Below are 288,358 nucleotides of genomic sequence, written 5' to 3' on the forward strand. Positions count from 1 at the left end.
TTCACGCACACACTCATACCTACGGACAATTTTAGAGTGTTCAATCAGCCTACCATGCATGTTTTTGGGATGTGGGAGGAAACCGGAGTTCCCGGAGGAAACCCACGCAGGCACGGGGAGAACATGCAAGCTCCACACAGGAAGGCCGAAGCCCGGGATTGAACCCTTGATCTTAGAACTGTGAGGCAGACGTGCTAACCACTCAGCCACCGTGCCGCCTGTTGAAATCATGAATTAAAAAAAATAATAAAGCAAATATGACACACAGAAGGGCTTGCTAAAATTTGTTTAAATATATTGTTCTATGTAAATCAGCCAAGGTAGCCCCCGCATTTTTACCACACCAAATCTGGCCCCCTTTGCAAAAGGTTTGGACATACCTGTTTAACTGATGATCCGTAGACGAGGCCAGTTTCTTTCACTTGGTACCAGCTAAATATTATTCAAAATGTAATGATGGTGGAAGAAATAAGCATCTTGAATTTGAAACTGTATGTTGTCGGCGATTAGCCTCGCAATGATCTTAATTGTGGTTGTCAGCCCAAAACCCTCTAAATATATATTAAATGCATCTTACCAGATATAAAATGACTACTACATAATCCGTGGTAATCGTTTGGAGCCCAGTTTTCTCGTCAAATTGCAGCAGTCCATCTCGCTCTCCTCTCCGGGTCTCTCGGAATACGGTATAACTTTAAGTCTCTCTTCTCTCTTATTGCAACCAACCGCCACACACGCCTTCACTATTTTGATTATTAATGTTAACCAGCAGAAAAACACGCCATAATAGGAGGAATTTACGTAGCGGTAATGCGTCAACACGACGAGTTGATGGACAATATGGCGCAGAGGCGTGGTTGTGACGTCATGTGAGTAGGGTCTATACCAGCGGTCTCAAACCGACTCCACAAAGGGCCGCAGTGGGTCCTGGTTTTTGTTCCAACAGATCCAGCACAAACAGTTCAACCAATGAGGTTTCTACTAACATAAGCAGCACCTGATTGCAATCAACTGATTACACTTGTAAGAAACCAGATTGGTGAAAAGGTATTTGTCTCGTTTGGTTGGAATGAAATCCAGTACCCCCTGCGGCCCTTTGAGGACCGGTTTGAGACCACTGGTCTATACGCTATGTCAGCTACACTAGTATACCTATTATCTGGATTAGTTGTTATACGGATAATATAGCCAGGTAACATTACCTGCCGCCTAATATGGACTGCTGTCTCCGTACAACGATCGGATCCTAAGATATTGACATCATGCCATTTTTAGTGCGGCATGACGGCATTGTAAACAACGGAGGCGAACGATCACGACGTGGCATTCCTGCTGTTTTCTTTTCCACACATTTTTTTCAATCTTCAAACTACGTCTCAATAACATGTTACAATTCAGTGCCCATTTGTGGTTTTCCATTCCTGGATGACGCGAAGATGAGCGTTTTTTAACAGAGCTCGTCTCCCGCATTGTCTCCGATCAGCCAGCTGTGGGGCTGGCCCCTCCCGAATCAATGCCAACCGAACATGAGTATATAAAAATGCGTAGAGGAAAATTAAACCCCAAAAAGTGACCTGCGTGGTACCCCTAGTCAAAGAGGTGCGCGATCAGTTTTTTTCCATGACATTTTTGCCTGTCAAAACTGTTGCCACTTCCAGGATCGCCACTGTTATGCACAAGCACTCCTGGTTACAGCTTCCAGGAAATATACACAGTGCCACACCATATGCTTGTATTTGTTATTTTCCAAGTGGTAAGAGCGCAACTGAGCATCGATTATAACATCCCAAGTAACAATGTCAGGCTTTTGTTGTTTTCGAAAGATTTATTTCAATCACAACTCGGCGACTGCTCGTAAAAGCCAAGCGTGGTCTTCCTTCACTCTTGCTCTTCTGTGATGCGTTCAATTGCGTTCATGAGAAAAAAACAGTGAGGGGTAGTAATTTGGAAATTTGCCGCCGGCGAGTAATGAGTTTTCAGTTCAGAAGTAAACCGCGCGGGTGATGACATAACATATGAGGCTGCTCCTTTCTATGCATGCGTAGTTTGCGCAAATGCAGGCAGAAGCGGGGGGGCCTTAAACGCACCTTAAACATAAATGTGGACAGGTATATACATAGTGGCAAAATACCCTGGAGAAAATTATCTGTCCTAGTGTAGCTTGAGTTGGCATTTTCCTTATAAGTGGAGTAAACAGTAGCTAGCAAATCAGTAATGGTAATCCCTCCCCCATCCAACAAACAAAGCTATATTTCTCATGACCCAATGTGATGTTGATGTTAGCGATGCCTGCTATATTAGCAGCATGACTTACTCGCATTTGCATGTGTGTGCTGCATGTCACTGAAATTTTATCCATTTGATGATATGTTTTTTGGATTATGTATATGATGAAACTAAACACAAACAAAAAAAGAGGAGATAACTCTAGGAGCTCAGCAAAAATGTAATCTCACGTCATTTCTTGGAATCCTCAGCTGCAATAGGCCCATTTATATGTCAATTTCTGAACTCCAAAGGACATTTTTAATTTTCCGAGGCTTAATTTCTGCCATAGGTAATAGCTCAGAGTAAGATTGCTTTTGTAAGTCTGCTATGCATGTGTATGTTAGTGTTAGGCGACTGATTGACATTAGCATCGGTTGGGCCCCCACACCCTAAAAAAAAAAATTACGAAGTACGGAAGTACTAAAAGGAAAAAAGGGGGTCAACAGAAGGTTTTTTTAACAGGTTTTTTTTTTGCGGCTTTTGATTTCTTTTCAAAAATGCAACTTTGCAAATTATATGAAGAATGAAGCCAAACACTTTGGTAGTGATCCAAATTAGGATATCTTTGCCTAATTATTATCGTTACAGCGAATAATAATTACTAATAACAATACAATTTGCTTTTGAAAGATTTCAAAGTCGGGTGGTGTGGTGGGCAATGGGTTAGCACGTCAGCCTCAAGCATCTGAGATCATGGGTTCAATCCAGGGCTTCATTCTACCTGTGTGGAGGTGCATGTTCTCCTGTGCTTGCGTGGGTTTTCACCAGGTACTCAGGTTTCCTCCTACATTGTAGGCTGATTGAACACTCTGAATTGTCCTGAGGTATGAGTGTGTGCGTGAATGGTTGTTCGTTTCCTTATGCCCTGCGATGGCTGACAACCGATTCAGGCTGTACACCCCCTACTGCCCACAGTTAGCTGGGTTGGCTCCAGCACCCTACGCAACCCTTGTGAACATAAGCGGTTCAAAAAACGAAAGAAATGAAGATTTCAAAGCCCAAACAAGTGAGTGGCTAACAAATGATGAGCTGAAATTGTATAGATCTTCAAATATATATTTGCAGTTCCCAAGCCGCCCCTTTTCAGGGAACCGAACAAATAAACAAAGGAAGAAAAAGCAGGTTTGTTGAACCTTGAATATTGCATAATCAAAGAGACCAAGACATTTTCAACACTTTAAATCAGATCTGTCCAAAGTCCGGCCCGGGGGCCAAATGTGGCCCGCGGTCAAATTTCATCCAGCCCCCAGCCTCTGTCATAAAATCAATTACGTCTGGCGCACACAGACTTAATAAATTGGTCAGCAGTGCTGCAACCAGCATACGAAGTAGCTTACACACTAAATGCTGCTCCTCATTTACCCACTAAAAGACAGCAGCACTCTAAACAACATTACCCCATGTGACCTTTCCAATTTTCTAAAATGGCGAAAATCAACAACAAAAAAGAAAGTTGACTACGACGGCCAACGCTTCAAGGATAGGTGGAAATTGGACTATTTCTTCACTAAAATACGCAACAACTCGCTCTGCCTCATTTGCAAAGAGACAGTAGCTGTTTTTAAAAAGTTCAATGTGAGGCGATAATACCAAACAAGACACTCTGACATGTACGACAAGATGATAGGGAAGATACGCAGCGAGAAATTTAGAAATCTGGCCCCCTTTGCAAAAAGTTTGGACACCCCTGCTTTAAATTGTTCAATTATTTTTAAGATAACAGACCCATGTTGGAACGGAACAACTGTATGGATTTGTGGGGGGATACGAAATTGAGGTTTTTGCCTGACGTGTATGTATGTGCACATGTATGTGCAGCTGTACCAAGAACAAATTATAACGGTGAAATGATGAATGGTACTGGTTAACCTTGGCCCGTAATACTGCAACGTTGCATACAATTGTTCACAAAGTTTTCCAGACTTGGATACAAGTGACATCCAGCACACCTGCCCCATATTTTATTCTCTCTAGCACTATCTCTTCTCAATATTCTTCCTGCCTCTTTCACTTCCACCGTGGTTCTGTTTTTCCCCCCACATCAGCGTGATGGGTTGAGCACCAGGGAGGTTTTATAGATAAAAACAGGACGAAATTGGTGGTGGTGTCAGGCACACTGTGTTCATTGTTTCTTGACATAGAGAGCCCAGGATCCTGTTTTCTATCCTTGTACATCTGCCTTGAAACATCTGGACAGTGTCAACCTTACAACACTTAGCAGACCAACCATTACTCTTTCTCCTCTCGTCCCTTCAGAACTCATAAAAAGGAAAAAAAAAAAAAAAAAATCTTTATTAACATATTTCACCGTAGAGGAACCTGGAAGATAAAAGAAAGAGAGAGAGAGAGAGAGAGAGAGAGAGAGAGAGAGAGAGAGAGAGAGAGAGAGAGAGAGAGAGAGTGAGAGAGAAAGAGAAAAGAAACTTCATTCTCTGTGATAGGGTTATTAGGGTTATTACATGGCAGAAGAGTTATTGGGATTAGGGACAGGTGTTCAACTTGGAGCCACAAAAAAGTAAAATTTCATAAATAGTGACAATGGAATACATTAGTGATGTTGGACTTCAGATAAGGCCTGACTCACAATCTGTATTCACATCACAAAGGTGAATGAGGTTGTGGTTCGGGCTTTAAAGCTAACCATGCTTTTATATGCCTTACTTCGTTCATGCAGAGAATGGCTTGAGCCTAACTGTTCCCACAAAGACTGCAACATAAATGTCAAAAATGCCTACTACAGATAACTGTTTGGTAAATAAAATTGACTGAAACTTTTGCTCTAACAGTGTATCAAAGCATATTGTGTATGTATAATCATTAGTAATGTTTGGTGTTTAGTAGTGTAGTGTTTGCACTATACTACAATATTTCTCAAATCCAATACCTTTGATTATCTACACCATAACTCATTTTTTTTGTTGGCGTGTAATAACTTGTAAAGCATTCTTTGATAGTAAACGTTGATTAAATGATTACATTTTATAACTTAATTTACTTAATATTACATACTTGTGGCAAATTCTGTAAACCACTTAATATTTGATGTCATTATCAAATAAAAATTCAATTTGCAACATTGTAATACAATTTCCACAATCAACATATAGCCACATACAGTGGCATGAAAGTATCTGAACCTTTTGAAATTTCTCACATATCTGCAGAAAATCACTATCAAATGTCATCTGATCTTTGACAAAATCACACAGATGTAAAAACAGTGTCTGCTTTAACTAAAACAACCCCAAACATTTATAGGATTGAATATTTTAATGAGGATAGCATGCAAACAATGACAGAAGGGGGGTAAAATAGGTACGTGAACACTCTGCCTAAGGTGACTTAAAGAAACCAATTTTTACCAAAAAAATTAAGTCAGGCATGTGCCCAATCACTGATGAGTGGTTTAAAGCTGCCCTGCCCATTATAAAATACACACCTGGTAAGAAATGTCTTGATGAGAAGAATTGTCTGATGTGCATCTAGGCTGGCTCAAAAGAGTTGTCTGACGACCTGCAATCAAGGATTGTTGATTTGTATAAAGCTGAGAGAGGATACAAAAGTCTGATGTTCATCAATCGACAATCAGAGAAGTTGTCTACAAATGGGAGATGGCACACTTCTCTCCAAGGAGTGGCCATCCACCAAAGATAACGCCAATAGTTCAGCGCAGAATACTCAGAGAGGTTAAAAAGAACCCTCGAGTATCTGCTAAAAACTTACAGAAATCACTGGCACAGTCCAGTATATCTGCGCACCCATCAACTATATGTAAAACTATGGCCAAGAACGGTGTTCATGGGACAACTCCATGGAGGAAGCCACTGCTGTCTAAAAAAAAACATTGTTGCTTGTGTAATGTTCGCAATAAGGCACTTGGACACTCCACAGAAGTTTTGGCAAAATATGTTGTGGACTGATGAAACCAAAGTTGAATTGTTTGGGAGTAAAACACAACGTCATGTGTGGAGGAAAAATGGAACAGCTCACCAACATGGGGGGTGGAGGGCACATAATATTAAATGTGATGGTTCACTTATTTTTCCCGCTTCTGACATTTTTTGCATACTACATCCTATACTGATTAAAATATGAACACTTATAAATGACACTTATAAATAAATTTTAAGTCAGTCATTTTAGTTTTTTCATCAGTGTGATTTTGACGAAGATAGGATCACATTTGATGGTGATTTTATGCAGACATGTTAGAAATTCCAAAAGCTTCAGATACTTTTTCATGCCACTGTATACAGCTTGTTTTGCATACTCAATCCACAACAAACTCATAAAAATGCAGAGAAATACCTTGTGCTCAAACAAAATCCTTAGTTGTATCAATTTTACATATTAAGTCACTTGTTGGATCACAGTCTGACCAATCATCTATATCTAGAATTTGCACACAGAAAGATGTTCAATGCTGGCACCAAGGAGTACTGTATTTTCCACTGTTTGAAATGTTAACACTGCATATTAATCATTCACATGCTTATTGTGAATAGTAAAATTCTTGTCTTTGGCACCGGTAGGAACAATTGTTGGCTGCCAACCCTGAATGTGCAATATACATTCTTTCAACACTTACATTCTCCATGTAATTTATATGGGTTCATTCTCTTTGTGTCAAGTCATGTCCAGTTTATTTACATAGCCCTTAATCAAAAATGAGCCTCAAAGGATTTCACAGGCCCGCAGTTGACAAAGATCAACGACATTCCCTGATCAAGAAAATCCATATCAAGGAGGAAAAAATGTTCAAAATAAACCAAAGAACCACGTCCGCCATCATTACTTTTTTGGAAAATATTTTGAGAATATTTATTATAAAAATATAAATGTTTCCACTACAAATCCTTTTACATTAGTTGACAAGGCCTTCTACGTTTGAACACGTAAACTCTCACACAAACACAAGGATCAGTCTTGAGACAGAAACGAAGTTCTGGATATGGGGTGCATAACAGTATTGCTCTTTCGGATGTCCCAGGTTGATAAAATATGTCAAAAAAAAGCAAAAAACATGTAACAATGACACATAATTTACCGTACGCTTTAAAACAAACTAACAAACGAAGCAACAACAACAAAAGAACATGTGCTGTGTAATGTTAACAAATAAATAATTATGTAATCACAACTGCGTTTTATTGTAGAAAACAAAAACAGGCTGACAAATATAATTCAAAACAAGATAAAGTATAATACAGATGCTTTTTGTCCTTTTTTTTAATTAAAATTGTTGCACAATTTGTAATCTTTTTATACATACAAAAATTTGTACAAAGAAGGATGGCATGTACATATTGCAGGATCTGTTGGGCTAGTTGCTATATCGTTATGATGGTTTACATTATGTACATGCTAATCAGATCACATAGCAGCAACAGCAGCATCCACAGGTAGAACACTGGATTTTCCCATACCATGAACAGAAATGGGTTTTCCCAAAAGCACTCACGTCATCTGTCCATTGGGTAAATTTCATCTCTAGCTAAGCCGATAAATTCCCACATAAAGGAAAGTGCTCACACATTTGTGTAATAAGTGCATTAAGAGTGCACCTTTGTAAATTGAATGTTTCTAATCTGAAAGTATAGAGTGGTACCAGTTTATATTACTGGTCATATGTGTGATTGACCAGAATCCATGCAGATATACCTCTATTCTGTAGACCATCCAAATCTAAAGGTGCATTCAGAGAATCCCTTTCTGGACATGTGTATTTGGATATCATTTTTGCAGTTCAAAAGAAAACTTCAAACTTTGTATATGGAAACGGTGCTAAATCCTATTCAGTTCAACAAAAACAAGAGTGTTTGCATGGTGATTCCAAAAATGACCCAACCTAACCACGAGGCACTCAACATTTTGCCATTAACGGTTTCTTCACGAAAATAGAAAATGTGTATTTCCTTGGCTGTTAAACATCAACAGTTCATTCAAGAAAATATAATAGTTGTATATTTCCCTTGTTTCTGTTAATCATACTATCATTCATATTTCACCGTCAGTTTCTGTGTTTCTCAACTTAACCTGGGCATACTCTGTAGAGTTTAGTAATTTTGGGTCATTGCTGTTCCATTTTAATCCTATAGATGTCAGTAGTGTGCATTTGAAGTGTTGCTGACTGTTTAAAAGAATAAAAAAGAAGAGGTTTATTTCCAGTCATCGGAATGCTAATGCTAAAAACAAATCTAACAATGATGTAGCTGTTTTTCTCATCATTTGGCCTTTGTGATGTTTTATTCCGTTTATTATTATTTTAAAAATATATATATTATTAATTGAGTCGAGATAAGGTTCAGAAAAGGAATTCATTTTCATTGTTTGCAGTGTATGCCCAGCTTTATTGAGTAAAGAAAGTGAGTGTGATTGCTGATGAAAACTTTTCTTTCACAAAAAAATAAACTCGAGTACAAGTACACCACGAGTAAGAAAACTAATCTGTTGCACAATATGACTATCCGAAGGAGATGTGTGGAAAACCACAACTTCATCTTATACGTCTCATTTCCAACTTTACAGAATCTCACTCTCATCTCTCTTACCGTGTGCCCTCAATTCCCCGCACCGATTCGCACTGTTCACTCCATCTGTTTCTGCTTGTTAGAGGAAAATATAGATCAAATAATGTGTGCATCCTGAGATTTCACACAAAGATTGCTTGCTGGATTGCCGGAACACCACTATAAAGGTACAATATCTGCTTTTATCACATTTAACTTACATTTGTCATATAAAGATTGTGAAGTATGTTATTGCCCCTGTACCTTCAAAGCTTACTGTTCGCTCCACTGTGAGTGTAGCATGGTCATGGCTTCAGAACAATGCAATCTCATATCTGATTTCCACAGTTATTGCTTTTCGTGACAAGTCTACAGAATCCTAAAGATTAGAACTGATTGAGTTGACGTGTAGGTAGTTGTAAAAGAATATCAAGACTTCATTAGTCCATGTTGGGTCCACACCGGATCAGCTGCTGCTGCTGTTTCCCATGAAGTGTCACACAGGGCATTTTGGCTATGCAACCATCATTTCCGCACAGGTCACTGACCAGGTGTAGTGGGAGTAGCCACTAAGCACCCAAGGCTGGCAGTATAATGGAGAGAAACGCCGTCGTCCACTTACACTGGGGCGGAAAGCTTTGGCCTTTGTTCCAACTGCATCCCAGTCCAGCCAACTTGTCTCTATCCCTGGCTAGTTATGTTCGCCTGTGTTAGTTCTCGTGTGCGTCTTTATATCCCAATGTGTCTGTAAGGCATCTCAACTTGAGCGTGGATCAATGGAGGGTTCAAGAGTCGATCAGTTAATGGACTTGCTATTCTGGACTCTTCCCGTTCCATATATGTTTAATTTCCTATCAGTCATCTGCCATCATCACTATGTATACACACTGTGTATTAGCAAGCAATTAGCTCCCAAGCGGTGATCTCCCTCTGTTGGCCACATCTTTTAAACAGGTACTGGTCCGTTCTTGGTGTGAGATTCAAGGGCTTTGAGGCTGCTCACGATCTTCTTTTGTGGTCCTGCAATTGTCACGCCAACCTTTTTCAAATCCCTAGTGAGGAGAAAATGCAAGAGCAGGGAAAGATATAGGGAAGAAGGACGGAGGGGGAGGTCATTTACCAGACACAGTGACGGAGAGGGACATGACAGAGGGACAGATTGGGAGAAAAAGAGATAGAAAGTGTGCATTAGTGATGAAGGATGTGACATCCTTGTGACATTTAATGACATGCTCCCAGCACGGCTCCCTTCACTTTCCCATGCAGCTGCCATTCACACCGGACTGCATTTCCCAGAAGGCCTGTGAGCTGCCACTGCTCTGAATGAGGATATGCCTCTACTCTCCATCACTAATAATCAACAATATAGGCCTGGGGCAATACACTGACAGTTGCAGTTATGACCTGTCAGTGGAAGAAACAATCACATGCAATGGTCTGGTTTCCGACACTGAATTGAATTGGATTCGATCAAACGGGCAGGTAGGGACATGGGGAAAGGAGCACAACTGGTACATGATATATAATTAATCATGCAATTAATGAGTATTAATTTAGGAAGAAATATTATTCGATTAGAGCCACTATTTCACTCCGACTTTAAGTTTGAATCTGCAACTCAAATACAAAGTGGGCTGTGTAATTAGAAACTCATTTAAGATCTCACTAATCTGGTGAGTACATTTAAATACAATATTAGTACAAGCAGATAAATTGCAATCCAAGTGGTGAAATTACAAGATTTTGGTTTTATGCGTTTTTTTTTAGTTTGTTATGTGTAAATCGGTCATTAAGCAGGGCATTGGGTGGGCAAAGCAGCACACTGTAAGATAGACATTGCTTCAATCCGTGCTTTAACACAAAGGGACAGGTTACATGTAATGGAATGTATCTGGTTTGCAGTAAAAACAGACAAACAAACAATACAAATAAAAGACTTGCAGGAACAAGCAGCATTAGTTTGCAAAAAGGAGATGATAGCTTGGTTTCCATCCACACTTTAGAAATATATTTGCATTTATGTACATTTTAAAATATGTACATTTATGGGCAATCGTGCTCACTTTTTAAAATTGCCATATCCAGCAAACATGCATATACAAACCCAGAATAAATGAGTGTTATTTACAGCAGGTTAACATTTTTTTTTCCAATTGAACACATATTAACTCATTATCTGGCGTTGACGTTGATAAACGAACGAGAGTTGCTTTAAAAATGAGCTGTTTTTACATTCACCATGCATTCGCTTAATCAAATTACTACTTTTAGCACTGAAATTAAAGGGAACCACGGATAAAAAGACATGTAGTTCTTAAAAGATAAACGTTAGTACGAGTAATTATATTTTGATATTAAAACCCCTCCTAATGTTTTCATTTTAGTAAATTTTGTAAAATTTTGAATCAATAAATAAACTAGTAGCTCGCCATTGTTGTTGACGTCGCAGGGCTGTGATGTCATAGGGCCACGCTGCCGTACCTCACAGTCACTCGAACTATATAAGGTAATGATTTAAATACACCACAAGGTGTCAATGGTGAGTTTTACATTAATAAGCCATCAAGCGTTTTGTCCCTCGACTGACGCCGTAGCTCCGTTTTTTTTTTTGTTTTTTTTTAGACTAGGTCTATTGTGATTCGCGTTCATTTGAGTGTTATCTCCACAAAACTCCTGAAAATGGCTCCCAGCATCATAGTTTGTGTATTGTGACTAAATATTGCCATCCAGTGTGTTTGTTGAGCTAAAGGAGTTACTAAAATGTTTAAATATAGTTTGACCAAAGTCTGAGTAAGTTTTATGTTTATTTTGCGCTTCTATTTTGATTGTGAATGCCAGATCTCATTGCATTGTTGTGTTAACTGTGTGAGAATATGGCTTAGGTAATACAGATTGAAGCACTTTTCTTCTTGGTGACATTTTTTGAGAGCTATGAGTATTAGTTTTGTAATATTTTCACAATATGATACTTATGTGTGTTGTGAAAGAGTTGCCGAAGCTTATGCCTATAAACGGCGTGGTCCAAGCTATGAATCTGTATGCCTGTGTCCACTCTCCTTTCTCTCTACCACTGTGGATTAAAGCAACCACAGCATCAGTCAAGGGAAAAAAACACACTCATTGGCTTGATCCCTAATTAACGTAAAACTCGCCACTGACACCTTGTTGTGTATTTAAATCACTACCTTAGATAATTAAAGAGAGACACTTTTTTTTTTTTTTTTTTTTTTTTAAGAGTGACAGGTGGAACGGCCCTGTGACGTCAACAATGGCACTCTACTAGTTAAATTTTTTTTTTTTACAAATTGTTTAAAAACATCAAGAGGGGTTTCAATATCGAATTATAATAAGTTGTACTAACATTTATCTTTTAAAAACTACAAGTCTTTCTGTCCTCGAATCCCTTTAAGAAAACACATCAACCACCTTCCTACTGTTTTAATGGGAAGAAAGTTATTTCATAATTTAACATTCACTGCCATTGATGGCGATAGATGTCCAATCCGTTTTGACTGGGAGGAGTTGGCAGCAATCATTCGATCACTGCCAGACCACCCCCTCAAAATCTCTGCCAATAGCACTGAAACGTTATCAGTCAGTCCAGCCATCCTAGTTTCATGTGATGTTTATTACTCTCAATAGCAGTGAATGAAACAGTTATGTGCGTAGTTTCATAATTACATCTCATAATTGTATTTATAGTACAATGCTACTTTACATTTACATTTCGCTAAAAGCTAGCAAATGTAGATAGCAAATTTTTGCATCAATCACACTCAGTAATGGAAAATGTCTCATGTTGTAAGCTTGTTGTTCAAACATTGTTATAAAATGTACGTGCATGTTTTTTTTTATTGGAAGGCTATTTCATTTTGTATTGTGGGATGGAAACTTAGCCATCAAGTTATTACTATTCCCTTAAAACTCAGATATGAAGACCAATCATAACGTTCTGCTCCAGAGGAGGGCCTTGCTGTGCTGCACCACCCACCATCCAGAGTCCGAGGAATCGAAAGGAGAGGAACTGCATGTTAGAGAGTGGTGATCCCCATGGACGGCTCCCATTCTGGGCAAGTTGCTGGTGTGACGTGGACCTCTGTCAGAATCACTCTACTGAGAAACAGCCATGCCCAGCAATGTTAACAAATGGAATCCCAACACGAGTCCCGTCCCGGCTGATATCTTTTTATTGTTTTGTTTGAAGGGCATTTCGACAAACATAAGCTATAATGTGACACCCAAATAATTTAACTAAAAATCTGAAACCACAAACAATTCTTACATTGACATAAAACATCTTAAATGGAAAACTCTACCACTAAAGCTCATCTGTTGCCTTATGAGTTCATGTATGTGTTGTCATTTTTTCTTTACATCAGAAACTTCTTGAATGATCTCATGTGCCACGTGTTACCTCCCCCGCACCTCATTTTAATTAACCAGGCCTGTTTGTTATTTTCTCGTCAGTATAGCCAAGAGGAATGATCTCAAAAACAGGACGCATTGCCAAAACAATACGACGATCTACAAATGTATAGACCTAAGGGGTAGGATTACTGTATACTACACCCAGAGATAGGTATCTAAAAAAAATGCTGTCAAATTTAACTTTCTGCTGTGTTTGTGCAGACTTTCCCATGACCCCAGTAAAATAACTCTGTAGGGTATTTTTATTTGGAATAATTAAATGTGACAACAGCACAGTGTGTGCTCTACGGGTGCTGTCTATTAACCTGATAACACATTCTGGATGAGAAGCTAAATTCTACATGAGATGGACATATTATTATTATTATTATTTTTTGTATAAAGGGGTAAGAAGTCCATCTCTTATCCGAAGACATGAACTAAAGCAGCGGATAAATTAGAGCTATGATCATTTTCTATGTCCTTGGAGGGTTTAAAGGCTTTTCCAGATTTGCAAAAGAGCACAAAGCATGTGTGGGAAGAAACTTGGAGATAAGGTCATGTCCACATGTTTACAGGTATTTTTCCCCTCTCCATTGTCCAAAAAGATCTATCTAAATGCATGTGATCATAGAAAAAGATTCTCAGGCTGTCAACAATTTTCACTTTTCAGTAGACTATAGAGTTGGGTTATTTCAAGATTATAATCGTTGATTGGGAAAAAAAATGTAGCTCAATTACAGTGATCAGACGTGACTTATTTAATCAATCAAACATAGTGGGAATGCAAATTGACTATAGTATGGCAGATTTTGAGCGATCTTTCAAAAGTCATTTTTAAAATTCCGTTAGCAAAATGCCAATCTAAAGCCCTTTTCACACAAATATCCAGGAAAACTCCTGTGTAAAGTGACGCGGGATTTACTCGTGTCATTGCTTTCACGCATGTAGAGATGTCACGAGAATGACATGGGTTGGACACTTCCACAGACTTGTCCTTTGTTGCCCACTGGTGCTTACTGTGCGGGGAGGGCTGTTGGCGCGATTTTATAACCTGGACATTACGTCATTTTTGGTAAGCATCAGCTGTCACCAGTGTTGTTAATAACGGCGTTAGAATATAACGGCGTTACTAACGGCGTTATTTTCTTCAGTAGTGAGTAATCTGATTAATCACTTTCCTCATCTTGGCAATGCCATTACCGTTACTGAGGCGGGAAAGGCGTGCGTTACTATGCGTTACGATGTTGGTTGACTAACGCGAGAAAAGTCTGAAAAAGACGGACTCGCGGAGACGAGAGAGCAGAGCAGAAGTAGGAAGGATGCAAGGGAGTGTGACGCCATTGCAAACGCAATGCTACTATGCTTGGTGGCTCCAATAATACCTGACTGTAGCCAATAGCCTACAAACTACGCCCACATAATGCTTCAGTAGATATCACATATATACAGAACTAGATGCAAATGACAGACACGGCGGCATTAGCAATATGTATAATAAAAAACTAGATGCGTTAGTAAACAGCCGCCATCTTAAAGCAGTAGACTTCTCAGGAAGGCTCTGTTGTAGAGAACCTTCCTAGCGAACCTAAGTAACTTTTTATCTAAAATGCTCCTAAATCGGCAAAACTTAACTTAAATGTAAAACTTAAATTTATCTTTAAATGTTTTAAAATGTACACTTGGTGAAAATAGACAGAAGGGAACTAATGCAATAACGGGAGCAATTTCAACAACTTAAACGGTTAATTCACAACATTAAATGACTTCCACACATAGCAAAGGTTACTATCTAGTCATCGCAATATCCGCAATACCCCTGTGTTACCTCTAATTAAGTTTAGGGTAAAGAATTGGGCTAAGGCCAATTGTCCCAAAAACCCTTTAAATTTCACATAGTGTGACCTGTTTTTTTTTTTTTTTAATTGAGAAAAAAAAAAATTGAAACTTATCACCAGTTACTTTGCCAAGTAACTAATTACTCTTACATTCAGGTAACTGAGTTACTAATGCAGTTACTTTTTGGGAGAAGTAATTAGTAACTGTAATGAATTACTTTTTTTAAATGAAGATTAACAACACGGGCTGTCACAATGTTGGTCAAATCGTGTTTTGCATTCCCGACGTCTTAACTGCAGCCAATTCAAGCTCACCAAGAATGTATTTAAGCCCAGGCGAGCCAAGAAAAGGGTGTCATGATATTAACTTGCTGGGCACCATTCGACACCACTGCTGCCCTTGTTTTGAAATCCCCTACATTGTGCTGGTATTTAATACGGTGGCTTCTAACCGCTGGAGAGCCAGCCCGAAAGCCACTTTCTTTTGTCTTATCAGCGCTCTGCCTACGGCTTAGTTCAGTATTATTAATCCCTGTCAATCTACTGACGAGGACCCATTGTGTTATTCCCCTGTCCCGCGATCACGTGTATTTTTGTTTGTATTTAATAAACCCCTTGAACGCATCCCTCTATTGTTTTCTGCTTTGAAGTACAACCTTGTTTCCGCAGTAGCAGACCCCAACATTGGCAGCAAAATAAACCACACATTTTCAAAGATGACGATGGACTCTCTTCCTCGGCTCTACGATCCCGTAGAAATTTTATTTTGTTATGTTTTCAGGTTAATTTAGATATTTCCGGCTTGCGATGTTGATAATTGCGATATTTGTTTACTGCTTTTCATCTTACTGGGAAGACAGAGGAAGTGACGATCGGCCCGCCATGATATTTACGTCATCAGCCATCGTGCTGTGACCCCTGTATTTAACACCTGCTTTCATGCACACCGCTTCCCGGGAAAGTCCCGGACATTATACTAAGACGCGACGCGTGAACTGTCTGCGTAATCTCCGTGTCAGTCGACCCTGGAAAGTGGTATCACACATGAGGGCTACCCGTTTAAATCCTGCGATTTTTCCCGGTTTTTCGGCGTGTGTGAAAGGGGCTTTAGATGGACAACACTATTCACGTTATCATCTCTTGGCAGTAAAACAATTGATATTTGCATTAGTAAATGATTTTATTTGTTATATTTTTTCACATTTATTTTATTTCATTGTTTTTGTTAAGTATTATGACATTGTATTTTTGTAATTTTTGGTCTGTTATTTCAAATATTGAAATATCGCCTGAGAAGTGTTGCTGGCTAGTGTATATTTGCATTGCAGAATAAAAAAAAAACTACTTGTTGAAAACAAAATCAAATACCAAGTTTAAAAAAAAAAAAAAAAAAAAAAATATTGGATGAATTTTTGGTCATATCACCCAGCCCTGTTACAGTTTATATTCTACTTAAGTTAAGAGCAGTAAAATATTGATGAATGCACCAAAATGTACCTTTTTAAACTATAAAATACTCATTTCGGTGTAGATTTGTATTCAAATTAAGTGAATGCTACCTCGTTAAGATTTGTCATGAATTGTATGTGCATTTAATTCCCCAGAATCCACTAAATCAAACAACCAACCCCTCCAAACTGGACATACATTTACACCAGCAGATGAGTCAGCACGCCGCAGCCAAGTATGATTACTGTTTGTCGGAGGTCAGAGCACTGCCAACACTTGTGCTGACTATCAAGGACTAGATTAAGTTTGTACGAATCAATAGAATAATCTATATAGAGCAATGCATAGTCCCAGTCAAGGCTGCTTGTCCTGTAGCCGCGGTGCTGTTGGCCTTGGTTGCAATAGCCTCATCTTTCAGAGGATTAATACTGAAATGATCCAATTTAGTATCTAGCCACAGGGGGAAAAAGTGTAAGGCAATGGGATTTCTTTCGTACAAGATTAGTCTTGTGTGGTGTGTTCTGTCATCCGCGAGTCTGCAGAGTAAGCTTTTTTTATGGGTTGTTGACTAGAGATAACTATTCATTGATTAAACATACGTACTAATAGAAAAGGCATGATAAATATGCAGATATTATTTGTTTTTCTAGTCAAAATTGTTACTTTGGCTTTTTAAAATGGAATTTGTTTGTTATTGAGAAAGTACTTGACCATAAAGGAATAAAAATTCAGTAAGAAAATCCCAAAATGTCTGATCTAGTTTCGTCTCCAAATAACTTTCAGACAATAATTACTTGGGGTTTAATTAGCATTTTTCCACAATCCAGATTTTAGAGAATGCGGCATTTTTGCATACCAATCTGACAAGCATGCCTGCGTTTTCTCTAGTAAAGGCCTCCCTTGCTGCTCTTTTCACTTGTCAAATTTACCCTCTCATTCCATCCATGAATAGTTTCTCTTTTATTCCAATCTCCCCAGTGGAGCTCACAATTCCCCAAGACTGTATCTCCCTCAATCTCGATTTCTGTTTCTTCATTTATCGCTTCTTTTCACGCCCTCACCTTCTACCTTCATAGTCGTACTGGAGCTATCGAGAGCATGGCGAAATGCCTGTCATGATGCGTTAAAATGAGACCTTTAGTAATGGCTCCATAGCTTTTTTAGCTTCTGATGAACAAGAGAGAAGGATTGTGTGTTCTTTATGAAAAGACTTTATAAATTCCCAGTAACGCTTGCCTCACAATTTGGGCCCTGTAAAGGCTGTTGACGTGAATAGGCAGAGTAGCCTTGTGTGTTTGTGTCTTACTCTGTGGAAGACTTGGCCAGGGTATCGCAGGAGCTGTAGCTGACCCCAGAAAAGGCCTCATTGCAGGGCAAGGTCCTCATTCCATCCATCCAGTCCCCCATTGAAGGAACCTCTGAACTACTTCTATCCAACAACAAGTTGGCCGGCCTGTGAAAGAGAGTGGGAGATAGGAAAATGTACTTAAGGATCTTTATATACACAAATAAGTCCAACAGATGTCATTTTTTTGTTCCAAGTTTATCCATTGCATCTTAACAAAGTTCAAAGAGAAGAACGGACTTTATGGGGAAAACAGGGTCTAAGTACAGCAAAGCGCCAATGCTGGAACTTGAACTAAGCTTTCCACGTTCACCGACCATTCCCAATAAAATTGGCAGATCTCCAAGCACACACAAACGGTGCTCTTACAATCAATAATGATCATAAATAGAATGACACTAAGTAGAGCACATAGACCTTTGCCAACGTAAAAATCTATACTTGGATTGGCGTCAAGTTTTTAACGATGATAAATGCCAGCATCATAAACTTGCCAAACATATGTTTTAAGACGAATACAATATTAACTGAGAAATGCCCCGTGTGCTATGTTATACATATTTTGTGATACAAGATACCCATTTCGAGATCAAGTAACAAACTGATAACGTGTGGGGACTTTTTTTCTTTACTCATGCGTATTCTGCACAAAAATTTATATTCGAAGCTTGCCTCTTACCTAACAGTTCCAAACAAATACTTCCCTTTTTTCAGACACTAAAAGGAAAAGAACAGTGATACTAAAAGAGTATGCCGTCTCGAGAGTTTTGGCAAGTGTTATGAAACTTCTAACGCACAGTTTTATGCACAATTCCTAATATTTTTGAGAAGCTATCGTGCTTGAACTTTTTGAAAAGCCTTGATTTATAGTTATATGTGGGTAATCATTATGTAAAGCATTGGCTGTTTAACTTTTGAAATATGTCAACTAAACATCATCTACACATATCCACAAGGAATGATTAAGATTCTAGCCAGCAGTATTGATTTGTCAAAAATAAAAAAATGAAATGAAAAAGTAAAAAGCCAAACAGGATGATAAACTGAAAGGACAGAGGAAATGACATCTCAGACAGAGAAAGGAAAACGTGTTTAAGGTTGTGAGTGGGTGGCACATTGACAGAATCTTTGCCTGCCAGATCAGAGGGATGTCAAACAGCGAAGGGCCCAAAGGAACAACTTGGAAGACTGATTTGTGAAAAACATGATCTAGAGTCATACTAGAGCTACACAGAGGTAGATCAGGTCACTTTTAACCAAGTGTTTTATAGAAAAAAATTCAAAAACGTCAAAAAATTAAAACTACTTCTTTGTTTGGACATGTTTGTTCTAAAGGTTTATTGATCATCTCTGTGTATTTGCACTTGTTTCAGCTGTTCTCCTAAGATCTCTTTCCCCCTTTTTCATCTGCTTTCTCCTTGACTTTCCTCTGAGATATAAACTGCGAACGACCTTGTTTTCCCTGCCTTATCATTCTCTTTGTTTGCTCCGTTGTTGCATTTTCACACAAACCCAAGGCAGGATCATGAGTAAAGAAGCAGGGAGAGTTGAGCAAGATGGCAAAGGGAATTTTAAAGCCCCTTGCAGACCTTAACACCGTCAGAGTAAAGAAAATACAAGACAAGTAAAACAACAATTGTTAGACAATAAACATGATGTGCCCTTCACATTTTTATTTTCCTCCCTTCCGCACTATTTGTCATTCTTTTGACCTCCATATAACCGGAGCTGTGTTACTCTTGTTTTCAGATCTTAAGGGAGGAGATGAGGCAAGGAGAAGAACTTGTGCAGACACATGAGAGCAGGACAGCAGGAGAGCAATTCATCTCTGGCTGTGCGACTGGGACAATTCTCACGAAGTCCCTCAGAGAGGAGAGGTTGATACATAGCGCTGGCGTTGGCCCTTTAAATTGAATTTCTGATCTGCCTCTGTTGGATATGATGGATGTGTTGTAGCGTTAATCAGTACTACTCAGGTGGTCCAGGGGAAGCTATTAACACGAAATACTTCAGGTGTGACATTTTGATTTTATGTCACTCATGCATGCAAGTTTGCTACGCTAAATATTTGATTAATATTATGTGCTATAATTGAAATGGATGTCGACGATGTTTTTACTTAAGAAGCATTGATGTCTTTAATAATGTGACTTTTAATTGAGCCCCATTGCAATGTATATGCAATGTATTTGTTTTTCATTGCTCTTAACAGAGTCATTTCACAGTTTCATTATTTAGTAAATGATCTATAGCAGTGTTTTTCAACCTTTTCTGTGTCACAGCACGTTGTTACATTGGAAATAATTTCGCTGCACACCACAAACCAAAAATGTTCCAAAATTACTTCCTGTACAGTATATTTAATTTTGAAATAATTTCTCAATATAAATATTGAGTAAGTATAAATTTATACTTACTCAGTGTGAAACTTGAGCCTGTATGGATGAACACAAAGCCAATATCATTGCAGTAATCTTCATCAACAGCTCTTAGTCTCTCTCTGTTTTTATTTTTTATAGCAGTTAGGCTTGAAAAGCACAGAATTGTCAGACCGGGACTTTAGAAATGTCTTTAGTCGCAAGCATCTCACTGACAATGGCTTTGCAGGCAGGTAGTATTGCCTCTTTTTGGATTCAGCAACAAGTTTAGCAACAAGGTAACTGGCTTTGTGGGCTTTCTCATTTACCTTTGTAGTGTTTCTCAAAAAAGTTGCCTTTTTTTCTCTGTGTTTTCATGGAGGCGAACAAAATAGTCAATCGACTTGGTTTGAAACAAGAGCAAATGCAACTGCTCGCGTCACGTTCAAGAACTGGTCGGATTTTTAGCCATCAGCTACCTTGCTGTCATCAACAATGTGTTGCAATAAAACACAGGGGGAGGATTGACCGTCTCAAATATGGATGAAATGGAAAGGACACTACTGTGTATATATTGACACTTGACGACTCTAATCAAATGATGTACAGTAGACGTGCTGGGTTCCACATTTTCGCAGACAGCAAGGTAGCTGATGGCTAAAAATCTGAGCAGTTCTTGAACGCGACACGAGCAATACATTGCTCATTTGCACACGATCGCAACCTTCTACCTACTCCTTTCCTACTGCAACTTGTAACGCGTGGTAAGTAGGATGCGTGCATAAAAGTAACAAAAAGGGGAAAAGCTTCGACTTATGCACATTTATTCACAAAAATATAATAATAAATCCACCTTGACCACTCGTCACTCAGGAGCTCAGCGGTTCGCACACACGCATTCGCAGAACTCCCAACATTAAAGTAAGCAGCAACAGAAGAACATAGTCAATGTAAATAAAGCAGCGCCACCACGTGGTGGATGTCGGGAGGAACGCCATTTAAGGAGGTGACTGTTACAAACTCTGCCCGATGTAAAAAAAAAAACAAAAAACTGCGATATTGGATAACTTCTCACGGCTCACCTGACTATCTCTCATGGCACACTAGTGTGCCGCGGCACACCGGTTGAAAAACAGTGATCTACTGACTTTTTTTTTTTTAAAACATATTATCACAATATTGTCAACTCACTAGGTATTTTCTCTCCATCTTTACTCGTTAGCCCGTTCTACTAATTAGCTCAATCCAGCTACCGCATTGTCTCATCAGTTTATTTTTATTTAGTGCAGTGGTTTCTTTCTTTCTTTCTTTGGGGCCGTTTACATGGTGACGCTGCAACACCAGAGCCCCTTTCACACATATATGAACTCTGGTTAATTCCCGGGATTTAGATGGGTAGCCCTTAGCCCCCAATATCCCGGGTCGACTGACACGGAGATGACACGGAAATTTACCGGATCGTGTCCTAAATTAATGTCGACTTACCCGGGATGGGGCATGTGTGAAAGCAGGCGTTTAATTCCAGGGTCACAGCACGAAGGCTGGTGATGTAAATATCATGGCGGGTCGATCATCACCCGGGCATGTGTGAAAGCAGGCGTTTAATTCCTGGGTCACAGCACGAAGGCTGGTGATGTAAATATCATGGCAGGTCGATCGTCATTTCTCCTTTCTTCGCAGTAAGACGAAAAGTGGTAAACAAACATCGCAATTATCAACTGGAAACATACGGAATTTAATTGCTACTGGATCGTACAGTCAAGTAAGAGACAGTCTATCGTCCATCTTTGTAAATGAGTGGTTTATTTTGCTGCAGATGCCGACCAAAAATGACGTAATGTCCGGGTTATAAAATTCCGCCAGCCACCCTCCCCGCAAAGAGAGCGTCAAGTCGCCAACACTGGTTAAGTCTGAAAGTGTCAAACCTGGGTTATTCCACTTGCTCCGTAACCATATGAATGGAACGCTCTTGTGCCGATGACGTCATCACTCGCACACGTCACTTTGGGTATGCAAAGTCACTGCTACTAACATTCAAAACAGCAAATATGGTGGAAGGTCGGCTTTAATTTACTGTTTTCATATTTTTTTAAAAATACATTTTATCTTGACATTTTTAGGCCTTTTGAAGCACTTTTTTTTTTGCTTGCTTCGAGTGGGCGGGTATGTTGTCTTCCGGGCTAAGGAGGTTGTTGGCAAGGAAGTGCATCTTTGGCTGTCACCTTATAATACTGCACTTCCTCCTTGGGCCTGGCATGAATACTTCATTTTTTTTAAGCAAAATTGTGACATTGTTCAAATGGAGAAGGAACCAAGACGGAACCATGTACCGGTAAATGAAAACATGAAATGTGGCGTATTTTTGGAGCGTCACCATGTAAACTGCTTCTGTTGCATGTCTCTATTTTGAATATTGAACTTTAATGAGTCTGTATTTTTATCCGCGCACACACGATTCCTCACTGTTTTAAAATTATTATCATTATTATTATTTTTAAAGATCAACGCTGCCCTCTTCTGTCTATACATGGATTTTTTTTCCCCCAAAACACCTTACATACATATTTAATTGCCATTATGATTAAATTTATTTAGTTTTAGTTTTATAACTGTATAATGTATGAAACATTAAAAAAACGCTTAACTCTTTGACTGCCATTACTGACAATACACGTCCAATCCATTTAAAGTAGGAGGCCTGGCAGCGAATAAACGTACTGTATGTACATTCATTCATTCACTCACTCCTTTTTAATTCATAGCAGAAGGTTGGAAAGAACCACATGATTGAACGTCTAACATTGTCAATGACATTGAGACAAGAGTTAAAACACATTTCATTAGCTGTTTCATTCACGATTTTGGCATTTCTTATGTAAAATTCCAAATACTACAGCGTCTTGAAAGCTCCCACTGATTGACAAAGTAGTTTGGTACACTAATTAACATAATTTGTAGAGCACAAGAATCCATTATTCAACGTGGCCATTCTGGAATCTCTGGTGCGACTGTACAGCTAGCATGATAGACAGTGCCCTCAAGCCCTGTTTGGACTGTCGTTGGCCCATAATTAGTCTCTGACAGCCAACCTTGACCCACCGACCCTAGAACCTCTCCGTGCAGAGACAGTAAACTCTGACTGGGTCCCACCCCTGAACCCTCCAGATGCTATACTTTGGTCCCAGACTCCATTCTGGGTATGGGTAGGAGGGGGTGCTCCATTAGCCAGCCAGGACAGCTCTGTGACAAACGAGGTGTGCAGAGTTGAGTGCAGCTGCTCCCACTGCGCAACTGCCGCCACACACACGCACACACACTTCCCATAAATCAGCACGCTAGACTCTGTCGGCCAGCCGGTGCTCACCCAGTGTTAAAAGCCAATCAGGAAAATTACATGCAAACTCCAAGGGACCTATTTTCACTTTCTTAAGAAATCATTAGTCAATGTTATGAGCTTTGACGTCTCCATAATACCACATGCGGCTGCTGCAGACCCCAATGCCTGTCCTCCTTCCTGCCTAAACTGACAATTGTACAAGGACTGCCCTCTTCCATCATGGACCTCCAGGACAGAATGGTGGGGCCATGAAAGGAACAATGCAGAAAAACTGCAACCAACATTTTTGCTGGTTATTAATAGAAATGCATAATAGGAGTAAATATAGCAAAGAAAGCAGGCTGTAAAGAGCAATCAGGAACCCAGTTTAGTTTGATGTCTAAACACACTTTTCACCCTTCCTTGTCCTTATCTGGAAAAAATGTTGAATTTTTTATAAGAAGCTTAGTAGGTCATTAGTCCCCTAGGGCTGAGAAATTGCTAACAAACAAAAAAGCATTTACTCTACACCATTAGAGTTCACGTTTAAACTTAAACTAGTAAATGGCATTTCTAGAGAATTTGCATGGGGATGCGTTCCTCTGCTGGTCGCTAAACTTGATTTTGTGGCATTTACGGGACACTTCCTTTTTAGTTGGGGGTATTTATCCCCAACTAATATATTTAGTATTTATTGGGGGTCACTTCCTGATCATTTTGGGGCAATTCATGCTTTTTTTTTTTTTTTTTTTTTTTTTTTTTTTTTTTTTTTTTTTTTTTTTTATGTTAAAAATAATGACCGCCAACAGAGATTTTTTGTAGGTCCATGTGAATATACACTAGTATATATTAACTTTTTGTATGAGTCACTTCCTGTACATTTTAGGGCATTCCTGGGATACTTCCTGTTTATTATGCGTCACTTCCAGATGGGACAATTCGTGGAAGTTTTTTTAGGTAAAAAATAATAAATGCCAAAGGAGATTTTTTTTGCCGGTCCAAGTGAATGGAAACATTTTTGTGGAGCGTTGAATGGCGGCATTAGAAATGAATTGAGTCATTGAAAAAATATATATCGGGGCGCTTTTTTTTTTTTCTAATTTTGGCATAGTCCTCATTTGGGCTCAAAACTGGCTGACAACTTTTGTGCGCCTTTATTTTTTTAATGTATTGATGTGTGAAATGCTGCATGAGAAAGTATTTTGAGGATTTTACATTTTTTTTACTTTTTTGGGGCGGTATAAAAACTCCATGTTTTTGGTACAACCATGATCATTAAAATGTCAAAAGCGTTTTTGGAACGTTTTGACTCTGGAAAAGTCAAAACCAGTGGCTGTGCGGCACGACGAAAAAGTGGACAGGAAAAAAAAAAAGAAAACTTCTTTGTGTGGAGCAGGAGAAAACCAAATAAAACAAACATAAATTAAAACGCTTGTGTATATCCTTACCTCGACGTTGTGTTGGCAGTAATTTTAAGACTACCAGGGTTGCGAATGAGTTTATCAAGGATGCTGACTATCTGTTCAAACTTGGGCCGGTTGTTCCTTTCTTTCTGCCAGCAGTCTAGCATCAGCTGGTAAAGTGTAGCAGGGCAGTCCATGGGTGGGGGAAGGCGGTAACCCTCATCTACAGCCTTTATTACCTTCATAGAGAAAGGAAAATGAAAGTATTGATTAAAGCTTGACATTACGTTTGTTTGTTGGCAGTTGAATGTCTTTGTGTCAGCAAAACCCATTTATATACTCACATCTTGATTGGACATCTCCCAGTAAGGCCGTTCTCCATACGACATTACTTCCCAGAGCACGATGCCATAACTCCAAGCATCACTCGATGATGTAAACTTCCTGTAAGCAATTGCCTCTGGTGCTGTCCACCGGATAGGGATCTTTCCTCCCTGAGAGACCAGTAGTAAAGGGAAAAATAAATCAGACTGACAAAGGTTTTTCAACTGAGTTTGCGCCAAAACCATTGGAATATAATAGCTAAGTAAACCTAAAATGGGCAACTATTATAATTAAATTCACGAGGACGTTACAGCTGACTTGTGTCTAGTTGGACTAGCTCGACCGCAAACACACAAAATATTGCACTTGGCCTTCAAGCATCCTACAGGAACTTAAAATGCAATAAATTTGATGATTTGAGGGGTCTGTAAGGGCCAGTCAAGCTCTATCACACGCACATGTGACTCGTTTAACAGTTGAAAGGCTCAAACTTTAATTTATTTATTCTTTAGACTACAGTGTCTACATATTCATTTATTCATCTTCTGAGCTGATTATCGTCTCGAGGGTCGCAGGGTGCTGGAGTCTATCCTGGCTAACTATGGGAAGTAGGCAGGGTACACCTTTAATCGGTTACTTTGTAATTTCAGGGCACAAGGAGACGAAGGACCACTCATAAAGACACTCACACCTAGGGCCAATTTGGATTGATCAATCAGCCTACCATGCATCTTTTTGGGATGTGGGAGGAGAAAACCCACGCAGACATGGTGACAACATGCAAACTCCACACAGGAGGGCCGGAGCCCAGGATCGAACCCTTGATCTTAGAACTGTGATGTGGACATGTTTACCACCTATAACATGTCCAAAATAGTTTTTTTGAATCTATTAGTAGGATTTTATTTTACTTGGTTTACATTTTTATTTCTTTATATAAAATAAAATAATAAAAATAGCCCCCCCCCCCCAAAAAAAAAAAAAAAAAAAAAAGGTGATTTCTTGAGTCTTCGGTGTCGCATGTTGACTACAGAAATTTTATTTTAGCAAGAAACATGAAGTCGATGCACATGATTTACTTTCGCGGGCCACATAAAAGACGTAGTGGGCAGAGTCAGGCCCAAGTTTGACACTTATGATAAAGATATACACTAAAGGTAAGATTAGCGGTGAAACCACTGTGGGACCCCAAAGCTGCTGAGTCACATATGTTCAACTTTAAAAGAACATTATAGATTGATTGGATTTCCCACGTTGGCATGTGTTGGTTAGAAAAATAAATGAAACATTTTCCAAAAATAACATATCTTTCAAATGTAATCCAAAATGTCCTGTAACATTTCTTATTGTAGCATCTGCATCATTCGTCATTTTAGCTGAGAAACAGGACAAATGAGGGACATGGAGCTGAGGGGGAAGGCGGAATGCAGCCAAAACTAACAAATGTCATCGGCCAAGTCTAGTCAGTTCATGCATGGTGGTGTGCAGTCACACACACTCTTCTACAACAACACGGACTCCCGGCGCACCAAGGAATCACAGTGAGATGTATATGACAGAAAGAAAAAAAATGGAAAAACTAAATTGCACACACGTGTGCATTATAATATTTGATGGTATGACTTGAGGTGCAGACAGAACCGCAATGCAAACAAACATAATAACTACTCATCTACATGAGGGTGACAATCTGCTTCCATTGTTCAAATTCTATGTACTTTTTTACTGTGTATTACATTGTGCAATTTGTGTCTATATTTTTCTTTTATTTGCTTTGTTCGACACTTCTTTCTGCAGCTAAGTCGGCATTGCAAATATAAATCTGTTCTTAACTCATTCGCTGCTAGTGTTGTTTTCGTCAGTGAAGGCTAGAACGACGATGAGATGATAACGAACTTAAAACGTGTTTTGCGAGACTAAAACATAACGAAACTAATGCCAGTTTTCGTCTGATGAGACGACAACGAGACGAACACAAAAGTTTCCGTCAGATGTTTACAATGTGTGACATTTTATATGTTGTTAGCCTGCATCATAGCAGTGTCTGGTTGTGTCACTCATGTTACGTGTTGCTGCTTTCCGGTCGCCAGGCTTGCACACACGGTAAGATTTGTTTATTTTGGCCAGAGAGAATATGCAATGTTTCTTTAGCCTTTAAAGGTCTGTGCTAAGTGACCATAACACATTAAATGTAACTTTTAGCATTAGCATAGCATTTGTGTTTGAGTTAGCATTCGGCTAATGCTAATGGCAAGCATCCTTTTAAACTCTGGGACTTTTATTTCCATACAGCTTCTGGCGTCCACATGGGTATAACTAATTGAATTCATTGTCCTTATAGATGCTACAATATGTCAATGTTCATTCAAAATAGTTAGAAACCATTGTTTATTTATTTTTGGAATAACATTTTTTACAGACAAAAACATTTTGACTAAACGTCGACTAAAACTAGGCGAAAATAGTGTTGAGTTTTGAGTGTTGAGACGAAGACCATTACATTTTGAGATGACTAAAATATGACTAAGACTAATAGGTATTATTGTCCAAAATACTAAAGACTAAAACGAAAATTATAAGGGCTGCCAAAAACAACACTGTTCACTGCTTTTGACAGTGATCAATGTCAAATTCATTTCAACTAATGGATGGTTGACAGTGAATGATCATGTTTTGGGTGCTCCGACAAAAACAACAGAGCACGACCCCATTACATGTTCGCATTTACATGGTTGTTTTGGTTCCCTCTCTGTTCGAACGATGTCGTATTTCTGCGTGCAGATGATTTAGTATTTATGCCAGGCCCTAGGGGGCAGTACAGTTTTACAAGGCGACAGCCAATGATGCACTTTGTTGACAACAACCTCCTCAAAACAGAAGACAACATAACTGCCATTGCCATTGGTGTCCATTTCAAATGATTGGAAGTCCACAAGTGGCAAACTAATTTCCTCTGAATTTGCATTTTGCAGGTGTTTGATTTTTCGTTTGTTGTTTTTGTGTGTTTTTTTTTTTTTTTTTTTTTCACCACAGGTTTTCAATCCAGATTTGGATCCGACTGTAAAAAAAAAAAAAAAAAAAAAAAAAAAAAAAAAAAAAGTGAAAATGTAAATAATGAAAAAAAATGCATAATAACCCAGGGGAAATGGAAAAACTGAAAACTGAAAAAAGAAAACGTGACAAAATCACGAAAAAAAAAAAAAAAAAAAAAAAAAAAAATACCGCACAAACTGCCAAAGATTCTGAAAAACTGAGGAAAACTGAAAAAAAAAAAAAAAACGAAACATAAAAATGAAAAACGGGTTTTGTTACGAGTAGTGGATGTCGAATCCATTAGAAGCGGGAGGGCTGCCACGCTCCCATTTCAAATGGATCACTGTCACTAGCAGCCAATGAGTTAATTACAGTATCTGGATGAATAAAGATGAATAAATAAACTAAAATTGAACATTGAAAATTGTATGGACTACAGTTCTGCATAATTTGCCTAACAAATCAGAAAAATACATTCCGGCGAGAAGCATTGTCAGTTCCTGTAACATGAGTGTTTATTTTCTTTTATCATTCCACATTTCATACTGTATTTCTAAAAGGAAGCCAAATGCCACCCTAGCTGTTTATTTGACAAGCAATCATTTGGTCTGCAAATTGTAGCATATTTAAAAGGGACTGTTTGCACAGTCTAGACTATATTATGCTGTGATGCAAAATAACACAGCTGTAAGTCTGCAGCATGCCAGGCCGGCTGGTACTTTAAGTGGAATGCCAGTCAAATGTTGGCAGAGAATTGATTCTTGTTCCATTATAAATATTAATAAATCCTTCACTTTTTACAGCATACATTATTCATCTCAAATTATGATCTTATTAAATAGCAGGTGGTAAAAATGATGGGTACCTTCAATTCATATTCTACATGAAGTACTCAGAAGAGTAACAAATTCTTCATTCACTAGTTCCTGTCAGAAAGTTTTATGGCACGTGTATTTCAGCTCACCCTTGTGGTGTAAGCCGCCTCGGGGTCATCTTCCAGGACCCTTGACAAGCCGAAGTCTGACACTTTACACACCAGGTTGCTGTTGACTAAGATGTTTCGTGCAGCAAGGTCTCTGTGAACGTAGCCCATGTCTGACAGATACTTCATGCCTGAGGCGATGCCACGCAGCATGCCAACCAACTGAATTCCAGTGAACTGGGCATCGTGCTTCTGAAAAAGAAGAGAAATTAATGTCTTACTCTAAAATTGTTCTTACAGGTAGCACAACGCTGACCTCTCAAGTCATTTGCATGAAACCAAAGCAAAAAAAAAAAAAAAAATGACCACGTCATTGTCATTAATAACCCATTATCATCTCTAATTTAAGTAATAGGATACCATTGACGCAGCTGTATGTCCTAACCATTTTGACTGGGAGAGGCTGGCTGCTGCCAGTCAAAGTAGACTGGATTCCTAACGCTGTCAATGAAAGCTAAAATATTATTGTATTAATTTATTATACTATTATTATTAAAGTATTAATGTGTCCATCCCTAACATGTAAAAGACCATGCACATTTAAACATTGGCTGTTTTGATTGCCACAGTTTAAATGTAATGGACGTCTGTGGTTTTCAATAGCAGGCTCTCCGTTTAAATTATAAAGTAAAACTTTATCGTGATTTGAGGTGATAACTATAGTGTATTTCTGAGTTCATTCATTTTTAAGGTTCTAATTTTGTTTTAATTAACATTTGATTAATTTATGATTTTATTTATTAATAATTGAGACCTACCATCTACATACAATACAGGACAAAAGTTTAGACACACCGTTCAAATCTCATGGCTATTTACATTGTAAATTCTCACTGAAGATAATAATATGAAAGAACACATGTGGAATTACAGTGGGGCAAATAAGTATTTAGTCAAGCACTAATTGTGGTGTGTGGCGTGTCAAATCAGCTGAACAAGAAAGGTTAAAAAATAAAAAAATTTAAAAAAAAATAAACTCTACCCCTTTCACCCCTGGGTACACCCTGAACTGCCAGCCAATTGCAGACAATATACAGTGGGGCAAATAAATATTTAGTCAACCACTAATTGTGCAAGTTCTCCCACTTGAAAATATTAGAGGCCTGTAATTGTCAACATGGATAAACCTCAACCATGAGAGACAGAATGTGGGAGAAAAAAAAAAAATCCCATTGTTTGATTTTTAAAGAATTTATTTGCAAATCGTGGTGGAAAATAAGTATTTGGTCAATATCAAAAGTTAATCTCAATACTTTGTTATGTACCCTATGTTGGCAATAACGGAGGCCAAACGTTTTCTGTAAGTCTTCACAAGCTTTTCACACACTGCTGCTGGTATTTTGGCCCATTCCTCATTGCAGATCTCCTCTAGAGCAGTGATATTTTGGGCTGTTGTTGGGCAACACTGCCTTTCAACTCCCTCCACAGATGTTCTATGGGGCTGAGATCTGGAGACTGGCTAGGCCACTCCAGTACCTTGAAATGCTTCTTAAGAAGCCACTCCTTTGTTGCCCTGGCTGTGTGTTTAGGATCATTGTTATTCTGAAAGACCCAGCCATGTCTCATCTTCAATGCCCTTGCTGTTAGAAGAAGATTTGCACTCAAAATCTCTTGATACATGGCCCCATTCATTCTTTCCTTTAAACAGATCAGTTGTCCTGGTCCCTTTGCAGAAAAACAGCCCCAAAGCATGATGTTTCCACCCCCACGCTTCACAGTGGGTATGGTGTTCTTCGGATGCAATTCAGCATTCTTTCTCCTCCAAACATGAGAACCTGTGTTTCTACCAAAAAGTTCTATTTTGGTTTCATCTGACCATAACACATTCTCCCAGTCCTCTTCTGGATCATCCAAATGCTCTCTAGCAAACCGCAGATGGGCTTGGACGTGTACTGGCTTCAGCAGGGGGACACGTCTGGCAGTGCAGGATTTGAGTCCTTGGCGGTGCATTGTGTTACTGATAGTAGCCTTTGTTACTGTGGTCCCAGCTGTCTGTAGGTCATTCACTAGTGCAGGTCTACAATTTTGTTTCTGGTGTCCTTCGACAGCTCTTTGGTCTTGGCCATTGTGGAGTTTGGCGTGTGACTGACTGAGATTGTGGACAGGTGTCTTTTATACAGATAATGAGTTAAAACAGGTGCCATTAATATAGGTAACGAGTGGAGCCTCGTTAGAAGAAGTTGGACGGCTTTGACAGCCAGAAATCTTGCTTGTTTGTAGGTGACCAAATACTTATTTTCCACTCTACTTTGGGAAATACATTCTTTAAAAATCAAACAATGTGATTTTCTGTTTTTTTCCTCACATTCTGTCTCTCATGGTTGAGGTTTACCAATGTTGACAGTTACAAGCCTCTCTAATCTTTTCAAGTAGGAGAACTTGCACAATTGGTGGTTGACTAAATATGTATTTGCCCCACTGTATGGACTTTGCAATAAAGGTGAAAGCACTAAAAACATGCATACTCATACATATTCAAGCATCTTCAAAGTAGTACGCTTTGCTCTGATTATTTTTTGCACACTTTTGCCATTTTATCGATGAGCTTAAAGAGACAGTCACCTAAAATGTTTTTTGACTTTACAGGTATGCCTTTTCAGGGTTGATTAGTGGAATGTATTGCTTTACCAATGGGGTTGAGGCCTCCATTTGTGTTGCATTGAATGAGGTATGTCCAAACTTTTGGCCTGTACTGTATGTAGACATCTCATTTTGTGTCATGTACGCCACACTGTGATTCCAAATGTTACTATTGTGGCTTAAAGAACACAAAATGTTACATGTCGTCACATGTGCAAGAAGTAATGTTAATTCCCCTCTCCCCCGCCCAATTACCAAAAATAGTCAGTTACCCTCAAGGGTGTGGGTTTGGTCTAAACATTGGTCGGGACGATATAACAGCACAGCCTCCATGTACACTTTTTGCTGGGGCCCGACATTACAGTTTTTCTTAATTGCTTAGGTACATTTCTCAGATCAGAATTGAAATTTTCAAAACTACTTGTTCAATCCTCGCAACATCGTATCACTAGTGCACATCAAAAAAGCAGTTTCTCATTTCATGGGTCTGTATTGAATAGTCTCACCACCCACGACATTTAGTCATTACTTCATTGCATGCATGAACATGTCAGAATATGTCAACATGTGTGTGCTTATTTCTAAATATTATCGTTACTTATTTTACGTAACTTAATTTAACCTGACAAAATTTGTGATAATTTGGGCCAATGTGGGTTTCCACCACTCCAACATAATCAGGGAATGGTTTGCAACCCACAACAGAATAGTAATGGAGTTCCTCCCACTATACTCCAATTTCCTCAATCCCATAGAATAATTTTTCTTCACATGGAGATGGCAAGTGTATGATCGCCAGCCTCACACTCAGATGACTCTTCTGGATGCCAGCATGCAGTCACATCGCAGCAGATGCCTACACAGGCTGGATAAGGCATTCAAGAAGATTCTTTCCACGCTGTATAGTAAAATAGGGCATCCATTGTGACGTGAATGAAAATTTGTGGCCCAACAGGGAGGAATGTCAAGACGTGTAGAAAGAATGGGGGGAAAATCCCGACATGTAGCACTCAAAGTTTAGTTGTGCTGAATGGCTGATGTTCATATTTCTAATTTTGCTTTTGTTTTTTGTTTTTCTTTGTAAAACTCAGTGCTGTCTTTTGCTTTCTAAATCGCAGTGACATGGTCCGTCAAGAAATTGTAAAAACAGTGCAATAATATGACTGTATTAGAAATATCTTTAAATAAATAATGTAGAAAATAAATCAATAAATTTTAATAATTGCAAGTCATCAGCCAATCAAACGTGCGTTTGAGGGGATAAAATGGACATGCACAAAAATGCTAATTCAGCAAGTGAAAAAGGGTAAATGAAAATAATTCACTTAATCAAGGTAGGTTGAATTCTATCCTTACAATCAAATTGACCTATATAACTGATTATATAATGCAAATAAAGTTGCTTATAAGTTGGTGGGGACAATTTGAGCATCCTGAAAGGTTGATAGTGTTATGTCCCTACCGTCCCTGTGCAAACCTATACCCTTGGTTACCCTGTGAAGGGTCATCTTAGGAAGCACTTGTGACAAATTGTTCCAAATCTAAGGTAAAACTCCTACTGTGCTCAACAGAGAACTAAAGAGGTAGCCAGTTACAGTTCACTTTGTGCAATCCAAAAAGTTCTTTATCCTGGTGACTCCTGCTCTTTGTGCATAAAATACAAACATTTAATTCAGAAACAATACAATTTTCAAGGCACACTAAAGTATCGGTACTCCTTGTTGCACCAAAAGTAAAATTGAAGACTTCATACAATAAATTGTGTGACTGGAGGGAATTTTAATGTAAGATTTGTTCTGATTTGCTCTGTTCTAGTTCAACCTGGCAGTGTCAATAAACAGTATAAACAGGGGTGAAAGTGAGCCAGAACGGTCAGGAACGCAGTTCCGGTATAAGACTCAGGGCCAGAACGCAGTTCCGGTATACGGTGCTTTGATTCCGAAAATATGACAACAACTGTCAAAATGCCATGTAAATTTTTATTTTTTTTAAATGCCAAGCTACCAACATCAGATTTACATACACAAGTGTTAAAAACAAGCATAATAAAGTGCTTGTGTAGCGTAACCCGTTTCCACAAATATTTATTGCTGATTTTATTACACGGACGGCATGGAGGTTTCCCCAGCTGCTGCAGTTATCTGAGTCTGACGATGATGAGGCACGTCTATGTGCGAATGCACGCAGCAAAGCAAAACGCCTGGACTCATTTATCCGTTCAATTGGCTGACATACTGACATGTGATCAGCAGAGATGGTTAGCTATGATTGGTTCAAATGTGCATGTTTTCTGGAACAGCAACGAAAAAAAATGCTTGTTGAATTGATGCGACAAAAAAAGGGCAATGCAACATAAAATGGATCAAATGTTTAATAGGACGAAAGAGTTGAGGAGGCTTATTTATCATATTTAGTTTTATTAACTCTGATGGGGAGCTGTCAATGTGCACTTTGGACTTATATTTGTTCATTTATGTTAGGCTACTTATTCATTTCCTTACGATTTAAAAAAAGTCAATGTTTGCGCGGTCTTCAAAATATATTCCATTTCACTCTGCATTATATAAGTCATTTGTACTTATTTTTCTGAATGCACTGTATGTTACTTATATCTTTATTATTTAAAAAAAAAAAGTAAATGTTTACATTAACTTCAATTTTAATATATATCCTATGTTCTTAAGAAGTTAAAACTGAGATTTGGCATTTAGTATGTGAGGAAATGAGGGAAAATAAAAATTAGGAGATAGAGGTGGATTTTATTGCTGTTTTTGTTAACTTTTATTTTGCAAATCATTGAAAAAATACAATTTTGAATGCAAATCAGTTTTTGTATGCGTTATACAAATAACTGTGCTAAAACAGCTTTCTTTGAATTTCAGTAGTTTAAGAGGTTTGACCCCCCCCCCCCCCAAAAAAAAAAAAAAAAAAAAAAAAAAAAAAATGAAATAAATAAATAAATAACATTTCTGGCTCCGTGGCGACCTTCAAGTCGGGGAGTTCCTGCAAGAAATTCTAGCCACTTTCACCCCTGAGGATAAATAGTCAATAAACAGTAAAAGTGTGAACTGAATATTGTCTAGTCTCTTGCAATCAATCTCCTACACACAAAGGCGTAATTTGCTATTTTTATTAAATTGTACGTACACCATCTTCAGCATCAGAACCTTCCACCAGAGTAACTGTTCAATTGAGAGCATCACCAAGCAATTTGACTGTCTTGTCTCTACACAATAAAACAAGGACTTGTCATTCTGACAGCACTGACATGTTCATTGACACAGAAATTTAATTTTGAGCAATAGACAAAGTATTTTGCCCAAAAAAATGGCTTTTGAAGGTTATCCATGTTGTTTTGCTACTTGTGCGACATGTGAGGTTTGAACAAGTAGTTTTTAGAATTTCATTTCTGATCTGAGAAACGTACCAAAGCAATTGAGAAAAACTGTATTAAGACCAAACAGTTTGGGTAAACGGGGATCAGGGCAGTTCGATTTTAACCTTTGTTATCAAAAACTACTAAATAAACATTTTGAAGACTTCCAGAATAAATGTCTGGATTTTAGTAGCAAATTGAAATTGCAATATTTGAACACAAATTATATTAACGTACACAATAAATACACAATTGTTAATAATCTCTTAACCATCCAGGAATTTATATAAATAAACATTTGTCTTAAGACCACTCAACATTGTCTGTCTAAATAAGTAATATAATAGAAAAAAAAAACTTCTCAGTGAGTAGTTAACAAAAATAAATAAAAATGGAGCCTTCCTTCAGGTAAAACACGACTGCTTTTGTCCACAAGCACAGCTAAACGTAACAAAAAATGAAAACTTTTTAACTCGACTTTGAATGAAGTATGATTATCTGAAGAAAATGTCTGCATAGACTAGAAATAATCTTAGATATATCAAGATAATCTCAGCCAAAAAGATTCCTGACCCCTGCTACACGGGTCATTTTAAGAAGGACTTTTGACATATTGTTCCAAATCTAAGGTCAAAATTGACATCCATTAAGTCCCGCTGTGCTCAGCAGAGAACTAAGGAGGAAGCCAGTTACAGTTCACTCAGTGCCATCTAAAAAGTTCTTTATGCTGGTGGCTCCTGCTCTTTGTGTATAAAATACAAACATTTAATTTAGAAACAATACATTTTATAGACACACTAAAGTATCGGGACTTCTTGTTGCACCAAAAGTAAAATTGAAGACTTCATACAACATAGTGTGTGTCTGGTGGGAATTCTGATTTGTAATTTCAGCTGTCACTAATGTTGTCCTGTTGGCTCTGTTCTAGTTCACCCTGGCAGTGTGCGATGAGCTGAGGCCTCTTCAGTTCTTTTACACTTAACTCACCCAACCACATTTTATTGGACTTTTTTTGTGTGTTCCCAGAAAGACAGATTTGTCCAAATTGTCTTTGTATCCTCTCATGAGATTCAGTGGAAATGAAAGTGAGCATGTGTCTCTCTACACAACAATTGCAAAGAGGTATAAAAATAAATAGACAGTATAAATAAACTTTCATTGGTCTGTAATGCCAGAGAAAAGTCTGTAAAATTGTTTATGAGCACTTTCATAGTTCTCTTTCATTTGTTACTGATAGGAGGGGAATACGGGTACAGAGTAAGAAGCAGTTGGTGAGTCACTTTTCAGCATGTTAGTGACTAAAGTGACATTATGTCAGTGAAAATGCAGTGTCTTCACATCACATCATTTTTAAGATGAGTATAAAATGAATCATTTTTGTTGTGTTAGTTTGTTTATAAGCATGAATTGACCATCTCATTTTGACAGCAGAAGTTTTTGGCCAGACCACCTGGAATTGTCACTTCAAAAGCCTTCTCGAATCAGACATATGCTATAATGCATAAGCTATGAGTTGGTGTGTGTGTTTGTGTGTGCGCATATGACACATCTACAGAGATGAAGTGCAGGCCTCGGGCAACATGCCAACAAACAGCTACTCCTCCAGGATGAACTATGATGCAGTGCAGACGTGGAAAAGGGCTAAAACATGAGTCTGCATGCTTTGATGTCAATGTTATGACTTGGCTCTCATGCTTTGACTAATTTTAGTGAGGCGGGTCACCTTTTTTTTAAGCAGCACAGACATGGTCAAAATAAAAAAAAAAATGAAAGCCCCTCCCTACATGATGAATGTGTGTATCTAATGGGTACATAATCTAAAGAAAACTGAATCTGAACCTTAACAGTACAAACCCATTGGAAGTAAATGGACATTGACGAGTGCAAGCAAGTGCCATCTGACATATTTATGATGAAATTAAAATGAATGCAAACAGAAATACTCTAGTTATTCACTCCAATAACTCTGTACTTTTTTTTTTTTTTTTTTAATTTTTTTAATAGTAATTAACTAATTGCCTGCCATTGACATAATCTTTTTTTAATTAAAAAATGAAAATATAAAAATGAAAAATAGGAAAATATTAGTTCTTATGACTCTCAAAGTTTTTTCACCATTTATGAAGTTAAATATCTAAACTATTCAAATATAGCATTCAAAAAATACAAAAATACCTACAATATCTGCCTTTAACCTCTGACTTTAAGACTTGTAGGCTCTAATAAACCACAATCTCTTTTACTAAAATATGTTTTTAGAAACACAGAAAATATTGCCACTGATTTAAAGATGTATAATATTTAGTACATGTAAAACATGGCGCCTACGGAGGGCGCCATGTTTTATGGACGCTCGGGGTGATGACATAGATGGTTGCTGTTACTCGACGAATACTATTGCCTCAAAATACTTTTTGCATGTCATTCCCTCTCATACTTTTAAGCATTATGTTTTTTGTGGTAGCTGTAAAGCAGGTTGTTGATCTGTTGTCCACATTAGTCATGTAGCATATTTAAACCACCCTTATTTGATATTACTACGTTTAAGTATTTTTCTTCAGGCATCTTTAGTATGTTCTGTCTATATGCATCGAAACAAAACAAGGTGAAAACGCACCGTAGTATTTTGGTTGTCAAATTCACCCCTTGTAGCAGGTTTCGCGGTGTAGCATATTTTGGCAGAACACCGTTTATTTTTCCCTACTCTCGTCTCATCCCGTCTTTCCTGTTCTTTTTTCTTTTGCTGCTCATTTTATCAAATATTGACAGTGCTGTCATGCTCATTAATGTTCCTCTCGCGTTGTAATTGAAAGGGTTGAACAGTTGACATGTTTATGTTGCTTGACTCATACTCTGGAAGTCCGGCAGCGTAACAATGTGACGTCACTGCCCTGCAATGTCAACAACAATGGCAACCTACTAGTAAAACTAATTTTACAAATTGCATGAAAATGAAAACATCAAGAGGGGTTTCAATACCATATTATTTTAACTTATAATAACGTTATCTTTAAAGACTACAAGTCTTTTTATCCGCGGATCCCTTTGACATTTTGGCCTAATACACTAATGTTTTTTAACTCTTTTCCTGCCACTGAGCACATAAACGTCCAATCCATTTTGACTGGGAGGGTTAGCAGCGATCAGCCCCCTTATTGGATGTCTAGCACCGTCAATGATGGCCAGTGAGTTAAATGAGTGCCCTTTAAAGGGTTAAATGTCATTGTGCAACTAAATATTTTTGTCTTGTTTTTAGCACAATGACAAGGTGGCTATTTCTGGAAAAGGGATAATGAAGACAGAATCACTACTTGTGCATGCTCCCTGAATTAGAAAAGGTAGCTGACTAATGAGCCGTGCCGTAAGCAAAGTCACCGCTGTCTGGAGAGGTTGTGATTGTGGTGCGGTTGTTGTCATTATGCTTTATTATGACACCATGACTGCAATTGTTATCATCGTGCACTGACCATTTGACATCGACTAAAAAAAGGCCTGACTCATAGGAGGTATGGTCACATGACCTTGTTTAAGGTCTCCTCCAGTTCTCAAACTGAGCAGGAAAACACATTTTTATCATCAACTGTAGACACATTTGGATATTTCAGAAGCTATGAACATAAAGTATTTGCTTAACACAGAACTTGCTGAGATTATTCACTTACTTATCATGGGAGTATTTCTTTTTTAACTTCCTAATCTTGATATTTAACATGAGTTCATGCCTGTATATAAACACTTAAAAATATTTATGGCTGAAGGGAGTTACTGCAAAGCATATTAGTAACAAACGCATTCAATCAAAACACCCACAACACTGTAGCTCCATAACACCACAAACGTTTCAATAATTTAATGCTTAAATTGTGGTATTTCCTTTTTTCTTGAGATTTATGACATTAAGAATAATTTAAAGACATGAGGTCATATTTAAGAAATTCCATGGATACTCACCCTTAAAAAGCTGTCCAGTGAGCCATTCTCCATATATTCTGTGACAATCATGACAGGCTTACCTACAAAAGAGATTTGCAATATTTTACAATATAATTTCTATTTGTTTACAACACAGCTAAGCTACAGGTGTCAAACTTGCGGTCCTGGCATAAGTTCCTGTGACATAAATGAGCTTGATACTCTTGTGCTAACCAAATTCAAACCATTTAAAGTTTTCAGTTCTCCAAACTTTTGGTAGCTCCAGAAGGTCAACAATCAAGAGTGACATCTTTGTTTCAAACTGCAGTCAGCATGAGGTTTATTATAAGCAAGGAAAAAACCCACTTTATGCATCTTTAAACCAGTCATCGTTAAACCAACAGGCTTGATGTCAAGACTTGTTGTGTCCCAGATGGCTTTGTTGTCAGTGCTTCACTCTTGACTTGCCATCAGCCATATGCTCCATCTCCATTTTATCCTGATGAATATGCCCCTCCTCCCCAGCCAAATCATGTGTGAACTGTTCTCACATCTGGATTGGATGTGGCACCAGTGATGGAACTGCGTGTTAAATGTAACAAATCTATCATCACCGATGAAAGAAATAACATTCCCATTCCAGTCATGATTGATCACTTTAATCAAATCAAAGCAGGCTGCAACTGAATACATATCAATTACTCTTTGAGGAATATGCCAGCTAGTATTTCATTCTGAATTGTATAAGCCACACAAGTTAGCTGGTTCCAATGTTGTAATGTGGTGTTTTCAAATATATATTGTATGTACTTCTCTACGTATCTATCCATCTATCCATCCATCCATCCATCCATCCATCAATGCATGCATGTATATATAAAAATAAATATAATATTATTTTATATAATAAAAATATACACATAAAAATAAGGGTTTTTTTTGTTTATGTTTTTAAAAAAAATTTAAAATTATATTTTGGGGGAAAAAAGGGGGGAAAAAACACATATGATATGTACAGTGCCCTCAATAATTATTGGCACCCCTGGTTAAGATGTGTTTTTTTAGCTTCTAATATTTTCTTTTATTATTTAAAAAATATGGGACCTTAATGGAAAAAAAGAAAAATCCAACCTTCAATACAAGTGCATTTATTCAGTGGGGAAAAAAATCCACATAAAGAAATAATTATTTGACATCAAATAATGTGTGTCTCAATTATTAGCACCCCTGGTGTTAATACGTTGTACAACCCCCTTTTGCCAACAAAACAGCACTTAATCTTCTATAATGTTTCACAAACTTAATTTTGTGTCTGGTGAACCATTTCTGTGTAGATTTGGCCATATGTTTAGGGTCATTGTCTTGCTGAAAGACCCAGTGACGACCCTTCTTCAGCTTTCGGGCAGAGGGCAACATATTTTGATTTAAAATGTCCTGGTATTTCAAAGCATTCATGATGCCATGCACCCTAACAAGATTCCCAGGGCCTTTGGAAGCGAAACAGCCCCACAGCATCACTGACCCACCCCCTTACTTCACAGTGGGTATGAGGTGCTTTACAGCATGCGCATCTTTCGTGGCACGCCAGACCCACTTAGAGTGTTTGTTGCCAAAAAGCTCAATCTCATCTGACCAAAGCACACGGTCATCTAAGTGGGTCTGGCGTGCCACATATATACAGTATATAAAATCATCGGCTCACCCACTCGGGCGGTATGGTCCCTCCTTTCAAGCTCGGGTCCTCTACCAGAGGCCTGGGAGCTTGAAGGTTCTGCGCAGGATCTTAGCTGTCCCTAAGCTTGTGCTCTTCTGAACGGAGGCGTAGGACGTTGTTCCTAGTATCTGTTGGAGCCATGCACCCAGCTTGGGGGTTACTGCCCCTAGTGTCCCGATCACTACTGGCAACACTATTGCCTTCACTCCCCATATTTTCACCAACTCTTCCTTCAACCCTTGATATTTTTCTAGATTTTCTTGTACTTTTTTCTTGATGTTGCTGTCACTCGGGATTGCTACATCTATCACTACTGCTGTCCTCTGATTTTTATCCACCATTTATAGTGGCTGGATAGCTCAGTGGTAATATCGCTGACTTTGATAGAACAATATGTCTACTAGGAGTGGGAACCTCTTGGTACCTCATGATACGATACGATTTGCGATACAAAGCTGACGATAACGATGATCTGACTATATGGCGATACAACAATTATCGATACATTGGTCAGGAAATCATTCTAGTTAATTAGTTGTTCTACAAACAACTAATGAACAGAAAAACAAGCTTCTAGTGTGAATTGGAATTAGTTTATCACTAGTAGAAGTCCAATCCGTTTGAAGTCGTCTATGGCTGTCAGTGACAGTCAATGCCAGGCAATTAGGTAATTTTGGGCCATTTAACGTCTCACTGAAACAAGGTGATGATGCTGGAACTTTTGTTTGGTGCCTTTCCAGTGAGATTTACAAAGATGATTGCCTGAAGAAGACATCAAAATTCCCTCAATCCTTGATTATATGGGGCTGCATGTCAGGCAAAGGCACTGGGGAGATGGCTGTGGTTAAATCTTCAATAAATGCACAAGTTTACATTGAAATTTCAGACAGCTTTCTTGTTTGTTTGTTTTCCATTTTCCAAGATGACAGTGCATACAACAGAGCTAAAACTGTTAAAGCATTCCTTGGAGAAAGACTCAACCAGTCGATGTCATGGCCTGCAAATAGCCCAGATCCCAGAAACGATATCTCAATTCTTGGCAGGAGCATATCGATAACCTTTCGGGATACAAAATATCACGATACATCACCATTTTGATATTTTGTCATGCCCCTAATGTCTATATGCTGCAATAGCAGATTCATGGCTTATTAAGCCCCCGCACTATTTTTAATTTGCCCGTTTTACCCTGGAAAGCCCCGTTTACAGGTGTCGCGCAAACGTTTTTTTTCCAACCCAGCCATAAAATAGAAGCTCAGTAATTATATTTATTATTTGAAATGTCAGTCATTTTTAGCTCAGAATCATTAATTGATGTCTAATATTTAGTTTAAAAAAAAAAAAAAAAAAAAAGACTTTAAAATAATATTCACTTGCATATTTTAAACTTTTAAACAAATTATGTAACAATGAAAAAAATCGGGTTTGCAAAAAGGTCATGGATATCTACCTCATAACTATCGCGTAATTGTATTTTCTTGTTACTGTCGCATTTTGCCCAATATTTTAGATGATAAATAATCGATCCAAACAAACAAAAACTGAAAAAAAAAAAAAAAAAAAAAAAAAACTTTTGAAAGGGTAAATACATGAAAAAGAAAATCTTGACCACTCCTTAATGTCTGCAATTTCTGCATTGCAACCCTTGTTATATGACCATGTGTCACCCATAAAATCCCCCAAAAACCCAGCTGTGGCCATTCACAGCTGTGTCTTGACATTCGGTGATACATGCTACATGGAGTTTTTGGATCGAAAAGAGGTAAGTGCGCGATAATATCTCGTTAAAATCGTGGTGTCTTTAATTATGCTATCTCATGTGCTCACCTACAGGTAGGGTTTTGTTGTTTAAAAAGATTTTGAAGGGCAAATTAGCAAGGGATCACTGTATATATTTAAAAAAAAAAAAAAAAAAAAAGTCTGTAGCATACAAATTGTACGTAGATATTTACTTGGCACTGACATGCATTGTTTAAATTCTTGTTATAAGCTTACTTTTATAATCATGGTTTATATATCTGTGTTTTAACTCCTACAACATGGTGACGGATGGTTACATTTATTAGAGAACAGTTTTATAGTAACAAAAGTGGAACACACACACACACACACACACACACATCCAGGTCCCTCCTTTGTGTCTTCAAGGCTCTTCCTTTCCATCATTCTCTCTGTTCGCATTGGCAGAAAAAATAAAGGTCCTACAGCCCCTTCGTTGTGTGTGTGTGCGTGTGCAGGGGTGTGCGTGCATGATCATCAAACATGTGCATGAGTGTCTCTGAAAATATGCAGCCAGTTGATCCCCCCAAAACAGCAAGGTAAATGGAGTGTGAAAGTCTCAGGATTAAGAATTAACAGGAGCAGTTTAATAAATCACCCACAACGGTGTGTGTATGTGCGTTTGTGTGTTATGTGCTGAGCAAATAACCCCCAAATTGTGCCTTGCTTCCGGGCTGCTTCAACCCATGCACATATGGTTGGGTTATCCCTCCAAATGTTCACGGTCTCCCACGCAGACATGCCACACACACATGCTTGGGCACACACAGCCCATAAATACACAGAGGTAGAAGAAACGATTTCTATATTGATATATACATTTACATTTTATACTGTCTAGACAACAGGGAGAAGTGACTGTGAATGTTCATGTTTCACTGCGACTAGTGGCAATCCATTTGGAGTGGGAGAGGCCAAATGAACCAAATGAGATACTTACATTTGTGCTTGTGTGGGGATGCACATTTACAGTGATGTGAAAAAATTAGGACACTCAATTAAATAATAAGTTCTTTATGAAGAAATATTCAAATATCAATGCCTGATCTTGTTTTTCTTATCACTTGAAAAAAAAAGTGATTTAATTGCAGGTAAAAAAACAAAACAAAAAAACAACAACATTGTTTTACTCATTAAACCAAATATATCAACAAAAATGCATGTTCTATCTGAGGAAAAAGTTAGGACACCCTACCACCTAATAGGTAGTGTTAACTCCTTTGGCTGAAATAACTTCAGTGAGACACTTTTTGTAGCCATCTAGCAATCTTTGACATCGGTCTGAAGAAAGTTTGCCCCACTCCTCAACGCAAAATGCGTTCAACAGTGAGATGTTTGAGGGGTTTCTTGCATATACAGCCCATTTCAAGTCACCCCAAAGCATCTCAATTGATTAAGATCTGGGCTTTGACTCAACCATTCCAGGACTCTCCATTTCTTTTCAGCCAGTCCTTGGTGGATTTACTGGTATGTTTTGGGTCATTGTCATGTTGCAGGGTCCAGTTTCGCTTGAGCTTTAATTTTTTCACAGCTGATCTCACATGTTTATTAAGCATCCTCTGATACACCATAGAATTAACGGTGGATTCTATGATGGTGAGCTGGCCAGGTCCTGCCGTAGCAAAGCATCCCCATACCACGACTCTTTCAGCTCAATGCTTCACAGTTGGTAGGAGGTTCTTTTCCTGAAATTCTGTTCTGGTGTCCAAATAATTTAATTTTAGATTCATCTGTCCAAAGAACATTATTCCAGAAGTCCTTGTCTTTGTCTACATTCACTCTGGCAAACTTCAGTCTGGCCTTCATGTCCTTGTTGGAGAGCAAAGGTTTCCTCCTTGCACACCTCCCATGAATGTTAAATATGTATCGTCTCTTTCTGAATGTAGAGGCATGCACTTTCACATCAACAGTAGCAAGAGCCTGCTGTAGGTCTCGTGATGGTATCTTAGGGTTTTTGGAGACTTAGCATCTTACGGTCTGCTCTCGGGGTGAACTTGCTTGGACGGCCAGACCTGGGCATGTTGGAAGTTGTTTTGAATTTCCTCCACTTGTAGACAATTTTCCAGACAGTGGAATGGCGGATTTTATATTCTTTTGAGATCTTTTGAAATCCCTTACCAGACTCATAGCATCTAAAATATTTTTTCTGAAGGCCTCAGACAGCTCCTTTGATCTCACCATGCTGTTTTCTCTCACTTCAACAGTCAGTTACTGTTGAAAGTATCCTCCATTGAGGAGTGGGGCAAACTTTCTTCAGACCGATGTCAGAGACTGGTAAATGGCTACAAAAAGCGTCTCACTGAAGTTATTTCAACCAAAGGGGGTAGCACAAGATATTATAGGTGGTAGGGTGTCCTAACTTTTTCCTCAGTTAGAATATGCATTTTATATATATATATATATATATATATATATATATATATATATATATATATATATATATATATTAGGGCTGTCAAACGATTAAAATTTTTAATCGAGTTAATTACAGCTTAAAAATTGATTAATCGTAATTAATCGCAATTCAAACCATCTATAAAATATGCCATATTTTTCTGTAAATTATTGTTGGAATGGAAAGATAAGACAAAAGATGGATATATACATTCAACATACGGTACATAAGGACTATTTGTTTATTATAACAATAAATCAACAAGATGGCATTAACGTTATTAACATTCTGTTAAAGCGATCCATGGATAGAAAGACTTGTAGTTCTTAATAGAAAAATGTTGTACAAGTTAGAGAAACTTTATATTAAAACCCTTCTTAATGTTTTCGTTTTAATAAATTTTTCAATCAAAAAATAAACTAGTAACCCGCCATTGCTGATGTCAATAATTACTTACTCAATGCTCATGGATGCCTATAAAATCAGTCGCACCTAAGCGCCAGCAGAGGGCGGCAAAACTCCATAAAACACAACAAGTGAGCGTTTCAATGTGTACTGTCATTTAAAACTCTCTGAGCGGGGCATCTGCGTTAATTGCGTCAAATATTTTAACGTGATTAATTAAAAAAATTAATTAACGCCCGTTAACGCGATAATTTTGACAGCCCTAATATATAAATATATATATATATATATATATATATATATATATATATATATATATATATATATATATATATATATATATATATATATATATATATATATATATATATATATATATATATATATATATATATATATGTGTGTATATATATATATATTATACTAGGACTTGGTTTAATGAGTAAAACAATGTTAATTTTTGTTGTTTACCTGCAATTAAGTCACTTTTCTAGAGATAAAGAAAAACAAGATCAAACATTGATATGTGAAAATGTCCTAATAAAGATTTAAGATTTATTTAATGGGGTGTCATAAATTTTTTCAAATGACTGTATGTCTGACTGGCTAAGCTTGGCAGCTTATGTCATACAACATTCATTCACTCAATCATTCATTTTCCATGCCGCTTTCTCCTCATTCTCTACTGAAAGCTAACATAAGCGGTTAACATCGTACAACGCTCTCTGCTAGATTTTAAACGGCCTAAAACTGATTCATCATAAAGCTTCATCATAAAGCGATACCGTAATTTCCCGAATATAACGCGCACTTTTTTCCCCCAAAATCAACTTGTAAACTCATGGTGCGCATTATAAACGGGTACATGGATGGAGACAGAAATATATATGTATTACATATATATATATATAAACCGATTTTTTTCATTGACACGGCCACGTTGTGTTGAAGAAACGTAAGCGGCGACCCGTTGCCGACCATTACGGTACGTGACGTCACCGTTTTGTTTCTGTAATACTTCACTCTAATCGGCCAAATTATTTCGTCTGTGTTAAATTCTGCTTTTTTCACTCTTCATAAAGCACATAATTTAGTTTCTTGAACTCATTTGAGTCGACGTTTATTGCAGCTCCGGAATTCGGACCATTACAAATGTAAGTACACACACTTCCTGTGTCCGTCAACTATATCGGTCCGTCAGGAAACTCAAACCCAAATAACAATAGTTCCTTTTACTGTCGTGTTGACAGCTATGAGCTCTCACGGATTTCCGATTTACGTTCTCACTTTCATTTTACCGTATCAATCCATGGAAGAAACATTTATTCATCATGAGGAAACGAGCAAGTTATACAGCAGCCTTTAAAAGAAAAGTCACATCTGTTTTGTTTTCTCCTAGATTCTGGTAAGTTGGAGAAGTTGTCAAATCATATTATTACCGTAAATATTGTCAGTTTACGGTAATGTTTTGAACTACCAATGTGCTATGCTTGTGCTGTGTTTCACCAGTCAGTAAAATGACATCTCTGTATCTGTACACAAGCTCTGTTTTCTTCTAAAATTAGGGTGCGCGTTATAAACGGGTACAATAATTTTCCCTAGATTTTACAAGTAAATTTGGGGTGCGCATTATACACGGGTGCGCCTTATATTCGGGAAATTACGGTATATACCAAAGCTTATCCACCATTGTAACTTCGAAAGGCTGATTTATGCCTCTTCATAGTGGTGAAGACAGACCTACGCTGTTAACGCAGATCCAATTTACGGCCCCACGCCATAGCCTGACGTGCACCTTCCAAAAATCCTGACTAGACGCGCGTGACGTGAACGTCGAAGGATTGTTATTGGTCCGCTCGGAACGTTGTTTCCGGTTCAGCACAACAACATCACCGTTTTCAAACATTCGCAAACTTCTTCTGTGTCGATTATGCTTTAGCATTTCTATTAATATTTGTTGTTCAATATTGATTAGCTGCAGCTGCAAATACAAACATTCCATCTCCGTTTCCATTACTGTCAATGACCGGAGGAAAACTAAAGACATTTGACAAAACCGTACAAAGAAAAATATACACCCCTCTAGTGGCATGGTGGTGAATTACAGAGCAATGCGTTCCTTTGCGCAACTTCAAATGCGCAATGACAGCATAGGGTCTACACCGTCGCTCCGCCATCACCGGAACACAGAAGCATAAATCAGCTTTAAGTTTACTAAGGCAACTGACAACGTAAAGGACTACCCTGATTAACCCTTTAACTGCCGCTGACGGTGGTAGACATCCAATCCATCGTGATTGGAAGGGTTAGAAGCGCGATAACTGCAAGCCCCCCAGTGATATTGGATTGGACGTCTATTGCCTGTTATGGCAGTGAGACCTTATCACTCAATGCCAGCCATTCCAGTTCAAAGTTATTCGTTCGATGTCACTGTCATTGCTAGTGAAAATCCATCCCTAACCTTGATCATGTGTCTTTAAACTAATGAACATTTGCATGTTCCTTTTTAGGTTGAGGCCTAGCATTGACTTCATGAGAAAAAAAAGTATTTTCTGCAAAGTCAAACCATCCATCTGAAATGAATTAAAAAGGGGCACGGAGCCATTTAGACACTGAGATCACACAAGAGAATAAGAGAATTAGAATGAGGGAGATTAAACAAGGGAAAGCAAAAATTGAGGACAATTAAGTGAGGATAGGCTCTTGGTGTTTTAGTCACTATTGCAGTGCTTCTTAACAAGGCTGGTGCCTCGGGGAAAGATAGAAGGCCAGGCATGTTTCTCAGCGACAAAGTTCAGACTCATTATTTTGTTTTTTTGCAGCCATTCCTTTTTAAAGACTCCTTCTGTGCACCGATGATAGTCCTATAAGGAGACCCAGAGGGGAGCAAGCAAGAGATATGGATTTATGCCTGCTAAGGACACAGCTTTGATCACAGTGCATTGATCTGCAGAGATTTACACCACGGCAACTCGATAAAACTGCTGCGATTTTCACTAAAGTGTCAGCCACTTTAGGGCCATTTGTCAAAGATGTTTTCAGATCAAAATCAGTAAAAAGACTCCCACGAGAAGGGATCTGTCATGGAATGTGGATACAAATAATATAGCTGATATTTCCTGCTCCATTGCACTTCATTATTAGATTTAAATGTGAACATTTCAACAAATAAACTTTGTAAAAGAAATCTACACGTCATCGAATAATTTTTACTTACTGCGTGTAACGACACCTTCCAGCCTGATGATGTTGGGGTGGTCAAACTGTCCCATGATTGATGCTTCAGCAAGGAAGTCCCTCCTCTGTTTGTCTGTGTATCCACCTTTTAGAGTCTTGATAGCCACACAGATCTCCTTTTTACTAGGCAGCTTCAGGCGACCGCTGCACACCTCACCAAACTCACCTAAAGGTCATGACAGTTTAAAAACATTTCACAGGTTTAACAAATTACACTTTGCTTGTTCACAATATTGTATGCTGACAGTTGTGATTAAACATATGAAAGTGGATGTGTGCTTATTAGATACATGTGGTCTAATAGTCTTTAGATCAAAGGTGTCAAACTCACGGCCCAGAGGCCAGCTCCGGCCTGCCACATAAGTTGTGTGGCTTGCACATGAAAGTAAATCATGTGATTCATCTCCATGTTTTTACACCAAAACGGAATATAAATACAATTTCTGTAGTCCACAATGAAAAATCAAGAACTCCAGGAATCGGAGAATATTCACTTTTTTCCCAATAGTGTGATAAGTGTTTTTATTGAACAAAAACAAAAAAATATTAAACTGTACGTTCCTTTAATTCGTTTTGACACCTGTGCCTTAGATAAATCCAATAATGCTTAGGGTGAGGTAAAAACAGACAGTTGCGTAGTGATCTAATCTACATCTTGATTAAGGCAAATAAAAAGACTAATTGACAAAATTCCAGTTATTGACACAGCCTTCATTGTGTGTTAGTACAACTGGATGCAAGGTGACTCAATATGCCCTGATTAGAATTCCTTGCTGGTGAGGGGATGCGTGCGTGTTTACTTCATCCTATGCCAGTGTGTGTGTTTTGCACAATATACAGTAAGTGGTGCAGGCAGACTGCATGCCTGAAATGCAACCATCAATGCTGCAGCTGGCTACAGGGATTTGGCCCAGCTTTAGACAAGTGGATCAAGAATGTGTGCTCGACAATGTATATGCATATGGAGCGCATAGTGATGTCAGAGCTGAGACATTTGTAGATCTCGCGCTTCCCTGGCTCACACTATAATTTCCAAGAGCAACTCTGGAACACAGAGCATGGGTCAAAATCTGGATGTGAGGCAATGGGGTCTGGAAGAATTTAGGCCAAAATAATTACAACCTGTCTAAATACTAACATCATGCCTGTTCTTTCCTGCTCTGCTCTGTCCAGCAGTGAGCAGACCAGACAGGGTAAAGGAGCTCTTTTTGTGGTCACCCCCAGAGAGTGGAGATCTCGTTTTAATAAGGCTTGATTAGGGACACTCATTCACTTCCTGTTTTAAGTGGAGCCGGGTATATGACTTTGAAGTGAAAGTCCCATGTCAAAAAACAAACTGAAAAAACTGTGTTCTGTCTTTTAACACACAATCACTAATTTGCAAGAAGATGAAAGTCTGGTTAACCTGACTTAAGATGAAAATTGAAAGGGATACTCTATATGAGAGTTCATTTAAGAATTTGACTTTTTTATAATACATATATTTATAATCTATCAATTATTATGCAAAACACAGAATTACGATGGGTTTTAACAGTGTGTTCAACAAATTATAAACATAATAAGTGCACCATTTCCAATACGATAAAATTTGCTAGCTTCATGTCCCTTTTGTCTTTTACATTTATAAGAGTGGCACATCCCATTTAGGTATGGTGTATAATGCTAAACCTCAAACTGAAATGTAACTATCTGCATGTGTTATATACTTTGGCTTTTTCATGCCACTGCAGCTGTTAAAAGTTTTAAAACAATTTTTGAATAGCTGTCCTCTGAAAGGGTTAAAAAATATATAAATGAATAAAAAAAAGAAATATCTTCGGTAACATATTTTTGGTTATTTTGGGGAATTGCATAAACAAGTCATTACATTAAAATTTTATCAAGAATACAAATTTAAATGAATAAAAACAGTAATAAAAATGGTTATGGCCCCTAATATATATAATGTTATCTTTTTAGTAATGGACTTTTTGCTATTTATATGAAGGAAGAGAAAGCGAGGAAGAAGTCTAATTCGCCATGATATACTTGAAAAAAAAAAACAAAAAAGCAATAATAATAATTATATACATGTATATTAGGGATGCACCGAAACCGAAAACCAAATATTGGAAGCACTTGACCGAAAAACCGAAAGGCCAAATAATACACATGTACAGTATACAATATATATATATATATATATATATATATATATATATATATATATATATATATATATATATATATATATAATTTTATTTCGTTACTTTCCAATAATGGCGGGATAAAATATGGTACCTTTTCACAAGTACGCGAACGTCAACCAAAATGTTGTCCGACCATGAGGCTCGAGAAATTTTGTTGAAAATGTGCAGTTTCTGAAGCCCCTTGGGAGGGTGCATTCCCGGTGACAGTGAGCATTTTCTGGCAAACTCTGAACTCGTATTATAGCAGAGGTGCAGGCGTCGTTGTAGCATTCTGTTCCGTGGACGTCATGGCTAATGAGCCCTTGATAAATGCGCTTTCTTAGAAGTTTGGGACACTCAAAAAATGGGTCTCACGCCTCCATTTGCTATGCTAAATGAGATCTTGATGTACGTTTGTGTGGAACTGTAGTTCACAACAACAAACGATTATTCCATATTCGCCGAAACTAGTAAAGCTCTTTACAAGGCTATTACAATCTGTCATACTCATTAATTAGAAGTCACTGTTTTCTTGTGCAACAAGTGGAATCGATCGAGAGCCAGGCGAGTTTTTGCAGCGACGAAGCCGAGCGAAGTCGCTCTCAGCCGGATAAAACGGCAACTGGCAGTCGGTGTGGAAGTCGCGTAAAAAAAAAAAAAGAAAGTGACAAAAAGAGGAGGTGGTCATGCTATAAACGTATTCTACTTAACCACAGCAAATGCACATGTAGGCATTTAAATACTACGTTATTTGTATACTATTTGCTTGATGAAACTCCAAACAACACACGCACAGGCTCAAAAGCACTTTACCTAATTCCTAATCAATGGAAATTTACTTCGTGTGTAGCAGCAATGACGCAAATTTATTTTATTTTCCTTCATTTAATATTTTTTTTTTATCTCTTCGAAACCTCAAAATACTTGAAAACTGCAGACATGTTGGCTGTGAGCCAGTAGTTTTGCTTCTCGTCGTGTTTTGATGATGTCATCACAAAGACGACAACGGTTCTCCACACTTTTGGGCGACAAATTTTTGGTGTTTTAACCGAAAACCGAAAATGCAATTTTAACTATTTTCGGCCAAAAGTTTTCGGTGTCGAATTTCCTGTCACATCTCTAATACATAAATATGCATGTGTGTGTTTGTGTATTAGTATATAATATGGCGTACAGCGTTTTTTTTTTTTTTTTTTTTTTAATCTTTTGGTTCTTACCTGCTCCCACCACTTTATCGATGGCAATGCAGGAAGCATCTAGCTCCTTAGCAAACTCATGCACAGCTTGGCTTGGGTCCTCATAAGTGTGGGGGTCAACGTAGGTCTTAATACCTGGCAGACGCACTAGAACAGGAAAGAGCAGGCCCCAACACATGGTCATTCAAAAGCTGTCACTTGTTGAATAAATACTCACAATGTTTAAACATTTAATCATTGCAGTGATGTGATTTAATCAAAACAAACCACCCAACAGATGATGAGTTGCTTTCTACTTTTACGATGATCTCATCTCCTTTTGTGTCACTGAGTTTGTAACATGTCAGGATACATGAGGATATTCTGCAGAAGCCAGTTAATACACGCTAACATATGTTACAACAGGCTTACAGATGTTCTAAAATGATTATAAGAATGGTACATCTCCAAGTATGTAAATGGAAAACTAAGTTGATCAGTTTAGGGGAAAATCGGGCCACAAATAATGTGTTGCTGCTGTTCATTTGTGTTAAATTGTGTCAGCTTGGCTTGAGTAAAGGAGAAAGAGGAAAGAGTTGACAGATAATTGCCAGTTTTTCACATTGCAAAACCTTCCTATTAAATTCAGCATTACCTCAGCGCCCAGTTGTTTTCATTCTTTTGAAACTTTAGTACTTTAACTGGAACCAAAATTCAAGTGTTGCTATAAGACTTACAAAAATGTCAAGAAAGAAAAGAAAACCGTCTTTTAAATTGGACTTCCCTCTTGGATCGTTTACGGTCATAACTTGACCCATATAAATAATTCATGGGTCGAGTTCCTGCTACTGTCTCGGGGTGTTTGGGGGCTCTTACCTTTGAAGGTTAGAGGTTACAGTAAACGAAGGAAAATGCAAACACTATAATTGAAGTATTTTTCAGTGCTTCAGGCAGTGGCAATACTTCTTAACTCAATAGCTGCCGTTGATGGTGTAGACCAGTGCTTCTTAATTATTTTCTGTTACGCCCCCCCAACTCTCTGCTGCCACATTTCTCTCTAAAACTATTATTATAAGTACACCTCTGCATAACATTGTCCTTTTTTTGTATTAAAGGACAAAAAGTAATATAAATCAACTTGGAATAAAGTATAACATTGTTTTGTCTGTAACAGAAAAGAATTAAGGCACATCAATATTCTGGAATAAATAAAAAAGTCACATCCAAACTGTAAAAATACACTCAAGTTACATTTTTTGACCACTTGATACTGAAAAATAAAACGATAAAATCAATCAATATTAATAAATTTAAATTAAACGACAGTGTCATTGGACAGAGGGACAGTTTTTATTTTTGCTGCAGGCAGTATCAGCTTCTTTGCTATGGTGTGGGTTTATTTTGCATTGAGCATGCTAACAGTACATGCTGGTTTACTGCTGTGACATTGACAAAGAGGAAAGATTGTTGGCAATATCCGGCACGTTTTCGCTGAAAAAATAGTCAAGCGGCTTATCAATGTGGTCGGGGTCTAATGTCTTTAAGTGAGGTCTTAATTGATTTGGTTTCACACTGTCCGCAGCAAATATTTTTAGGCACAATAAACAGACTGGTCTTTCCTCATCTCATACTGTATTCTTTGCTGTGTGCTCTTGTTCTGTCCAAAAATCCTTCGCACACTCTAAAAATGAGAGCGCCACTGCCACCTACTGAGTGGGTGTGCAAGTACACTTTATGCCGAAAAAGTATGTTTCCCGGAGGTCACATGCGCCACCCCCGGCATGGCTCAGCACCCCACTATTTGAAAAGTACTGGTGTAGACGAACCAGAGTTGCTCTAAAAATTGACTATTTTTAACATTGACGATACAGTGATGTCGCAATATTACGATTTACATTTACTGAAACACATCAACAAGCTTTCTACTGTCCGAATGTTTTAATGTTACTTCAGAAATTTGCTCCTTGGCTGACATTGACAGTGACACATGTCCAATCCATCAGGACAGAGAGGGTTGGCAGTCATCAATAGCTGCCAACCCTCCCATTTCATAAGGTTGGCCATCTAGCACTTACAATGGCAGTGGAAGCGTTATTAGTAAATATCCTCTCATAGTTTTTACTTATAATTTTTAAAATGTTTTTTTTTTTTTTTTTTTTTTTTTTTAAATGTAAGAAATTAAAATAAATAGTCCTTTTATTTTTTTTTTTTATTTTTAATATGTTTATTTATTTTTTTTTACATAAAAAAGAAAATACCAGTATAAGGTGTTGTTTTTTTTAGTATTTAAAAAAACTAAAAAAAAAAAAAAAAAAAAAAAAAAAAAAAAAACAGTAAATGCATGTTAGGTTGTATGATAACGTTATTATTTTGATTAAAAAAAGAAAACATAAAAAAGAGAAAAAAAATATATTTAAATTTTTAATGTTTTTTTTTTTTTTTTTACTTATTTATTTAAAAAATGTATAGGGAATACCTGGAAGTATTATGATTTTTTTAATGTTTCATTTTTATTTGAAAATACAATAAAAAGGGGAAAAATTTACATATTCTTACTTGTACTTATATATATATATATATATATATATATATATATATATATATATAAACAACAAAAAACCAAAAAACAAAATAAATATAATACCTATTTTTACTTTTCATTTTTTTAAAACCCTATATTGCCAAATGCATCACATTTGATACAAGCATTTCTGGACCTTTTTGCAGTATAAAACTTTGTTTAAAATCTTATTGTTTTCAATCTCACTTTAGTTATATTTGTTTTACCACGAGAACTGCATGTAATGCTTAATGTATCATGTATGATGCAAATTAGAGTGCATATGCACATGCTGCTTTCAAATTAAAAAAAAAAAAAAATCTGTTCATTATTTCTGGGGTCAGGCATTATAATGAAATAAAAGCAGCCCCAGTCCAAATGAATTTGACGTCTATTGCCCTCAATGGCACAGAAACATGACCATCAAATGCCAGCCATCCCAATGCAAATAGATTTGATGTCTATCACTTTCAATGACAGTAAATGACTTCATGGTTTTTAAATGGACGATACATATCCTTCCTTTTTATTAGCATGTCTGTTATTTTCCTCTCCATTGGGTTTTAAAAACTAGTTACATCACTGTGAAGCAATGAGAAAACTTAATCATTGAAGAATACAAATGGAAACGAGCTGGCAAGAAAACATGCAATGAGAAGTAATTTATTGTTTATTCCTGAAATGCTGGAGATGTTCACCGTATTATCCACTGAAATGACATAAAGTTATTTCCATTTTCACCAACTGGCATGAAAGATCATCAGGTCCAGGTGTGCTAATTTCATTAATATATATTTTTAAGTATTTATGCCATTCATGTATGATGACAGACTGAATAATAATAAAAAAAATACCTTTCCATTACAACCACATTTTATCCTTATTTCAGTATAATGAATTTATGAACTTTTTCTTAGATTTTTGTTTGGCAATGAGATTTTTCAAGTGTACCTTAGCCAAATAATAGTTGAGAAACACTGCATTCCAAAATATAACAAGGTCAAGCGTTGGTAACGTTTCCCATCAAACTATTGTTTGTTTAGAAGTGTGAAAATATTTGAGAAAGAAACATCCACAGGAATGAAACATTCAAGCAATTTATAACGCAACCAGCTAATTGGATGTCAGTGAACTGTAACGTGGAGACAGGAAAGATTGAAGAAGAAAAACAGTACTTACGGTGTCCGTTGCCAAAGTGCAGTCTTTTCTCATCAGGATGTTTTGATTTGCTGTGGCAACAAAACCTGCCAATCCAAATAAAGAAGGTCAGAAGCTGTGCCATGCTCATAAGGCTTCACCCATTGGTCCTCTGTAGAGTGTGTAAGTGCGCGTGCATCTAGTAGTAAGGGTGAGTGCAAAATCCCAACTCTTAAAGGGTACCACTGATAGAAACACATGTAGTTCTTAAAAGATAAATGTTAGTACAAGCTATAATAATTTGACATTAAAACCCCTCCTAATGTTTTCGTTTTAATAACATTTGTAAACTTGTAAAAAACACCAAAAAAAAAAAAAAATATATATATATATATATATATATATATATAATTAAGTTGTAGCTCGCCATTGTTGGTGATGTTGCAGGTCGGTGACGACACATGAATACCCTGCCGTACTTCCACAGTGTCACGCTTTAACTATGTAAGGTAGTGATTTAAATACACTACAAGGTGTCAATGGCGGGTTTTTAGTTAATTAGAGCTCAAGCCAACGAGTCCGTTTTGTCCCTCGACTGACGCCTTTTTAGTTTCCTTTTTAGTGCGGGTCCATTGTGCCTTGTGCCTCATTTGCATGTTGTCTTCACAACATACTGTACAAGACTCCTGATAATGGCTCATAGCACCATATTGTGATTAAATATTGCCATCCAGTTTATTTGTTGAGTTAAACAAGTTGCTAAAATGTTTAAATATAGTCTGACCAAAATCTGAGTAAGTTTTATATGTATTTTGCATATCTATTTTGATTGTGAACGCCAGTTCTCTTTGTATTGTTGTTTAACTGTGTGAAAATAGGGCCTCATTAGTACAGATTGAAGCACTTTTCTTTCTGTGAACATCATTTTTTGAGAGATATGCATATTATTTTTGTTGTATTTTCACTACATGATACTTATGTTCGTTGTGAGGGAGTTGCTGAAGCTTATGCCAATAAACGGCACGGTCCGAGCTATGAATGTGAACGTCTTCTTTCTCTGCCTCTTAGATCTCAATGTGCAAAATAAGACATCATTATAATATGTTGGGCAGAAAATTATACGAATAGCCAGCAACCAAACTAAGTTTAATACATTTATTCGTTTTCTGTGTCGCTTATTCACCGGGAAGCAACAAGCATGATGATCAACTGTCTGGACATCTGCTTTTATGTGACAAAAATTAGGTAACAAAAATTAGGTAAGTCATTAGATGGCATGTTTTCGTGTGTTGTGATGCATGGCCCCGGGCTGTCAGCAAAAATAATCAAATTGCCATGTTTCACTGTATACCTTAATCATATGTAAAGCACACGACCGCTCTGGATGCTAACAATCTTCATCATAATATTGGAATACGTTGGATGACACAATAGTTTACCGTGAAGATCTGCAAACAGTTTTTGACATCAAAAACTCTCCTGCTCTCGTCACTAGAGCAGGGGAGTGCTGTCACTAGCGAACTTGACACATGAACAATACTCGTCTCATCTCATCTTTCCTGTTCAGTTTTCTTTTGCTGTCCTTCTCATTAATGTTCCACTCGGTTTAAAATTGGAAGGGCAGAACCGATGACATGTTAATGTAGTTAAAGAAACCGTGGAAACCGGCAGCGTACCCATGTGACGTAAGCAACAATGGGGACCTACTAGTTAAAATATTTTTTAAAAATGTTATTAAAACAAAAACATTAAGAGGGGTTTAAATATCAAATTATTATAACTTGAACTAACATTTTTCTTTTAAGAACTACATCTTTCTATCCGTGGTACCCTTTAAGAACTACAGGAACATCTGAAAACCTATGACTAGAAATTACTTTATCAAGCAGTTATAATTATCAATACATTGTTTGTCCAGGTAGCATGTACATTGGGTATGGAGATAATTATTTATTTGTTTTTCAACAAGATAAAATTTAATCTTTTGTTGGGCAAGTGGCTATTTACGGTAATTAATAACCATCTTGCATCCACATACATGGACATTATCATATTTTGGGTCATTGTAGACCACAAAATTGGTCTACAATTGGCAATGGCATTTGGCAAAAAATTGGCAATGCGCTTAATGCATAAAGGGTTTTATGTCTGGTTGTGCTTAATGACCTCGAACCTATTTTGTTGGAGGATAAGTGTATACTACTACAACAAGGTGCTCAAGACACACATTCATAATTCATCACCTATAAATAAAACAATAAATCAAATAACGAATGAATGTTGAATGTAGAAGCAATCAATTACAATGTGAAAAGATAAACAAGCAAATGACAAATGCAGTCCACTGATGCACCGTCATTCCTAATGAGGTATGCCTTATGAATGAAAATAAACTTGTTCATTGGTGTTGCGCCTTTATAATGAATATTACCGGGTGCTCCTAACAGTCAAAAAATGAGGAATACATTTATCAAATAATAAAATGTTAATTAAAAAAAAAAAAAAAAAAACAAGTAAAAAATTAATTTAAAAAACAGAAATACACACTGATTATGGCCCCAATAATAGTCGAAAGATGATTTTTCATTTTCATTTTGTTAAATGAGTGCCCTATAAAGGGTTCGTTTCTCTAAATGTTTATATGAAAAACAATAGTCAGTTGTTTTCACAAGGATTATTCGGGCTATTTCGCGCATGCCTAATCTACTAGAATCTACAATCCGCCTGTGCCAAAAAGTGTACATAAAGATAATGCAAGTAGACAGACCTGCCAATCAAGACGTAAAGCAGCACAGTGAGCAGGATGATAGCCACTGCCGAGGAAATGGCGATTAAAACAACCTGGCTACTCTCACTAGAGATGGAGAAGGCTGCTGAAAGACACACAGCAAGGTTTTAGTGAGCGCTTCGTTGCCAGAAATACATACAGTACAATACAAAAATTATCTACAAAGTATGGTCAGACATTCTGACATCATACTTTTTTGTATTACGGACACCACTTACAGTCAGGACTTGTCTCAAACTGGAAACTAGGGCTGCTGGCTCCATAACCAGCTGCTGTGCGGGCTCTGATCTGCAGCAGGTAGGCAGTGTTGGGCTTAAGACCATTCAGAGTCACATTACAACCCCGAGCCCGAAGAATTGTGTAGCTGGTCTCCTGCTCCTCCTAACAGACAGAAACAGAGAAATTAAATACATAGCCTTGGGTGTAAATATTAATGAATACAACATGTGCAGTGTGTCATCTGAGAGTGTGGACGGTCATCAGTGCGCGCACCCAAACAATGAAGACAGTTTGACAGCTTTCCTTTATCTGATGAATTATGGCCTCTCTACTTTACGGCTTCTCTCCTGCTGATCGCGGCTGATAAAACAATGCAAGAACACTGAGCTTTCACCTTGCAACCAGATGTGGAATCTTGTATGAAAGATGAAAATCGCACTTTAAATTTAGTTCTATTCCGTGAAATTTTTAGATGATAGCATAGATTGACTCGTATATTAACATGTCTATTAAATTGAGGGGCAGGCTTCTTATTTTTCAACATGTTATGACTTTTGGCTTGTCCCATCAAGGAGTCACTATGCTTTTATTAAGTTTTATCATGTACTAAAATGGCAGCACATCGAGCGAGTGGTTAACACGTCCCACTTCTGAGATCAAGGGTCCAATCCCGGGCTTCAGCATTCCTGTATGGCGATTGCATGTTCTCCCTGTGCTTGCTTGTTTTTTTTCCGGGTACTCCACTTTCTTCCTTTATCCCCAAAACATGCATGGTAGGGTGATTGATAAATCCAAATTGGCCCTACATATGAGTTTGTGCGCTGCGATGAGGTGGAAACCGGTTCAGGGTGTACCCTGCCAACTGCACACAGTTAGCTGGGATGGGCCGCAGCACCGCTGTGACCCTCGTGAAGATAAGTGGCTCGGAAAATCATCGAATGAATAAAAGTTAACAAAATGTGTTTAAACTTGTATTTATCCCTCAGTCCAGGTATCATGTGGACAAAAACGTGTTCTTCAAGGTACTATTACCGTGACTGAATATTAACCCATTATAAGGCACTCATTTAACTTCTTTGCTGCCATTGACGGTGCGAGACCTCCAATCCATTTTGAGTCCATTCAAAATGGATTGGCTGTCAAGTGCCGTTAATTGGACTTATAGATGATCACAGTTTAAAGGAATTTGAAATGTATTGTTGTCAATTACAGGAAATGAATTACATCCTGAGTGTTATTCTATAGCCAGAGTGTATTTCGGTTTATGTTCATTTTATTAATCATTTTTAATTAACATTTAACTAATTCATCATCGTATTTATTCATTTAAAATACATAAAAATGTTTTAAAAAAATAAATAATTAATTAATAATAATTGAACGAAATAACATATAAGTGGGTACGAAATGTTAATTTTGCGGCCTACTTGATCCAAAATGTGATGTCACATAAATGAGTAAGTTTTTCTAAATTGCTCAAAAAAATGCCACTTGCCCTGTGAAGGGTTAAAATACACTAGCACAAGTGTTGTTTTTGGCAGCCCTTTTAATTTTCGTCTTAGTCTTACACTTTTGGATGATAATACTTAATAGTCTTAAGTCATATTTTAGTCCTTCCAAAAAGTGTTTTTTTTTTCCTATTTTCATCTAGTTTTAGTCGACACTTACTCAAAATGTTTTCGTCTGCAAAATTCAAGTTTTACTCCAGAAATAAATAACTTAAGGTTTCCAAACTATGCCGAAAGAATATTGACAGACGTGCACATATCGTAGCGTCTACAACAGAGGTGTCCAAACTATTCCACATAGGGCCGCAGTGGGTGCTGGATTTCATTCCTACAAAACAAGACGACATCTTTTCACCAATCTGGTGTTTTATAAGTCTAATCAGTTGATTGCAGTCAGGTGCTGCTGGTTTTAGCACAAACTTCATTGGCTAAACTGTCTGTGCTCGATTGGTAAGAACAAAAACCAGGACCCACAGCGGCCCTTGAGGACAGGTTTGGACATCCATGGTCTACAAGGACAACGTCACCTTGGTGATGATACACACTCAGCAGGAAAACAGTACATTATTTTCAATTCATTAACTCACCAGGATGCCATGAACAGTACGTAAAAAAATGTTGTCAGAGAGTTTAAGAGGATGTTCGCCTTTAGAATTAGCCTAATGTTAACGCGAACTGAAATGCTATGCCAATGCTAGATCACTCAGCACAGACCCTTAAAGGCCAAAGCAAATTCTCTCTTTCCAAGATAAATAAACCAATCTTAATGTGGGTGCTTTAAAACAAGCAAGCCTGGAGACTGGAGAGGACACTGGTGAGTTGGGGGTGGGGGGGTGCAGCACGTCACATGAGTGAAACACCTACACACTGTTACGATGCAGGTTTACTACACATAAAATGCCACACATTGTGAACATGTGGCAAACTTTCGGCGCATTTTCATCTCGTTCTCATCTCGTCAGAAGAAAACTGGCATTTGTCTCGTTATGTGTTAGTCTCCCAAGACCCATTTTTAGCTCATTATTGTCTCGTTATCACCATGAAAATTTGTTTGTCAACAAAATATATTTGTTATAATTGTGGTTGACGAAAACAACACTGACTAGCATATACATGTTCCAAATTGAGAAACAAACTTTGCTAAAAAGGATGTTCAACATTAGCCACTGTAACATTAGACACACTTTGAAATAACATTTAAATCTGAGAAATCAAAATCACAGATGAACTCTACTGGACTTGACCAACATATAGGTTGTACCTTAATACTTGTTAAAAACCAACATTTCCTAAAGATTAAAACGACATGTTATTTTAATTAAAAAGGTAAATACAACGTACAATGTATTTGGACAACATTCATTTGAATACGAGTAAACAGTACTTGTACCACATTTCTTGAATTTCTTGTTTAGAACAGTCCCTCATGCACCAATAAAATCACTGTATATTGTTTTTAGGACACCACTGATAAAGGTCATGGCTGTAAATGTTTTATTTTTTATTCTATCATTAAGTATTTTCATCAGTAATTTGGGATTTACATTTTGAATGCAGCGCATCCTCATCTACCAAGCTCTAGTAAAATGCCATTTGAAGTAATTACTACTGAGCCATTATAATGATCCCGTATTAAATATTTTGCCTCATGCACTGGTCTCATCTTGAAATTGTCTCATTCTCAGTCTAAGACCAGTTCACTACAAAGAAATAAATAGCTGAAGATGAACTACAGAGATAAAACAAGGTTAACAACCAATAAGGGATTAATTTAACAATCCTGAAAATTAGCCTTGTGTTTCGCAACTAAGGCAAGCACATAAAAATCCAAACCATGTCAAGACAAAGCTGAATCCTCATTCTACATAGTGGTTTATTTACAGGCCCTCATTGTGAAAGGCACAGGGCAATATGAAAGGACTTCACGCACAGTAATGGGGGGATTAGAGTTTTATAGTGCACAAAGCTTTTTAAACTGGTATGTGTGTGAGGAGGTAACTGATACAGCAGGCCTGCATCAGGATAACTCTTCATCGCGACTATAAATCGACTCGCGGCTTGTCACCATTCAATGGTCAGGCCAGCATGGGATCCCTTTTAAAATCACACACAGGTGTGGTAAGATGACCTGTGTGTAAGAGAGCAAAACACAGCGATGGCAAGCTGTGTGATTATGGGCTATCCATGTGTGCCTCTCACCAGAGCACTATGTAGATCACCGCTATAGCCTTAATGCCGCTTTGGCAATCCAAACAAAGCTGAAGAAAATTATTGCCTGCATAAACATACACACAAAAATGCTAAACAGGATTCCTTCCATGTAAAACCAAATAAACACACGAAACTTGTGCATGTGAAGGACTCTGTGCTCAAGAGACTGCATTGATAACACATGCAAGAAGTGCAGTGTTTGGCACTAACGAGTTTCAACAGAATTTGAAAGAAACAAATCACAGAATGCATATCTTAATATACATTTAAATCTGTTGTACAAATAGCTTAAAGACATTAATCAGGGTATCAATTTGGCGTCGTGCGGCCAGCGAAAGTACAATCACGGACATCAACTTCATGTTTTCACCCAAAAAAAAAAAAAAAAAAAAAAAAATGTGCAAAATTTCCGTAGAATCAGAGAATATTGTTGTTTATGTTTTATTTCTATTTTTACAAACATAACAGTATTTAGAGTTTTTTCCCCTCTGTTTTTTTAATCAAAAAAAGTTCATTTTTTAAACTTTTTTTTCTTTATTAAAAAAAAAATAAAATAACATTAAAAAAAAAATGTTATTCAGAGACTTAAAAAACTAACCTAATATTTGCAAAGTTTTGCAGTCATTTTTTAAAATGTTTTATTAACTATCCAAATAAAAGACAATCAAAATTATTGTGCTAGCCTTAGTTTACCTGCCGTTGACGGCGCTAGGCTAAATACGTTCATTCGCCCATCCCAGTCAGAATGGATTGGACATCTAGTGCCATCAATAGCAGCCAAATAAGTTCAATATTTATATGGGTTGGCCAACATAAAGGCCCTTGGAAAGAAATCTAACTACAATTAAAACCGCGACAATGATGAGTTTGATACCCCTGACAAAAATGACAAAAATTCATGAAAACAATAATATCAAGTCACACTGGACACAACGGGTACACAAACCAAACAAAGCCACTGTTATTTTCCACACAAAAAAACTAAGCAATTCACAAGTATAACAACCATTTGGCCAGATATGAATCCCTGTCACAATGATGATAAATGTTCTCTTTCAAGGTTTGTGCTACACAAGTTGCATCTTTGGGGTATTCTATTCATAAATCTGCAGAAAGCTTTATCTCTGATAAAGTGCATCTGCTTAAAAGATAGCGATTAAACTATTTCAAGAGTGATCCATCACAGTAGTAGAAACTATCATTAAATGTGCTGATGTGTAATGAGTCTTCATTCCACACTCCCTTTGAACATCATGGACAATTGTGTCCTCCAGGCTAAGAGGAAAAGGACATCCAGATTTTCACCAGCTTGAAGCTGAAAATCTTTGATGATACATTTAGTGTCTTAGTGCTCGTGGCATCTTGGGTAACTTGCACATCTGTGAAAGTACCATTAATGCTGAAAAGCACTTCCAGGTTTCCCAGCAACATGTGCTGCCACCTAGAAAACATCTTTTAATGGCTAGCCCTGCTTATTTCAGCGAATACCACCAAGCCTTTCTGTGGTTCTTTTCAAACTAGTGTCACTATTTGACCATCCTTTCTTCTATTGAAATTGTGCATCATATTGTCACGTCTTGAAATAAACATGTTTTAAAATCAGTTTATTTATGAAAGTTGTTGATTTAAGTACAATTAGTTAAAAAGAAAAGTTTAATGTATTAGCGTGTAACTTCCCCCTTTGTAGGATTGTAGACCTCAAAATGCTCAAAATCCTCTTTTGGAGCCTTCATAAAGCAAATATTTGGTAATACTTCATAATAACTATCCGTTATAACTAGTTAATACATGTATTGCTCAACTGTTAATAAATGTTTTATTGTTGAATCGTTAAGCGTTTGCTAACAGTTTGTTGTGATGTATGGACATTAAATGCCCCTCATAAATTCAGTTTATTCTGTGTTTAGCCAAAAAAAAAAAAAAAAAGGGGTTTGAACAATACTGTTGCATTTTGTTGTTCTGTGATGCCTCAGTATGTATGTTTCATTAAACAAAATGTTCAACATTTGATCTGTGGTGTTTCTTTGGTAATGTACAGCACACAGAAAGGCCTATGGGCAGATCTATAAGGCATCATTATAAATGCTAAACAAACTGTTAAAAAACACTTAATAAAGCAACAATAAATCATTTATTAACAATTTACTAATGATCTATTAACTAGTTGTAACTGATAGTTATTATAAAGTGTTACCAAATATTTTCTTATTTATTTTTCATTTTTATTTTACATTTAAAAAACACAAAGGAGACAAATTAAATGTTCTATTTTTGTTTTTGATTAAAAAAAAAAAAAGGTAGAAACAGGAAATATTATTTTACTTATTATTACTAATATTTTTAAAAGTGCTTTTATTTGTCATTTTTAATATATATTTCAATTATAAAACAGAGAAAATATTTTTGTTTGTTTTTTAATTAGAAAAAAGGATAAATATTAAAAAAATCACAACAATATATATTCTCTTTATCTTTTCATCAAAAATATTTTATATTTTAGAAACTGTAAATACAGTGACGCCTCGTTTGTCGCGGTTAATGCGGACCAGAACCCGCCCCGGTAATTGAGAAACTCCAAAGTAGCACACACACAATCCAGAAAATGTTGCTTTTTTGTGTGTGTTCAATGTATTTATTCAGATTTAGCATCGGAAAGATACATAAAAGACATGTTTCCCCCCAAAGTATAATTCCCCCCCAAAAAATATTGTAATAAGTTGTTTTTAAGCACTTCAAATGTAATAATTATATTAAGTTTTAAACATATTGCAGTCCCACCGAATTATTTTTAAACAATAATATAGTACTGTAGTAGAATAAATGCTTGGCTTTATTAAATGCTTCATTGAGTGAGTCCATCCACTCCACTCCATTGCTCACTTACACACAATGAGTTGCCACAGCAAGTGTTTAACTAGTTAAACAATGATTGCAGCAAATGGCGCGATTGAAGTTCGTGACTCAGGCAAGATCAGACACAAACATCTGTCAACATTGTTAACTTTAAAAAGAAATTCACGTGCACGGCCTGACGAACAAAGAGCAAGGAGGGAGGTAACGAGAGTGAGACTACAAGATCGGCTCGGGACAGCTCATCTGTATTTCTTTTTTTTTGTAATTGAAAAAAAATCTGCGATGGACTGAGGGTGCGAAGTAGCGAGGGATCACTGTACATATTGTAACTATCAATATAGAGAAAAACAAAACAAAACAAACAAAAAAAAAAAACAACTGTAACATTCTCTGCCTAAACTTTAAATTTTATTTTAGCAAGAACATTATGCTATGCACATGATTTACTGGTGCAGGCCACACAAAATTATACAGTGGGCAGTAGATGGTCCCCTGGCCTTGAGTTTGACACCAGTGTCCTAGACAGTCTGTCTGTCTGTTTCATCATCCTTTTTTATTGTGTAGCTTTGTAGTTGTGTCTTTAAAATTTTTGTATGCCCCTATGCGGTCTTTAGCATTGGCATGCAATTTCACCTCAACCAGCCAATCAAAACAGACCAAACCTGGTGTCCTTGTTCGCCCATCTGCATGGAAGAACCCTTTGTCTGAAGTTTAAAATCGCTGGTCGCTGTGGAGAATCCTGTAGAAAGTGTGTTAGCATTTGTGTGCGTGTCCTTATGTGTCCCTAGATGTGACTAACAAGGATTTATGCAAAGGCACTGCGCTATACACCATTTTAAAACCCTCCTTCTCATTTCTTCGTCATCTGGTAATGAATTAGCATTTTGTGGTTTGGTGGTGCGCGCGCAAGTGTGTGTGAATGAAAAAGAACAGTATCAGTCATTAACTTTTCCCCTTGCTGTTTTCCAGCCGTGTATTAGCATCTTAGGTAAGGGTGGCTGAGCAGGGAACGGAGTTTAGAGAGGAGACTGCTTCTGTCTGCCTACTAATCAAGAGATTAGGGGCCAGGGTTGGCACTGAAGCAAGCTGTGATCTGGGAACACACGCATTTTATTCCTTCGCTTTTGCTCACACACATACACACACTGTTCTCACACACAGTGAATCTGCTCGAGTGACTAAACTCGCATCAACGGCTAATTTCACCATCAAATGTCAGCTATGGAGCAGCATTGGTGCTGAAAGCCAGCGTAATTCGTTCTGTGCTAATTTCCCTTACAGAGGAATGAACGACCCCGTTTACAGTCTGCCATAAAACATAAAACTCCATTAAGGAGAGGGGAGGACAAGATGAGAGGCAGAACATGAAATGGAGAAAAAAGGTGGGAATAAGTAAAGGGGAGCGATATATCCAAGTTGGAGTGAAAAGGCAAAGACAAACTTAAGAAAGATAACAAGATGAGGAAAGGTTCCGTGGTAACAAAAGCAGGTGGGGATGGTAAAGAAGTTTGAGACTGATTTTAATTGGCTATCCTTGATAACATCATGCAATTTTCTGAAACACAAGAATCGTTTAAATGTGTATTAATGCTTTACATTAAGATATAATCTTACTTCACTATATTTCCTTATCACATTTAACCTTCATCCTCCTTTCTCGGATACACAAGAAGCTTACTTTTTAGTTGCACTACATAGGTGTTTTTAAGTCCCTTCTGCTTTATTAGGATTAATGATGTTTCTGAAGGACCAGACTCCTTAGAGGGTCCTGTCAAAAACAACACATTTTGCCTAAGCACTTCTAATAGATGAAACAATTTAGTGAGTTCATGTTGTGTGTCTCACATTGTCAAGGGAGGGAGAAGGCGGGGAGTCACTGTCACTCACAAAAACAAACAGTTATCCCCAATTGTTCTGTCAACAAACCAAACACTACTATCCATCCCCATGCTGAACTATACAAGTAGAACATAGCTTCTTCTATGACAATATTCAAATCCAAATTTCTATAGGTACTTTACCATTACAAAAAAAAAAAAAAAAAAAAAAAAATCACAATCATTATCTAACAATATTACAAAAGCATACCATTTTTTTTTTGTTTTTATGGATCGAATTCATCCTCTTTTGATGCTAATAGGTTTTTTGGCTAACTAGCATACAAAGTTGTTGCTGTAATAGCCAAATAAATCATTTTCTGGCTTGAAGCCATCCAGCAATAGGGATGGGAATTGATACGATTTTTACAATTCCGATTCCTTTGTCGATATTGCTTAACGATTCGATTCTTTATCGATTCTCTTATCGATTCTAATTTCGGGAAAAAGAAGAACAAACATTTTGATTGGCATCAAGTTTGTTTAATCAGAAGTCACAACCTTACAAACTCACGAGGTCAAAAGAGGCCCAAAGCCTCAATGGTAACTGTGGCAATAAGTGGCAAATGCACAAGAATGTGTAACATTTTACTGAAACATTTTTCTAATAGAAATAAAAAAATATTGGTATATTTTGGCATATAGGTCGTTGTTCTGCCTTTGGCAATGTCCCCAAACTTTTTCCTGTGAGGGCCAAATAACTTTTCCCTTCTCTGATGAGAGGCCGGGGTCAGTTTGTAACAGAAAAAGTGTGACGATTGCAGGAGTGCGAAATGTAAAAAAATTATTGTTTTTCAGAAGGCCACAATCAAATAACCCTCTGTGGATTCTTCTCGAAACAAAAGTAAATAAAATAAAAATAATAATATAATATAATATAATATAATATAATATAATATAATATAATATAATATAATATAATATAATAATAATAAATAATAATAGCACTATTAATTAAATAGATAATAACCAAATAACCCTCTCTGAGTTATTCACTGAAAAAGGCCACGAAATATGTAACACTACTGAGGGAGAAAAAAACAAAAAAAAATTCAAAATGCTCTCTGGAATTGTTCAGGGGGCCGGACCAAATATGGAGCCGCGGGCCGTAGTTTGGGGACCCCTGTTTTTATTTACCAGTATATCGAAATGCATGCCTTTTAGTTTTTATGGCACTTTCACGCTCAAGTGGTGGCGCCCTTGCACTTCCTCACGCGAAGAAGAGCGCGAAGAAGAAGAAATGCCTCATCCAAGCCAGTGAGCGAGTTAGTGAGAAAGGGAAACACTGCCACGAGCCTACGTTCTTTGTTAATGTTTGTAAAATATCCACAGAGCCAACGCCTGTATGTATCATCTTCTGTGTTGTTGTTGTGTGTTTCCACTCGTGATCGGAGACTTAAATCCAGTTGTGTAGTGGTTTAAACGATGTGCTAATGCTAGCGAACGCATGCTAACTGTTTGTTATGACTGTGTTAGCAGCTAATCATCGCTGATTTACGTTGATGCGAACCTGTTTGTTATTGGGGACGAAATTGATTTGTTTCATTTCTATTTTTAGTTTCAAATGATGGTTGAATAAAGTCAGCAAATTATACCAACGTCTTCTGCTCGTCATTTGGGAGTTTAGCTAGCTGTATAGCCAGGACTGAGCCTTAGCGTCTCGGTGAGGACAGTTCCCTCCCGATGCAGTTATTTCCATCTCGCAATGACTGCAAGTCGCTTTGTTGTAATTTTTCCTCGTGAAGTGAAGACACACTTTCGAGCGTTCGAACCTACGTCATTGTAATGTTTACGGCGGCAACACTCGTGCTAAACTGTCGTAACCTTTCATTTTCACCCTTTTTCCTGGTGAAGTGTAGCCAAACTTTGGAGCGAGTGGTTCTTGGCGCCATGCTAGTTTGATGCGTCTGGACAACAAGACACGTCACGACGCAATATGTGTCTTTAGGGATCGTTAAAGGCATCGTTAAGGCTTTTTCATTGTGATGTCGAGGCCTCGAAACACTCGGAACCGGTTCCAAATTGGAATCGGATTTCAATTCCCATCCCCATCAAGCAATGGCTTTGGCTAACCTAACGTTTCCTCTTTCCTGAAAAGTGATCCTTACAAAATTACTCGCTTTTCATGTGCGACATTGTCCACCCTTGTAAATCATCTATTAGTAGTGCATAAGAAAAGTTCAACCAAGAAAGGACAATTTAGCATGCATAAAAAGCTCAACCAAACGAAGACAATTTATCACGCCTCAACCAATCGGAGGATTGAAAAATAAGGATATCATTCTGGGAATTCTCAAAGACGGGGGAGCAAATCAGAAAACTGACTGGTTAATAAAATGAACCTTTATTTTCAGTGTTGTTACAGACTACTTGAAAAAGTAATTTATTTAATTACTGATTACGCCTCAAAAAGTAATCTAGTTACTTTACTGATTACTTTTTTTTTTTATCAAAGTAACTAATTACTTTAAAAGTTATTCATCAGTTACTTTTTACCAATTTTCCTCCCTTAACCACCTCAACAAAAGAATGACAACAGAAAAATGTCATCACATGTAATTGACTTCCCAATAATTTAATTTAAAGGGGAAGAACAGAGTTTTTCAAATAAGGGTTGATCTTTAAATTAGCGGAGGTTTAATTAAATGATGGAGTTGATTTCAACCACCATTGACTCACGCTAGCTTAGCCACCCCGGAACCCTGAAACTAATAAATAACTGACAAACTGCATGGAATTTGTTGAAATCAACTCCACCGACAAATTACACCCCGCTTACTCGAAGATTAAGTCTCGTGTCAAAAATTTTGAATTTTGGGTGAGGGATTAGGTTTAACAGCATATCAGTGCCAATATAAAAACAATGGAAATTTGAAATCACAACACACAAATGAATTGCACAGTGCAATAAACACAAAGGTGGGGGCGGGTGCAGATGCGTCCGCACAACCTGGAAGTACGCCGTACACACACGTGGTCAATTTGGCCACAAAATGTGGCGGCGACTAAGCACTTCACACTCAACCGGACTTACAACACATCCTAAAGATGCTTAACGAACATGTCACCTCACGGTATGAATGTGCAACACGAATATGATCTAAAAAATGGTCGCCGACATTGCGAAGACGAGCGGGAGCGACGACTACCCGCCGTTGCAATGGCAAACAACGAAACGGCCGCGCATGTACCGGCTCTAACGGAACCTTCCAGAACTCGGCTCGAATATGCATTCGCAAACGCCAGTCCCAAAACACTTAGCTTGTGTGACTCGAGACCAAAATAGGAAGAGCAATGAGCGGTTTTTATGGAAATAAACATTTTCTATTCAAAATGCTCTTCATACGTGACTACATTCTTCATTCTACATACATTATGCGGCAATAACAAAATAGTAACGCACAGACTCTAAGGAAACTAACTTTAATCAGATTACCAGTTTGGAAAAATGAAATAGATTACTCGTTACTGAGGAAGGTACCGTATTTTTCGGACTATAAATCGCACCTGAGTATAAGTCACTCTAGCCATAAAATGCCCAACGAAGAAAAAAAAAAAAAAAACATATATAAGTCGCACCGGAGTATAAGTCGCATTTTGGGGGGAAATTTATTTGATAAAATCCCACACATAGAACAGATATGTCATCTTGAAAGGCAATTTAAAATAAAAATACAACAGAGAACAACATGCTGAATAACTGTACAGTATGGTAATGTTACATGATGCATGAACAATGAAATGCGAACGTGGCCGGTATGTTAAAGTAACATACAGTAGCTACAAGAGCAACTATAGCATAAAGAACATACACGTTCACCAAACCATCAGTGTCACTCCAAAACACCAAAATAACATGTGAAATTATATAATAATGTGTTAATAATTTCACACATAAGTTGCTCCAGAGTATAAGTCGCACCCCCAGCCAAACTATGTAAAAAACTGCGATTTATAGTCCGAAAAATGCGGTAATCAGATTCCAGAAAATAACGTGTTACTGACAACATTGTTTATTTTCATGGTGTATGGGGCGGGAAGAGGATCTTGTGATTCTGAAGACTCTTGGAAAATTACAAAACATCATAGAAGCTGAAATCTGATTGGTCAGAACCATTGAGCCACAGTCAGGCTATGTGATGAAAATATTAGTATGTTGGAAAAAAATTAAATACATTTTCATCAAAATTGTAAACAGTAGTGCTTTTGATAATGTCATAGAGTTGGCTAGCCGAAAAATCTTGGCGCCAGTGCCATACAGAAACTTAAAGTGTTCCAAAATGTCTGTATTACAAAGATGTGTGAGATCTAGCAAATCTTAATACAGTCATACTTCAAAATCCTTTCGCTTCAATTTAAGTTTTTGCTTTAACATTGAAATAACACTTGCACCCAAGTCTTAATCAGGAAACGTAACATATAGAACCAACCTTTTCATAGTATTTGATCTCGTAGTCTAGGATAATGCCATTCGGTCTCTCTGGCTCCAACCAGGACAAGGAAACACTATTCCGTGATGTCTTCTCCTTTTTGATCACTATTACTGGAGAGGGAGCTGGATAAGAAAAACACATAGAAAAAAATTGAGCATGTGAGACTGTGAGATCTCCTATATAGAGGTTCAATTGAAGTTCAGTTGCTGGTGTTGCATCCTGGCAATTGTCTATGGTTCCTGTTAGGCTAATTCAGTTTTCTGCCCAGTGGGGCCACATAAAAGGATATGGCCTTGGATTGGGGGTTGTATATAGATGATTTATACAAAGTAGCAAATGCAAACAACACACACACAGTTCTCATGCAAAGGCAGAGACGTACTCACTAGAGAAGAGTGCTTGGATATCATAATTCAGTCTAACTTGTGTATATAACTAACATGTCCCCCTACCTAAACAAATATGTCTCCTACAATCTCTTAAGCATAGTTCATGTTTGCCTGAACACACTATAGGATCATGGGTTTTTGAAGCATTTCATAACTGGGAATAGAAGCTGGCAAGATTTCTCTTTCCAAAGGTTAAATTCTATATGTACGAACTTAAAAGTCATCAATTGGCTGGTGAAAAAGAATTGCAAATAATAATTGTATATACTATACTGTATACATATTCCTGAAGAGATTATTTTTAATCCTGCTCCTCTTCTTTACCACTTGTGTGTTTCTTTGGTCTGTACAAATAAGGCATCACTTAATTGAAATAGGCAAATATATGTGCAGTACTTGTTTGCCGTTGAATGTCTCTACTTCGACTCTTTAAAGGGAAAGTGACAATTTTTGCTAATTCCCTCATACAGAATGTGGACATCATATTTTGGGTAATTTAGGCCACCGTATTAACAGTTGGTATACAAGTTTGTCTCAATTATAATTATAGAACTTATAAAAATTAATTAATTTTTATTAATTCTTTTTTTGATTAATTCTTTTAGAACAAACACAATTATAAATTAGTTTAAAAAAAAATATATATATATATATATATATATATATATATATATATATATATATATATAGTATAGTATATGTTGGAAAACACAGACAAGGCTGAAAAAGCAGTTTCTGGTCTTGCACCCCTCTTTAAAATAAACTGCTGTATTTTAAGACAAAAGAAATGTTGTGTTTGATAGAACTATATGTTTATATGCTGCCATAGCAGTTTCATGGCGTATTAAGCCCAAAACTATTATAAATTTGTCCATTTTACCCCGGAGACCCCCATTTAAAGACATTGCACAACCACTTTTGTTTCAACCCAGCCATAAAAAGAAGGTAAGTAATTATATTTATTATTCAAACTGTCTATCATTTTTAGCTTAGAATCATTATTGATCTCTAATATTTAGTTAAAAAAAAAAGAAAAAGGCCTTTAACATTTTTTACTCGCATATTTTAAACAAATTATGTCACAATGAAAAAAAATGTGTCTGAAATAGGACACGGATATCTACCTCATAACTACCGCTTAATTGTATTTTTTATTACTGTCGCATTTTCCCTGATATTTTAGATGATAAATAATCACTCCAAATAAAGAAAAATTTGAAATTGAAATTTAAAAAGAAAATCTTGACCACTCCTTGATGTCTGCGTTTTCTGCATCGTGACCCTTTTGATATTACCATGTTTCACCCATAAAGTCCCTAAAATGTCCGGCTCTGGCCATTCAGAGCTGTGTCTTGACAGTCGGTGATACATGCTACATGGAGTTTTTTGATCGAAATAATTTAAGTACGGTATAATATCTCGTTAAAATCATGGTGTCTTTAATTATGCTCTCTCATGCTCTCACCTCGAGTTCTGGTTTAGGGGTTTAATTTTTTTCTTTCTTTTAAATCCCCTCCTGTTCAAACTTTTGCTTCCACCAGAAAATCGAGACTTTAAGCTTTCCAATGATATATCACACATGCATATAGGACAATTTTGAAATTTGGCCAAATTGGGGGTCTCAAAGGGGACCTTCAAGTCACCTGAGTGTTTTCCGCCATATATACCGTATATTAATAAAATGATAACAACAATTAAAAATGAAAAATAACAGAAAAAAAAACTGTGGTCTCAATATCACTCAAAATATTTTTGGGTGTAATTTCATGGTATTTAACTTGTTTCCTGCCATTAACAACAATATATATCGAATTCATTTAAACTGAGAGGACTGAATAAGAATGCATATCTCTCAATGCCATTGGAGGTGCTAAACGTCAGACCCATTTTGACTGGGAGGGTGTGCTTTGAATTACCCTCCCAGTCAAAATGATTTGAACATCAAGTGCCCTTAATGGCAGCAAATCAGTTAAATGAGTGCACTATAAAAAGTTATCAGATACTTGTGGCTTGCTGTACAACATGGAAAAATATATTGAGACCATTGGTTATAAAAACAACATAAATCTAGAATAGAAAATAATGTGGAGTAGACTCAACATTAATTTGTCAAAATGTGTGCGAGACCTTATTTTGAATAAAGTGCAAATCCAGAAAACTTTCGAGCTATAATTTTAAAATAATGTGGCTACATTTGATGATTTTTCTGCATTAGTAATTTGAAAAACAATGAATCAGTTTTCTGTATCATTTACTGCAACTTTTTTTTTTAAATTCTGGCTTTACCCTCAAGTTTTCCTGACTAATCATCCAACACAGGATGTTCACATGGTCCAACTCAAAGTAATGTTCTGCCTGCCATCCGTCCTTTTGAGTCGTTCTACTTCACATTCTCATTTCCCTTTTGTTTTTACTGCTCTTTACTGTAATTGCCAGGCGGCTCCAGGGCCCGTTCTCCATCTTAAGCATTGACTTTTAATTTTATTAGACCACAGGAAAAAACAAGTTTGTCTTTGAAATGTTCGAGCTTTGGTTGATTGGTATTGTAAAGCCACAGTGTGGGCCTTTGTGGGCATGGGTGTGTGTTTTTGTCTTCTCATGCATATAGGCCATGTGTATTTCTGGGGGTAGTTTTTTTTTTTTTTTCTCGAACAAATCCAGATGGGGAGAATCTGTTTCCATACCGCTCACTCCTCCTTGCTCCTTTCTTCTGATAGTGGGGTGAAGCCATGCCTTTTATTGGTACTGTGGTTTATGTAATGATTTAGTGTGTGTGAGCAGCTTTAGGGCAACTTCAAGTTCTTGTACTTTCTCTCTTTAGGTGTTTTGTCTTTTGCAAAATGCTAAATTTGTTGTCTGTTTCATTTGTTTTAGGTATAACTTTATGACTTAGGCCAGTAATGATTTAAAAACTGGCATGTAGTGCCATTATTAAGTTTTTTAAGTAGCACTTATGGGAATATATGTCATACATAAGGACCATGAGCCAAAGGAACACACTGTAACTCAAAAATACCAAAAGCCTTGAGGTCATTACTTAATAGTAAATTAAGCTTCATATAAAATAAAATACAGAAAAAAATAATTAAACTGAGTATGTATACCACTTTCATTCCCCTTGTAATCATGTAAATATTATATTGTTGATATCCGGCTGAAACCTTCTATGTCCAAATTCATTTTATTCTTAGTTGGTTTTTCACAGTTTCAGCAATAATAGTGTTTTTTTTTTTAGTTTGCTGTAAAGTAATGATTCACCAGGTCACCAGATATGTGTTGTCTTGGTGTAAATTTGATATTGCAAATTTGGATATTTTTGCATTTTCCTTGTTAACTCTTTGATTACCATTGGTGGCACAAGACGTCCAATCCATTTGGAGTGCGAGGGCAGTCAGCAAATGCTCACCAGCTGCCACCCAGTTCAAATTAGTAGTCTACTGGTGAAAAACCAATTTAAAGAGTTTTTAAATATAGTTTAATTTAAGAGGCACCTGATTGGACGTCTATCATCGTCAATGACACTGACATGTAATATAAAAAAAAATGTAATAACATTTAAAAAATGGGTTTAATATACAGGTAGACCCCCGGTTACGAACTAGTTCTGTTCGTACGCTGGCGACATAACCTGAATTTCCGCGCAAATCAGAATTAATCCTTTAAGTACCCCTATATACCCCCTAAATCGCAAAATAATTATCCAAAAACATGTATTATACGTTATTGTACTGTCCTCGCCAAAATCTTGGAGCTAAATCCTAGCTAGTCAGCGACCTAAGCTATAGTCCTTCCCCTCTCTCTCTCGCTGCGCGACTTCTTCGTGGGGGCAGATGGGCTCTTCCTCTTGTTCGCATGTGCGCTCTTCTTTGCGTGCGCAAATACGTTCTTCCTTGTGTGTACACGTGCGAAAGTACTACACTTTCTGCGCCAAATTAAAATCATGCATCACAAATCAAAAGTCAACATTATAATCAAACACACATTTCACCAAAGGGCAGAACAGTCATATTAATAAAATGTAGTAAAAAATAAGATACTGTGAGGTAGAACAATGTACTGTTTACGCTGCTAAAAAAGAAAAAAATAATAAATAAATAAAAAAACTGGATACAAAATGGCATATGAGACTAAAGTCTCTAAAGTCTAAATCACATAACTTGGGTACATCGTAACCCAGGGACTACCTGTATATGTAATATGGAAAATGGTATCGAATATCAAGTATTATTATTATTGAGTGTCGGTATAGAGTTGAAAATTTTAGTATCATGACAACAGTGATGTCAGGCCTTGGTGTTCCAATAAAGGACTATCGTTTCCATCTGATTGGTCACTGCCCTCCTTGTCTAAATTCTACCTGGACTGTACAATAAAAAGTTAAAATATTAAGGTGAAAATGGTTTGTTGCTACAATGTTTAATGTGCATACAGTAGCCCTTTAGTATGTACCTCCACCTTCTCCCTTCATCTAGCCCAGAAGCAATTCAGAGGGATACTACTGGAATAAAATGCTTCAAATGTAGATCACAGACTTCGTCAACATTGCGATGACCATGAGTTGAAGGTCAAAGAGATGAGAAGAGAAAATCTATCTGACAGCACCGCCCGGACACACTGCTACTACCCAGGGAAACACTTAATCCATCTTTTAACAGATTTGGCATCTCTATGTGTGAGTAGATCAGGTAGGGCTGCTGCACCGACATACTTAATCCTTGTAAACTCACAGGGCCAACAGTGAGTGTACAGCTGGAGGCGGCAATATTCTTTAGGCTGGGAAACATACTGTACTGCGTGTGGGGGTGTAGTCAGGGGAATTGTGCATTGTCTTCCAGTTTAAAAGTGTGCATCTCTACCTGCCTTATTGTGTAATGATTAGTGTTGATCCAATACCACTTTTTGGCTCTTAATACAGATTCCGACACCTGGCTGTGTGGTATGGGCTAATGCTGATATTCTAATGATACCATGTTTTTTTTTCCTTTTAAAATCAAATTACTGCATACTCATTTGAATGTAAATTAATTACTATCTACCTAATATATCTACTATCTAATTAGTATCTTGGCTTGGCTAGAAACTACTTAACTCATTGTCTGTTATTAAGAGCACGAGAAGGATGATGAATGAACGTTCATTCGCTGCCACCCTCCCACTTCAAATGGATTGGATGTCTACTAGCGATAAACTAATTGATGGAAAGGTGCATCGTGGCCAGAGGAAGATCAAATTTTATTTTTTGCCTCATTGGTTGCCATTTACATTTATTTGGATATGATATTTGATTGCAAAAGTATCCATAATTAGTTATTTTTCAATTGTTTTAATGATCACAGGTCACCAGAAACGTGTTGTATCGGCGTAAATTTCAAGTGGGAGGGTTGCAGCCTTCCCACTTCAAATGGATTGGACATCTACTAGTGATAAATTCACTGAAATTCATCGATGAAAGATGATTGAACGCCATGCGATTGGACATCTATTATAATCTTAGGAAGGGCGTACAGCAGTTGGAAACTAGATCGCAAAAAGTACATATTGCACAGCATCAGCATGTTATTTCTTAGTACTCACTGATAACGATGACATCATTTTAGTGCCGTATCTGTACCGATACTAGTATCAGTATTGGTGCAATACTAGTAATGATCAACAATGTATACAAAGCTTCATTTCTTTTGATGAAGAATACCATACCTCAAAAGACCCTCTCAGTCAGTCAGTTGAATATGTTGCTGTAAATTTAAGTGGCTCTATCCATTTAAGTCAAATCACATATACAAAAACAAACATACAAAATAATAACATCGATATAGTATGTGCCACTAAACCACATTCTGTCATTTAAAATAGGTCTGGTTTTCATCGCCGATAATATAAGACATCTGGCACCCTTCAATGTAATTATTGCAAACATTCAATTAAATGCTTTGTAACTTTATGAGTTCACACAATCTAACTGCTACCACACGATCAAATAGACCCCATGTGTTTGCCTCGTGTGAGTTGCTGTTAGTTTACTATTCCAAAAATGTGCTGCATAAAGTAGTCAATTAAATATTGATTATTCGTAACAATTCTCAAAACATGTTTGTTAGGTAAAATGAAAACCATCATTTGTGTGAGATGAGAGGGGGGGGGGGGGGGAAACATACTATATAAGTGCCAATTCTCTTTACTTTCTTGTTTTACTGACATTTGCTGATGATCTTTGGTTTGATATGGCAGTTTTAGGAGTCCATTTTTATTTTAGAGTTTTTCAGAAAATGGAGGACATTTTAAGATGTCAGGCTCCAGTCACTAAACATGATTGGTTTTTAGCATGGTCTTCACTTCTAAATATCAAGCATTTATGATAGTGTGATTATATAGTAATGTGAAATGAACATGGCATTAACCCATTTAAAGGGCAAGAACTATTCATTCATTTTCCATGCCGCTTATCCTCACGAAGGTCGCAGAGGTGCTGGAGCCTAGGGTACACCCTAAAATGGTTGCCAGCCAATCGCAGGGCACAATGTGACAAACAACCATTCACACACACACACTCATTCCACTCAGACAATTTAGAGTGTTCAATCACCCTACCACGCATGTTTTTGGGATGTGGGAGGAAACCGGAGTCCCCAGAGAAAACCCACGCAGGCACAGGGAGAACATGCAAACTCAACACAGGAAGGCCGGAGCCCGGGATTGAACCCTTGATCTCAGAACTGTGAGGCCGATGTGTTAACCACTCACCTAGAACTATTTTTAGTAATTAAAAAAAGGGTGAAAAAAATAACCCCTTAAACACACATATTGTGTAATTAAGCCACAATATATACACTTGGAATACAAGTGTGGCCTACATAACCCAAAATGTGATGCCGACATATGTGGATGCACATAGCAAAACCTATGGAAGGTAGAGGTTATGTGGTTTTGTATACTGTATATGTCTGTTAGTTTGCATGTTTGTGTTAATGATGACTAATGGTAATAAAGATATTATTATCAAATTCCAGGATACATTTGTAATATGAAGTGGAGATCATTCAATTTTGAAGTGATGAGATCAAAGGTCACAGAGGTCAGAAAATGAATTTTGCAATAACTTGATAACAGATTTTTTTTTAAATGTTTTATTTATTTATTTATTTTTTTAATTTATCGGTTTTTAATGAATACATTTTTACAAACAATTATGAACAAAATGATAACAAAAACAAAATTAACAAAATTAAAATGAACAAAAACAGAAATACACTGTGGAAATTGCCCCAAATCAAATTCTAAAGTTGTTTTTTTTCCTTGTTATTAAATAGTATTTATCTCATTGCCTGCCACTGACGGCAATAAACGTCCAATCCATCTTGACTCTCTCAGGCTACATCTACACTAGGACAGATAATTTTCTCCAGAGTATTTTGCCGACTATTTTTATACCTGTCACACTTACATTTAAGGTGCGTTTAAGGCCCCCCCGCTTCTGCAAGGTATGCCTGCATTTACGCAACAATGCATGCCTAGAAAGGAGCAGCCTCATATGTTACATCATCGCCCGCGCGGTTTACCTCTGAACTGGAAACCGGTGGGAAATTTCAAAATGACTACACCTTCTAGACTATCATTATTTTGTTATCACTGTTTTTTTTCGAGAACGAAATTGAACTCATCACGCAGGAGCCAGAGTGAAGGGAGAGCACACTCGGCTTTTAGGAGCAGTCGCCAAGTTAAATAAGTCTTTAGAAAACAACGAAAACCTGACATTGTTACTTGGGATGTTACAATTGATGCTCAGTTGCACTCTGACCACTTGGAAAATAACAAATAGAAACCAATAGTGTGGCGCTGCGTATATTTCCTGGAAGCCGCAACCAGGAGTGCTTGTGCATAACGGTGGCGAACCTGGAAGTGGTGACAGTTTTGATTGGCAGAAATGTCATGGAAAGAAACTGACTGCGCCTCTTTGACTGGGGGTACCACATAGGTCACTTTTCCGGGTTTAATTTTCCTCTGCGCATTTTTATATCTTCATGTTCGGTCGGCATTGAGTTGGGAGGGGCCAGCCCCGCAGCTGGCTAATTAGGGACAACACGGGCAACGAGGAGCTCTGTAAAAAACGCTCATCTCTGCGTCATCCGCAATGGGAGGAACACAAATGGGCACTGAATTGAAGCATATGATTGAGACGTAGTTTGAAGTTTCAAGAAAAATGTGTGGAAAAGAAGGTCGTGATCGTCCGCCTCCATTGTTTACGATGCCGTCATGCCGCACTACAAATGGCGACTGCATGACGTCACTTTCTTAGTATCCGATTGTTGTACGGAGACAGCAGTCAATATTAAGCGGCGGTAATATTACCCGCCTACATTATCTGTCTAACAACTAATCCGGATAAGAGGCATACTAGCGTAGCCGACATGCCGTATAGTCCAATTAATTACACGTTTAAGGCCATTATCTGTCCTAGTGTAGACGTAGCCTCAGTCAAATGGAATAGACATCTGGCACCGTCATTGGAAGCCGATAAGTTAAATGGGTGCCCGATAAAGGGTTATATAAAAGGAGTGAAATACTGTCTTGTGTAGCAGTAGCGACGATAACATGTTTAAGTATTTTCCTTTGTGCAGCTGCCACAAGTCATCACTTCAAATGTCATCCAGGTCGTGCTGTAACCAGAAGGGTTGAGTCGAGACAGTGTTCACTCCTCACGCTATTTAGATAGCGTGCAGTTTGTTAAGGCTCCTTTGTGTCTCGTGACTCCTTGCTGTCTCCCTCCTCTGTCCTGCTGCTCCTGACCCAGATATCTATCCTTGTGTGTCATCGCAAAGTAGGAGACAATTGCTGAAGGACGATAGAAAGGTATATACTTTTTGGCACCCGTGATATTTAAAAGAGGCACGCCACACTGCTGCAAAAACACACAACTGTATTTGTTTAGACAGGCCATACTGGAGCCCCTCGGGCTGCTTGGTCAACAAAAGCAATAATACCAACAATAAATATGAGGAATGGACACTATTCTAGGTCCGCAAAAACAAATATGGGCCTGCAACATTTTTAAAATACCCTGAATAAAAGTAGTAGCCACAAATATTAAGCCATTTGTGGTCCGCAGGCATTACTTTATGTTCATGTCTTATAAGAATAAGTGTACCGAATGTGTCTAATAGTTCACATAGAGATCTAATAAGGTGGCCCACCCGCGTATTGTTTGTCTTGTATCCGTAACTAACGTGCAACTACTGAACGGCTGTGTCTGTGTGGTGAATGAGTCTTAATGGTTGTTTCTACTGGGCACCAAGTGGGGACTTCCTGTGTACATCAATAGGAGGGTTGCACCCATTTCCTTCCAAATCGTTTAACACTCATGTCCTCATATGACCCAATGTTTTTACGTGACATTCAGAAAGACATACCACACACACAGAGCGCCACCTGCAACAACAACGTTGATGGTACATGTGGGTGTTTTAGTGGAGTTTAGGGATAGACAGTTGGATCTCTGACCAGAAATTTGGCGGAATATAAGCAAAATAAATCCACATGATAGTCTTTAGCACTGAACAAAATGTTGATAGTAGGGCTGAGTCATCTGGTTAAAAAAAGGATTCACCATTTTTATTTATCATACTCTACAATCTTAATTCTTATCACATTTTTATTCAAACTAGTTTTTTCCCACTGTTTTTTTCCCCCTTTTTTTTAATCTAGAGCACAGTTAAACATTTTATGTCCATATGAAGTAGTTGTTTATAGCGTTAAATAGGGCAAATCATGTTAAATTTCACTAGCGTTTCAATGGTGTGTTTGTTTATTAGCATTAAGCTAGTGGGAGTTCAAAAAACAAAATGTATTATGTGTGCAGTATGTGTAATTTTTGGTGTGTTTAATATTATAGTTTACCTTAACTGGGTTGTAATAAGTTACTTGACAACCATCAATATTAGACTCTTTTTGGGGGACTTTTAGCAATCTGCCAAACTGTAGTGGTACCTCTAGATACGAAGTTAATTAGTTCCAGGACCTTGTTTGTAATTTGAAATGGTCGTATGTCGTGCAGGATTTTCACGTAAGAATACATTATAATTTCATTAATTCGTTACACAGCCCAAAAACCTACACTAAATCCTTAATAAATACTGCTGTTACGATTGCAAATAGCAATTACAAAGAGCAAAACAAATAAATTATGACTAAAAATCAGAATAATAATATAATAATAGTAATGATAATAATAATACTTGTTTTAATGTAACGAATCGGGTTCTAGTGTGGTGGACGTTTTTTGTTGTACCTGAATGCACTGCGCTGCTGACGTGACGGTGAGATAGAGAGTGCGGTTCTATTTTACTTTCTCTTTTAATGTTTTGATGCTGGCGTCAACTGCAGCGGACACTAGGTGTGTTGTGTTGCACAAGTTAATGGAATAAATGATTAGAAACCTGACGAAGCTGACGATTTCTTTGGCGATGTTACCACTATCAGAATTGTCGCCTTAACATAAAAAAGACTGGCGAACGGCGGTCAGAGGAGGAACGTCAAGATCGACATTCTACTGTATTGTCGACTCAGTTCACGGATGCACACACCATGCTCATATTTTGCTATCATTTACATCCTAATTTCAATGGAAAGCGTCACCTTTTCTTTTTTTTTTCCCACCTGCACTAACCTTCTTGGAAGCCATGTTGATTTCTCTCGCAAGAAAATCCGCGTCCGTCTCCCGGCAAAACAAAGAAACTGTGGCGCTGTCATACATTGTCATATTTGGAGAATGTCGTCTGATGTAGAAACAAATGGCGAGTCAAATTTTACATCAGATGTCGAAAATATTGTGTGTCGAAGCGATCGTATGTCGAGGCACAATTGTACAGTAAATTTGCGTCTTGATACTCCTGTTAATACTCCCTACATCTCTTCTTTACTCAACCTTCATTACAGACAAGCTTTCAATCAATTGCCTGACTCCCTAAATCCTATGAATACCTCTACAAATGCTGGTGGCCAAATGCCTTCTGAAAGCTATTTTATGTTTCTCTTTTGTAAAATAATTACATTTTTACATTACATTACATTACATTTTTTTTTAGTTATTTAACTTTATTTATTTATTTATTTATTTGTTCATTTACTTCAGTATCATTATTTTCATCAAACCATATAAGTAGTATCATACTTAATGTTCAGTAAGTATATACTATTTTCATTTCTGGAAACACAATAAAGCTTTGTAATGTGTTTTTGATAAATATTGAGGCTAATGTGTGTTAAAAGAGGCAGAGAGACACATTTGGCATGCTCATGAAATGCAGCACAGCACATGTTGCTGCTGTGGAAACAGAATATTTGACTGGTATTATCTACCATCTGTTGTAGCATCTCACCGGCTTGATTGGTGGTGATGGTGACAGCGGCAAACTGCCTCATCTTGGGCGCCAATGATGAAACTCCATTCTGTGCCTCAATCTCAAACGTGTAGTTGGTGTGAGCTAGTAGATCGCCCACTGTCACAGTAGTGTTTTGTAGACCTTGGGCTCTTGGAAAAAAACGGACGTTGCTCCGGCAGGGCTCGCATCGTGGTGTTCCACCACTGCTTCCGTTAGCTTCACCGGCACGGCATCGTTTGCAGAGGACTGTAAAGGTCAGGTCCCTACGGCCACCTGTGTCTTCAGGCCAGCTCCAGTCGAGGATAACGGAGGTTTCGTTGATGGAGGAGATAACGTTACGAGGAGCTGAGGGAGGGCCTGGTGGTCAGAGAAGAGGACATGAGGTGGAAGTGAGAAGACCAGGAGGTCATTGGATACACAGGATGAGAAAAAGAAACAAAAGTAGTAAGGAAAGTGAAGTCATGAGATGATGGGGAAAAAAGCCGAGCGTCCCAAAGAAAATGGTATTTAATGTTAAATGGCAAATCCACTCACCACCATTTTATGACTGCGATGTAAGCCAATACATCAGCTCAGCAGTTTAGAATTCTACTTTTACAAGGCTTGGATTTTTACAGTTTGTGTTGGCAACAACAGAAAAGGTCATATACTATAATGTTTATTCCTGGTGTAAAAGTAGACCGTGATTTGTATAGCGATGTTTCATATAAAATGATTATTTTGACCCATAGTTTGTCAATTATCATTTTACTGTATTTCATCGTCCCAAGTACTCAATTCAAGTGCAAAAATACTGAGGACATTAAACCCTTTACAGGGCAAGTAACTATTTTGGGTAATCTAAATTTTAAAAAAAATGAAAAATAAAAAAACGGTAACCCTGTAAAAACCTGACGTCCACACATGCGGACATCACATTTTGGGTCATATAAGAACAATATAAATTATGGTAGACAAGTGGGGGCCTACATGACCCAAAATGTGATCTGCACATACTGTATGTGGACGGCAGGTCCTAATTACAATTACGGGTATATTATTTTGTGTTTTAGTTTTCTGCTACTCATTTTTTTCTATTAGTATTTTTTTTTTATTTTTACATCACTTTAGTATTTAAATTTGCCTTAAACGTTCTATACTTTATTATTTTCACAGTTTTTCAATCTCAAATCTGCCTAAATGTTTTTAAAATGATTGTACGGTGACCTTGAGTGCCAGAAAGGCTATAAAAAAAATGCATTATTATTATTTTTTTTTTTTCATTAATAAATATTATTTATATATATTTTAAGTGAACAAAAAAGGTTATAGATTAATAACATTTCAAGTGAATAAAAAATGTTATGGAATAATTACATTTTAATTAAAAAAAAAAATACTAAAGTTAAAATTATATTCTAATTAGGGCCCGAGCACTAGGCGTGCGAAGGCCCTATTGTTTTGCAAAGGATTATTATTATTATTATTTTTTTTTTTTTTCAGGGCAAATGAAAACGGCCAATTTGGAGGCCTGAACATGCGCGAAAAGTCACCAGAATTTGCACATACGTGCGGAAAATTGTAAATTTCGATAATTTAACAACGTTGCAAAAAAATGTAACAAAATGGCTCAGTGGCGCCCCCTTGAAATCTTAAAATTGGCCTATAACATTAGGGTTTGTCAGCGTAGAGAGAAATTTGGGGAGTCTATACCTTGTCTAAAACTGCTTCAAAAAAGCATTGGCACCCATATTCTAAACCCAACAGGAAATTGGTTATTTTGGATCGAATATGAAATTTTTATCGATTTACAGGGTGCACATTTGAGACCTTTTCGCCGAGGGAGTTAGTTGGATCATCTTCAAAATTGGTGAGACTGTTCAGGAGACATATGAGATCTTAAGTTTCTAAAATGGTGTGTTTTCATTCACGGGTCTGACCTGGGCGTGGTGCCAAAGTCGGCCATTTTTTCGGCAAAACACCAAATTCAGTAAATGGCTAATAATTCCTTGACACAACTTTCAATCTTTTTCATATCTGCCATGTATATGCGGTATCCCAGCCTGAACACGACTGCATTGAAATATTACCCATTAGGCCTAGCGCCCCCTAGTGAGAACAGGAAATGCCTTTTTTTACGAGACAGGTTCCTCCTCCAAGGGAAAAAAATCTGTTGACCTCAAACCTGCATCAGGGGAGCCTTAAGACCTGTGTTCAGGTGCCTGATGAAAAATATTGAGGTTTCGTTGAAGCGGAGGGGTCCAAACATGAAAGTGAAAATGATCGTCAACAATTTGTCTCGCAAAATACTTTGAACAGTCATAACTCAGCAGATATACAACATATCTGCGCCAAACTTCCCATGCTTGTTGAGAGTCATACCCTGAAGGGTCCTGTAGGGGTCATTTGCATCAACTCTACAGTGCCAACTAGTGGCGACAGAAAGGAGTTTTAAAAAAGGCCTTTCCTATTGGGTTTTTTCAACGTAGAGCAATGAAATTTGGGGAGTAGATACCTTATGCCTAACTGCTCAAAAAAGCCTCTTGCACCCATATTCCAAATTCAACAGAAAATCGGGTATTTTGGATCGAATGTGAAATTTCTGTCCATTTCTAGTCCAGTTTACATTTGGAGGCCTGGACATGCACGAAAACTCACCAAATTTTGCACATACATGCGGCTTTGTGTGGATTTCGATAATCTTGCAACGTTACAAAAAAATGTAACAAAATGGCTCAGTGGCGCCCCCTTGAATTTTTCAAAAAGGCGTTTCCTATTAGGTTTTTTTTAACGTAGAGCAATGAAATTTGGGGAGTCGATACCTTGTGCAAAACTGCTCCAAAAAGTCTCTTGCACCCATATTCCAAACCCAACAGGAAATCGGGTATTTTGGATCGAATGTGAAATTTTTATCAATTAACAGGGTGCACATTTGAGACCTTGTCACAGAGGGAATCAGTTGGATCATCTTCAAAATTGGTTAGACAATTCAGGAGACATATGAAATCTAAACTTTTCAAAATGGTGCGTTTTCATTCATGGGTCTGACCTGGGCGTGGTGCCAAAGTCGGCCATTTTTTCGGCAAAATGACAAATTCAGTAAAGGACTAATAGCTCCTTCAATCTTTTTCATATCTGGCATGTATATGCGGCAACCCACCCTTAACACGAGTGCATTGAAATATTACTCATTAGGCCTAGCGCCCCCTAGTGGGAACAGGAAATGCCTTTTTTACGAAACAGGCTCCTCCGCCAAGGGAAAAAAATCTATTCACCTCAAACCTGCATCAGGGGAGCCTTAAGACATGTGTTCAGGTGCCTGATGAAAAATACTGAGGTTTGGTTGAAGCAGAAGGGTCCAACAGGAGAAGTAAAAATGACTGAAGCCATTTCGTCTCACCACAAGTTTTGAGCAGTCATAACTTCTACAACATATCTGCCTGCGCCAAACATATCGTGCTTGTTGTGTCTGAAGGGTTCCTGTAGGGGTCATTTGCATCAACCCTACAGCGCCAACTAGTGGCAATAGAAAGTCACTCATTTTTTAAAATATATGTCCAGTTCTTTTCAGGTTGGTCATTGTAGTTTCAAGACCTTTTAAAATACTTATTTTACGGCCCATGTCCACATGTCTCTGTCTGTTGCTGTGATGACCCTTTATTCGCTCCTTTTTTGTAGTCCTCTGTCCAATAGGGGTTTTTATCTCTTAGGTGTGTGAATGTAAAGAGGCAACTTTCGCGCATGTTAGGTTCTAATGAGATGATTAGAGAGGACGATCTGCCACCACCCTGACCTGCACACTGTCCGAGTTGCATGACGTCCGAGTTGCGCCAAACTGCGATGGCCCGTTCAGTCCTGCTTGCAGGCCTAGTATTTCTAATGTTTTTTGTTTGTTTGTTTGTTTGTTTGTAGAATATTTAATTTTTGGACAATAAACAACTATTTTGTTTAACAACCAGAGCTAGTGTGGTTTATATGTAATTTTTACAGGCTAAGGAGCTGCATTTCTTTTGTTGTGAATATTCTATTATACAATGTGGACTGTGGAGGCTTATGGTCTTGTGCTGCCTCTTGCAAAATTTGGTGAATGTGGCTTATAGTCAGGAGCACCTTAAAATCCCAAAATCACGGTTTTTACCTCATTGCTCAGATTCATTTAAACTGGAAGGACTGTCAATGCTCATGTTTTACTGCCATTGATGGTGCTGGGCGTCCAATCCGTTTGAAGTGGGAACAAAGAGCTATACATTCAATACCAGCCTGCCAACCTCCCAGTTCAAATGGATTAGACAAGTGTTAAACGCATTTCAACTTATAGCAGAAGGCATTCATTAGACTTCTGAACCTATGTTAAATATAGTATTTACTTTGTTATTTTCCTGCTGATTTTATTTTTAAAGTCAAAGCCAACTTGAACAATCCTCAACCATACCTCTTTAAATATTTAATTTTTCTACTTGGATCCATTGTATCACTCTGTCTTTCCCAAAAGAAATTAAATCTGGCCAGCTGACCAGATGGTGTTGAGGTAATAACAGCCTCTCATAACTGTTCCTCTAATTAGGATGCTGTCCATTACTGGAGTGACCATTTGCATCGTCTAGTGTTCAGCTCCGAGACAAATTTGTTTTCTCTTTTTAGTCCTTTTGTAATAAATTAATTCGTAACCAGACATCAGGGACTGGGCTGATTTATGGTTTCATGGGGAGCGGCTTTTGGAAGCTTGTAAGACAAATCTGCAATCAATTTGCATCAGACGAAGACAAACAAAATTATGTCAGCAGTAGAAAGGGGGAATCAAACCGATGAACATTTGTAACTTCAACGATTCGTGAATTAATTACCTCTGCCATAGATGTGGTTTCTTCTCATCAGCTTTTGATTAATAAAGGTCAATATTTTCCAAGAATATTCTCAATAGATTTGGATGGAGTTCACACATAGAAAACACGTACGTAAATAAACAGAACAAAATTTGCCAAAATTGGGTATTATTTTTCTAACTTGTACACAATATGTGTATTTATGAAAATCACACACAAGGTCAGAAGCTGATATGAGAAGCTGAGCTCTGAACTGTAATCCCATCCACTGATATTCATATTTAATTTTTGTATTTGCGGATGGTTTTGTCTCAACAGTGTAGAGTCTGATCCTTTGTTTTCCCAAATTAACACCACAATCATGTTCATTGTACAAATTGGTGAAAAGAAAAACAAGAGTCAGCACACCTGGAAGCATTTAGAGCATTATGGAACACTAAAGTGCATTGACAGTCAAACTAATAGAGGATCATTAGTCCTTCAAAGCAGGGTGAAGACATGTTTTATTGCTAACTGAAAAATCCTCCCACACAAGTTTTTCTCTTATGAGACATTGGGAAGTACCAGTTTATAAAATAATTAAAACCTGCATCCCATAAGAATGACATGCACACATGCTTACTTACGTGTACAGGCCATGGAGGCTTGGTCTCCCTCAGCCCGAAAGTAGTTTTTCTCACATCCACAATGCAATGAACCTTCATGGTGGGCATAGCTATGAGGGGGACATTTGGAACACTCCAGGTTTCCAAGTGCAGACTTGTAGAAGCCGGACTTGCACACTGCGGAGAAGGGAAGGAGACATTAGTGCCTTGCAGAAGGAGCATACCAGCAGCAAGTTAAGAGACTCTGACAGTATCTAGTGTAGTGTAAGTGTAAGCCATGAAAGATGATGGTCACTTATACACATGCAAAAACATACAAATAGGAGCATGCACACTAACATTCATAGGGCACACTTTTAAATACTATGAAAAAAAATCACTATGAAAAAAATATCAATCGCGATACTGTGGAATATTATTAGTGTATTTCTGTTATATTTTGTTTTGTTTATCCTCCGCCAGTAGGTAAAAGCTATGGCAGGCAGAGTTTATGTGTTCGTCTGTTTGTCTGTGTTCAAGATAAAGGAAGAATGAATAAAAGTATTATGAAATGGAAGAGGTGATTATATTTGGGGGTAATGATTTCAAAGATGCTCGAAAAGGAACAGCAAGTATGGAGATGAATTTTACTGATTAGACAGAGGTCTGCTCTCACCTAGTGTTGCTCTATTTCCTTTTAATTTGATTTTTTTAACATTAATTCTATCTTTAAAAAATATATATATATATATATAAAATCATTATTAATAATGAAAAAATATAATTTCAGTATAATTGAGGAACACTAACAGCAACCACAAGAACCTTAGCAGAACACCCATGGAAAAAAATGACACTGCCCATACTGTACTACTACTGCCTTATCCATCACTGACATCGGCACACCAAGGTCCCTATGCTGCAGTAAATACTCAACTATATTGAATTTAAACTGTGCATGTGTGTGTAGGTCTGTCTGCCAAATGCAGGTTTAAATGACCAAATATGATCCTACAACTAGAATGACAGCCACAATTCTTGCTGACACACCTAGAAAAAAACATCCCCCTAGCCCTTCTAGGATGATACGCCAGGAAATTAGACTTGACATCCAGAAGCCTCAACCATTCACAGGAATGAAGCAACAGGATAATCGCTGGCTCAGCAAAAACCTGCAAGGAATACCAACCAGAAATGTAGACAACAGGTAAAATGAATTAATCCAATCATGGTACCGAACTGACCCTTTAGCTCATCCTGTTAGCCATAAATTGACCTTTGACAGAGCACCGATGCTCCAAACAGTTAACCTCTCGATACCAAGGGAAGACTATTTCATTACATTCGCTGGGCAGATGAACACTTGGCTTGAGACCAATTGAATCAGTTGCCATTACTGGACGCATAAACTTCATGTAATGCTATCCGTGTGGATTAGAACCATACTGTAGTTTACAAACTCTATCCACAAGCAAACCTTTGAACAAAGATGGCCATTTTACTTCACAAAAAAAGTGAAATAATTTAGAATGCTGAAAATAATTATTGTATTATAACATTGAATTACAAATGACACGTCTGTATTTGTGCTTAAATAATTAAATTGTGTTCCGATTTGAAACAGACCAGCTTGTTAGCTTTTGCAATTTCTTCTTTCTTCGTTCTTAACCAGGGCTAGGCAATTTATCTTTGGCTCGATCCCTATAATCAGCCATATACATCTATAAACTGTCTAGTTTGTTAGATTTTGAATAGTATTTCAACAATGTTGATGATTTTCAAGTGGTTTATAACACGGCAGCTGATGTCAACTGTGAAGCTCAATACACACATAGACAATTAGACATATTGGACTCTAAAATACAAAACACACTTTCAAGCACCTGCTAACTTAATGCCAATATACAACGGTAGATGCCATTTGATTTTTTTGGGCCAGATCATCTTAACCATTTTGATCATCAGGGATTTATCACAAAAGGAGCCTCCGGAGATTACCACAAGAACTATATTGCACAGTGAGATTCTCATAACACTTTTAGTGCGAGAATTAATATCTCCACATACACTTAAGAAGTTTTCATATGACAGTGGTGATATGTTGGTTTTTCTCAACCACAACTGTCGAAATATTTTCTTAACAGCTGGATTTGGATAATAAAAGTCCCTTTTTAGTGTCTGCCAGGAAAAAAGGGGGATTCTGAAAAAGTGCGATGGCAAAATCAGATTCCACTCAAAGGAGGTAACTCCTCGTTGAGAGGAAAACCAACATGTGTTTCATTGACATTCATCAGTAGCGTGTGCAGGGGTGTGCATGTAGAGCGCGATAGCATATGTGCAGTTAGACAGAAACCCAGCACCTCTTCAACGGACGGAACTCATTTTAAATGGTATGAACCAACCCTGAAAGAGGGTGGGAATAGTTGTTCCACTGGAGAACCGACCACCAGGATGGCCACAGAGCCAAAGATTGATGAGCATGTGATTGTGTGTGGCTAGAAATAAAAACTGGACCTTAGACTAGTGATGATGTGCCAATACGAAAAAAAAAAAAAAAAATCAATCATGACACGAGCTATTTTATATAATGATATGGATATGTCATGATATTATGCATTTGTAATTATTTGTTAATAAATATACAGCAATTATGACAGCTTTCCCCCGCACCCACTTTATTTTTGAACTGACATTAACCCTTTAACACCGAGGCCTATTTTGGCCAAATTTGCATGCCTTTGATGTTGCCTTTATATTTCAAAGAAAAAAATGTTTACAATGGCCAGGTTGGGTCCCTTTGATGTCCAAACTTGTTTTCTTCACTGACCAATTATAATCATTAATATTTTAGACCTAATAAGACAAAAAAAAAAAAATAATAATAACGATAAATGTCAAAATAAGTAATATTGATGTCCCATTGACAACCAAACATGCTTGACAAAACGTTTTGAAGCGTGGTAATATTTATTCAACTTGTTAAGATAAACATTCAACAGAGAAAAAAGATAAAAAATAATTTTACATTTGATAATTCAACAAAAACAGCAGGTATAGTCATAGGTGTTTTTGTCCTTTCTACATACTATGGTCAAAACCAGTTATATACAGGAGACCAAGAGTGCAAAATATACGAAACTATTTATAATAACATCATTGGATACTTTTCCTCTATATGTGCAAAACAGGCCATAAAATGAAAACTATATACATTTTTTTAGTCTTTGATTCTTCAGACGCCTTGGTGGAATTGCCAAGAGCAGTTCCTCTCTGGCTGGAGACACAGGCCCACATTGCATGTCTCACAAATCCAGGCAGCGCTCTTTTGACATGCTAGCTCTCTGCAATTTCGATCTGTGACCACCCTGGAATCTCAAGCTCCAGCATCTCCACAGCCCTCTCCAGGACTTAGGTCACTTGAGGAAGAAGACGAGTACTTATTTTATTGTCACTTCATAGCACATACACAGTATAGCTGTTCCTCATCTTAACACAAAGTGTAGCAGAGTAGTAGTCGTCACAAATGCTGTATAGTACCAATAATGTATATGGATTTCTGCACATGAACATAATAATTTTGTATATACTTTGAAACAGCACTTTGACAATGTGACACTGTTCAAATATGGTTACTAAGCCAACAAGGCACGCATCATACATGTAGTAGATTGCAATGCGCATATTTGCTCATTTACACTCTGTGTATTGTACTGTAAGTAACACACAAAACAAACATATTTTATACATAAAAAATACTGTGAACAAAGTAAAAATGATCTTGAGAAAAGTACAGAGAGAGGTTCAACTACAGAGAAACACTCGGTACCATTTTTCACCAAAAGTTGCTCCTCCCGTTGCGCCATCACTCCCAAACTCTTCGCTGAACCTCTGTGGAGATTTAATTGTTCTCGATGATTGTCTTATGGGTATTTCCTCGCAAAAAAAAAAAATAATAATACGTGTTGCTCTTCACCATTTTTTTTTTTTGCCACTCTCCTGACTTCTTATTCTGTCTGTCTATTGCGGTAGTGCAAAGGGTCGCATGCATAAATGTGCCAATGCCAGCACGTCAGAGAATAAGGGAGCTGATTCGCTGGTTTTCTCGCTGTAGGAGAGTGAGATCACAGCAATTACACCCGTTTGGCTGTCAAGCGGAACCTCTCAGCTTTCAGGATTCATAGAATTTTTTTCCAATAGCACAAATCGTTTAGGACGATTAGGAGTTACGGTAGTTCAAAGTACGCATGCGGACATATGTCACCGGCGACACATCCGTTGTTAAAGGGTTAAACTAACCTGCATCAAATGTTAAATGTACCTATAGTAGTGCTGTAACCTGACCCTATCCAGTATAAACAGAAGCAGCATAGTGGCATTCACATTTTTGCTCAAATGTAAATGCATAGAATACAACGTGACAAGGCTTCAAAGATATCAACGTATCCCGCGACACATTTTGATTGTACATTTTTTACACTGTCCTACATCCAGAGCAGATCTTCTTAACAGAAGATTAATAGCATGTCTTGTAAAATTCAAGAATGTTGTGTAAAAACAGCACATATGACAACAGATGAATCCTCAAATCAATACCGGCAGTGTTAATAGTATGTTTTCGCAGTGAAACGCACGGAACTTGTGCCCTCCTGAGGGCGCATATATCATGGTTTCTCACTGCTCTCGACAAAATGTCGCCTGAAACACAATGCCATCACTCACTTGTGAAGAGCAGCACAGACTCACATGCACACAACGGCAGCTGCCATGTGATATGTCAGTTGTATGGTTGTTATGTGTTCGATCAATAGCTGAGGTCATGGGTTACTCTCATCAATAATTAACATGAGGATGGTGGAACCTTAACTCTTTCATTGCCAATGATGGATGGTCAATCATGACTTTTTTTCAGCCTTCTGCTCTGTACTGAAACGAGTTGATCACTTAAAGACGTCCAATCCATTTGAACTGGGAGCACTGCCAGTTCTAACAGTCTGTGATCATTTATACCCAATTCCAATCCTGATTAACAAATGAAAGTGGAAGGATTTTTAGTTGGCCAATGCATCCTTTGATTTTTCGGCCCTTGGAGAAAAAAAAAGTATGGACACCTCTGCTCTATTGTTACTTTGGCATGTCACAGAGGGGATGTGGGAAACTATCTCTACCCTTGACCCAATGCCCTAAATAGAAGCTGCATTCCAAGTCACCATTGCTTTCCTGATAATAATGACTGAAACATCAGAATCCATTCTGGTGACAAACACCAGTGGAGCAACGCGACAACGATTGATTTCCTTTTTATTTACCAGGTTCAGCTCATTTATCATTCAGTGTACAAAAAAGGGAAAAAAAGCATGACTTCCTCTTCCTATTAATCATATGTATTTTGCCATCAATTTGTATTGAATGTAAGATACAAACATCTACTTTTAAGAAAGTGAAGTATTTTGCCAGGTAAATTTCACAGTAAGCAATTAATGGCCATACAAGGAAATAATCGAACATGTATGTAAGGATGGTCAAATTGACTTCACACAGCCTGCGTGAAATCAATCCCCACTCAATAAGTTCGGATGTGAGCACGTGTGTATGTGTCTATTTCTATATGCCCTGTGAGTGATTGGTGACCAATCGATGGTGTACTTTTAACTTTGGCCCAAAGTCATCTTGTATAGGCTCTAGCTTTCCTTTCAGATAATTTGTGGCATACAATTGACAGAGGGGGTCATGGAAAAATCTATAGAAATTAGATTTTTTTATGGTGGGAATTTTGTCTCACTAGCATACTGTAGCCTATAATTTTACGATTCTATTGATTGTGGATGTTTCACACTGTTCGTGCTTGTTTTTGTTTGCTATGAGGTCACACTAATCTATCCTGTTTCAAACAAATATGTTTTCAGTTGATTACATGCACACTGTTGATACATAGATCAAATCCAACCAAAGTGTGCGTAATTATGTTAATAAAAGCTAATTTTGACAGCTTACTGTATTTTGGTCTATGTTGATTACAACCAGAGGTCATTTTGCAATGACCCTTTGTTGTTTATATCTTCATGCATACACATTGATTTGACTAATGTTCCTTTTGAAATGTAAATGACTCAAATCCACAAAGAGGGGCTTTTTTCTTTTTTTTTTTTTTTGCTAATGCCATCCTCTTTCCTTTTTTGCCCCGCTTATTCTGTCCAGTTTATATTCTAAATTGTGCATACGTGGGTGTGCTTGTTAAAGTAACTATTTTTTTTTTGAAGGGCAGTAAAGTAGGCCAAAACAAGGAAGCTAGTCCTACAAACCACACACAGGGAGGCATGGATCAACTCCCTGCTGTATCCATCAAGGACGCAATAACCGTTTCATACACAGTCCACACTCCAGAGATTAACCGGGTCAGTGAGGAAATCCAGGACAACCACCACACAGGAGCAAGTTAACGCTTCTAAACCCACACCCCAACACACGCCTAGTGTATCAGGCGTGGGTATGTGTGAATTGTGTAGAGTGAGACTAACCCTTTAATGCCCTCACACTTGCCCATACACATACTCACACATTCCGTGTTCCCTTCCCTGGAAACAGACATCTTCCAACAAGAAATTTAAAGCCATTTGCCTTCATTCATCCTTCACAAAACTATTGTGCTGCTTTGAACAGCAACAACCATCCTTGTACCACCGAACTCACACAAACACATTAGATGTCGTCATCTCGGTGATTCAGAGCGACACACCCTTTTGTACGAAGATCCGCAAGGGTGACAATAGTAGCCAACAGCAACACATCACAATTTGCAGGCAAATATGAGAATTAAACTTCCCAACGGCTTAATGGCAACTACAGGATCTAGTAGTTCTCAAGATTGGAACAAAGATGCTTGTGAATAATCAACATGAACACAGCACACTAAGAAAATGGTTAAATTCCAGTTTCAATGTTGTTATGCTTAACCATTTATAGGACACGTGATTATTTTTGGTACAGAAATTAAAAAAAAAAAAAAAAAAGTTAACATCATGAAGACCTGCCGTGAACATGATATAACATGTTGTGTCATGAGATCTCCACAAATGTGGTCTAATATATATTTATTATTGTTGTATTTAATCTTATTGTATTTTTGTTCATGTTGTTATATGGACATGTTATGTATGAATACATTTATAAATGAATGAAATAATAATAAAAACAAAATTACAAAGATCAAAATGAATGAAAACAAATGCAATCTAGTGATGGCCCTCAATAACTCATTGCCATTGATAACGATAACGAGAACTGGTTGTGAATGTTCATCATTAGAGGCGGCGAAGGCGCTAGATGTCCAATCTATTTTGACTGCGATTAGATTTGATGTCCACCACCGTCAATGACAACTAATGAGTTTTAGTGGTATGAAAAGGTATCTGAAACTTTTGGAATTTATAACATTTCTGCATAAAATCACCATCAAATGTGATCTGATTTTTGTCAAAATCACACAGACGTAAAAACAGTGTCTGCTTCAACTAAAACGACTTAAACATTCATAGATTTTCATATTCTAATGGGGATAACATGCAAACAATGACAGAAGGAGGAAAGTAAGTAAGGGAACCCTCTGCCAAAGGAGACTTAGACTTGGATTTTTTTTTCAATTTTTACCAAAACAATTTAACTCAGGTGTATGCCCAATCACTGATGAGTGGTTTAAAGCTGCCCTGCCAACTATGAAACTTACACCTGGTAAGAATTGTCTTGATGAGAAGTATTGTCTGACGCGCATCATGGCTCAGTCAAAAGAGCTGTCTGAAGACCTGCGATCAATGATTGTCAAATACAAAATAATAAATGTAATGGTTCACTTACTTATTTTCCCCCTTCTGTCATTTGTTTGCATACTATCCTCATTAAAATATGAAAACCTATGAATTTTTGGGTGGTTTTAGTTAAAGCAGACACTGTTTTTTCATCTGTGTGATTTTGACGAAGATCAGATCACATTTGATGGTGATTTTATGCAGAAATGTGAGAAATTCCAAAAGGTTCAGACATTTTTTCATACCACTGTACACAAATGTCCTGTAAAGGGTTAAAAAGTCTCCCTAGTCCTTATCATCCTTCAGATAATTAGAGGTCCACCTGGCTGCTGACATCTAGTCCCAATGAGGAATAAGCTCCTCTGCCTACACAACTGTAGAAAACTCCAACAGGGAATATCACTTTCATTTTGCGAGCACCTGAGGACGAGTGAAGGACACACACCTGTACAGTATGCACAAAGGCACTCTGACAGACTTCTACACACACTCCTCAGTGAGGGGCCTATGCCATATGCTAAAGATCCCCAAGACTCTCCTTACTTCAGACAGCATGACAGTATTCCCTACAGTGGTACTCTGCACAAACCCGTCTCAAGAAAGGATGTCAGAACCAATGAAAGAATCTAAGCTGTTAGTCACCATAGTGCAGAATGCATTTAGTCATACAGCTGAGAAAAACAAATTGAAAATGATTTATGAATGCTACATATTATAAGCATAATGTTTTGTCAATATGTAGCTACTCTTTCAGATCCAGGTTAATGACAACTTTAATTTGACATGGAGAAATCCAATTTAGACCTCAGTTGTAGCCATGGTTGTTGTTATTTCTTACAAAATCCATAGAATGATGGAGCTAAAAAATTTAGAGTTCTATAGAGATCTTTAATACCCTCCATTTGTGTAAGTATACTCTAGTTTAGACTGTTTGATCCACTCTTGTCCTCAAGATTTTATGTATTTAAAAGCCACAAAACTTGAGGCTAATATTTTACCATCTGGTATGTACTCCAAAAAGAAAATTACAAAACAAAGCAAATGTAAAACAGCTATTCCCAATTGATGTTGTCTGCTCAGTGCTGTTACATTCACTACAGATGCTTTATAAGATATACAATATAAATATCAACAGACTCTGAACAGATCATTTCAATTTCATAAGGATGGCATATCTACAGTATTAAATGGAAAACATTCAAAGGATTGGGACTAGGAAATTAAAGGGCTTGTCATAAATCATTAAAGTTGATAAATTCCATAACATTTTTGTCACAGCAAAAAAAGAAAAAAAAAAATGTCATTTATTTTTAAATTTGCAATGATTTTATTTTATGATTGAATCAAATAATATACACAGACGTGAAATAAGTTATGAATGACAAAAAGTTCTCGTCAACATACATTACTCCACGTGTATTATTTTGGAAGTGAGGAAGGAGCTTTTTTTATTTGTAATTTCTCCCACCGATATGAGTGAATAATTAATTGTGGCACAAAACAGGAAATGGAAAACTGGAAGCACTGCTTAGCAACAACACCTGGTTGAAAGATCCTCCCAATCCTTAGGGGCCGTTTTCATGGTGACTCTCTGAGAATACGAAAAATGTCAAATTTGCATTCATGTGGTTCCGTCTCCATACGAACAATGTCGCAATTCAGCATGAAAACGATGTAGTATTCATGCCAGGCCCTAGGGGGCAGTGCAAATTTACAAGGCGAAAGCCAATGATGCACTTTGACCCTAACAACCTCCTCAGCCCAGAAGACAACATACCCACCCACTCCAAGCAATGGCATTTTTCTTTTGCTCCAAAAGGCACAAAAATGGAAACATTCAACATATTTAAATTAAAAATATCATAAAAAACAGTCAATTAAAGGTGATGTTCCACCATATTTGCTGTTTTTAATGTTTGGTGGCACCACTGCGAGTGCTGACTTTATCGGCGCGGGACCTTTCTATTTATATGGATGCGGCGCAAGCCCCCTCAAGCCCCCAGAATTGAATCTTTCCACTTTGGAGCCCGGATTCAATGGTTTGCGTCTTCACTTTCTGATTCTGCCAACACCCTATGAAGGCGAGGCCATTCCACAACACAGTCATTGTGTCTTGGTGTCGCCTTGTAAACTGTCCCTTAGTTTCATGGGTAAAATATGTATAGTTCAGCAAAATTTATAGTATATGATTGCACAAACCCAAGTTTTATATCAACGTATCTTTTTTTAATGAAAGATGCTTTTTTTTTTTTTTTTTTTTTTTTTAATAGAATTTTCCAGGTTCTTAGCTGTTAGTCGAGCTAAGGTGTCCACCAGAGTATTCGCTGTACCAAAAAATAATTCACTAGCAAAGGTTTAATGTTGTGTTAAGCTTCCATTTTTGGAAGTCAACTAATAATTAAAATACCTTAATATTAGGGATGTACCGAAAGAAAAATTCTTGGCCGAAACAGAAAGACAGAATAATGCACATGTAAACAATTTTTTTTTTTTTTTTTAATTTATTCATTTCATTATTATTTTAATTAATGCCATTTGCCTTGGACTTTTTTTCCTTCTCGTTCCCGGCGGCAGTGAGCATTTTGTGGCAAACTCTGAATGTGTCTGATAAGATAATTATTAAATGGTTATTAAATATTTGCTTTTACCAATGAAGGCTCACAATAAAGTATTGATTGCTATAACCATATGTTCCATGATTGATAGCAGCAAAGAAACATATTAACGATTGATAACTATAGACATGTTTAGTTCTTGATAAAACTGCCTTCCATAGGTCAATGTCAAGGACAAGTCACAGACATTGGGATCTAAACTGTCTGGGACATTTAAGAAATCATATTGTTGCAATTTCTAACTTGCCAAAGGCTATTGTTTCATGAAATGTATCTGATGTGATAGTTATTAAGATGTTTATTATATAATTGCTCTAATCAACAGCTGCTCGCAACGAAGAAATGCTAATTGCTGCTCGCAATGAAGAAATGCTTTTGATCATTGTGCTCACAAAGAAGGGACGTTTCTCTTGAAGTAGCCTTGAAGACTCTTGCCTTCCCAAGGGCAAGAGGCAACAACAGAGACAGTTTTGCATTGCTGAAATGTGCTGACACACATGTATTAATCCCACCTACATGCATACACATAAGCCAACCAAATTCATAGAGGTGTCGGCCGCTTTGCTCCCCCTTTTAAGGTTGGCACCTCTATTGTTTCTAGGGCCATCCCAAATAAACAGAGAGGTGAAGGAGTTTTTTTAGAACGAGTGCGGAAGCTGTATTTTGTAGTCCAATGTGTAGCTTCCCTCCTTCTCCTTGCAAGCTTTTCAAATTAATCGAGTGCCTTCTCTCCTTATTTTTGGTAATGTTTATAAATGTCCTTCTAAGGATTGTTATTTGAACTTGACAGTGTCCAATAGCAAAAGTGTCGTTGTAGCATTCTGTTCGTGGATGTCACGGCCGATGAAACCTGATGAAATGCGCTTTCTTAGTTTGGGACACTCGAAAAATGGGTCTCACGCCTCCAGTTACTCAGCTAAATGAGTTCTTGATGGACGTTTCTGTGGAACTGTAGTTCACAACAACAACAAATACCACTCCGTTCCACCCAAAACTAGTAAAGCTCTTTCCAAGGCTATTACAATCTCTCATACTCCTTAAAATAAGATTCTCTGTATTCTTGTGCAACAAGTGGTAAACTGCGGACATGTTGGCTGTGAGCCAGTACTATTGCTTCTCACCGTGTTTTGTTTACGTCATCACAAGAGGACTATGGTTCTTCACACTATTCGGTGGTAGACTTTCGGTCTTTAAACCGAAAATAAAATTTTCATTTCATTTAATTTTCGGCTGAAAGTTTTCGGCCACATTTCTATTCATTATTATTAATATTTTTAAACTTGTTGAATCTTCTGCATTAATTATTGTTAACACTTTAAAGTCCCACTGCTGATGAATGTACATGTACAGTGGTACTGCACTTCTACTTACCAATGTCTCTACATACGGAATTTTCCGGTTATGAAAAACCTCACTGGGAAAATATTGCCACTTGTTATGAAAGAAATTTCAGGATATGAAAGGGAAAAATACAGTATGGGCTGCTACTCGCAGCTCCCAAAGTTTACTGAACGTAACATGCTTATAGCCTCTCTGCTATTGGCTATTGCCAAGTTTCTTACTGGCATCTAATTGGCTAAGAGGGACCTCTACTGTATGTGTATGTGTGTATCCCAGTGTACTCTTCATCCGCCCCTCGGGCCATGAGGTTTTCCAACAGCTTTACATAACTGTACTCACTTTTATTCTTTCCTCTATTCTTTGTTGTTTACATTATTCACAACTCTCATTTTATGTTTATTGTGCAGTAATGTAATTGTAACATGTATTTGTTACATGTTTTGATGCATTCTTATACGTTATAAAAGATTTATTGCTGAATTTTGGGTGGCTTGGAAAGCATTTGGGCATTTACATGGAAAAGCATCTCTATTTACGATATTTTCAGTTCACGAAACTACTTCCATTTTTTTTTTTATTTAATTTTTTTTTTTTTTTTGTCTTTTTTGCTAGAGGTACCACTGTATCTGAAAATATAGTTAGCCTTTGTTTTACTGCAAGGCTACTTTAACCATCATGAAAAATTGTAAATTGATTAATTGTTGCAGTAATTTTTTTTTTTTTTTTTTTTTTCTGGAATTGCTAGATTTCTTTTCTGTGTCACTTTTAGGAATTCCAGTGGCAGTTGGCACTTTTCACATTATGAAAAGAAACCTTTAATCTGTTTAAAATGTTATGTCATTGTCTAATTCAACCTAAGTGTGTATCAGTTTCACACTTTCAAACTGAGGTCTGGATCGCCATAAAATAAAGGTGTGTGTGTTTGTGTCCAGTTGGAATGCAGACAGGCAGGTTTGTCAGCTGGTCGGAGCAGAGAAACACTAAATCACTCCACAACTGACACACCGCACCACAGGGTGTACTGCCATGTGTCGGTGCACACAGACAGTGGTAGAGAGCGAACCAGGGACAGCGGTTACTGGGTCACAGAGAGAAGGATAAACCTTTCTATAGATCAGCAAGTTAAACACTCGCCACACTGGAAGACCTACCTCGTAAAAATTAAGTATACATACAAGCATTACAACATGGGTAGGTAACTGGTGAATATTGTATTAATTTTTTTTTTGCTATTGTATGACCTTTTATTATAGGGCAAGTGATCTTTTTTTTTTGTAAAAAATAAAAAATAAAAAAAAACAACCCCATAAACGCCTGCCTTGCACATACCTAGACATCATATTTTCGGTCATGTAGGGCACACTTGCAAACCAAATAATAGAGTTAAAAACAAATGGTTGTCATGGTTGCGTATGACAACATTTATTTTCACCTAAAATTGCAATATATTTTCAGTGGTTTTCTAAAAAATACCTCACAATCACTGGATTGTCATTTTTAGCTGCAAAACATTGTGTACATGATACACTCATACTTTGTAATAGTGACATATTAGAGCAGGTGAGTGACATCTTGGCACAGTCCTATTAACATCAAGATTCTCACCTTACCTCTGTTCCCAACCCACTACAAAACTCCTGTAACTCATCACCTGTACCTCCAGTTCCACTTCCTTTCCTGCTGCAGCACATTTCATGCACTCAGACATGATAGAAATCGTAAAGTCTTTGCCGCTTGCATGTTTTATTTTACAGAACAAATTTGAGTTTCACGCCAACTTTTGAGTGTTTTTTGCGCATACGCTCACAAAAATGCACACCTGCCACAAGTAAATCAAACACACATGCAAAGGCACAGTACATAAGAGTACAGTCCCACAATCTAGCCAATGCCGATGGATACAAGAATGGGAGGTATTTGCAGGGGTCTTCTCCACCCTCCCTGGACTAAACTTGGATCGTGCACAAACACAAATCACACTGTCAAAGAATCTTGTGGTGATTCATAAGAGCTCAGCGAAACAACTCCCCAAGGTCCAATTAAGATCCAAAGACTATTCCACTATGATGGACACTCTCGAGCATATTATGCAGATGAAAGAAAGTGAAACATAAAATACAGCTAGTGCCGTTCTTTGTAGCTTTCCCACTTATGCTGGCACGGCTTTCCACCAGGTGCTCTTGTTTCCTTTATAAAACAAACACATTAAGAGAAGGTTGGGCGATGGTTACTTAAAATTCCTTGTAAGCCTGAGTGTGAGTGTGAATGGATAGTCTGTCGGTACCTGACAGCCACGTGATTTAGCAGTGACCTGTCCTAAGGTGCTCCGCCTTTTGTACAATGTCATTTGAGATTGCAGCCTGCTGAAAGAGTAATTTGACTCGAAGGAAGGATGGTTGCAACATTCACGGACTGTACACTTTGCATTTCATATGACTATGCATCATTGTCTTGTACTTTTCAATGTTGATTCCACACAAGTTAGCTTTTGATTGTCATATTGGAAAATAGTGGCCACACAAAAATTACACCCAGAGGGCTTTTTATGACAATTTCTATTCTCACCTAAATAGTAAAATATATTGAGTGGGCCTAGAAATGTTGTTTCAATTTACTCTGACAAGACAATATGAGCTAGAGGTCATTTGTTGGCTATGAATGACTGAAGCAAAAACACTCCTAACGATGGCAGGGGTGTTAAACTCAACTTTGTCACGGTCCACATCGTAATTATGATTTCCTTCAGAGGGCCATTATGTCTGCTAACTAGGGCAACTAATCAAGATGTAATTCATTATCAAATGAATCGACAATCATTTTGATAGTTGTTTGTTTCGAGACATTTTTTTAATCTCTTGATAGCATTTTCTTTTCAGTATAATTATTTTTGCTTAAATTGTTTCAATAATTTTCTTAATTCTTTGTGTGTGTGTGTGTGTGTTTTAATACAAAACAAAAAGGGGAAAAAGTTCTTATTTATTATTTGGTTAATATCATGCATTTTTTAATTATTATTTTAATTTGAATTTATTTCAATGTTTTATGTTTTTATATTTTAATAAAAATAGGGTAAAAAAAGTATACATTCTCTTAATTCTATTCATATTTTTTTTGCATTTTAAGAAAAAAAAATCTCTATTCTCTTCCTAGTATCTACAAGGGTATCTGAACCTTTTGGAATTTCTCATATTTCTGCATAAAATCACCATCAAATGTGATCTGATCTTTGTCAAAATCCCACAAATGAAAAAACTGTGTCTGCTGTAACTAAAACCACCCAAACATTTAGAGGTTGTTATATTTTAATGAGGATAGCATGCAAACAATGACGGAAGGGGAAAGTAAGTGAACCATTACATTTAATATTTTGCCCCCCCCCCCCCCCCCAGACAGACAGCCTCAGGTTTTCCTGCAAAACATCCTGATAAACTTTTGAATCCATTCTTCCATTAATGAGTGCTAGTTGTCCAGGCCCTGAGGCTGCAAAACGGCCCAAATCATGGTGCTCCCTCCACCAATTCAACTTTGATTTCATCAGTCCACAAACTATTTTGCCAAAATGTATTAATATTGTTATTATTATTATTATTAAAAGTTCTGTGGAGTGTCCAAGTGCCTTTTTGCGAACATTAAACTAGCAACAAGGTTTTTTTTTAGCCAGCAGTGGCTTCCTCCATGGAGTCCTCCCATGAACACCGTTCTTGGCCATAGTTTTACATATAGTTGATGTGTGCACAGAGATATTGGACTGTGCCACTCTTTTCTGTAAGTATTCAGCAGACACTGTAGGTTTTTTTTTTCACCTCTCTGAGTATTCTGTGCTGAACTCTTGGCATCATCTTTGGTGGACGGCCACTCCTAGGGAGAGAAGCAACAGTGCCAAACTCTCTCCACTTGTAGACAACTTCTCTGACTGTCGATTGATGAACATCCAGACTTTTAGAGATGGTTTGTATCATTTTCCAGCTTTATACAAATGAACAATCCTCGATCGCAGGTCTTCAGACAGCTCTTTTGACCGAGCCCTGATGCACATCAGACAATGCTTCTCATCAGGACAATTCTTACCAGGTGTGTGGTTTATAGTGGGCAGGGCAGCTTTAAACCACTCATCATTGATTAGGCACACACCTGACTTAAATTGTTTGGTAAAAATTGGTATCAATTGCTCTTTAAGTCTCCGTAGGCAGAGGGTTCACTTACTTATTTTTCCCCCTTTTGTCACTGTTGGCATGCTGTCCTCAATAAAATATGAAAACCTATAAATGTTTGGGTGGTTTTAGTTAAAGCAGACACTGTTTTTACATCTGTCTGATTCTAAATAAATATCATTTCACATTGGATGGAGATTTTATGCAGAAATGTGAGAAATTCCAAAAGGTTCAGATACTTTTTCATTCCACTGGATCTATTCTATCTATATTCGATTGTATTTTTTAATCTGTTTTTTACTTTTAATAAAAGTGAAAAACATGTAAATACTATCTGATTAAAGATGGGGAACTACAAATACATTCAAATGTTATTTTGACGAGAAAATCGATAGACATGATTTACTTTTGTAGGTCACACAAAATCATCTGGCAAACCAGATCTGGCACCCGAGCCGCGAGTTTAACAACTGTTATTTATGGTAATTGGATGTTAGTAATGTGCTTCAAATACACTAAGGATGAGGTCAACTTTCTTGCTTATTAGTGATTTTCATTGACAAACCTGTACATAACATTATGTGTAGTTTCACTTCAGGAAACAACCTATTTGTAATAACCTTGGTTAATCATATTCATGAATTCATTTGCTCGGTCATTAAATTGCTAACTTTTTTCTTTGTAAGTCTGTGTCCTAGGGGTGTGGTGCAGCTGTGGGTTAAGACATATTGAGAAGCGCATGTTCAGCAGAAAGGTTTCTCCACTGCAGCACCCTGCAGTGTAACCAGTAGCGAGTCTACTGAGCCCAAAGTGAAATTGTTGTAATGCCTTAAAAACTGCTTTGAGCACGATCTTAGATTAGTATTGCTATGATCTTCTAACCAGAACGTTGGAGATACACTGTTTGGTACTAAACCATAATGATACACAACTTATGCACGCATGGACACGAGCCCAAACCACTTCTCAGTCTTTGGGCTGCACAAACCTAAGCTGACTCATGTTTTGGAGCTGGTTTGAGCTTTTTAATTGAAATCAGACAGTGGCCGGTCTGCCATAAACGGATTTCTTTGCGCATCCAAGTTAGTGAGATGCAGCTCAACACTGTGTAAAATCCATAATGAAATTAATTCATGTGTTTAAGCAGCTCATGGTATCTAAATACTGTTCAGTCTGGGAACAGCACTACCGTAATTTTCGCACACCTGACTATAAGCCGCCACCCACCAAATTTGACACCAAAATGACATTTGTTCATAAATAAACCACACTGGACTATAAGCCGCTGCTATCCTCACTCTATTATGGGATGTTTACACCAAGATATTAACTGGTAACACTTTATTTGACAGCCACATCATACAACTGTTATAAGACCAAATGAACCACCATGAAGCTTTGAAGCAATTGGCTGCAACGCTTCATTGGCCATTTCTGCTCCCTTGGGGCAGACAGACAACCCCTTGCTGCCACCTGCTGTCAACACTGTTGTTGTCCAACATGCCTCCTATTATGCATTGTAGCGCTACAGATGTAAGTAACAATCAAAATTCATGTTCTGTGCTAATTATTTCTTCAGTTACTGTTCTAGTTGTTTCATTATTGCTAGTTATTGTATTTGGCAACACTTTATTTTGACTGAGGCGCAATAAGACTGTCATAAGACAATTTCATTATGAAATGGTATCATGAGCATTTATGAATGCTTTTAACAGATGTCCTTTAGTGTCATCCGGCAAATAATCTCACTTTTGAATGGAATAAAAAGATCCGCACTGGACATAATTGCTGGACATAATTTGCCGGATGACACTTAATGACATCTGTCATAAGCATTCAGTAATCCCCATGATAGTGTCATGTCATAATTATGACGGTCTTATGACACCGCTGTTAAATAAAGAGTTACCTGTTAACCTAAATAAATCAACAAATAAGCCGCACTGGACTATAAGACGCAGGAGAAGAGTAGCGTTTCTTCACAAATCTACTTAATTAAAAGTAAAATGTAGGGCTTAGTAGAACTACTCTTTGAAGTACATTTTTCTCAAAAAATTACTCAAGTAATGTAACGGAGTAAATGTACCACATTACTACCCACCTCTGATGATCATGTTTAGTTGACAATAATAGACTTCCAATCCATTTTGACTGGGAGAGGCTAGCAACGAATGAAGACTAAAACATTTGAGTTGTGTCGACTTGAAATGATGTTTGCAAAACCTACCAGAAGTTATATTTAGAGTATGTAGAAAAACATTGGCTGATTGCATTATAAGACTTTTTTGTGACTCTATAATCTTCAATCAAAATTCACTTCATGTAAAATATATTTTTCTAATCATAATCCTTAATAAAATTAGTTTTGGTGTCTAAAAATCAAGACTAATGTGTTGGTTATTATGGTGAGTAACTCAATATTGCCGAAAAGAACTGCTAATGAAAAGCATGGAGGGAAAAAAATGCTTTTACTGGCAGAATGTGAGCATCATTCAGTTGCAAAAAGTTCGAATGTTGTAATGGCGGACTCGGCACATTTAGAGAAGATTTCAATACCCTTGCTTATTGTTTCAGTATTATGCAGCTTTAGTTTATGTGGCTTTTGGTCTCAAAACAATCGTCAGTTAGAGTAAGAATACAATTTTTAACCACAAAGCTGGCTCAACGGTCATTCTTTTGCTTTGAGCACACATAAACATGAGAACAATAGTTCCCTCCTTAATTTGGGGCGAGTGACAGGATGAAAAGCGAGAGTGATAGATGGGCAGGGCCTAATCACCTTTAATCAGCTTCTTTCTTAAATGATGACGTATTGCTGCTTTTTACACTTGCAAAATGCAGTGAGAGCAAGGAGAGGGAAGACTGAAAGTCCAAGAAAGAAATGCTGAATGCCCTTTGTGGAGGTTATAAGTAGAGGCAGATGCCCTCTGTCCTGCTGACTGCTTTCATTGCATACATCCGCTTTGTTGGTGTTGCTGATTGACTTAGTAGAAAGCATTGCTTGGCTCACACAGCCACTTTCTCATGTTTCTTTATCAATGACTAAAAGGTAAACAAGGGTGGAACACTAATTTAGTTTTCCATGCAGAACATTTTTTGGGGGGGTTGGGGTGGAGGCTGGCAGATTCAATTCACTATCGACATTTCAAGGAAACCTTACATTTGCATTGCCCTTTATTTCGGCTCTTGGTGCTTGAATACTAAAAAAGTCTATTTTCTGCTAGTTAGAATAAAATGCCTGTACTAATAAATATAGAAAATATAAGCTGTTAATCTTTAAAAACAAGGACAGAACCATAATACATAAAAATTAAAGGTGCGCCGATTGATCACGGGCAAATTCCTAGGTTTTAGGGGGCTCAGATCACGACGAATATATAACCCATCTTTATCACAATGCGTCTAGCATCAGTTAGCCACATTAGCACGCTAGCATTTGGTTGCAGAGATAGGTCATGGTCATCAATGTGAGCGTATAAGTGCACTTGTTGTGTATTTTCATACTTTTGTGAGTGTGGGAGGGAGTCAAATTTGTATTTTGATTCTCTGTGTACTGATTGTTTATTAGAAACCTTTAAATATACTGTATATATTTTTTGGAGAAACACTACATGTGCAGTTTAAAAAAGCATATACTTGATAATGATATTGACAGGACACACACCTTGGACGCTGTGCCACACCTTCAAGTAGGGGGCGGTCCCACACTCCGCTTCAGTCGGTCAAAATTGGTCGCAGTTTTTCTCAAACTATTCTCGGCGATCCAACGCCAGATTTAGGTTGAAAAAGTACAAAAGCTCTACCGCATACAAACAGGAAGGATTGTCTCAGGAATGATTTGTTCGAGAATTCAGGGTAATTATTGTATTTTTCATATCATGCATGCATTTTAGAACATTGTGGAAAAAAATCATTGGGAGAAACTAACCGCTACGGCATTGGCGAATTAATTCGCAATATTTACGTAAAATAAATGCTAACTGCCTGGTTTTTTTGCTTTTAACCAAGAATCGAGACTGTTTTATGTCCATATCCTTATAGAATTCAGGGATTTAAGCATTTATTCACAAGCATTTTCAACATAAAAAGCTCTTTGTGGTGATAAGGCAGCACCACAGTGGCTTAAAGACTAGCAGTGTATTTGACATATTTACGTAAAATAAATTCTAACTGCCCGTTTTTTTGTTTGTTTGTTTTTTAGTTGTTTTTTTTTTTTGCTTTTAACCAAGAATCAAGACTGTTTTACGCCCATACCTATAAAGAATTCAGGGATTTAAGCATTTATTCGTAGAATTTTCAATGTGAAAAGCTCTTTGTGTTTCCACTCTGTCAGCTTTGACGGTGGTAGGCCCCCTATTAATCGGCCCTGCGCCCCGTGTCCCGTCAATATATTATGAAGTCTGTGAAAAAAGTTATTTCACTGCTAATGTTTTACGATAAAATAAGATTGATTTGAATATTAAAAGTACATGCTGTTGTTTCTGGGAAAAATCGGGATCAGTAAAAATCGAGATTGGCAGGTCAGGCTTTTCAAAAATCCTAACCCTAATAACGCTGTACTGTATATTACTTTTAAAATGGGGGGGAGATAATAGCCAAGTCACAAGAAATGTTGGAAAAAATTTAAACCCAATAAAATTATCTCTTATTTGGCACCGATTAGACCCGATAATGGCTTGATCTCAATCAACCCACACTGTGCCATCACGTGTCCCCATGTCAATGTGGTTGACACCAAGATGAAGGGTAGCGCTGTCAGGGTGGCCACAGACTGAAGTGTGGGGGGCCTGTCAGGGCGGCTGAGCCCCAAGACAATACCGTTACAGTGGGGATGAAGACCGCATGAATGACCAGAGGAAATCATGGGGCTAGCAGGAATGTCCCCCTGCTGGGCGCACACATGGTATTTCGCTCTACCCAAGGGTGGGTGATAACCTCCACCTAGAACAGTCTGTCATTAAAAACAAATCTGGCAAAGAGTTCTGATTGCAGACAAATACATCATGTTGGCAAACAGTGGAGATGCTCGACTTTATGGTCTTAGCCACATTTCCAGTGAGCACTGCAGTTCAGTTAAATTCTCCATGCGAAGGTTTGGACTAGTAAAAGTGCTAGATGTCAAATCCATTTTAACTGACATAGCTGCCACTGAATTGTTTCAGTGCCATTGACAGAGATAGAAGTCCAATCCAATTTGGCAAAGAGTGAATGGTCGATGTCAGCCCTCTCAGTTAAAATGGATTGGACGTCTCTTGTCGTCAAAGTGAGCCAATGTTATGGTATGAAATAACATTAAAACAGTTTGAACAGTTGGGAGGTTGTTGATATTTTTTCGTAGTTTGAATCTTGAAAGTGGTAATATCCCAAAATTATAGCGTGGACACTGGAAAAAAAAATATTGTAGAACATGTCTGATTTGTCTATCAATGGCAATCAACAAGTAAAGCTTGTAAAGTTTGCTTGACTTGAAAGTTGATACAAATCAATCATTTGACCAACACAGCATCTAAGAGCTGTAAATGGCATCCAAAAAGAAACAAAAGCAGTTAAGTCATGTTCATCCATGTTACCTGTATAGTTTTAGACAATGGAATTAAAATGTACTGCTAAGATCGAAGTTCTGTTGTGTGATGCACAACTGATCCATCATTTGGACTCAATTTCTTAATCTCAATCGAACAAATGACTTCAATATTCTTTTTAATAATGCCTAACTCCGAAACTAACCAAAGTTAGTTATGTTCAGTGACTAACCAGATGGCATTTACACCTGGAAAATTCATCCTCTCATGCTGAGACGCACACAGTAGGAGCTCCCCAGTGCACTTGAGTACTACTCAAAACTCCAGAGGCAACGGGCACATGTTACAGCCTCATAAAGATGATCAAATAGTGTGTGTGTTGCATACTCTGTCCTGTCTGATGCAACTGTTTAATCTCTTTTAATGAACACCTCTACAGCGGAGATTCTGATGTAATAAGAAACACACTACTAGGTCAATGCCTTATTAGAAATGAAAGCGAGATCAAAGCAAAATGATTGTGGCTGTTACAAACTCCAGTTTTTTTTATTATTATTTTTTTTTTAACAATTTTTCTCTTAGTAAAGCCACTATCAAACCTAACACCCTGAGCAAAGGCAACCGCATGTCAGCGCTCATGATTTGCATTACATTGCACTTCCACACGGACAAGATAGCTGTGATCGACATACAGAATATGCTTGTAAGCCTCAAATACTGATTGAAGGCCTCTGCTGCTTAATGTTTGAAATATGAGATTTTTTTTCATGTAGATAATGTTCAATCTGCCCCTATACCTTAGAGATTAGATGTAAAATCCAAGCGTGCCAATGCTGTTTTCTTACTGGTCTGACTGTTTCCAACAATCAAAGAGCTCAAAATATAGGACATACCAGAGCAGGGGGCAGGGGTGGGCAGTGTCCACCCACGGACACACTCTGCCCACCCAAAGAAAACCGGATGCAGTACTAACGGCAGTCTGGGCACCGCGTATGGTATCCCATTCATATAGTACTGATGTGTTCTAAGTTTTAACCTTTGCGTTGTTACCTACTCTTTCACCTTAAAAAAAAAAAAAAAATAGAAATGAAATGTTGGCTTTGTTCCTTGGGGGCGCTACACACATTTACGCATATTTGAATTTATTTATTTTTTTTACATTTACATTTTATGAGTTTATAAGTTTTCACCAGTGTTCACCTGGCTGTTGAGTTTGGTGAGTTTTGAAGCATTCTGAACAGGTCAAGATAGGGCTCAAAGCCTCGGGCGGCACAAACAATGACTGCTAGGGGGCGCTACATAGTGTATTTGGAATTTGTCTTTACACGGTATCAAAGATTGCACCTGTCTTGACCTGCCTGCCGATTTTGGTGCATTTTGAAGCATTCTAAGGGGGTCAAATTGAGCTCAAAGAGACTGCGGAAAAAAGAATAACCATAATAATCAGGGGTGCACATAAGTGGTCCGCATGCGCGCATGCGTACTGGACGTAGACAAACGCGCTGGCCCTCAACGGCTTCCATACGCTTTTGCGTACCGATGGCTGACCACTGTATTTGCGGCGGACACGAGAAAATAATTTCTCAAAATGTCGAAGAGGCAGGCCACACTGAGTAATTACTTCCGTGTTCCCCCACTCCCGTCAAAAGACAGACAGATGACAGAGACGTCACCGGAGCTACCGAAAAAAAGGACTTTTGCTGAAAAGTGGCTACAGGATGTACCATGGCTAGAAGCAAATGATGCTCGCACGGAAATGCGGTACAAAATGTGTCGTGAGAATCCCAATGTCGCCGATAAGAGCAGCGCATTTTATGTAGGGTCAAAGAATTTCAGCCATCCAAACTTTGAAAAGCACGAAAAAAACAGAGCATGTGGCAAATAAGCAAACTATCGATGTCAAACAGGACCCCACTCGCCCTATGGACAAGTGGCGGCGGAATAGGGCGGAATAAAGGTAATGAACAGCAACATGCACTGACAAACGTGTTTTTGCTCGCATTTTACAAACCTAAACATGCAAGTTCAATGAGGTCTTATGAGGAGGACATCCCACTTTTAAAAAGGCTTGGAGTTAATATGGGAGCCGCATAATGCCCTTTATTTTGAATTGATGCTTTTATTTTTATTTCTTTACATTTCATTTCAAAGTAATGGCAATTTTGTTGTGCCAGTTGATGTTAATCAAGCATTAATTGTTAATATAATTAATTAAAGTTAATTGGCTCTAAGTAAAGCTTGTCATAAATTTATCGCATCAGGCGGGTCGGCTCTCAAGCTCAATGAGGACCAAGTCACATCTCCAGGTCCTCCTCTGAGAACCTGGGCGAAAAAATTATGTGCACCTCTGATAATAATAATAAAAATAACTGTAATAATAATAATAAAACCGAGGAACCACAATAGGTTACCTAAAAAAAACAAACAACAATATAAATACAACAACAACAATAACAAACTGTTCAGCTATGGATGTCTTCTGAGTCAAATAAAATTACCGTAAATCAACTTTTATTTGTTTAGACCAAATCACAACAACAGTTATTTCAAGGAGAAAACAAAACATAAAAGGTGCAGTAGCCCTATGCTGGATTTCGACCTACTTGATCATTGTGGCTTTTTATTTTTTTGCCCCCCCTAATGCCCTTATGCCCACCCACACCTGGCATCCTGGAGTCACCACTGGGACATACAGTAAATACAGAAGTATTTATTGAAAGCAAGACTGGGTAAACAAAAGCAGACAAGCACAAAGTACTTCAAATGACTCAAAACAGTAAATACAGAAGTATTTATCGAAAGCAAAAGTGGGTAAACAAAAGCAGACAACCACAAAATACTTCAAATGGCTCAAAACTGATTTTGAAAGACTGTAATGAGAAAGAGTTATCAATATTTCCTGTGTGCAACCATTTTTTTCACTTTCCCCAGTTGTGCAACCACTTGTTTTCACTTTCCCAAGTTGACAGATTTAGAAACCACAATGACAAACAACTCAAGCTAAGACTTGATTTTTTTCCCCTTAAATTTAACCTGATCTTTTGCCAATTTAGAGGAATGGTGTGATAGCTCATCATTGTTTCCAGATAACAAATATGATGTGGTCATAGGGCAGAACCTGTGAATCCATATTTTTAAACTACCATACTGTTAACCCTTTATTAGGCAAGTGACAATTTTGGTAAGTAAAAGAAAATGGACCCCATATCCACACGGTGTCCAGTGTTCACATATGTGGACATCACATTTTGGGTCATGCCTGCCACAATTTTGATATTTGGTATAATTCATTTAAACTGGGAGGACTGGCTGTGAATACTCTAGTTTCAGTGCCATTGCCTTGATGGGGGCGAATGAATGAACATTTAACCCTGAGTAATGCTTCTGCATTGCGGTGACGGTGTAGTGATTATGGCGTCAATGAGCATTCAATAGTTCTCCGGCAAGGAAACGCGTTGCTCTGTAATTCACCGCCAAGCCACTAGAGGGGTGTGACGTTGTGTTTGTACGGTTTGGGGGGACTTTTGTCGACTTCCTCTAGTTTTCTTCCGGTTACACAACAATACCAACGAAGATGAAATGCTTGAATATGGATCTTCAGCTCATCAACATTGAACAACAAATGTTAATCATGCTGTAGTGTCCGTAACTATGCACGGGCGATCAGACTGGGGAGCGGTGAAGTAGAGGGAAGCGAGTGGAAAGGTAGCGGTTTCATGTTGCGGCAGCCCGCTATTATTTTGTTGTTTGCTCATTTTAATGTTGCCTCAATAAAGTGGGGAAAGCCAACATTGACTCCTCTCCTACTTCCCCCCATCAGGGGCTATTGAATACAAATGCTGAGGCGCAGGCGACGCAGAACACGGTTGTAGAGGTGGTCTGTCCGATTTCTTTGCCATGTCCTACAACCAGTTAGTGGGAAGCCATAGCAGATTTCTGGCGGCTATGAAACTTCCCAAACTGCGTTGGAAGCCTTGATGGTAAATGCGTTATCATAAAAGCACCGAGGCACTCTAAATCAGTGATGATGTATCAAGTGTGTGAACTGTCTGTAGTTGAAAATTGAACATCAAAACAACTCTTTTGACACCAAAACTATGCTTTATTCTTCATATACTTGAAGCGTAAAATGTAAATGAGTCACAGACTCAAAGCAAAAATATATATACAATAAATGATAAAGTGCACCAACCAAAAATACGACATAAAGTGATAAAAAGCTGGGAGTTTTTGGCCGACTGGGTCACAGCTTCGTGTGGCTATTCGCCAACACACACATACTTGTCTCAGAGGTTCTTCTATTTTTTTCTCCTTCCTCCAGCCCCATATTTTCAGCAATCTCATTCCACGAATTGCTTGCCATTTGGCAATCTTTATAATGTCTTGATAAGACATTGTAGAGGTTGTCGTACTTGCGCACCTATTTGATGATACTCTCGTCGGCTTGGTCCATTTTTGCATGTAGCACAACTAATGTATGTTTGAAAATGGCGGTGATTTCGCACTGAACCGGAAACAACAATCTGAGCGGACCAATCACAGTCCATTTGCGTCACGTCACCACATGTTGACGTGACGCCCAGTCAAGAATCTGTGGAGGTGCATGACAGGATATGGCGGAGGGTCGTAAATCGGGTCTGCCTTGACAGCGTAGGTCTGCCGCAGAAACATAACTCAGCCTTTATTCGTCCCTCCCAGTGAAAATGGATTGGACGTTGAGCGCCATCAATGGCAGCCAATGAGTTTAAAGGACACAGAGGTGTTCAGGTTTCTCAATGTGAAAAACCTGCCTCGGCTCAATAAAGGTTAGAAAACATCGGAATACACCATAAATTTGATTGAGTATGTATATGAGAAGGCATACATGCTTAGTTTCCTTCATTCCTAATTACCAGTAAGCATGACTGGGGTTAATTTCCTGCATGATCTTAATTACTGAACAGATGAGTTGTGCTAGGTCCCGAAACATTCTACATATATGAAAACATATTCCAATGTTAACCAGATGTTAAGAATCTACTGCAATTAATCCAAAATGATGTGGTATGCTGAATGAAACTTTACAGACCTCATCATTCCCATGTACTGTAGGCGTCTGCTGTGCCTTCTTCATCGGCGCACCCCCCACCCCACCCTCGCCACTGTTTTCTTGGGCTCAAATATGGTAAGCTAAATGAACGAGGCCACAACCATTAGGAGGAATGGAGACACGCAAGCCATGATTGATGGCATTATTATAGAGTGGCATATCTCACTTTTGGTGATGTTCCAATTTGAATGCTTTAGCACACTAGCGCATAATCAGGCAAAAAGAAACAGATGGAAAACCCTGTAATATATTGATATAAAAACAGAACGATAAGTCCAATTCATGACAAACCACACAACAAATCAGGATTTTCACCCCAGTGCGTTATAAGACTCACAGGTCACATTCAAAAAGAAGAAAATGGCTGGTATACTCCAAGTGTGATTGGCAGATAAGTTGCAAGACGAAATATAATTTAAGGTACTTAGGCGTGATATGTGGGCATTGTAATTAACACCTTATTTTCCAAATAATTTAATGCAGTGCAATCAATGAGAAATCAAGCGGCTATGTCTTAATCTCATCTCACCACTGCTAAAACACTCGTAGGTGTATGTGGATGTGTGAGTGCATGTCACTATGCAAGACATTAGCATAGTAAGTACATACAGATGGCAGTCATAGTAACCTTTCAGGACCCATTTACATGTAAATCAATGGATTAATTGCCCAAAGCTCATTAGAGTTAGGATCTCATCAATAACACACATTAGTTACATCTGAGACCTGGAACTCATGATGATCATCATTGTTTTAGTAAATGCCTTTACAGGCTTTAATCCAAATGAGAAATTTAGTGACAAATGTTTTGACCCTTCTAGGGCATTCAATTAATTGATTGGCTGCCATTCACAGCGCTAGACGTCCAATCCATTTCGACTGGAAGAGGTTGGCAGTGAATTATTGCTGCCAGTCCTCCCAGTCAAAGTGTTTCTTTTATTTATTTTGTTATGTTTTGTTTCAAATTACCCAAAGCAGTCACTTTCCCTATTCGATATTATTGCCAAGCAGCCTTTGAGGCAGAAAAAAGGTGATAAATGGCAAATGGCAAATCTAATATAAAGTATGGGAAAAAAAAGCTTTATTTTATATATGTAATTTGTTATAATATAACCATTTAAAGATTTTCCTTCAAAATCATGTTATAAAAACACGGTGGCATCACTTTCTTGAGCTGAAATTGGACACTTAACGGAAAACTAGCCGAGTGAAAAGAATGAAAAAACTGCTCGCGTGTATCGCATGCGTGGGTCATGCTACCTTCACCTTGACAAATACCTGCTGCCATGTATCTGAACAGTCGGAGATGTGGGGAAATGAATTGGAGGCGGGAAATCTGTGGATGATGAGTCAAGTAATTTTGTTGGACACTGCTGTCTGCCTTTTTCTCCTCTTTCTTTCTTTCATACTGTTCGCTTGCACGTTTGTGTATGCGTGTGCATGTGTGTGGAAAAGAGAAAATATGTGCATAAGTGTGCGTAATTTGGAAGAAAGGTCAGCGCTCATCTGAACTGTGTCCCAGAACCTTTAAAGGTTAGATCTTTTGTCCTGGTATAAGTAATGCATAACAATCCATCCACGATGAGCAACCCAGAGTCATACAGAATGATGTTTTTAGGTTGAATCATGCATTTTTGGCTGTACTCTTTCCATGATGACACATAACATTAGTATTTGCAAGTAATTGAAGCTACTTTGGAATAATTACTTTGTTTGCAGGGATATTATTGAACAGAAAACAACAGGGATATACTAAATGCATAAATAGTTACAGTATCTCAGCCAGTTGATGATGGAGATCACCCTGGACTGGTCAGCAGTCAATCGGAGGGCAAATAGAATACAGGTTGTCCCCGGGTTACGAACAAGTTCTGTTCCTACACTGGCGACGTAAATCAAATTTAGAAAAATAACTATCCAAAAAGTCCAAAGTATTGTATTTTTTTCTAACGATGGAGGATACACTGCTCTCTAGTGGCAGCGTTGGGTATGGCTGGACTGTCGCCTTATGACTGAGGCGCAAACTCTCGTCTGACATGGATGAAGGACAGCCGCGCTCTGGTTTGGCCCACATAAGGATGTAAGTTGTTTCAGCTAATATATATATGTGTGTATGCATTTGTTATTAGGTTTACAGCTACAGTTTGTGGAGTTACGTGTGAGCGATTTGCTATGAGAATTGTAAATATTTTAGCATTTGTAGCATTTAAGCTAGGATACATTTGTTAAGCACATTAGGCTAATTTAACCCTTTAACACCTAAGCCTATTTTGGCCGAATTTGCATGCATTTGATGTTGCCTTTATATTTCAAAGAAAGTAATTGTTCACAATGGCCAAGTTGGGTCCTTTTTTTAAGGACACCTTGAACTTCATGTCCAAACTGTTGTTTTCTTCAATGACCAATTATAATCCACATTTTGCACCCAAAAAGACAAAAAATCCCAAAATATTTTTTCAAAATTTGTAATGTTAATGTTCCATTAACAACCAAACATGCTCGACCAACCGTTTTGAAGCTTGATAATATTTATTCTACTTGTTAGGATAAACATTCAATAGAAAAAAAATAAGATTGAATAGTTTTATGTTTGACAATTCAACACAAACAGCAAGTATGGTCATAGGTGTTTTGGGCCTTTACACATACTATGGTCAAAACGGGTTATGTACAGTGCAAAATAGTGAGAAAAAAATATATATATATCATCTAACACAAAAAGGGTTTGGAGGATATCTCTTTGTGAAGTTAGGTATTATACCCACCACCTTATCTAAAGTATATACGTACATGCAATCAAGCTTCTCGATTCTCGAAGATTATAGTGAAGAATATATATATATGTATGTATGTATGTATGTATAACATTGAAAAAAAGTATTTTAAAAAATATTGACAAGTAGTTCAGTTCAATTCAAATCTTTCTGGCATACGACCCAATAAAGTTTTTTTTTTTTTTTTTTTTTTGCGAACTCAATAAAGCTTCTGCATGAACAGGTCACAGAGCTGCATCACACACAACGTCACACAGCCTACTCTTTCGCCATTCGCGCGCTGCTGTCAGCCTGTTACTTTTACTCGCCGAGATGCCGACTCATCTCAGGAAAACAACGACAAATACGGCTCATCTTCTTCCTTGAGTTAATGAAATAATGCATTAGCTTGCGCTAAATTTAGTTTTAGATTCATTCTGCACGTTTCAAAGTCGCTCGCTCAGACCAACCGGCCGTTGCTTGCTTCGCGTGTCTCCTTTTCCTTAGTTGGCGCCTCGCTCGGAAATGTATTAAACGTGTCCACATTCGGTTCGTCCTTCTTGACATCACAATGGCTCTTGGGATATGTAGTCTTTTGTGCTGCTTTCGGCTTTGAAAAAGGATAAGAAATGATGGAAATATGGAGATGGATACATGGTCCATGCAGCGTTTTAATGCATATTTATGAGTGCAATAAAACTATAAAACTCAAATGACATTATCTCCCGTTTTTCTTGGTCAAGTGACTTCAAATAAAAACTGGTGTGGACATCAACTTCCGTACTTTCAAATGAGACCAACCAGCGGCACGTGGGTGACGTAATTACAGCGTGACGAAGCTTCAAAGACGACATGCGTAAACGCGTCGCTGCCGACACGTTCGGTGTTAAAGGGTAAATCTACTAATACTATTTGCATATTGATCAGACTAGATGGACGTTTGAACGCCAATTGTTTTGTGTCAAGTGTTTTATTGTTAAAAGGGTGTCATTTTGAACATAAGTATGCAAATGTGTGTTACAGCTTGAGAAATTGTCAAAAGTGAAGGATGTAAAAAGCTTAAAAAAACCCACAATTGCATTATTTGATGACTGTAAAGCTGAAAAACCATTTAGTGAGGACAAAACACCTCATATTGATAAAGTAAAAAAGTATAAAATAAGTAAAGTAAAAAAAAAAAAAAAAAAAAAAAAAGATAATGTGAGGTACTGTTTATGTGACTAAAAAAAAATAAAAATGACTGGAGACAAAATGGCGGACGAGACTCCAGCGTCGAAATTGCATAATTCGAGTATGTTGCAACCCGGGGACTACCTGTAATAAAGTATGGACCTACAACCATTAATCAATAACACTGTTTTATCCTTTTTTCATTGTATTTAACGAATTACCCACCATTGTAGATGTCCAATTCATTTAAACTGAGAGGATTGGCTGTAAATGCTCATTTTTCATTCAGTGCTATTGACGGCACTGTATTCACAATCCTTTTTGACTGGTCGGGGCTGGAAGCTATATAATTCGCTGCCAACCTCTCCAAGTCAAAATGGATGCCACAGCCAATGAGGTAAAGAGTGCCCTATAAAAGGTTAAGAATGTGCTGCATGGTCAAAAGTAGGGGGTAAGACACTCACCCAAACATCCACACAGCTGCAGGCCTTTAAGGTCGCCGATGTTCCAGTCGCCATGCTTGGCTGCACTGAGCATGCTCAGTTTTGTTTGGCATTCAGAGCGCAGGGCAGTTAAAGGCCTGGTTGCTGAGGCCTGACCGCTTTTAATCAGCACACACCAACTCACACGCACTTATATGCATACACAGCACTATGAAGCTCGCACGCAAATGACCCACTACCACAGTTGTGCATGCAAACAGCCACACTAGATGGCATGTCATTGCATCTGACACCATTTCTAAGTCAAGCGCTACGGTTGAGGGTAAATGTCACCATTCTACTTCTTGCAAGTGGACAGAGAAGTGCAGACTGTACAATAAACGAGTGTGCAGTGAGCTTTTTCTTTATCAATCAATTGCGGAAGTAGACTCAGGGATGCATGGAAACGTATGGATCATTTAGACACCTTTAAGCATGAGTAAAAATGTTGTGTACTCATGCAAAGGACGCGTTGACTGGAAATGTCGAATACTGTTCACCTTCAGTGGAAAAATGGACTCAATTCTTATTAAATGTACTGTATATTGTCATTGGATATAGGGATGGAAATTCAAATGAATTATATTGATTCTTGATATTATTGCAAGCGTAAACATGTTTCTTTCATCTTACATCTCCTAAAATTTATTAATATTATTATTATAAATGCTTGTAATCCAATCACTCGATTATTCGAACTAATTAATCAATAGATTAATTGATTACTTAAATAATTGATAGTTGCAGCCCTAATATATACTACATACTGTATACCGCTATATGATTGCCTCTGTTTACTATTATTTATTTTCAAATCTATTGTCCGTTATTTGTGGACCAATCACAATAAAATTTGGTTGGTTCATTCTAGAGATGTATACTCAAGTGTTATGTCGGAGCTATTTCATTGCAAACTCTGTTATCTGTAGTTTAGAGTATAGACGGAGTAGGGCAGCCCTCTTTGTGACAGTCTTCAGCCTGTAGTAGCACACTTGTGCTTGTTGTTCAGGCCTACTTCGTGAGTTTGATTTATATTATTATTATTTTTTTAAATAATGTTGGTCAAAATTCAAAAGCAGTTTCTGCTTTTGATTGTTTGCATTAGCATTGTTTGTCATTATTATTATACATTCATTTTTAAAGGGTACCACGGATAAAAAACATATGTAGTTCTTGAAAGATAAATGTTAGTACGAGTTATAATAATTTGAATTTAAAACCCCTCTTAATGTTTTCGTTTTAACAAAATTTGTAAACTTTTAGATAAAAAAATGACTAGTACCTCGCCATTGTTGTCGACGTCACAGGGCGGTTACATCACATGGCCACGCTGCCATACTTCACATTGTCACTCTTTAACTATGTAAGGTAGTGATTGAAATGCACCACAAGGTGTCAATGGCGAGTTTTATATTAATGAGAGATCAAGCCAATGAGTGCGTTTTGTCCCTCGACTGACGCCGTAATTTTCTGTTTAGTGCGGGTCCATTGTGATTTACGTTCATTTGAGTGTTGTCTTCACAACAAACAAGACTCCTGATAATGGCTCCTATCATCATAGTTTGTATAATGTGAATAAATATTGCCATCCAGTGTATTTGTTGAGCTAAACGAGTTGCTAAAATGTTTAGAGTTTGACCAAAGTCTGAGTAAGTTTTATGTGTATTTTGCGTATCTATTTTGATTGTGAATTTGTTAATGCCAGTTCTCTTTGCATTGTTAACTGTGTGAGATACTGTTGGGCCTCATTAATACGGATTGAAACACTTTTCTTTTTCTGAACATTATTTTTTGAGAGATATGAATATTATTTTTGTTGTATTTTCACTATATGATACTTATGTTTGTTGTGAAGGAGTTGCCGAGGCTTATGCCAATAAAACTGCGGGTCCGAGCTACGAATCTATGTCCACTCTCCTTTCTCTCAGCCTTACACTCCACTGTGGATTAAAGTAACACTACGACATCAGGCAAGGGACAAAACACACTCATTAGCTTGAGCCCTAATTAATTTAAAACTCGCCATTGACACCTTGTAGTGTATTTAAATCACTACCTTACATAATTAAAGCGTAACACAGGTTATTTTATTATTTTTTTAAAGAGTGGAATTCCGGCAGCGTGGCCATGTGACGTCACCACCCTGCAATGTCAGCAACAATGGTGACCTACTAGTTGCAATAATTTTACAAATTTTATTGAAACAAAAACATTACGATGGTTTTAATATCAAATTATTATAACTCGTACTAAGATTTATCTTTTAAGAAGTACATGTCCTTCTATATGTGGTTCCCTTTACAAATAAATTACTTTAAGTTATGTTTGTGAATAGTGCGCATTTTACTTTCTCTAACCTAAGGTATACATTGATATTTCATGCAGCAAAAAGGTTTTACCATAATTAGCTATTCCACCAACAACTAGTAAAGTAAGACATTTAACAGTACTGCCCTCATTTTCAACAAAAGGATGGGTAGATCTTGACATGCAAAATAAAAATTAACAAGACAACTCTTTTTGTTAGTGTTCACTTTACAATACTATATCCTGTTTTTGTGGTTAACATTGCATGTAAACAAAACAAAACACACTTTCAGTGCCATTGACCATTACAGACTTCCAATCATGTGGCTCTGCCATCCTTCTACTGTGAATTTAAATTATTTTGTTACTAGAAGATGTCCAAGTCATTTGGAAACGGTAGGGAATGTTCATTTTCTGCCAGCCATTCTTGTTCAAATGAATTGAAAATCAATCACTGTCAATAATTAAATGTAATTAACATAAGATGTAATTATCAATTCATCTTGCCCACCTTTGTCTCAGCCTGTCCATACTCTCACAATCAAAGATTACAGTAGTAAGTAGTGTCAGGGGTTCTTGTGCCCCTGCTTCTATTAGGGTCCGTTGCCAGTCAGCGATGCTAAACGAGAAAGCTTAACTAAACCCAAATGTTGTCCCTTCACTGAAAAGCCTCTTGTATACAGTACATACAGTAGTAAGAAGAAAGCTGATGTTGACTCATTTCCAGACTGTCAGTTTTCAGTCAACTTGAAGATTTGGCACAAAAGTGAACTGGACCAACAAAACTTGTACATGCAGTTTCACAAGAATACGAGTATCTGAGTGTAGCTCTGTTTTTAATTAATAACCAAAATACCTCACCAACTGGAAGGACAATGTCCACAACACCCTAACTTGTTCTTGCTCCAAATACCACAGGATGTGTGTAAGTATCTGTGTATGTGGGTGTTGAGGAAGCCTTTGTGCAGCGGTAAGCACATCGTCTTCTTGTCCTCACCACCAGTACTTTACTAATGACTTGTATGCAGTATATTGACAGATGTGTCTCTTCCACTTAACTTGTGCATTTATTTTCTCTTGGTCTCTCCCTTTCCCTTGGCTTGATCACACACATAAGTGGTGGAACATGTTGCTTCTTTCAGTTCTAGCGTCAACTTTCCCCTTGTCTTTTTAGAGGTATATTAAAAAAAAAAAAAAAAAAAAAAAAAGTAAAAACAGAAACATGAAATACAACAATTTATCCAACTCAGTTGAGAAATAAAAGTTTTTTTTTTTTTTTACTTTATAAATATTTTTTAAAGATCATAAACGTCAGAAATACAAATTGCCAAGCTGAGGCTTGAATGTGACCAGCAAGTAATATATTTGATATTACACAGCTTCAATTTTAGGTCAAGCTTCAATCTTTTGGACGGCGCATCAATCTCACAGGCTGATCATTGAGAGAAAAAAAAAAGAACAAAGAGATCATTTTAGACCCTAAATTAGGACTCTGCTGACACAAAGAACAGTACGAATAAGTAAGATAAAATGATCAAAATGTCATATTGATGTTAAATTGAGCTTTGTTATGTCTGACAATAGTGAGGAGAGATTGTCCTCAACTCAATTTGTCACAAACCATAAAATTGGGTACACCTGCACAATCCTTCCTGGTAAGAAATTAAAAGTCATTGTCATCTTTATCACAGAACAATTTTCGATTTAGCATTTGTTTGGTACCCAAATAAGTGCTTATGCAAACCCAGAGAATATGCTACTTGCACAAATTAATTAAGATGGAAGATGAAAAAATAAGATCAAGGTTCATTTTGCAGGTACAGCAACAATTACCTAAGAAATAAGCAACTAAATAGCAAAATGTTTCTTCATTAACTGTTAATTATATTTTTCACATTTTGCATTCAGCAACTCAAACCTTTGTATCCACTAATTCTAACCAATTATATGTAAAATATACAGTACAGGCCAAAACCTTGGACACACCTCATTCAATGCTACACAATTGAAGGTCACAGCTCAATTGATAGAGATAAATTCCACTATTCAACCCCAAAAAGGCATACCTGTTAAGTGAAAAAACATTTTAGGTGACTCTCTTTTGAAGCTCATCAAGAGCATGGCTAGACTGTGCAAAAAAGTAATCAGAACAAAAGGTGGCTACTTTAAATATACTAGAATATTATTCATGTTTTTAGTTATTTCACCCTTTTTTCTAAGTACATGATTTCACATGAGTTCATTCATAGTTTTATTACTTTCAGTGAGAATTTACAATATAAATAGTTATGAAAATAAAACGCACGAATGAGAAGGTGTGTCTAAACCCTTGGCCTGAAACCCTTGGCCTGTACTGTATATTTACAGTGCCTAAAAATTGTAAGTGAAATATTGTTTAATTTTTTTTCCCATTCTAACACAGGTAGTCCCCGGGTTACGACATCCCCAACTTAGTCATTTCTACTTTGCAACGCGTATCTCATCGTCTGTTTCTTCTCCAGTTGTTTTTTTTTTTTTTTTTTCTTTTTAAGTTGCGTAACAGTGTCTCGCCCGCCACCTCTCAGCATTGATAGTAAGTACAGTAGTTTATTTTTCATTTGATTTATTAGGTCTAATTATTCTAAAAAGATGATCCCTACAGTATTTGTTATGCATATCTTGTATTTCATTATACTACAGTATATGTGTGGCCTGCTTTACTTTGTTGCACTCAGACTTGTTTGAGTGCTATTTTGCGTTAGTTTCAAATGTTGGTTTTACATTGGCAAGCGGGGGTGAACGCCAGTTAACATTTCAAGAAAGCAGAGAAACGGTAAACGGTGCAGGCTTGGCGATGCCTCCCCCATTTTAGCTCGCTGTTAGCTTATTGAGCAGTGTTCGTTTTCACCGCCGGACCGGTTCCACTAATAGCTGTCGTTTTACCTATAGAGCCTACCCACCGACGTCATAAAACCACGTGCTCGCTGTATGGTTCCGCCCACTTGTCCGTCATTTTGTCTCTGTATTAGCATTGGTTTCAATTGATCGAGGAATTTAAAATGCATTTCATGGAAGACCCGGTGCTTTCTGATGCCGTAAACTCACTGGATGTGTTGCATAAAAGGCGTTATGTGGAAAAGCTTCGTTCTATACAGTCGCCAGATCCATATTTGATGCCTAAATCGATGATTTTTGACCGGCTGCCTTCGCCGTCTCTGCCTGACCCTGATATTTACAACTATCTTGTCCACACAAAATCAGCCTATTCTCACGAAAGTTTGAAAAACTTTAAGAGCTTGGAGGCTTATAAATGCTATGTTGCTGGTTGGGTGAAACAGGTCCTCGTACACGAAAATTCGGCAGGAATCTTGTGCTCGGAAGGTGAGTTACGAAATTTTCAATTCAAAATCTTTTGTTCTTGCTAACATCCACTGTCAAGTCTAATGTATTTCATGTCATTTGTCAATGGAGCTAGGGCTTTTAATGTTTATATGGTTTAGTGATAGCACTCACTACATACATACGTGTATGTTGTCGGCGATTAGCCTAGCAATGATCTTAATTGTGGTTGTCAGCCCAAAACCCTCTAAATATATATTAAATGCATCTTATCAGATATAAAATGACTACTACATAATCTGTGGTAATTGTTTGGAGCCCAGTTTTCTCGTCGAATTGCAGCAGCCCATCTCGCTCTCTCCTCTCTGTGTCTCTCGGAATCCGGTAGAACTTCAAGTCTCTCCGTCTATCTTCTCTGTTATTGCAACCGACCGCCACACACGCCTTCACCATTTTGATTATTAATGTTAACGAGCAGAAAAACACGTCGTAAATAGGAGGAATGTACGTAGCCGTAACAGGTCAACACGATGTGTTGCCGGACAAGTGGGCGGCACCAGTCAGGAGAGCAGAGTTGTGACGTCACGTGGGTAGGGTCTATAGAATTGCCCAAGATTTTAACCTTATTTCCCTCGGTATTATTGTGCAGCGATTGAGGTATGTTTTTGTAAGCAAATATGTCTCTATTGATTTGCTTTATAGCATTATTGTACGCTCTTTGTCATTATTGTATTTTGTTTTATAATTGTGTGTTCATAGTTTGACGGTGAAAAATTAATAAATGTCAGCTGTAAGATGAACTATGGTGTGATCGGTGTTACCGGAGGAAATTAATTTCTATCCATCAATCTACCATATTTTATTAATATGACCGTAGACTTCATAATATATTGACGGGACATGGGGCGCGGGGCCGATTAAAAGGGGGCCTATCGCCGTCAAAGCTGACAGAGTGGAAACACAGGCAAAGAGCTTTTTACGCTGAAAATTATTGTTAATAAATGCTTAAATCCCTAAATTCTTTATAGATATGGATGTAAAACAGTCTCGATTCCTGGTTGAAAGCAAAAAAAAAAAGGGCAGTTAGAATTTATTTTACGTAAATATGTCGAATGTGCTGCTAGTCTTCAAGACACTGTGGCGCCGCCTTATCACTACAAAGAGCTTTTTATGTTGAAAATTCTTATGAATAAATCCCTGAATTCTTTATAGATATGAACGTAAAACAGTCTTGATTCTTGGTTAAAAGCAAAAAAACGGGCAGTTAGCATTTATTTTACGTAAATATTGTGAAGTAGGACGCCAATGCCGTAGCGGCCATTTACTCCCATTTTACACTCCCATTACACTCATTTCAATATGCATGCATGGTACGAAAAATATAATATTTACCTTGAATCCTCGAACAAATCACTCCTGAAACAATCCTTCCTGTTTGCATGCAGTACAGCTTTCGTACTTTTTCAACTTAAATCCGGGGTTGCGTTGGTTTTAAGAATTACTGCAACCGACTGCGAAGCATTACTCAGCCTTAACTGAAGCTGAGTGTGGGCGTGGCGCAGGGTCTGGCGGAAGTGTCATGTCAATATATTATGAAGTCTATGATATGACGTATAGTATATGATTTTGGATAGTTATTTTGAGATTTTGTGGGCTCTTAAATGGGTTAATTCAGACTCACGTGGAAATTCGTCTTACGTCGCCAGCGTAGGAACGGAACTCATTCTTAACCCGGGGACTACCTGTGTTTAATATCTTGACAAAAGAAAAATCAGCCAAATCTAAAAACAAATTGCTAAAATTCAACAACAGATGTGAATAAAAGTAGGGCTGCCAAATGATTAAAATTTTTAATCGCGTTAATTATAGCTTAAAAATTAATTAATCGTAATTAATCGCAATTCAAACCATCTATAAATATGCCATATTTTTCTGTAAATTATTGTTGGAATGGAAAGATAAGACACAAGATGGATATATACATTCAACATATGGTACATGCGTACTGTATTTGTTTTTATAACAATAAATCAACAAGATGGCTTTAACATTATTAACATTCTGTTAAAGCGATCCATGGATAGAAAGACTTGTTGTTCTTAAAAGATAAATGTTAGTACAAGTTATAGAAATTTTATATTAAAACCCCTCTTATTGTTTTCGTTTTAATAAAATTTGTAAGATTTTCAATCAATAAATAAACTAGTAGCCCGCCATTGTTGATGTCAATAATTACACAATGCTCATGGGAGCTTACGCCCATAAAATCAGTCGCACCCAAGCACCAGCAGATGGCGACAAAACTGAAAAAAACACAAGTAACAAGTTGGCATTGCACTGTGCTGTCATTTTAATCCGTTTGAGCGGGGCATGTGCGTTAATTGCGTGAAATATTTTAACATGATTAATTTAAAAAAATAATTACCGCCCTTTAACGCGATAATTTTGACAGCCTTAAATAAAAGTGTTTGACATTAGTCTGAAAAGGTTTACAAATCCTCTTCTGAAGCTTTGTTTCAAGGACACCACAACGGGAGCCATTATCCCCAAAAATTGAGAAAAACATGCAACAGTGAAGCACTTTGCCAGAGTAGCCGGACAACAAAAATTACCACAGGAATACTGCAATGACTCATCCAAGAAGTTACAAAGGAACCCAGGACAACATAAAAAGAAAAAAAAAAAAAAAACAGCAGAACTTCCATTTAAATTTAATGTTAATGACTTGACAAAACCAAGATTTTTAATAGAAACCTCGACAAAATGACAAGGCGAGAGTTTAACTTTTTGGAAGGTGTGTCTTATTACATTTGTATGACTGTAACACAGAATTTCAGAGAAAAGAAACATTATCATGCTCACACAAACAGTCTAACAGTCTAACCTGGCGATGGTACTGTGATGGTTTGGGGCTTTTTAATGCTTGAAGACCTGGACAACTTGCTATGATAGATGAAACCTAAATTCTGAAAATTCTGAACGTCCATGAATGGGCCAGTAAAAAGCCTGCCAGACCAAACACTCATACTGTGCACTCCACTTCAACTACCCCTGAATGAAAGCCTTCTATTTACTACAACCAAATGACATGCTGTGACAGTGTGATAGCAAGTGTGTTACATAGTGTGACATCATAAAGAAATGTATTATAACTGTCGGTGTGATTTGGCTAGTAGAAAAAGTATAGCGAGATGAGTAGAACTGTTGTCATTCCTCTTTAATATGGGAAAAAGAGAAATAGACAGAGCTGAGCAATAGCAATTATTTCCAGTGAAAACAGATGTTGCTTCGCTGTTATTGAAGAGTTTGTGGAAATTCTTGTCACGCTTGCCTCTGTGACAAAGCAGCACAGTGAGATTAGACGGCTGCTGCAAGACAGACATTTATGTGGCTGGAAGCTTCCTTCACAGAATTGCAGCTGTACAGTGACATGATGCTTCTGACAACTACTCACAATGTTGCCATATATGCCTACAGGAACTGTTTAGATAAGTCAGGCACTTGACAGATGCGGCACCCAGATGAATCTGAGGGACAGCATGCTTCACACATGAGGAGTTTTTAGTAATAAGTCTTTTCTACACATTGGCCTCAACAAAGAGTAGAATACACCTGCAATCAAATCCAGCTCAATATGCATTCAAATGTCAATTCAAGACAATAGTGGTGTGGTTTAGAATGATCAGATAGAATACAATTACCGAATAGTAGTTTTTATTAGGCTTGCACAATATATCGGTTGAACATCGCCATTGCAATGACCGCATGCACAATGGTCCCATCGCAGGACGTGCTTTTTTTTTATTTTTATTTTTTTTATTTTTTCATTGAATGTAAACTTTTGCTTTTCGTCATAAAATCAGCAATTGTGCGGAGACATGGCTTCCTGGATCCCTTTTATATACTCCAATCATCATTATTCACAGATAAACCCCCTAAACCTGGATTAAACAGTGTTATTTGAATACTAGGGATGTCCCAATTGCATATTTTTGTACCTCAGTCTAAGTCCAAGTCACCTTATCTGGTGAATCTGCCAATACCGAGTCCTGATCTGATACCGAAAAAGTTTTTTTTTTGTTTGTTTGTTTGTTTGTTTTTCCACAATACTGCTGCAGAGAACAGCCTCTCACTTACGCAATGAATAAGTTGCCACAGCACACTTCAGAATGTGTAGCAAGTTTAACAATGATTAACACATTTGTCCCTTCGATCGTAGAGCTACCGAGGCATTTCTAGCCAGATCAAAGCTACAAACCTGTCAATCATCGTTAACTTTAAGTACCAAACACCAGCTGCATTGGTGACCAAGAAAAACAGTTTGGTTCCACTGCTTTTCAGGAAGGAACATGAGAAGCTGTACGAGCATGAAGCAGAAAAACAAACAAAAACAAATTTTTGGGTAAAAACGCGATGCTATTCACCCGATTCCAAACCTCTAAAAATTGGCGCGGTCGGCCCGATTTCTGATCTAGTGATCGGATTGAGACATATCTAATGAATACAGTGTGGTCATAGTCAAAGGCGTAGCGTCCCATTAGGTATACGCAGGTAATTGCCTAGGGCCCCCAGCCAGCAGGGGCCCCAGAGGGCCAATAGATTTAGCACACAAAGATTTAGCACGCTCACCTTCATTGCACTGTAGTAGCTATTGTTAGGTTTTGTGTTTGGTTTCTCCTTGTGTGACTTGTCCCTGTGATTACCCATTGCTCTCACCTGTGTGTGTTTTCCCAGTGTATCCTGCAATCTGCATCCACCTGTGTTACCCAGCTGTTCCTTGTCTCGTTACCCCTTGTCTGCGTATATAATGACCCAGTTTCTTGTCACTCCTTGTTGCGTCATTGTCTATATCCAAGTCTGTCTACGTCCATGTCCATGCTCTGGTCAACATTCTTGCGTCTCTCCAAGCCCTCGTGTTCCCCTCAGTAAGTTTTTGATACCCAGCTTTTGTTAGTAACCTGAGTTTTGTTTTCCGCTGTGTTTTTTTAGAACCTCGTCATTATTTGTTGGTACTTTGTTTTTCGCTTGCTATAATTAAATCATTTTGCACCGTCAATCTGCCTCGTCTCCCTTCCCTGCATTTGGGTCCACACACAACCTGCCTGCCCACTTTTCCTGACAGCTATAAGTATTGGATGTGATTCAATACCATGGTATCATTTAGCAAATTATCTATTTTGTTGCCAATCTCAATTAGCATACATGTTTACACAAGTCCAATTAATTTTATATTTGCACTTATAGGTTTAGAATGAGTCATTGAGTATAACTGACGGGATGTCATTTCTGCTATATATTGTGACGGCATTCACAGGCCACTTCATTATTCATGTGACTGCTTTAAGAAATGGGGATTTTTCCAAGACAGTCTATTAATGGGTCTATCGTATTCCTCGTTGAATACTCTATAAGAAAAATATAACATATATGCATCTAAAATAATCCTAAACGATTTTATTAGCAATTTTAATACCGCTTTTAGCAAGGTTTCTTGGTATGCGGTATGCCGCTGCGTACGTTCCCATAGAAACCAGTCCTGTTATTGTCCTACGTCACAAGCGCTGCATATTCTGAGAACGAGAATAGGTGTAAACGTAGAGTGCGCATTTCGAGCAGAGGACGGCCACCCCACCTGTTGGGGGATTAATCTGTGAGTCCATGAACGAATGTAAGTATTTCCTCTTCATGCCATAAAGTTCATATGATAAGTTAGAGCCGTTATCAGCGCGACCGTTTCTTGTTTTTCCTGTTACGTCGGCTGGTTGATCCCACTCGTTCCCGCTGCGTCGAGGAGAGCGTTCTTTACATTGTATTCGCATTGCACATTTGCTTTAAGAGGGAAGGTGTTAGTTTAGCATCTTAAAATGATGTTGTACATCCATATGAGTGTAAAGTGCTTAGTTTTCGCCGCTTTTATGGCCAAGATGACCGCACGCAGCGCGCACTCGAAAATCCAGCTTTTAAACAGTATGGAGTTTGCATGCAAAATCATTTAGTGGTCTCTTGCGCCACCTGCTGGAATAGGGGTGTAAATACACTCTATATCCGTCTCACATGTTATTTGACCGTCGTTGAAAGGATTGATACGAAAATCACGAAAATTGCAATAAAATACGTCAGGTGTACAGTAAATCCAAATTTATGAATTATAATGGTTACATATTTTGTAATTTCGAGTCACGTGCATTCAAGTTCTTTGGCTACTTAATGCGAAGGTTTAGAAATGACGGCAAAGTTGCATTTGGAACGTCTGCCTGTTTTAAGAACCTAGGAAATATTTAACATTTGGAGTTTTTTTTCCCTATTATTTCTCTTTGATGTAAAAACAAAAACCATAAAAAAATTACATATAATGTAATATTCGGCACAAGGGTTAAAGAAAATACACCTGAAGAACTATTCACTAGATTGTGCTCTTAACGTCTTTTTTTTACCACGACTTGGAATGATATTTTTGTATTTGTGTTTTACAACAGATTATTTCGATGTACAAGTAGTTTTTTTCGTCTGTGGTTACAAATGACTTTTGTCTCTGAAAACGCGACAAGGGGGAGACAAAACTCGTGAGGTTGTAATGGTGGTTTTTAACCTGTAGCAAAGAAAAACACCCGTAGAACAAAAAAAAAAAAAAAAATACTTGTAAACGAAAAAAAAGACACTTGTAGAATTTTTTTTACATTGTTTTTTTCATGTTTATATCACAACGCAAAGTTTGGAAATACAAGTTGTTGTTGTTTTGTTCTACAAGTTAAAATTAGTCATTTTCAGTGTTGTTAATCTTACTGAAAAAAAGTAATTAATTATAGTTACAAATTACTTCTCCCAAAAAGTAATTGCGTTAGTAACTCAGTTACCTGAATGTAAGAGTAATTAGTTTCTTGGCAAAGTAATTGGTGATAATTACTTTTTTTTTTTTTCCCTCAAAAAAAAAAAAAAAAAACATTGGCCACACTATGTGAAGTTTTTTGTGAAGGTTTTTGGTACAATTGGCCCGAGCCCAATTCTTTACCCTAATTTACCCTTTACCCTGAATCAACTGTTAAAAGTTGTTAAAATTGCTCCCATTATTGCATTTGTTCCCTTCTCTCTACTTTCGACATATGAAAGTTTTAAAACTGTTTCATCATTTAAAGATAGATTCAAGTCAAGATTTTGCCGATTTAGAAGTATTTTAGATAAAAAGTTACTTAGGTTCGCTAGGAAGGTTCTCTACAACAGAGCCGTCCTAAAAAGTCTACTGCTTTAAGATGGCGGCTGTCTACTAACGCATTTAGTGCCATGCAGTGTTGTTAATTTTACTTTTAAAAAGTAATTAATTACAGTTACAAATTACTTCTCCCAAAAAGTAATTGCGTTAGTAACTCAGTTACCTGAATGTAAGAGTAATTAGTTACTTGGCAAAGTAACTAGTGATATAAATATTTTTTTCTCAAAAAAAAAAAAAAAAAAAAAAAAACACAGGTCACACAATGTGAAGCTTAAAGGGTTTGGGGGACAATTGGCCCTAGCCCAATTCTTTACCCTCCACTTAACTAGACACAAGGGTATTGCGATAACTAGCTAGTAACCTTTGCTATGTGTGGAAGTCATTTAAAGTTGTGAATCAATCGTTAAAGTTGTTAAAATTTCTCCCGTTATTGCATTAGTTCCCTTCTGTCTACTTTAAACATGTGTAAGTTTTAAAACTGTTTCATCATTTAAAGATAGATTTAAGTTAAGATTTTGCCGATTTAGGAGCATTTTAAATTTTAAAAAATTACTTAGGTTCCACTAGGAAGGATCTCTACATCAGGGCCTTCCTGAGAGGTCTACTGCTTTAAGATGGCGGCTGTTTACAAACGCATGTAGTCCTTAAAACATGTTGGCAATGCAGCATTGTCTGTCATTTGCATCTAGTTCTATAATATGATATCTACCGTGTCATGTGGGTGTAGTTTGTCGGCTATGGCTGCAGTCAGGTATTATTGGAGCCACCTAGCATCGCGGTTGCAACGGCGTCTTCCCCACTCCTGCTCTGCTCTCGTCCCCGTGAGTCCGTTTCTCTCAGACTTTTTTTTATTCAACCAACTTAGTAACGCATAGTAACGCACGCCTTTCCCGCCTCAGTAACGGTAACGGCGTTGCCAAGATGAGAAAAGTAATTAATTAGATTACTCATTACTGAAAAAAATAACGCCGTTAGTAACGCCGTTATATTGTAACGCCGTTATTAACAGCACTGGTCATTTTACATGTATTTTTTTTTTAATTTTAAAACTAGGTTACGAGTATCTTTTTTGGCTCATAAAACTCAAACAGAATGTGACAAAACTTGTGCACTTGTAATTGGTAATTTTTAACCCATAGTGAAGAAAAAACACCTGTAGAAAAAAAAAAAAAAAAAAAAAAAAAATACTTGCAAACAGAAAAAAACAACTTGTAGAACAATTTATTCCTTCGAGTTTTTTTTTTTCATGTTTATTTTACAACGCAAAATTTGGAAATACAAGCGTTTTTTTTAGTTAAAATTGATCATTTTACAGGGATAATTTTCCATTTTACAACCTCACTTCTTTTGGCACTATTCTATCTCCATAATAAGATGTTACATGATTCACTTCTGTGCCAGAATGTTATCCTTATTAAGTAAAAGCAATATAACTTACCAGCTAGTCAGTAGAATACGGTATGTGTAAAGGTATGTGTACTAAGCACAATAATAATAATAATAATCTGAAGTACATTTTGTTTATTAAGGCAAATGTGTGTAAGTAATCAAGGATAGTGTGAAGTGAATGAATAATGCAACTGGGGGTGGGAGGGGCGTGTTATCAGACTTTTACTAAATATGCTATTGCTCCAAGTCCAACTGTCCCCCTTACTTGCACATGCTCAAAGGGCCCCATGTTGCCTGTTGCCTGGGGCCCCCGGGGACCCTTGCTACGCCTCTGGTCATAGTGAGTCAACCAAAGTCTTCCCAAACTGAGCTGTTCAAGTCTGGTGAAAGTTTAATATCGCAATATATCGCAAACACCCAAAAAAATTGCAATGTTAATTTTTGCCAATACCATTCAGCCCTAGTTTTTATCATTATTATTATTTTATTTTTTTATTGTTGTTATTGTAGTTGTTTGGGTGTAGAATTGCACCATATTAAAAGTCATTCAAAACACATTGCTCACATGATTTAATAGCCAAAATATTATAAGCATATTTTACCTCAGGAACAGAATTCATTCAAACTGATATTCATAACATAGCATAAAAATATACAGTGGTACCTCTACATACGAAGTTAATTCGTTCCAGGACCTTGTTTGTAAGTCGAAATGGTCATATGTCGAGCAGGATTTTCCCATAAGAATACAGTGATACCTCAGCTCACGAACATAATTGGTTCCCAGAAAGTGTGTGTAAGGCGAAAAGTTCGTCTTCCGAACATTTATTTCCCATAAGAAACCATTAAAATGAGAATAATACGTTCCCAAGTCCCCATAAAACATAATTTTCTACTAAATAAGCCGTAAAACTACACAAAAATATACCGTATTTTATTTAATGTCTTCTTAGGCTTAACACTAGCCTGTGGTGGGGTCTTTTTCGGTCCCATAATAGCAAAAGTACACTCAATATGGTCCAAAATGTCTATCAAATACAAACCACGTCCGCACTCAACGAAAGGGAGGGGACGAACTGGGACGCCGTGAGCGTGCGTCAGCTTCTCGTGGCGCTGTTCGACCGCGTGGTTTGGTTCGTCCGCCGAAAACTAGTTCGTCAGCAGAGACTATATGCTCGCAAATTTAATGTTCTTGAGGCGAAAAGTTCGTGAGCTTAAGCGTTCGTGAGCTGAGGTATCACTGTACATTATAATTCCATTAATTCGTTCAAAAGCCCAAAAACCGACACTAAATCCTTAATAAATACTGCTGGTACTATTACAAATGGCAATTACACATACTGTACAGTAGCAAAACAATTAATTATAAATAAAAATTGGAATAATATAATAATATTACTACTACTAATAATAATAATTATAATTCCTGTAATAATGTAACGAATCTGGTCCGAATGTGGCGAACATTTTTTGCTGTACCTGAACGCAACGCCCGGCCGACGTGACAGAGAGACGGAGCGGTGAGGTTGAGAGTTTACTTTCACTTTCCATGTTTTCTTGAGAACACCGTTAACTGCGGCGGACAGTAGGCGTTTTGTGTTGAATAAGTTCTGAAATAAATGATGAAAACCTGACAAAGATGGCGATTTCTTTGCAATGTTATCACAATTATAATATTCACCTAAACAAGCGGACGGTAGTCGGAGGAGGACCGTGGAGATGTATTGTTGAGCCAGTTCACGAATGCTCACCCACGCTCATATTTTTCTATAATTTGCATCATCATTTCAATGCGTCACCTTTTTCCTTGTTTTGCTACCTGAACCAACCTTTTTAAAACCTGCGCTGATTTCTGTCACAAGAAAATCCGCCGTGTGTTTGTCTGTGGTGCTGTCATGACGTCGTATTTCGAGCATATCCTCTGATGTAGAAACAAATGGCGAGTCAAATTTTACGTCGGATGTCGAAAAGATAGCGTGTCGAAGCGATCGTATGTCGAGGTACCACTGTTAATGACATATTTCTAGTGTTACAAAAGTTACACTTTCTATATTGTCCATGCCACCACTATGTGTACTCGGTATGAAATAAAAAGTGCATTATCAATTATTTGTGTTAGTTTTACAATTGTAGCGTGTATGGTGACCAATGACATTAATCTGTTTCTCTTTACACAAGTTGTTTTTATTATAATGTTTAATTTTAGGGAACATTTAAAATAAAGAAATGTTGAAACTGATTTACAGTGTAAAAAAGAAGGATATTGCATATTATTACTGTCTGTGAAGAACTCATCTTGGGAAAAGTTCCTTAGTCTTTTTAAGGTAAATCTTCATAAAATATACGGTGCTGGAGAAAACTACTCAACAATTCAGAGAAAATATTTTAATTACTGTATACTTTATCATACTGTCCGCTCATTCTCAAACATCACAATAGCAGTTTCAGAAGCAGTCTAAACGACAGACGACTTCTTCTTACTATATATAGGACATTTTCTTCCACATACCCAACCTTCAGTATTTCTTATTCAGCTCGCCCTTGCCTGCACATCAAGCAGTGATGGATTGACTTCTCTGTTACATTTCATGTGTTTCCAAACAACCACAGTGTCAGTAAACACAGTGTTTCCCACAATGTCCATCCTGCTGTCACACTGTAGGGCCACCCACGCATTCTGTACATACACATGAAATGCACACACACACACACACACACACACACACACACACACACACACTAAAATCCATGCCAAGAAAGGTTCCACACCCATCAAATGCATATGTGGTTTGCATGCAAAGATACATACATAAAAATGTTTTTTTTTCCCCTCTTTTTCCTTTAGTGTGGAAAAGACACAAAACCACATGCCTCGAGTCTTTTTGAGCACACGCTTGCACACAAAGATTGACCAGTGTGAAGTGGTGAAGTCAACTGGTCAGGCCTCTTCAACAAATAAATACCCGATCTATCTAGCGATCTATCCTTTATGTGTTTGTTTGTTTGTTTGTTTGCGTGTGCATGTTTGTTTCAGAGTGTTAAGTTGAATTCCTGAGCCTGTGGTTACCAACAGCTTTGAAGTCCCAACATTACTAGGGCCCCAGGGTGGCAGGTTTACCCGTCACCCCCAGCTTGCAATGGAAGGCCCATAAAGAGGAGCGCAACAGGCAATCACGCCACAAATGAACAAGCCCCCCTTGCATCCTTGGCTACGGCCTGCTCATTGGCCCCCGACAAATACTAAACACACAAGTTCAGTTCATCAATGCAATGAACCCTTTTATTGAGAGTGATATGTTCCAGGCCCACCTGTAAAATGTGATGAAGAGAAGTCTCACATAGTTTTAGCCTATACCACATTCTTAACCCTTATACAGTGGGGCAAATAAGTATTTAGTCAACCACCAATTGTGCAAGTTCTCCTACTTGAAAAGATTATAGATGCCTGTAATTGTCAACATGGGTAAACCTCAACCATGAGAGACAGAATGTAAAAAAAAAAAAAAGAAAAAAACAGAAAATCACATTGTTTGATTTTTAAAGAATTTATTTCCAAATTAAAGTGGAAAATAAGTATTTGGTCACCTACAAACAAGCAAGATTTCTGTCTGTTAAAGAGGTCTAACTTCTTCTAACGAGGTCTAACGAGGCTCCACTCGTTACCTGTATTGATGGCACCTGTTTTAACTCATTATCGTTATAAAAGACACCTGTCCACAATCTCAGTCAGTCACACTCCAAACTCCACTATGGCCAAGACCACAGAGCTGTCGAAGGACACCAGAGACAAAATTGTAGACCTGCACCAGGCTGGGAAGACTGAATCTGCAATAGGTAAAACGCTTGGTGTAAAGAAATCAATTGTGGGAGCAATTATTAGAAAATGGAAGACATACAAGACCACTGATAATCTCCCTCGATCTGGGGCTGCATGCAAGATCTCACCCCGTGGCATCAAAATGATAACAAGAACGGTGACCAAAAATCCCAGAACCACACGGGGGGACCTAGTGAATGGCCTACAGAGAGCTGGGAGCACAGTAACAAAGGCTACTATCAGTAACACAATGCGCCGCCAGGGACTCAAATACTGCACTTCAAGACGTGTCCCTCTGCTGAAGAAAGTACACGTCCAGGCCCTTCTGCGGTTCGCTAGAGAGCATTTGGATGATCCAGAAGAGGACTGGGAGAATGTGTTTTGGTCAGATGAAACCAAAATAGAACTTTTTGGTAGAAACACAGGTTCTCATGTTTGGAGGAGAAAGACTACTGAATTGCATCCGAAGAACACCATACCCACTGTGAAGCATGGGGGTGGACATCATGCTTTGGGGCTGTTTTTCTGCAAAGGGACCAGGATGACTAATATGTGTAAAGGAAAGAATGAATGGGGCCATGTATCGAGAGATTTTGAGTGAAAATCTCCATCCATCAGCAAGGGCATTGAAGATGAGACGTGGCTGGGTCTTTCAGCATGACAATGATCCCAAACACACAGCCAGGGCAAGAAAGGAGTGGCTTCGTAAGAAGCATTTCATGGTCCTGGAGTGGCCGAGCCAGTCTCCAGATCTCAACCCCATAGAAAATCTGTGGAGGGAGTTGAAAGTCCGTGACTATTTTTGCTAATTGACGTTACAATGCAATCCATGATGATAAATGTCAAATCATGTGGCATTTTCTAACCTTTTGATGTGAATTTAAATTAGTTTGTAACTAGTAGACATCCAATGCATCTCTACTATGAGGGATAGCAATCATGGCTACTAATGAACAAATTGATTGGACATTTATTGCTGTTATTGACAGCAAAAATAATAATAACAATAATAATAATAATAGTAAAAAATAAATAATAACATGGCCAACATGCACAGTAAGTTTAAATTATGTATATTTTTATGAATAAATGCAATTATAAATTAAAAAAAATGTTAGTAAAAACATAATAAATAAAACTGATATGAATAAAAAAACATAAAACTCATTGCTTGTGACGCACAATTCATTAAGCTGGGAAGACTGGCTGTGACTACTCATTTTTCACTGCCACTGACGACTCTAGATGTACAAGATGTACAATTGCTGCCAACCGCCTAGTCAAGTTAGATGCCTAGTGCCGTCACTGGCAGCCAATGAATTAAATGAAAGAGTTAAATCACATTAAGTCCGATTAAAACCCATTATTAAAACACTTTTCAAATCAGTCCATGTTCTTACACTAGCTCCCAAAGTTCTCCAAAGCCTACTTACTCAAAACTGTTTATTACAGTATATCACTTCCAGTTAAAGTGTACTGAAAAATCATAAAACAAAGAGAATAAAGCATTATACTAGGGATGTCCCAATCGCTTATTTTTGCACCAGAGTCCGATTCATCTGATTTTGAGAATCTGCCGATACAGAGTCCCAATTTGCTGATTTTTTATTTTTTTAAACAAAAGTTCCGAATATGTTACTGTCCCACTATGCTGCCTTCATAATGTAAATTATTTTTAAACAAGAAGGAAGTAGAAAAATGCTTGTTTTTGTTAAATGCTTCATTGAGTGACTCCACTCATGCTTTGACACTCATCCCGGTAACACACCAGGCATGTCTACTGCGCTTCAGCGATGCCGGCATGTCAACGCATGAGTGATATTCACCGTCAATTTCCATGGGACGCTATTTACGAACAGAGCGTCTGTGGAGCGGCTCGATCGGTTCACGCGAGGATTGCAAGATTGCGCGAGAGAATTAATAAATTTAATTGTGTAAGCAGGATTTGTGTATTATACTTATTATTTAATTACAGGTGTTTTGGCTCATTTCAATTTATTTTATTTATACAGGCTATTATTCATTTTATTACTTATTTATCTTTTACAAATGTGATGTAGTATTCATTTATATTCCATATTTTAAGTTGTATAATTTTAGTTACTATGTAAAAATTAGTTCCTATGTGTTTTGTTGTGGAAAGAGGGTTCCGTATTGAACACAGGGGTACTGGTGCGCACCGTTCCAAGCAGAATAGATACTGTCCTGCCATGTTGTTTATTATTATAGCAGAGAAGATAGCAGTAAATCAACAACAACAAGTAAATTGTGACCCGATCTACCCACAGCCTCAAGAGATCTGATGGACTCGAAAAGTAAGGGTTACGATTGCATATTATCTTGAAAATTGACCGGATCAACCGCATTTTTACACGAGTGACTTCCGGTCTGCCCAAGCCTACCAAGCAGTATTGACACAGGAGGGTGGCGTCTCGCGTCAAATAATAAACTCTGCTGTTCTTTTCGCGTGCAACGCGTTGAGCCGCTTCTAGGACGCATCTAAAATGCGGCCGGACTGCGACTGGTGTGCATTGGCTGATTGACTTTAACGGCCTCGTTTCACTGCCTTGATGTGGCGGCTACGTTGTTGCACCGTAGATGTGCTTGGTGTACTAGCGGGGTCACGTTGCAGAGAACAGCCTCTCACTTACACAATGAGTTGCCACAGCACACTTATGCAGGTTTAAGGATGATTGATAGATTTGTGCCTTTGATCATGCGCTACCAAGCTTCTCTGGCAAGGTCAAAGCTGCCAACCTGTCAATCATCATTAACGTTAAGTACAAAATGCAAGATGGACAGTCTGGCCGTACTGCTTAGCAGGAAGGAGGGTGAGAGGCCGTGGCGCTGTACAAGCATGAAGCAGAAAAACATAAATATATTTTTTAAATTAAAAACCCGATTCTTTTCATCCAATTCTGATCACGTTATCGGATCGGGACATCCCTACATTTACTGTATATTTAAACACCAAAATGTTGAAGCCATGTAATTGTATCCAACCAAAGTCAGGTAGCTTATTGTTGAGAACTAATAGCTATTGGAAATTAGCATCGATTTTCAGTTAATTATAAAACTAGCATTTTCTGCTTTAACAAACACAGAATATACAGCATTACTCACAGGCACATAGTCTTTGTCTCTGTGGAAGAACTATAATACACAATAACTGAGCTATAACAGTACATTCTACATTGCAAGGCTGTGCACACTTATCAGCACCCTTGTGTAACTCCGCCAAGGATGAGCATGTGAGTGTGTGTTTTAGTTTAACTGTTTGGCCTGTTCCTTCGTTACCACACACACATGCAGTGGGATCAGTACATGCTCCAGCGGTCAGAATTATTGCTGAGTTGCCTTGCTTAGTCAATCCAGTGTTTGAATTAATGGTGTCTCTAATTAACTACACTCTCTTGTCTCTCTTTTCACTTTTTCCACACTCGCTTCTTCTTTTGCTCCCCCACCCCAGTCACATTTTCCTCCAGGCCGCTGTGTAGTGGAGTGGTATGATTACTGCAGGCCCCTCACCAAGCTATTTAATTAGATTTTTGTATACATCAAGTCAATGGAGGGAAGCTAAAAAACTCAAAACAAGAGAGCTCCACTCCTTTGGAGTGAGGACTATGTGTTAGTGATAATTCACAATATTATACTTTATCTGATATTTAGGGAAAATAACCCTCCATGTTTTCATCGAAGTGCTTGCTTGATGAGCATTAATTGACACTATTTGGAAAGTAGTATCACATTAATACTAGACCTCTAACTGGAGCACTCAGTCCAAACTGTTTCTTTTCTTCTCGACTCTTCTTCTTTTTCTCTTTCTTAGCTCCAAAATGGCTGCATTCCAGGGAGCACCCAGCCAAAAGGCTGCAGTAGAGAAAGCCTTCACGCTAAACTGAAGTGACAGGGGAAGAGAGGACGGATGCAATACAACACTAGCCTCGAACACGACCATGCAAAGTAGAACACTTCATTTACCAAAACAAAAAAACAAAAAAGTGCATATATATGCACTGGACAGCGCAATTTGATGATTTGATGTAAATGTCTGTGTTGAAAATATGTGTGCATTCTGCTGGATGTCTCTGGGTGGTATTAAATAACGCTGCACTCAGCCACAAAGAACAAAGCAGCCCGAATCTGGTCGGCAAACGGTAAAAGACATTATCTCGAGTAAAAGTATCATGTGTAGCTGAGTGCGGCTGGATCAGAGAACAATTGCTCGGTTTAGTCTGGGAAGATATAAATACAAAGGCTACAATACAGAGAGGTAACTATACAGACGCACGCTCATGTGTGAGCAGAGATGACATGTTCTCAAGAGGCGAACGGTTATATAACGGTCAACACAAACAAAGCCAGACTTTCTAGGAGAGTAAGATGGAGCCAATAAATTGATTTTTATAGAAACCAGATCATGGTATCTGGCTGGGAACCTGTGTAGAACTTTTTTTTTTTTTGTTGTCATTTACATACTGCCAATTAATACGAATATCATTGGTATGTGTGTGTTTCAATTATAAGATTAGCCCTTTATAGAGCAAGTGATTATTTTTGGTAGTTACAAAAAAAAAAAAAACATAATTAACAGTTGATACAATGCTGTGTGGCCAACATGACCCAAAAGGGGACATGTTGTAGACCAGTCTAAATTATTTGAACGTCAAGCGCCGTTAATACCAGCTAATGTCTTGAATGAGTGCATTGAAAGGGCTAAGTTGCAGAATTGGTGATGACATTATTAGTGGTGCACACCACAATGGAGAAGAGGAACAGGAAAAAAGAGGGAATTGACAGTACTGTTTCTGTTCATGTAAACATTTTTGAGACATAGAAACAAAAATTGTTGCAACATATAATTCCAATTCAATTATGGAGCTTCTAGGAGAGTAAAATAGAGCCAATAAATGGAATTATATAGAAACCAAACCATAGTATTTGGCTGGGAATCTGTATATTTTTTTTTTCTTTTTTTCATTTACATACTGCTAATTAATACTATTATTATTAGTATATGCGTGTGTGTGTTTTCATTATAAGATTATCCCCTTTATAGAGCAAGTGATTATTTTTGGTAATTACAAAATAAAAAAACAAAAAAAAAAAAAACACATAATTAACAGTTGGTACAACGTTGTGTGGCCAACATGACCCAAAAGTTGTAGAGTAGACCAGTCTAAATGATTTGGATGGCAAGCACCATTAATGCCAGCTAATGTCCCGAATAAGTGCCTTGAATTGGCTAAGTTGCAGAATTGGTGGTGGCATTATTAGTGGTCTACACTACAAGGGAGAAGACGAGCAGGAAAAAAGAGGCAATAGACAGTACTGACTGTTTCTGCTCATGTAAACATTTCTGAGACACAGAAACAAAAATTGTCGCAACACATAATTCCAATTCAATTTTGGAGTTTTTGAATGATCTGACGGCTGGCTTAACCAGGGGTGAAAGTTGCTAGAATTTCTTGCCAGAACTCCTTGACATAAAAGGTCATCACTGAGCCAGATTTTTTTGTTTTTTTCGGTGGGGGTGTCAAACCTCCTAAAACCACTACAATGCAAAGAAAACAGCTTTTGGCACAGTTATACCTATACAACACAAAAGGTCTTACACATTATATATATCATTTTTTCAATGATGTGCCCCCAACCCCGACCTCTAATTTTAATAACTTTAGAACATAACTTAAGACATTGGTGGTACATTTAAATTGAAGATAATGTAAACATTTTTTTTTTTTTTTTTGTAATGATAAAGATATAAATAAGTCACATTAATTACGGTAACAAAAATATGTCCAAATGACTCTTACATTATGTACATCGAAATTGAATATATTCTGAAAATCACACAAGAAAAAATTATAATTAATAAGGAAATAAATAAGTAGCCTAACATGAATGAACTAAAATAAGGAAGATGTTTTGAACCGCCCCATCCGAGCAAATAAAATAAAATAAAATAAAATAAAATAAAATAAAATAAAATAAAATAAACCTCTTCCACGCTCTTTCTCTTAAAGATCAACATTTTCCGTTGGCTTGTCCTTTTATATTGCATTAATTCAACAAGTTTTTCATTGCCTCTCTGGTTTTTTTTTCCAATTTTTTTTTTTTTGTTCCAGAAAACACATATGCGGAAAACACAGACAAGACTGATAAAGCAGTTTCTGCTCTTGCACTTTTCTTTAAAAGAAACTGCTGTATTTTAAGCCAAAACAACTGTTGTGTTTGATAGAACAATATGTCTATATGCTGCCATAGCAGATTCATGGCACATTAAGCCCCCAAACTATTTTTAATATTTCCGTTTTACCCTGGAAACCCCCGTTTAGAGACGTTGCGCAACCACTTTTTTTTTCAACCCAGCCATAAAACGAAGGTAATTAATTATATTTATTATTCAAAATGTGTGTCATTTTTAGCTTAGAATCAGTAATTGATGTCTAATATTTCGTTTAAAAAAAAATACTTTAAATAATTATTCACTCGCATATTTTAAACTTTTAAACAAATTATTTCACAATGAAAAAAACGGCTTCTGTAAAAAAGTGACGGATATGTACCTCATAACAATCGATTAATTGTAATTTTTTGTTACTGTCACATTTTCTCCGATATGTTAGATGATAAATAATGATCCAAACAAAGAAACAAACAAAAAAAAAACCTTTAAGAGGGTAAATATATGAAAAAGAACATCTCGACCACTCCTTGATGTCTGCGATTTCTGCATTGCGACCCTTGTTATATTACCATGTTTCACCCATAAAATCCCCCCAAAAATCCAGATGTGGCCATTCACAGCTGTGTCTCTACACTCAGTGATACATGCTAAATATAAAAATATAATAAATAGGGTTGGAAACGGATTACACTATACAAGCACTTTGTTAGACCTGTTGTTAACACTTATGTACAAAAATCTAGCGTCAGTAAATTGTTCTCTTTGTGCAGATGCATGTGTGGCAGCCTGGCAGGTTTTTTAACATGGGGATTTAAAAGTTGCCGTAATATTTTCAGGATCAAAGCACCTTTTATGATCATTCCGGCCTCGAATCATTTACCGGTACGGTGTACCAGATAGTTCTGGCCCACTTCCACCCCTGGTCTGAACCCTAGAATAACTGTATTTCAACTCTGTATTTCCATGCATCTGGATAATTTCAGTGTGCAATGTAAAAACTGCCACAATTGTTGAGCAGCAAAAGATTACCAAAAAAAAAAAAAAAACATGACACGGCTTTTACAACTACTGGTACTATTACTACTAATTCAAGCGAGAAAGTAAACTCGGGCTTCTCATCAACATGCGACCAGACAGCTGCTTGCATTTGCAAAGTGCACATACATTTCCGTACACAGACACTCTACTTACAGACATTTCGTTTGCTGTTTTAGGATCAAATTAAGGTCGCAAGAATTTCACACTGATGGTAGACAGGAGTCACTTCACCTGCTGCAGTTTGTTCTAATGACAGATGAAAGACTGATTTAGCTAGATTAAATCTGGCCTCACATTCTCAGCAGAGACTATACTCTAAAAACATACAGTAATCTGACCACCACCGTCACATCCGCTCACACACTGAGACCTAAAGATATTGTCCACTATGATATGGATGATGAAATATCTACAAGTAAATGTACTCACAGCATTCAGCCTCCATGGTAATGCTGTGCCTTTTCTGATAACAGAAGTAAAAGTACCTGCTCACTTTTGATGGCACCACTACAAAACAACCTCATCTCCATAAACAGTTTGCAGTATGGATAGAAATCTGCGCAGATATAAATACAAGATTATCACACGTATACTCTATTGGCGCCCTATAAACACACTTTGTGCCTGTATAAACACAGAAAACTGCTCTAATGTTCTCTCTTGGCACTTGTCTCATCACGCCAGAGGTGTTGTTTAATGGAAGATACTGCATTAATGCAACAGCAGTGATAGAAAACAAAACATGAAATATTCAGCAAATAGCAGTTTGAGTCACAAACACACAAAAACATTCCACACCTCACTCATTAAACCCTGTGATGAAATTCCTTTCAGTTTAATTTTGACCTGAATTCACTTGTGATCTTGCAATAATGTTTGTTTGTGTGTGTAGCGGTAAATATAGCAGGTATATTTAGTTGTGGAAGTATTTGAATAGTGACTGTAAATGGAACTTGGAGTCATTAAAGAAAAATCATGATTGAACAAGACTTTTAAAGAAAATTGAAAAAAGAAAGTTATGTATTTTAAATATCACATAACTGTAGGGTTTCCCTCAGTGCTTTATAAACCTAGTAAGCCCCCAGCCTTTTCTTATTGTGAGACTCTACGTTGTAACTGTAAACCTAGCATTTTTTATTTTTCTTTATTTTCTCCAAAACAAGGTGGGCTGTCGGTGGGTTTCTCTACTATTTAGTTTTGTTAGTTTTCTGGGCGAGACCCTGAACTGTAAATACTTAAATTAAAATCATGCGCAGTCAATGACTAATTGGCATAATTGGACCATGAAAATCACCAAAATCAGTTTCCCTCCTACAGATGAATTGTGCTCACTCCATTAGTTTCAGTTCTGTTGTTTTTGGTTGTTACTGCTTTCACTGATATTGTCTATGGATAATATATGGCTTACACATATTTGTATTTATCTTTTTTTGGTGTCTGGTCAATCTCCTGCATTGTAAATATGTGTTCAGCTTCTCTGCTCTCAGTCTGTAAGGTGACCTAACCCCATACACTCATCTGTCTGTTAACACAGAGGGTCTGGGCAGCGAGCTGTGCTCTGGGGCCCATGGTGGCTGCACGTGGGGGATGCAGGGACCTGTTGATGCAGCTGTCCCACTCCAGAGTAACATAAGACCTTATTAGAGTCCATTAGAGCACTTTGAATTCAATAAGAGATTGTCCAGTACATCCAAACATTCACACAATTTACAGGGAGGTAGGAAGTGAAAGAGGGTTGATTGGCTCAAGGGGTTGTTGTTGGCAACAATGTTTGCCACCATAATGCATTTTGTATACATTTAAATTCAACAGTGAAGCATCCTTAACATGACAGTAATCTTGCTTTATAAAAAAAAAAAATTCATATTTAAACATTATGTCAGTATTGTAGCAACTCTATTGGAATTATTCCAATGATATTTCAGTCGTCGTAGGTCATAACCCTGATCAGAGGCTGATGCCTTCGCCTGCTCAATGTCTGTTTTCTAAGCATTATCTGAACACGGACAAGTCCAGATATTTCTCATTTATCAGAACAAAACAACCGTACGTTTGTTTCCTCTATCTTTTGACGTTTTGTTTGTACAGGATACCCACATGATAGTGATAAAGCATGAGGACAGAGAGTCTGCCAGAAGTCCACCATCCCAGAAAAGAAGTTCCCTTGGCCCCACCAGCAGGGGTTTAACCCGTGACTTGCTTTGATCTTTAATTAACAATGAGCCTGGATTTCTGGTAAGCAGAAAGTGCATAAACACAGCAGCATTTGCAAGCCAGGAAGATAAAGGGGCTGCAGATAGTCTCTCTTATACGAAAAGAGCATTACAGTCATGGTGGACAACCTAATGCTGAAATGTCTGCTTTGAATACATTAATATTCTGGAGCAGAACATATAGAATGACAGAAACCACTGCTGCCAGCCACATCGAAGACAGATTGGGGTTTTATGGCACATGCTATGTCTGCAAGCACTTTTGGCTTTAATTTAAAAAAATGTAAACACACGCATGAACCACAAAGGAGCATGAATTAAACAAGAAGTTGCCAGAAACCACTCATATGTGTAATTTCAGAGTTTCCAAAAGCATTTTAGGAAAAATAAGTGGTCATATGATGTTTTTCATATACTCTACAGTACAGTTGTCATGCTTTTTCATAACAGGTAAGCTTATATGTTACTATTTCCAGACCGTTTATCCGATTGCAGCTATGTATCCGATTATCTGTGCATTACTATATTTCTGAGTAAAAAAATGTACATTATTTTCTTCCTATTCCTGCATTTGGTAGTGATGTTGCATACCTCCCAAGTCTTTTCTTCAAATAGGGGTGCACAGATCAAAATTTTCTCAGCTATCAAAGATTTTTCAATACATGCCAATTTTTTTATAAAAAACAGCACTGCACCTTTAACATTCCAATCAATCTTTTTCCATTGTGAAACAATGTCAATGGTTTGAATGTGAGCCAAATGTGTGCATTCCCTTAACATATATTACCTGACTGAATTTGATTACAAAGGAAAGACGAGGCCGCAAAAAAATTACCACATAGCGACTTTTCAGAATCTCAATTTAAAAAAAAAAAACTGAATGTCAATTGAAATTCCACTCATTCACACATTAACACGGTACAGAACGGCTGATGTTTCAATTGCAAACAGTACTTGGGCTCAGAAAGTATGAAAATATCCTGACCACAAATGTTCGCAACCAAATGCTGTCGTGCTAATGTGGCTAACTCACTGACGTGATTGGTGGACAAGATCAGCTGTATTTATTGTGAACAACTGATCACAGATCCCCCAGAATTTATTAAATTGGCCCGCCAATCATTTGGTGCACCTATAGTTATCACCAATGGACGGAATCATCACATTTCTCTATTTGCTTCCTAGATCCTTGCTCCTGTTTACATGTCAGTGCATTTCACCCATCAGAGACGCAAGAAGCTTGGCAGTTGATTGGGTACAGTTTAAATACTTAGCTGCACTATGACATATTATTTACTCTATGTACTGTAAGTGTTTTATTTTTAGTTAAAAAGGAAAATGCAGCTAATGTTTGACTACATTTTTAAAAAAGCAGATTTTTGAAGAACTCACAGTTCATTTAAATCATTTGATGGAGAATCTTTTCGGAAGGAAAATTGAAAAAAAGCAGCCCCGTCAACAATTTACTTTTACTTCTTCAACCGACTGAAAATAACTCACACACGTTTTCTGCCATGCATGATAATGACGTAAGCAGACCATAGACCAAAATTGGGCAACAGTATAGCTGCAAGCAACATTCAAAGTATCCATACACTTTAGGGTGAAATCGAGTATCTCCAGACTTGACTCATTCATGTCTCCTCGAACACCCACAACCACCACCACAGCTATTTTGTATTTTAACATCCACTCTTCAACCTTTTCCTTTCTTCTTGGTTATCACTTCCATTCTTGGTCTCCTGGTTCAGATCTCCCCAAAGTTAATGATGTGACACAGAGCGGCTTACTATCAAACTATTGCGTGCTGAACACTCCAGCCAAGACCTGGATAACACATCATGCATGAATGGAAAAAAATAAACGTATGACTGCTGATTCATCCACCCTCACTATGGTTTTCTCGGGCTCCTTTCAAGACAATACACACAGGATGCCCATGCATCAGCTTAACTTTTTGAGGGCACTCATTGAACTCATTGGCTGCCATTGACAGCGCTAGACGTCCAAGTCATTTAAAATGGACGTCTAGCGCCGTCAATAACACAGAAAGATGAGCATTCACGGCCAGTCCTCTCAGTTTAAATAAATTGGATGTCTATCGTTGCCGGTGGCAGGCAATGAGTTAAAAATACTGTGCAATTACAAAAAAAATATTGGAACCATAATGAATATTTCTTTGTTTTTTTTTTTTTGTTTTTTTTTTACATTTGAATTGCATACATTTTGTTTTAAATAATATGTTACACTATATACTTAGAATTATATATGCAAATAAAATTATAATAATATGAAAAATATATCTATAAAAATACAATTCAAATTATATATACAATTGTTAAAAATTATGCACACATTTCATTTTGGTCATGGAGGCCATATCTTTTTTATTTTACAGTGGTACCTCTACATTCGAAGTTAATTCATTCCAGGACTTTTTTTGTAAGTTGAAATGGTGGAAGGCAAGCAGGATTTTCTCATAAGAATACATTATAATTCCATTAAAACCTACACTAAATCCTTACTAAATACTGCTGGTACTATTGCAAATAGCAAGTACACAGAGCAAAACAAATATATTATGAATACAAATGGGAGTAATAATAAAATAATCGTAATAAATATAGTAATAATGATAATAAGTATACCTGTAATAATGTAACAAATTGGGTTCTGTTGTGGCAAATCTGTTTTGCGTGGTGTACTTGAACGTGACAGAGTGAGAGATGACTTTTTACTTTCATGTTCAGCTGCGGCGGAGAGAAGGCATGTTTTGTTGCACAAGTTCAGAAATAAATTATTAAAAAACTGACGAAGCTGGCAATGTTTTTGGCGAGGGTTTAGGGTTAACCATTACAATTATAATAATTGTCACCTTAACTTATAAAGACTGGCAAACGGAGGTCAGAGGAGGACCGTCAAGATCGTAGACATTCAACGGCCGTATTGTCCAGCCAGTTCACGGACACGCACACCACGCTCATATTTTTCTATCATTTCCATCTTTATTTCAATGGTAGCCTCACCTTTTTCCTTTTTTCACCACCTGCACTAACATTCTTGGAACCCACTGTTTCTATTTTTATTTTATTTTATTTTATTTTTTTTTTTTATTAATTGTTTTCACATTTTATTCATAATTTCTAAGGGTCTAACGGTACATGTAATAGTATTGAACCGTTTCGGTACGTGGTGCTTGGTTCTGACATAATATAACCCTTACTTTTAGAGGCTGTGAGTCGATCGGGTTACAGTTTATTTGTGTAGATTATATTTACTCCGTGTTCTCTACTATAATGAGGACCAACACAGTAGGACAGTATAACCCAGAAACGTCAACAGCGTGACAACGTGGCCGCCGCAAAAACGCAGTCAAATGCGGGCGTTAGAGTCAATCAGCCAATGCACACCATTCGCAGTGTGGCCGCGTGTTAGATGCGTCCCAGAAGCGGCTCAACGCGACGCACGCGAAAAGAACGGCAGAGTTTATTATTTGACACGAGACGCGGCCCTCCTGCGTCAATACTACTACCGGTAGCTAGGATCGGGCCGGAAGTCACTCGTGTAAAAATACGGTGGATCTGGTCGATTTTCAAACTAATACGCAATAGTAACCTACTTTTTGAGTCCATCAGATCTCTCGAGTGGTAGATCGGGGCACAGTTGACTTGTCTTTGTTGATTTACTGCTGTCTTCTCTGCTATAATAATAACCAACACGGTTCCGTGTTCAATACAAAACTCTCCTACCACAACAAAACAAGTAGGAACTGATATTCACATAGGAACTAAAGTTATACAACATAAAATATACAGTATAAATGAACACTACATCACGTTTGTAAAATATAAACACATAATAAAATAAATAATAGCCCATTTAAATAAAATAAATTAAAATGAGCTAAAACACCTGTAATTAAGTAATAAGAATAATACACAGATCCTGCTTACACAATTAAATTTATTAATTTCTGTGTGGCACTTTAACTTGAGAAAATCCACCACTGAAGCTTTTGAAAACCGTTCATAAGAAAAAAAATGTTTGATTTAGGCATTTCATTTGTAAAATGCATGTTAAAATCTTTGTCATTGGGATTGCTTTTCTCTTTAACACAAATCTTATTTTTTCGTCTTTCATTCAGAAAGAAAGCTGACCAATACGCGGGGTCTGAATGGCAAATTGTTGTTGGATTATCTTTAAATACCCGCTACTTTTTGAGCAGAATTGTAGCTTTGTATAGGCTAATGTTCCTATTATTGAAAGCACAAAAGTGTGAAATAAACAACAAACACATTTATGTTTTGCATTTTGTTTTCTTACTGTACCGAAAATGAACCGAACCGTGACCTCAAAACCGAGGTACGTACCAAACCGAGATTTTTGTGTACCGTTACACCCCTAATAATTTCATTTTCTCTCTGCACTGTTTCTATTTGTTGTATTTTTTCTATTAATTGTATATAATTACAATTCATTTTTATCAGTAAATGTTATTATTCATAAAAAATGTATCAAATATCAAAAACCACATTAATGATTGATAATTAAAAATGTATTTAATTGTAACATACCAAATGTCCACATATGTATTTCTTGGAGGCCACACTTGTATACCAAATGTTAATATTGTGGCCTACATGACCCAAAATGTGATACCCATAGCTGCTTGCCCTATAAAGGGTTAAAACAAAGATTCCACATTTTATGCTGCAAAGATTCTGGGCTGACAGATAGAGTGTGAAAGTTGTCACATCAAATCACATCTGCATATTTGGTGCATGTGCAGTGAGTATCATCCAATATTTCAAAGACATAAGGCACTGTGTGATTAAGAAAGGCAGGTTTAAGAATGTGTGAAAGAAAATAAATTGTAGATGGAAAAGTGACAGGCGTAATAAAACAGTCAGCTACAGTAATAAAGCATGCCAGAATAAAAGAACTGTCTTACTTTGGCAGGTGTTGCTCCTTTCTTCATAGCCTGGGTTGCACAGACACTTTCCGATAGGCACAAGCCACTCGCCCTCTGTGCTGCAGTACATTCGTGGGGGCTCCTCCTCTTTCGAGTTATTGACACATAAACCTTTCACCTCAACCAGTGACTTGGAGTCTGTGGGCACTGTGTCTGGAAAGGAGGCCAGATTCTTCACTATGTTTTGGCACTTTTTGAAGTAAACCCTCACAGAGACTAAAGCTACACAGGCACCCACGTCCTGGAATGCCAGGTAGAAGCCCTTCTTGGTCATTGGGCCTACTTCACGCACTTCAGTGTTAAGTTTGAGAATGCGGTCGCCAAGGTCCATTTGAGTGAAACTTTCATCCGCGGCTATGGTGTCAATCTTGGAGAACAGGTGTTCTCGGAAGTGACTGCCTTGGTCGTCATCGGTTTCCAAGTAGAGAAGGTTGAAGGTTTCCTTACATGTACCCAGGACTAATGGAATGGAGTTGCAGTCCCTCAGAGTGAACTTCAATTCGACGTAAATCTTCTGGGCGGACTGACGAGGGATCCAGTTGGTGCGAAGCCAGTTGTTCTGGCTGTATTCCATCACATTGCACACCTGGAAGGTCCTGATGGGTGTGTAATGCTCATCCACGCCACTGATCTCCTCCCACTACAAAAAAAAAGGGAGCAAAGGGAAAGAGGACAGGAGTAGAGAAAGACAAGTAGAAGCAAAAGACAGGAAAGTCGCAGGAGAAAATTTGCAGAACAGGCAGAAAAAGCAAGGGTAGGTAATATGGGAGCCATAGCAGAAGAAGATCAGGAAAGGGTGACAGTTAAGAGTTAGAGAATGAGAAAGTGCAAGAAAATGAAAGCATCAGAGAAGCAGAAGTAAGGAAAAATAGGGAAGGATAATAGAGAGAAGAAAGAAAGTTATCTCCATTCTATAAGCATTTACTGTGAAGTTATTCAGATTCAGACAATTTCATGCTGAAATCTAAACAATCAAGGGTGAAAAATCCCACTACGAGATCTCTTATGCTAGAACGTTGAACAAATTAGACCATGTCAAGTTCTTGAAATAAAACAGTACACGCATGTTTTGAATAAATGTGATTGGTTAGTGTGTGTGTGTGTGGGGGGGGGGGGGGGGGGGGGGGGTTCTCGGATCTCGTATTGTTTTTTTCACCCTTATTACTAACTGTTGATCTACTAGTGAGGACTGCAGTCTTTGGCTATCTACGTCATTGTAATGCTACTGATAGAAACGTGCGGTAACTACTACGAAAATAAAGAAGCTAGAAAGTATGGAGAGAGTTCAGTGTATACCAGGAACGTTCATGGCTATCTTACATTTTCCCTCCACTGGAAGAAAGCGATGAGAGAGGAAAGGAGACAAGAAAGTGGGGTCATTCCTTTTGAATTCAACACAGTGGGAAGGCTCGTTGATCATGCGCTTTGACTTCGCAGTTCAGGAAAATCAACAGTAAATCAGAGTGACGATGAATGGGCAAACACCTGAAACACTGGGTTCATTGTGGTTAAAGTGACATACATTTGAATGATTGGGTCTAAATGAATGCTTTGTTCTCTTTTGGTGAAATAAAAAGGAATGGGTGCATAGATGAGCAGTACTTTTAAGTGAGAAAGACAGAGACAGTCTTTATAAGTGGTAACAGAATTTACGGCACTTTGGGACAAGTGTTACTTGAAACTTAAACCCTTCCGGATGCTTACTGTATGTTCATTCATATATAGCTCAAGTGACATATTTTAAGGCCCATGGTGGGTACGCAGCAGGTGCTTTCAAGCATGGAGATAACATGAGGAGATACAAATGTTTCTACTCTCTATTACAAATTGAGTTGGAAATGTGTGTTTGCCAATCATATGCCTGAGTGTTCAAGGACCTCTCGAGCATAAGGATGGCCACTTGCTTTTCATCTTTCAGAAAAAGCCTGGAGGACTGACGAGGGGAAGCTGGCTCAAGAGCGGGGAGATGGAAGGAGGAGAGAGCACCATAAGCTTCACAAAAAAAAAAAAGAAAAAAAAAATGGCCCTTGAAATTCCTTTGGTGTTTATTCTCCAGTGTCATAGTTTCAGAGTATCGCCTCGTTCATAAAGGTAGTCCTTGCTCTCTCAGGGTGTAACAATAACAGGCAAAAGTGGACATACTTGAGTGTGCTGGCAAAAGAGAGGAGGCATTTCAGTAGTCTGCTGTAGTTTGCTGTTTGCTGTAGTCTTTTGTTTGTTTGTTTTACAAAGTCGTAATGTAAATGAATCAATATTCACCAAGCACACAAAACACAAACATTTTATGGTTTTATGTGTCTTCTCAAATATTTAATCCATCTAATAAAGTTTGTCTTTAGAGTTTGTAACCTAACAATGACTTAAAAAAGAATCAGTAGAAGGTTGGGCTGAGCGGAATAAACTGACACTGCGATTTTTGGGGGGTTTGCGATACATTGCGATATATATTAAAAGTAGAATAATTTTCACCAGATTTGAATAGGTCTGTATGGGAAGACTTGGTTGATCACTATGACCACATTGTGTTCATTATAGATGTCACGATTCAATCACATGTTCGTAAATTGGGCCAATCGCGCCATTTTTTAGAGGATACGACTCAGATCAAAAGGATCTTGTTTTTAATTTAGAAAATATGTTTTTCTGCTTTATGTTTGTACAGCCTCTCATGCTCACTCCTGAAAAGCAGTGCGGCCAAACTGTTTTTCTTGGTCACCAGTGCAGCTGGTATTTGGTACTTAAAGTTAGCGATGATTGACAGGTTTGTAGCTTTGATCTGGCCAGAGATGCCTAGGTAGCTCCATGATCAAAGGCACAGATGTGTTAATCGTTAAGATAGGTACACAATCTGAAGTGTGCTGTGGGAACTTATTTGTTGTGTAAGTGAGAGGCTGTTCTCGGCAGCGAGAGCGTCAAAGCAAAAAAAAAAATCATCAGTTATCAGATCAGGACTCGGTATCGGCAGAGTTTCATGTTCAGGTGACTTGGACTCAGGTGCAGAAATATGCGATCGCGACATCCCACGTATTATAACACCGTTTAATCCAGGAAAAGGAGGTTTATCTGTTAATGATGAAGATGTCTTTTATGAAAAAAATGTTTACATAAAAATTATATATATATTATTATATAATATTATATTACAATAACATTAAATTTACATTAAAAAAACAACAACAACAAAACAATTACACATCCTGCGAATGGACTATTGCGCATGCGCACATTGCGATGGCGATGTTCAAACGATATATTGTGCATGTCTAGTAGCAGGCCACTTATATTCATTTACCTCAAGTACACTTTAGTTTATAACTTATACTTTTTTAGGTTTAAAAAAAATCAAAATAATAAGCTTCAGCTTGCCTCATCTGAATGGTAAATTCTAGAGTGGACTTTTGAGTGATTGCACAGTCACCCACAGTTTTTGTTATTATTGCTGTTTAAAATTAACTACAGTTTGCTGCTTACATACGAGACATCCACTGTTTGTCATTAAGAGACATTCCTAATTGTTCAATTGCTTGACAAGTGTGTATGACTACATAACCATTGTTCAATTAACTACTGTAAATTGCTTTTTTTCATGAGCGTTACAGTACAATCAAAGAAAATATATAATCATTTTTCTTACTAACACTTTGTTATTAACAAAAGAGATGTTGCTTGAAGGTGTGAGTGGAACCAATTGCCATCTTATTATCACTGTATCAGAGTAAGAATAGTATCAACCCACTAACAAAGATGTTTAATTATAATTTGAGACATAGAATGGAGTTACATGAGAACAATACCACACTTCTTAAAATTGTTATAAAAGACAGAGAATACTTAACTCATTGCCTGCCATTAACAAAAATAGATGTCCAATTCATTTAAACTGTGAGGACCAGCTGTGAAGGCTCAACTTCAATGCCTTTTGTGAATTAAATTAGTTTGTCACTAGTAGATGCCCAATCCATTTGAAACAATTTGAACAGTCTAGCGCCCTAGATGACAGCCGCTGAGGTAATTAAAGGGCAAATATTTTCCTCATCAGACAGCCAAAATACTGTACATGAAAAGATTAAAGCTTCAACTCCAACTGTGTATAGGAGACGCTTGTTTCCCAAACATAATTAAAAGCAACAAGCGGACAAGTCTTTTGTTTATCACCGAACGTTGTGAAACATCCCTCCCATTGGCTCCTAATTGACATATAACAACACTAGGACTCTACACTGGTGCTTGTGACCTCTGACCCTTGCCCCCAATGGTTGCAGCTGGGCCACTGTTTGGTGTGATCTTGTCCCAGACTTCTCTGATCTTTGCTGTAGGTTTAGCGACTTAAGGGACAGTAAAATGAGAGTGCAGTAACATGAGCCGTTAAAGAAATTACAACTATGGCAACAGGCACGTCTCAGCAGTTCACCCGTTCAATCGCTTCAAAGAAAGGTCAATGAGAGTTAACGGGCCAGTATATAGACCACTATAGGGTAAGAATGCTTTTAGACCTAGACTTTAGAAAACAAGACAGAAAGTGAGCATCCTTTATGGACTTAACAGTAATGATTGAAACCACTCCAGTAATTGTAACCATTGCGATTCCACATTAATAATACAATTATATGCTTGAAAATTCAACATATGAATAATATACATGTGCCAGGGTTTCACCTGGTGGTAGAGAAGCCCACTGGTCGCCCACCATATTTTTGAGAAAAATAAAGAAATCTTAACTCATTGACTGCCAGTATAGTATACACCACATATGTGCTGTGGTAGTTAGTCAAACATTATTTATTTATTTATTTTAATTATTGATGGTTATAGACTTTCCAATTCATGTTGACAAAGTGAGGCTAGCAGCGATTATTCGCTGCTGACCCTCGCAAATAAAAAGAATTGAATGTCTATCATTGTCCATGGCAGTCAATTAATTGAATTGACAGGAATTTCGAAATTATGACTTTTGTTATGAGTCATTTATTACCAATACTTAAACATAGAGTTTTAGAAAATATCAGTCTTGAAACATAGTTGTAACAAGCAAACAAAAATACAATGCGATTTCAATGCAATGGCAGAGAGGTTTGTTCACATATCGACCATACTGTATTGCCATTTCGCTTTCAATCATATCACTAAATGTGGTTTAATTATGGTCGAAATATGCACATTTTTTTTTTTTTTTTTTTAATAATTTCTTTTGTAGCATTGATTTGGTCTGGCTGGGTTGAGGTCAAGACAAGCCAAGCGACCCGTCAGGCTTATAAAGTACTGTTGGGAAGCCATGCACACTTGTTTTAAACATGAAATATACTAATGGTGCTACCCGAGGCGTTAATGGTTTGTGCACTCAATATTCTTTCCTCCACAGTCGGATACGACTGTCCACAGCAAGCGTGGAGCCATCTTAGACTATGGCCTCTGCAGGGGTCACTAGGGTCGCAGACACGACAACTGCTGCATATCAGTCAAAGGGCATTTCTTCGGCCGCTGTTATCCAAAAGGAGTGCACATTTCAGGAATGTTCTTGTATTTCCTGCTTATCGCAAAAATACATGAATAAATAAATAAAAACAGTTTCACATAGCCAACTGAGTTTGGATGATTTTTAAGCAAGGAAAGATGTGAAATTGTTTAATGTTCACATCACAGCTGAGCTGGTGTAAATAAAAATGTGCCAGTGTCAATTTAATCAAGTTTGTGTACCAGTTGTAATTATTACCGTCTGTAACTTGTATGATGTGATGGGAAAAGGCACTTTTTGGCAGTCTTGTGGAGCTGTGGACACTCTTACAAGGACATCTTTTTTAAGCAGTCACTTAAATCTTTTATACTAATGCCAACCTTCTAAACAGCTTGCAGAGGAGAGACTATTCAGAGGAAAACTGACAGGAGTTTAGAATGTGTTTCCTGATTTAAGTAAATATGAATATTTAAAGCATAACAACCAGTGTTGTTAATAACGGCGTTAGAATATAACGGCGTTACTAACAGCGTTATTTTCTTTAGTAGTGAGTAATCTAATTAATTACTTTTCTCATCTTGGCAACGCCATTACCATTACTGAGGTGGGAAAGGCGTGTGTTACTATGTTGGTTGAATGACACGAGAAAAATCTGAGAAAGACGGACTCACGGAGACGAGAGAGCAGAGCAGGAATGGGGAGGAGGCAAAGGAGGGTGACGCCGCTGCAAACGCGATGCTTATATGCTAGGTGGCTCCAATGATACCTGACTGTAGCCGATAGCCTACAAACTACGCCCACATGATGCTAGAAAGAAATCACATATATACAGAACTAGATGCAAATAACAGACACGGCTGTATTAGCAACATGTATAATAAAGAACTAGATGCGTTAGTAAACAGCGGCCATCTTAAAGCAGTAGACTTCTCCGGAAGGCTCTGTTGTAGAGAACCTTCCTAGCGAGCCTAAGTAACTTTTCATCTAAAATGCTCCTAAATCGGCAACATTTTGACTTAAATCTATCTTTAAATGATGAAATAGTTTTAAAACTTACACATGTCAAAAGTAGACAGAATTGAACTAATGCAATAACTGGAGCAATTTTAACAACTTTAACGGTTGATTCACAACATTTAATGACTTCCACACATAGCAAAGGTTACTATCTAGTTATCGCCATATCCGAAATACCCCTGTGTCAAATTAAGTTTATGGTAAAGAATTGGGCTAGGGCCAATTGTCCCAAAAAACCCTTAAAATTTTACATAGTGTGTCCTGTTTTTTTTTTTTTTTTTAGGAAAAAAACAAAAAACAAAACATGAAAATTATCACCAGTTACTCTGCCAAGTAACTAATTACTCCTACATTCAGGTAACTGAGTTACTAATGCAATTACTTTTTGGGAGAAGTAATTTGTAACTGTAATTAATTACTTTTTTAAAGTAAGATTAACAACACTGGTAACAACACGTGTATACTGCGGGGAATACTTTCCAGCCTACCTAGGAGAAAAACTGATATCTAGAGACCAATAAATAACATAGTTTTACCCCTATTACATATTTTAAATACATTTTACATCTAAAAATATTCACACTCACATACATTTGAGGCTGAATCAATCAATTCTTTCTGCAAAATAGTGAGCAATGTGTACCAATGCATTATCACGGGCCGCTTTGAAATCACACAGTGTTTGCCGTAGCGGCAGTGCTTTCTAATCCTGGCGGTCTGCCAGTGATTTCTTGCACCTCCTTTCAGTGTTACTAAGAACTTTACAGCTGAAAACCCAATAACGACAACTTGTGGTTAATATGTAAAAATCTATGCCATCACTCTGCCATTGCACTGAATTGCACTGTATTTTTGGTTTGTTAGCCAAAACTATTTCAAGACCGTAAGTTTTTGCAAGACTATGTTTAAGTATTGTTATTAAATGGCTTATAAAAACACACAAGTCATAATTTTAAAATTTATGCCATTCATTTATTTAAATATTTTTGTATTCATTTATTAATTTATTTTTCCAAAACATCGAGACCCATCGATGGGCTTCCCTCCCAGCAGTTTTTGTTTTCTGGAGGAAACCACATTGTTTCAAAATTTTATTCAAAAACTTCAAGTTTTTCTAAAGTTTAAGTTGCCATGATTTTGCAAACTAGTTGGCCAATGCCACAATGTAGTTGTATTCTCAATTGACTTCAATGGAAAAATAGACTTAACTTTGTGTATACCCATTAATTCTATTTGCATGTCGAGAGAGTGTCTGGGGTGTTGGTTTGTTGCTGAAGAATGCTTTCAGAGCACTCAAGAATGTAATCTGTAACTCTCTTTAGTCTTGTGGAAGGCTAAGCTCCCAGGACACTGCTCAGCCATCAGCCTGCCTCCCAAACAGATAAGAGTATATCTGGATCACACACATTGGCATATACTAACACACAGACACTCATCATTTCAGCCTGCCTACACAATGAACATCCTGGGAGGGTGAACTCTTTAATTTGCTCTGACCGGAGCGTGTTGTGTCTCAGTGGACCAATAGCCACTGCCTTTCCATCAATGTGAAGGAGCGTGCGTGTGTGTCAGGGCTCGGTGCCACATTATGAGAAATCATTTGTGCGCAGCAGTGTCCCAGGGCAGGCTGCTTATCGGAGCAAGTCACTAGATGACGTGAGTAATTACAGATGATTCACCTTGAGGACTTCATCATCAGCATTCTTTTCAGTCTGTCTCTCATCCTGTCTTTTCTCTTCTGCCTTTTTTGTCCCTCCTATTGATCAATCCCTGTTTTTTTTATCTTTTTTTTTTTTTTGATCCAGCAGCAATAGTATAGCACCTTTTTATCATTTTGATAGTTTTGTAACATTCTACAGACGTAATACAGCTTGTATTAAGATATTTGTACTTTGCGCAAGTATTGCTTTCAGATATGGAAATTCAATATTGAGATATGTTTGTTCTGCCACACTTTTTGAGTGAGGACACAGGAGGTAAAATAATTAGTAATTATGTAATGTTGATTTGCACCTTCTTCCAGTCAAAATGGATTGGACGGCCAGCAATGGGAGCGAAAAAGTTAGTAATATATTATGTATGCCGAAAACGCAGACATGGCTGAAAAAGCAGTTCCTGCTCTTGCACCACTCTTTAAAATAAACTGCTGTATTTTAAGTCGAAAGAACTGTTGTGTTTGATGGAAAAATATGTCTATTGCTGCCATAGCAGTTTCATGACACATTATGCCTCGTAACTATTTTTAATTTGTCCATTTTACCCTGGAGACCCCTGTTTACAGATACCACACAACCGTTTTTGTTTCAACCAAGCCATAAAAAGAAGTAATTATATTTATTCTTCGAAAATGTCTATCATTTTTAGTTTAATACCATAAATTGATGTCTGATATTTAGTTTAAAAAAAAAACAAAAAACGAATGAATTAATAACAACACTTAATAAAAACAAAAATAATTAAAATCAAAATGAATAAATACAGAAATATACTCTGATTATGGACTCCAATAATACTATAAGGTTGTTTTAGGGGAATTTCATAGCATTCAAATTATTGTGGCAATAGGGGTCCAATCAACTGAACTGGGAGTTCAAACGGACTGGATGCCTACTAATGACAAAATTTAAATTCACTTCAGAAGCATAAAAGCCACATAATTGGACGTCTCATTGTTATTGGTACTGAAAGAGTAAAACTAGGAGGACTGGCTGGGAATGCTTATGTTTAAGTGCCAATGAGTGCCTTATAAAGGGATAAGAGGTTTTCAAATTTACAGCAGTCTTTAAATACCTAATTTGCCCGAAATTTTTCAGTTCTTTTTACAGTTTGCTCAGAAAATTGCAAATGTTTTCAGGCTAAGTACATTTTTAATAAAAACTTGATAAATAACTTATTTTGATGTGCCAGTTATATATGCAATTAAGGAAAAACTTCTGGCAGCTCATCTGAGCAATTCAGAATCATTTTAAGTCTCAGCCAAAAAGTGCACTGAATCAGGAAAAATAAGAAAACGTGCATTTTTGAGTGTGTGTGTGCACAAGCCGGCCCCGGGGCACAGTAGTCTACCAGTTAGACAAATAAACTGAGCTACAACCAGACTTTGTAGTGGAGAATGGCTGACAGATGAGCCAGCAGAACCCCCCCACCCACCACCACCCAAAAAAAAAAGTTGGAGCGCAAATTCATGTTAAGCAATACACCAAAGTGTGAAATTTGCATAATGCAATCGTAACACTTTTGTTGTGGTTTTAAAAAAAAATGGTTTTCTTTGGATGCATGCAATCATAACTTGGGCATCTCAGCTTTCTCGTGTACAATTGCAGATGTTTTGACAACGTGTGGCAGTGTTTAGTATTAGAGGTGGGAATATTGGGGCATCTAACTATTTGATTACGATTACGATTCAGAGGCTATGATTCAATTATAAATCGAGTATTGATGCCCCGCCCAGCTATTTGCTGCTTTTAATGCTTTGCACATTAGTTACAAAAATTGTTCAAAAATCCTCTCAGGCTTAAATAAACTACTATTTCAGTATCAAGGTAACAGTTCAAAACAGTAAATAAAATACTCAAGTCCCCATTCTGTATCAGCAGCTTTAAACTACATAAAATTAATTTAATGTTTTGAATGAACCGCTACAGTTGTTAAAATTGCTCCTATTATTTCATAATTTCCCTTCTGTCTGCTTTCGATATGTGAAAGTTTTAAAACTGTTTCATCATTTAAAGATAGATTCAAGTCAAGATTTTGCTGATTTAGGAGTATTTTAGAGTTAATTGGGTTCGCTCGGAAGGCTCGCTACAACAGCCTACCAGAGAAGTCTACCACTTTAAGATGGCTGTTTACTAACGCCGGTGAGTCTTTCATTTCGCATCTAGTTTTCTATACACGTGCTAACGCCGCCGAGTCTGTCATTTCACATCCAATTCTATACTGTATACATGTGATATCTACCGTAGCATTATGCGAGTGTAGTTTGTAGCGGCTGTCGGCCGCAGTCAGGTATTATTGTTTTTTTATTTAGCGGCATGAGTTGAGCATGGTGTTTACTCTCAGTCCGTTCCTCATTGCGTCCGAAGACCACGCTAACTGAGTTTTATGTGTTATGTTTTCCACTTTACTTGACATATTTCAACAATTGGAATTTGGATGTTTGTGATTTGTTCTCGAATCTTCCATGGCCAAATCGCGAATAATCTAACAATCGAAAATTTTGCACACCTCTATTTAGCATAAGAGATGAAGTAGAATTAGTGTACTTCAGATAATTTCAACAAAGTAACATTTATTATTCTCATTTCTTTTTTTATTTTATTTTTGACGGGTGAATTACACTCGTCAACAAAAAATGTGTTGCATCAATGCAAACACTTTTTCTTATGTGATTTGGGGATGCTGAATCCAAAATCTGAGCTTTACTCTAAATCTAGTTTTTTTTTTTTTTTTTTTTTTTTTTTCTGTTTTTTTGTTTGTTTGTTTTGTTTTTGAAAAATCAAGATTCAAAGTATTTTCATGCAATGTAAAATTTTGCTAAATTATATTTCTAACAGTTCATGTATTTAACGATGGACATTTGGTTTTAAATGGAAGTTGGAAAACATGTTTTTAAATTAGTGCACTGTAGGTAAAATTAGGTCTACTATCAGAATTATTTATGGAATATCCTACAATAACTGAAAATGGATTATTTGCTATAACCATAACAATTCAATTACAATGTTTTCATAAAACAGGGATAAAATATCAGGTCAATTTCCTTATTGTACCAAAAAGAGGTTAAGCTTATTGGAAATTCCAGCATGGACGCTTTTGTCTCAACAAACCCAAATCCCTTAATACCATAATCTTTCTTTTAACGCACGCACACACAAATAAACACCAATATAAACATTTTCTCTTAAGCATCTCAACCATATGGCAAGCCCTGAATGTTTAACCTTTAACCTGTGAGAAGGAGAATAGACCAAAATGTCAAAAGAAAAGTGGGTTAAGCTACACTTGGCTTATATGTCTAGCAATACAAAGTGAGAAAGGGCCTGTCGACAATGGGACAAAAATAAAAACAAATGTAGTCTGTGTGCTAGCGAAACTTACATGAAAAATTGTGACAGCGAAAATAACAGTAGCTTCCAAACGTCAGAAGGCTCACATATCTAAGCTAACTCCAGATGGAGGATACTCACCCCATGTGATGGGTAGGAAATCCATCCTAACTCTCCTTGGCTTGCTTTAGAATCTAACAGGTTCACTGTCAGGGGGGAAAGAGAGAAAACAAAGAACATATGAGTGTCTAGTCCTTGTTAGCCCCAATTAGCCCTTATCTAATCCCACAGGAGAGATCCCCGACCTCAAGCACTCCAGTGCTGATCATGCCACTGTTTACTCAGCTGCCACACAATACACATATTCTACGCTAGGCAACAGTAAAGGCAGAGTTCGTCAGGTCGTGTGGAGCATACAAGCCGAAGTTGCTAGGCACAGATAGCAGAAAAGAAAACGTGCCGACGGAAAAAAGAAAATGGTCATTTTCACTGATGTGAGTGTCAGGCCTGTTTTGCCTTTTGACAACCCCTGAGATTATTATAGATTTTGATGAGAATAGCAGCATGATTGTAGTTACTTTACTATTGCTAGATTCGGAAAGGATTACAGCAAAAAAAAAAAAAAAAAAAAAAGCTCTTTCAATGACTTGACTACCATTGACAGCGATAGCCATCCTATCAACTTTGAGTGAAAGAGGCTGCCCGCTAATGATCCCTGCCTCTCTTACCCTCCCAGTCATTTTTTTTTTTCATGATGTTTTGCCCGTACTAATCCGATGTAAAATAATAATAATAATAATAAGTAACCAGTATTATCTCGTATATCATTTTTCTTTTGGTTTACAAAATGAACTGTGTCGCAACAGACTTTCTCTGCCAAGTTATTAAGAAAAAATACAATAGTATGTCAAATAAATCCCCAATTGTTTAAAATGGAAAGCCACAATACGACTCAGTTTTACAAACGAAACATTAAAAAAAAAAAAAAAAAAAAAGAAGAATAAATACATAAATAAATAATTTTAAAAAAGCTTCAAAAATGCTGTTGCTAAACTTTTAGTGTGGCACCAGTGTACACGATGTATTATATTTTTGGTATTAAAGTAAGCCTTACCTCCTAAAGAAATGTTCTGTTTACAACTATAACACAATGCCATTTTACTACTAATGGTTTCTAAAGAATAGTAGGATCACACAGCGGACATGTTTGTCCAGTGGTCTGATTTACAGCAGCCGTAAAGCGTGGTGGTGCTGTAAACACACAACAGTACTGGATCGGATCCGATCTTGTGATGACACTTAGTATCGAATCAAGACAACACTAGTTTAAAGAAATAAAAACAAGTTGTCAACTTAATTTATGTTGTCATGAATAATATAGGAAAATCTGTACTTTGTGGCGTAAAACAAATAAATTGCCATAGCCACTCACAGCACATAGTAAGGCTGCAAATAAATATTATTATTAATAATCTATTAATGTGTAGGTTTGTACAGTATTTGAAAATGGTTATCATTTTAATATCAGTGGTCAACAAAAAATCGTTGGATAAATGCAAACACTTTTTGGAAATTTTGAGGTGCTAAATCCAAATCTGACCTTTTTTTCCTTCTAAAATCTAATTATTTTTCAAATCAAGATTTACATTTGTAACAAAAAGTAACACTATGTCGCTAAATAATACCTGTTATGTCATGTTTTTGACAACTGCAGACACAGCAATATAGGGGCAACGTGACGTGCTGTATTGCACTGAAGCCAAAATGCTCCAATTTGTGAGAATGATGACAGTGATTCAGAAAACTGTATATAACGATGCAAAGGACTGGAAATTTAAAGTCAAAATAAAATCAAATGTATTTGTATAGCCCTTTACAAAAACCTGAGCGGTCCTCAAAGTGCTTTATAACAAAGAAAAATATAGTACATAGTGAGCAGAAGTACAATTCAATAAAATTGAGAGAAAAATAAAAATAAATTATGTGACACACTAAAAGTCATTATGACGCACTAAAAGTCATTTCAACAAATAAAACAAAATTAAACAGGTAAAATTGAAACACAATAAAACCCTAAAAACCAATCTATCTGGTCAGGAAGAAAAACTACGGTAGTTTAAAAAAGTGGGTCTTGGTATTGATTGAAAATAGAAAGTTTATGAAGAATGTGTCTAAAATACCACTAAAATAAGAAAATCAAAAATGATGATTGCATGTAAATTAAAGAACGTTTGAACTGATGACACAATTGATATTAACGATCACATTGTATAAATCATTATTAAAACTCATCCAACAGAAAATGATAAAAACAATTTTGGCTAGTGAAAGGGCATAGGTTTGGTCTCAACATTGGTAGAGACTATATAACAGCATAACCTGCATGTACACTTTATGCTGGGGAGGGGACATTAATAAAACCAAACAGATTGGGTGAACAGGAACAGGGGTACATTTCTCAAGAATATGAACCTAATTAATTAATAGGCTAAATGTTAAATGCAAAAAAAATCTGTATTGACTTATACTAACTTTATTGTGTATTGGTTCTGGTGATATACCGTTTAATTCAAACCTAATTTTGAAAACTGCAGGTTAGCAAGTTTACACAGTTTAATGTTATGCTAACTGTGATGCAGGGCGGACGTTCAGTAGCAAAATTAGTGGTGTGTTCCCCACCTCAACAACATTGATGTCTTTTTACATTATTTACAGTGGCTGCTGCTGGCCGAAAAAAAAAGAAAAACAACTTCTAATATCCTTCCTCTTCGAAGGAGGTGGAGGAGGAGGCATGACATTATTCAGTCGTAGCTGTACATGTCTGTGTGGGGTGGGGTTGGGGGGGTCCAAGTCATCAGCCATTCAAACGTGCGTTTGAGGGGAAAAAAAATGGACCGGCACATTCAGCAAGGGAAAAGGGGGAAACATAAGTCTGAACACAATGAAAATAATTCACTTAATAATGGTAGGGTCAATTTCATCGTTACAACATATTGGCAGACAATCTAAATGACCTATATAACTGAACACTTTATATAATGCAAATAAGGTTGCTTAAAAGTTGGTGGGGACAATTTGAGCATCCTGAAAAGTTGGTAGTGTTATGTCCCTAGTGTAACCAGTGAGTCATTTGATAGTCAAAAAGCCGTTAAATTATCAATTATTTTTTAGTAAAAGTATGGAATGCAAAAAAAAAAAAAAGTAAAAAAAAGACATGTAGACAATATGTCTATATGCTGCCTAACTATTTTTAATTTGTCCATTTTACCCAGGAGACCCCCGTTTACAGACACCGTGGAACCGCTTTTGTTTCAACCCAGCCATAAAAATAAGTAATTATATTTATTATTCAAAATGTCTACTATTTTTAGCTTAGAATTATTACTTGATGTCTAATATTTAGTTTAAAAAAATAAATGACTTTATAAAATTAATAATTCGCATATTTTAAGCCTTTAAACAAATTACGTCACAATAAAAAAATAGTGTCTTTAAATAGGTCACGGATATCTACCTTATAACTATTGCTTAATTATATTTTTTTTTGTTATTGTCGCATTTTCCCCGATATTTTAGATGATAAATAATTGATCCAGACAGCAAAATTGAAAAAAAACCTTTGAAAGGGTAAATATTTGAAAAAGAAAATCTCGACCACTCCTTGATGTGTGTGATTTCTGCATTACAATCCCGGTGATATTACTGTGTTTCACCCATAAAATCCCCCAAAAGTCCGGCTCCATTCACACTCGGTGAGACATGCTTCATGGAGTTTTGGGATTGAAACAAGGTAGGTACGCGATAATATCTCGTTAAACTAATGGTGTCTATAATTATGCTCTCTCATCCTCTCACCTCGAGTACGGATTTATTTATTTATTTATTTATTTATTTATTTATTTATTTATTTATTTATTTTTAAATGCCCTCCTGTTTTTCTTCCCCCAGAAAATTGAGATTTTAAGCTTTCCTATGATGTATCAGACATGCAGATAAGACAAATTGGAAATTTAATTGGGGGTCTCAGAGTGGCACGTCAAGTCACCTGAGTGTTTTCCGCCACAGTACATTCAGAATGTTTATAGCAAGGTTCTGTTCATCAAAAAAAAAAAAAAAGGGAGAAGAAAAAAGTTAATACAAAAAGTTAAAAACACTTACTGCCACAATTAAGAAATGAACTTTTTTTTTTTTTTTTTTAATTACAAACACATTTTTCCAAAGTGTATAAGTTCATTCAGTAGTCTCTTTTCCCAGAAAGACACTCAACTTGACAAAACATATGTGGGAAAAACTAGTGTGGTCAAATTACAGCTCCCAATTTTGATTCAGATTATTCATCCCAGGTTGACGGTGAGATGTGACGAGCAGTTTCTTGGCTGGAAAACACTCAGCACTGTCAGCACTATTGGCATAGTGGGGGGATCAAACTTGACTGCAGACCAATTTTCATTTGCAGTGATTATGTAGCAAGCATTTTATTTCTAATTTGTATTTACACAAATGGAAAAATGTTCCAGTGAGCCAAGGAAAGAAATTTGCATTGACGTAGTGTTTTCTCAAGTTTCTCAGACACGTCTTGAATAAAGGAGACAATCTGATCGAAATGCTGTTTCAGGGATGTGCATTTTGAAATGCGTTGGCTCGAGGCATCCCGACAAACCTGACAATTTCTATACACAAGCTGTCAACACAGTGTGCCATGTAATTTTCTTCTCAGTATTGCTGAGATGCAGGAAAAACCAGTGGAAAGCAGTCATGTCCAAGCGTTGTGCCCGAAAGCTTTTGAGCAAATTATTTGAATAAAAGTATGCATAAAATTGCCCTTTACTTTCAGTTTGATCATAGGGAATTAACAAAATTCACTACTGTGTATTATTTTTTTTATATTTATTCAAGTTTTTCATGATAAAATAATAACGGTTTGAGAAGTACAGCAAGGAAATAAGCAAGTAAAATTAGGAAAATAAATATTTGGCCCTTCGTCAGTCCAAACGAGTGAGATTCTAATACAGACTGAACTATTTCTCATGAATATATTCTTCCCATAATTTCATGACTGCAACCCGTTGAAAATATGGCAAAAATAGGACATTTTTGCTCCAAGATGCGTTTTCAGCACAGCATGTACGCCATGTTGGTGATGTGCTGCTGCCAAACAAAATTTTGTGGGGGTGTCTCGGTGAGTGCTTTAACTTGAACTCAAGGAGCTCATTTTGCTGCATTAACAAGTTACTAAAGTTCCACTAAAATTTGAAAATGAATTTGCTGGATGAATGAAGACGTCTATATAAAATGAAATATTATACTTTGGCTTAAGATGGTACAGTTTTCGCCATGTTTAACTGTCTATTTCAACACAGAAGATTCACCCTACACAAGCAGCTTTATCAAGGACAACCCTCGAAATTCATCTTGTGATTTAGCGTGTACCATCTATTTCAAACCCGAATTCTGGTCTACCAAAACTATAGCCTTCTTGGGCTGACCAGCCAGAAGAGTGGCAACAGACACATTCCTATTAGAGTCTAATGAAGCTATCTGTTCTTGTCAGATAATAGCAGCTTAGCATCCAGGGCCATTGCTTCCAATTTACATTTCTCAATGAGGCGAACCCACCACTCAAATTGAGCCGAGCGAGGGAATTTGAGAGCAGAAAATTAAACAGCTCTTATATCGCGTGGGGGAAAAAAAGCTCCATCCAGCTGCACTCGGCCGAGAATTCATCACCAATACTCACACGCGTATAAACACTCAATTGGAGCAGAGTTCTGGAAAAATACACACGTTCACACTAAAGTCCTCATCAAAGTGCCTCCACTTGAAAACATGTTGGTTCATATTATATGCGTATAGTCCAAGTGCAAAATATACCAAACAACTAAAAAGACACAAAGACCAAGAGAAACTAGCAGACACGAAGAGACGCCTGACCCCCTGGTTCATGTACACACACTTAGCATGCTAGCATCATGCAGCATAGCTCATGCTCCATGAGGGAGTGCCTTTGACTGGGATATGTTAATGTTTTTAGAAAAGGAAATCAGGCTGTACATTTAAAGCCTTGCAAAAAGATAACATTTAAATATCTCCATTGATAACACTTGTTGAGAAGCAAACATTTTAACTCGTGTGTGTGTACATTGTCAATTTAATGAGCTTAACATTTTTGGTATGCCAATCATGAAAATGCCTTACATTATTTGCAATAAAATAATAAATGCAACTATTGGCGGTCTCAGATCAGAATATATTGTAAAAAAATCAAAAATATATTAATTTGCCTGGGCTCACTGAAATCTAGCAAAGAGTTATTTAATAATTTATTTCATGAATGTGTTTCTAAATGTTCTACATTTAACAAATTTTGAAACTTGTTTTGAGCTTTTTTCTGTCTTTTATACTTATATTTTCCTTCGCTCATTGGCTTCCATTGACGCGGCGATAGATGTCCAATCTTGAACTGGGAGCGCTGGCAGCGAATGAACGACAACCCTCCCAGTTCAAATGAATTGGACACCTTCTAGTGACAAACTGATTTAAATTCACAGCAGAATAATGAATAGAGCCACGTAATTTGACGTATACCATCGAAGGCACTGAAAGAGTTAAAAACAATAAAAATAAAAATAAAGAAATATTCTGAGATTTAAATATTAGACCATATTACCTAGACCTATGCAATAGAATAGAATAGAATATAAATAACAAAGCCCTTTGACATACAGTATACAGTAGAGAATGCCATCTATATGACATGTGCATGTGAAGGTGGGCAGGCTGCAGTGCAGGCATAGCAAGGCGACTTGTGTCTGTGTTAAAGGATGAAGTGTTCACCTCCCATTATGAATAATTCAAGTGCAGAGTCGCTCTGTCTGATGTTACTGCTGCGTGCCCAACCCCTCTGGCCCCATTCTTCTTTTCTTTCTCTTTTCTTTTATAGTCACACGCCCTATACTTATCATATACCTATGCGTTTAGAAAAATATATACATACACGCAGCATATGCACTACATAGCTGTGGTTATCCACAAATGGACCAATCTTGTATCCAAGTCCGATGCTCAATGCTGTTCCTTCTCAGTGTCCACTCCAGCTCAGTGATTGGTTGTCACACATGAGGTTGCGTGCGTTTTGGGGTGGCATATGTTTGAAAGAGGTGGGTGTTTTAGCTCGTTTTCAGCTTCTCTTAAAAAGGTACAATCGCTCATAAATCTTGAACTTTCCCAGCGGGGCTCTTCCGCGGGGCTCGCGGGGCCAATGCGCCCCACGGGCCGCCTGAAAAACCGGCATCACGACAACCATCGGAAGGGCCAGACACACATCAGAATTCGAAATACTTGTTGTATCCAATTCATACAACGTTCAAGGAACCATTTTAGGCAAAATACTGTACAGCACTATTCTCTAAGTTATTATAACGCATTTCAAAGAATCAAATAAGAGCTGCATAAAATATTTTTATTCATTTAATCTGTAAAATTGAAGCAAATCGAAGTAAATACTTATTTTTAAAACAATTAGATATTGTTGTAATGCAAAACGTTAGGTTTTCGTGCACAGAATTTCATAGACAAAAAGTTTTGTATGTATTCTCAAATTTAAAAAGTTCTTAAAATTAAAATTTCCATAGTGTTTATGAACTTGGGGAAAAGTTGCAACTTTACTTTTTCTTTAAATTACAATTAGCTTTCTCTTTAAATTACAAGCTTCAATACTCTCCTGTTAACTTGGAGGAAAAAAGACAAGTGAAACATGTTACCATGAACTATTTTCTCAACAAACAGTAATTGGATTTAATTGTTGCGCGAAAAAAATACATTCCAAGTGTTTATCTAGTCTGAACTCTTTGTCTCAGTGGACGTGTGTGTCAGTGGGAAAAGAAAAAAGATAATTTGGCTTTTTTTTCGTATACTTTCCTCCTTTTTTCTGGTTCATTTGAAACACACACATACACGCACACCCACGCCATGCAATGCGCGGTTGAAAAATCCACACACGCACTACAACACATCAAACACGCACACAAATAGTATTATTTTGACCATTGTTGCTAGGTCTCTGGGGGGCGTCTTGATTCATTCAACTTTATCTTGGAGTTAAAAGTGGATAAAAAATTTAAATCATTACATTGCTGATTTTTTTTAATTCAGTTTTAAACATTTTTTTTTTTTTACTCGAGCAGATAACATTGTATATAAAAAGTTATTTCAAAGTATACAAATTTAATTCAGGCCAAAATGGAAAAAGGGAAAAACTAAGTTCCTTATCTGAATTTTAAAGCTAAAATTTCAAAAGCTATTTAAATTCTATTTTTTCTCTAATCAAACTGTCTAAACTCATCACAAAACATAAAAATTCCCGTTTCTCCCACCCTTCTGCATGGCTGATGCTGTCACACATGGATTGGGGCAGCATTCAAACTTTTTAAACTCTTAAGAAAGTCCGTTCAGCTTTCCGATCCAAAATATTCCTAAACATATTTACTGAGGCGTTTAGGCATTTAAAAATTACATTACAGACGGACTCACTGCTTTCAATAACCCCCATAAAACAATTGTTAACTAATTGATGTCAAATACACTAAATTGCGTAAACAGACAAAACATAACATCATTAGGTTGATCAAAGTGAATACAGTTAATATGTTTCCCCAATCATGCAAAAAAGACAATATGACACGGTTAAATGCAAATTTATGCACTTCAACCCTCGCAGACATTTAGTGACTCATCCAGCATGCATGCGCACTCGTCTCCCTGTTTTGATCTCTATGCAAAGTACACTCTGGCGTTCACTATGGATTAAAATAGGAAATTTACAGTTTATGCACAAAGAATAACATTTGCAACTTTCACTTATTTGCAGTTTCGCGTGTTTAAACAGGTGACCTTACGTCCAGGAGACCACGCTTCTCAATCTATCGCCTTTTACAAACCCCCCACACACTGTCCAATAGAGACAAATATGAGGCAACATGGAAGTGACTCATTTAAAGTCATAAATACCGTTATGTGTTTCGGGTGCTGAGTACCAACGAATTTGGAACGTTTTCTAACTTTATACGTTTGTGTAGTAAAAACCTCAACCCAAAAATGAGCACTTTAGGTGATGCAGGTCAAACCATTAGGAACCCAGATTTCCTCGTATACACACGTGTAGCCGTATATTGTTTATTGTTTGGGAATAGGAGTGACTGGTGTCCAAATTGGGACTTTGACGGCTCATTGGACAGAACAGATCAGCGAACCGTGTAGTTTCTTTTGAGCCTTTTTTCCACCTCGGTTTAAATCGATGTTTTAGCGACATGTTTGGTAGTCATTCCGCCCATTCTCCCCCATTCAAACACTTAATCCTTATTTGAGCTATAATCCGAAATTACAGAAGTCTTATCTGGAACGCATGTCTTTTGTCTTGTTTCACTGTCTACAATGTGACAGTAAGGGGTGTAGATGCTTCTTTACTAACATTCCATGCTGCATATTTACATCATCTGTACTATAATCGCGCTTTTGCTTGAATTCCAATCATTTGGACAAATCAAACACAAGCGCAAAACACCGGCCGATGAAGCGAAGCACGCTCGCGCACACTCAAGAGCACATGCCGGACAACAAAAAGAAAGGAGACTTTGCTTACCTTCATTTGGAGGGTAGACGATCGTAAAAACTGGAAGCAAGAGGGAGAGTAAAAGATGTAAAGTGAAAAAATGTGATCGCGAATTGCAATCCATGGCGGCGCATCAGAGGTGCATAACTCCATGAAGCCACTGACTGGTCTGAGAGCTTCTTCTTTGCGCGAGGCTCTCTCCCACTCTACGAGTTCAGGCGCTTTTCCGCTGGGTCCTACAGAGTCTGCAATGAGTAGGAGTGAGCAAGAGAGAGAGGAAAATACTGTCCAACTTCACCACCGGGACAGTGGGGTCTGCAATCTTCACAAGAATTTATTTTAAGCAAATATATTTGATTAAAAAATATTATTGACACTAAAACAACCAAAATACAGGTAATGATGCATTTATGACATGACTATTAAATGTGCTAAATACAGTCCAATGCTGATTAATAAGAAGAAAAAGCTTGGAAAATTATTTCATTCACCAACTGACCAAAGATAAGCAATGAAGCAAAGGAATATTATATGCCGAGATAGAATAAAATGTTTTCGATTTACAACATTTCCGCTTTCTTCTGAATTTGTGAAAACAAAAACACCTCTTTATTTGTAGCGGTGCATTTGATGTAAAGTCAATGACTGAAGGGTTCTTTGGTACACTATACTGAGACACAAATTTGGCTGCTTATGTTCCAGCCGGCGCTGTTTCACAAGCCCTACAGATGGCAGTAATGTACGTTTAAAAAATGTCAACAGACAAATAAAAACTGAGGAAAAAGAGGTGTGGCTACATTAAATGTCGAGCGCATAGAATGACAATTCAGCCAAACCTTGGTTCGTCCATTTGAGCGTTTTCTTGACTCCATCCGTTTTCTGCTCTAATGTTTCCAATTCAAAATAAATAGGATTAATCTGTTTAAGCCCGGCAACAAAGTTATACAGTGTTTTTATGTGCTTGAAAATATTTATTGTGTGCTTTAGGAACTGTGAAGCATTGTGGAATGTGGTGGCCATTTTGGGCTTGTTATATCGATGATGAATTTAAACAACACTGTGTAGTGTAGGGTGACCAAACGTCCTCTTTTGCCCGGACATGTCCACTTTTTACATCCTGTCCATGGCACCCGGCAGGGTTTTTTTAAATTCATGAAAATGTCCGGTTTTCATTATTTTTCAAGGAACCAATTAGCATGTGTTGAAATTGACTGACACTTTACACAGAATGCTACGGTACTGCGCTGCCTGTGATGTGTTCCCAGAGAGCCTGCTCAGTTGCTAAGACTTTTATTAAGATCAATAGGTATATATCTTTATTGTACTTCAGATACCAATTTGCACATGCGTGCGCAGTCATAAACTGGTTTTATCATGGCGTCATTCCCAAACCAACCTTGGTCACGCCAGGAGCTTACAAGCTATATACTAGTATACTTGCTAAATTTTTCTTTCAACAACTGTTGACATCTGTTGGAGCTTTGTACTGGTATGATCTGTAAATCCTGTTTGGTGTCGCATCATTGCGCTGCCGATGATTCTAAACTTTTATAGCGATGTTTGATTTTTGCCTCGGCTACAAGGTGCTCTCTAATAGTGTAGTTGTCAGTGAGCTGAGTCGCGCTAGGCATTATTGGAAATGTAATTTTGAACTGCGTCTGGAAACATGCTGGTTGAATTGTTTGTCAGTTTATTTCGGTTATTGTTTGCGTGCAAACAGTGAATGAGGATAATAATTGAATGGTAATAACAATTTGTCAACGACAATTGTATTGATAGTAATTTTTAAAAAATGTTTAGCAGTCACATAGCCTACCGCGTGTGTGTATTGACTGGACTACACTTTCATGGAGCTGCATTATATTCATAAAATATTTAGCTATCAGTTAATGAAGAACTTCTGTGTAATGATGACATTCAAGACTGATTATTTGGAGGTTGATTTCTGTCTTTATTATTTACCCCCCCCCCCCCCCACCAAAAAAAACAAAAAAAAACAACAACAACAACAAAAAAGAGTATAAATAAAACTGAATTTTCCTATCCAGACAGAGGAGGCATACCGAGGAGAGTGTCCTCTTTTTTAGATATAAAAATAGGGTCACCCTAGTGTAGTTACACATTCAACAATGGCCTGTTAAAATTCATAAAAGGATTCTTTTAAGGTTAAAAAAAACACATGATGCTAAAAATGTATATGCACCACGTGAAAATGTTATCTCAGTTCTAATTGTGGTTTTTGATTGTTTTTGCATTGTGTTTTTATGTGGATACACAAAACATCCTTGATCAAAAGTGTGTTGTGTACAACACCCCACTACTGTGAAAACATGGGTCCCCTCAAGAATATTTTGAAGTGTCTATTGGAATGTGAGCAAAATAATAAACAATGAAAACATCAAAATGGCTGAAAAAAACAAAAACTTGAACTTCTAAATAACAAACCAAAGCAGCCGAAAGAAAAGGTGCCAGCCAGTATTCCTGACCACATTACATGACAAGTGCTGTATTTGACACTTTTCTTCTTGAGTTCAAATGTTTAAATTTAAATTGATTGGGCAGAAAATGGGCAACATAAACATTGGTCGTGAATTGATTGATTTAGACTTCAAGCAATAAACATAATACGCTAAAGATTTTGCACAAACCCCGAAAGTTTGTGATGCTGTGGTTTTGTATGATTTGTCTTAGTGCTAATTCTTCCGACGGCTTTACAACGCATACTTGCTTTTAAAAACGGTGCTTTGTATAAGGGATATTTAAACGTTTCTGTGGCTACTTTTTTTGTAAATTCAATGTGGAGGGTCGTACCAAACTGATGGTAGAAAGGATACATCCAATTTACGACTGGAGGCGAAATCTTTGGGCATTGAGGGATATTATATCCTACTGTGTGCATGTTTCTGTGAGGGCCATTACGGGCCCCTGACACCACTAGACTTGATCCACAGCAAAAGCCTGCACTGACAGTCTAACGTCAGTGTCCGTGCTGAGACACCAGCTGTTGTGGTGGGGGGTTGAAGGCTGTAAAGGCATTTGACGTATGGCGAAAGTTAGAGGAGACAGCAGCCAACAACAGAGCTACTCGGTCGGATTCTTGGAAACGGCTTCTGAATTTAAATGATTTTATTTCTTGGTCTACATCTCACGCATTGTCACAAAGCTAGACACCGACAAAAATTTAAATGACTACAAACATTTTCCAGGTTATCTAGTGCTTGTGATTTTTCACACAACAGCTGCTCTTTGAAGTCATACTTATGTCATGTGTATGTTAATTAAATTCTTTACATTTTTGGAGTGGGCTTAAATGGATGGGGTATGAAACGAAAAATTGAACTTTTCTGTATATATGTCAAATTCCCTATGTTTTACCGGTGTATTCTATATACAGTTTACTGAATATGCGTATGTATGCTATTAGGGGCTCCTCACATTACATTTCTTTTTCAGTGAGGGCCTGGTTTGCCTTTCCTGATGGTGTGACTCTGCTAACAGTGGGCTTCACCGCATTTACAGTTGAATCCCTGTTTTCAACAGCATGTCAAGACTCATTTTGACTCATATTACAATGACAGATGGGGAACCTATGTTTGTTTCCACTTTGGAATCGTGACTGAAACTTTCGCCATAGATGGTTTGTTTTTTTACAGAGTACTTACAGTCTATACAATATATGTACAAGTTACAGTATATGGACTATATAGGGTTAACATATCAAGAATAAAGTACTAGACTGGCTTCTTTCAAAATCTATCCTGTTGAGTGATTCAACCAGGAGTAATGCTAAAGTATAGCTTTGGTATGTGAATATATAGAAAACTGAATTTGAATGTCAGCATTCATTTTACATTATCCCAGTTATTTACTATTTAAAATGCTAAATGTCAGTGTAAAAATGCACTGTGGTTGACATCTAATTCCTGGGGTTTGGCTGTTTGGATTAAAATTTATCTCCTTGGGGTCATGTCACGGGGTTGCTCCATGCCTGTTGAGCTTGTGCTGAGCTAAATCATGTGCTAGCCTAAAGTAGTGTTAGCTGGTCTTTCCTGAATTAGCTTGCTCTCGATAATCAGTGCAATGTTGAATGTTAAGTACACACCATGGGTTTACTCAAAACAATTGAGGATTTCTTTGACTCAAAGGTACGGACACTCCAATGTGGTGTTTCAGTATACAACCTGTAATTCAGAAAAATCTAAACCTGAGCAGACTGTCAGGACAAATTTGAGGCTGACAAAAATATATATTTTCACACAAATACTGTATATTATTGGTGCAATGAAATTATAGTAATTTTTTTAATGATATAAATGTGTTAAAATATACAGTTCTTTTCTATAATTATTTTGGGAATGATTGGATTTCATGACTGTTGTTTGTTTTATAGGTGGACCCCCCCCCCCCCCCCCCCCCCCCCCATATACACAGGTGAAGAAGGCTGCTGAGTAGTTAGAAATGATGGTCTAGAAAGGCAACACATGCTCAAGGCTTTGCAGAATGAGGTCCTGGTTTTAAAAGTACCTCCTAAACCCCCCCCCCCCCCCCCCCCCCCCCTCATTTCAACCTTGCCCCTCGTCCAAAATTAGCTAGATGAAATACACAGTACTCCAGTTTGCTGTGGCCAATAGCAAGGATAGGCAATAAAGACAATAGTTTATGTAGTTATTTTTTAATTAGCAATTTGTACAAAACTGAAATACATACATGCATTTCTGAAGTTTTAAAGTAATTCTAGGAGAACATCAGACGGATGGCAAAATGTAAACTTAATACTGAATGTTGGTACCTTTTTGTTTGGAATATGCATGTTCTCACTCTGCTCACATGGATTTTCTCAATGTTAAAAAAACACTTGCGTCTCTCAACCCCTTGCTGGGAAAAGATGCAGCTCACCCATGACCATGAACAGGAAATGCATCACAAGATTGATGGGTGGATACAAGATGTATGGATTCAATAATCTTCGGATTCCATCATTTTCTTGGAATCACACAGTCTAAAGTAAAATGGCAACCACACAGATCTGCCATTTCATTCGGTCTGATGAGCTCAATTTTCTCCACCCTTTCTCCACAAATACTGGCCATTCTTGAACTTCTGCCAGTGGAACAATCCAGTATGAAATGGAAGCAAATATTGATTCAGAGCCACGATGTAAATCCTGATGTATCTAGACTCGGCTATAGAGAGCTTCAAAAGGCTTTGAAGCTGCCAAGGCTTGACAGTGTTACACAGTAACACACCAACAAACAAAGATGGGCTGGCTGGTTTTCCTGCTTGCTGTCAGTACCTTCTTCCTCCCTGTGGTTCTCGGGCAGCACATTCTTTCATACTCCCAGCATACTGAGGGGGCAGAGGCAAACAGGCCGCTGGCATGGAACACAATCCCACTATACCAAACATCTCACTAGTGACGCTTTCATGGCTTTCCCATTGCCAATACTGTCCTTTCATTTTTCATTTCTTTTTTTTTGTTTGTTTTGTTTTTACTGAAGTCCATTGAAATCTAGGTTCCAGCTTTTGATGACCTCACTCTTCAGTGAAAGTACATTTTACTATAGATATGGATATACAGTACAGTACATGCATGTGCCACTTCATCAGTGCTTCTCAATTATTTTCTGTTACGCCCCCCCCAACTTTCTGCTGCCACTGTAAATAGTACTATTGTCTATAAAATCATTATAAGAACACATCTGCATAACATTGTGTCCTTGTTGACAGTAAAAAAGCAATATACAGTGCCTTGCAAAAGTATTCGGCCCCCTTGAACCCTTGCAACCTTTCGCCACATTTCAGGCTTCAAACATAAAGATATAACATTTTAATTTTTTTGTCAAGAATCAACAACAAGTGGGACACAATCGTGAAGTGGAACAAAATTTATTGGATAATTTAAACTTTTTTAACAAATAAAAAACTGAAAAGTGGGGCGTGCAATATTATTCGGCCCCCTTGCGTTAATACTTTGTAGCACCACCTTTTGCTCCAATTACAGCTGCAAGTCGCTTGGGGTATGTTTCTATCAGTTTTGCACATCGAGAGACTGACATTCTTGCCCATTCTTCCTTGCAAAACAGCTCGAGCTCAGTGAGGTTGGATGGAGAGTGTTTGTGAACAGCAGTCTTCAGCTCTTTCCACAGATTCTCGATTGGATTCAGGTCTGGACTTTGACTTGGCCATTCTAACACCTGGATACATTTATTTTTGAACCATTCCATTGTAGATTTGGCTTTATTTTTTGGATCATTGTCCTGTTGGAAGATAAATCTCCGTCCCAGTCTCAGGTCTTGTGCAGATACCAACAGGTTTTCTTCCAGAATGTTCCTGTATTTGGCTGCATCCATCTTCCCGTCAATTTTAACCATCTTCCCTGTCCCTGCTGAAGAAAAGCAGGCCCAAACCATGATGCTGCCACCACCATGTTTGACAGTGGGGATGGTGTGTTCAGGGTGATGAGCTGTGTTGCTTTTACGCCAAACATATCGTTTTGCATTGTGGCCAAAAAGTTCAATTTTGGTTTCATCTGACCAGAGCACCTTCTTCCACATGTTTGGTGTGTCTCCCAGGTGGCTTGTGGCAAACTTTAAACGAGCCTTTTTATGGATATCTTTGAGAAATGGCTTTCTTCTTGCCACTCTTCCATAAAGGCCAGATTTGTGCAGTGTACGACTGATTGTTGTCCTATGGACAGACTCTCCCACCTCAGCTGTAGATGTCTGCAGTTCATCCAGAGTGATCATGGGCCTCTTGGCTGCGTCTCTGATCAGCTTTCTCCTTGTTTGAGAAGAAAGTTTGGAAAGACGGCCGGGTCTTGGTAGATTTGCAGTGGTCTGATGCTCCTTCCATTTCAATATGATGGCTTGCACAGTGCTCCTTGAGATGTTTAAAGCTTGGGAGATCTTTTTGTATCCAAATCCGGCTTTAAACTTCTCCAAAACAGTATCTCGGACCTGCCTGGTGTGTTCCTTGGTTTTCATAATGCTCTCTGCACTTTAAACAGAACCCTGAGACTATCACAGAGCAGGTGCATTTATACGGAGACCTGATTACACAGAGGTGGATTCTATTTATCATCATCGGTCATTTAGGACAACATTGGATCATTCAGAGATCCTCACTGAACTTCTGGAGTGAGTTTGCTACACTGAAAGTAAAGGGGCCGAATAATATTGCACGCCCCACTTTTCAGTTTTTTATTTGTTAAAAAAGTTTAAATTATCCAATAAATGTTGTTCCACTTCACGATTGTGTCCCACTTGTTGTTGATTCTTGACAAAAAAATTAAATTTCATATCCTGCCTGAAATGTGGCGAAAGGTTGCAAGATTCAAGGGGGCCGAATACTTTTGCAAGGCACTGTACATCAACTTAAAATAAAGTATAACTTTGTTAACATTGTTTTTGTTTGTAACAGAAAAGACAAAGCGGATCAGTTTGCCTTATTTAAAAAATAAAGTCACATTCAAACTGTAAACATACACTAAAGGTAGATTTTTTTTACTGTTTGATACTGAAAAATAACATTTATTAAAATAAATAAATGATAGACAAGTTTCCGAGGTATTTCCACTTTACTTCCTTATGTCTGCAAGCAACTTCCGTTTTAAAATGTCTCCATCCAAAACAACAGTAGTGCTGGAGTAACATTACTCATCAAAATCCCTTAAAAAAAGACCATTTGGAAATATTACATCCATCTCCCATCATCACGACAGGGGAGGACAACATGTTCATGAAGGCAGATGTGGAAGCAAGCTTGTGCCGTCACAAAGACTGCGTGTTTCTGTTGCCATAATGCTGTTGTGTTATGGAAGGTATGTTCTTCCTATCCCTGCATTTTCATGTGTCCGGTGCTCAAAAAATACTAAAGCTAAAATCTTGCGCATGAAACGACTTGTTGCCTTTGATATTGTTATTACGATGATGATTGTAATTATGATGATCTTTAATATTATTTACTACAATACTGTATCTGCTGCTAGCCTGTTGCTAATCAATATGTGTAGGATGGCACAAATATGTCAAAGCATAAATGCAAGTTTTACAAGTTTTTGTTCATTTGTTTACAGGTGGAAAATGCTGTTAGGCAAGGGAAGATAAGATGATGTGCCTCATAGCAACAATTACTGTACGTTAATGGACATGGGGGGCGGCCGACAGGCTGGGGCTGGTAGCACTGGCTTGCCTCGCAGCGGACTGTCAGCTCGATCCTGAGATCCAACTACGAGCTTTTAAACAGCAGCAACTTTAAGATACTCTATTGCAGTGTTTTTCAACCTTTTCTGAGTCACGGCAAGTTTTTACATTAGAAAAAATCTCGCGGCACATCACAGACCAAAAATGTTCCAAAATTACTTTCTGTACAGTATATTTAATTATAAAGTAATTTTTCAATATTTATACTTACTCAGTGTGAAACTTGAGCCTGTTTAGATGAAGACAAAGCCGGTATCCTGGCAGGAATCTTCGTCAACAGCTCTCAGCCTCTCTGTTTTTATCTTTTTATAGCAATTAGGCTTGAAAAGCACAGAATTATCAGACGGGAGACATTAGCAATGTCTTTAACCGCATCAGAGCCGAGCATCTCACTTACAATGGCTTTGCAGGCAGGTAGTACTATGGTCTCTGCCACAGTATGGGACTTTTTGGATTTTTTTTTTGGAAGGTGGCTGATGGCTAGAAATCCGACCAGTTATTGAACGCGACAACAGCAATACCTCGCTCATCTACACACGACCACAACTTTATACCTACTCCTTCCTTCCTACTGCAACTCTGCCCGACAATGTAAAAAAAAAAAAAAAAAGCGATATTGGATCATTTCTTGCGGCACACCTGACAATCTTTCACGGCACGCTAGTGTGCCGCGGCACATCGGTTGAAAAACACTGCTCTATTGGAGCTGGAATTACCGAGGACACAGTGAGAAAGCCCGTCTGTTGGCCGCCAATGCTCTGCGTAATGTTGGGTCAAAGTTTGGCGAGGCTCTCAAGCCCCTCCAGAGCTCTGCTGTCTGATAACACATTTTCGTATGCTATTTTTTCAAATAATTTTATCAACTGTGATTTATTGCACATGCACCAATCATTTTAAATAAAACAAAAAATGGAATCATGTTGTCCAAAAGTTTTATTGCGATCAACATCTGCAATAAAAAATAATTACATAGTATTTTTGTTTATATGTACATCCCTTGTAGTATTTCCTTGCAGCAACAAAATCCGTGTCAGCCCTTCTGCATTCAGCAAATTTAATATAATTGGTAATTTCACCTCATTATGGTTACTCAAGTGGCCGGCGTATCAATCTATACCTCACATCAACTCAGGCTAACAGGTTGTTATAATTGTGTCCACGAATAATCAACGAAGTGATAAGAACAGTCATACAATCTCATCTACGTCGTGCTGAATCCATTTTTGGATATTCCGTGGGTTCCTCTGGCTTGAATTTGTAATTTTACCATTGTCAACACACTGCTCACTTAAACCGCAATTTATGTTGTTCTTTCTAAACCGGAAGTTTGGAGCAGACATTTTCCACGAAGGCGCCGCCCATATTTCGCTCAGGACACCTGTCTACAATAATAATATAATAAATTGATTAGCAACATTAATTCAGAGCACAATAGGCCAAACAAACTACCAAAAACACAAAAATTAATAAACAAAACCGACAGTGTCATTGGACAGAGGGACAGTTTTTATTTTTTCAGCACTTGTATCGTCCAGCATGACCGAGACCATGTCTAATGCTGCTGGCAGTATCAACTTTTTTGCTATAGTTTTTTTTCTTTCTTTGTTCTGAGCAACTTGGTATGCCACTTTATATTACCCCTTTCCCACTGGCCAAAAAACCCATGTCAACCCGCTAACAATCGGCTTTTGGTGGCAGTGGGAAAGGTGCAGCGACCCGCCTCGACCCGTGTCAATCAACCCGCCAAGCGACCCGCGTTAAAATCACCTCGGCTCTGATTGCCATGCAGTGTGAAAGCAAAACCCCGGGTCAACAGTCAACACCCTAATCTACGTGGTGACCTAGGCTAGTACGTGATGCATCATAACAAAAAACAAAAACCATGTGCTCTAGCCCGGATCCACATACGGCGAACAGTCGGTGTAGCAGCGTTAGCAATAGCCATAACAGACGAAACAAAGGTTCTTCTCCTCCTCCTGTGACGTACACGACTCCTTTCAATTTCAAACCAAAATTTACGTCGCCTACGTTGCCTCAGCACAAGCACAGTGTTGATCCTTTGCTGCATTTCGACCATTTTGCGGGCAGTAAAACGCATGAAAACAGAGAACACAAACGGAAAGGAGGCTTCCATGTTGCGTTGTATTGTTAACTTCCTTGAGCCGAATGAATTCGGTCGCACTTGTCGAAGCGCATCTTAGCGTGGTGATGTCACGCACCTTACACACGGCTGAGGAGGGGTGGGGGTTAGACGGGTGAAAAAAAAAAAAAAGACACGGCTTTTTTCGTCAATGGGAAAGGTGCCAAATGCCAATTGCTAGTGGGATGCATCGGCTTGGAAAAACTCGCATTGACCCATTAGTTTCAGTGGGAAAGGGGTATTAGATGCTAACAGTGCTGGCTCGTTTACTGATGAAGCATTCACAAAGCAGGACGATTGTTGACAATATTTGGCATATTTTTGCTGATAAAAAATCAAGCGGCTTAATGATTGGGGTCTAATTTCTTGAAGTGACATCTTAATTAATTAGGCTTCAAGCTGTCCGCTGGCAACATTTTTAGACACAGTGACTAAACCTACCAATCTTTCCTTGTCTCCCACTGCATTAAAAGTGAAGCCAAACGATACAGACACTTTGTCATATATCCTCGTCTTAGATTTCGGGAGACATCTCCCACATCCCTGTCAAATATTTTTTCATGGTGTTGCTGAAGGGTTTGTTCAATCCACTTCATATCTCCTGCTCTTTGCTGTTTGCTCGTTTGGTGCAAAAATACTACACACTCTGAGAATGAGAGAGCCACTGCCACCCAGTAAGTGAATGTGCAATTACACTTTTTTTCTTGTACGGCAAAAATGTATGTTCCTCGAGGTCACGTGTTCCCATTTCCGGCATCGCCCCACTATTTAAGAAGAACTGCAATACTTAGTGTGATTATGGATTGTAAAGTAAATCAGACTCTCCGGAATATTCAGCACTGCCTGACCTCACAGTTCAAACGGATTGGACGTCTAACATCCTTAATGGCAGCCAATGAGTTAAAAAACAAAACAAAAACAAAAAAACAGACATACACATTTTACTATTTTTGTGCTGAACTTTTCATCAAAGCAGGACAAACAAATTACGACAGAATACACCTGGAAGCTGCCATGTGTATTGCAGACAATAGAACTTATTTCCCTTGAGACGTTCCACGGTATAATCAAGTGTCAAAGCAGTAAAAGTTGGTGCCTTTTATTGAAATAGCTGCTCCCCAACAGAACTGTTACCGCAGGGCATTCAAATTTCAGTATCATATGAGGTACATATTATTTTCTTATCTTGGAAGCGTGTGTTTAATTTACTGTCATTTTCACAAATGAACCAAAAGCCCCTCTGGTTGTAGCACTTATTAATTGGTTTACGCTTCATGTGGCACATTCTGCTTAAAGACTAACCTGCCATACACAGACCTAGGCTTTTGTCCAAAAACAAACAATTCACTGTTCCTACGTGCAGTTACCTTCATGCCAATCATATGGAGCGGAGGGAAGTGGCCGGGGGGAAAAACAAGACAATGTCACCGTTATGGGAAAGTTGGTTACTGTTTAAGGATTATTTTTACAATATGGGAAATGTTAACAAGCTTTCCACTGCAAAACAGGTAAAGCGCTATGGCTTACATTTGTATTTTATGGGCCCTCTGGGGATATGCATTCAAGAGTTTCAAAAGAGAAGACAAAGGTATTATTTGCCCCACCATTTGTTAGTTGGTTTGGGTTGTTTTAGTTAAGTTTTTCAATCCATCATTATTATTTCAGAATGTTTTATAAAGTAGTGGCATATGCTTTTTATTGTGAATTTAGATTGTGGTCGGTGCCACAGTCAATTGAAGTCACACCCTATTAACCCTCAAGCGTTAATTCTTTATGACATGACATTTTAATTTCATTTATGTATTTATTTATTTGCCTGTAGTTAGCTGGGAGGCTCTAGCACCCCTGTAACCCTCGTGAGGATAAGTGGCAAAAAAAAAAAACGTGTGACGAAACAAAAGTAACGAACAAGACCGAAGGAATAAACTTTAGAACGTTTTTTTTTTTTTTTTTGTCCTGGGCAGTGTTGTTAATCTTACTTAAAAAAAGTAATTAATTACAGTTACAAATTACTTCTCCCAAAAAGTAATTGAGTTAGTAACTCAGTTAATTAGTTACTTGGCAAAGTAACTGCTGTTGCTTTTCATGTTTTTTTTTTTTCCATTCCAAAAAAGGAAACAGGCCACACTATGTGAAGTTCAAAGGGTTTTTGGGACAATTGCCCCAAATTATTTACCCTAAACTTAACTAGACACACGGTATTGTGGATATCGCGATAACTAGATAGTAACCTTTGCTATGTTTGGAAGTCATTTAATGCTGTGAATCAACTGTTAAAGTTGTTAAAGTTGATCCCGTTATTTCATTAGTTCCCTTCTGTCTACTTTCGACATGTGAAAGTTTTAAAACGGTTTTATCATTTAAAGATAGAGTCAAATCAAGATTTTGCCGATTTAGGAGTATTTTAGATATAAAGTTACTTAGGTTCGTTAGGAAAGTTTTCTACAAGAGAGCCTCCCTGAGAAGTCTACTGCTTTAAGATGGCGGCTGTTTACTAACGCCGGCGAGTCTATCATTTCGCATGTACTTCTCTATACGTGTGCCAACGCCGCCAAGTCTGTCATTTCATTTCGCATCTAGTTCTATATACGTACATGTGATATCTACCGTAGCATCATGTGAGCGTAGTTTGTAGGCTGTTGGCTACAGTCAGGTATTATTGGAGCCACCTAGCATCACGTTTGCAACGGCGTAACAACTCCCTTCCCTCCTCCCCGCTCCCGCTCTGCTCTCTCCGTGAGTCCGTGTCTCTCGCTTCGTTCAACCAACGTAGTAATGCATAGTAACGCACGACTTTACATCCACAATAATGGTAACAGCGTTGCAAAGATGAGAAAAGTAATCAATTATATTACTCACTACTGAAAAAAATAACACCATTAGTAACGTCGCTATACTCTAATGCCGTAATTAACAACACTGGTCCTGGGAAGTTGCAGGAAGAAAGGCAAATAAGCAGTTACAAATGCTCTCTCCTCTCCATTCCTGTCTCCTAATTCAATATGACTTTTAAGCTACACACAGCGTGCCAATGTTAAATTAAATATTATTGAATCATTACTTAGACACACTTGATAGAAAATACCAAGCAAATGATCTAGGCATTTGGGGATCATCAGTCAGTTTGATAATATCGGTTTGCATGCCGGGATATGTTTAAATGGTTTTCAGTCATCGCGAACTGTCAACTCTGTTGCCACGCTGCCGCGCAGACTTTGAAGTGAAATATTTAGGGCAAAAGTACCCCAATTACACAGATGATGGAGGGTAGGCCCTACAGTACTGTGTCTTTGTGTGCATGTGCATTTATGCATGTCCATAAAGTACGTGTGTGAGTCTATGGGATACACCATTCTTATTCAGACCTACCTACAGCTATAGAGGAAAACACACATTACCATTCACATATTTTTCTTTGCATTAAAGACTCTGCATGCTGACTTTAAAAAGTATTTTTAGCACATTATAGGGCAAGTGACTATATTTGATCTTTTTTTTTTTTTAAATACAACAACCCTGTAAACAGCTGCCATTTGCGAGGACATCATTTTGGGTCAGGTAGGCCACAATATTAACGTTTGCGGGCTGCCCTACAGGGCACCAAATGTAATGTCCATAGGCTATATGACACGGCCAGGTAACAGTTAAAACTATCCTTGCTGCCAATCTTCCCAGTGAAAACGGATTGGACATCAAGCGTGGAACTGACATGTTAACCTCTGGGATAAAAAGGACGGCACTGGAGCCAGGAAACACTCTAAGTACTTACTAAACACACTTGTTGCCTGCTTTACCCTTAAGCTATTAATGGGCAGTCCCTTATCCATTAATCATAGCTGTTACCTGAGCAACATACTGTTGCGCAGCCATGCAAGGGAAACGCAGCTGAAGCATCAAGTGACTCCAAACACTAAGTTTAAATGCCCAACTACTTAAAATATTACGCTGATATGATTATCTCAACACCTACCCATGTAATTGTGCTCTTTAGACCTCCACAACATGTTTTCATTAGCGGTGCAGGGTTGATTTATTTGTGAATGACAAATGTGAGTGTGATTACACTTAGATTTATGTGCTCTGCAGATGAATAAACATGTGAGAAAGTGTTAAAAGAACTAATACTGACTATTGTTTAAGAAACTGGATAGGGAACAGAGGACAATGTTAAATAAACATTCTAATAGTAATGTACTTTTTCTTCACATGTAAACCTTTCCCTCTGGTCTTGCCTGTGGAGCTATGAATAGTTACACACAGCTATTAAAAGCCAAAGCAATGGGTGTGCCATACCTACAGTATTTGGCATCTGGCCTTATGGAAAACATTTTTTTGAAAATGTGTAGGATGTACTATATAACATATGACGGCAATTACCAGGACTTGAAAATTTGTAGTAAATATATTCTATTTAGAAAGGGAAGACAAACTGTAAAGCATAAGCTAAAACAACAATTCAGGACAATTGAACAAGAGTGAAAAGAACAAATTACATCTACTCTAGTAACTGTAACTATAGTTTGTCGTGTAACTTGTACTTATTTATTTATTTATTCATTAAGTTTTATCTTTTCATAATTCATTAATTTAATGTTTACTTCAGTAAATGTTGTTCGTATTATCAAAACATAAGTAAAAAATAAATAAATTTAAAAAAAAAAGGTAAATTACAATTTTAATATATCTGTCTTAAAATAGTGATTGTGAGGAGTTTCAAGTTAGTTACACGTTAGTGCGTCTAATATTGGGAAACAAATTATATGGCTGCTACAGAGGGACAAAATTTTGCTAATTAGCATGGCTAACATAATTTACACATCACATTAAGAGAAGTACTCAATCTTTACGAAAAAATGGCTGCTGTAACTAGTGTTGCACCGATACCATTTTTTGCCCTGATACCGAGACCTAGCTGTGCAGCTGCTTACGTTTGTGAAAAAGGAAAAACACTAAAGTGAATCCAGTAGAAATTTTTATTGCATACCGAGTATCTGTGACAAATAATAGTTATAATTTAATAATAATTGATCACAGAATCCTGTCTCTATCATACACTTCTCCTCATACACATTTTATGTTTATATTTATTTAGATTTAATACTTTATACTTGCAAGTTACTTTTGAGATTTTAACTTATCCTTTCATTGTACAACTGTAAAATGACAAAAAAGGGCTATTCTATTCTATTCTATTCTATTCTATTCTATTCTATTCTATTCTATTCTATTCTATTCTATTCTAAGTGGGGGCGCACTTGCACTTGCTCACGCGAAGAAGAGCACGCTTACACGCCAGAAGAAAATGCGCAGATACAAAGCATCCGAGCAAGTGAGTGAGCTAGTGAGAAAGGAAAACACAGTTGCGAGCCTATGGGCATTTTTGATGCTTGTGAAATATCGCCTGTATATATCGTCTTTTTTATTGTTGTTGTGTGTTTCCACTCGCGATCAGACACTTAAAGCCAGATGTGTTGTTGTTTGGATGATCTTTTGGGAGTTTAGCTCGCTGTACGCTCCCAAATGACGATGCTGGACATCGGGATGATTCTTTTACTTTATTTTGCAGTTGATCCTAACGTTATCACTTGACGAATTAAACTACAAAATAGAAATGAAACAATCAACTTTGTCCTCAGTAACAAACATGTTCACAACCACGCAAATCCGCGATGATTAGCTGCTAATACCGTTATGACATTCACAAACGGTTAGTATGCGTTCACTAGCCTCCGCACATCATCCAAACAACTACACAACTGGCTTTAAGTGTCTGATCACGAATGAAAACACACAACAACAAGACATAAGACTATACACACAGGCGTTTCCTCTGTAGATAGCATCCGAGCGAGTAAGCGAGCTGGTGAGAGAGGACAATACAGCTGCGAGCCTATGTGCATTTTTGATGCTTGTAAAATATCTACAGAGGCAACACCTGTATGTATCGTATGACGTTAGGATCAACAGCAAAATAAAGCCAAAAAATCATACCGATGTCCTGCATCGTCTTTTGGGAGTTTAGCTCGCTGTATAGCCAGGCCTGAGCTGTAGCGTCTTGATGAGGACAGTACAGCTGCGTTCAAGTGATGCCAGTAAATGGTATCGGCACCCTATTTGTTGGTACTCTTCGATACAGATACCACTATTTCGGGCCGGATCGGCGTTGCCTGGCACAGCCAGACTATTCTCCCTGTATTTTTCAAACACTGTGAGAAATAGTCTGGGACCCAACCCATTAACGGCCTCTCGAGCAAGGTACAAAATCAATCGTCCAATCAGATTTGTTTATTTGCGTGACGTGTTCTTAACGAGTAACGTCACTCTTGCGCGCCGAAAGTCGTGTCTACAACAACACGGATGGCGAACGGGAGAGCCGAGAATATGTTCCAATCAGTGGTAAAACCAGTTTTAGATTACCAAAACCACATCGAAACAAGTCATTGACAACAGTCAACATGGTTCACGCTAGCCATGTTGAATAAACTTCTCCATTCTCCGCTCACACTAATTACTTGTCTCTTTAACCCTTTAACACTGAACGTGTCGGCAGCGACGCGTTTACGCGTATCGTCTTTGAAGCTTCGTCACGCTGTAATTACGTAACCCACGTGCCGCTGGTTGGTCTCATTTGAAAGTGCAGAAGTTGATGTCTACACCAGTTTTTATTTGAAGTCAATCGACCAAGAAAAACGGGAGATAATGTCATTTGAATTTTATATTTTTATTGCACTCATAAATATGCATTAAAACGCTGCATGGACCATGTATCTATCTCCATATTTCCATCATATCTTGTCTTTTTTCAAAACCGAAAGCAGCAGAAAAGACTACATATCCCAACAGCCGTTGTGATGTCAAGAAGGACGAACCGAATGTGATCATTTTAATAAATTTCCGACGAACCGAATTTGATCATTTTTAATAAATTTCCGAGCGAGGTGCCAACTAATGAAAAGGAGGCATGCCAAGCAAGCAATGGCCGGTTGGTTTGAGCGAGCGACTTTGAAACGTGCAGAATGAATCTAAAACTACATTTAGCGCAAGCTAATGCATTATTTCATTAACTCAAGGAAGAAGATGAGCCGTGTTTGTCGTTGTTTTCTTTGGATGAGTCGCCGTCTCGGCGAGTAGAAGTGACAGCAACGCGCAAACGGCGAAAGCGTAGGCTGTGTGACGTGTGTGACGCAGCTCCGTGACCTGTTCAAGAAGAAGCTTTATTGAGTGCGCAAAAAAAAAAAAAAAAAAAAACTTTATTGGGTCGCATGCCTGAAAAAAATTGAAGTGAATTCAACTACTTGCCAATATTTTTGAAAATATATTTTTTTCAATGTTATTTATATTTTTTCTTCACTATAATCTTTTCAATTTTATGTAGATGTGTGTTCGAGAAGCTTGATTGCATGTACGTATATACTTTTGATAAGGTGATGTGTACAACACCTAACTTCACAAAGAGATATCCTCCAAACCCTTTTTGTGTTAGATGATATATATAATCTTTTTTCTCACTATTTTGCACTGTATATAACCTGTTTTAACCATAATATGTGTAAAGGCCAAAAACGCCTATGACCGTACCTGCTTTAATTGTCAAACATAAAACTATTCAATCTTATTTTTTTTCTATTGAATGTTTATCTTAACAAGTTGAATAAATATTATCAAGCTTCAAAATGGTTGGTCGAGCATGTTTGGTTGTCAATGGGACATCAACATTACACATTTTGAAAAAAGATTTTGGGATTTTTTTTACTTTTTGGGTGCAAAATGTGGATTATAATTGGTCAGTGAAGAAAACAACAGTTTGGACATGAAGTTCAAGTTGTCCTGAAAAAAGGGACCCAACTTGGCCATTGTAAACATTTTTTTCTTTGAAATATAAAGGCAACATCAAATGCATGCAAATTCGGCCAAAATAGGCTTAGGTGTTAAAGGGTTAACAATGTCACGTCTGCCCGTCGCTGATTGGTCCACTCCGCTGTCTGTTTGCTGTGGCTTGCTCCGCCCTCGGAATTTGATCCGCCGGACGGTCGCCAGACTCAATCGCTGGAACAGTGGTGAGTCTGGTATATCAGGCAAGGATCGGCGCCCCTTGACGATACTGGTATCGGTGCAGCATTAACCGTAACTATTGTGCTCATTTTATAAGTGGTTTCTATCATGTCTGATAATGTGTCTTTCCATTTTTTTTAAGTGGTTCAAAAAGTTTTTTATACAAAAAAAAAATGTTGCCCCCCTCTCACACAACCCCACACTCAAAGTATTACTTTTACCTTGAGTAAAATTGGCTACTTTTTTTTTTTGGAGTTGATTTTTACACCCCCAGTACTTTTACTTTTACTTGAGAAAAATTTCGTCAATTTAATAGGAGACAAAGCTAACAGTCCATCACTTTTAAGATTTTAATATCTCACCATTCTCAGATTGCCAATTAGAGATCACTAAGATTTACTTTATTTGTAGCAGTGAAATTAATTTAGTTTTGGTTAAAAAATCATTTGAATACAATTGTTGTGGATTGTGTGAATTTACGGCAATTGGTTGGCAACCAATTCAGGGTAAACCCTGCTTACTGCCCATAGTTAACTGGGATAGGCTTCAGCACCCCGGCGAATCTCGTGAGGATTAGCGGCTCGAAAAATGAATAGTTAAATGAATATGTGAATTTATCACAAAATTTATCAGAGAAAAATATAGGGGCGTTAAAAAAAATACGCCACGCAATTCTCATATCGATTCAAAATCCATCCGTATTGAACCTTACTCGTGTGTTTTTGGTAGAAAATAACAATTCAGTGGCTGCAATTTTACCCCCGTCCAGTAGTTGGCAGCACGCAGCAGCATTGTCTATCAGTCTGCTGAAGTAACAACAACATTAAACTAATCCGGGTAAAGTTTTGTGCACGTCGCTCTCTAGTGGTGGGTCAGACTAGTCCTTTTAAAAGTCTGAAATTTGGGCTCAATTTGGCTAGAATGCAAAAAGGGAGTCATGGAGTATTTAGAATCCTGCATTTAAGCAGGTTTGCACTAAAAAAGATAAAATATAATGAAAGTCATATGTTGTTCAAACATAAAACAAAAACCTTTTTACTTGAGTGATGGATGAGGTTGCAGGAATAAATTGGAAATAAATGTACATAAATCCATTTTAATTTTTTTTTAAGCGATATATCTCATTAATTGTCTTCAAGTGCAGTATCGGGATTAATCGGGATCGATTCTAATCCATACATGTGAATCATGATACGAATCGTATCGCCAGATGTGAAGCAATACACACCCATACTAAAAAGACACCATATCTAAGCTGTGAGTGTCCCTTGTCACTTGTTCATTCAGAATAGTTTGTTGAAGCTCTTTCCAATATGCTTGCAAGCGAATATGCTAATTTAAAACCCACAGAAAAATAGGTAAACATTTGTCTTATAGTTCAGTGTTTATAAGTCAAACATCACTTGACAAAAGCTTTCAACTCATGGGACATCACAGCTTCACATTGATGCCATGTCTAGACACTATACATAATGGGTGGTCTTTACAGGTTCAGGCTTTACTCCAAAAATATGAGTTCAATGCACGTTTTGAAAAGTTTAACTCTTTCACTGGCATTGACGATGATGGACATGTAATCATGTGGCTTTTAATCTCTGTGCTGTGAATTTAAATCAGTTCATCGCTAGACATCAAATCCATTTGAAGTGGGAGATGGCAGTGAATGAATGAATGAATGAATGAATGAATGAATGAATGAATGAATGAATTCAAACTGATTGGAAGTCATTAATCAATTAGACATCAAAGCTTTTTTGGTTTATAGTGTGCTTTCGGAGCCTGGCAATAAACTACAAACATGAGATGTACTGACGTGCATTTTTCAGTTGATAATGGTGGACTAATGACTTCTATCAACCTCTAAAACGCATAATGGTCCCTTCACATTTTTTCCCTCAATTTTTGAAACACAAACGGACACAGAAAGCTAAAAGCATGCTTCCATCACATTCAGTTAAAACGGGGCAGTTACAAGCCTTTTCAGTCATCACGTCTTTCATGTGAGGAATGTCTGTCTCATACTCTTCCTGTCTTGTTTGAGAGTTATTAAATGGAGAGAGGGATTAACTGTCGGCAAAGACTAGCATTAGAAGTTTTGATCTTTTGTATTGCTGTTTGGCCTTTGTAGCTATTATAGGTTTTTTGAAAATATGCGTTTCATGGTTAAAAAGTAAATACATGTAATACCTTTGACAGTCTTTAATCAACATTTTCAATCTCATCTCTCTCACTCTGCTGGCTGGAATTATCCTGTGCGTAGGGAGATTACCTCCATTAGTCTTCATTAGCATATTAACTAACAATCTCTTTGCTAGCGCCAGTGTGGGAAACTGCTGTAATGCCATATATCTTTAAACTAAATCACTGAAGAAATCTATAGAGCGCTGCATGTGTGTGGGATTCCAGAGGTGAACTTCACCTTGACTCTTATGCCGCTTACTGTACTGTTATCTTGTGTGCGCACATTGTATGTGAAAACGCAGAGGAAACAATTCTCATCGGATGGCCAGCTGCCTCTGCATCATACTAGGAATAATTCTGACATCAAGGTACTGCGATATCAGCATTGACTCTACAATCTAGGACAGTATTTTAGCTAATTATCTTCATATTAGAGGAAAAGCTATATATTCTTGTTTACCAGAGCAAGAGTGTTAGATGTAAGAAATGTATTTACAACAAATATCCACACTATTCCTGTCTAGCGAAACTTTTGGATAAAACCACATCATCTACTAGTACTGAAATAGTTGGCGCACGTGACCTCGGGGAACATACTTTTTTGCCGTACTAAAATAAAGTGTAATTGCACATCCACTCAGTGGGTTGCAGTGGCACGCTCATTTTCAGAGTGTGCAAAGTATTTCTGAACCAAACGAGCACCCAGCAAAGAGAACTGGAGATATGAAGAGCTAAGACGAGGAAATATCAGGGAACGTATGGGCCCTGAAGTGTAAAATGCAAAAAAAAAAAAAAAACACAACGGCAAATCATAAACACACAACAGCAAATTAAAGAACACAACGGCATCACATCACGGAACAAAAAAAAAAAACAAATAAAAAAACAACGGCAAATCACATAACAAAAAATAAATAAATAAATAAAAAAAACAACGCCAAATTAAAAAACACAATGGCTAATCACATTACAAAAAACAAATAAAAAAAAACAAAACACCAAATCACCACATAAAAAAAAAATTTTTTTTAAAGATAACGACTAATCAAAAACCAACGCACCAATAGGAAAGTCGTGCTGACACACATATGGGCGCCAGCATATTTTATTTCATACGTACATATGTCCCAAATAAAAATACTCAAAGCGGTTGAAGAAGTATGGATGGATTTATAGCGGAAGCCACTTAAGTCTTTTGTAATACTTATTTTCAAATACCACACCAGACAAAGAATAAGTTCCTAGTTTATTAGTACCTACCGTTGACGGTAGATTGGTCCACTCAGCGATGAGTGTACTTTTTGACTGGTACCTACCTCTTCCGGTTCCTTAATGAAATTTCATTTTAAGATTTGTTGTGGTGTTTTTTTATTTTTTTTTTTTTTTTTTTATTGTTATGTGATTTTCCGTTGTATGTTTAAATTTGTTATTTTGTTATTTTATTTGCTGTTGTGTTTTTTGATTTACCGTTGTGTTTTGCACTTCATGCCACCGTAAAGAGCAGTCTATTTACTTCATCTAAAAATGTTTGCAGCGGACAGCAAGAAGCCAAATCAATTAAGAAGTCACTTAAAGACATTAGACCCCAATCCCATTAATAAGCCGCTTGATTGTTTTTCGGTGAAAATGTGCCGAATATTGCCAACAATTGTCCCACTTTGTCAGTGTTACATCGGTAAACCAGCGAGCACTGTCAGCTTGCTCAGTAAAAAAAAAAAAAAATCCTATACCATAGCAAAGTAACAAACACTGCCTGCAGCAAAAATAAAAATTGTCCCGCAGTCCAATGACAATGTGGTTTTTGTTCTATTATTTTTTGTTTTTTCAATCAAATTGTTTGGCATATAGTCCTCATTAGTTATTTTTTTCTGATCATTTTGAATGTATTATTATTTATTGATTTTACTACGTTGTATTTTTCAGTATCTAATGGTCAAAAAATGTACTTTGAGTGTATTTTTGGATGTGACTTTTTTTTTTTATTCAGGCAAATTGATGCGCTTTAAGTCTTTTCTGTTACAAACATAACAATGTTAATAAACTTATACTTCATTTTAAGTTGATCTATATTACTTTATTTTCTTTAATATAAAAAGGACGTAATGTTATACAGAGGTGTACTTATTATAATAATAATAATTTCAAAAACAAATTTGACTAATTACAGTGACGGCAGAGAGTTGGGCGGGCGACATTTACGTCTTCCCTTGGGGGGGGGGGGGGATAACAGAAACTAATTGAGAAGCACTGAACTAGGGTTACAGCTAAAATACCCCTTTTTGCATACATCACCTGCCAATGAGGAGATGTTTGATCCTTTCTAATAAATACTTTACTGCAATAGACTGAGTGAAATTATGGAGTGTATATTCATCATGAAATAGTGCAACTGGCAGCTGAAATGTGGCTAATTGCAAGGCACAAACAAACACAAATATTCCAGCTACTGTGCCCAATTAGGGGATATTTTTGCAACACTTTGTTGCAGTTCTGTGTTTGATAAGGTGCCAACATAGAGATGGAGCAGAACAAGTAGAGTTCAGAGAGTTCAAGTTGGGAATTTGGCGTTGGAATTTTCTGGTAATAAATTGTCAACATCCATTGGTACAGTTGAAATAGTGCCTATATGAATTCAATAATTATCTGGACCATATTTACAGTGCACCAGTTACACAGTGCGTCTCAATAATACTATAACTTATTGCCATTATCCCCATTATTAAAACCTCTTTAACTGACGCAATGAAATCAGAATGACAGCTGTCCTGTGGCTGTATTAGATGACATGGCAGTGCATTTAAAGTTTAACATTACGTATTACTGCTGACACATAAGAAACATAACTTAATCAAATGGAAACATTCAGTCAAAAATTCTTGTTTGATCATTATAGATGTATGCAAACAATATGTTCAAGTGGCCTCAGGGGGCTGAGCTTGCGTGTAAACCCAACAAACATACACACGCTTGCTTGTTGGACTGTCTAAACTCTAAAACATTGTGACACAAGCCCAGTGGCACAATTTCTCTGACACACACGCTTAGCATCACACCATCTTTTACCTCTAAATGACCGATTTAATTTTTTTTCCAATTGACTTCTCAGTTTTAAGTGTTGCAGCAAACATTGGTACTTTGCTTAAAAAATTTCAGTCAGTGAAGAACATTGGTAAAAACAAATCTAAAATGTACAATGCTGAAACACCATCTCGATTCTGCACAAAAAATGGGGCTAAAAAGTATCGTTGCCTTTCTCAAGTGATTATTTCAGGTCAGTGGAGTGTCTAACTAGGCATGGCACTCACATGTAAAGACACTTTACCCCTTTGCTAAGTTTAGCTTATCAGTCACTGTAAAAGAAAAGAAAAAAAAAAAAAAGCGATGAAACTGTACAAACTGCAATGTAATTGACAAACAAACTTTTCTCATTTACAGTGTGTTGTTAAAATTATGTATGCACATTTGAATGGATGCAAAAGAAATTTAAAATGGTATCCAAAACATTTAACAAATGACCGCCGAAACAAAAGAAAATCATACAGGAACAAAAGACAGCAAATTAATATGTTCAAGCAAACTGACAAGTATTAACTCCAGTTGAGTAATTCTTGGTTAGAAATATAGTATTAACTGCAAAGTTTTCTGACTAGAATCTTAAAACATGTCCATTGAACAGACAGCTGTTGATGGAGTATGTATGTATTACAGTGTACCAGAAAAAGTGAGTACACCCCTCACATTTCTACTGATATTTAAGTATATATGTTCATGGGACAACACATACAAAATGACACTTTGAAACAATGAAAAGTAGTCTGTGTGCAGCTTATATAATAATTAATTTATTTTCCCCTCAAAATAACTCAAAATATAGCCAGTAATAGCTAAACCCCAAGCAACAATAGTGAGTATACCCCTTAGAAACTACGTGCATCCCTAAATGTCCAAATTGAGTACTGTTTGTCATTTTCATTTTCCCTCCAAAATGTCATGTGACTCATTACAGGAGTGCTGTCAGCATTGCTGCATAGATTGAAGAGGTGGGGGGACAGCCTGTAAGTTCTCAGACCATACGCTGCACTCTACATCAAATTGGTGTGCATGGCTTTCACCCCAGGAGGAAGCCTCTTCTGAAGACGGTACACAAGAAAGACCACAAACAGTTTGCTGAAGACATGGTCTGATGAGACGGGCGGGCTTTCTTGCACTAATAGGCTGACCCCCCCCCCCTTCAATCTCTGCAGCAATGCTGACAGCACTCCTGTAACAAGTTACATGACATTTTGGAGGGAAAATGACAAGCAGTACTTATTTTGGACATTTAGGGATGTACGTATTTACTAAGGGGTGTACTCACTTTTGTTGCCAGGGGTTTAGATATTAATGGCTATATTTTGAGTTATTTTGAGGGGAAAATAAACTGGCTCTATTATATAAGCCACACACAGACCACTTTTCATCGTGTCAAAGTGTCATTTTGTCAGTATTGTACAGTGATATTCTTAAATATCTGCAGAAATGCAAGGGGTGTACTCACTTTTGTGAAACACTGTATGTGTCAAATTTGGTAGTGTGGGGGACTCGCTAAATGTACGGTACTTTCCACTGGTCTGGATGCATACTGCAAAATTGAATTCATATTTAGTTTTTCCTTATGTTTCGCTCTCTGTCAAACTTTTGTCTTTGTTTACTTCTGATCCTTATATCTGCTTCAACCTATTTAGGCAGCAAACTAAATTTACCTCCTGCTGTTTGGCCCACATCGTGAAATTAGGAATTATTCATGATCAAAACATGATTTACTATGCCTGTTCCTAGCTTGGATGTAAGGTTTGAATGCTGTTGTAGAAAGTGTCACCCTATTTTCTCAGATAGAAAAAATAATCATAACAATTAGCTAAAACCCAATGTAGCCGACTTATCACCATTTGCTCTTCCATATACAGTGGGGCAAATAAGTATTTAGTCAACCACTAATTGTGCAAGTTCTCCCATTTGAAAATATTAGCGAGGCCTGTAATTGTCAACATGGGTAAACCTCAACCATGAGAGACAGAATGTGGAAGAAAAACCCAGAAAATCACATTGTTTGATTTTTAAAGAATTTCTTTGCAAATCCAGGACCTCTAAATGCTTCTTACAAAGCCACTCTTTTGTTGCCCTGGCTGTGTGTTTGGGATCATTGTCATGCTGAAAGACCCAGCCACGTCTCATCTTCAATGCCCTTGGTGATGGAAGGAGATTTTCACTCAAAATCTCTCCATATATGGCCCCATTCATTCTTTCCTTTACACAGATCAGTCGTCCTGGTCCCTTTGCAGAAAAACAGCCCCAAAGCATGATGTTTCCACCCCCATGCTTTACAGTGGGCATGGTGTTCTTCGGATGCAATTCAGCATTCTTTCCCATCCAAATACGAGAACCTGTGTTTCTACCAAAAAGTTCTATTTTGGTTTCATCTGACCATAACACATTCTCCCAGTCCTCTTCTGGATCATCCAAATGCTCTCTAGCGAACCGCAGACGGGCCTAGACGTGTACTTTCTTCAGCAGGGGGAAACGTCTGGCAGTCCAGGATTTGAGTCCCTGGCGGCGCATTGTGTTACTGATAGTAGCCTTTGTTACAGTGGTCCCAGCTCTCTGTATGTCATTCACTAGGTCCCCATGTGTGGTTCTGGGATTTTTGTTCTCCGTTCTTGTTATCAATTTTACGCCATGGGTTGAGATCTTGCATGGAGCCCCAAATCGAGGGAGATTATCAGTGGTCTTGTATGTCTTCCATTTTCTAATAATTGCTCCCACAGTTGATTTCTTGACACCAAGCGTTTTACCTATTGCAGATTCAGTCTTCCCAGCCTGGTGCAGGTCTATAATTTTGTCTCTGGTGTCCGTTGACAGCTCTTTGGTCTTGGCCATAGTGGAGTTTGGAGTGTGACTGGCTGAGATTGTGGACAGGTGTCTTTTATACCGATAATGAGTTAAAACAGGTGCCATTAATACAGGTAACGAGTGGAGCTTCATTAGACCTCGTTAGAAGAAGTTAGACCTCTTTGAAAGCGAGAAATCTTGCTTGTTTGTAGGTGACCAAATACTAATTTTCCACTCTAATTTGGAAAATTAAACAATGTGATTTTCTATTTTTTTCTCCACATTCTGTCTCTCATGGTTGAGGTTTATCCATGTTGACAATTACAGGCCTCACTAATATTTTCAAGTGGGAGAACTTGCACAATTAGTAGTTGACTAAATACTTACTTGCCCCACTGTATGTCTATATCCTGTTCAGAGAGCTGGAGCTTTATCCAGTTGACTTCAGGAAAAAGGCAAACAAATGAGTAGGTGAGCATTCGTAACCATAAATGGCTTAATTGTTGCTGTTATTCTTTTGATTTGATTTTATAAGTCTCAAACTAGCACAAGCATATAAACAGTAAGTTCAATTTTAAGCAGATAGTGATGGTATGTACTACTTGATGGTGACAGTGGTGTATATTACAGCCACTGAGACAGGTTAAAATAAACAGTAGGAAAATATAACAGACGGAAGGATAACAGCGAGACTTGGACCTTAAATGAGTGTGATTTAAGGTGCCACACTGTCTGCCGGAGTACACCAGGAAATTGTTCATTTTTAGTAGCTGGGATTTACCCAAGCAGTAAATCAATAAGACACATCACCATAACTGAATGACATGAATGAAAATATTTCTTTCACTTGACCATTTCTCTCTTTCTCTTCAGCATCACTCCCTCACTTTTGGATACTTAAGAGCCAGCCTAGGCCTGCCAGGTCAAAGAATTCAGCTGCATGTCAGACATTTCACTCTGACACACTATCTCTCCCTTTTCTTCTTCTCTGCCAGCCTATACTCCTCATTCTCTCACGCAAGGTTTCCCTCTTTTGTCATGCCAGACATTGCATCCTACAGTCCGTTTCTTTCATCTCTTAAAGGAGGATACTTGAGCAATATATTATATTGCTAATCATACAACGCAGCATAATACTGTTTGTAACAACTGTCATAGGACGGATGGGATGTGATTTAAGGATACAGGTTTATTGGCTGTCTTTTACTGGCCTTGTGAAAATGTAAACAGGCATAGAAATAAGATAGTAAATGTTGCACAGTGAAAATGAAATACATTTTTGGCGTAGGATTTTTTTTTCAAGGCCAACATTGATCTGATATTTCTTTAAATCCGTGATTTTCATCATGATTAGATTATATCATAGCAACTACTGCAAACTATTCATCAGGAATCTGCTCTGATTTATTTTGGATTAAACTTGCTGAAGGCTTCAATTGCATATGTCGAGACTAACAAATGAGGTGTTTTTCATTAACATAGTGCATTTAGCATGATTTATTGGAGTCCTTTTGGTGATGTATGCAAAACAGAAAGATGCAATGCCAGGAATACAGAATGAAATTGCATAAGACCCCCCCCCCCCCCCCCAACCTCTCTACTATCATTTCTTAAATTCTGTTTGATTTTTGGCAATCGTGTTACTTTTCAAAACACTCCCCAGATAGCAGATAGACGTTGAAATGATGTTAAATCAACATTCTACTGTCAATCTTATATCGTTGAATCAACGTTGACACCCAATGTAGATTTGTCATCTCTTTTGCACCCTTTGACTAATGTTGTCCCAACGCTGCAAACCTTACAAAATCTAAACGTCATTTCGATCATTAATAATATTGTAACAACGCTAAATCAGTGTTATGTTTTACTTCATTTTCAACAATGATCCTATTAATGTTTTTAAACATGACAATATTTAGAGGTCGTACTTTATTTACAGGCAGAAGAAACAGCTAGGCCGACTAATAAAATATACATCAACGTTAAAAAAAAATCAATTAGATTAATAATGAATAAATAACAAAATAAAAACTTGGCTAGATTTCAAAGTTATTTTTAATTGAACCAAAACAATAGAAAACGTCATTAACTCTCAGTAAAGTTATTTCAAACTTAAGCCTCCTCCTCAGTCTGACGAGCTTTGTTGCGAACTCTGCCACCAGCGCGGTCTGGGACATAATGTAGCCACTTTTGCACAACAGCAGCAAATGCATATTGTGATGCGGACATCCCTATCTGTCTATTCAGTGAATCTGAAAAATACAAACAAAACGGCATTCACACTTAATTCATATCAAGGAATGCAAGCAGGTGTCATGGGTTAATTTAACATACTTCAGTATTTTGTGGTTTTTGTGGTGAAGAGAGTTTCTCAACCAATTCCAAACCAAATTAGGGCTACATATGGGAACGGAGCTAGCAAGTTAGCTAGCTACGATCGAAAAATGACTGCAATGTCTTTGTGTTCAATAAATTAATGTAGACAAGGCTCGATTGTGTCATATCTAGTGGTTTTAGCGCTTTAATTGGAAAAAGAATTACGTTTGCCTGAACTAAGTTCTACTTAGCTAACGTCCAGGCTGAATAGGTATTTGCTTGTATGCCATTCACAGCAAATGCACAGCTTCTTACAAATTTGGAAACTGTCAGGTTGTGTCAGGCAAGCCGTTTTATGTACAACTTGACAAACGTGGTTTATTCTACCATAAGACATCATTGCTGATAAAGGCTCTGAAGAAAGGCAACAGGCTTACCTTTAAATAAGGCTATCCTTAAATGAGGCGTTTCCAGTGGAGTTCGTTATAGGTGATACACTGTCTTCCAGCTCAACTACGAACACACCTATTTTTTGACCATACCTCCCGCTTATCCATAATTCGATGACTTTTCAATCATATTCCCTGGTCAATCAAAAATCAACTATTTGTCAACATTATTTCATCAACTATAAAACAAGTCAACCCAACAATTGTCTGACACAGCATAGAACAATGTTGTTTCAAAGTCACTGTCAGGTGTCATCGGTGCAATGTTGATTCAACATTGTTTATTGTCGAAAATTTCAATGTAAACTATACTGATGATTTTGATGGAGAATCAACATTTATTCAACGTCGGTCTGCTATCTGGGTCACACACACCAATGGAACATCGTGGATCTCCGGTTAGATAAAGTTATGATTAATTTCTGAATAAAATCACATTTAACAATCAATGACATGTCAATGTTAACATAGGATGACCAAATATAAGTCACGTCACGTGTCAACTGGTTGACAGGGACACATCAACAGTACATCCTCTGATTATGACACTTGTGTACACATTGTGACTATTTTTTGAGTCTATAGAGTAAATGTTTATCATGAGAAGCGGATGATGAACAATGACTTACAGTGGAATCAGATGAACACAGATTTATTGACATTGAAAACATTTACATGGTGTTTTAGCTGAACTTTTATTAAAGTTGTGTATCATTTCCCTTTTTTTTTCTTCTTATTAATAATTTGTTTTGCTGAGCACTGTTTTATCAACTTTAGGCATGATTACATGTCGATTTGTTTCAAATGAATATTTTGAACTACAATTGCGACAGCACCTTCATTAAGGGCTTTTTGTTATGTGAAAAACATCATCTCAAAAAGTTGAACTTCTAGATTAAAAACATTTAATCAAAATATCTTAGACGGTATGATCCTGTAGAATGTAGAAATTAAAGTATTATTCATGACTTTGTGGCAAATTCCTATAGGCTCTGCTCAAGTATGTTAGTTGCCAGTATGGTTTTACCTCATTCTAAGATCCACAGTTAACACAAATCCCAACCTGGTAGAGTTACCTTAATGTACACACTGAAACTGAAATAATGCTTTTTATTTTTGTTCTGTATCTGATTGATTAACATTTGCTCTAATAAATCTCAAAACATTGCTATCTGTTGTTTTTCACCACGATGCAGTATTCTCCTGGAGCTCTAACAATTAATCAGTTAGAGAATACACTCATTTTTTGTGAGACCAGGGAACCTGACTTGACCCTGTGAGGCCTCATTTACTTTGCAGTAGGGGGCACACAGCCATTGGGGCGAAAAGGTTTTTAAAAATGCATTTTTCCAGTATTAATTGGGGTTAGGCAAGGTAGCAAGCTGACTGGAAATTCTGAAAAATGACAAAACTGTCCTAAAAGTATAAAGGTAGATGGTAGTCATGTAATGCGTTGTCTGGGTTGGTAATGTCAGTTGGGTTTATCATTCTAGTGAATGAATTATCCATACACACATTTGTCTTCTTCTATAAGCAGAGTTACACATTACACATTTGTTGTATAGAAATTCAATATTTTTTAATAATATATAAGTGTTATTCAAATAGAGTCTGCTGTGTAATACTTAATAATCCAACATCTTTATCTTTCTCGGTATGACTGGGCCAATTGCAAGTGACGTGCTCCTCTTGTGTTGGCGCCACAAGAGATGTTAGCAAGTAAGGTAGTCCTTTGATCCGAATATATAGATCCTTCATCCCTTCAGCAAGCTTATATTGTTGGATACCACCTTGTCCTTGATTTATGAAAACTCAAAATTCAGTTTGCTATTTCAGTTGCTAAATTGTGTGGTCCCCATTGACCCCTTTTCCACTTAAAAAAAAAATGAGCGTGCTCAATCGGTGCTGGTGCTCAAGCTTTATTGATTCATTTTGTGTGCTTCCCAAACACCAGTTGGCTTTCCATGTGCAAAGGATCCAAACTGGCGCCACGTCATGCATCACCATAATATGTCAGGGTGTCAATAAGTAAACCATAACGGCGGCTACAAGTCCGTCGGAAATGCAACCGAGATGAAGAAATGAAGAAGGAAGCCCACAACAGTAATGGAGAAGCCGATTTGAGAGCCCCGGTGCTAGCCAGTGCAGCCAGTGGATCCCAAGTCTATTGACCGCTCAAAGCCAGCAGCAGCCATGTCTTGCCACATCTTTTTAAAAATCAGCTTTGTGTGCGAGGCTCCCGAGAGTTTTCGTCGGACCTCTTCAGAAGACCACAGTGCCAAAAAACACTGGGTCTCCTCCCCTGACCACTGCTGCTTGGGTTTAAGGTCCGTTATGCTCAAGGGGATTCGGTATGAATTGACACGTTTTTACCTCCAGAATAACCCAGCCTTCAGCTGGCTCTCGTCTGGCCCAGCAATGAATTGGTGCCTGCTGAGCACCCAGCTAGTGCTTGTGCTTGGGTGATTGAAACAGAAAGACCTTAAAAAGATCTCACCCAAGCACTGGCCCGGAACTAGCCCCAGTCTGGGACCCGTGGAAAATGGGCCATTGAGACATCTCTGAATGATCAAGACACATGGAAATGCACAGTTCAAATAAACTGCCCTTTGTGATATGACATGACTCCTTTTTGTGACTGGTTGCAAATATTTCTTTAGATTATTCTGATACTCCCATTTGGCAGTAATGAAGAGATAAAACATTGCTCTCATTTTTGTTATGGGCATTTCACAAGTTTGCAAAAATGGAGATGTTTACTCTGCCATGGTTCAGTCTACTATTTTATGTGCTATGCTGTCTGCGGAGTTTATGGATTTGCACTTGATTTTCAGACATGGGAATGAAACACACAAAATCATCCATCCCAATTCGTTTCAAGTTTATAACTAACATTACATGTGCTAACTTGTTCTCTTTGGATTCACTTTACTCTTCCCAAAACACATGTTGGGCAAATACAAATTTGGCCGTGCCTAGTTAGTAAATCAGGATTCCACATCTGTTTTGGGTGAGTAGTTAAGTTTATGCCCATTTTTGCAAACCTGTTGGAAATCATGACATTGCTGTCATCACCATGGCAGGGCTATCTATGAAAAAAAAAAATTAAAACAGGTGGTAGATGGATCGTCGCTTTTGCCCACCTTTCCACATGAAACTGCTAGACTTACTCACAGTATAGAAGGTGATTCAGCAGTTCATGCTATTGCTGCAAAATCAGCACATGCTGAGCATCAACAGCTTCCACTGTACTGCCAGCAAAGAATGTGCTTGCCGCAGTTTTCGATCCTCGCCAGAAATGCTCACACACAGTCACTATCTGTAAGATTTAGTTATAATGTCAAGAGAAAGTGTTCATCTGGCTACTCTTGTAAAGACTGTTTGTGGATGTGTTTTCCATGGACAAAAATTGGAGTTGAGATGTTGCAATTGTACTTTGGCCCTGGCCGTTCATGCATTCCGATCGAGAAGTTATTTTGACTCTTGAAATGGGTGTGGGAGTGCTGCTCTTAGACACATTGGTATTTGGCTAGGGGAAAAAAGGCTAATCTTCTGGTATTATTTCCCACTCTAACTTTAGTGTCCTTGTCTAGCTGCCTAAACAAAACATGCAAGTTCAAGCATGTTTTGGATCTGGACATGTTGACGACAGCTGTCTTCTGCCTATGCAAGTCACTGGCACAGCAAATTACTGGGTACTGACACAGTCATGATAACAACCACCAACCATCTTGGTTGCGGTGAATGATCACAACACACACATGCATAGACACTCACTATGGCGGTGAAGTTACTTAGTCTTCATAAAACAGTCATGTTTGCTTAAGAAACCACAGCAAAAAAAAATATACATACATACAAAGAGCATAGGCAAAAATGTTCAAACATTCCAAGAATACAAACATTTGGAAACACCAATGTACCGGTATCATGTTTTTCTACCATTGACATTCTTTATATATATTCTTTCATATGTTTGTTTATTGGAGTTGCAAGATAAAAAGAAAAGTAAATATGCCATTGAAATGGTAATGAACCCAAATTCTGAAGATCCTATAGCCTGTAAATTAATTCAGTATGTCATGCTTTTAACCTTCAGTCACAAGTGGGCTGTGGCCCATTGCTCAGATGGGACACCATGAATTGGTCGCCCGTAAGTATTGTCTGCACATTCAAGAATTTTATTGCTATCCCAACCGGAATCTCCACCACTAAAGTTCTTAAGACTCAGCCATTACACAGTAGGAGGACAATGATGTCTTCCCTGGAGGTTGTCCGGGGCTAAATTGGAAATGAAGTGAGGAGTTCTGTGTCCTGTGTGAAGTCCAGGGCCCCGAAGAACCCTGCGGTCTCCGGTCCCCTCATTAGCAAACCGGCCTACATGTTTTCATTTGCAAGCAGACTGCAGGAGGTCAATTGCTGCTAAATTACCAGCACTGGCTGGGAAAACAGCATGCAGATAATTAGTTCACTCTGCCTGTCCACACAATTAGGTTTCCTGAAAAACAGTCCAGGAGTACCACTGTTGCAATTAGTCCAGCATTTGTGTCAATATGTAGCTCCGTACCCAAGAGGCAACAAATAGAATTTCACTTTTTATTTATGAATGAATACATGTGTTTGACTGAAACCCAGAGGTGCAACACTGTGAAAAAATGTTTTGGGCATGAATGTGTCTCACTAAAACGGCAGACACATTTGGCTAGCATACATTAATATCTAACCTGTCAGATGGACTGTAAAAAAAAAAGCTTAGAATGTTAGAGTCTGTATGTGGATTTAAATACATGATATGACATTCAATACATTAACTGAGTATTAAAGCGGTTCTTTTTAAAATCCCGATGTCTTTTTGAGGGGTTTCATTTTTTTCCTTTTTCTTTTCTGGAAGGAGGTAGCCACGTGTAAACAACACGATGGGCTCTCTAAGCCCCTTTGTTATCACCAAGCACCAGTTTTAATCTATAGGGAAAATACAAAGTAATATTTGGGTTGTGGACACAAAGATGCAAACACAGTTATCTCCATCTTATGCATGTGTCCAGAGGCAAACTGCTTAGGATTTAATGCAATGACCACACAAACAAGCCAACCAACTGGAAACCTCATCAGCACATGTGCACTTATTACTTGAATAAGTGTGCAAATGTACTCAGTGGAGGGATTTGTGGATGTAGACGCGAAACACAATACAAACATAGAGAGTACATATAAAACACATATTGTTATTCTATTCTGTTATCTTCACTCGTTTCTGCTATCTCCACCAAACAGGCCTCCAGTGACCCAGTGGGTCAAAGAAGAGCAGGTATCTTCCCCCACATTGACCTTTAAGGCTTGCAAGAGAGAATCCCAAGGATACTGACTTTGGGGGGAACAAAAAACATTCACATCAAAATGTAAAATGCAATTTTGACCTGAGGGAAATTGAAAAAAAAAAATGGCTTTCACATACTTACATTAAAACATATGGAGTAGACGTAGAGTGTTATTGGCATCCATGACCAGAGTGTATTTTGTTATTCATTTTAATTTTATTTACTCTATGGTTGCCATTGACGGCAGTACACATCCAAGGGCTGGAAGAGATCATTTGATTGATGTTAAAATGGATTGGACGTCCATTGCCGTCAATGGGCTCTTTCAATATCAATGTCCTTCTTTCACGAACTACAAGAACACATATCTTGTACCCTGGGCTGGCAATAATTGAGTTACTATTGTTTTTGTTTTTTAAATAACATTTTAAATATTTATCAGTGTATATAACATTTTTAAAAAATATATAAATACAATTATTCATGATAATTAAAGAATACAGAGGTACCTCTACATACGAAGTTAATTCGTTCCAGGACCTTGTGTGTAAGTAGAAATGGTTGTATGCCGAGCAGGACTTTTCCTATAATAATACATTATAATTCCATTAATTCGTTCCACAGCCCGAAAACCAATACTAAATCCTTAATAAATGCTGCTGGTACTATTGCAAATAGCAATTACACAGGGCAAAACAAATGCATTATGAATAAAAATCATAATAATAATATAATAACAGTAATAATAATAATAATAATACCTGTAATAATTTAAGAATCGGGTTCTAATGTGGCGGAAGTGTTTTGCGTGGTGTACATGAATGCACCACATGGCTGACTTGACAGAGTGAGAGAGGGACTTTTTACTTTCACTTTGTTCACCTGTGGCGGACTGTAGGCGTGTTGTGTTGCACAAGTTCTGAAATAAATTACTAAAACCCTGACGAAGCTGGCGATTTTTGGCGATGTTACCACAATAATAATTGTCACCTTAATTTATAAAGACTAGCGAACGGAGGTCGGAGGAGGACCGTCAAGATCGAAGACATTCTACGGCCGTGTTGTCGAGCCAGTTCACGGACGCATTACGCTCATATTCTTGTATCTTTTCCATCTTCATTTCAAAGTTAAACCTCACCTTTTTCCTTTTTTCACCACAAGATCTAAAATTCCTGGAACCCATTTTGATTTCTCTCACAAGAAAATCCGCCTTGCGTCTGTCTTGTGGGAAAACAAAGAAGCTGCGGCACTGTCATAAATTGTCGTGTTTCGATCATGTCGTCGGATGTAGAAACAAATGGCGAGTCAAATTTTACGTCGGATGTCTACGTATAACCGACGTAATAACTGGGAATACAAAACTCATGTGGCACAATTTGTTGATTGTAACTGAAACTCTATCCAATAATATACGTTGACATATACAGTACTCAATTATTTAGAAGTTGCTGTGTGTTGCATTGTTTAGACTTTGGAAACGGGACCAATGAAAATTTGCTGTAGTGGCCCAGTTTGTTGCGCCACGTTTTTTTTTTTTTTTTTCATAGTATATATTTAGAGAGGTCTAATGCGCATTTGACATTTCCATAACGATGTCATTACCTAGGGTGGTACATGAGGTCTACCAAAAAAACCAACAAAAAAAAAAGGGGGGGGGGCAATATATAAACAAAGTTTATAGCTCCCAGCCCCTTGGCAGCAATCCAACTAAATGAATGAAATGAATACAAAACTCTTGGTGATAACATTTCAACCTTCAGATTTTCCACTACAGAAAGCCAGACGTACTAACAGCCTTCAGGTGTAGGCCTTCCTTTCAGAGAGCTTGCAGAGAAAACTGAGTAGTCTGTGAACACGGTTTCCTCTGCCATCAAAGGTCCAGTGGAAAGTGGAGGAAACTAGCAGGAAGAGGTCTGTCAGATCGAAAGCCACAACATAATCACAGGACGACTTTCTGACAGTCGACCCACAGGCCAACAACTTCAAGCAGCTTAAGAATCAGTTTTGACTCTGAAGGAAAGACTTGGCTGCAAACTGGGTTTGCCAGGGCAGCAGGAATGATATTGATAAAATGCCTATTAAGACAAAGAAACTTGTCTGGGCTACGAAGAAAGAGACCTTCTGTATGTTAGACTTAAATAAAAGATCAACTTTACTGTTGTTGTCTAAATGTAAATTCAGAGAGGCAACGAAATCCATGGCCACGCTAAATGTCTGTATTTGTTCAAGAAATTGTGCACTTAGTGTAGTTTCATCTTTTATCTGAATACCTTTGACAATAAAATAACCTATTGTTTGTGGAGGATTACAGTATAATTACCCCATTAACAGCACATTTTAGTGTCCAATAACTTTTTATAACAATGAAAAATTATGCCGCTACGATTTTTCTGCAGCTACTATTTTGAACCAAAAATGGTCTCATTAAAAAAACAAATCTTTTTTGTCCTTATTTAAAAATAAATAAACACTGGTTGAAGGGATCCAAGTATAGAAAGACATGTAGTTCTTAGAACATAAATGCTAGTACAAGTTATACTAATCTGATATTAAAACCCCTCTTCATGTTTTTGTTTTAATAAAATTTGTAAAATTATTTAAACTACTGTGTCATTAGGCCTGAGTTATGCTCCTGCATTGCGGTGACGGCGAAGTGACTACGGCGTCAATGAGCATTCGATAGTTCTGCGGTGAGGGAACGCGTTGCTCTGTAATTCATCGCCAAGCCACTAGAGGGGTGTGCCGTTATGTTTGTACGGTTTTGGGGCAAGCTTGTTGACTTCCTCTAGTCTAGTTTAACGGAGAATAAACAATACAAGATGGAAAGCTTGAATGTAAATATTCAGCTCATCAACATTGAATAAATGTTGATCATACAAATGTTGAGGCGCAAGCGATGCGGTTTCGAGGCGGTCTGGCCGACTTTTGACGCCGTACAGAGAGTTCTAGCCTCGGGTGGAAACTAGGGTTGCCACCTTTCAGAAATAAGAAATACGGGACGCTCCCCTCGCGCCCAAAGTTGTACAGGCAGAGAAAAAAAGGGACATCCCAAAACTCCTAAAATGCATAGAAATGTATTTATTCATTTATATTCCGTATTAGTTCAATACGGAACGCAACATTTAATTCCCAATTTCGGATTGTTCCTTATTTTAAGGGACAGGTGGCAACCCTAGTTGAAACCAGCAAGCTGTGGCGGCTAGCTCCAAACTGGCGTCAACACTGCGTCCAGCGTTTTTTCCGAGGTGTGCAAAGCCCTCCAGCCAGATTTGTATGCCGTGTCCTACAACCAGCCAGTAGGAAGCCATAGCAGATTTCTGGCGGCTTTGGAACTTCCCAAACTGCGTTTGAAGCCTTGATGTTAACGTTATCATAAAAGCACCGAGCCACTGGAAAATTAAACATCCAAACAACTCTTTTGACACCAAACTTGTGCTTTATTCTTCATATACTTGAAGTGTGACACGTAAATAAGTCACAGACTCACAGCAAACGTATGTACACAATAAATGATGAAGTGCACCAACCAAAAATACGACATTAAGTGATAAAAAGCTGGCAGTTTTTGGCCGACTGGGTCACCGCTTTGTGTGGCCATTCGATTCCGAACACGCACACACTTGTCTCAGTGGTCCTTCCATTTTTTTATTCAATCACTGGCTGACCTCCAGCTCCGTATTTTCAACAATCTCCTCCCACGAATTGCTTGCCATTTGACAATCTTCATAATGTCTTGATGAGACATTGTAGAAATTGTCGTACTTGCTCTCCGTTGATACTCTCGTCGGCTTGGTCCATTTTTGCGTGTATCAAAAATCATGTTTGATAATGGCGGTGATTTTGCGCTGAACCGGAAACAACAGTCTGAGCAGACCAATCACAGTCCATTTCTGCCACATCACACACGTCGACGTGACGCTAGGGTTAAAAAATTCAGTAGGAGCACGTCAGGCTACGGTGCAGGGTCTCAAAATCGGGTCTTCCTTGACGGCGCAGGTCTGACGAGGAAGCTTAACTCGGCCTTTAATGTTGTTGACGTTGCAGAGCGGTGACGTCACATGGGCTCGCTGCCGGACTTCCAAAGTTTCACTCGTGAACTACATAAACAGGTCGTCGGTTTTTCCCTTTCAATTTGAACCTGAATGTAATATTAAAGAAAAGGATAGCCCTGTCGATGTTTCACAAAACGAGCAGCAAAAGCAAAATGAAAATCAAAAATGGGATGAGAGGAGTAGCTTACATGATTCAAGTTCGCTAGTGACAGCTAGCACTCCTGCTCTAGTGACGGAGCAGGACAGTGAAAAAATGTCTGCAGATCTTCACGGTAAACTATTGCGTGATCCAACTTATTCCAGTATCATTGTAACATCTACAAAGTGTCACCCACTTAATAAAGTTGCAATTCTTTATTTTGGGAAATTATGCAACACACGGCCTCTGTGTGCCGCACCTCCGTAAGTCACGTGGTGCATTCAGGAAGGTAAGCAAATACCCCCACTATAGTATACCCCGATTCGTTACATTACATACATTACATTGTCGTGTGGATGGCATTAGTACACACACACACACAGCAGTTTGATTATTTTTTTGCATCACCTTACATTTTTTTGTCAAGTAAATGTGCTGTCCACGTCGTCGCTGATCATACTGCTTGTGTCTCAGTTTATCAGATGTTGCTCCCGAGAGTCCGGAAGCTTGCTTCAAAACGAATGAATAAATGTTTTAAACTTAGTTTGATTGGTGGCTTTTCGCATAATTTTCTGCCCAACAGGTTACGATGACGCCTTATTTTGCACATTGAGATCTAAGAGGACTGTCGTGTACTTTATTTGTACTTAAAGCACGTGAGACACATTGTGAGCAAACGTGATTCTCTTTTCCTCTCAGCACTGGCGCTGCAATAAGGGAGCGTTCCAGACCACACACTTTTGGCAACAATCAAGAAACACCACAATGACAATGTTATTTTTTTCTTCATTGATAGTTATGAGTATTGTTTATCGATCTATTAGCTGCAATCAGTATCTCAAGTCCTCAGATGAAAAGCAACAAATGGTCCGCGAATGCGGAAGCGAGGCTTGACCACAAATTAGACAACAAATGCTAAGGGGTTGCTTACAATGGTTTATTGAACACACACAAACAAACACGCGATCGCGAAACAGGAGACGACAGAAAAAAAACAGAGGGAAAACCGCGGTGAGAAGCCGTAAAAGTAAGGCGAAAAAAAATAGTGAACTCAAATAATTGCACATAGTAGAGGATTCAAATAACCAGGGTAGCAGGAATATGAAAAAACCCAGGCAAAGTCGCTTATTTACAGGTGTTCTGACAAATTTTGCAACCCATCAAAAATTGCTACCTTGCGGTTTTGCGCATGCGCGTAACGTTAAAAATGGCCGCGAATGCAGCGATTCCAAAGTAAACACTACAAACTTTCTTTAAAGAAAGGAATATTTACTTAAGTTTGGCCATGTAAAGACATGTACAAAAGTTCTCAGACACATCCTACCATGTTAGCTGCACACAGCAACTGCACCCCGCGCTCTCACTGTTAATGACGTCGCCGTGTCGTTAAGTATTAATTTATTATTCATTTTCGTGTTGCACATGTATGTTTATGATGTATCTAGTTTAGTTAGCACCTTTGGATGACATTGAGAGTCCAACTGAATGTAAAAGAGGGCATTTTCAGATCCACAAAAGCTTTGGGAGCAAAATTTTATAAGGGAGCAAATTTTGACAGAACACCGGCAAGCAAGCTTCCGGTGTTGTGCCGAAAAATAGCCGCCCCACGTGAAATGTCCCCCCGACGTGAACGCTTATATATAACTCTTTATTGAGTTTTTATTTCATTTCATTTCATTTCATTTATTTTATTTTATTTATTTGTTTATTTATTTCATTATTGAGCGCCCACACGTCACTCGTACAAACAGCTTTTTCTTACCAATCGATGGACATGGAAACGATTCTCTTGTACCGTGAATATGTATTAGTATTTTACTCTGCTTAAACTAATAAATGTCATACCTGTGTGATTGTCATTGGGATATGGTCGTTAAAACCTGTAGACTAATACATTTCTGTTCAAAGATGGTTATGTGGCCCAGTCCACCATTTGTTACTAAAATACAGTACTAGTATTTTGTGTAATTTATTTATTTAAAACTGATTTTACAGTCGTAAATCCATGACTATAATGCGTCCATGAAAACATTTGATGTTTTCACCTAAATAAAGCGTTATAAATCAGCGTTCCCGTCAGGGGGGACATTTCACGCGGGGTGGCTATTTTTCGGCACAACACCGGACTCTCGGGAGCAACATCTCATAAACAGAACAGGATGTTCATCGACGTGGACAGCGCATTTACGTACAAAAATAAAGTAAATAATAATCAAAATAATCAAACCGCTGTGTGGATGCTAACTATCTCCATAATAATATTGGAATAAGTTGGATCACACAATTGTTTACTGTGAAGATCAGCAAACATTTTTTCACATCACTCTCCTGCTCCGTCACTAGAGCAGGAGTACTAGCTGTCACTAGTGAACTTGACACATGTAAACTACTCCTCTAATCCCATTTTTGATGTTCATTTAGCTTTTGCTGCTCGTTTTATGAAATATCAAACAGGGCTATCCTTCTCATTAATATTACGTTCGGATTCAAATTTGAAGGGCAGAACCGACGACATGTTTATGTAGTTCACGAGTGACACTGTGGAAGTCCGGCAGTGAGCCCATGTGACGTCACCGCCCTGCGACGTCAACAACACTAATGGCGACGTAGTAGTTAAAATTTGTTTACACATTTTATTGAAACGAAAACATTAAGATATTATATTATATACAGGGGTGCACATATTTTTTTTGCCCAGGTTCTCAGAGGAGGACCTGGAGATGTGACTTGGTCCTCATTGAGCTTGAGACCCGACCCGCCTGATGCGATAAATTTATGACAAGCTTTACTTAGAGCCAATTAACTTTAATTAATTATATTAACAATTAATGCTTGATTAACATCAACTGGCACAACAAAATTGCCATTACTTTGAAGTGAAATATAAAGAAATAAAAAGCACCAATTCAAAATAAAGGGCATTATGCGGCTCCCACATTAACTCCAACCCTTTTTAAAAGTGGGATGTCCTCCTCATAAGACCTTATTGAACGTGCATGTTTAGCTTTGTAAAATGCGAGCAAAAACACGTTTGTCAGTGCATGTCGTTGTTCATTACCTTTATTCCGCCACTTGTTCATAGGGCGAGCGGGGTCCTGTTTGACATCGATAGTTTGCTTAATTGCTACATACTCTCTGTTTTTTTCGTGCTTTTCAAAGTTTGGATGGCTGAAATTCTCTGACCCTACATAAAATGCGCTGCTCTTATCGGCGACATTGGGATTCTCACAGCACATTTTGTACAGCATTTCCGTGCGAGCATCATTTGCTTCTAGCCATGGTACCTCCTACTTTTCAGCAAAAGTCCTTTTTTTCGGTAGCTCCGGTGACGTCTCTGTCGTCTGTCTGTCTTTTGACGGGGGTGGGGGAACACGGAAGTAATGACTCAGTGTGGCCTGCCTCTTTGACATTTTGAGAAGTTATTTTCTCGTGTCCGCCGCAAATACGGTGGTCAGCCATCGGTACGCAAAAGCGTATGGAAGTCGTTGAGGGCCAGCGCGTTTGTCGACGTCCGGTACGCATGCGTGCATGCGGACCACTTATGTGCACCCCTGATTATATATATTATATCACATATTATATATTAAGATTAATATCAAATTATTATAATATATATACAGTATATACTGCATATTATATCATACTAACATTTATTTTTTAAGAACTACATGTCTTTTTATCCAAGGTTCCCTTTAACAACAGCTGCCTCCTGAAATCAATGGTTTCAGGTGCATTGGACGCAGTGACTTTTATCCCTAATGTGAAATTTGTTGGGCATCATTGGTCAAACCTCCTCACTAACTCGGATTGGCATCTAGTTAATCCATCTATTGTTATTCATTAGCTGTGTCGGTTATTGTGGGTTCATCCATGACCTTTGACTCCTCTGTCGTGATGCATTAGCTCATTGAGTCAGATTCAGACATCATCTGCTCCACCTCTAAGGGTCAAGGTCATTAAGGGGCATCTTAATTCTAATTACAGATTAAGGTTTTGTTTAAAAAAAAAAATCCCACAATTAATTTGCAAAAAAAAATGTATTTTCTGGAATGAGCACATTTTGGCCATCTTGCTGATAGAATTCAGCTTCCATACCCCCATGGAGATACTTTAGCAAAATGAGTGTAATTGTGAAACATTTCCCAGGACCAATTAGTAAAATATTTTCATCCTTTCATCAGGGAGCTTCACCCTGTTTCCCTCAACTATTTGCAATTCCACTGCCTTTATCTGATGTCTGTGGATGTGAATGGTGGCTATAACTCAGAGAGATGGAGACAGAACGAGAGAGAGAGAAAGCAAGAGAGAGAAGAAAGAGACCCAGCCTGTGCATGAATAGTAAAGTGAAATACACACCTGATGTTCAGAAAACCATTTGGCTTTTGAATTAAGCTGATAGAAATGGAATTTATAATGAGGTTATATTTAGAGCTTAATAACATGACTGACCAGAGTAATGAAAAAGTAAAAGTGGATATTCATTACCAGCTGTATTATGATTTATTCAAACTGCTCAAAATCAAATCGTTTTTTTCTCTCAGACAAAGGGTGTTCTTCGTATCAGGTCTTTTCCAGTTGACCATTCGCAGAGTTTCCTGTGTTACAGTGAGAAAGTTACATAGAGAGGGCAGAGCAATGAATCGGGAAGCATATTTGAGCTAGAAAAAAACTGGTGGAAAAAAACAAAGATTACTTTTGGAAGTGCATTCTAAAACATAAATGATCAAATAGAATGTCAATTTTGTTTTTTGTGTATTCTGTGTATATCTCCCAAATGTTGATTATAGATGTTTAACGTGCCTGTGACAGGATTAAAAAAAAGTCTTAAATAGCATTATTATGTGAATTAAAATCATATTTTGAGACGATTCGACTATTCACAATAATTCGGCAAAGTGCAGACGACAAGAATTTAGTCTTTTAATCTTCCGTTTAGCCCCGCCTGTCATTATAGCGCTCTATCATCCCCAGCTGGAGGATGACGTCAGCAGGGTCACGCTTTCAGCTGATTTAGAATTCAGCCCATTGAGGGGGAAGTGTTAGAACAAGGAAAATGCGACAGAGCAGCAAAATGTAATCATTGTTTCAATCTCTCTGGTCCAGTATTTTTACAGGATATTATTTTTATCTAAGAATTTTTCTCCAATTGCTAAATAAATGGTATGGTCATGACTAATTACAGTCTTGTGCTAAATGGAGTATGAAGTATCAAAAATGCATTTATTCAGTACGTCAGGGCAAAATTACTGCGTAATGGTAAAAATTGCTGAAAACTCCCGAACGTTTTTTTATGCCACCGGTGTTTGTCCAGCTATTGTCATTTCCCCACCCCGGCTTTGAAGACGGAGGAAAGAGCGTAAACAAAACAGGAGAGGTGACAGCTAGCCGACATGCTAACCTGAACCGAGCGGCTTTTCCAAGTATTTTTCACGCCTTTTGAAAATGAAAAATCATACAAAACTACCCCGACTCATGTCACACATGACGGCAGCGTTGATTGTCTTCACTGATCGGCCAGCCCCCGGCGGTGAGCAAGTTTCGGCTTGTCGTTCCCCTGCTGCGGGCGGGAGTTCTAGTTTTCGGGGAAGCAGCTGGAGAATGACCGCCAAGCGGCTGTTCCAATCTTTTTTGCCTTTTGAAAATGAATAATCACACAAAACTACCCCGACTCATGTCACACACGGCGGCGAGGGTGACAGCCTTCACTGATCGGCCATCCCCGGTGAGCAAGTTAGGGCTCGTCGTTCTGCTACACCCCGGCGGGCAGGCAGTGCTTGTTGCCGGGGAGAGAAGGGGAAACTCCGAAAATGTAAGCAAAACAGGAGGAATATTATGACCCACAAAATGCAAGCCACCTCCTTATTAAAACGTTTGCCATGATCCCAGTATTCGACATAATATAAAACACGAAGCTTACTCACTTCCTTGTCCGTTCAATGGTCCCTCGGTTGTCGGACTTGTTTTGGCCATCGCGGTGAACAAGGATCTTTTGGAAATCCAAAAAGCCTCACACTACTCTCCCCGGTGTAGCAACAAAATCCTGCAGCACGTTGGGCTGGTGTGATGCAAAAAATAAACAAATTAATCTGCAAAATTAGCTGATACCGCAGTCCTTCTACATGCTAGAGTGTATCACAAAAGTGAGTACACCCAATGCATTTCTGCAGATTTTTAAGTATATCTTTTAATGGGACAACATTGACAAAATGACACTTTGACACAATGAAAAGTAGTCTGTGTGCAGCTTATATAATAGGAGTAATAATAAGAGTAATTTTCCCATCAAAATAACTCAAAATATAGTCATTAATATGTATAAATAAATATATATATAAAAGTGAGTACACCCCTTAGTAAATACGTACATCCCTAAATATCCAAATTGAGTACTGCTTGTCATGTTCCATCCAAAATGTCGTGTGACTCGTTACAGGAGTGCTGTCAGCATTGCTGCAGAGATTGAAGAGGTGGGGGTGGGGGGGGGGGGGTTCATTCCCACCACCATGTTTTACTGTAGGCATTGACACACTTATCTTTGTACTCCTCACCTGGTCGCCGCCACACATGCTTGAGACCATCGCAACCAAACAAATCTTATAATAATAATAATCTTCGTCTCATCAGACCATAGGACATGGTTCCAGTAATCCATGTGCTTTGTTGACATGTCTTCAGCAAACTGTTTGCGGGCTTTCTTGTGTACTATCTTCAGAAATGGCTTCCTCCAGGGGTGACAGCCATGCACACCAATTTGATGTAGAGAACGGTGTATGGTCTGAGCACTAACAGGCTGACCCCCCACCCCCACCTCTGCAATCTCTGCATGACATTTTGGAGGGAAAATGACAAGAAATAATCAATTTGGACATTTAGGGATGTTCGTAGTTTCTAAGGGGTGTACTCACGTTTGTTGCCAGGGGTTAAGATATTAATGGCTATATTTTGAGTTATTTTGAGGGGAAAAATAAATTAACTCTATTATATAAGCTGCATACTACTTTTCATTGTGTCAAAGTTTCATTTTGTCAGTGTTGTCCCATGACAAGAGATACTTAAATATCTGCAGAAATGCGAGGGGTGTACTCACTTTTGTGATACACTGTATATAGTAATGACTGTTTTGTGAAGATAATTTCTACCGCTGACGTCACATTCGCCTTCTTCCTCAACCCAAGACTGGAGCCTAAATCACTCACTTTTATGGCGCGGGATTAAAAAAAAATTGAATACATAAATCGATCGCTTCCACACAAATCCAATCGGTCAATTTCATTCAGGAACATAAAATGCCGTGTGTAATATGAAAGAAACATGTTTTTTGGTACAGGCACTTTAATCATGGTTCATTTTATCCTTCTACTACGCAGTGAAATGAGTGTCATTAAATGACGTACAATTTTATTTTAAGTGGAGGTGCTGGCAGTGAATGAACATTCATTCATTTGTACAGTCAAAGGAATCCAATGACTTAATGTAGAATATGGTCTTCCATTGCCGCAGTCAATGTGACCAATAGTTCAAGTTGACTTCCGCTATATTTCTGTTTGACACCAGAAACACAAAGAGCCTGGCTCTTTTTTTTTGTGTTTTATTTTTACTTGCATTGAACAGTAGTAAACCTGTGTCCATTGCCTACCGGTAATTGGTTTGTTTTAATTTTCATTATGATATAAATGCATGCATAAATCCTGAATTGTTTTGAGAAAATCAAATTTTGTATCAGCTTGCCCACTTATGCCAAGTTCTCTGTGAAATAAGGTTGTTAATGGCATTGACCCTTATATGCTTGCTGCCACAGCAATACTTCATTTAAGATGTGCACTTTGCAAGGTAAACAGAGTTTTAAGGGATCTTAAATGAGGTAATCCCACCGCGGCCCCCTGTAGCTCCAGGCTGGGTTTTGAATACGAAAACTGTTACACACCCTCTTTTATGTTAATCTGCTCCTCCGGCTTCAAAATAAGAACCACATGTCTGCAAGAAGTGCTTCAGAGTGCACTGACAGACTGGTCTTTCATTGAGTGGATGTTGTGTGTCCTGGCAGGGACACCAACTTATTCAAAGGGAGCAGTAGTAACTGGAATTAAGTAGATTTTTTTATTGATCCAGAAGGAAATTCTGGAATAATGAGAAAGCTGCAAACTAGATTTCGGTAGACTTGGTATTGCAAAGATTATGTGATCAGATGTCATAAACGTTGCCAAGAGCCTGAAAGTAAAGCCATACTCAAATGTGGCTGCTCACTAGCTGTGACGTAAATATGTGACTCATTGTTTAGTGGATGAAGAAAGAACAAAACTGAGGGATATGGTGTAAGCGAACTGAAAAGTCAAATATTATGCTCCATGCAAATGACTGTTTGCAACACTGCCCACAAAAGCATTTCCTGATATGACTCAATGTGTCCCAAACACATTTGGGCTAAATTGAGGCAATATTAAGGCTTTATTGTCTCAGTTATATAACAAGAACAAATATTATCACGAGGCTCATTTGGTTCGTGCATTTAGCTCTACTTTCAACCAACCCACTCAATAGAAGGTACATGGGCAAAACGTCCACCATTCAACAAAGAAACGTCAACATGTCAGTCGCTATTTCAACAAAGTTTTAAAAAATATGTTACTTCCTGGTTGTGTGCCAGCCAAATGTGAATATCGGGAAGCAGTCAAATTGATCTAAAGCTGTTGAGGTCATGTGTTGGTACAGCAAATTGGTGTTGTTTTTAAAATGTAATTTAATTGGGCAATTCTCAAAAGTGGTGGTGCTACTGCCAGTCCTCTATAACCACCAACATATGACAAAATCATGTTGATCTATGTCAGTAGATCAATAAGAACTAGAGTAGACCAGTCTGTATGCAGGCTCACTAAAATTAATATCTTACTGATACTTAACTCTTTAAAGGGCACTTATTCAAAAGATTCGCTGCCGTTGACAGCGCTAGACATCCGATGCATTTTGACTGGGAGATGCTGGCAGCGCCCCAAGTCAATGAATGGGCATCTAGTGCCAGCAATGGCATCGAAAGCTGAGCATTCAGAGCCAAACCTCCCTGTTTAAATGAATTGGACATCAGTGTCAGGTAATGGATGTGTTTGGGGCCATAACAAATGTTCTTAATCTTACTTTAATAAAGTAATCCGTTACAGTTACAAATTACTTCTCCCAAAATGTATTTGGGTAACTCAGTTACCACATTGTAAGAGTATTTAGTTACACAGCAAAGTAATTACTATCACTTTTCATGTTCTACACGTTATTACATTGTACATTTTATAAAATCTTTCACATTAACTGACTGAATTGAACTGATATTTTCATTCCAAGAAAAAAAAAAGTAGGTCAAACTTTTTTTATTTTTTTATTTTTTTATTTCACCTCCAGTATATGAGTAAAACGGTATACAAACTTTAACTTTCAAATGCTGTGAGAAAAACCCTTTTTGTTTTTCCTGTTGTACTTAACCCGCACCGAACCATGACCTCCGTACCGAGGTACGTTCTGAACCGTGACTTGTGTGTACCCTCACACTCCTAATACATATATATTTTTCAATATGTTGGTGAGGTTCTGAATCTCCTGTCTCTCCTGTTATTCCTCTAGTTATTTTGTTTAAAAACATCACACAAGGTTCATGGATAGTCATTCAAGAAAAGTTTAAAGCAAGTTTCTATTTTTGGTAATTTAAAAAAAAAAAAAAAAAAAAAAAAAAAAGCTTCTACAACGCCAACTTGGTGATGATAATGCACACTCAGCAGGAAAAGAGCACATTATTTTTAATTAATTGTACCCACCTGGACGCCACGAACTGTATGTAAAAAAATAAAAATAAAAAAATAAGTTGCCCGAGAGTTTAAGATGAGGCTCGCCACGCTAAATGCTATTGCTAAAGAGAACGCGAGTGCTATGCTAACACTCCAAGCCACCTAGCCAATCATCATCGTGTTTGCAGGAGCGTCATCACCCTTTCCCTCTCTTGCTCTACCCAGGCATCTGTGACAAAATCAGACAACTCACATTTCATTCAACCAAATTGTAGTAACGCGCCCCTTCACATCCTCAGTAACGGTAACTACTGAAAAAAAAATAACGCCGTTAGAAATGCCACTATACTCTAACGCTGTGATTAACAACACTGGCCATAACCAGAGTGAATTTCTGTTTTTATTTTCATTTTGAATAATTTTGTTTTATTAACATTATATTAATTTATATTTTTATTTATTCATAAATATTTTATTAAAATATTTTTTATTTGTTAAATTTATATGAAATTATTGATTCCTAATTAGAAAAAAAAAGAAATATAACTGAAATTGAGACCTAATGTCCTGCATGTGGACATCACACTCCTGTAGACCACATTTGTACACTAAAATGTTAAGATCGTTGCCTACTTGACTCAAAATGTGATGTCCACGTATGTGGGCGCCAGGTCTACACAGGGTTATTATTATTCTTTTAAGTACCAAAAATAGGCACACGAGGTTATTATTATTCTTTTAAGTACCAAAAATTGTCAATTGCCCTATAAAGCGGCAAAGTAAATGCCACTACAGTATATCTTAAAGAGATGCGAGTCTGCTTCCTGTCGACTCCAGAGGCCCTTTAGCAAGGCAGCAAAACTCCACACACACAGCTGAAAAGCACAACTTCTTTGTGAAATCAATCACTTTGACATCTCTCAAGTCATACAGAAAGTTTATATTTTAATTTCTTTCAACCACAAGAATAAACAACTTAAATTTGTCAAGTTTGTATGGAAAAAAACTGTTTGCAAATATATTTGTCACAATTGACTTCAACCAGTAACTTATCTAAAAAAAATAGATAAATAAATTCTGGTTTTAAAATACTACTGCTCGTTTACAAAACACTTAATGGCCTTGGACCAAAATACATGCTTGATTTGTTGGATCCTATGAAGCATCTAGACCCCTAAGGTCATCTGGAACCGCTCTCCTGCATGTTCCAAGAACAAGAACCAAGCAGGGTGAGGCAGCATTTAGTTATTATGCTCCTCACCTCTGGAACAAGTTACCTGAAAGCCTGAAATGTGCTCAAACTTTTAGCTCCTTTAAATAAGGGCTAAAAAACGCTTTTGCTTATCACAGGATTTCCATAAATCTCAATAGATTTCAAATTTCAAGCCATTTGCTTTTTATTCATTTTATGTATAATTGTATTTCCTGTTTCAATTGTCTTTAACTTTCTTTTGATTTAATGTGATTTTTATGAATCATTTTATCTCTGTTCGTGGATCTTCATGTGATGTGAAGCATCTTCAACACTAGTCTAATATCATGTCATTCATTCATCCAGTATCTGTACCATTTTTCCTCAGGAGGGTCATGGGGTGCTGGGATCTATCCCAGCTTACTATGGGTAGGCTGTGTACACCCTGAACCATTTGGTAGCCTATCACTGGCACATATAAAGACAGATACCATTCATAAAGTAGATGTGTTTCTCATGGACTCTTAAATGTTTACAAACAACCTAGCATGCGTTTGTTTGAAGCGAGGAATGAAACTGTAGTATCTAGAGAAAACCCACAAAGGCATGGGGAGAACATACAAACTCAACAAATGAAGGCTCGAGCCCTGGACTGAACGCTCATTGCAGAACTTTGAGGCAGATGTGCTACCCAGTCAATGGCCATGCCACCTAATGTCATGCAACCAAAGTAAAAAAAAAAAAAAAAAAAAAAAATATTGAGTATATCTAATCTTTAAACCTCCAAAGCAAACATTTAATTTTTGTAAGCCTTTCTAGAACATAATTTCTTGAATAATGAAATTGATGCTATTGTAGTCTATTTAACTTTTTCCTCACACATTGTAATATTGATGGGCCAACAACTTACTTGCTCTGTGAGGAAATGAACAATCTGCTCATTTGGCAGAGATTTATCAGCATGGAGCAGCATGCTTTGTTTACACCTTTATCTTGAATGTTATGAGTGCCACTGATAAGGGAAGGAATTGTGTTTACATCCCCAATCGGAGAACGGGAAATATAAAACAGAAAGCTGAAATTAGAGCAAACACAACTACCATTTAATTTTTGTTACTTAACAGGTCTAAATTAAACCACCACAGTTTATTTTATGGCAATAAAGCAAGTTTATTACTAGTCAAACTTGATTACAAAAACATTAGGGTCAGCTTTAGGAAGAGACATTTGGTTTTGGTTAATTTACTACTTAGTATAGCTTTTCTTTTCCCCTCTGAGCACTTTCAAGTAGTTATCCAGCATTTTACTACTGCTTATCATGCTTATCATGGTCGAGAGCCTGTTTTAGCTGGTGTTTGGTTGAAATGTTTACAACAGATCATCATGGTGATCAGTGTTATCCCAATATTTCGACTAATAATAAGCATCAAAACAATGCGACAGCAAGTTGTTTTTATTACCAAAAACAAATATCAAACGATCGTGAGTGAGCCCCTTTTGAAACCCATTTCCCTTTTTAGCTTTGCATCATTTTAAAATATAGTTTTTTTGTTTTTTTTTAAAGGACAGTTGCCTTTAGTTAATAAACTCCTCCCTCTTCTTGGCCGTTTCCTCTCAATCACACTTCGTCTCTCCAAGCTGTTCTTGTGGCAATGCAGTTCTTTCTTCCGCTCAATTTATCGATTTTCCGTCAAGTTGCTCGTTAAGATGTACCCCTGTTTAACTATCTCTAAGCTCTTAGATGTGTTATTGTGATTAAATCCATAGTGCTTTTTACTATGTTGACAGCCCATTCTCTAAGTTATCCGTCTTCTGCTGGAAAACAAAGTGAAATTCACTTGGTGTAATTGAAAGATCTTCTGGAAGTGCTCCGGGGTTTTTACTGTAGAATGTGTCTCCATTTGCAACTCACGACTGCTAAACTATTTCCTTTACGCCATCTATTACATCTAATAAATATGCAAAAATTCATCTACCGTAAATACATTCTGTGGCAGCAAACATATTGGTCATTACAGCTATTGCTTACCATATTGATACACTTTTGCAATTTTGTAATGCTAGTCATAACAATTCTTCATGTCCTTTTTCTGTACTATAAAATGTTTAACAGGCTTTATTCAGTTTTGATTCACTACTTAGGTGACTTTTTGGTATCCTTCCTCTACCCCCACGAATGTCCGTTGCAAATTAAGGAAGACGTTTGGCCAACAAAAGTAAACTCTTAAAATATACTGTACTGTATGTTATGTATATATATACACATACATATATATATGAGTATAAAGTAAAAAGTAATTACTGTACTTGATTTTTTTTTTCAGTAAACTGGATTTGGACTGTTAAATAGTCTGACCTCAGAATCTTAAATAATCTAGATTTAAATACATGTATTGCTAATTAATCCAAGCGGGAGTCAAATGTGAGTTACTTCAATGACAATTGAGGCTAAACTCATGCAACTGAATGCAACATTTCAAGTTCACACAATTTTCAAACCTGTTCAAGTTAAAACGACTTATTTAATCATGTCAACAGTGAATAAACTACGTCCACTTAAAATCTTAACTTGATTAGCATGACTGAAGTTTCCTTTTTTACAGTGTATAATGAATTTCTTCACAGGTAATCTTGTTCCGACCGTTAAAATAACCATAGAAACCAACATGTGACGTTAACATTTCTAGTAACAAATAGACTATTGAGACATATATCACATGTTAACCACTCACAACACGCACAATCAATCAAAAGTGTTGTCACAGATTACTTAACCCTTTAAGGTCTGGGCCTATTTTGTCTTATTTTGCATGCCTTTGAAGTTGCCTTTATATTTCAAAGAAAGAATTGTTTACGATGGCCTGGTTTGGTCCCTTTTTTTGTGACACCTTGAACTTCATGTCCAAACTGTTGTTTCCTTCACTGACCAATTATAAATCATCATTTTGGGCCCAAAAAGACCAAAAATTCCAAAATCGTTTTGTCAAAATTTTTAATATTGATGTCCAATTGACAACCAAACATGCGTAACGAACCGTTTTGAAACTTTGTAATATTTATTCAACATGTTAGGATGAACATTCAACCAAAAAAACTTAGAATAAATAGTCTTATATTTGACAATTCAACATAAACAACAGGTATAGCCATAGGTGTTTTTTGCCTTTATACATGCTCTAGTCAAAACAGGTTAAATACAGCAGACCAAACAGTGAAGAACAGTGAAAAAATATACCATCTAACACAAAAAGTGTTTAGAGGCCATCTCTATATGAGTTTAGGTATTGCGGCCCATCACCTGATGAAAACTATGTACACACAATCAAGCTTCTTGAACACACATTTATATACACAAATTGAGAAGACTGATTGTGGGAAAAAATATCTATATATATAACATTGGGGAAAAAAGTATTTTCAAAAATATTTACAATAAATAAGTTACATCACACAGCCCACACTTCCTTGGGGTGTCGGTCCTCTTTCCACCCTTCCATTTTCATTTCACTTTACTTTCATTGTCACTATAAATGTACATGAAAAAAAAGTCAGTATTTATGAAAATAATAAAGTATAAAATAAAAATATATACAGAAATAAATAATAATGGAAATCTATATGTATGACAATAGAAAGAATACCATAGCTGAATATGTGCTACATCCCTAATCTTCATATAGAAAGAAGACCACAAATTATACTTTGATCCGATATGCACATTTTATTATTATATACACAAACACACACTTATATTGCATCAAAATTAACTTTGTCTTGCAATATCAAAAGAAACTTTCAAAAGAAACTTTTTCAGCAGCATAAAAAAAAAAAAAAAAGTGGGTTGGCTTACCTCTGCTCGTCGATGGCGTCACCCACGTGTTCAAATCCGTCACTATCTTCACTCGAGGACTCTTCCGAAGAAGACGATGATGACGAATTTGGACCATCCTCTTCCTCACGTTGATCAAAAAGCACAATTGCTTGCGCTAAATTTAGTTATCCGTTCATTCTCAAAGTCACACAAAGTCGCTCGCTCGCTCGGTTCAAACGGCCGTCGGTCGCCACCTCGCTGCTTCAGAACACTCCTCCCTCGTTCGGTGGAACCTCGCACGGCAGTTATATTTATTAAAAAACAAAAAAAACAAAACGCATGTTGTGCTTCCACTGTGACTTCGAAAGGGTTCGTTTGATTTGTGTTTTTTTCATGGAGCTTCCGTTTTGAAAAAGGACAAGAAATGATGGAAATATAGACATATACAAATGATCCATGCAGCGTTTTAATGTTTTTTTGAGAGGACAATAAAACTATAAAACTTAAATGACAATATCTCACGTTTTAGTTGGTCGATTGACTTCAAATAACAACGAGAGTAAACCGCAACTTCCGCACTTTAAAACGAGACCAACCAACGGCATGTGGGTGACGTAATTAACACGCGAGGGCGCTTCAAAGACGACGTGTGCTGAGGACGCGCCGGCGCGTCCTTCGACTCTCAAGGGTTAAAAAACTAATTTTACTGATTACACCTCAAAAAAGTAATGTCGTTACTTTACTGATTACTTTATTGTCAAAGTAACTAAGTTACTTTAAAAGTAATTTATTGGTTACTTTTTAACAATGTTTCTCCCTTTTCTGCCTCAACATAAGAATGACAACAGAAAAATGTCATCGCATGTAATTGATTATATGATAATTGAATTTAAAGGGGAAGATTAGAATTTTTCACATAAGGCTTAATCTTCAAATTAGTGGGAGTTTTAGTCGACGGAGTTGATTTCAACCACCATTGACTCGTGTTAGCTTAGCCACTCCGGAGTTCTGAAACTAAAAAATAACTGACAAACCGGATGGAATTTGTTGAAATCAACTCCACCGACTAATAAACCCCGCTAACTCGAAGATTAACCCTAATGTAAAAAAATCTGAACTTCGGTTTAGAGCAGGGGTTGGCAATTAATTCCACAAAGGGCCGCAGTGGGTGCGGGTTTTTGTTCATACCCATCACGAGGACAGCCTTTCACCAATCTGGTTTCTTACAAGTGCAATCAGTTGATTGCAGTCAGGTGCTCCTTGTTTCCACTGAAACCTCATTGGTTATACTGTGTGTGCTGAATCAGTTGGAACAAAGACCAGGACCCACTGCGGCCCTCGAGGACCGGTTTGCCCATCCCTGGTTTAGAGGTTAGGGCATATCAGTGCCAATGTAAAACAATGCAAATTGACTGCACAATAATCAACAGCACACAAATGAATTGCACAGTGCAATTAACACAAAGGTGGGGGCATGCACGAATGTGCGCGCACAACCCAGAAGTACGAAGCACACACGAGCGGTCAATTTGGCCACAAATTGTGACGGCAACTAAGCACTTCACACTCACTCAGACTTACAATACATCCCAAAGATGCTAAACGAAGATGTCACCTCAGGACATAAATGTGCAACAAGAATATTATGTAAAGAATGCTCCAAAACGGCTGCACATTTAGCGGTTCCAACTGTCACTGGAACCCTCCAGAATGAAGCGCACGTGCATTCATGGACGCACACAGATCAACATTCCCTTGCACATCTCAACAGGTGGCTGCACTCGGCTCGAATGTGCACCCGCGATTCTCACGCCTTTCTCAGTCCCAAGTTAGCGCGTGTGACTTGAGACCAAAACAGGAACTATGAGTGGTTACCATGAAAACGAACGCGTAGTGGGGACCAACTTTCTAACATTTTCTATTCAAAATGCTCTTCGTACATGACTACAATATTCTTCATTCTACATACATTATGAGGCAATAACAAAATAAAAATGCACAAACACAAAGGAAACTAACTCTAATCAGATTACCGGTTTGGAAAAATGAACACATTAAATTGCTCGTAACTTAAAGAAAGTAATCAGATTACAATAAGTAACGCTTTAGTGACAACACTGTCAATCAATTAGTGTTAATGCACAACTTTGCACCCGCTATTTCAGATCTTAATAAATGAAGCTCCAAGCAGGCAGTATACATATGTGAACCATTTCATAGATGGGGGAATGGGAAATATCTACCATTCCAAACCACAATCTAGTATAGTTTCCAGCAGATTAATTCAAGGAGAAATAAAAACAAAACTGCTACCCTTGCTAATTGGGTCATATTTCATTTCGCACACAAGGCTGACATAATGATAATGAAACACATGCAAGACTGTAATGTTTTGACTGTAACCTAGTCCTGTAAGTGCCAGAAAAGAGCTATTTAGTTAAATGTGCTCCAAAGTAACTTTGCTTAAAATAAATCATATCACTTCTTAATTCTGTTTAATAATGTATGGGAAGGTTGCAGTTCAATCGAGAGTGTTTATTCACTCAGTTTCTGCCCATCAGGTATATCTGTATTTACACAGTGTGCATTTGTATGTGTTTTAAAAGTGCGACAGCCTGGGCAGTGGATTAACACAGAGGGTGTCACTGAATGGCTTATTGTTAGTTTTCCTTCCTAATGCCCGCATTTACCTTGTTGAGCCCATAATTTCCAGAACCCACATGCACACACTTACACAGAAACCCACCTGCATGAGAATGGTAGCAAGCTAAGGCAAGTTTATTAGTCTAAGGAAGGACAAGGTAATTTGCAATACTTTGAATGAACCATTAAGTCGGGAGAGAAAGAGGAACACTTGAGAATGACATCTATGAGAATAACTTTTAACTCTTTAGAAGGCATCCATTTAACTACCGTAATTTCCCGAATATAACGCACTTTTTTCCCCAAAAAAATCAACTTGTAAAATCATGGTGCGCATTATAAACGGGTACAGTACGTGGATGGAGACAGAAATATATATATATATATATATTACACATATATATAAACCGATTTTTTTTATTGACACGGCCACGTTGTGTTGAAGAAACGTTGCCGACCATTACGGTAGTACGTGACGTCACCATTTTGTTTCGGTAATACTTCACTCTAATCGGCAGAATGATTTTGTCTGTGTTAAATTCAGCTTTTTTCACTCTTCATAAAGCACAGTATTTAGTTTCTTGAACTCATTTGAGTCAACGTTTATTGCAGCTCCGCACCTCGGACCATAACAAACAGAAGCACACACCTGTGTCCATCAACTATATCTGTCCCTCGGGAAACTCAAACCCAAATAACAATAGTTCCTATTGTTACTGTCGTGTTGACAACGATGAGCTCTCACGGATTTCCGACTTACGTTCTCACTTTCATTTTACTGTATCAATCCGTGGAAGAAACATTTATTCATCAAGAAACGAGCATGTTATACAGCAGCCTTTAAAAGAAAAGTCACATTTGTTTTGTTTTCTCGTAGATTCTGGTAAGTTGGAGAAGTTATCAAATCATATTATTACACTAAGTATTGCCAGTTTATGGTAATGTTTTGAACTACCAATGTGCTATGCTTGTGCTGTGTTTCACCAGTCAGTAAAATGACATTTCTGTATCTGTACACGAGCTCTGTTTTCTTGTATTCTTCTATTTATTGGTGCTAAAATTAGGGTGCGCGTTATAAACGGGTACAATAATTTTCCTAGATTTTACAAGTAAATTTGGGGTGCGCATTATACAGGGGTGCACCTTATATTCGGGAAATTACAGTAGTTGCCATCCATTGACACAATACACGACCAATCTAATTTGACTGGAAGAGGCTACCCATGAATGATCGCTGCCAACCCTCCCAGATAAAATGGATTGGATGCCTAGCGCTGTCAGTGGCACTGACAAATGTGCATTCACAGCCAGACCTCCCAGTTTAAATGAATTGGAATTCATTTGCGTTTTTTTCAAATACCCCCAGTACCGTAATTTTTGGGCTATAAGGTGCACCTGACTATAAGCCGCCACAAATTTGACACGAAAATGGCCTCTGTTCATAGATAAGCCCCACTGGACTATAAGCCGCAGCTGTCCTCTCTGTATTATGGGATATTTACACCAAAAGATTTTAACCAATAACACTTTTTTCGACAGCGGCATCATAAAACCAAATGATCTACCATGAAGCTTTTAACCATTTGGCTGCAAAGCTTCAATTTTCAAGAAGCTTCATTTGGCCATCACTGCTCCCTTGGGGGAGACCGTCAACCTCCTGCTGTCAACACTGTTGTCGTCCAAAATACCTCCTAGCATGCATTGCAGCGCTACAGATATGAATAGTATTTAAAATGTATGTTCTGTGCGAATTATTTCTTCTAAAAAGTAGTGGCTTGTAGTACAAAAATTACAGTAATTCACAAAGCTAAATTTTTACAATAAAAATCGTGGGACGGAAATGCCAAAGTGATTAAAAATACAATGAAAGAACCCTCAGATATCACTGAAAGGTTTTGATACTTACATGAGTTGGCTTTTCCAGATGTTTTGATATTAAAATATATATTGCAAGAGTGCAATAGAATCAAATTTATACGCCCAAAGAAATGATGTACTCAGTCAGATGATCACTTCCTCACATGCAAAAGGATTTGAGCATCCATCTTCCTTCAGTAAAATCTTACGGGATGAGACTTCACGACATTCATTAGGCTTTTTCCGAAAAACAGCCTTCAAATGGAAACATGCTTAAATCGCAATTATACCGCAATTATACCATTTGCCAACATTTTTGAAATTTTGCACGTACAATATTTTGTGGACATACTGGAATGAAAATGCCGCTAATGGTAGGTAATGACTTAACTACTATGAAATTCCCAAACAATCAACTAAAGTGATATTGGGGGCCATAACCAGAGGATCATATATCTGTTTTAATTCAAATTTATTTTACTGATTTTGTTTGTGATTATATTGTATTAATGAAAATTAATTTAAAAAAAAATAATAATATAGTAATAAATGATCATATATAAATCATGCACTTGCCCTATAAGACTTGGAAGACTAGGATTTCTGCTATACCTATAAAGCCTAGACCAGAGTCTTTTGGCAATGACGTACCAAGGTGATGACTCTTCTGACTACATTAAGCCTTCTTAGTTGAATAAATGTTAAGTAAGTATTATCTGACTACAACTGGCTACAATGTTTCTCCTTTGATCAACAAATTGCTCAATTGCTCCATTCAAAACCACAGAAAAAACTGACCCAAATTAAAGAACTGTGTGTAGAGTTTTGAAATGTGTGTTTAAAAACTACAATTTGAGTGTAAAGAAGGAACTGGGTATGTAGTTTAGCAAAACTGATACAGGGGGATGGTGCATGAGTTACAGGTTGTGGCCATCATGTCTCTAATACAAGAAAAATTGGAAAAAAACCTGTGAAACAGACTGAATTTTTGTGATGAAGGTGGGGGGGGGGGGGGGGGAGTAGTGGCCTGCCTTGAACAGTTGCTTTGAACGCAAAAAGAATGAGTGAGTGCTTATTGCCAGTCCTACTCATAATACAAGTCTTAGCACGATGGTGTTATGTACTGTATCTGCAATATTACCTGTATCAGTTGAAGGAATCTGACCTTTTAGCCAGATTGTCGGAATCACGGCAGCCGAACCGCCGGAACCACGCTAGCGCAATTCCAACCACCCGGGCTGCGGAATACCGACAACCCGGCCAAAACGCCAAACTCCACACATTCGCCTTAGTTTTAACCCTTTCTATTGACTTAATTCTAAATGCTGGAAAAAGCCTTTGAAACACAAGTTGACAATAAATTCCAAGTCGTCCGCAATTATACCGCAGAGAGAGACCCAGGTGAGGAGGAAAACTGGATCCAGGGTCACCATAGTACAAGTCAACAAAAGATTCATGAGAAAAATGACAATGATAAGTTAAACATTAATTCTTTTAACACCAGAAGTCCCAGAGTCTGGTGAGGCAGGCTGGGGTCCGGAATAACGGTGTTTTTGGGCGTTGTTTAGGATTATTCTCTGTGTGGATTGGGCAGGAGGGTTTCGGGCGTTACTGTTGTCAGGGCAATGAGAGTTGAGGATTTTGCCACCTCAGCGCCATGTGAGTGCTGAGTGTCAACTTTTCAGTTGCTGGTTCCTCTTTATCAGATGTTCCTTGTGGCAAGACAAAATGTCCCGCCATTTGTTCTGGACTGTCCAGAAGAGCTTATAGCGGGATTTTATGGTGCAGACGTTAGAGTAGAGGTTAGATTTTGTGCCCGAACCCGAACCCGACCCGAATGTCGGGTCGGGTCGGGCCCACAATTTAAGCATTCACGTTCGGGTCAGGTCGGGTCGGGCCGCCATGCCGGACTAATAAATTATTTAAAAAAAAAAAAAACAAAAACAAAAATGGAGAGCATGCTCTCTGTATTGCGCTTTTGCTTGTGCGTGTGCACGAACGCCGTGGCGCCGGCCGCTTTTTCTTCTTGTCCTCCCGCTGCACTGCCGAGGCGCCGCCCTCTCCTGTTCCCTCTCCTTGTCAGAGAGGCGCGTCCATGTGAAAACAATATCCCACACACTCAGAAATATGTTTAACAAACTTTCCCAGCGTTATTTCGTTGTGTGAATGCTTTGATAATTCTCAAAAAAATATGTAGATTATTTAAACATTAAGAAAACTTGCCTTTTTTTCTGCCAACTCGAAGAAATGAAAATAAATTGCTGCTGCTGCGTTTTTTCCGCGTCACTCAAAAAAATAAATAAATAAATACATTTAAAAAATGGAGAGCAGGCTCTCTGTATTGCGCTTTTGCTTGTGCGTGTGCACGAACGCCGTGGCGCCGGCCGCTTTTTCTTCTTGTCCTCCCGCTGCACGGCCGAGGCGCCGCCCTCTCCTGTTCCCTCTCCTTGTCAGAGAGGCGCGTCCATGTGAGAACAATATCCCACACACTCAGAAATATGTTTAACAAACTTTCCCAGCGTTATTTCGTTGTGTGAATGCTTTGATAATTCTAAAAAAAATATGTAGATTATTTAAACATTAAGAAAACTTGCGTTTTTTTTCTGCCAACTCGAAGAAATGAAAATAAATTGCTGCTGCTGCGTTTTTTCCGCGTCACTCAAAAAAAAAAAAAAAAAAATCGGGTTTTTCGGGCTCGGGCCTGCAAATCTAGTTAAGTGATCGAGCTCGGGCCGGGTCGGGCCTCAATACCAGCGGGCCGTGTCGGGTCGGGCTGGATTTTTTAGGCCCGAACTAGGCTCTAGCAGACGTGGCTTGTAGATGTCTTGTCTATCACCTCATTCTCAGCGTCAATCTTGCTTGGTCAGCTGCATGCATGAGGCGTGCGTTGGGCTTCCGTGTTCAGAAGGTGTCCTGTATCTGTTCTGCCCTTATCTGCCCGTTGTCTTGGTGCTGCAAATTTTAATCATTTCAATCAAGTCCAACTGTTCATAATATCAAATATAGTCTGCTTGGTTTTCTTAAATTATGATTTAAATGCTGTTTATTTTATATTGTGTGTGTCAGAGCAATACGGTCAAACAGTAAGCACAAGAAAAGATACTATTCCCTGATTGATTATATTAAGTGGGTCAAAGTAATACAAACAGTAAATATGAGAAAAGATACAATCCCCTTATTATCTAATTCTGGCCCCCACCCAGACCCGTGCCGCCCATAAGGCAATTTAAGCAACCGCCTAAGGGCGCACCAGCGTCCAAAAAGGCATCAAGAAAAATATTCAAATAATATTTGATTAAAGCAGTATTCAAAAAATTATACAAAACAATAAAACAAAAGAACAACAAAACCGCTCATAATGTCTTTGAATAATAATGAAATCATTTTTCTAGTGTGCCTTCTGCCCGTTTCACTTTTTCCTGTGATGTGATAATTTCACCACGGACCCTAGTCTCACCACCAAGCAGACCAGCGAGCTACCTGAAGGTGCTATTTTTAGCCTCCACAATTGAGCGACGTTACGGTGACAAGTCAACTTCATTGAAAGACAAAAGCCCTTCGGGTCAGAAGAAGAAGAAAGAAGACAGCAAAGACGTGAAAAAAAACAGAGGTTTGTTGTGATGATTTTGTTCAACAGCATAAGCACGTAGACTTAGTGCAACTGCAAGCTAGCGGTTATTTACATAGAGCTTATATGACTTAGTGCTAAAGCAAAATTATACTGTATCATTAGCCAGGCTGTTGTTTTAGAAATATTTTCAGTATTTAGCCAGCTGTGGATTAGTTTCTGTTAAATTTACTCCCCTCTCCAATTTTAGAGAAAATTGGACAAAGTGTATGGAAGACTAAAATTGTCTTGCTTATTTTCATGTGATGTGAACCACTTTTACCTTGTGTTAAATTGTGCTTTTCAAAAAAATGTTCCTTGCCTAAAAGTGCCAATGTTAATTAGATAAATACACCATTAAATATGGAATTAATAATTTCAAAGTTCTGTGGTATTGGGGACTAAAAGTGTCACTGATTTAAATGCAAACATTTGTTATTAAATGTGTCATTAATTCATTAAAATGGCAATCGCATTAATGTAAAACATATTCAATTTATTATTATTTTTTGCTATCATATATTATTTCATTCATTATTATTGGATAGTCCTGTGTAGTTGCCGTGCTTCAAAAATTTATTTTCTTTTAACTACGCCCATCAAAGATAATGGCCGGATCCAATAGACAGGTACAGTAAGCTGCAAGAATTTAGGCGCTATTTTGGTTATGTCATGCTGGTTTCACAATCAACAGCTATATGACTAATATAATGTAAAATTCCACTTTCTTCTCTTTGCAGATGCTCTTCTGAAATATTTTCTTTCTACCTCTGTACATCCTATACCATCTTTTACAGAGAACTTATCCACATCAGCACCAAGTCCAAGGCCACCAAGTCCAGGAAAGAAGTGCACCTGCCAAAACAACTGTCATATGAAAGTGCAATAGATGATTTTGCATCAGTGAAGACAAGGTGAGTAAGGTTATAAATCATGGTGAAAAAAAAAGTTGCATTTTAAAGTGTTCTGTGTGTCTTTATATAGGTTTGTGTGGGTGGGTGTTAATCATATTGTAATAACAATTGTAATTTATTTGATGCATTTGTTTTTTAAGTGTTTTCATTGGTGCTTTTGAATAGTTATTACAGCATTTTTCTTTTAATTCCTGATAACGTGCTTTTTCAGTGTGAGTGTTTAAATATATGTGTGTGTGTGTGTGTGTGGGGGGGGGGGGGGGGGGGGCAATAAAATTGTTGCCTAGGGCACCAAATTGATCAAGAACGGCCATGCCCCCACCACACACACGTATACACCTTCTGCCTCCACATACAGTAAATTTAGTCGCCTTTCACACATTTATCTGACCTCACAAACATAACATACTTGCCACTTGCCACCACCACTAAGTCTTATCATGAAATGAAAAATGGGTGGTGATCTTTCCTAAAAGTGTCAAAGTCATTGAGCGTGTATTTTGTTATATCACTTCCATTTTTCATTCATGTTCATGAATGTAGTTATAGGCACCACGTATAAAGCACTGCAACCTTGAAAGCCGCATGCCATCTAGAATATTTGGGTTTTATCCAAAGAACCTCCACCTAAACAGCTTTTGTGCATATTCAGGGGCATGTTATAGCTATATACAGTGGGGAGAACAAGTATTTGATACACTGCCGATTTTGCTAGTTTTCCCACTTGCAAAGCATGTAGAGGTCTGTAATTTGTATCATAAGTTCTCTTCAACTGTGAGGGACGGACTCTAATACAAAAAAAACAGAAAATCACGTTGTATGATTTTTAAATAATAAATTTGCATTTAATTGCATGAAATAAGTATTTGATACATCACAAAAATCAAACTTAATATTTGGTACAGAAACCTTTGTTTGCTATTACAGATACCAAATGTTTCCTGTAGTCCTTGACAAGCTTTGCACACACTGCACCAGGGATTTTGGCCAACTCCTCCATGAAGATCTTCTCCAGAGCCTTCAGGTTTCGGGGCTGCTGCCGGGCAACACGGACTTTCAGCTCCCTCCATAAGTTTTCAATCGGGTTCAGATCTGGTGACTGGCTAGGCCACTCCAGGGCCTTAAGATGCTTCTTACGGATCCACTCTTTAGTTGCCTTGGCTGTGTGCTTTGGGTCGTTGTCATGCTGGAAGACCCAGCCACGACCCATCTTCAGGGCTCTCACTGAAAGAAGGAGGTTGTCAGCCAAGATCTGGCGATACATAGCCCCATCCATCCTCCCCTCAATACGGTGCAGTCGTCCTGTACCCTTGGCAGAGAAGCAGCCCCAAAAAATGATGTTTCCTCCTCCATGTTTCACGGTTGGGATGGTGTTCTTGGGGTTGTACTCATCCTTCTTTTTCCTCCAAACACGACAAGCCGAGTTTAGACCAAAAAGTTCAATTTTGGTCTCATCCGACCACATGACCTTCTCCCATTGCTCCTCTGGATCATCCAGATGGTCAGTGGCAAACTTCAGACGTGTCTGGACATGCACTGGCTTCAGCAGCGGGACCTTGCGTGCGCTGTAGGATTTTAATCCATGACGGCGTAATGTGTTTCCGATGGTTTTCTTCGAGACTGTGGTTCCAGCTCTCTTCAGGTCATTGACCAGGTCCTGCCGTGTAGTTCTGGGCTGATCCCTCACCTTCCTCATGATCAGTGATGCACCACGAGGTGAGATCTTGCATGGAGCCCCAGAACGAGGCAGATTGACCTTCAGCTTGAACTTCTTCCATTTTCTAATAATCGCTCCAACAGTTGTTATCTTCTCACCTAGCTGCTTGCTTATTTTCCTGTAGCCCATCCCTTGTGCAGGTCTATTATTTTATCCCTGATGTCCTTGCACAGCTCTTTGGTCTTGGCCATTGTGGAGAGGTTGGAGTTTGTTTGTTTGAGCATGTGAACAGGTGTCTTTTATACAGGTAACAAGTTAAAACAGGTGCAGTTACTTCCGGTAATGAGTGGAGAACATGAGGGGTTCTTAAAAAAGAACTAAGAGCCGAAATATTTACTAGTTGGTAATGTATCAAATGCTTATTTCATGCAGTTAAATACAAATTTATCATTTGAAAATTATACAATGTGATTTTCTCGATTTTTGTATTAGATTCCGTCCCTCACAGTTGAAGAGAACTTATGATACAAATTACAGACCTCTACATGGCTTGCAAGTGGGAAAACCAGCAAAATCGGCAGTGTATCAAATACTTGTTCTCCCCACTGTATGTTATAGAGACTAAATAATACATAAATTTATCATTTATCCATTTGCGACCAACATTGCAATCAAATCTCCGACCAAACAAATTTGGCATAAAGTTTTGCGTGGCTTTTGACTTGCAATCAAAGTACATCTGTCTCACAATGTCTGGGCAATGATTCCAGCCGTACAACTGGGTAGGGACACCCTGAGGATATCATTATAACGCTTGTGGAAGCATTTATGAACAACATACTTCACTTGTTTGCTTGGGTCATTTTAATAATGTCAAGACTTTGATGGCTTTGATTGATGTAACGACTTTGATAGATTTGATTCAGTCATCATTTCCTGAGGACTGAATTGCACAACAAAAGTTTTTTTTAAAATGAGTCAGTCTTATTTATCAAAAGCCAATGTTCACAGCTGCAGTGGACTATTGGCTATTAGAATTTCTCGAAATTGTTGTCCTCCAGGTTGACTATGTAGTAAAACTCTAGGGTTTCTAGAGTTAAAGGGTGACAATGTGGACTTCACAAATAGATTGGATCAAACTGTTTGAGGGAAGAAATTCCAAAAGTACCACCAGAATGAGGCTTTTCGTCTATCACAGTGGCTCCACAAAAATGTTCTTTTCACTTAACAAAAACAGGTCCCAACACCAATGGCTGTGCCTACTAAACAGTTAAAATGGCTCCTGCAAGTAAGCTAGGTTCTGTATTTCCCCATCGGAAGCCCTTTTGCATACACAAGAGCCCCAAACTCCCATTAACCATGCAAATCCAATGTGAGTGGTGGTTGTCTCAATGAAAGAAAGCTGGTCCTAACTAGCATCCAGCTCACTCTGCTGCTCTGTTTTTTTTTTTTTTTTTTGTTATCAATTCCATAAATCTGCTCATCTCTAACATCATGGGTGTACATGAGGAAGATTTGCCCCCAAAGCCACCATGACTAACTGCTAACATATATCTGTTAGTTTGGTCAACCATAACATACTGTTTAGATGACTCAACTCCAGGTGCTGTTATGCCACTGCAGACTGAGAAACAAGAAATGGGAATTTGGTGAATATGCACTTAACAATACCACACACACATACACACACATGCACACAATGAAAGCACACTCATGCTGCCTACCAAATCGTTGGATTTGCATCTCATTTTCGTGTGTGTGTGTGTCGGGGTGCACTGGTTTTAGTGTGTGGGATTTTTTTTACATACTTCTGTGAATACCTTGGTGTCACACAAAGGCTCTCTTGCTCTCTGCAAACGCTTCCACCATTGCAATAGGGAGCAGATTTAGATGCGCAGTGACAGCTTAATAAACTGGATGTCTTTGGGTGCCTCCATCTGCAAGGGGAGGTGTCTTGGTGAGATGCTCAAGATCCATCAATAGGAGGAGGATCTTGCTCTGGTGGAACTACTGGCTGCACAATGACCGCAGCGGCTGACCTACAAAACGCTGGTCAAGTTAGGGCCTTATGTTTTAGTGCTGAAAGGGAGGAGAGGTCTGATTAGTGGGTTAGGAAGAGTTCAGTGGCTCTGTAAAGCTCTGGAAGACCTGCTAACTGCAGATTTGAATAGGCCTGCTGGTATGGTAAACAATCTGAATGGCAACCCAAAGCAAGGGGAGTGTGGAAATAGCTCAAGGTGGGAGGGGAAACACTTGTTCGGGTTCAGGGAACCCTCACAGGCGGAATGTAAGGGGCACGGGCTCAGATTCAAAGCCCAACTCAGGCTGTCGGTCAACATCTCTGCAAAGATTGCCAAAACACTGTGATTTTGTTATCCTAATCAGGAGAGGACATGTTGTCGGTTTGTCTGTAAAACTGAATGGTCGTTTGAATTCCATATCCTTTTTAAGTACATTATTTTAATCATAATCATTATATTTATCATTATTTCACATGATAAATTATTAACATGCTAATTAAAACAAATAATACAACTGAAATAATAAAAAATACACTTGTTATAGCACCAAATAACACAAAAGTTTATTAATTTTCTTATTTTACTTATTTTTTTTGTCACATTGAGCTGTTTGTCAATGATCTCATTTCAACGCGTGGGCGGAGTTTCCCTGGACGCAGATGCTTCCAATGCTCATCAGCTGCATATTTAAACGCAGGCAACGCAAGCGAGGGTGGCGAGGTATTAATTTGCTGATCGCCATTCGACGCTTGTACTTTCGAGGCTCCTTGTATTTGCTAGCTTGTTTGTCAGCTGCTTTTTGTTTTGTGATTCCTCTACCTTGTGCAAGTATTGAGTGAGTTCATTTTTTGTTATCTTTTTGGCTTTCTGTCCACTACTTAGTCTAGTGTTATTTGATCCCATGCAGTTGGCCTCTTGTCACAGACCCTTTTTGTTATTCCCCCTTTTCCACGATCGCATGTTTGTTTTGTTTGAATTAATAAACCCTTTTACACATCCCCTCAATTGTTGTCTGCTCTTGGGTCCAATCTTGTATTCCGCAGCCGCGGACCGTAACCTTTTTAATTAAGAGTATTTAACAAATTGCCTGCCACTGACAACGCTAGATGTCCAATTAATTTGAACTAAGAGGAAATGGCAGGGAATGCCCATGTTTTATTGCCACTGATGGCACTAGAGTACAATCCATATATTTTCTGGGAGAGATTGACAACCATCAGTGGCAACCAATGAGTTATATGAGTGCATAGTAAAGGGTTAATCATAGCCCAGAAAAAAATGACAAGTGGAGAAGTTTGCCTGCCACTGACAACGCTAGATGCCCAATTAATTTGAACTAAGAGGAAATGGAAGGGAATGCCCATGTTTTAGTGCCACTGACGGCACTAGAGTACAATCCATATGTTTTCTGGGAGAGATTGACAACCAATGAGTTAAATGAGTGCATGATAAAGGGTTAATCATAGCCCACAAAAAAATGAAAAGTGGAGAAGTTTGCCTGCCACTGACAACGCTAGATGCCCAATTAATTTGAACTAAGAGGAAATGGCAGGGAATGCCCATGTTTTAGTGCCACTGACGGCACTAGAGTACAATCCATATTTTTTCTGGGAGATATTGACAACCATCTGTGGCAACCAATGAGTTAAATGAGTGCATAATAAAGGGTTAATCATAGCCCCCAAAAAAATGACAAGTGGAGAAGTTTTTCTGCAGATATGATGAATTTACTGTACTATACGAAAAGATTACAGCTTTTTTCTTTAAAAAAAAAAAAAGGAATTTTCTCAGTCAATTGCAAACAGTCACATGGTTGCAGCTGCCCTGTTCGTTTTCTTTACTGCACTACCTTTCCCCTTTAGCGAATAATATAAGTGATCATTCACTGCAGTCTAAACAGTGTTGCTTCATCCGTGCTGTTTTATATCCCCTCTAACCATTTTACCAGATCCTCTTTTCCCTTCCAAGAGCCATTCTTTGAGTTCAGTGCTAGTCCTCTGAGCTCAATCACTGCGCTGTGCTCCGGTGTCCAGCAATTATGCTAATGCACAGCGGCGTCCCTGTATGTTTAGCCACAGGCTAGAGGTAACGGACCATTCCCTATTCATCCGCTTAACCCCAATCTAATGCCCCATTAGTACCACAATGCTATAGTTTGAATGCTAAGGGGGTACTTCTTTTTCCCAAAGTCACCTCGTAATGCTCAGTTCCTGAGTAACAATATTTTCTTTTAAAAAAGGTCTTTGTTTCTTGTGTGTTCCCCAAGAATGTTAATATTATACTGAAATTAATATGAGGTTTTGGGGTTATCAAAATGTAGGATGTCATTGTTGTACAGTCACGAGCAAACATATTGATGGACTCTGGGGATGAAAAATCACAGACTTTTTACGAAATACATTTTTTGGCTTATCTCCGAACTTCTGTTGCAGGTGAGCTACGTGTCTTATTTGGAACAACTCAAAACACTCAGATATCAAATAGCATGTCCTAGTTGAAATGAACAGAAATGTCTTTAAGCCTATGCAACTGCAAACTTATATTAAGAAATGTCGCAAACTAAATTGTTGCATGTCATATAAACATTCAATAATAAGACGAATATATAAAAATTCAGTTTTTGTTCTCATGAGTCAGGCTTTAATATCCATTAAAATTGTTTTTTTTTTGGGCGTGTGCCCATTTTAGCCAAGGAAACATTGCACAAAGGGTTGTAACTTAACGTTGCTTTTTTTTTTTTTTTTTTTTAACTTCAAATGATAGTATTAAGCTAGGTCTGGCTTGTAAGTGTTCAATAAATGCACAAACTTCATTTTTAAAAAAAAATACAAAAAATCAGACAAACTGGTAAACTGGGATCAGCATAAAGTAGCTTGAAGCACCGTGGCTTCTCTTTGGAAGAACCTATTCTGGTTATGAAGTTTTTTTTTTACAACCATTTAGCCAGCATAACTGAATTTTTTCTCGTTAGCCAAAGATATACCTGAAGATATACCTCCAGTAATAGAATGACTACTTGACTACAGTATGCAGTACATTTCTTAATTTTGAGCAAAGGTTAGGTGATATAGCTTCCACAAGATTCCACTGATGCAGTTTGGAAACATACCAATCTGAGAAAATGTCTTAAGTCTTCAGGGAGTCTGACGTGGTCATCCTTCAATGAAACGGTCAGGGTTTGTTTTCACTTAATATCCTTGAATGCTACCTAACACTGTGACAACAATCGTGTGACGCTCTGGAACTTTTATCCAAAGTTCGTCATTATTCGCGTTCTCCAGATATTCTCATTTTGAGAAACACTTGGCTCATTTAATAAAAATGACTAGGATCTTTGTTTGCTCCAATAACAGAAAAGCCTGGTAATTGGCTTCAGCATATTAGAAGCTCTCAACTACAAAATAAATCAGGCCATCTAACGTAATAACCAAATGAACTGAGCATTGTGTTATTTGTAATGAACTACACAAAATATGACATTGCTATCATTTAGAAACTTCTTCTTCAATTTCTTTTACCGTGTTCCCACAAGTCTGATTTTCCCAGAAGAGTAAAGAAATTGAACTTTGTCCCATGAAAGAGCAGCCTAAGCTTGTATTTATTGTCTGTTTTGTTTAAGAACAGAAAACACTAAACCTTGTTTATTTAGGGGCTGCTACTGCGACATCAGCTTAGGTCTTTAGGAACTTCAATTCCTGCTTCTTTACTGCACCTGCAGCTGCAACCTCCATCTCCTGACAGGATGCATTTTATTTGCTGTATCCCACTGGATCGTTAAGCCTTGTATCAGCTTCAAGTTTTGCAAGATGGAGAGGTGAAGGAATTATCTGTATTTTTTGCAAATCCACCTACCATGCCGGGTTGTGCAATTTACATGGCCTTTTTTCTTTAGGGTTCATTGGGGTAAAGCTGAAATCATTCGAGTGAGTGTAGGTGTTTGTGCATACTTGCTAACGTGATTATTTAGTATAGCATACGCAAGGTTGTGGTGGGGGGAGGAGGGGCAATATGATTGTAAGTCTTCGCTCTGTGTATGCAAAAATACCACCTTGTCAAATGAAAAGCCCAGCGAAGGCGAAGAGACAAGACAATCCTTTTTGGTTTGTGCTTGGAAACAGACCCAAAGACCCACACGCAAAGAAGCCAAGGCACACTTTAGTCATTGAAACATTGTTTGACTGTCTAGACACAATGCAAATACAGTGGTATGAAAAAGTATCTGAACCTTTTAGAATTTCTCACATTTCTGCTTAAAATCACCATCAGATGTGATCTGATCTTTGTCAAAATCACACAGATGAAAAAACAGTGTCTGCTTTAACGAAAACCACCCAAAAATGTGTTTTCATGTTTTAATGAGAATAGTACGCAAACAATGACAGAAGGGGGAAAAATAAGTGACCTCGGGGAACATGCTTTTTTTTTTTTTTTTTTTTTGCCGTACTAGATAGAATAAAGTGTACTTGCACATCCACTCCGTGGGTGGCAGTGGCGCTCTCATTTTCAAAGTGCGTGCAGTATTTTTGAAGTAAGCAAGAGCACACGGAAGAGACTCATGCAGAGCTGGACTCACGCAGCGACCCACTGTCTTCTTCAGTTCTCACGTGTCCGGCCGAGAAGTGCCGTTTTCGGCTTGGGATCGTCACGACCACCGCCCTCACCTACGGTTCTCCCTCGGCCGCCGAGAATGCGCTTTTTTCGGGCCGTTTGCCTTTGACTTTTAATATAGTGGGAAATGAGGAAAGACCACTGTTTACTGAGTCTAAAAATGATTATAGCGGAGAAGCCAAATCAGTTAAGACGCCACTTAAAGACATTAGACCTCAATCTCATTGATAAGCTGCTTGATTGTTTTTCAGCGAAAATGTGCCGAATATTGCCAATTGTCACAATTGTCCCGCTTTGTCAGTGTTATATCAGTAAACCAGTGAGCACTGTGGTGAATCAGCGAAAATAAAAACTTTCCTTCTGTCCAAAGACTCCCCCCTCCCCCCCCTTCTATTCAGTTTTGTTTTTTTTCGGTCAAATTTTTTGGCATGTTGTCCTGAAGAGTAAATGTTTCTAATCAATTTGAATTTGTTATTATTTACTGATTTTATTATATTTTCTTTTTCAGTATCAAATGGTCAAAAATGTACCTTGAGTGTATTTTTACAGTTTGGATGTGACTTTTTTTTTTTTTTTTTTTTTTTAACTTCAGGCAAATTGATGCGCGTTAAGTCTTTTCTGTTACAAGCAACACAATGTTAAAAAAGTTATACTTTATTATAAGTTGATCTATGTTACTTTTTTTCTTTAATGGAAAAAAAAGGACACAATGTTAGGCTGAGGCGTACTTATAATAGTAATATAGACGAATGATACTATTTACAGTGGCGGCAGAGAGTTGGGGGGGGGCGCGAAACATTTACGTCTTCCTTGGGGGGGCGTAACAGAAAATAATTGAGAAGCACTGCATTAATGAATGCAATTTCTCTGTTTTTACATCTGTGTGATTTTGACAAAAATCAGATCACATTTGATGGTGATTTTATGCAGACATGTGAGACATTCCAAAGGATTCAGATATTTTTTCATACCACTATGTATACTGTAAGTCAACACTCCATATGACAAGTGACTCAAATCACCTAATAGCTTCTCACATAATTAATTTCTAATTTAATTCAACGACCTTCTCTAAATTTAAATTACATGTTTTATCCACAGGTAAGACACAGTATTTTACAAGATTTCAAAAGACCAGTTTAAAAAATACTTGGCAGCAGTGTGGAAACATTCTGTCTCTTTGCAGTTTTCCGTTTTGCCCGCCAAAATATATGCTTTGTTTATAGGAGCAGCTTAAATATACAGTCATCAATTAGCCACTTCAGACTTCCATATCCCCCGGCTTCCTCCTTCAGTGGGATATTGTGTGTGTACACGCACACACATTGTGAGAGTTTAGGCTAACGCAAGCATAAATGCATCTCTTCGCAAGGACAAAGGTGTTGTTACTGACCATTCCCTGTCCTAGTCAGAGGGGAAAAATGAATATTACCACTTGTCAAAACACCCTTGAGGAAGACACGATATGGGTGTATTTCAGTTTAAACGTGAAACATTTGACCTACCTCTGTGACTCCCAGTCTATTCAGAATATGTATCAAATTGTCCAGCTCTTTTCAATAAGAATCACTTTGTTAGTGTCACTATATACTTATTTAGTTAGATACAGAATATTATATTTAATCAATGATCACAAAGCATTGTGATGTGTATATACTTTGTATACTATAAAACTGTTTGAGTGTTCAAATAAAGCTCCCCTTCATCCGTGCAGTTGAATAAATGAATACCACCTGCCACTATCCATCTATTCTCTTTATTGCTTATCCTGCTCAGGGTCACGGGAAGCTGGAGCTTATGCCAATTTACTACAGTCGAAAAGCAGACTACACTCTAGACTGATCGCCACTCAATCACAGGGCACATACATGGGCAGACAACTATTCAGTCTCGCATTCATGATGTCATAACAACCGAATCAGGCGAGTGTATCACTATGCCGTCACTGACTCAACCACCAGCCACTTTATGAAGAAATATAGCAGTTTGCAATCATCCGTCAACAGGGATTGACTTAAAATAAGGGTGAAAAAAATCAATGGATTTTGTTAATGGAACACTCTTCAGTGAAACGCACATCAAAGTGTTGAGCTAAATACCGGCCTGTGTGTATGCGCTGGAATGTTGTGGCATCTAAAGGATTCATGAAGAGACAAAGTAAGATTTATGCAGAAAACACACAACGGTTGGTAGCAATTTGCATCTGTAGAACACAATTCAAAGTGAATCATGTCTACAGTGCCAGCACATACCGCCCCCCAGCCAATATAAAGAGCACAACACAGAGAAGCAAAGACAACATTTGTCTTTCTCTCTTTCTCTACCTCCATTTGTTCCTGCCCACCCTCATTCTTGAATGGGACTACTACAAGTGTCGTGGTGACAGGTGGGAACTATCCATCACTCACGATTGTTCGGCGCAAAGCCACCCATTTTACAACACTGCTAGAATGCGGGTGGGCTAAACAGTCAGCGCAATTAGCCTTGTACTTGTGAAAGGATCACAAATTTGTCCAAACAGAGGTGAGTTTACATGTCATGCACCACTCTGACTCCTACAATCTTGCTTAATTTTTACTTGGTAACCTCGTAGTCACAAGTCATCTTGGAAACTACCCCACATTCTCCAGCAGTATACACTGCTGGCCAAAAGTATTGGCACCCCTGCAATTCTGTCAGATAATGCTCAATTTCTCCCAGAAAATGATTGAAATTACAAATGCTTTAGTAGCAATATCTTCTTTTTTTTTGCTTGCAATAATAAAACAAACGAGAATGGGAAATAAAAATTCAATCATTATCAGTTTACACAAAACTCCAAAAACGGGCCAGACAACAGCATTGGCACCCTTTGAAAAATCATGTGATGCTTCTCTAATTTGTGTAACTAACAACACCTGTTACCTGTGGCACATAACAGCGGGTGACAATAACGAAATCACACTTGCAGCTAGTTAAAATGGATTAAAGTTGACTCAATCTCCATCCTGTGTCCTTGTGTGTACCACATTGAGCCTGGAGAAAATAAAGAAGACCAAAGAACTGTCTGACGCCTTGAGAAGCAAAATTGTGAGAAAGCATGGGCAATCTAAAGGCTACAAGTACATCTCCAAAGACCTGAACGTTCCTGTGTCTACCATACACAGTGTCATCTATATGTGTAAAGCGCATGGCACTGTGGCTAACTTTCCTAGATGTGGACGTAAAACAAAATTTGACAAGAGATTTCAACGCAAGAATATGCGGATGGTGGATGAAGAACCTCGACTAACATCTAAACAAGTTTAAGCTGTCCTGCATTCCGAGGGTATAACAGTGTCAACCCATACTATCCGTCGGCGTCTGAATGAAAAGGGACTCTATGGTAGGATACCCAGGAAGACTCCACTTCTGACCCACAGACATAAAAAAGTCAGGCTGGAGTTTGCTGAAACCTACCTGAGAAAGCCAAAAACGTTTTGGAAAAATGTTCTCTGGTCAGATGAGACAAGTGTAAAGCTTTTTGGGAAAAGGCATGCACATATATTTTACAGGAAAAAAACGAGGCCTTCAAAGAAAAGAACACGGTCCCCACAGTCAAACATGGCGGAGGTGCCCTGATGTTTTGGGGTTGCTTTGCTGTCACTGGAACTGGACTGCTTGATCGTATGCATGGCATTCTGAAGTCTGAATACTACCAAAAAAATGGTATCATAATGTAGGGTCCAGTATGAAAAAGCTGGGTCTCCTTCAAAGGTCATGGGTCTTCCAGCAGGACAATGACCCAAAACACACTCCAAAAAGCACTAGACAATAGTTTGAGAGAAAGCACTGGATACTTCTAAAGTGGCCAGCAATGAGTCCAGACCTGAATCCCATAGAACACCTTTAGAGATCTGAAAATGGCAGTTTGGAGAAGGCACCCAGGAAACATGGAGCAGTTGGCCAAAGAAGAATGGTCTAAAATTCCAGCAGAGCATTGCAAGAAACTTATTGATGGATACCGGAAGCGGTTGTTCGCAGTTATTTTCTCTAAAGGTTGTGATACCAAGTATTAGGCTGAGGGTGTCAATACTTTTGTCTGGCCCATTTTTGGAGTTTTGTGTAAAATGATAATGATTTTTAATTTTTTTTTTCATTCTCTTTTGTGTTTTTTTCATTGCAAGACACAAAATAAAGATGCAAAATAAATGAAGATATTACTAGGGTTAGGGTAGGAGCATTTGTAATTATAATCATTTTCTAAGACAAATTGATCCATATCTGACAGAATTGCAGGTGTGCCAATACTTTTGGCCAGCAGTGTATGCTTAACACGGTAGGACGATGGAAAATATCATGGGAAATAGCTAAACATTGATCTCTTATCTTCTGTTATGTCATTTGGCATATTAATAAAACCTTCATAGCAACAACTTTGTTGATTGCACAATTTTAATGAAAGTCAATGAAGGTGTAGACACAACAGATAATTGGAGATGACACTCTAATTTAGTCAGTTCATGCCACACCCAAAACTCCAATTGATTAAGTTAGAAACGTAAAATGAAATGCCTGTGACTGCTATGAACAAGCTGTAGTGTTTGTATAATTTAGAGAATTTTCTGTTTGAATTCATTGTCGTAAGAAAAATGAATGGATTGATAATTGATTGACGGACGGACGGACGGACGGACGGACGGACGGACGGACGGACGGACGGACGGATGGATGGATGGATGGACGGACGGTAGATATTCCAGTGCCAAGGAGACATTGAACTTTGCAACAGCTACGGTCAATTGTGTCAACAAATACAGTCTTTGATGCCAAGAAAAGAATGCGGAGGATGTGGTCTTTGTGGTGTGATTACAACTTAGTAATGAGGAAAATCCCACAGATCAAGGTGGCAATACATCTAGATCACAGTGGAAAAGATGATCAACTAATAAAACGTTAATGAAATTCTCCAGTTGCAGTGGTTGAAGGGGGATCGGATGGATGTTGAGGTCAGCAAGAAAAAAAGAACTGTATTATGTATGAGCTGTCAAAAATTGCTCACATTTACATAGGTACACAATTTTCAGTATGTCACGTTGGCTGCCTTCATTTACCTTGTTTATAAAGTGTGGCATTTTGTCCAGCTCATCTTTCTTTTGTTTGTGTGTATTTAGCAGTCAAGAATGAAAAGATTTTCTGGGTACAACAAGGACAACAGCGTAGTCTTGTAAAGTGAAACACAAAACATTTTGTGAAGGTGGTCGGCCTCCGGTTTGTTTGTATTTCAAACAAACATTGTCACCGCCATGAAAAAATAGAATTTTAAACATTTAATCCATTAACTCAATCACTGCCTTAAACTGCCATTTAAGATAACAGATGTCCAGTCCAATCTGACTGATTGCTGTCATCCCTCCGAGTCAAACTGGATTGGATGTCTATCAATGGCCAATGAGTTAATTTTGCAACGGTATGCTTGATGAATTGCATGAATAAACTATGATTTTGTTTTTTTCTTTAAAGTGCATGCTTTCCCATGGATGCATTTAAAATACTTCAAATGAGTTATTTTTTTTCTTCATCCATGCTACTAATTGTGCTTCTTCTCACACTCAAATTAAAGAGCAAGGAAATCCAAATACTTCTTTTTGCAGATGTAAATGAGGTCATAAGAAAGAATGAACACTTGGTTCAATTTTACATTTTTTTTTTTCTTTTCTAATAGTGTGTTGGGTCAGCTGTATGTTCCACCATTTTTCTTCTTCACTCTGACTTTCATTTGCATAATTAGTGTGCCATGATTGTGCAATTGTTATATACAGTGACACCTCTACATAAAAAGTTAATTCGTTCCCGGACCTTGTTTGTAAGTCGAAATGGTCGTATGTCGAGCAGGATTTTCCCATAAGAATACCTTATAATTCCATTAATTCGTTCCACTGCCTGAAAAACTACAGTAAATCCTTCAAACATACTGCTGGTACTATTACAAATGGCAATTACTCTAATATTATAGTAATAATAATAAATCCTGTGATAATGTAACGAATCGGGTTCTAATGTGGCGGACTTTTTTGCTGTGCCTGAACGCACCGCGCGGCTGACGTTACTGTGAGAGTACAGTTCTATTTTACTTTCTCTTTTAATGTTTTGTTTCTGGCGTCAACGGCAGCGGACAGTAGGCGTGTTGTGTTGCACAAGTTGATGGAATAAATCATTAGAAACCTGACGAAGCTGGCGATTTCTTTGACAATGTTACCACAATAATAATAGTCACCTTAACTTGTAAAGACTGGTGAACGGAGGCCGGAGGAGGACTGTCGAGATATACATTCTACGGCCGTGTTGTCGAGCCAGTTCACGGACGTGCACACCATGCTCATATTTTTCAAAGGTAAGCGTCAGGTTTTCCTTTTTTCAGCACCTTTACTAACCTTTTTGGAACCACTTCTACGAAACAAAGAAACTGCGGCGCTGTCATAAATCGTCCTATTTCGAGCATGTAGTCGGATGTACAAATAAATAGCGAGTCAAATTTTACGTCGGATGTCGAAAATATCGTGTGGCGAAGCGATTGTATGTTGAGGTACCACTGTATTTTGAATTTATATTATGAATTTGTATATAGTATAATATTTATCATACCGCCGGAACACTCTGCAATAGGAGTGATTGATTATTCCTCCTTGTTCATAGTCACATAATGTTTACAAAGGTATTCATACCCAGATATTTGTCAGCAGGCTTCACCTTCAATCCTTCTTTCTGCTCTCTATTCAATTCTCAGCTGGCAAAGATGGGAACAATTCAGGTTCTTACTTCTAGGGAGGTGAACCTGTACAAAGAAACAAGCGTCACTAAGCTTCTCTCTGGAGACTATGACAAAGGATTGGAAGGCAATGAGTGTATTAATTCTACATTTTCAAAATCAACTATAATCCTGGTCCACATGCATTTGCACACAAAATACAATCCCAATAGGTTTTTCTAATAAAACAGGATAGACTGGTCAATTACTGCTGTTCTTTGCCCTTGAGCGATCAGAAATCAGATTGGCCACGTCTGATTTAGATGAGGTACATTCATGAAATGGCTTTTGTTCATGACTAGGGAAAAAAAAGCATTTACGAAGCAGGTGCTGTATCAAATGACAGATTGCAACATGGGGACCTGCACCACATCAGCACTTTGATTATAAAGCTCATCTGCACATAAGCCTTATAAGGTTTCTGACCTCAATATGGTCACAAATGGTTGCACAGCTGCACATATGCTCATCACAGTCCCTCAAGGTTTGGGGATTTGACACAAATTACCTGTCATTTCCAGTTATTTTCTATTTGTTAACCATCTGAACGTTGGGCTTTATCAACCACGGATAGATATAGACTGTACACGCTTGTGCCTCGGTCTAAGTGTTGTACCAGAAGAGACAGTTAGGCCCCAGAGTCATCGATTCGGCACAGACAGACCTGACCTTCTTATATCTTACAAGCCAACCAAATCAGCACGGCGGCTCCACTGATCTTGGACACACAATCTCTCTCCCATACACACACACAATCCATCGATCACCTCTCTCAAGATGACAGATATATTGACAGTTATCAGCACTGAAGTAAAGATAGCATAGATAGCTTCTGAAAAGCAAATCCTTTATTACTGGCATTGTCTTTGTGGTATTTAGAATCATGACAAATGACGACAAGTGAAAACATGAGAGGCAGTGGCCTAAAGTTTGTCACTAAATCTTCCTATTACCACCTAAAAATATGTTAAGAATTAAGGGGCTTCTGTCTAATCAAGACATGGAAAAACGTATGCATGCATTCATTTCAGTAGATTGGACTACTGAAAGTTGGGCGGTGCCATCTTTGACATTTTCTGCTACGGACTTCTGTATTAGACAGAACACTATGAATTGTGGTTGAAGTAGACAAAGTTTTAAACTGCCAAATCAAACCAGAGGAACCCACGGAATCTCCAAAAATGGATTCAGGATGACGTAGATGAGACTCCGGGACTTTATGTTCTGTCCTTGGTTGTGTGAACTCCTGGAAGCGCCTATATACAGCATATGCTTGGAAGTGGAATTTTTGAACAGCGTCCAGCTTCAAAGTGCCAGTGTGGACCTACATCGCCATACGCCTTAAATCGAAACTAGCAGCAGATTAATTTGGCTCGCATCTTTAACCATAAAAGATTTCATTGTATGTTCTCATCAATTCGTTGATTGTTCATTGACAAAATTCTAACAATCTGCTCAGCCAGTGTTAACATGGGTTGTAGATTTATACGCCGTACACTTGAGCGACCAAAATGAGGCGAAATTACAAATAATAATACATTCGCCGAATGCAGAAGGGCTGACATGGATTTTGTTGTTACAATTTAGGATAATTTTCATCTAGTTTGGTTATAGTTATGGCATTATGAGCTCAACGCAAATGTACATATAAACACAAATAGTATGTCATTCTTTTTTATTGCAGATATTGATCTCAATAAAACTTTTGGACAACATGATTCCATTTCTTGCTTTATTTAAAACAATTGGTGCGTGTGCAAAACAGTTCATTCATTCATTCAATAAATCACAATTTATAAAATTATTAGAAAAATATCAACGAAGGTGGAGCATATATCGAGCCTTCCATCATCAAAGTAGAATACACGTGGTGACGGCCCTGGCCATGTAATTATTGTTTTTTGAAACTCTTCAGTCAGCTGATCGTCGCCTCTGCCAGCTGGCTGCCTCTCCTCCCAGCGTGACGTAATCTGATCGACGCCGGATGGACAGACGACGTCTCAGCCACGAAAAAGGGTGCCAAGCTTGAAAAGTCAGAAGCTGTCAACTGACAGCTGAGGTCGCATTTGACAGCATTCGTGCCGCGGCCCTCCTCGCCAGCTGTTTGCTCGCCATTCACTCCCGTGTGCTTTGATCACTAGTTTGATACACTCCTGCTTTTTCAGTGAGGTCTTTTGTGTTTATTCATTATTGGATCGTTTTTGTTCACCACTGTAAATAAGAGCACTAAAGCAGTAGGGGTAAGCTGCCATTTCTGTTCAACCCGTTTTCTCCTGTTTTGTTTAGTGTAAGAAGCTAGGTTAGTGGTTGTCTTTTCTTTGTTCTTTTTCACAATCAGGGTTTAGTTAGCAGGTGGAGTTTAAGTGTAGATTCCTTTTGTTTGTTGTTTTGGCCTGGTCTTACCCTGAAGCCGCGCTTCATCCACATTTTGTATATATTGTTCATTGTGAGTTTGACTGTGCAAATAAATTTGTGCCACTTGTGAACTTATGTGGCTCGTTTTATGTTACTCCCTTCGCGAGCCGTCCGTGGGACGTAACAACGTAGTCTAAATATATGTCCATCAACGTAAGTGTTGTTGTGAGGCACATCAAGTTGTCTTCCCTTGCCTAACAGTGTTTTCCACCTGTAAATAAACAAACAAAAAACATGTAACACTTGAATTTATGCATTGCGGGTAAAAAGCAGTGTATGACTTGCTGTAGATGAGTGGTTTTTTTTCCCATGTCTTTATCGTTGAAGCTAATGCAAAGCTAATGATGTCTCAGATGTGACGCAACACACAGAATTGTAGTGAAATGGAACATACGGTAATTGTACCTGGCATTGTTTTGTGGCGGCACTGTCTTGGTTCCCCATCTGCCTTCATGAACACAAAATCACAATATTCATGTATAAGGACACATTCAAATGGATGTTTCGGAGGTTTTCAGGTCCCTGATTGCGTTTCTATCCACTGCCATTAAATCAATAAAATAAAAAACTATTTTGGTTGTGGCAACTCTTAGCCATTTCTTCAAGTTGTCCTCTAATGTCGTGATGATGGCAGATGCGACATTTCCAAATTGTCTTTTCTGAGGGATTTTGATGAGTAATGCCACTCCAGCTCCACTGTTGTTTTGGTTAGATAAAGTGTAAAACGGAAGTTGCGAGTCGAAATGCGGAAGTAAAGCCGAAGTGCCTTAGAAACTTTTCTATAGGTCAATTAAAAAAACAGTCAGGAAGCTGCAGCTAGTACAGGTTGCTGCTGCTAGAGTCCTTACAAATACAAGGAAACTGGACCATATTACACCGGTTACAAAATTGTTACACTGACTTCCAGTGAGTCAAAGGATAGGCAATAAAATACTACTGCTTGTCTACAAAACACTTAATGGCCCTGGACCAAAATACATGTTTGATTTGTTTGAATCCTATGAAACACCTAGGCCCCTAAGGTCTTCTGGAACTGGCCTGCTGTATGTTCCAAGAACAAGAACCACGCAGGGTGAGGCAGCACTTAGTTACTATGCTCCTCACCTCTGGATGGAACAAGTTACCCAAAGGTCTGAAGTGTGCTCAAACTGTGCTCCTTTAAACATGGGCTAAAAGCATCATTGTTTACCACAGCATATTCATGACTGTCTATACTGTTTATTACAAATTTCAATCTTTTTGTTTTTTTTGTTTTTTTTTGTTGTTGTTTTTTTTGTTTTGTTTTATTTATAGTTCCAATTACCTTTTAATTCTCTTGATGATTTAATGTGATTTTTCTGTACGATTTTATTTCCTGTTTCAGTTATCTTTAGATAATGAAATTCTTTTTTTTTCTTTTGTAATTGGTGTTTCTTGGGCCCACCGCACAGCCCAAACTGTTTCACCGACTAGCACCGTTTGAATATCAAAATGACCAGAATTATTGCATGATGCAGGGAGTTTTTGAATGACCGCCCAAAACTTTCCGAACGCCCGTAAACGCGGCTTAAAAATAAATAATTAGATAACATTTTTCAAAATGTATTTAGTACTACAATTTTTGACCAAATCGCATAATTTACTCATAAAAAAATCCAGGACGGTAATGGGCATAGAAGTTGCATACAGAATTTGCAAAAAACTTGCGGTTCCCCAAAAAATTCGTCCAAAACTGTCCCATTCATTTCTAATGGGATGCCATTGACAGCCATGTACGTCCAAATTTCCCATTCATTTTCAATGGCAGGAAAACATAGGTCCCTGTGATTTTTTAACATCTACCATGACAGCCCATTGACATTCAACTGGCGCCCAATTAAGTCGATGCCATTGACAGCCATGCACATCCACGCCATTGATGGCCATGTACGTCCAAATTTCCCAATCATTTCCAATGGCAGAAAAACCTGTGTGGTTGTTATTTTTTACCAAAAACCTAACATTACACTGATATAAACAAGACGTGTTCCCGAAATGTCCCCAAATCAACAGGAAGTGACCTGATGTGAATAGGACGTGCCCAAAAATCTCCCCAAATAGTCAGAAAGTGACCTGATATCAACAGGTCTTGTCACCGAAATGTCCCCAAATTAACAATAGGTGACCTGATAGATCTATATCTACCACAGCAAAGCCCCATAGTAATTTCACCAGAAATTGCTGTTTCTAGTTGTTTTTAACTTTCTTTTTGATTTAATTGGATTTTTACGAATCATTTTATCTCTGCTTGTGGATCTTCATGTGATGTAAAGAACTTTAAAATGCCTTGTGTTGAACTGTGCTATAGAAATAAATTTGTCCTGCCTTGCCTTTTAGTTCTAGAACATAACAAGGGACCTGAATGGAGACATGGTGGATAAACCATCAAACTAAGAAATAAGGGGGAAAGATGTTAGATGTCAGACTGTATATCCCTTTTTTTGTACATTCCAAACAAGGTTTTGGGTTACAGACAGAGACTCTCAGACTGGCTTATTGATCATCCTGAGAGATATACATCTGAAAGGGAATGTACTACTGTATAACTAACAGTAAACCACTATGTGAGCTGAACTCATATACTTAAAAGAAAAAAAGGTACCATTTATACGCTTATTGATTGAATTATATGAAGTGTTTATGTCACAAGCAGAAAAAAAGCCTCTCAGACAGTTCCATATGGTGTGAATCTGAGTGTGGAGGAGTGTCCATCCCCACACTGTGATTGACTGGTGACTATGAAAGGCTGAAATACATCATGTTCTCCATATGAAAGAGGTTACAGCAGCACTTGCCCTTAATGTACTGTGAAGACATGTTGCATTGGAGCAGTGTTATAAGGTTCAAACGAATATCGTTCAACAAAACAGCCTTTCAATTAACTTTGTAATGGGATGTCTCAAGTACATGTCAGTAGAATGCATGCAATAAGCTCTTGCATTCAACAAAGAATGAAGTGTTTCATACACAGCATAATTAAACTCATTGAATGAAAACTCACACTTTATATCGGTTGTGTAACAGTTTTCAAAGTACACGCTGTTACAAAAGGGCTTCGGAAACAATTTAGCAGATAAAATTGTTTTTGTTACATAAAAAACAACCAAGTACCTTTCCTTCAGATCCTCTAATCATCAGTGTTTTTATTGCTTGTTATCCATCCCAAACACAGACATTCCACAAGGATAAAGGACTGAGACGCTTGAAACCAGGCAACAGGAGGTCTCCATTTGAACATTTCAAGGTGACTTAAGCCTCCAACATGGTTGCTTTCCCATGAAGGGGCCTTCGTGTCTCCACTCAGATCTTGTTGCCTTTTTGCTCCCAATTTGTCCCAATTTGCCGGAATTGTTTGAACTAACTCAAGTGTTCTACGAGTGCTTTTTTTTTTTTTTTTTTTTTTTTTTTTTTCACTATGCTTGAGCATCTGCTGTGAAAATGTGAATGATCAATATCCGCAGTTTTCCATTTTTTCAATTCATTTTTTTTCTATTCTTCTAACAACTTGTATTATAATTTGGTCAATGTCAGCAAAGTCAACAGTCTGTGTCCGTGTCATTTATTTTACCCTGGAGCTGTCTTCTTAACCTTTAAGGGTTAACCTTGAGGTGGTATCATACTTCAGCCAACCAAGCAAAGACAGACAAGACAAAAACCATTCATCAAAATGTAATAGTTGTCAATACCGTTTTAATCCTGTTAATGTACTTCCATCCACCTTGTTTTTGGCATTGCCAAGTGAACATTAAATGCAGTCAACAAAAAGAGAGTACTTGGACATGCATTCCTGTGTTGAAACCCCATCAGAACTGTGCAAATATGCTCCATGTGGTAGGAATGATCAACTTATGAGAGGTCACTGTTTGCCTGCTATCACCCTGTTTGGACAGGACTCTAACAATCACATTGATCTCAGCCTCACCAAGACAGTTAAATAAGCGTCCTGCCAGACTGAGCAGCAAGTCACATTTGTTCGGTATTACGTCTTCATGCAGAGATTCCCCATTCCATGCTGTCCAAATATTTAGGTGAGCTTTAAGATAATGGCTGATTTCAAACAACATGCTGGTCTGAGTTGAAATGTGTGTATTTTATTTAGTAGTAGCAGTATTGACCAGAGATCGCAAAAAGGCTAATGCTGACATCATGCTAGAGTCAAATGGAGTATTTCCGATGTGTTTTTACTTAGCCAGCTAATGTGAACATGATGGACTACATAATAATTTGTATCCATTGTAATTGATACAGTAGTTGACATTGTTTTTAAACATTCTATGCATAGTAAATGTAATATTATGAACTAATTATTATTACCACCCCCTAAATTAGATTTAGGATTTGCTGCAAAAACATTTTTACTCCGTCTTTTCTCATAATATTTGCCTTATTTAACTCATTTATGTTTATGTTGTGTCTAGTATTCTAATAATATGCATCTTGGTATTAATTAGAAGAATAAGAAAATGTATCAATTTTATTAAAAACTAATTTTCGCTGCCTTCCCCTCCCAGTTAAAATGGATTAAACATCCATCCCTGTCAATAGCAGTCAATGAGTTGAAGAGATTAATGGAAAGACATGTAGTTCTTAAAAGATAAATGTTAGTAAGATTAATACTAATTTGATATTAAAACTTCTCTTAATGTTTTTGTTTTAATAGAATTTGTAAAATTATATTAACTACTGCGTCGCCATTGTTCTTGATGTCGCGGGGCGGTGACATCACATGAACACGCTGCCGGTCTTCCACAATGTCACTCTTTAACTACATACACATGTCGTCGGTCCTGCCCTTCCAATTTGAACCCAAGCGGAATATTAATGAGAAGGACATCCCTGTTGATATTTCACAAAACGAGCAGCAAAAGCTAAATGAACACGAAAGATGGGATGAGAGGAGTAGCATACATGTGTCAAGTTCGCTAGTGACAGATAGCACTCTGCTGCTTTAGCGACGGAGCAGGAGAGTGTTTGATGTCAAAATTTTTTTGCAGATCTTCATGGTAAACTATTGCAGGATCCAACTTATTCCAATATTATTATGCCGATAGTTAGCATCCAGAGCTGTTGCGTGCTTTACATATGACGGCAGCTCCAGATGCTAACTATCTCCATATATAAACTGAGAACACAGGCAGGATGATCATCGACGTGGAGAGCACTTTTACGTGACAAAAATAAGGTAAGCCATCATTAGACGTCTCAGTAGAGGCAAACTATCAACATTTTTCTGTGATGCAAAAAGTAATCAAACTGATGTGTTTCACTGTATACCCTAATCATATGTAAAGCACACCACAGCTCTGGATGCTAACTTTATCCATAATAATATTGGAATAAGTTGGATCACACAATAGTTTACCGTGACGATCTACAAACATTTTTTGAAATCAAACACTCTCCTGCTCCTTCATTAGAGCAGGAGAGTGCTAGCTGTCACTTGCAAACTTGACACATTTATGCTACTCCTCTCATCCAGTTTTTTGTGTTCATTTAGCTTTTGCCGCTCACTTTGGGAAATATCAAAAGGGCTGTCCTTCTCATTAATAGTCCGCTCAGGTTCAAATTGGAAGGGCAGAACCAACGACATGTTCATGTAGTTAAAGAGTGACACTGTGGAAGCCCGGCAGCGTGTCCATGTGAAGTCACTGCCCTGCGACATCAACAACAATGGCGACCTACTGGTTATTTTTTTCGTTCAAAATTTTACAAATTATATTAAAACGAAAACATTAAGAGGGGTATTATTATCAAATTATTATAACTTATACTAACATTTATCTTTTAAGAATTACATGTCTTTCTGTCCATGGATCCCTTTAATATTTACCAAAGTTTTATGTTGTTTTCTAAACATTGTATTAGAAAACATTGTTTATACTTTTCTTTACCGTGTAACATGGTTTGTTTGTTGTGCCCTTAGGCTCACTAAAAAACATACATTAAAAATCGCTAACTAATAAGCACTAAAAATTTTAATTAGTTTCATGGGGAGATGATTGTATTGAGAGAATGTTAATTAATGTATTTATGTATATACAATACTCTGTTGCTTCCATGAAGCAAGCTGAATCACTTACATGATCATAATTTTGTATGCAGAAAATTTTATTTAGTTGCCATGTGCGACAAAAAATTCGAGCAGCTGGAGGAAATCGCAAAAAAAGCAATAAGGGTGTGATTTGCTCAAAGAAATATAACGATGATAGAATAATCATGACTGTCATTGTAATTCTTTCATCACCAAAATAGTAAAATAGGTATTTCAAAGACCACACTTTGCCTGGGCGACACCGTTTTATAAACACCAACATGACATCTCTGCTGCGGCTAAGGAATAGCACTCTTTAGACAAAATGCTTATGAAGCATTTGGGATTCTGACAGCTTCAAAAACCTTCCAGCAAGCTCTCTCTCGTTCTCTCCAGACAAGACAAAGACATGATTTATTTTGTTCTTGATATTCAGACTTGATTTGCGTGCTTGTATGAGATGTGTGTGGTGGGTTTGTCTGTCTAGTGTCTGCCAATGTTTGTCCTCCATCACTGCCAAGGCATTACCATGATGTCAGCCAAGGTATTGGAAGTAAAATCTAATAAATCTATTTCAGTGTTTTCATCCAGAGGGGGAAAAATGAGGTTACAAGGCTTTGTGGAAATATTTGGGTGTCCTTAATCAACTGTAGCCTTGTCAAGCTTGTCATTCTCAGCCTTGAAAATGTTCATTGATATTAACAATAACTAACATCATGACATGGCTTTTTATGTGTAGATGGAAACACCCTATGGCAAATATAGTAAGAAGGTGGAATGTAGCTATTTGTGTCTTGGAGAAGGCAGGAATCACTAATTTAAATGTGTTCAGACATCCTCAAGTCCCTTCAAGCAATTAGGCCTTTTCATGTTTGTATAATGCATATGCATGGACTGGCGCAATCATAAACAGATACCCAACTGTACCTACTGTATTGCTGAAAAAGTTGTATCCCAAAAGGCTCGAGGATATGCACCAGTTTGTTCACGCCTCATGTGCCCTCTGAATGATGAGCAAACACAGTGACACTGGTGTGAATGCATGTCATCTCTGGGCCCCGAGTCTGCGAACGTTGACGTCTGCCAGCATCATCAAAATCAGAGCAGATCCCTCAAGACAATCTGGACGCAATAGTAGTGAATAACCCTCCTGTAAACCCGCCCTCTTCCCTCATCTGAACAAGGAATAATATGATGCCGGATTAATTTTTTTTTTCCACTCTCTAAGCTATGAAGGAGAAGAAAAAAATGCTTAGTGTCCAAAAATAATGAAACTTTCATGACACTTCCTTATCGGCCAAAATTAAGAGGGGGGGGGGGGATCATATTATCTTCAAAAAGGGTTTAAATGCCTGCCCGCTGGTTTGCTCCCCACCTCAAGCTGTATGGGGAATATCAACAGAGAGACAGTAATTCGCTGAAGCGCTTAATATTCAGTTCTCAGCTATGTAATATGCAAATTTATGGGGGTCATTCAGAAGTCATACTGAAAAAAAACCCTCAAACTTCATTTAAGAGGCAGTTTGAGAATTTTCCCAAGAAAATCGGTCAGTTATGGATCAGGTTGATTAGAAGTCAATGACAGTTTCCTTCAAAGGGCACATGGGTCCCTACTGTCTTGACACAAGAGGACTGTGCACATTTAATAGGCCCATACCTGAATATACCTCACAACTACTAAATTAACACTTCTGTATCTACAACCCCTAGCAAAAAGCATGGAATCACCAGTCTTGGACGAGCACTCACTCAGACATTTTATCATGTAGAACAAACTCAGATAAAAAGCTTGAAAAAATAATGAATTAGTTCAAAAGTGCAACTCGTTAGCATTCAGAAACACTGATAGAAATTAATACAAACATTATGGTGGTCAGTAAATGTTAATTTTATAGAGCAAGTGCAGGGAAATATATATGGAATCACTCCATTTTGAGGAAAAAAATGTGGAATCATGAGAAACAAACAAAGAAATAACAATCAAAACATATTTAGTAGCACCACCTCTGGCTTTTATGACAGCTTGCAGTCTCTGAGGCTTGGATGAGTATTCTTCATCAATTTGGTGCCAACTCTCTTCTATTGCAGATCATCTTTGCAGGTCGGAGACTTGCTGTGGACCATTTTTGTGTTTCAATTTCCACCACAGGTTATCAACAGGGTTGAGATCTGGGCTATTTGCAGGCCATGACATTGACTGGATGAGTCTTTCTCCAAGGAATGCTTTTACAGTTTTAGCTCTGTGGCATGATGCATTGTCATCTTGGAAAATGACAAACATATTTTCAATTGAAGGGATAGGAGAGCTGTCTGAATTTTCAATGTAAACTTGTGCATGTATTGAAGATTTAACCACAGCCATCTCCCCAGTGCCTTTGCCTGACATGCAGCCCCAAATCAAGGACTGAGGGAATGTTGATGTCTTCTTCAGGCAGTCATCTTTGTAAATCTCACTGGAACAGCACCAAACAAAAGTGCCAGCATCATCACCTTGTCTAATGCAGATTCTTGACTCTTGACACCTTGTCCAATGCAGATTCTTGACAAGGTGTTGTGTTATGTTGGCATTAATAAATGGCATGAAAAAGAAGTGTTTGCCATTATTGCTTTAAATAAACTTAATTTGCAATATAAACACATTAAAGTATGATACATTGAACAAAATGGATCCCAAATTTAATACTGAAAATGGTTTTGATTCATATCTGGCCCAGAGTGGGTAACATGTGTTCCATATCCGGGCCATACATTAATGTATTGTCTGCTACTTTTGACCAGTTCTGGCCCAAAACTATGCTGTGCAAGTGAATCCATACTGAGTTTGGGCCATTGTTCAAAAAGACACTTGGGCGGATCAGTTTTACGAAGTTGGGCCGGAATTTGCCGTACATCTGGCCCATGTCCGCGCCAGTTATATTTTGCTAGACATACAACAACAGTAGACTTCCACTCAGTGCTGTTTGCTAGTTGCAATCATGTTGTGCTTATTGGCATTCGCGTTTTTATCTTTTGGACAGCAGTTGGAATTTTCAAATTGTCTGACACTTCCTGGCGACCGTAAAAAGCACACATAATGGCTGTATTCGAATTCCAGTTGAACAAATATCAAAATCTGTACATGTATCATTGATTCATTTATAGATTTGTTCATTTGTAGAGACTACACAAAACCAATGGATACATGATCAGTCACACTTTTTTGATCTACGTCAACATACAGTAAATCCATGCAATTGCATGTTTCTTATGCCTGTTGTATAAAATCCCACCTCCCCACCAAGCTGTCAGCGACCGAAATGCAATTATATGCCGGCTTTGTACGTGTGATCTGTGGCCTATTAAAAAGGATAGGCCTGTTAGATCCTCTAGTGCCTCTGCGAATGGGATATTGATCTATCTCCATTGGCTCCAGATGTGTCATTGTGTTGTGGCTGCATGCTTTACAAAATCTATTCTGATATCGCATGTCCGGTAACAACCTGGGATTGTTGTACCGACTCTGGCCCAGCTTTTGCTGAAAAAGCAGCAATGAAGGCCCTGCTAATCACCACCAAAGCGGAAAAGTTAACCATTTAAAGATGGACGGGACTGATAGAGAGATCATGAAGCTATTAACCTCCAAACAAGCTGCTGAGAGCCCAGCAGATGGCAGGGCTGATGGCAAGCATGCTGCCAGACTTAGTTGGGAGCAGAGCAGAATGCCAGCACAGTTAGGGCAATTTGAGTTAGCACAGTGTGTGTGCAAAGATGGCAAATAAACTGTGTAAACATTTCATTGTTAGTTTTTAAATTCCCTTTATGATGAACACATGAATCAGTATCCCAAATCACCAATTTACAATACATAGCTTTAACTCATTCCCTGCCATTGACAGTGATAGACATCAAATCCATTTTGACTGGGAGGGCTAGAACAGATGATAACTGCCAGCCCTTTTATTCAAAATAAATTGGATGTCTATCATCTTCAACGGCAGCCAATGAGTTAGTTTATGAAATAACATTAAAGGTATTACAACAGTTGCAAGGTTGTTGACAGTGTTGTTAATAACGGCGTTATAATATAGCGGCGTTACTAACGGCATTATTTTCTTCAGTAGTGAGTGATCTAATTAATTACTTTCTCTCATATTGGCAACGCCGTTACCGTTACTGAGGCGGGAAAGGTGTGCGTTACTATGTTGGTTGACTGACGCTAGAAAACTTTGAGAAAGACGGACTCACGGAGACGAGAGAGCAGAGCAGGAGTGTGGAAGAGGCAAGGGAGGGTGACGCTGTTGCAAACGTAATGCTACTATGCTAGGTGACTCCAATAATACCTGACTGTAGCCGATAGCCTACAAACTACGCCCACATGATGCTTCGGTAGATATCACATATATACAGAACTAGATGCAAATGACAGACACGGCTGCATTAGCAACATATATAATAAAGAACCAGATGTGTTAGTAAACAGCCGCCATCAGTAGACCTCTCAGGAAGGCTATGTTGTAGAGAACCTTCCTAGCGAACCTAGGTAACTTTTTATCTAAAATGCTCATAAATTGGCAAAATCTTGATTTAATTATATCTTTAAATGATGAAATAGTTTTAAAACTTACACATGTCGAAAGTAGACAGAAGGGAACTAATGCAATAACGGGAGCAATTTTAACAACTTTAACGGTTGATTCACAACATTAAATGACTTCCACACATAGCAAAGGTTACTATCTAGTTATCGCAATATCCTCAATAGCCCTGTGTCTAGTTAAATTTAGGGTAAAGAAAAACCTTTAAACTTCACATTGTGTGACCTATTTTTTTCTTCTTTTTTTTTTGAGAAAAAAAAACATGAAAATTATCACAAGTTACTTTGCCAAGTAACTAATTACTCTTACATTCAGGTAACTGAGTTACTAACGCAATTACTTTTTGGGAGAAGTAATTTGTAACTGTAATTCATTACCTTTTTAAAGTAAGATTAACAACACTGGTTGTTGATCTGTTTCCTTAGTTTTAATTTTATAAATGGTAATAGTATGCCAAAGTACTGCGTGGTCATTGTAAAACACTTCATTTTTAAAGCAGTTCTGGTTTGTATCACCATCAATGGTATCACCCCAAAGGGGACATTTTTGTACGATTTTTGGACGTCAGGGCTCACTGTTTGTTATGACTCATAAATACAGAATACTACCACGATTTCTATTATTATTGCAAACATGGCTTCTGTATTATCAAACCAAGGCTTTGCATGGATCCAAACAGAAAACAACCAATGAATAAAATTAGAATTAATATACTTACCCCCTGAGTCAACAAGTCTTTCGTAGGAGTGAGAAGTTATGTGCTAGTTTTTTATTTAGAGAACAGGAACAATAAGTGAAAAGTTTATCAAGCACTATTTCTCATACCATAAATAGCAAAGGCCTCTATTATGCTGATGAAAATGTGTTGTAAAATTCTATTTAGCAAAGAGTTTTTGTTCGTAATTCCATATTCTTCCGTAACCATGCACAGGACTCCAGCATACAATTGTAACATTAACACTTTTTCATTGTACTTGCTCAGCAAAGAACATTGTGCGAGACGTCCCTTTGACGTAGTCAGATTTTGTAAAGTAGCATTGAGTGACAACAAATGGAAATTATGGGGAAAAAAATCAATAAAAACAGTGAATTAACAATGAATAATGGCTTGAATATGTTTAATGACAATGAGAGTCTAATGTCACACGGTCACATTTTGCCATCTATGCATGAATCATCCGTGGCCTCAGACTGACTATCCTGCTAAATTTGGACAGCTGTATTCTTGGGGTTGACAGCTATTCATCTACAGCATTCCGACATGACTTGGCTGGAATTTTCTAATGCATCCAAGATTTAAGAATAAACCCAAGTGGAAATTCTATCATGCACACAAGGTTAGAGAGGATTTATTTTGAAGAACAGCATTGTGAGTCATCTTAAATCCTTATTTGACTTGTTAGTACTATTGTCTTTTTGAACAATCAATGTGTCACAATGGTAGATTCTTGTTCTGCAGGGGATGAATTTAGAAGGGTGAAAGAAGAAGCCAGGTAAAGGGAAAGTTTAGTGGGAGAAAGTGAAGGGGTCAAAGTCAAATCACTTTCAATTTTCGATGAATGTTGCCCCTTTGACAGCACAATTGTTTTATTGATTTGGACGCAATGATTCATACATTGACTGGGCTGACGTGACTTGAGCCTTTTGTTCCTCTTGGGTTTTACAGGCCATTGACGAATGCTTATCATTTAACTCATGTTTGTGGTTGTTTGTTTGAGATTTCTGCAGTTGAGCTTACTCTTGGACATTTTCGCCTCAACACTTATACTCCAGCTATTCCTGAGGCTATTCCCTTCCTTTTGCCCTCGCGAGTTCCATTTCAGGGCTTGCTGGGTGATTTATGGCAGGTTTTCTGAGGTTATAACCAATTGAGATTTCCTTTCTCTTTCAAATTTATAAGAATATGTGATCCTGACTTGTTCCTTTCCACAGGTCCACCACCAGATATTTAGTATTAACTAGTGACGTGCGGTCAGGGGAGGCAGGGGAGGCAGAGCCTCACCTGTCATCATGACAAAAAAAATAATTACAACATCAAATTTATATTAATATTTGTCCACTAATAATATTTGTCCACTGATCTTTATGTATGAACAAAAAACTAATGACTACACATGCTGGCTGTCAGCCGTCATTCCAGGGCGATTATATTTTGATTTCCAAAAAGAAGACACAAATAACAGACATAAATAATCCCCGTTTAGATTTATTTTCAAAGTTTAGCATTCACTTTCAGTGCATGTCACACACATGTATGGGCAGTTTGCCCCGACTCTCGGCCTTGAGAGCACTCTTGAAATATTGCTCATATAGAGCAGAGAGGAAACGGATCATTCTCAGGCTTATACTCAACCATTTTTAATTTTTTTGTGACTGTTGCCAAGCCAGACCCTTCCCCAAAAGCCGTGTTCAAGGCGAGCTAGGCGCTAACAGACAGCTACACCACTACCGTAGCGCGCTGTCTGTCTCGCTCTTTGATGACATAATTGCTGCATGAATTCCAACTTGGGAGACTTACCAGTTCAGACCGCCGCGACATTCTGGAAAAATGTGGCCCAGATCGGATTTATACCACATACGGAAGAGACCCAGATCGGATTTGAAATGGTCCACTTCTATGCGACTTGTCTCATTTAGACCATCAAGTTAATGCCTCACTCGAGACGGAAAAACATGAAAAAATCGGATTCGTGCATTAAGACCTTTAGTAGGAACCTAGCCTCTGTCTGTCTTTCGTTGTCACTTTCAATGTCTATCATCATGAGGCAAATTAATCCCTGAGCTTGTACCGTCCTCTTCATCGCACAGCAGACCCGTTTTTCAAAACCCGTTGGTGATGGTGGATTTTTTTCACACTGCTCTACGCTGTCAGGGTCCACAGGCTGAGTTGTGCAAAAGTTGCTCTTCGCATGCGTCCAGTTTTGATAAACGATCTCTCGCCGCTGGTCATCCAAGCCTTCCATTCAACTCGGAGTGCCACTTTAACTCTTTATTGCCAAATGTATCACATTTGCTACACCTTAAATTTCATGATTTTGAGACTAATTCAGAATTTTGACATTTCTTTTTGAAAAAAAAAATGATGGATGCAAGTCAACACATGCATCTGTAGGTTCCATGAGAAAAAAAAACAACAGGATTTGCAAGGGTTGTAGACATTAGAGCGCTTATTACACGTGTTCATTTTGACTTTTCTTTTTACAAATTTGAAAAAAAGGTTTCATTAGGACCTTATTTTTCAAATTTTGGGATTCCCTGATAATTGCTTCATGTTGCTGGTATTTAAGGGTTAAATGCACGATTCACACTAATGTCAAGTTGCAAGGGCATTTCTTCTAGTATTTTCCATGATGTGGGTCTGCTGCTAATTTTAGTCATGCACAAAGATGAGGGTCTGCTACTTTTATTGATGCACAAAGCACAAAGTTAAATTACCGGTAATAGTGCAAACTAGCGTCTTCCTCGACGCGTCTCACTTTTAGGTTTTATGCTCCAGCGCCCCTGGCGGCCGTTACAAAAATCGATATATTGGCCGCATCATTGCACACGCCGCAGGATTCAAAAATGGGGAAAAAAAGAAGCGGCTTGTAGTCCAGAAAATACGGTAAGTATGTTGGAAATGTGTTTGTTCTCTCACAACTAGTGATCATAACAAACAAACATTAGTGACAGAGAAAAAGCGAGAAAATTTCAGCCCAAGGAATGGAACTCACATACCGGTACTTCAAAATACACCTTTCATCAGCCTTTAGTAGATGCTCCTTGGCAAATTGTATTTGCTCTTTAAATTGTGGAGCACATTCACTCACCAATCTTGGACGAGTCTTCACATATGTATGCAAACTGTCACATTTTTGTACTACTTGCGAGATCATTCAGCACGTAAAGCCTCACTATTTGGGTGGCCACATTTTAAATTGAGACTTCAATTCTAATCTCTGAAAAACACATTTCTAGAATGCACAACATGTCAATTGTGTTACCAGATAAGCCTCATAATCTTCTTTTCATTTTGTAGTCTGTATCACACAAATCTGCTAATTGCAGTTAAGTACTTGATTGGTCTGCATGTACTGTATCTGTAGTTGAATGAACTATTCTTCCAGTGTCTGCTTACTCCGCCTTTTTATTTCAAACTAGGAAATTGAATGCTGAGTCAATGCAAACAAAGAAAAGAATGGCATACCAACCAGTCAACATTCAATATTTTCCCTTTTCAGTATCACTGTTAAAATTGTGAACCAGCTACGGCTTTATGCAGTTATGAAATATTCTAAAGATATGAATACTAACCATTTTAATTTAACATATATTTCTTCCAAAAATTCAAGAACAGTATGTATCTAGCAGTATTCAGGCAGTTATGGCACCACACTTGCACAGAAAAAGCACACAAATAGCGTGTGCAAAGGTAATAGTATATAATGAGTTTGGGGTCCAGCACGCAAGGGTCATTGTCAAGGGATTGTGGCAAGCAAATATGATATTGACTTTCGCAAAGAGATTAAGACTGAGGAAGAGTGGGCGTGAGAGATAAAGCAAGCTGGCGGCAGCAGATGAGTTTGCTTGAACTTTGAGGTTAATCTTAAAAGGCAAATACAAACCACTGGAGGGTGATTAGAAAAAGACATGCAGGAAGGAGATGCTTGCCTCATTGTTATGTTACAATCACAAAATAGGTCTCAGCTGATTTTTGTGCAATAGACAATCGGTGTTGCATAAAGTATAATATTAAATCATTGCCCTCCAGTCAAATTGGATTGTGCATCTATCACCGTCAATGGCAGTTAGACATGATCACTAAATGCCAGCAATCTCAGTTGAAATGGAATTCATCTCTTATCCAAAGGTGGGTGGGCACGTGTTACATTTACTCCGTTAGAAAATGTACTAAGAGTAATTTTACCACGCCATACTTTTTACTTTTACTTGAGTAGATTTGTGAAGAAACACTACTCTTACTCTGCTACTTTGGGCTGCACTAGAGTCACCCACCCAGTCTCACCAATCAAACGCAGGCAATAATCACATGACTCCATTATACCAATTAGACGTAACAATACACTTACATCACCACGCACTAGCTTGCGGTCGGGTCTTATGATCACGTCGGTGTGCTAACATCACAACATTTGATGTCTTTAAAGCACCGTAAAAAAAAAAAAAAAAAAAAAAACATTTCATATTTGCCATCAAAAATAAAAGTTTTAGTTTCATGTTGGAAAATACGTTTATCCACAAGAGGAAAGTCATGCTTTCGGGAGGAGCGATTTTCATTAGTGTTGTTCTGATCATGTTTTTTTTGCTCCCGATCCGATCCTGATCGTTTTAGTTTGAGTATCTGCCGATCCCGATATTTCCCAATCCGATTTTTTTTTTTTTTTTTTTTTTCTCCCAATTCAATTCCAATCATTCCCGATAATTTTTCCCGATCATATACATTTTGGCAATGCATTAAGAAAAAAATGAATAAAACTCGGACGAATATATACATTCAACATACAGTACATAAGTACTGTATTTGTTTATTATGACAATAAATCCTCAAGATGGCATTTACATTATTAACATTCTTTCTGTGAAAGGGATTCACGGATAGAAAGACTTGTAATTCTTAAAGGATAAATGTGACTTTGTATATTGTGACTAAATATTGCCATCTAGTGTATTTGTTGAGCTTTCAGTAAATGATACTCCAGCCATTTAACTTCTGCCCAAATGCATCATGGGAAGTGCAACCATGACTGTGCGTAGGGGCACCAATTGATATATCTTCTCTGCGTTGGGAAAGAACATAGGGTGTTAAGAAAATGATCAACTACTACCTTTCTTTCCCACATTGCCTCCCACGTTATTTTTAATTGCTGAGAGAGGTATTGTAAGGCTTTAGCCAAAATTCTCTCTACTCATTGTACGCTGCCTTTTAGCGTTACCTATAGGTAAAACGGTATCTTTATAGATTGAATGCGACAATGCGTGAGTGGGTCGTGCAGCGCATGCGTTAATTATTTAACGTGATTAATTAAAAAAAAAAAAATTACTGCCGATAACGCAATAAATTTGATAGCCCTACTTTAAGCCAAAACTACTCTGGATGAGTGTAAGACATTTTGTCTGTAACGTTAAATACAATTAGCAAACGATTTAAATAATATATATATATATTTTTTTTTTTTTTTTTTAATTTTTTTTTTTATGTATATTCAAAAAAGGCATGTCCGATATTTTTTTGCCGATTCCGATACTTTAATAATGACGTGATCGGATCCGATCGATCGGCATCCCAATCGATCGGGACATCTTTAATTTTCATTTCTATTTTTTCAGTCAGAATTTGATTTTTCTGCCGGTGGTGGAATGTGGCGAAGTAAAAGTATTTTGCTACTAAATTCAAGTACATTTTTTGTGTATATGTACTTTTTTTTTGTAGAAATATGAAGTGGTACTTTTACTTCACTACATTTTATAGCACATATCTATACTTTTCCTCCAAAACTTTTCAAATAGTCGCCTACGTTACATGTTCCTTCCCCCAATCCCCCCATCATGATTTGATAGTTTCGTTTTCATGCCTCCAGCGCAATCGATAAGCCACGTACAACTGTGAGAGCAGCGCGCCTTCAGATGGGTGCTGCATATTCTTGTACAGTAGGTGGCGGTACGCACCTGATAGTTGCTTGGAATCTGCCCTTAAACTAAGTTTTGGAGTTATTGAGCTTGTTCAGCTTGTCAATTGTATTGTTTGTTTTTGTTTTTTGTTTTTTTCCATTCTGCACAGTTTTAAATAAAACGGAGCAAAATTTTCTGGCTTTCTTTGAATATTGACTCAGATCTCTGAGTGTATATATGCATATATTGTATTTAACTTAATTAAAAAAAAAAAAAAAAAAAAAGTGAGTACTTCATCCACCAATGGATTCTGGCAATTTTGGTCTAATGTGGTCATCTAATAGATTATAGAAAAAAAAAAAAATAACAGTTCATATAAATGACTTTGTGCTGAGAAAAAAATATGCTAATGTTTTGAAAATAAATAAGACTTTACAACGAATTACTCAGTACTTGAGTAATTTTTCATCAAATACTTTTTCACTTGTATTTGACAAACTTTTTTGAATGACTACTTTTCCTTGTACAGTACTTTCGTAATATTTTGAAGTAACGCTATTTTTACCAGAGTACAATTTTTGGTTACTCTACCCACCTCGGGTCTTATCGTTGTCTATGGCAGTGCATTATTTAGATAACAAGTGGATCAGAAATGTTTATTTTTCCACTTCGGTCAATTTTATGTACAGATGCTGCACATACAGTATATGAACTTATCCAAAAATGTTGATTTGCTTTAAATCAGCAAAATTAGTAAATAAACAAAACATAAAATACTCAGCCGTATATGGTGTTGTCTTTGAGCTGCATAAAAAGGATAACAAGTTTTGAGGTAGTTTCTAGTTCACAGCTTGTGAGTGCTGTGCAGCAGGATGTGTTTGATTGCTCTTTCTCTGTTTATGCTTGTTATATAACACTGGCCTGATTACTGTTTTATCCCTGAGTATGACTGACATGAAACAAATAGACTATGCTGCACCATCATATTTATGTAACTTAGACATATCCTTTGTAATTGAGATCAGGATATGACTTTGACACGTGTTACTGTTAAAATGAGTATTTCATTCAGGTTAATAAGAGTTAAAACGAGTCTGATTATCTGATGCCACCAATTTTGACTTTGAAATGCATACTGCTGTTATCATACATGTTATTAATGAATGCAGTGACCAGTCGTTAGGCAAGAAAAAACAAATTCAGCACAACAAATAATATTTTTCGTGCTTACATTTCCCTATTTATTCAACACTTCCCTTAATTGCTGTTTTTGTATTTTCAATTTCTGCCGTCTTACTTCATCTTTCCCCTTCAGGTCGTATTCCTTTTCATCTTTTTCCTCAGTTTTGCCACTTTTGCCTGCAGTCAAATGTGGGCTGTAGCTCAAAGATAGACCGGCATAGTGCTCCAAGAGTTCGTGCATTTACCTCATGGCAAGAAGGTCCTGAGTTTGATTCTGGCCTGGGGCCAGGAGGGAGAATGATGTTTTCATTGATCTAAACTGTGTGTGTGTTCCTTTATGTGAAAGACTAAGAAAAATGTTGGTCCAAAAAAATGTGGTTATAAAAATGTATTTAATAAATATTACTAAATGCTACTTGTGACAACTGCCTTGTCTATTTACTGTAAAATAGCATCATATCAACATACTATTAGATTGCTCTTTGAATACCTACATGATGACTTGACAGGGAACTGTGCCACGTATTCTCACATTTTATAATTGCTCCCTACTTGCCTTTAATTAAAATACATAATCCCATTAACACACAGAAATAGGATTAATACCGCCTCTGACTCCAGCTGCTTCTCTGTGATGAGTGTGCATGCGGGAGCGTGTGAGAGGTCTATTGAGAACTCAAACATGTCTAGTCCCTTGACTTCCAGATATCAGCAGCACCAGAGCCTTGATGTGGGTGAGAGGCCGAGAGCATGGGAGATAGTAAAGGACACAGACACAGGGAGAACAAATGACTTGTAGAACAGGACAGGTATATACATAGACAATATGGCACTGTTTAAAGTGTCTGAATGTTTCACCACTTGCATCAGCTATTATCACTTTAAATTTCAGTAGTCTTTGTAGTTCCTTAAATTGAATTAGACTCTACTTGGTAACATAAGTCGGTAATAAAAATTTAATTATTTCAAAAAGTTCCCAATAGATTATAACATAACTAACATAATTAGTTATCACTCAGCACATACTGGTGCAGTATATACAGTTGGGCAAATAAGTATTTAGTCAACCACCAAAAGTTCTCCTACTTGAAAAGATTAGAGAGGCTTGTAATTGTCAACATGGGTAGACCTCAACCATGAGAGACAGAATTTGGAAAAAAAAAAAAAAAACGAAAATCACATTGTTTGATTTTTAGATAATTTATTTCCAAATTAGAGTGGAAAATAAGTATTTGGTCACCTTCAAACAAGCAAGATTTCTGGCTGTCAAAGAGGTCTAACTTCTTCTAACGAGGTCTAACGAGGCTCCACTCGTTACCTGTATTAATGGCACCCGTTTTATCTCATTATCGGTGTAAAAGACACCTGTCCACAACCTCAGTCAGTCACACTCCAAACTCCACTATGGCCATGACCAAAGATCTGTCGAAGGACACCAGAGACAAAATTGTAGACCTGCGCCAGGCTGGAAAGACTGATACTGCAATAGGTAAAACACTTGGTGTAAAGAAATCAACTGTGGGAGCAATTATTAGAAAATGGAAGACATACAAGACCACTGATAATCTCCCTCGATCTGGGGCTCCATGCAAGATCTCACCCCGTGGTGTCAAAATGATAACAAGAACGGTGAGCAAAAAAACCCAGAACCACACGGGGAGACCTAGTGAATGACCTACAGAGAGCTGGGACCACAGTAACAAAGGCTACTATCAGTAGCACAATGCACCACCAGGGACTCAAATCCTGCACTGCCAGACGCGTCCCCCTGCTGAAGAAAGTACACGTCCAGGCCTGTCCGTGGTTCGCTAGAGAGCATTTGGATGATCCAGAAGAGGACTGGGAGAATGTGTTATGGTCAGATGAAACCAAAATAGAACTTTTTGGTAGAAACACAGGTTCTCGTGTTTGGAGGAAAAAGAATACTGAATTGCATCAGAAGCACACCGTACCCACTGTGAAGCATGTGGGTGGAAATATCATGCTTTGGGGCAGTTTTTCTGCAAAGGGACCAGGACGACTGATCTGTGTAAAGGAAAGAATGAATGGGGCCATGTATCGAGTAAAAATATCCTTCCATCAGCAAGGGCATTGAAGATGAGATGTGGCTGGGTCTTTCAGGATGACAATGATCCCAAACACACAGCCAGGGCAACAAAGAAGTGGCTTCGTAAGAAGCATTTCAAGGTCCTGGAGTGGCCTAGCCAGTCTCCAGATCTCAACCCCATAGAAAATCTGTGGAGGGAGTTGAAAGTCCGTGTGGCCCAACGACACCCCCAAAACATCACTGCTCTAGAGGAGATCTGCATGGAGGAATGGGCCAAAATACCAGCAACAGTCTGTGAAAAGCTTGTGAAGAGTTAGAGAAAACGTTTGGCCTCTGTTATTGCCAACAAAGGGTACATAACAAAATATTGAGATTAACTTTTGGTATTGACCAAATACTTATTTTTCACCATGATTTGCAAATACATTTTTTAAAATTCAAACAATGTGATTTTCTGTTTTTTATTTTTTATTTTTTTTCCACTTTCTGTCTCTCATGGTTGAGGTTTACCCATGTTGAGAATTACAGACCTCTCTAATATTTTCCAGTGGGAGAACTTGCACAATTAGTGGCTGACTAAATACCACTGTACATGGTTACTGTTAGTGCCAGATGTGCGATTACATGGTAAAAAGTAGTATTCTTAATCATTAACGGTCAGGTGATTTGTCTTTACACAGGGTTCCCCACTACACATCACTAACATTGCTTGCTCTCACCGTATCCTATGATACCCCTATCTGACCTAGAATCCCTTTTCCTATCTTTTTGGTTATTAGGTGTGTCGCCATGGTAAAAGTAGCCATTAAAGCTTGTAATGCTACTTACAACCAGCTAGCATACTAGTAGATATCAATCAAGTCTTTGTATAACTATTCCCTATACGTTCTGTCTTTCTCTCTGTCCCCCTAAACTATCTTAAGTCCATCTACATTTGCTGAATAAACAATGCAATATGAACAACCACAAAAGAAGTACAACAAACTTCTCGGGGGAACATTGAAACTTTTTCATTCTTTAACCCTTTAACAACTGAGCCTATTTTGTCCGAATTTACATGCCTTTGATGTTGACTTTATATTTCAAAGAAAAAAATGTTCATAATGATTGGGTCCCTTTTTTCAGGACACCATAACCTTCATGTACAAACTGTTGTTTTCTTCTCTGACCAATAATAATCAACATTTTGGACCCAAAAAGACAAAAAAAAAAATCCCAAAATCTTTTGTCAAAATTTGTAATATTGATATCCCATTGACAACCAAACATGCTCGACGAACTGTTTTGAAGCTTGATGATATTTATTCAACTTGTTAGGATAAACATTCAGAAAAAAAAAAAAAAAAAAAGAATAGTTTTATATTTGGTAATTCAACAGAAACAGCAGGTATTGTCATTGGCATTTTTAGCCTTTACATAACTATGGTCAAAATGGTTATACACAGTGGACCAAGTGTGCAAAATAGTGAATATATATATTAGTGGTGTCAAACGATTAAAATTTTTAATCGAGTTAAGTACAGCTTAAAAATTAATTTCTCGTAATTAATAACAATTAATCACAATTCAAACTATCTATAAAATATGCCATATTTTTCTGTAAATTATTGTTGGAATGGAAAGATGAGACACAAGATGGATATATACATTCAACATACGGTACATAAGTACTGTATTTGTTTATTATAACAATAAATCAACAAGATGGCATTACCATTATTAACATTCTGTTAAAGCGATCCATGGATGGAAAGACTTGTAGTTCTTAAAAGATAAATGTTAGTACAAGATATAGAAATTTTATATTCAAACCCCATTTAACCCTTTCACGCATGACGGTCACTGCAGTAGACAGCGATTGAAACGTCATTTTCAAGTATTAGAATAGGTTTTGATGGCAGTGTTGCTTATAAGCCTCTAAAGTGGACGCCTGAGAATCCATCCAACACTGCTTTGTGTGGTCAACCTTTGTAACTGCAGAATAAATGTGTCAACATCAAAGTTGGCTGCCAGGAATGAAAACATGCCTAGCACCTCTGGGATTTCTGTTCAATTCTTCTACAGTAGGAGACTCCTGCAGGTAAAAAAAAATATTTTTACATCAAGTAACACCTAATAATCACCATAGTTGTGAAAATTTCCAAGTATTGATTTTAGATTGGGAGGAAATTGCAATTTTTCAGATGTCCATCGAAGTGGACTGCATGCAATTACTGAACAGTATGTCACTCTTGACAATGCTTTATCTGAAATAGTTTTCTTTTGTATAAATCAACATTTTTTTGCTATTAGATTGCAAGCTGCATTCTATATATCAATATGTGTGTTTTGTGCATTTTTCATTATGAGCAACAGGCACAATTCACATTTTACAGGCTAGTGCTGGGCGTGCCAGGCCCAGCCAGGCCCAGCCAGGCCCAGCCAGGCCTACAGAATTGTGGAGGAACTGTCTCCTGATTCTGAAAATTCACAGTACATTGACAGCAGTGATGAAGAGTGGTTGCCAAGTAAAAAAACTCGAGATCAATGTGAAAGTGCTTCTGAGGAGGAAGGACCGGATGCAGAGGATGTGGAGGACGAAAGCCCTGATGAGATAGCAGCAGAACCCGATTTGAAAGCAGAGAGACCTGTTGACACACCAGCACCACTTGCCACAGCAAAGAAAACACAACAAAAACGATAATCTGGAAAGTAAAGCACAATACATGTGAGGGTGTGTTACCTGACTTCTTGGGAAATTGGAGTCTAAATGTTAACGCAACTGAGCCCCTGGAATTCTTCTTGCAGCTCTTCCCAGAAGAACTCATAGATGATATGACATACCACACCAACCTCTATACCCTCCAGAAGGTAAGGGAGAACCTGAATGCGACAGCAAAAGAAATGAAGATGTTCCTCGGGATAAACTTAGTCATGTCCTACATCCGCTACCCATGGAGACGGACGTATTGGTCATCTGAACAGGGACTCCGTTTACATTTGATTGCTGATGCCATGGCAGTGAACCATTTTGAGGACATTTTCCGATACCTTTGGATCCTGGACATGATAAACTGTTCCGAATGAAACCAGTGCTAGATACTCTTCAAGCAATTTTCCTCTCTGCTGTGGATCCTGAAGAGTTTCAAGCCGTAGATGATATGATCATGCCCTATCAAGCAATACATACCCAAAAAAACAAAACCCTGGGGTGTGAAAATTTGGGCAAGATCAGGGGCTTCAGGATACATGTACCGCTTTGAAGTGTACAGGGGTAGAGCCAGCACAGGTGCAGTCAGCGAATTGGGAATGGCTGCAGACGTCATCCTGCACCTCTGTGATGACATCCAATTCAAGAACCACAAGGTGTTTTTTGATAGCTATTTTTTGTGGCATTCCACTGATTACTGTCTTGAAAGGAACAGGGCATCTATAGCACTAGCACACGCCGGGTCAACAGGCTTCAGGGGGCACGAAACTCAGGAGTGCAACAGAACTCAAAGAAGAAGGAAGAGGAGCTATCCCTGTTGTCACCAATGGTGAAGATGCCACTGTCACATGTTGGCTTGACACTTCACGTATTCACATGGCCTCGTCCTGTCTTGGCAAGCACCCGACGGATGTTGCACAGAGATGGTCCAAGAAAGATAAGAAGATCATCACCCTTGACAGGCCATTTGCAGTGAAGGATAAACGATTATATGGGAGGGGTTGACCTGATGGACCAAATGGTGGCAATGTATCCCCACAGACACAAGAACAAACACTGGTACATCAGAATGTTCTTCCACTTCCTCGATGTAACTGTTGTGAATGCCTAGCATCTCCTCAGATTCTCTGGAATGTAGGAGGGTGGTCTTCTGCCTTTCAAGGCATCAGTGGCTCGTTCATTGATAAATTCAGGCACTGTCCGCAAAAGGGGGAGACCAAGTGACACTTCCCCACCACCTCTTCCTGTGAAGCGCAAACATGCCTCCAAGGTACCCCGGGAGGTCAGGCTTGGTCCTGGAAACCAGTGGCCCTAGCTGAACAACATAAAAAATGCCCAAAGATGCCAAGACCCTGCATGCACACGAAAAACGAAGTACCGCTGCATGTGTTGCAATGTGGCTGTGTGTCCTGAGTACATGGCAAATTTTCACACGAGATGGTGAACTGCTCAAGTACTGGAAGTACATAAGCATGCAGCGTTGTAGCAGGGTTGTAGCACCTCACCTGTGGCCTAGCCTTAACCTTTTGAGGTTGTCAGTTGATGCACTACAATTTGTGTAGTTTGTTAGTTGAAGCACTGCAGTTTGTTTAGTTTTGTCAATTGAAGCACTGAAGGTTGCTTAGTTTCGCACTTAAAACACTGTAGTTCATTTTTCTGTGAAAAAGAAAAGCCCAGAATGGTGTATTGAAGGGAGCAAAATATTTTGAAAAATATTTATAGTTTTTGCATAATTCAATAAACATTGAAAGTTATATCACTTGATCTTTGTTGATTTTTTAAAATATTTTAGTTAAAATCCACAAACGCATGCTGTCCACCTATGTGGACATGTTCATAACTCCTTGAAAATTTGGTGTATAAAAAAAGAACCAAATCAGTTCTTATTTTTATGTCTAAAAACACATAAAAACACTTAGTAACATTTTTTTAACTCAATATATCATGGGTCATGCATGAAAGGGTTAATGTTTTCGTTTTAATAAAATTTGTAAAATTTTCAATCAAAAAATAAACTAGTAGCCCGCCATTGTTGATGCCAATAATTACTTAAACAATGCTCATGGGTGCTGAAGCCTATAAAATCAGTCGCACCCAAGCGCCAGCAGAGGGCGACAAAACTCCGAAAAACACAACAAGTACACATTTCACTGTGCTGTCATTATAATGTTTGAGTGGGGCATGTGCGTTAATTGTGTCAAATATTTTTACGTGATTAATTAAACAAATTAAATACTGCCCGTTAACGTGATAATTTTGACAGCCCAAATATATATATATATGTATGTATATATGTATGTATACATGTATATATATATATATATATATATATATATATATATATATATATATATATATATATATATATATATATATATATATATATATATATATATATATATATATATATATGTAGGCTAGTGATTTAAATACGCCACCAGATGTCATTGGCGAGTTTTTGATTAACTGGGAGATAAAGACAATTTGTGCATTTTGACCCTTCACTGACACCGTAGCTTCCTCTGCCTTCCAGTGCTGTCGTCATTGGGCCTTATGCCCCATTGTATTTCATGAAGGTAAGACGTGTGTTAATGGCTCCCAGCATCGAAGTTGGTATAAGGTGGCTAAATATTGCCATCCAGTCTATTTGTTAAGCTAAACGGGCTGCTAACATGTTTACAAAGAGTTTGAGCAAAGTTTAATTGAGTTTAGTGTGCATTTTGCATATTTATTTTGACTGTGAATCTGTGAATGCAAGTAGTTTTCTTTTCATTGTTCTTTAGCTCTGAGTATATTGCCTTCTATTATGCAGATTGAAGCCCTTTTGTTTTTGTGAACTTTATTTTTTGGGATATACGAATATTATTTTTGTTTTATTTGCAATACTGTATATGACAATGATGCCCCATTGTATTTCATGAAGGTTGGTGAAGAAGAAGTTGCCGAGTTTCTTGTGCCAATAAACGGCGTGGTCCAATCTGCAAATCAGAACGCCCGTGCCCACTCGTCCTTTCTGCCATACACCCAGTCATCACCGATCCAATAAAAATACACAACGCAGAGCATCGTCGTGGTGTACAGAGAGGGGTCGCACGGGTCGGGTTACATCTTTGGTGCCGTGACCTGGATTTGTGGCGCTCCAGGACCGAAGAGAACAAGATCAACTTTTTCATCAACGTTGCAGCAATAGACTTGCACCTTGTGTGTGTGCGGTGTGTCAGCAGAATTATTAAGGTACCCATTTTCCCATTGTGTCTATTTGAAACAAGGTAAATTTAGTTTTTCTCATTGGGTGGAGACCATTCCTTAAAAAAAAAAAAAAAAAAAAAAAAAAATAGGGAATGGTAAACAAATGTTTTGTGGAAGAAAAAAAAAAATATATGAGAGTGATGCTGGTTTAATATCACAAGTGTTGATAGTGTATTTAATTCATATCTGTGATTTTGAAATTGAACTTTATTGTGATATTGGTGATATATCGGTGTATTGAGCACATTTTAGTGATACGCACACACATTTATTTAGCTGTTGAAATAATTACATAGCTAAATAGATAGCAGTTGAAAATGATGAGTAACAGTGCAGACACCCAATTAAAGCAACAAGGCCCCTCCACGGCCACAACAAGCCAGCAGCCCACCCTTGGGCCTGGTAAAAGCCTCCACCATGACTCCACAAATCAAACCCACCGTTGGAAAGAGGGGGAAATGGCTCGTCCCAGCACAGCTCATCAGCAGCCAGCAGTGAGGCCTGGGCCAACAAGTCAATTTCCCAGATTCAACGTCCCCCAGCAGCTGGGCTATAACATTATTCGTCCACCTCCTCGTCACCCCACGGACACCAGTTTAGCCCCACCGCTAACCCCACCACCCTCTATGTTGTCGCCGTATGTTGATCCTCGTGTTGCGTTGACTCATGTGTCCACAGTAACAACCTCTGGGACCCCAGCACAGACGCCCATGAGACCGATCTTCACATCTCAGGCTACTGGACCTGGGCCTACACCCACTTCTCCGCCACAGTGCCCCTCACAACTCGGCGTGTCACCGGAGAAAATTGTGCAGCAGTCCCCTGTGAGCCACATGGGTTTCCCTCCTTACCCCATGCAAACTGCTATCTCTAGCCTCCATCCTCACACCAGCTATGCGTATTCCACATCCATGCCCCAAGCTTCCACACCATGGCTGCAAACAACACAAAACATGGACAATATGCATAGACCTCCCGCAGCAGAGCAGGCTTTCCAAATCACAGAAGATGAACATGTTCCCCAGTTGCAAATGTCGAATGCTTTCGTCCACCACCCTCAGCCTCCACTGCACCCATCTTCTACAGGTGCATGGGGCCACAGTGTGCTCGCTAACCCAAACCCCCCACCAACTACTTATGGCGGCTTCATGCAGACACATCAGGTGAAAAATGTCCAAGTTTTCACTGGTAATGCTGATAGTAAGATGCTTGTGGAGGACTGGATTCGTGACATGCAATATCTCCTGGAGGCCATAGAACTACCTGCACACCTCCGTTTCTCCACAGTGGTGCGTCACTTGGGCGGTGAGGCCAGAAAATTAGTACTGAACCTGCCCACCTGTGACCAACATCCAGCGAAGGCATTTGAAGAATTGAGAGCAGAGTATGGAGACGCACAGGGCTCCTTAGACCCACTGGCTGACTTCTACGAGCGTAGCCAGAAGCCGGGGGAGTCTGCATGTTCTTACGCCATAGCTCTGGAAGCCACGTTGCGAGCTGTGGAAGAAAACCAAAGAGGTGGCGAGGCCTTCCCTGACCGTGACAGTAAACTCACCCGTCAGTTCTTGAGAGGCCTTATCGATGAGTGGGTGTACACGAGAATTGCACCAATGAAGCCACGGCTGCTCAGCTTTCGAGAGCTTCAGGCTGAACTCAGGAACCTGGCAAGAGAATCAAAAACTTTCCAGTCCCAAAGCAAAGCAAAGAAGACGTTCACTCAGGTTCATGTCGCTTCAGAGTCTAATTCAAATGCAAGGACAGAGAAGATGAAGCAGGCTTCGGAGTGGATGGAGCTAACCGAGTTGGTCAAGAAATTAGCCCTTAACCAAGAGGAGCAGATGACCAAGTTGACTCAGCTGGAATCTAGGATTGCTACGCCTCCTGTAGCTCCACAGCAGAGACTCCGCCCACCTCCTGGTCCCACACCCCCGATTTCAAGTGTCACATGTTATCGGTGTGGGAAGCAAGGACACATAGCTCGAGTCTGCAGAGCTGTGTTCCCGGAATCTGATGCAGCGTGGGCACGCCAACCTCGGCCAGTTGTTCCGGCGGAGGGAAGCATGCTACAGCCAGCCCAGCCTTTAAACGAATAGAGCCCATGGTAATTGGGGCTACTATGGGCGAGCAGCAAAACCCCCCACAGCAAGAGAACAATTCTGTAAATGAAGAAGAGGACACTCCCCTTGTGGGCCCTAGGAATGAGGGTGAGGTGGAGGTCGATGGAACAAAGTGCATGGCGCTCCTCGACTCTGGCTCTCAGATCACCAGTATTACACACAGTTTCTGGTGCAACCACCCCGTCCTTAAAAGTCAAAAGTTACAACCATCTAAAATACCCATTGAAGGTGCAGCTGGCCAGAGTGTGACTTACCATGGTGTCCTACAGATTAGCTTGAAAGTTCTGGGTAAAGAATTCAAAAGTGTGCCAGCTTTTGTTGTTGCTGACTCGTCATATCGGTCTTCTGTCCCTATGCTGGTGGGGACAAATGTCATTCGCGCCGCTAGAACCCACCTAAAAGTGACATATGGCCAACACTTCTTGCACCAGATTAAAGAGAGCCATCCAGAGTGGTACACTGCTCTATTGGATGTTGGAAACACTGAACATTGCAGTATGGATGGCATGGTGGGCCCTGCGGTGTACACTGGTCCCAGAACACACATTCCAGGGGGAAAAGAGATGGATTTGATGTGTAGGATAAAAGCTGGTCCTCAAAGGAAAACTTACACAGCCCTGATTGAAGGCCATTCTGCAAGACCACACCCACAAAATGTCCTGGTGGCCAAAGTTTTTGCTGATGTAAAGAAAGGAAGTGTCCCCGTTCGAGTAATGAACCTGTCTCAGCATGATGTTATCATAAAGCCTCATACACATCTTGCTAATGCCTTCTTGGTGGAAAACGTGGTGGACTTTTCTGACAAGAACCAGAGTGGCATTGATGATGGTGATGCCAAAGAGGTATGTCAGAGTCTGCATCAAGTAGTGGCAAGCAGTGGGGTGGATTTGAGTGAAGCAGCGGTGGAGAACGAAAACCAGCGCACTCTCCTTAAAGAACTGCTGGAAAGGAATGCAAGTGTGTTTTCCCAGCACCCCATGGATTATGGACACACAAAGACGGTGCAGCATGAGATCCCTCTGGTCGACTCTAAGCCATTTCGACTCCCCTATCGCAAAATCCCCCCATCACAGTGGCAAGATGTGAGAAAGTTGTTAATGGAAATGGAAGCATCAGGAGTCATCAGACCCAGCAAGAGTCCATATGCTTCTCCAGTGGTGATCGTAACCAAGAAAGATGGTTCGTTGAGGTTATGTATCGACTACCGAAAGTTGAACTCCTGCAGCACAAGAGACGCATTCCCCCTTCCCAGGATTGAGGAAGCTTTGGAGGCTCTGGGACAAGCAAAGTACTTCTCGACACTCGACCTCACATCTGGTTATTGGCAAGTGGAGGTAGCTGAGCATGACAAGTACAAGACAGCATTCAGCACCCCCATGGGCCTATTTGAAGCGAACCGTATGCCCTTTGGGCTGCAGAATGCCCCCTCCACGTTCCAGAGACTTATGACATGCTGTTTTGGTGATCTGAACTTCACTCACCTCTTAATCTACCTGGATGACCTGATCATTTTCTCTAAAACCTTCGATGAGCATCTAGAGAGATTACAGCTTGTGTTCGACCGGCTACGGCAGCATGGCTTGAAGCTGAAACCCTCCAAATGCCAGCTGGTGAGGAAAGAGGTGCAGTATTTGGGCCACTTGGTGTCTGCTCAGGGTATCCGGACGGACCCGGAGAAGATCAGTCGAGTGAAAGACTGGCCGAGACCAACAAACCGGAAGGAAGTGCTCCAGTTTCTGGGATTCGCTGGCTATTACAGGAGGTTTGTGTGCGGATACTCAACGTTAGCCGCCCCATTGTATCGCCTCACTGCTGGAGACCCCAGAAGGAAAAAAAGAGGAGTAAAGAAACGTGTGGAGCCTGACCCTCCTTTCCTGTGGACTGATGAATGTGAGGAGGCTTTCCAATCCCTGAAAGAAAAGCTGACAACTGCACCCGTGCTGGGATATCCAGATTTCAGTCTGCCTTTTGTCCTCCAAACTGACGCCTCAGGAGAGGGGCTTGGCGTGGTGTTGGTCCAGGTCCAGGATGGAACTGAAAGAGTTATCGCCTTCGCCAGCAGAGGTTTGAGTCCACCTGAGACGAGATACCCGGCACACAAGCTCGAGTTCCTTGCGTTGAAATGGGCAGTGACCGACAGGTTCTACGATCACCTCTATGGGCGAAAGTTCTCAGTCTTGACAGACAACAACCCTCTCAAGTATGTGATGTCTTCAGCAAAGCTGGACGCCACCGGTCAAAGGTGGGTGTCTCGACTGTCAGCTTTTGATTTTGACGTCCAGTATCGGCGGGGACAATGCAACACAAATGCCGATGCCCTCTCTCGTATGTCTAACCAAGAGGTCACTCAAGCTCTGCAAACATGCCCTCAGCAGGTGAAATCCAGTCAGGACATGGGACCGCCAGCCCAAGAGCCAGACTGTCCCAAAGACCTGAACACGTCTACCCCACAAAAGCCTCATTCTGACACCCTCAGAATTAAGGTGCCATATCAAGACGTGGGAATGGAGTCACTGCCGGCCATGACAAAACAGGAGATCCGTGCGAGTCAGAAAGAAGATCCCGTCATTGGGCCTGTCTTGCACTACAAAAGTCTGAACCACAAACCAAATCGCAACGAGAGAATCAGCGATGGTGGCCTAGTGGGCCTTCTTTTAAAAGAGTGGAAGAGGTTAGTGGTCAAAGATGGTATCATATACCGCCGCAGTCAAGACCGCCAAAGGGGAGTAGTGGAGCAGTTGGTACTTCCACAGAAACTACGAGCGTCAGTCAAAACCTCGCTCCATGATGATTCAGGGCATCTGGGTTTTGAGAGGACAGTGCACATGATAAGGGAGAGGTTTCATTGGCCATGAATGTTCCAAGAAATAAAGGCATGGTGCGAAAACTGTGAAAGGTGTTGCCTCCGAAAGACCCCAACTGCAGGTGTCAAAGCTCCCATGGTCAGTATTCACAGCAGTGCTCCCATGGAACTCGTATGTGTGGACTTTTTGACTCTGGAGAAGTCAAAGGGTGGCCTAGAGAATGTCCTCGTCGTCACTGACCACTTCTCACGCTATGCACAGGCATACCCCACCAGAGACCAAAAGGCCAGCACTGTGGCGAAGGTGCTGTGGAAGAACTTTTTCTGCCGGTTTGGTTTCCCAGCGAAATTGCATGCAGATCAGGGGCGCAATTTTGAAAGTGCAATTGTGAAGCAGTTGTGTAAGTGTACTGGCATCCTCAAGACCCACACAACCCCCTACCACCCCCAGGGGAACGGGACCACTGAGAGGTTCAACCGCACTCTCATGAACATGCTGGGGACACTTGAGCCTTCACTGAAACCCCGCTGGCATGAGTATGTGGATGCGATGACACACGCCTACAACTGCACACGCCACGATTCAACAGGGTACACGCCGTACTACCTGATGTTTGGGAGGCATCCCAGGCTCCCTGTTGACTTGATGTTTGGTCTCCCAGCCACCCATGAGCCATGTGGGTATAGTGAATATGTTCAGACGCTGCATGATTCCCTGTCCAAAGCCTATGCTCAGGCTAATGCAACTTCTCGTCAGGCAAAAGGGCAACAGAAGAAGTATTATGACCAAAGAGTACAGAGCCATGCTTTCAACCCAGGTGACAGAGTCCTGGTCAAGGTTTGCCAAGTAGAAGGTCGACAGAAACTGGGTGACAGGTGGGAGTCACGTCCATACATCGTGGTGAAGAAACAACCAAACTTGCCTGTGTATGTGGTCCGATCAGAGGATGGCGAAAAAGAGAGAGTGCTCCACCGCAACCTCCTCACCCAGTGCATGTTCTTCCCAGTGGAAAGGTCTGATGGAGTGACAAGGGAGGAAGTGGATGCAGACACGTCAAATGGTTTTGAGATGGAGGACACTGATATGATGGAAGAGCAAACTAGTCAAATGACAGCAGAAGAGGATGCTCCACTTGCAGCAGAGAGTGTGGAAGTGGAGGATACAGCAGAAACTGTGGAGAGCTCTATTCCTGACACAAATGGACAAATTGATCACACAGATGGAGAGGAAACAGTCGTGGAAACGGAGCAAAAGGATGATGGAAGGATGAAAAAGAGGACTGTCAAAGGGACCCACTCCCCTGATGGAACCGTTGTTCCAAGGAGGAACCAGCCAAGGAACCGACGTCCCCCCAAGAGACTATCATATGACACAAGAGTGGTGGAGTTAGATGAAGACCAGCAGAAAATACAAAGAGGAAGAGAATTGTGGGAGAAGGCCAAAGCAAGAAGAGCTATAATTCACACATAGTACAGATAAGCTAGCACACTCACATAGATAGGGCAACCATGCACAAATGTTGGTCTTGCCACAATAGTTACCTATGCCTTATCTGAGACTGTCTACTGTGAATCTGCAAAGTGTGTTGTGTTTTTGTTGTGATGGCTGGGACGCCATCATTTAAACAAGGGGTGGATGTAGGCTAGTGATTTAAATACGCCACCAGATGTCATTGGCGAGTTTTTGATTAACTGGGAGATAAAGACAATTTGTGCATTTTGACCCTTCACTGACACCGTAGCTTCCTCTGCCTTCCAGTGCTGTCGTCATTGGGCCTTATGCCCCATTGTATTTCATGAAGGTAAGACGTGTGTTAATGGCTCCCAGCATCGAAGTTGGTATAAGGTGGCTAAATATTGCCATCCAGTCTATTTGTTAAGCTAAACGGGCTGCTAACATGTTTACAAAGAGTTTGAGCAAAGTTTAATTGAGTTTAGTGTGCATTTTGCATATTTATTTTGACTGTGAATCTGTGAATGCAAGTAGTTTTCTTTTCATTGTTCTTTAGCTCTGAGTATATTGCCTTCTATTATGCAGATTGAAGCCCTTTTGTTTTTGTGAACTTTATTTTTTGGGATATACGAATATTATTTTTGTTTTATTTGCAATACTGTATATGACAATGATGCCCCATTGTATTTCATGAAGGTTGGTGAAGAAGAAGTTGCCGAGTTTCTTGTGCCAATAAACGGCGTGGTCCAATCTGCAAATCAGAACGCCCGTGCCCACTCGTCCTTTCTGCCATACACCCCGTCATCACCGATCCAATAAAAATACACAACGCAGAGCATCGTCGTGGTGTACAGAGAGGGGTCGCACGGGTCGGGTTACATATATATATATATATATATATATATATATATATATATATATATATATATATATATATATATATATATATATATATATAATCTCACACAAAAAGGGTTTGGAGGATATCTCTTTGTAAGGTTAGGTATTGCAACCATCACCTTATCAAAAGTATATACATACAATCAAGCTTCTCGGACACAAACATATACAAATTGAAAAGAATGATAGTGAAAAAAAAATCAAATATAACATTGAAAAAAAGTTTTTTCAAAAATATTGACAACAAACTAGTAAAGTTTCAAAGTCGCTCGTGCCATCCAACCGACTGTCACTTGCTACCTCGTCTCCCTCTTCTTAGGTGGCGCCACGCTTGGCAATTCATAAAAAATGTTCATAATACGTCCGTCCTTCGTGACCTCACAGTGGCTCCTGGGATATGTCTTTCGTGGTGTTTTCGGTTTTGAAAAAGGACAAGAAATGATGGAAATATGGACATCAACACATGGTCCATGCAGAATATTAATGTTTATTTATAAGGGCAATAAAACTATATAAGTCAAATGACATTAACTCCCATTTTACTTGGTCGATTGACAAGTAAAAGCGTCGACCTCAACTTCCGCACTTTCAAATGAGACCAACCGATGGTGCGTGGGTGACGTAATTACAGCATGACGAGGCTTCAAAGATGATATGTGTAGACATGTCGCCGCCGACACGTCCGGTGTGAAAAGGTTAAAGACACTAAGATTAAGTATTTTCAGTGTCTAAGCAGTTGAACAGGACAGGTGACAAAAAGAAAATGACACTTTAATTTAATGTGAATCCACCCCAGCCAGTCACAGTAAAGACAATAAACACATCCTTTTCTGCCTATTATAGCACAGAGTAAAAGTGGTTTACCACAAAGGTTGCACATCACAAAGCTAGGTCCAAATGTTGCTTTGGGCATTTCTGGGTGTCTGTATTTGGCTTGTTTCCACCTCTCTCTATTGACTAAAGCATTGATTCAATATCTGGAGTTGGTTGTAAGATGCAACCTGTAGAGAACTGCTATTCAGGAATGGTTGAATGTACTTTATATAAAAATTCACATATCATACAAGATGATCACCATCGATTTTAAGTACCGGTAGTCCCTAGGTTATGAACGAGTTCCGTTCCTACGTTGGCGACGGAACCAGAATTTTTAGCATAAGACGGAATTACCATTTAAATACACCTAAATATCCTCTCAATTTCAAAATAACTATCCAAAAACATATAAATATATAAATATATATATAACACAGACAGACAGACAGACAGATACAGAAACTAGGGTGACCACTTCTTTAAGGTCAAAATGGAAGACATATTTAGAAAAAAAATCATACATCAAACTTGTATTCTTGTTTTCATCAACAATAAAGTTTTGTATGGTTTATGGATCATATTTGTGTAATTGAATAGTAAAAAAATATCAATTAAAAGGTCAAACATTTTTGGACTAATTATTTAGTTTACAGTTCAGTGTTTTCAAATTTCAAAGTGCCCAAAAACA

At 38.1% G+C, this 288,358-nt stretch overlaps 1 protein-coding gene across 5 annotated transcripts; it reads right to left on the reverse strand.

Moving 5' to 3' along the window:
• Positions 1 to 5,658: 5,658 nt before the first annotated feature.
• On the reverse strand, positions 5,659 to 173,433 carry LOC130927196 (ephrin type-A receptor 3-like). 5 transcript variants are annotated; one of them, XM_057852844.1, is made up of 18 exons: positions 173,236 to 173,433; positions 163,740 to 163,804; positions 152,064 to 152,724; positions 88,754 to 88,909; positions 83,323 to 83,682; positions 71,559 to 71,683; positions 58,679 to 58,841; positions 58,440 to 58,545; positions 55,715 to 55,779; positions 52,018 to 52,143; positions 48,610 to 48,795; positions 39,139 to 39,200; positions 29,214 to 29,423; positions 25,237 to 25,386; positions 24,938 to 25,131; positions 17,778 to 17,924; positions 12,769 to 12,890; positions 5,659 to 9,829 (listed from the first exon to the last, which is right to left on the reverse strand). In XM_057852844.1, the coding sequence occupies exons 1-17, from the start codon at positions 173,327 to 173,329 to the stop codon at positions 12,809 to 12,811; spliced, it is 2,952 nt and encodes a 983-aa protein (XP_057708827.1). In that variant the 5' UTR covers positions 173,330 to 173,433; the 3' UTR covers positions 5,659 to 9,829; positions 12,769 to 12,808. The 5 variants fall into 5 exon arrangements, with proteins under 5 accessions (XP_057708827.1, XP_057708825.1, XP_057708826.1 ...); XM_057852845.1 differs by lacking the exon at positions 12,769 to 12,890 and adding an exon at positions 153,381 to 153,416 and having other exon boundaries at positions 5,660 to 9,829; positions 173,236 to 173,294; XM_057852842.1 differs by lacking the exon at positions 12,769 to 12,890 and having other exon boundaries at positions 58,440 to 58,542.
• Positions 173,434 to 288,358: the final 114,925 nt, after the last annotated feature.

The sequence above is a fragment of the Corythoichthys intestinalis genome, chromosome 12 (assembly GCF_030265065.1).
Source record: "Corythoichthys intestinalis isolate RoL2023-P3 chromosome 12, ASM3026506v1, whole genome shotgun sequence".
NCBI classification, from domain to species: domain Eukaryota; kingdom Metazoa; phylum Chordata; class Actinopteri; order Syngnathiformes; family Syngnathidae; genus Corythoichthys; species Corythoichthys intestinalis.

What these genes read in the sequence shown, in the direction of transcription:
- LOC130927196 (XM_057852841.1), bottom strand. Translation starts at nt 173,329, where the DNA reads ATGGATTGCAATTCGCGATCACATTTTTTCACTTTACATCTTTTACTC. An exon ending in AAGGAGCAACACCTGCCAAA is followed by an intron (nt 88,910 to 152,063) that starts GTAAGACAGTTC and finishes CCTTCTCCGCAG; the next exon opens with TGTGCAAGTCCGGCTTCTAC. An exon ending in CGATAAAGTGGTGGGAGCAG is followed by an intron (nt 48,796 to 52,017) that starts GTAAGAACCAAA and finishes CATGACCTTTAG; the next exon opens with GTGAGTTTGGTGAGGTGTGC.